This window comes from Danio rerio, chromosome 6 (assembly GCF_052040795.2).
Source record: "Danio rerio strain M-AB ecotype USA chromosome 6, GRCz13ab, whole genome shotgun sequence".
Taxonomy (NCBI): domain Eukaryota; kingdom Metazoa; phylum Chordata; class Actinopteri; order Cypriniformes; family Danionidae; genus Danio; species Danio rerio.
Window position 1 is genome coordinate 16,375,001 of NC_141026.1, and position 239,867 is coordinate 16,614,867.

The following is a 239,867-nucleotide window of genomic DNA, read 5'->3' on the forward strand; positions in this document are numbered from 1 at the left end:
TATCATAAATTGCTAAATACTCTTGACACATGAGAGTGTAAACCCTGCAGCCAACAACAAAGATGTAAAGTTCTTGTTTAACAAACTGTTTACTATGCATTTTACGTATATTTGCTCACATGGACAATTAAATGTTAATCAGATTAAGCTGCTGTGCCGTCAGTCAGTCGTAATATTGCTGATCATGATTTCGAGGATCAATAGATCAGTCCTTTTACAACACATGCAGAGATTTCAGATCAGTTCATCCAGATATTTTGATCTGATTCACAAACTTGTTTGAAGAACCAAATTAGTCAGAGATCAGTTATCAAGATTAAAAGATCCAGGATTTGCCAAATCATATTAGATAATTTAAGAGAGGTACGAAGAACAGACCCCTGGTGATCCAAATTTTATGTCTAGCCAGCGTCTAAGGACAACGTTATTTTTTTTTTTTAGTCCAATAATGACTTCAAATTACATTGATATTTGGTAGATTTAGGTTGTGTTAGAAAGTGACCAAAATCCAGCATCTGATACATGTCATAGTTGTAACATCCACACAACATTAAGGTGTAACATGATTAGACTTTGATATTTGGTTGATTTTAGGTTTAATGTTAAGGTCGTTCTAAAGTTGGGTTCTGACCTCAACCCGATTTTCATTTCTAAACAAAATCCAATGTCCCCACGACATGGGGTACGTTGAAGTACAACGTCAATATGGTGTCATGTTGATGTCCTGTGCCTGCAGGGATGTATCTTCGTAAGATTGGTTTGACTCTATTTTACCCTATTATAACTCTATTTTGACTAAAAGCCAGGCGTCAGACGTGACTCTATAATTTCAAGGTGACAAAATTATTATGAAACATACAAAATTATCACACAATCATTTTCATCTGTTTCATACAGTATGTCGCTCTGACATTTCTGAAAAGTCATTTCACATTTTTTAAAACTTTTGAGATATTTAACATTCACAAACAGCTACAGTACACACTTGATGCAAAGTAATATTCTGAAAAATACATTGATTCAAGAAGCTCTACATAATATTATTATTATTATTATTATTATTATTATTATTATTATTAATTATTAAGAAGAAGAGAAAGAAGAAGAAAAATAAAAATAAGACAACACTATTTGGTCTGTGTACTTCCTGTCCAATTCACTTTTAAATGTCATTTCTGTATAAACATCATAACAATTTACTAGCAACATTCTGATGTTTATTATTATTATTACTATTATTATTATTATTATTATTATTATTATATTTTAGAACTACAAACAAAACTGTTACAGAAGACAAATATTTATGCAATTGAATATTTGGCACAAAAATCACGATTGTGGGGCAACAACAATTTTCTTAATATAACATTTTAGAATTTTTTTTTTTTTACCAGTTGATTTAAAATGAATTGGTTATTTTTACAAATATACTTTAAAGCAGTAGTTCACCCAAAACTGAAAATTCACTTACTATTTACCCTCAAGTGGTTTTAAACCTTTATGAGATTCTTTCTTCTGTTGGCTACACAAAAGAAGATAAATATTTAGAAAGACAAATAGTGTTCAATAGTCTGCTCTTTTGTGTTCAAGAGAAGAGGAAAAAAACAGAAACATGTGAAGGGTGACTAAATGATGTCATCATTTTCAGTTTTGAATCTAAAAATATGGTTATTACCATATAAATTTTGTATTTCTAATAAAATAAAAAGTAAAAAATTTGCACAATATTGATATTAACACAGTATGATGTTACTGATATTTGCACCTTTTGTAAGAACAAGTGTGATGACATTTGTGACTTGTTTTTTATGCAATGTATCAGCATTGTTTTGGAATGATTTAAGTTCATGTTGCTTTTAAAATAGCTTAATATGAGTGGTAATTTGCACCTTAGGATGTTAATTGTAATTCTGAAAACCAAAACAAGCCGTTAGAAGCCTCTGTGAATTTTCTTATACTTGCTAGGAAATTTTACTTTCACAAACGGGGGTTTCTTAAAATAATAAAAAAATAAAATAATTGACTTCTTGTGAAATAGAACATTTATTTAAATCACTTAGATTAATTGATAATAAAAATGTGTTTCTTTCTTGAGTAAATATGATGAGATATTTCATGCTACCTTTTCTTTTTTTAAATTGCATTATCATTATTATTTTATTATTATTTTTATGTGTTTTTTTTTATTTTTTGCTTTTTATCCTGTATATTCAATGTGAATGTTGTGTACAAGAACTATATTACTATATTATAAGTTGTATTATAGAGTTTCTTGGAATAAAATAAAAAAATCGCTTGACTATCTTCCAACTTTCGCTTGAATACGAGTGCGCAAGTGCTGTGACCAAGTTAAAATCATAATAAATGGCTCCCTCTTGTGTTGTAACATAACGTTTACAACATTAGACGTCTAACATACAGGATTCAGATGTACAAGTACGTACAGGTGCGTTATGTTAAATATTTAGCTTTGCTAATCTCGTTCATAAACCAAGGAATTCCATATTCATTGACAGAAATAATCTGTCTACTTGTGCATTATTATGACCATCTTCTTTCATAAAATCGCACGCGCAAAGACACACAACCACCACTAGAAGGCAGCAAAAGACAAAGCATCCACCAACAGTCAACATTTTATCCAGACTCACTTCTCCCACTTTCAGTTCATTGGAAAGGCGAGTAAAAATCAAATAAAACACCCAAAGTGCGCATTTTTGTTGCAGAACTACTTAGAGTTTAATCAATACTGTTCCTTTTCCAAACCTGATAAATGGCAAATCCTATGATCATCCACATATAGATTAAAGAATGTCAACAGACTGCAGAGTTTCCAACAGCAGAGCATTCATTTATTTATTTGGGGGGGGGGGGGGGGGGGGGGTCTGACAATGAGACACAGCAATGCTATTCAAGGGCTTCTAGAGGACAGAGAACACTGCTCGGTAATGCTTATCTGTCATTGGCTGTCAGCTGCTGTTTTCATGGTCCAGCACATTCAACAATTAGGCCTTGTGCATCAATGTTTCTATTCAAAAGCAGACCAAATCAAGGACTAATAAGGAGGGAAAATAAAGGGATGATGAATCGAGTGGAGGAAATTGAATGAGGGAGTGAATGTTAAAGAGAAAGCGAGAGAGAAATGGTAAAAAGTATGTATCAAAACAACAAAACAAGAGTGAAAGTGGATGTCTGGCTAGTAAACAGAAATTGAGGAAAACTTTTACACAAACTGTAACTACCCAGACCACACCTGTGCATTCCACGCAGAAGTTTAAATCAGCCTTAACACAGCGGGGTCATGTGACAACACGCAGTAGGGAAAGTAATCGAAAACATTGACCTGGAAAAATTTAATCGATTATAGGTTATGAATGTTGATTTCGATTACTTTTCGATATAATATTGTATAGCTTTCTAATAAAAATAAGAATTTAAAATATAGATTTGTTAGGGGTGTACTTGTATATGCTGAGCACTGTAGGCTACAGCATACACTGAACACGGAGTCCTGAAAATGTTACATAACACAAGAGCTTTTCCCCACTTGAACCAGTTAACCCCAGTTCATTAGCAACATTTTCACTGTTGGATGAGTGCAAGCTGAGGCTAACAATGAGCCTTGTGGAGCAAAGGATTTCAGACCATGATCAGCAAGCCTGCCTTTCCACAGTCAGACAAGTGTCTAACAACATATTATTGTAATTATATTTTGTTGTTTTTTAATTATGCCTTTTTGTCAGCTTTGCTCCAAAATCACCCTGATGTTTTAATTTTTTTTCGAAGTGAACACATTTATTTAATCATGCCTGCTTCCATTTATTTGTCATGACTGAAATGTACAAAAGCGTTCAAGCTGTTTTTTTTTTGTTTTTTTTTTTGTTAAGTATAAAAGGTATGTCTAAGTTCTAATTGTCTTGTTTTCATAAGCACAGCAACACATTTATTATGCCAGTGGTTAATGTACAATATCTTTGCCATAAATTGTGATCGAAGTTCAGATCAGATTGCAGTCAGGAGTCATTTAAAACACAAGCTAGTGCCTGAAAGTAGGTTTTGGTCCTCTTTGAAAAAGATATTTGACAGGTTAGTTTCTGCAATAATTCAAAAACCAATGGACAAATGCAGCTGAATTTTAGTCAGTGGCACCACAGTAATGCTCATTAAAGCAGCCATTAGTCCAGTTTTCATTATCACAAGGAAATTCATCAGAAATTCATCCATTTTATTTTTATGACATACATTTATATGGATATACCTTATTAAATATTATTGAAGTCGGCCATGTTGGATCCAACTTTTGTTCTTTCAACAGGAAGAGGGTTATTTGACACATCGAACTTATTGGGTATTTCACAAGAAAAGCAATGGTGTGCTAGGTTTTAACATAACTTTATTCTTTCATAAGTTATTTACAAGTTTCTTAACACTTATAAAATGTGTTCAATGTGCTGCCCATTGTGTTGGAGGGAAACGCATCTTTATGTAGCAATTTCAAATATCCAGTAGCCTTGAGGTTTCCATTGATGAAGAATGGCCCAACTATCTTTGTTGTCTATGGTGTGAAGAGACAAGATGTGCAGCACAATAACTCACCATTGTTTATTTTGTGAAGTTCCCATATAAGTGTGATGTATCAAATGACCCACTACCTATTGAAAAAACAAAAATTGGATCCAAGATGGTCGACTTCAAAATGGCCACCATGGTCACCACTTATCTTGAAAAGCTTGCCCCCTCACATATACTAATGTGCCACAAACAGGACTTTAATATCACCACCAACCATTACCATTTTATTAAGGTGTGTCCATATAAATGGCCCACCCTTTATATATTTATTCATTCATTCATTCATTTATTCATTTTCTTTTCGGCTTAGTCCCTTTATTAATCAGAGGTCGCCACAGCGGAATGAACCGGCAACTTATCCAGCACGCGTTTTACGCAGCGGATGCCCTTCCAGCTGCAACCCATCTCTGGGAAACATCCATACACACTCATTCACACTTATACACTATGGACAATTTAGCTTACACAATTCACCTGTGCCGCATGTCTTTAGACTGTGGGGGAAACCGGAGCACCCAGAAGAAACCCACGCGAACGCAGGGAAAACATGCAAACTCCACACAGAAACGCCAACTGACCCAGCCGAGGCTCGAACCAGCAAACTCCTTGCTGTGAGGGAACAGCACTACCTACTGCGCCACCGCGTCGCCGATATACATTCAATTCATCTTTATTTATATAGAGAGCTTTTACAATGTAGATTGTGTGAAAGCAGCCTAACATAGAGTATCTAGTAGAAGTTTAGATTGAACTTCAGCCGGTCAGTTTTCAGAGTTCAATTTGTTTAGTTCAGTGTGGTTTGATTTTCACTGCTGAAACTCAAAACACTGAAAAGCAAATCCATCAATGTGCAGCTCCACAAGTTTCACACAGGGCTTCAGCGTCAACGCTTGACTCAAGGTGTGTCTAAAGTTGGAGCTGACGCGATCGTCATAGCAGCGTCAGCAAATGAAATTCAGTCAGCAATAGGCCACTGTCTAGCTGGCGTATTTACATACAGCAATCTGACTAGCTGATGCTTTCGTTGGCGCTTGAAAAGTTGAGCTAGTCCCAACTTCTGCAGCGAGCAACGCCTCTGAAATGGTCCACAATGCAGTTCGGCAATGCCTGACATCACCCATTCAAAGTGAATAGGAAGCGCTGACGCTGATGCCCCATGTGAATGGGGCGTAAGGCACTCTGTCTGCAGCCTCGTGCAAACCCTGTGTATACTATATATATTGATCATCTCAGCTTATCTAACAAAATAACTTACAATAACGGTCCAAAAACTACAACCAAATGTATGTTATAGTAAATATTACATACAAATTTAAAAAAAAGAGGAACATCAAATGAAAATTTTTTGTTGAAATTTTGTAGGTGGCATTTATCATTATTCTTTTGCAATATTTTGCTTTAACTTAAATGTATTATCTTTTCATTTCTAAATATGTTTGGTGACTAAAATATTATTTGAATAAATATCTCTGCACCAAAAATGCACCAAAATACATGCCTATATTCATTGAGAAATAGGGGAAAATTCATTTTCAAAATGGAGTGTACTCAATTACGCTGAGCATTGTGTACATAAAAAATTTATGTTGATGCAAACATAAATAAACTCAATGTTGAAAAAATGATTTCAGTTATATTTAAATTACATCTAGCCCAAAGGCTGGGTTTGGCCATATTTGAGTCAACATTTGGTTACAACAACACAGCATGTTTTTTTCTTTTTTCTTTTTCTTTTTTTTTTTCTTTTTTGATGAAAAAAAAAATGCCTGGTGGACAACAATGAATAGCATTTATTTAAAATCAGATTATTTGTAACACTGCAAATGCAAATGTATGTTAAACCAAACCCTTGGTTTAAAAAGTGTAACTTAAATCTAATTTAATAAATCCAATCTTGGATTAGTCCTTATTTGACCCAACATTTGGTTATAATGACCCAGAGTGTAACAAACTAGGCACACTGTTAAAATGTTTAGTAAATTACACAGTATTTAACTTTAATATGAACTGCATTTACTGTATGACAGTTATGCAGCATGTTACTGTATTTTAAAGTTGCATTGTGAAAGTTAGTGTACATTTTACAGCAAAGATAAATAATGTATAGCAAGATATATGATGCTGTAAATAAAGTATTTTTGCTGTAATTGATTTACAGTAAGTCACTGGCAAACTGCTGCCATTAAGTTACTGTAAATTCTACAGGAAATTGTTAACAGTGTAGTGTATCCAAAGTTTCCAACAATTAAAATAATAAAATATTCTTGAATCAGCATATCAGATTAATTTCTGATGAATCATGCTACAATGATGGATAGAATAATTGCTGCTGATTTCAGACAATCAGAGTGTTTTTGATAAGACATAAGAAGTGCAGCTTGGCGAGCATTAAAACTTTCTTTGAGAGAAAAAAAAAACTGAACTCACCAATTTCATGACCAAGTGATGAGTTTAGTATTGCCCCTGCTGACGCCACCACAGCACACGTCCTGTACTTCTGCTGCAGTGGAGGAGGAACCAGCTGATTAAATCCCAGATCGGCAAAAGGCTGCTCAGTGCCATTCAGAGTCCTGATCTGGGCTTGCTCTTTCATCTGACACAACAGCTCCTGCTTGCTTTTGTTCAGCTTACGCTGGCCTTTGTATAGAACTCTGTGCTTATTAGTGTGAACATGGTCCTTCATGGCTCGCTGCAGTTTTGCACTTAGCATCCTGGAGGACACATGCCCCTTCCACAAACCCCGGACCACCGACCAGGGGTTGGAAAAATAGTCATCTCTATCATTATCTTCAGGTGGGATTATCTTGGACTTCTTTACGCCAAGCCCACGACGATCAAATTTCCTAAAATAAAAATATTCTTTAGCATGAGGAGGTAAAAACACTTGTCTGCGTTGATAAGGACCTCTTCTTTCTGCAAACACACCCCAGCGGGCATTACTGGATGACTTGATAGCCCTGCCACTATGCTGAGAGTAGGTTGAGCGCGAAGATTCAGAATTGAAGGAGGAAACAGTCTTAGGGTTCTGGTTCAATTGGAAGTCAGCGAAGTATGTGAAGACGAGGAGTGCGAGCAGCATCCAGACCAGCAGGGCCAACAGCAGAACTTGAGCCGACTGCTTCATGGCATGTTGCACTCGGAGCAGTCGAGAATCCTGGACCACCATCACTTAGTTCCACCGCTTTCACCCTAGAGGGAGGCAGAAAGCGGAGACACTTAAATTAGGGTGCACAGACTGTAAATAAAAGTGGAATTGTTAACCTAAATGTAGTAAATCAGAATAGTTCTGTTAAAATACAATTTATAAACCAGTTAAAGCAGTGTACTGCAGGATTCTAAGAGTTATATTGAAGACTTTAAGACCCTTTTACAATTTTTGTTTAATAGGTTTGGTATTTCGTAAGTGTACATTTAGTACAAAACTTTAAACTGATCACTCTTGTAATACCACTAGTCATTCTTTCAAATCTGATGTCTTGATTTCGCTGTTGTTGCACATATTTTAAAATAGGCTCATTCTGAAAAAAGCAGCCTTATATACATTTTTGGAGATTGCGAATCATGCAGCCAGATGTACGTATAGCTGCATTTCGTCTTTAAAACAAATGCTACGGGGCGGTTGGCAGTGACTACGGGGTTCGAGATCGTCAAACAACGGTTCCAGAAAGTTGCAAAAACAGACAAAAACATAAGCCAAAAAATAAAATAAATAATTAAATAACAGGGTAAGAATCTGAAAATGTAGTAAATATGAGGCGAGGGCTTTTCTTTTTCTGGATAGCTTTGGGTTTGTCGGTTGGGTTTAGGAAAGTGGGTTGGCACCGGTCAATCTGTTCTTTCGAAAACACTATCCATTAGATTTAGGGAAGGGGAAGGGTGGGTCAGTCAATCATTCAGTCAGTCAGTCAGTCTACAGCAGCCTCTGGTGGATTTACACAACAACAGGCGTAAATGGCACTCGCAAGAGAAATTTAAGATCTTAAAAAAACGTACACAGCAGCCTCTGGTGAATTTGCACAAGAACAGCAGGCACAAATGGCACTCGCAAGAGAAGTTTTAGATCTCAAAAAAATTTACATCATTGTAATATTGAAAACATTTGGTTTATTCACTGAAACACAAGATGAAGATCTTTTTTCAACTTAGTATTTTTAACAACCATTTAGTTAAGTAGAAACCCATACAAGGTACAGTAGATTTCAAAACAGACATAAACCTGACAAATTACCGTTGCCAAGGGCACTTACACAACCTGACATTTGTGGATGTAACTACAGTACATAGTGTTGTAAGGTTTGCCAAAGTAGTCCTGAGCCCATTTGGTGATACCGCTTATAGATGAATAGTAATTTCTTGATGCAGTGAAACCATAGATATATACACACTAGACATTGTATAGGGACCCTGAGCATGCGTCAATAGCGCCGCCACATTAGTACAGTGCTCCCAGGACAAGTGTCAATCAACTGCACTAGTCAAGACAGTGTTATTACGTGAAGATGCGGGACTTTAGCGCTGTCTACGGGTGTAGTAACGAGCAAACAAAGAAAACAAAGCACAAAGGCAGAACATTTCATAGGTAATATTAAGTTTTTTACGTTTTTGTATGTTCTGAACTTTTGTGCCCTATTATTGATTATCATATACAGTCGCTTACTGCATTCACCATAAGGCAAAGTAGCTCCAACTCGCACTAAATACTCGGCTTATGCTAGTTTTGTTGAATAAAATCACCAAACAATGCAAAAGAAATATGACAACGAGATGTTGCGGTGCCAGAAACTTGTATTACTGTCAGCCAGTAAAGGATTCATTCATAATGGAGATTCATTCACAAACGAATCGCTCGCTCCGTCAGTATGAGAAGTGAAAGCAGGAGAGGAGGTGTGTTTCAGGACATGATTATATCAAATTTAACAGGGAGGGTGGATAGTACATTTCTGTACACACAACCACAAGCTTTTTGTCAGGAATGCCAGTGCGATCACTGATCCATCAATGTAAAAAAGTGATTATAATTTTTCGTAATTTAAAAAAAAAGGGATAGTAACATCCAGGAAAATTCCTGATCATAGATATATGTGTATATGTGTACTGTATATCTCTGGGTCTGGATGGCCACAGTCCTCCACTGCAGCTTGGTCCCGCATTAATTTCAAAGGAGCGTTACCCTGTTCCAAAATGGCAGCTCTATTGACACATTCCTTCCAATAGACAACAACAGGGTAGGCGACATCTAATGTATATATCTATGCAGTGAAACCCAAGGAAGCGAAGATTGTTTAGGCTTGCACTCTTGTCCTCAATGCAATGAAGTTCCTCAAATTCCTTGAATCTTTTAATAATTTATGCACTGTTGAAGGTAAAATATTGAAATGTCTTCCTATATTTCTTTGCGGAACATTGTTTTTAAACATTTCAAAAATGTTCTCACGTATTTTAAAGCAAACTGGCAATTCTTGGCCTCTCTTTGCTCCTAAAGAACTAAACCGTTCTTAGATGCTGCTTTTGTGCCAAATCATAATTACAATCAACTGTTGACATCAAATCACATCGTTGTTTACTAATCATTCATTACAAGCCCAAATAACTCCTGTCTCACCTTTTTTTTTTTGTGTTGCAAGAACCAAAATAGGAGTATGTGTTTATTATGGAAAGAAATAAACAATACAATGTCATGAGAAACACATTAAATAATGTTTGTTGTATTGTTTGCAATGAAATACATGTCTAAGTCCATCTAAATACCACCACTTTTTTCTTTTTTTTTTTTCTTTTTCATTGTTACTGTCCCAACTTATTGTGATTTGAAGTTGCAAAAAGGAGTAGGCTAGAATATAAAAAAGGAGCACAAAGCTATAAAATGTAAAGTCATGCTGTTATTTTCAAGAGTTTGGGGCATGACTTAGACAGGCTGATTTACTGCATGGGAAATGGAATGCAGATTTGTTTACAGAAGTGCTAGCCGAAATGTGAAGATTAGTCAAACTTCAGAGACACAAATACAGACAAAACAATTGGATAAACAACCAATAGAGATGATTTGGAATTTGATTGAATGTTTAGGTTTCAGATGAAATGCAGAATTTGTCAGTATCATTAAAAGCTAAACTAAATGTTTTTACCACACATAAGTGTTTTCCTCAGAGGAACTAGATAAAATAGTAAAACACTGGGTATCACTTTTGCATATTTACTTAATACCTCCTGATACTGCTCCACCATAAAATATTCTCCAGACTATAAGAAACTTTGTAAGTACATGTAAGCTTACACAAACACTAACCATAACCTTGCTTTCTACAAATACTAAAATAAGAATTAGTTGAGAATTAGAGAATACTCACATGGTCGCCCACTGAAGCCAAGCAGGGCTGTGCCTGGTTAGTACCTGCATGGGAGACCACATGGGAAAGCTAGCTTGCCTCCAGGTTTCCCCCACAGTCCAAAGACATGCGCTATAAGTGAATTGGATTAATTAAATTGGCCATAGTGTATGAGTGCATGTGTGAATATGAGAGGGTATATGGGTGTTTCCCAGTACTGTGTTATGGTTGGAAGGACATCATCGTGTAAAACATATGCCGGGACACTTGGTGGTTTATTCAGCTATAGTGATCCCTGATAAATAAGCGACTAAGCCGAAGGAAATAATTGAATGAATGAGTGAAGAAGAGTACATTTTGATTGAAAGGGATAATCAAAATAAATACCAAATACTGTAAGGATACGCATAATCTTAAGAAAAGATGTGGTAAAAGTAGGCTGTTGTTTGACAAAATTTTTCAATTGATTGATTGATTGATTTATTTTTATGATTTGATGAGATTTTGAAAGCTTTTGCTGACTCTGTACTGATTTGCTTGTGGTTAGATTTTTGTTTACGTTTGAGTAGTGTCCTGACTAAGCTATGCTTCACCACCCACCGTAGAAGAAAGTGAAAGGAATAATGTCATGACATACAGCTGAAAGGGGAAATTGGGGAAAAATATAGAGGGAGGCTAATAATTCAGGAGGGATAATAATTCTTCAACTGTACATACTGCATCAATGCAAAGTCATTACTGTTGACACATGAGATAAGGTATGCGTCACCATTTGTACGGTATGTTTTATTAGTAAGTCCATTAGCTAAGGTGTGCGTCATGCTAAAGCCTTTTTTGTTTTCCTTTCAGTTACTTAGTGGGTTTGGTTCAGTTAAAATGTGTTTGACTTTAATATCATTAATTTAGCACCACTTGTATTCCTTCACTTCTTTGGGTTTTATGACTTGGGTTTAATTTTATTTTTGTATATAATTGTATATACATGCTATATAATCATATATACGTAGTTGATTTAATATTGTGTTGGATCATAACAGCTAATCTCTGGGAATTTATTTCTTTTAGTTCTTTTCTGTATCCTGAGCTAGTGGTGTAACAGTAACAAAGGAAATGTACCTTCTTCTTCCTAATTTATCTAGTGCAAATTATTTGAAAGACATAAAAGAATGTAGTCAGATTAACTTTCAGCTCAGTGTTGATGAGAGTATACTGAAGAGGAGAGAATTCTCTCAGGAGTATTATGCAGGGGAAGTGACCCTAATAAATCAAGAAGTGCTAAATTCTTTATTTTACAGCACTTGTACATACTTGTTACTAGGACTGCAATGAAATCCACTATTATATTTAGGGAAACTGTAGTAGTTCTCAAAAGCAATGCATCAATAGCTTTAGTGTGCGTGTTCATGATGCATTTATTTTCTCTCAGTTTACTGTTTAGAAATATCCAACCCAGGCTCATTCTGAAAATGCACTTCTATATACATTTCTGGAGATCACCAAATATGTCCCAGGAGGTACTTTTTTTTTTTTTTTTTTGCAGTTTTTGTATTCACAAATTCACCAGAGACCGTTGTGTGCGCTTTTTGGGATCTTAAATTTCTCTTGAGAGTGCCTTTCGCATCTGCTCTTCTAACGTAAATCCCCCAGAGGCCGCTGTCGACTGACAGTTTGACTGACTGGCCGATCAACTGACCCACGCTCCTCCTTCACTAAACCCAACCAATTGTATTGATTGACCCACCAACCACTTCCCTAATCCAACCAACAAATTTTAGAAGCATTCCAGAAAAAGAAAAGCCACATTTTTAACACATATCCAGATTTGACCACATTCTCACCCTGTTATTTACTTGTTTTATTTTTTTTGGATTCTGTTTTTGTCTTACCCGCTTTCTGAAACCATTTATCATTGGACTCAAACCCCATCTTCATGGTCAACTCCTCTGCATCTCAAGTCTGCTGACGTACAAGGTGAGCTAACAGGACAAACTGGAAAGCAGGAAAGCCGTCCACACGGAGGTAAGCAGTCAGCTGGTAAGCGAGGAAAGGAACGGCATCATACCGCCCTGTAATGTTCATTTTGAAAAATCAAATGCATCCTTTTGTAGCTCTGGCTACATAATTTGCGATATTTTCAAAAAACGTATGTATGCAAGTTTTCAGAATGAGCCTAAGTTGGAAATATCGGCATCTAGCATCAGTTGTTAATGTTAATAACCATTCAAGAAATCACACGATATTGCTTGACACTATTAGCAGGTTTGGCATGCTGTCACTAAAGAGAACCCTGAGCTCAGAGATAATTGAGCCCAGGGCTCCCACCTGGTCATTTAGCAAGTAAGGAGGTCTGAGATCTGGTAGGTCTCGACAGCTGCCCCCCCAAGTAAAGGAGGAGATGGGGTGTAAAGGGGGTGGGGGGGTCTTCCAAAATGAAGATAAAGCAGTAGGGGGAATTGGTCTTTTTATTGTGGGCTTGGTTCAATCTCATTGGATTATTACGGATTAAGGATGAGGGACCAGCCACAATCAATCATATCACATGCTCCTCAACTCAACTCAATTTATTTCTAGAGCACAATTAACCAACCACAATAGGTACCAAAGTGCTGTACATAAAAAACCCATAATGCATGCAAACAAACTAAAAATCAAAATAGATGAACTCACAACACATGATTAAAAGCTAAAGAAAATAAGCGTGTCTTTAGTGACCTCTGTAAAGACTCAAAATAACTTTCAAAAGTTTGTAAAACTTAACTTAGAATGAAAATATTTGGGAATTTTATTGAGATGATAACACAGGGCTAGAAGGAATGCTTCCACCTAGCAACTTTTTTTTTTTTTTTTTTTTTTTTTTTTTTTTAAAGTCTAATAGACGTCTAAACATAGACATTTTCTAAATTTGGGCTGTCATTCAAACTGGGATGTCTAACAATACTCCAAAACTAGACTAGTCAACAAACAGACATCACACATGTAGCCATTCATTCCAGTCTGATGACTAGTCTATTTTTAGACTATTGTTAGATGTCTATTAGATTTTCATCAACAGCCCAAATTTAGCCTTGTTTTAGCCAAGACGTCTATATTTAGATTCTTTTGAACAGAAAATGTGCATGCTGGCATGTAGCTCCATTGATCTATTAGGTCTCCAACAGCTGGCCAGTGAATTACTAAATTCAAAGGCTACTAAAGTTTGTGTCCAAATATATTTTCGACCACTAAAAATAAGCACTAAATTACTATATATTAAAACCAATATATTAAATCAATTAATATTAAATCCAAAAGTAACATACAAATTAACGGGGCAATAAGGTGGCTCAGTGGTTAGCAGTGTTAAAGCAAGAAGGTCGCTGGTTCGACCCCTGGCTGGTTCAGTTGGCATTTCTGTGTGGATTTAGCATGCTGCGTTCTGCTGTGTTCGTGTGGGTTTCCCCCAAGACATGTCCAAAGACATGTGGTATGAGTGAATTGGATTAATTAAACTGGCCATAGTGTATGAGTGCATGTGTGAATGTTAGAGTGTATGGATGTTTCCCAGTACTGGGTTGCAAGTCCTCTTGGAAATAAATAACAAAAAAGAACAAGTTAACTGGAAACAAAATAAGATTAAAGAAAGGTGATAAATACAGTAAATGTCTGCTGTTTCCATTCTTTCTCTGTTAGAATTTAGTCCAGCAGCTTCATGCCTGTATTTGAACAGTCTGCAGTATTTTGCTTCTTGTAATCGGTTCTGCTTTGAAGAAACTTTTTTCTCTTCCTAGCTGCCTTGTTGTTGATGTCTAAATAGTGAAAATGATGCAAAGCCTACAGGATCATTCATGAGCGAGGATAGAACAACAAACCCATTTCCTATCGCTCCTCAAGAGCCTTAATGTCTGCAAATTTAAATCCCTTATGCGGGTTTTGTCAAAGTACAATGTGGATTGATTTTTTTTTCTCCTTCTCTCACTTTACAAGGATTTTCTGTCAAATCACATCCCTTTCATTCTCAGAGAAATCTGCTTCACACAATGAAGAAATCAATTTGATGTGCTGAAAATTGCTCTTATATGGGCAAATTGCTTCTGCTCGTGCTCTCTATTCTCAGTAGAGTTATAGAAGCTCACAGAAGAAAGTTATCTGGTCATCTTTATAGCAGTGATACATCTAAGCATCATCAGAATATCGGTGTTGCTTTTTCTTTTTGCGCTCGTTTACATTCTAAGCAATTTATCTCTGGAGGTTTTTTCGAGCTGGATACACTCTCTGGACTACTTAATTATGGACTACACCATGAGGTTGAGTTAGCTTGATAAGTTACATTTTAGTTTTCACCAATCCTAAGTTTAACATAAAGCTGGCTTAGTATTAATCACTTATTGTTACCATTGTAACTTACTCTGAAATGCAAGTCTGCTTCGGGGCAGGTTATGTTCTAGATTTAAGATCACAAACCGAGATTCCACCGATCAGCTGCAAGCAAAAGTGGCACATCTCTGCAACAATTAAGTCACTCTCCTTTGTTTGTATTTGTATCAAATTAAATGTCACTAAATAGTAAAAACACATTGAAACATATGTCTGATTTTAGAATTATTTTAGATGATTTGTATAATTATTATATATAAAAGTCTATTACACATGAGAAAACTTAGTTTAATAAGTGTTTTATCATGGATAATTGAACAGATATACAGCTTCATACCGTGTGTCCAGAAAGTATTCAAAGCGCTTACGTTTTTCCACATTTTTTATGTTACAGCCACAGGTGAACTCCAATTAAGCTGCTGAAACATCTCAAGAATGATCAGCGGAAACAGAATGTACCGGAGCTCAGTTTACAGCTTCACGGCAAAGGCTGTGAATACTTATGTACATGTAATTTTTCAAAGCTTTTATTTTTAAGAAATTTGCAACAATTAAAAAAAAAATTGTCACATTGTCATTATGGGGGATTGTGTATAGAATTTTGAGGAAATCAATTTAATCCTTTTGGAATAAGGCTGTAAAATAAAAATATGTGGAAAAAAGTGAAGCGCTATGAATACTTTCCGGATGCACTGTAAAGATTATTATTATTATTTTTTTTTTAAATCGGGTTTAAAAAAAAAATATTGCATTTGTACTTTGATTTTTGAGTCTCTTTATACCTATACAGTACACCCTATATCAACTATACAAACTAAATTCACAGCTCTTTCCATCTTGCTGTATGTTCTTACTATCTTTAAGCGTTCAATTTGTAGCTATAAATTGCACTCACACTCCTGCAAGGACTCAGATCACAGTATCAGCATTACAAACCTTTAATAAATCAATAAATAACAGAATATTGAGATAATTTCATATCAAGCATTATAATAAATACAGATAATTTAAGTGTCTTTAAACATATAAACGGAAGTCAGCTAGCGAGAGGTTAATTAATCTGTAAATAATCATCACCCCACAGATTAGATACATTAGTGATATTAAGCTGCAGTCTTTTGTATGCTTGTTGGTTTGCCCATCTTGTTTGTCAGAAACACTGGTTTGAATCCCACTCAGTGTGGGTTGACTAGAACATGAGGGGTTACACAGTTTTTCGAGCTGGTCTGGTTATTTCAGAAACTGCTCTATTTTCCTCTTTAAGGTTTACAGAGAACTGTTTATAATGGAGAAAATGACTGAGCAGCAGCTCAAACTATGAGCAAAATGCCTCTGAAAGTAAAATGCATCAAAGCTTGAAGATGGCTACAAAAAGCAAAAGACCACACTGGGTCATTAGCACACTTTTATTTGCACCTTGTTGAAGGAATGTCATGAAGAATTAAAGCAGTTCTGAAGGCTATACTAGCAAGATGTACCTAATAAAAAGGCCATTTTGTGAACAGTGTATGTGACATGAGGATTTTTTTTTTAATTGAAACATTGAACATTGAAAACAAACGTTGAAACAATAGAATCAATACATTTTGCAAAAATAATAAGCTTAATGTGCTTTAGCATCAGTTGAGACTACAAGCACATTTACATTCTAATTAAAGATAACATAGTTGTTGAAATTGGGAAAGGGTTCACTTCCTCCAGGGAAGATACACTGCAGAGATCAACCTACGGGCAGATATTGTGTGATAAGAAGATCTGAAGACCTGGACATTAACTCCAAGTGGTAGTGGTCGCAAGCCCCAGGCTCCAGTCTGTGATCCCCCTCCCTTGGCCACCCGACTCAGGTCCACTTTTGAGCAAGAGTTCTTGACGGTCTGCTGAGTGGGCAGTGCCACCTTTCCTAAAATACTACAGTATTATAACACCACGGTTGGTTGCACCTAAGAAGGTCATGGGGTTGTAACAGCTTTCACGGAAAACTTCCCTTGATGACAAGCAGGTTAGGCTTGCTGCCCTGGGCATCTATAGCTGATGGATCTAGTGCTAGACCAGGGCATGGAATGTTAAATGGCCACAATCTGCTTCTTGACATCTGCTGAGTAATGTTCTCAATAGCTTTGCCGTAAAGGGTCACACAGGGTTTCTAGAAAGCAGAATTTTTCCACCTCTCTGATTTTAGTCAGAATAAGCCAAAGATGGACCACCAACATCAACACTTACTAATCAAGATCAAGATCAAGATGTAGTCTGACTTTTATAGCCTGTACATCATAGTCAATGAGCATGTTTACATGGATACCAATAATCCGATTTTAATAAGATTAAGACAATACTCTGATTAAGAATCTACCATGTAAACAACAATTTTAGACTAATTTAATCTGATTAAGGTCATAATCAAACTAAACAGAAATCAGATTTAGACATGTGGAGTATGTATGATTTAAGTCGCATTATTGAAGCTCAGTACAGACATGTAAACGTAGCAATCAAACTATTACCATCACGTAGGACGCTTTGCCGCGTTGTCCGACAGAATAGTCCATACACTATTCTCTGCACCTATCGAGTTACTAAAGCACCACAGACACATACACTCCGAAATTCCAAGGTTTTTTTCTCATTCGGCATGTAGTATCAAATTCTACTAAAAAAAAAACAGCAGTTCATACTTGCATCCAATATCTTGTTTGTCACAGGAGGCATACATGAAATGTTCTCGAATGAAATAGCCAAGCTGCAGTTAAAGTTGGCAGATTAAAAATGAAACACCCAAAATTACATGAATCTCTAAAGGGAATTTGGATTGCGTGGTGACGCATTGACATTAATCGAATTATGTGCTATAACATGTAAAATGGGATTATGAAAGGAACATTCTAAAAGCAACTCCTTTAAACACTATCCTATTATTGTCTCATTCAGATTAAGACAAAATATTTGAATACTGATGTCCATGTAAACATAGTCATTGTCAGTAACAGAATGTGGTTCCTGCATTACACTTAGATAATAACTACTCTATTGCAGACCTTTAAGCAGGACAGCTATGGTGTTCAGGGAAGAACTGGCCTAGTCATCCTGGTAAGCACTCACCATGAGCACTCACTCACTGGATGGGATGATTCCTCTAAGTGGCAGTGTTCTGTCAGCACAGGTGTGATGCAATCGTTTAACCAGGGGTGCGCAATCACATAACTGGTACACAAGTGTGATTAAAATAAAGTGTTATTCATTTGACATTGCATTTTTTTTTTAATTGTCATGCTTGAAGCTCTGAGAAGGAATGTAAAATAAAATTGGTGTCTGTGTGTATGGACAGAGGTGCAGCCGCACCTGCAAACCATTCCTGAGCCCCGCTATAAATGTGGTCTGGTTGAGAGGTGAACACATTCGCACCAAATCATGATATGAGCTGCAGGTACGAATTAATAAAATACATACAGTACGAACTGGTGAGTGTATTTATGCATTTGACTTGCATAACTGATGCACAACAAGCAGATCAAATTTCTGCACAACCTCAGCAGAAATCAACTCTCTTCTTGTTCTTTTGAACTTTTACATTAGATTCATGATAATTAGATGCCTGTTCCACTCAATGTTGCCACAGTGAAAATGAAACATTTTAAAGCTCAGAGTTTAAGCTTGAGGGGAACCGATCAAACCCAGGTGGATGCCAGACAAACAAGCCAAATATGAAAGCAACTGCACATAGAAATCTAAGATATTATATACAGTTTAGGTCCGAATTATTAGCCCCCTTTTAATTTTTTTTTCCTTTTTCTCCATATTTCCGTAATGATGTTTAACAAAGCAAGGACATTTTCACAGTATTTCTGATAATATTTTTTCTTCCGGAGAAAATCTTATTTGTTTTATTTCTTATTTGTTTTATTTTCGTTTTTAATTTTAAAAAACATTTTAAGGTCCTTATTATTAGCCCCTTTAAGCTAAATTTTTTTTTTTTTGATAGTCTACAGAACAAAGTCTCATTGTATAATAACCTGACTAATCACCCTAACCTACCTAGTTAACACAGTTAACTTAGTTAAGCCTTCAAATGTCACTTTAAGCTGTCTGGAAGTGTCTTGAAAAATATCTAGTGAAATAATATTTACTGTCATCATGACAAAGATAAAATAAATTATTAGAAATTAGTTATTAAAATTATGTTTTGAAATGTTAAACAGAAGTTGGGGGAAAAAAGAAACAGAGGGGCTAATAATTCAGGGGTCTAATGCCCCATTCACACGGGGCTTCATCGTCAACGCTTGACTGAAGGCGTGTCTGAAGTTGGGACTGCCGCGATCGTGATTGCAGCATCTGCCAATGAAATTCAGTCAGCAATAGGCCACTGTCTAGCTGGTGTATTTGCATATAGCAATCTGATTGGCTGACGCTTCCGTCAGTGTTTGAAAAGTTGAACTAGTCCCAACTTCTGCAGCGAGCAACGCCTCTAAAGCAGCGCTGACGGATCCACAATGCAGTTCGGCAACGCCTGACGTCACCCATTCAAAGTGAATGGGAAGCTTTGATGCTGAAGCCCCGTGTGAATGGGGCGTTATAACTGTATATGCAAATCATATTTAAAATACATTCATTTTCAAATATATAAAAATATGTCATGCAGGTCTTCATATATGCACCACACGTTTCAAAATATTGCAAAAATGGTTTATTAGGTAAACCTGTCCAACTGTTTGTTAAAGCAAATTTCTAATCAGCCAATCACATGGCAACAACTCAAAGCATTTAGGCATGTAGACATGGTCAGGACAATCTGCTTCAGTTCAAACTGAGCATCAGAATGGGGAATAAAGGTGATTTAAGTGATTTCGCACATGGAATGGTTGTTGGTGCCAGACGGGCTGGTCTAAGTATTTCAGAAACTGCTGATCTACTGGGATTTTCACACACAACCATCTCAAGGGTTTACAGAGAATGGTCAGAAAAAGAGAAAATATCCAGTGAGCGGCAGTTCTGTGGGCGCAAATGCCTTGTTGATGCCTGAGGTCAGAGTAGAATGGCCAGACTGGTTTGAGCTAATAGAAAGACAACAGTACCTCAAATAACCACTCGTTACAACTGAGGTATGCTGAAAAGCATCTCTGAACACACAACACATTGAACCTTGAGGTGGATGGGTTACAGCAGCAGATGACCACACTGGGTGCCACTCCTGTCAGCTAAGAACAAGAAACTGAAGCTACAATTTGCACAGGCGACTAAAACTGGACAACAAAAGATTGGAAAAATGTTGCCTGGTCTGATGAGTCACAATTTCTGCTGCGACAGGGTCAGAATTTGGCATCAACACCATGAAAGCATGAATCCATCCTGCACTGTATCAATGGTTCAGGCTGTTGGTGGAGGTGTAATGATGTGGGGGATATTTTCTTGGCACACTTAGTACCAATTGAGCATTGAGTGTCAATGCCCCAGCCTACCCGAGTATTGTTACTGACCATGTCTATTGTGATGCAATAGATCCTCACGGATCTACTGCAGTACGTTATGCCCTGGTTCATGAAAAAGAATAATGATGGCTTTGACCGAAGATGTAAAAATAGAGGTTAATTTTAATCACAGTGCACCATAAAATGTCCAGTGGCAAAAAGTATATATACAATATGTACAGGTGTCCAAAAAAAAAATACAGCCCAAAAACCAACGTACCAAAACAACAAAAGAAACAAACAAACACTAAATATAAATGAATACAAACGACTATCTGCGATATACGAAAAAGGTTGCTCTCAGCTAAACAATAGCATGCTCGCTCACTTGGTAAACAAGCAACCTGCATTCCTACTTGTATAGTCCAGACCGTGCTCCTACCTGGAAGGTACCATTAACAGGTAGGAAAAATTTCCATAATGTCCTCTTTGTTATAACAGTGTAACACGTCACCCAATATTTTCAAACTGTAAGTCAAAACATACAAAACACAAAAAAAAACAGTTACTCTCTTTATAACAGACGTAAATCTTGTGCTTCCCCTACACAAAACAGTACGGGTTTGGTTGAACTTTGACCGCGTTGTGCCACCATGGCACAGCAGTCACTTCATAAGTGCACACAAATCGCTCAGTTTGGCCGGCACAACATGGAAGCTCGACTACTCCCGCACATTCAAACAAGAACAACACATTAAACAAGAATAAATGTGTTGTGTATATGGAGACATGTACTGTATACAGTATGTGGAAGTGTGTGGATTTGTCTGTATCAGTATACGTGTGCACGATCTCCAATGATTCAATAGAAGAATGAATGAAGGTAGCGATGTGTGTAAGTGTGTGTGTATATTCCAGTATACTGCCATTCCCAGAGGTCAAGATTAGTTCTTCAAATCCATCTCTTTATGACCGCAGTGTACCCATCTTCTAATAGCTACTTCCAGAAGGATGACACACCATGTCATAAAGCGCAAATCATCTCAGACTGGTTTCTTGAACATGACGATGAGTTCACTGTGCTTAAATGGCCTCCACAGTCAGCAGAACTCAATCCGATTCAGCACGTTTGGGATGTGGTGGGAAGGGAGATTCGCATCATAGGATGTGCAATCTGCATCTTATGAATGATGCTATCATGGACCAAAACCTCTGAGGAAATTTTCCAGTTGAATATTTGCCATGAAGAATTAAGGCTGATCTGAAGGCAAAGGGGGATCCAACCCAGTACTAATAAGGGGTACCTAATAAACTGGCCAGTTAGTCTATATATGGTGTGTATGAAGATCAAGCAACAAGCAAAAACATGCACCCCTGCATATAACAAAGAAATGAATAATATGAGATAAAAAAAAAACAATTACTTGTCCTGGAGCTCAACTGTGCCTAATCACAGATTTTTTTTTTAATGATGCACGTATAATGTCTCCAACTCCATCTATGTACATCTATGAATAAATATATACCATTTTGTTTGGACAGAGAGGCTTTGTTTAACAGTATGCCTAAGCTAAAGACCTTATTGCTGGCATTTCTTAGAACTTACTGCCAGACACTGCTACAGCATGTGTGTTCACACTGCAGGGAACCTGACCATCATTACACAAAACAGAAAACCACAGAGAACAGTTAAGGCTCTCACAAAACTCTTAATTATACTTTCACCAAGAATGCTAGCATCTTACGGTCTGAGACCTAATTATAATTGGGAGAAGTTAAATATAATTTTCAGAACGAACATAAATAAATGAGGGAACTTTATACTGAAATTTCAATCACAGCTGAAACTTATTTAGCAAGAAACTTTGAAGAGGTTTAAAGCTGAAAACATTTCAAAAGTAAACTAGGAACTAGGAAGAATACATTGCATCTCAGAAAGACATCAGATAGTTAAAAAAATTGAATTGCTAACACAGAAGGCTTAATATGAAATAATACCAATTCTATTATCATTTACTCCCTGCTAGGATTTCTTTTATTCTGTTCAGTGCACTCGGTACTTTTTTTACATATATGCTTGCCAACGTTTACATGACGGATTTATTTACCCAGACCAGAAAAACATGCTTGTCATTTAACAATAGTGGTAAATGGAATAAAGGCAAAAAGTTTATAAAAAGTTACCAATTAGTTTTTATGCAAAAAGATAAGGAGGGTGAACTGGCAATATAGTGATGATTGAAGTCTTCATAAAAAAAACCTATATTAATTATATGGCTTTGTCTCAGAGTTCCTGCAGTTTTGTGTTTATGTGAGAGTACACTGTAAACTTGCTACAAAAGCTTTCTAATCTTTATCAAAGAAAATATGCTAAACTTTTTTTTAAAAATGGTTTATATTTGAAAATATTAATATAGAAAACAATTATTTTGCTTCGAAAAAATATTTAACTCTTTTGTTGTATTGTGGATTAAATCTAGGTGAACATACCAATCTGAAGCCTATAACATGTAAAACGGGATCATGAAAGGAGCATTCAAAAAGCAACTCGTCTAAACACCTTCATGGTATTGCTGTCTTATTCAGATCAAGGCAAACAATTTGATTACTGATGTCTATGTAAATTTAGTCATTGTCTTGTATATAACTGATTTAATTAAATTTCAAACTCATTTATTGGTTAATATTGTCACCTTAAAAATACAAAATGATGAAGCTAAAATGAATACTGTTGACAACCCATATTTGCATAAATGATATCTGAGCTTTTAGATATCAGCCCTATAGCAAAATGATGTCTCTTTTTTTTTTTTTTTTTTTTTTTTTTTTTTAAAGAGTACAGTGGACGTTTCTGCTAGGACGATGTCACTTTTTTACCTGGCTGGGCAATTTGACTGAACAAATCACAACCCAGGCTCATTCTGAAGACGTACCCTTATAAACAGTTCTGGAGAATGCCAAAATTTGTCTCAGGATATGTTTTTTTTTTGTATTTTTTTGTTTTCATGAGTACACCAGAGGCTGCTGTGTAGGCTCAAATTTTTCTTGTGCATGCCATTCATGCTTGCTCTTCTCAAATAAATCCACCAGAGGCCGCTGTCGCGAGACTGACTGATCAATCAACTCACCCATCCTTTTCCTTCCCTAAACCCAACCGATAGTGATTTAATAAGCACTTATTGACCAGCACCCATCCACTTCCCTAAACCCAACCAACAGTGTTTTCAAAAGCAATCCAGAAAAAGTAAAACCTATGTGACAGCCAAATTTTACCACGTTTTCAGATTTTACCACATTTTCACCCTGTTATTTACTTGTTTATTTTTTTGGCCAGACTCAAATCGTTGTCAAGGTTAACTCCACTGCATGTCACAAGTCTGCCGACATATGCGTTGAGCCTCTGGACAAACTGGTAACAGCGGTAAAGCCGTCTAGTTGGATGTAGGTTTCTGTTGTCTTTCACTGACTCGGTAGGTGCAGATAATAGTGTCAAACAGCCGTGTGAATACCCAGCAAACAATGTTGTGTTTAATACACATCTAGAAATCTAAACGTAGATAGCTTGGCTTAAACAAGGCTAAACTTTAAAATCTAATAGACATCTAAGAATAGCCCAAAACTAGACTAGTCGTCAAATAAACAGTTTAGACATACTTTATTTGTGTAGTCATTCATTTTTGTTTTGTTGTATATTGTCTAGTTTTGGCCCATTGTTAGATTAGATTTTCACTGACTGCCCAAATTTAGCCTTGTTTATATGTTTGTATACAAGCTTGTTTAGCCGATGTTTATGTCTATTAGACATCTATTGGACATATTTTAAAAACCAAAACTGCTTGCTGGGTATAGACTGTCCTACAAAGTCCTACACAATGGTAAGAGTTCGATTGTGGTGTTTACATGCCTGTAAGGCACTTCATCGCCATACTCCACATGTCTTATTTCAATTTCTGTTTAGTTTGATTATGACCTTAATCGGATTATTCAAAAATTGTTGCTTACATGGTAGAGTCTTAATCAGAGTATTGTCTTAATCGCATTAAAATCGGATTAGTGTCTCCAATCTCCATTCATATCCATCTAACTGTTTTGCTTAAAATATCCTTTTGTCCATGCAAAGAGCCTCTAATCATACTTTTAGACACCCCAGAGCATTTGATAAGCTGCCTACACACACATGCTACAAACAGATACAAACACTTTTATGCTCCATAAAGCTTAAAGTGTGGGAGTCAGGTGTACAATTCCAGCTTTGTGCTGGCAAACATCAAAAGATGGAGAGCCAGTTCAACGGCACAAACCAAAATATGCAAATTCTGGCTTGTTTTTGTCTCTTTATTGTCTCTTTTGCACCTGGTGTACACAGTGTTACAGAAAACTGTCTCTGTAACCTGGTGTGGAGTGTCGTGCAAGTGCACAAAGGTGATAGGGAAGGATCAATCTATAATGTATCTGTTCTGTCTCTCTATAGGGGTTAATGTGCAAGCTTTCTGTTTTTGAAGTTCATATCCTTAACCATTAGGCTGCCACCATTACAAATTAGAAGTTATAAATAATTTCACCTGCTGTCTCTTAGTCCTTCATACTTTGCCTGTGCCCAATACCACTGAGAGCAACAAACGCCTACGCCAGCAAAGGCAATACACTGTGGGGGAGAATTTTAAATAAGCAAAGCTTTTAAACACACTTAAGCAAACCTGCCAAGAAAAAAAAAAAAAGAGAGAAATGATTTTTTTTTTCAATCCAAACAGAAGGTTTAGGTGTGACAGATCCTTACAGAAAAAAAATTAACAAATGGAGACAGAATAGGGACACATTTTGATGGGTAATGGAGGAACAAAACAATTGCTTCCCAAGTGAGGAACAAATAAACAAAGCAGAAATTGGGAGGGGGAAGTTTAATAGTGTTATACTGTTGTGAAGGATGGTTGTTTCTCTGGTTCTTCTTTTTCACAAATGTTCTATCTCTTTCTCTCTATCACATCCACATATACAGCTGAACAAAACCAGGGTAGAATACTAAGCCTGTATCAGCCTACTTGCCAAGCACAATCTGCCAGCATCTGGCCAATCATTATCAACTCTTGAGACACCAGATAGGTTGCCAAAAATCCAAGCTTCACAAAAGGACTCCATATTTGAAAGGGTGCTTAAAAACAGAGTGATGTGTTTCCAAATTAAATTATAATGATATGTTGTTGTTGTTTTCAACATAAATCTCTTTTTTTGTTGTTGCAAATTTGTGGCTGTTATACAGTTGAAATCAGAATAATTACTATTACAGTTTTACATAATACAACTATTACGTTTAGAAATGTGTTGAAAAAAAATCTTCTCTACGTTTAACAGAAATTGGGAAAAAAAATAAAATAAACGGGGCTAATAATTCAGGGGGGCTAATAATTCTGACTTCAACTGTATAGCATTAAGCCATTTGTGGCTATTATACTGTATATACTGTACAATACACTTAATGTACATGAAATACCTCCAAGAGCCTGTGAGGACAGGATTGAGGTAAGAATTAGAGGTTTGAGTTAGAAGCAAAATTAGCAGGATCTAGCAAACAAGATGCCAATATGGTTGATTAATTTTGTTGTTAATTACTGTGACTATTTATATCATATCAAATGTTCTACTGTATTTATGCTATAACAACACACTGTAAAAGATTGTGCTAAAATTTACAGTATTTTGGTTGTCACTAGGCAATGACTGAATAAGCTGCGTATTGTGCACGAGTGTTAATATTTGTATAATTTTATTATTTAATAATATTGTGAAGTTCAAGGTTTGAAGTCATACAGTGTCTGATAACTCAAAACTAGTCTCTGCTCCATCTTTAAAAGTAGTCTTGACAATAAAAACACTGCTGTCACCTCAACGAAAACCCCGCCTCTGCTTTCATTTGAGAACGAAACATATGTGACTGGCGTAACTTTTTTCAACTGTGATTGCACATCGCGCAATGGCAAAAACACGAGGCGCAGCAGGCAGCTAAAACACGAGGCTTGCAGGGGGCATAAGCATTGTGCAAAACGCTCTTGGCCGTTAGTAAATCAATTAATAAAGGTGCCTCTCAACCCAAAAAGCACGTTCGACATGATCAGCCCCTAAATGAACAATTACAACTGTACTGTAGTTTTACATCACAATTGTATTTATTAATATAAAAGGTTTGTATAAAATATAAAATTTGACAGTATTATTGGCAATTTTTACAGTATTATTTTCAAAATCTATAAGCACACAGTACATTAACAATTACAACTGTGCTGTTTTACATCACAATTGTAATTATTAATTTAAAAGTGTGCTTGTACAGTAAATGACAGTATTATTGGCAATTTTTACAGTATTATTGTCAAACTCAACAAGCACACAGTACATTAACATCTACAACTTTGCTGTAGTTTTACAGCAGTTGTAATTGTTAATTTAAAGTGTGCATGCAAATTTGACAATATTATTAGCAATTTTTACAGTTTTATTGGTAAAATCCACATGCACCCAGTACATTATTTACAATTACAATTACAACTATGCTGTAGTACAGTACTATTTGTTGACAGCAGTCTTGTAAGTTTTTCAGCATTACTGCCAACCAAAATTGCTAGTAATTCCGTAAATTTTACAGAATTATTTTATGGTGTACAATCAAAAGAATATAATTCACCCCAAAATGAAATTAAGCTCATAATTTACAAGCTCTCTCATGTGCTTTTAAAACTTTGTGAGTGTGTTTCTTCTTTGCTGAACACAAAATGCATCATAAATTATGCTGGTTGATGGTATCCATCAACTTCCTTTTATGAAGAAAAATACTTTGGAAATCTATGGGCGCCTGCAATCAGCATTGTTTTTAAGTAAGGTAGTCAAGTCGGTTTTGAACAAGTGAAGGGAGAATAAATGATGACATCATTTCTGGGGGGGATAAACTATCCATTTAAAATCATGGAGATTTACCACCTTTAATTGTTGCTTTTGTTAAGTTAGTTAAAATTTAAAGAAGACTTGAAACTGTAAAATCCAATCCCATTCACGTTTGTGATTTTTTTTTACATGCAGCTAAAAAGATCCTTCTCAACTGATTTAATCTTAAACATATAGCTAGATATAAACAGTGTTCCACACAGCTCCTTAAATCCTGCTCAGTTAATACTGTATGACTCGGTAACTGAGCAGGAATTAACTTATGTTCATTCATAAGTTACAATAGCTTTCCAAAAAAAGAAAAACAATAAGAAAGATAATAAAGAAGCGTATGCTGTAGATAAAGTAGTTTATACTGGTTTGGAACAAGGGTGAGTAGCCTAATGATGACAGAACCCTTTAATTATATCAATATATAGTGTTCATTCATCTTAGTTTATAGACAACCAGCAGTTCATTGCAAGCTCACGTTAGTTAAGATTTATTTAACAATCTGGCTATAAATTCATAAAAATCTGAAGTTGTGTTTATTTATTTTTTCATTTAACCCTGTAATTATAAAATGAACTAATATTGACACATGCCTTAAATGTGGTTATGATGCCAACTGATTCTTGATGCAATAATATGACACATTCTACAGCCACAAACATGAGTGTTTATTACTTACCGCGGCTGTGGACACTTCGCGTCGCCTCGCATTCACAGTCCCTCGCGCCAGCTCCGTTTAGCACGCGCTTTAATTTAAGAGTATTCAACATTCATAAATGACCATTTTGAGCATTCGACAGTCTGAAACCTAAATCCATTGTTCCGTTTCAAATCCATTGAACAGGATCACGTTGTTATCTCTTTCATCTTTGTCAGTTCGCTTTTGCTTGCGCAACGAGGATGTTGTCCAAAGTCAAGCTTCACTTGTACACTAGCAAACTCTGGATGAGGTCTATACGACAGATTCGCACTATCGGAAGAGCCCGCCCTCAATGTGCTTTCTTCCTCACAGAATACTGTCACAGCGACGCGATGTCTTTCTGAGCACATGCAGTGTGTGAACTAATATTCTTCAGTGCTGTTGCTGTACATCATCCGGAACGTGCGTTCATAATAATTTTAAATCGAAATTAGCCTATACTGTATTTTGCAAATATAAAGAAAAACTTTTTTTTTATCATTAACAATATTTATGCGTATTGTTCTGGCTACAGTGATTTAAACTAAAACAAAAAAAATGTTATAATAGGATTAATTAAAAATATATAGGCCTATTAATTATTTCTGAAACAACCTGATCTATTAATATCAATTATTAATTATTAATACTGACATATGGTTTTGCAAGGAAGTTTTTTGTCTCCTTTCCTCCGGGGAGAGCTGTGTATGTTTTAGGGCAGGGCTCCTCAAGCCTTCTGCTAAATTCAGCTCCAGCCCTGATCAAACACACCTGAACCAATCAAATGGGACCTGAACAGCGCTTGTTAATAACAGGCAGGTGTGTTTGATATGGGCTGCAACTGAAATCTGCAGGAAGGTCTCGAAGAGCAGTGTTGAGCACCCCTGAGTTATGAGAAATATATAGATTACAAGACAATTACTAACGTGAAGATGAGCTTATTTTTGATGGATTGTTGCATTTATAAGCCGTTCCTCAACTATGGGCACATTTAGCCTTGTGAAGTTGAGTAAAAAAAAACTTGTTCAAATTTAACATAACACAGCCTCATAGGTTTAAACAATTTTTCTAGTTTTAAGATCAGTGAGAGGACAACCTTAGATAAGAGAAACATTTATTTCCATCGTGAATTGAACAAATGTCAATTCCACCACATCTCAATAAACAATATTGTCTAATATCACCTTTGTATCTAGTTTAACCAATCTTTCCACAATATATAAAATAATTGTACATTTGTCAATGACATAAATTAGTTGTATGCTGAATTGTACACCTGTCACACCTGATTAGCTTTGAACTGACACTAGTCTTTCATGTAAACAAAACACTCTTATTTACCTTAATTTTTTGTTTGGTTTTTAAAAACATCTTTGAAGGTAAAGCATGTTTGGAAATGACGTAGAATAAATGTATTTTCTTATCAAGCAATGTTTACCTTGATTTTTATTCAAGTGTTGTTGATAAATATTTTAATTCCCTACATCTTGATTATGTGCTCGGATGTCACTTCTCATTTTCATAGAAACCACCTGAATAATCTTTCACACATACTTTTTAAAGTAACATTACAGTGTTGTGGTGGAAATGGCACTGATACTGTGCAACAGCTATATTTTGTATAAAAATAATATTGATAATAGTCTCACATTAATAACTATAACATATTTCAGTTATTTCACTAGTGCTTAATTAAGATAAATAAATAGATACCAGATAAATAATATCTTAAAATGTTATTTTCATTGTTGAAGTTTAAAACTCTGGGTGTGCGACAAGGTGAAAACAGTTATTTGGACACCTAAAAGGAGGTTAAATTATATGAAAAAAAATAATAATAATAATAATACAAAGTTAGCAAAAAAATTTAAGTAGGTTTTATTGTTAGTTTGACAAAGAAAGATATATATAAAACCCACAATTTCAAAAAACGTGGTATAAGTGAATTGGGTAAGCTAAAATTGTTTGTGGTGTGTGTGTGTGTGTGTGTGTGTGTGTGTGTGTGTGTGTGTGTGTGTGTGTGTGTGTGTTTCCCAGTGATTGGTTGCAGCTGGAATGGCATCCGCTGCGTAAAACATGTGCTAAATAAGTTGGTGGTTCATTTCACTGTGACAACCCCTAATAAATAATGGGACTAAGCTTCAGGGTCTGCTGCAGAGAAAAAATATTCGCCAAACATAATGCCTACTCACTTTTTGATAGAGGAGAACAATAAATAACTTGGCAACTCAAAAGAATCTTCATTTGATCATTTATGCCACTACTTGACTGCTTCATTCATGATCAAAAATATTTTATGATGATTCTTAGTTATCTGAGTGTTTTTGCTCCAAAGCTAAAGCATTTAGTAATGTTACTGTATGACCCAGGCACCAACGAAGAACCCGGATTATAATGCTTGGCATCACACGTTAGTACCTTTTAGTGTTAGTCTGTGCTTTGACATGCAAAGTATCTATTAAAACAGGACACAAATAAATATGATGTTTCTGATGGAAATTTTAATTCTTAATTATAATAAATATAATAAATATAATATATATTAACAAAACCTAAATGGTTTATGCTCAATCCACTTAAATTTGCAAAAACTAACAAATTAACTTATTTCCATTGTGTTGTCTCAACACAAGTTGATTGTGTGGAATCCAGCATTTTTACAGTGTAGCTTATACATGAAACAATACCACCATACCATCAGATTTATCATAAATGAATATAATAAACTATAGCTGAGATTAAATAAATAGGATTAATATATAAGGATTAATAAAAGCAATGTGGATAACAAATGGGATATATAATATTCAATCCAATGACTGTGGTCACAGTCACACAGAGATGAAAAATAAACCAAAAAGCATAAAAGAAATAATAAAATGTGACTTGTAATAAGTTTATATACAAATTTTATTTACTCACACTCAACTTTTTAACATTTTTTATGACTTTCAGATTCCCTTAAACACCATAAAAGATAATAAAGTATACTACCAGACAGTAGCCTTGGAAAATGTATGACTGTCATTTGTTTACTTTTAGGATATCCTTTATTTGTGTGTTCAACCAAAGAAACTGTGGGAAATGACAGAAATGTGCTTTCATCAGACTCATCTGACAGGTATTTCACAACTTGCTGAACAAGTCTTTCAGAAACAGTTAACAGCCCGTAATTTTCATAAGAAACCCGCCCAATATTTTACCTGTGACTGACTAGAGTTCAGTGCTAAATATAAGTTAAAATATTTAAGAATCTGTGTCAATAATCTGTGTTTAATAGCCTACATAAAAGTAATAACATTATTTCTGTTAAACTGTAGGGCTCTTGACAATAGAATAATAACAAAACATTAAAAATAATTTGTGGCATTTAAAACCTTGTCATGAATTCCTTTCAATGGGTTAAAGTAAAACAAACAAAAAAAAAAAACCTACTTGAAAAAGAAAAAGGAGGGATCCACTTTTATTTAGGAGCCTTGTGCCACCAAATTTTGTGTTGCTTTTGTCATGAGGAATTGTAACGTATTGGCCGAAGTGCATACATACATACATTTTTCAGTGGTGGAGTGCAACATGGTTTGAGTGTCCCCAAATTCATCTACAACCTAGTAATTTTATATATATGAAATTCACAATGGATAAGTACAATTGCATCAAAGAAAGAAAGTTGCTGGTTTAAGTCCAAGGTGGACCAGAAGGCCTTCCTGTGTGGAGTTTGCATGTTCTCCCTGAGGGTTTCCTCCGGGTGCTTCGCTTTCCCCAACAGTTCAAAGACATGCCATATAGGGGAAATCTATAACTTAAATTGGCCGCAGTGTATGAATGGGAAAGAGTCACTGATTGTACTGATCAGGCCTAGGTTGTGGTTGGTAGGGCAAATTTAAATAGAGTAGGATAAGTTCATTCAACAACTCAATGTTCTGACCTCATTTTCACTACCGATTCTTTGTGAGTGAGAGTGGTTCAAATTAATCGTTGGGGTAATGAATTTTTAGCAGTGTCAGCGTGACATTGATACGGAACTCAAACCCTGCCGTATGTGTGTGTAGACTCTGGAAAATTTAACCACCCACCCACAAACACTGTAGCAAAAAAGAAAAAAAAAGAAAAAGACAAACACTGTAACAGATCCCGGATGAATCAAGTCGCATGGATGATGAGCTCTGAAGTGTGAGAGAAAATTTGCGTTATTTTCCCTACCCAAAGATGACACTGTGAAGTCAGTAGTTGAAGGTGATTTTTGCAAAAATACCTCAGCATTATAGCCTCAGCCTTGTGCTGTTTTTGCATCATTTTTCTGACGAGTGCTTCAGCAATCTACACGTTTACAAATGGGGATTCATTGGCCATTTGTTAAAGGAAGAATCGAAAAAAGACTGTTGATGTATGGAACTTTGTCAGAGCTTGACAGGAACTTTACAGTGCACAGTTCATGGATCAGTTTCTTTCTTCATTCCTCAAGTGTAAGTAAGTGCAATTAAAATGGTTGCCTCCTTGTTTTTTTATAGCTTGCAAATTATGTATTTAATTGGGTTTTGTCACTTGTAACCTCTGCACGCAGCTTGTACTCTATCTGGATAACTCTTTATATTCTCATATCACGTCTAAAGCCATCTTGATCTTTACGGATTTAAGTGAAGTTTCATAAACTAATTTCGAGAGGATTATGTGATATTATTAAGCATTGCTGGCCGGTCATCGTAATAATCCAATCAGAGTGATCCTAGTTTACTATAAATGGATAATTTTCTCCTTACTGCTCTATCTTCGTTTCGGAAGAATCCCCCCTTCCACCCCATCTCCTCCTTTTCCTCCCTTTTCTAAAGGGGAAACTATCGAGACCTACCTGATCTCGAAGCCCCTGACATGCTTATTGACCGGGCGGGAGCCCTGGGCTCAAATATCTCCAAGCTCAGGGTTCTCTCCAGGGACAGCATGCCAAACCTGCTAAAAATGCTAAGTATATCTAAGTGGGAACTCTTGAAATACCTTTGTGAGCTCACAATTCTCTGCTGTTTGTCAATGCTTTAGCCACCATCAGCTGTTCCTACAAACGTGCTAAATTTCAAAAATAGTTTCAAAATAGTTTAGCTTTTGCCACCGTGTGGATTAATACTGATTGTGTGTCGTTGCTTTTACTTATGGTTAAGAATAGAGCAATGGTGTTAAACTGCATTGCTTTAATGCACTCCTGCATTGGGCTCACACATGCACTCTGCACTCTGACTACTTCAACAATGTTGATAAGCTGTGGTGGGCGATTCTCTCTGTTAACATCAGGCTAAGGAGGGGTGACATGACAGGCACAACTTTTGTACCTTTTAGTGTCAGTCTGTGCATTGAAATTCTATTAGGCATGAATAAAATAAATAAATATAAATGAGCCACCACAAGAAAATCTACAAAGTATCTATTAAAACAGGATACAAAAAAAAAAAGATGTTTTTAAATGTAATCTGTATACTACCTCATACCTCAGAGAATATCATACAGCATAATTACAAAATATAAGTAGTTCCTGACCTATTTAACAACTTATGATTGTGTTTCACAAGCTTTAAATCCATGAAAAGCGTAGTATCATTATGCAAACGCTAATCGAATTTGATTGTAAAATTGCATTGGCTTTCCTGTTTTGCATTAAGGTGTATTTCATGAATCTGTGGCAAATAGCAATCTTTTGGCAGAAGACACCTTGTTTATTTCTTCTCTGTTAATTAAGCTTCAAGTTTCTTTACCTTTAGGAATACATAGATATTTGATCTCAGAACATCTCATATTCATCAAGGATGCCAGTAATGTTGAACAATTCTGGCACCCTTGGTGCATATGAACAGAAAAAGCTGGGGGGAAAAAATCTGCATTGTTTATCCTTTTTATATTACATTTCAAAAGTCACAAAAATCTGAACCTTTAATTTAAATTTAAATAAATGAATATGGATGAGTAAACCTATTATTAAATATTAATATTAAATATTAAATACATTTTTTTCTCCAGTGCATTGTGGCCATCATTATTGGCATCCCTAAACATTTCTATGAGTGAAATATCTCTGTAGAATAGTTCAATTTTAGCACACCAGGGTGAGTACAAACATTAAAAAGTCCAGTCATGCAGATGGCTCTATTTTCCACTGGCGTATGAATATAAGAAACATAAAAGGCAAATTCCATCATTCATTTACAATCACAATGAATAAAAGAAAAGATATAATTTAGCTCTGATATGCAGCAAAAGACAAAATCACAAACTAGAAACTGATTGTAAGATCTTCCTTGTTTCCTTTATTAGGCCAATAAGTAAGAATTTTGAATCAAATGCAGATGTTCTGAATCTCCCTAAGGAGTTAATGTGTCTGTCGTGATGTATACTTAGAAAGGTTAGGGCTTGTAGCTGCTAAACTAACAAACTTAAGTGGGAAGGCTGATTTCCACTTTAGTTAACTCCTCTGAAAACAGTTTCTTGGACAGTTGGACCCCTTGATCAACAGCATTCTTTGTTTATTGATGCTTATCAGAAACCACTAAGAGAATTTGTCGGTGCCGATCTAAAACCTTATTTTTCAGGTCAGAAATGTGGGTGGTTTGCTGTGACGTGTGAATCTGCAACTCTTGGGTAAAAAGAGAAATGGAATATTGTTGTTTATAAACATTACTAAGAAATTTAAAATAACGTTGTAGTTTATGTGTGACATGTTTAATGCCTCTAGCAGGTGTAGGTAAGTCAGGAAGCTAATCTTTCAGTTCCAGGGAAGAAATTGATTTAGACGTTGTACACATCTGCACTGAATCACGTTAATGTTCCCAAGTAATTGGTGGCACTAGAGAGGTACCAGAAAGAATAAAAGAGTAGAACTGCACATTGGTCCTGTCATGTATGGGCTAAGCAATACTGGGGAAAACAGAGACTGAGATGACAGAGGTTGTTGCTGGCCATAAAAGAGTGTACATCTGGAATGTCCATATCCACACAGATAGAGGGTAAGGGTACAGCATCTTCTTCGGGTCTTTACCTGACAAGTTAGTAGATCATTTGGTATCACAAGCAAAGGCCTTTAGATTCCTTTTTTTTTTTTTTCAAAAATAAAATATGATCATGTTTTGATTTCTAATTATTTAATTAGGACAGTAAGTTCTGACCTTGCTTAGACAAAAGTCTTGTCTCTTAACAGAAATAATGTACGGAATAGAATATAAAGTCATGGTGCAGTGAAAAAAGAATTAATGAATCCCAGAGTTCATCAAGATTCTTTGGATTCATCTTCAATGCCTTCTCCTTTATCTTACCCCAGCATGCTCAATAATGTTCATATCTGGTGACTGGGCTGGCCAATCCTAGAGCACTTTGACCTTCTATGCTTTCAGAAACTTTGATGTGGAGGCTGAAGTATGAGAAGGAGTGCTATCCGGCTGAAGAATTTGCCCTCTCCTGTAGTCTCTAATGTAATGGGCAGCACAAAAGTCTTAAAACCTCAGACTGTTTATGTTACCATCCACTCTGCAGATCTCTCACACGCCTCCATACTTAATGTAACCCCAAACCATGATTTTTCCTTCACCAAATTTGACTGATTTCTGTAAGAATCTTAGGTCTATGATTGGGTTCTAATAGGTCTTCTGCAGTATTTGTGATGACTGGGATGCAGTTAAACAGATGAGTCATCTGACACTTTTTCAAATGATCAACAAGAAGTCAAGTTATTATTTGTTGCTCTTACAACTGGGATTGATGAATAGACTTTTTGTGTCAGGTTGTGTCTCTTAGAAAGATATCCCCAAAAAAAAAAGTTAAACTTTCAAACTCAAGCCTACGTCTGTCACTATAAGATTCTTGGGATTGTGTCACACACATCACAAATAAAAAAGAAAAAGCAAAAAAATAATAATAATAATCTGCACTGATTAAACATCTACAGCAATTTAAAAAGTGAACCCAATTAAAAACGCTGCAGGATCTTTATTGTTGCAGGTCTATTTTTATTCTGCCAGAGGCCCTGAACATGTTGTGTATAGGTAAATAAAATAGCATATTCTTAGTTACAAATATCAACAGTTTTAAAAAAATGAAAACCTGACTGCCTATGATAAATGTCTTATAATGGTTTTACAATGGCCATGGTTGGATCTTCCAAAAAGTCAATGATCCAAAACAAACACCAAAAATCAACATAAAAATGGGTCACTGAGCACAAAAAGTGAGGCTCTGCCGTGGAACTCTTAGTCTCCTGACCTGAATTCCATGGAAAATAAGTGGATGAACTGAAGAGGAAAGAGCACCAACACAGAATTGGAAGGATCTGGAGAGATTTTTTTTTGCACAGAAACACTCTCTCTAATCTCTTTTCATTAAACTTTCTTTGGGTTATCATTTATTTATTTTTTTTTTGTGACTTATGTATTGATATGAATCAGAAATTCAATATCTGTATTACTTACCATGTGCCAAAGAGGCCACCAGAAATACTCACATGTGTTCTGCTAAACTAAAAACACGAGGAGAAGCATGATTACTACAAAAAAAATAAGTTGAAAATATAAAACCTTCAATCACACAACGAACCATTTCAACATTAATGTGTTTTTCAGGATAATACAGATTTAGATAAAGCTGTTACTATGTGTAAAAAAACCAGTCAATCACTATCTTTTTTAGAGTGTGAATGCCTAGTTAGAAATGTCTTTCAATGCTAGTCATTTAATCAGTATCATGGGTGAATTAGGCAGTCTAGAAATCTCATCTAGGGTGGAAAAGTCTAGAAACGACCCTGCCTGTAAAAAGTACAGATAAAAAGGGAGCAATTTTGACCTTTTGTATGTGAAGAAATGAAGAATAGATTGAATAACTTTATTTCAGAAGGCATATTGTGGAAAAGTGTGTTTTTTGTGCAGGCAGTACAATAATTTTGAGAAGTAGCCTACAACATCTTTTGATTATGGTCTCTACTGATATAACTTCGCTTTTGAGTCATTTTGTTAGAATGTGAAAATTATCTTGTGTACTTGCTATATTTTATATTGATAAAAATACAAAGACACCTTTGGAAAGTGTCTATGTGAGGATGTGTAAACTATTATTATTAATGCAGTGATTCGCACCGAAGAACACCTGTTTGCAACACAGTTATAATAAACAACTTTCTTGGGCATTAATCCAGCATTTTTGAATCATTTCTGAATGAAACTGAGAGACTGAATTAATTTTGAAAGCTTTGTTCACAAGTATAAACAACATTTTAAACTACATTCACATCAAAAACAAATACTTTGAAATGTAAAAAAATATTTGACAACCTTTTATATATAGTTTATTTTTGCTCCAATAATCGCAGCCTTAGTGAGCTTTTTTCAAACAGTTAAATAAATATAACAATAATAATATTAATAGTCATAATAAGAATAATAATAATAATAATAATAATTATTATTATTATTATTATTATACAAAATAAGAAAAGAAAGAAAGAAAGAAAGAAAGAAAGAAAGAAAGAAAGAAAGAAAGAAAGAAAGAAAGAAAGAAAGAAATGTGTAGCACGTGTCACCATCTGAATTTGATCATGGTGGTCTCCCAAGGTCATACAGGGTCCGTCATGATTTCTGCTTAAATGTGGAAAGCAGGAACTGATTAATAGATGATGAGCTCTGCCTGGGGAATACTGCATTGCATTCTTTGCATATGGATTCCTAAACCAGAGAACATTCATTCCTTCATTCATTTTCTTTTAGACTTAGTCCCTTTATTAATCCGGGGTTGCAACAGCAGAATGAGCCGCCAACTTATCCAGCATATGTTTCATGGAGCGGATGCGCTTCCAGCTACATATACACACTCATTCACACACACACTCTCATACAATATAGTCAATTTTAGTATACCTAATATACATACCACACACACACACACACACATATATATATATATATATATATATATATATATATATATATATATATATATATATATATATATATATATATATATATATATATATATATATATATATGCAACATATATTTTAAAAATATTCAAGAAAGGCCTTTTAAAATAAAATTTGTCAACCATTAGACTTACAAATATGTACATACAGTGGAATTAAGTATTCAACATATCAACGTTTTTCTCAGAAAACATATTTCTAAAGGTGCTGTTGACTTGAAATTTTCACCCAGTTGATAACGACCAAAGAAATACATATGTGCAAAGAAAACAAATCTACTTAGTTTACAAATTAAGTTATGTGTAACAAAATGAAATGACACAGAAAACAAGTATTGAACACATGAAGAAACGGATCCGCAGAAAGGCAGCAAATCCCCAGACAGCAGCTGAAATCTCTGGCAGCTTAAAGACACCTCTCATAGAGAATGAAGTCAGATGAATTGCTCAGGTGTGATACATTCACAAATTTCAACAGAGTGTAAACTTCTTGATGGTTCTGTGGGTTTTGTCTATCAAATCTGATCTTTATTTTGTATAATCTATTGGGTTTAATTCAAGTGAATGGCTGGCCCATTTTACAGATTGATTTTCTTTCTCTGAAAGCATTTGAAAGTTTCCTTGGCTGTGATTTGGATCATTGTCTTGCTCAAATGTCCACTCTACTTTCATCTTCATCATTATAACAATGTAGATGTTGGACTGAAGCAGTTAATATTAATTTACAATGACTAAGGGCAGAGGGTTGCTGAATAACTTCTGAGAAATTTCAGCTGCCTTCTGGGCTTTCACAGGTTTTTATATATTTTTAAGTTATGTTTTATATTCATTCATTCATTCATTCATTCATTCATTCATTCATTCATTCATTCATTAATTCATTCATTCATTTATTCATTTTCTTGTCGACTTAGTCTCTTTATGTTTTATATTATTATTATTATTATTATTATTATTATTATTATTATTATTATTATTGTTGTTGTTGTTGTTGTAGTAGTTTTGTTATAATAATAATAATAATAATAATAATCATCATCATCATCATCATTATCATCATCATCATCATCATAATCATTATTATTATTATTATTATTATTATTATTATTATTATTATTATTATTATTATTATTATTATTATTATTATTATTATTATGCTTGTTTTTTGTTTACTTGACAAAAAAACATTGCTACCATCTACTGTGGTCCTCTATTTTCAATGACCTATGGGAACACTGACATATTTCATGTGACAGAATATGTCAAAGCCTGAGTGCTTTGTTTAGTTTTAGACTGAAAGTGCCAGTACAATATGTCTCAAACCAGTCGGAACTAGGTTGTTGTCATGACAACTTGAAATGATGGACGTATCAAGGCACGTGAACTGGCCCTTTGCGATTGGAGTCTAGTCTATGATCTAAATCACTGTCACTGATTAGATTGTCTTTTTCACTCAGGATTTAGTTTTTGCATTTTACATACATATAGAAAAAATATACATATTTATTTATAAATTTATATTATAGTTATATATTGATATTAATATAGATTTATTTATATACAGTTGAAGTCAGAATTATTAGCCCCCCTGAATTATTAGCCCACTGTTTATTTTTTCCCCAAATTCTGTTTAATGAAGAGAAGATTTTTTCAACACATTTCTAAACATAATAGTTAATAAAAAAACTCATCTCTAATAACTGATTTATTTTATCTTTTCCTTGATGACAGTAAATAATATTTTACTAGATATTTTTCAAGACTCTTCTACTGCTTAAAATGACATTTAAATGCTGTAATAGGTTAATTAGGTTAACTAGGCAGGTTAGGGTAATTAGGCAAGTTATTGTATAACAATGGTTTGTTCTGTTGACTATCAAAAAATATATAGCCAAAAGGGGCAAATAATTTTGACCTTAACTTGGCATAACTAGACCCATACACATTGCTTAATACACACAGGATGTACAGCAATGCACAAATAAATTTACAAATGCAATAAAAAAAAGGATTAAAATTTTACAAAAATGTAATTATTTTATGCATAAATATAAATTCCACCGCCTCTAGGCCTTTTTCATATCGAGAGGCTTTTTTCAGTATATTCCTGACAATTTACATTTGTATAATTTTATTATTATTATCAGTATTATTTATTATATGCATATTTATATTTGCTTTAATAAAAACAAGTTTAAATTTGTCCACCTGTTGGGTTTTGGAGACATATGCATCACAATATGAGGCATTAGAATAGGACGTGTGTTTGGATATAACTCAGTTTTGTAACAACTTTGTTACTATTGTTCATTTATTCATTTGCTGAAAATTTGAACTGAATTTAGACATAATTTTAAAACAAATCTTTGACAAATAAAATTAAATATGTAGGCTAATGGATGTATTCAGTGGAGTGAGTTTCATAATTTTATTACTCAACAAAAGTAAAGGAGCAAAGTAAAAAGTAAAGTAAAGCTTTTAGTTGGTCAATGGTGTGGTCTATTTCAGTTCCTAAAAATATGAATAGTTGGAAAAAAGTTTTTAAAAAAAAGTCACCTCAAAGCAAGAAGGTTGCTGGTTCGAGTCCCGGCTGGGTCAGTTGGCATTTCTGTGTGAGTTTTGCATGTTCTCCATGTGTCTGCATGTGTTTCCTCCAGGTGTTCTGGTTATTCTGGTTAACCCCACAGTCCAAAGACATGTGCTATAGGTGAATTGGGTAATCTAAATTTTCCATAGTGTATATCTGTGAATGAGAATGTATGGGTGTTTCCCAGTGATGGGTTGCAGCTGGAAGGGCATCCGCTGCGTAAAACAAGCTGGTTAAGTTGGTCATAAAGAAAATGAAGAAATGAATGAACACCTTAGCTCAAAACATGAAAAGGACTACTGTTACGGTTACTGAAAATGATTACTGTTACTGTCTTAAAATAGCAACAAATCGCACCATACACAGTTTGCACCATATCGCACTGTGTGTATGATAGGGCCCTATATCTACAGCATTGCAAACATAATCAAGTTTCATAATTAGCTGAGCTGTTAAAACACAAGCAATTATTCAAGGGGCAAATGTTTAAACTATAACAGGCAAAACCAGTTAAGCATAAGTGTTTGCTATCTTTTGAAAGACTTTAAACAATCAAAGAATGTAAACACAGAGACGGGGTGGAGTGGTCTTGTTGGACACTTTTGTCCCACTATGTTGCATGGTTCAGTTATTACAGCAAACCAAAGTAGATTCGGCAAAAATATGAGGATGTTTGCTTTTACAATTCTTCTGTGTTCAAAACACATTTTAGCAATATATTCATTCATTCATGTTTATTTGGCTTAGTCCCATATTTATCAGGGGTCGCCACAACAAAATGAACTGCCAACTATTCCGGCATATGGTTTACGCAGAAGATGCCCCTTCCAGCTGCAACCCAGTGCTGGGAAACACCCATAGATTCTCACATTCACACATATACACTACAGACAATTCTAGCTTACTAATCAAGAAAAAAAAACAGTGCTTATGATGTCACTAAACTACAGTATGCAAACCTCATGATTAAATAGAAAATGAGGCCAATAACTGCAAAAAGGCCTACTTTTTGAGAAAAAAGAACCAGCCCTTACACCAGGCTGGCTATGGGCCTGTATCTGGTCACATTGGAGGCTCAATAACGCTTTAATGTGGCTGGATTACCATAATCCTGCAAAGATGAGGGGGCCAAAATTCCTCCACTGAGACATGTTGCGAGTTATCAGAAAAGCTTGATTATAATTGTTGCTGTTAAATCTTGTATTTTGTTTTCCCTTAATAATAAACATCTTCATTTAAATACTGCATAATGTGTTAGCGTTATATTTGACCAAATATTTAAATTAGTTTGATGATCTGAAACAACAAAAAATGAGACAATATGCAAAAAATTAAATAAATAAATTAGTAGAGGCAAGCACCTTTTCACATCACTGTATATACACATTTCATACTGTATACACAAAATGTGCTGAAATAAATGTAATATTTTCAGTTTACTATGTTTATCATAGTAACAATGTTCAGTTACGATAGTCTAAGAACAACAAAAACGTGTTTGGATCAAGTGGAGGTTGAAAAAATGATGACAGAACATTTATTTTATAAAGGTATGACTGATGTTGTAATATTACTGCAATGACACTTATTTGATTAAAATATCACATTTATTATGACTGGAATTTTAACAGAAAGAAAATGTGAACATACTATGGTAAGAACTTGTTTAACAATGTGTGACCAGATGACTTTTGTCATTAAAAACGATTCAGCAGCGGGTAAATGAAGTGACTTACAATCAGGAAAACAATTAAAGTTTATTTCAAATATTCTCCATCTTTAAGGCAAACAAGTATGGAAAAGTAAATAAACTAAATAAAGGAAAAGAAAAAAAACAAGCCACTAATGGCCACCGGTTACCCAGAAAGTGAGGACAGATGAGATACCCAAGCTGCAGTGTTCTCACACCACTCAGCTCACAGCAATCACACTGCAACCTAAAAAAAAACACAAAATCAACAGTGACCAAATCACCACACAATCCCAACCACCTTTTCTCCACCGCCATCCACACAGTGCAGGGAACCCAGTGGCCACTGATGGTAAAGCAAATCCAAAACAGAACCTACAAAAGAAAGAGAAGTTTAACAAAGAAAAATACAAACTGTTGTCAACCTAACAGCATAATAAACAACCCGAATTCACATACAACAAATGTCAACAAAAAAGATCCAATAAGAAAAACATTATTGTAGGTCTAAAGTAAACAGCAACTGTGCATCCCTCTAAGATCCATAATTTCCCATTCTGACACTCAATCAGTAGGCGATGATCTTATAATAGCACTCTTTAAATGAGTTTGCAATGAAGATCTGGCAGCATTAATGTCGTTTGCTTATCAGCTACCCCTCACGTGAAGTGTTGACTCAGCCAGGGTAGCTGATGAGTAAACGACATTAATGCTGCCAGATCTTCATTGCGAACTTATTTAAAGAGTGCTATTGGGATCATTACCTACTGATTGTTTTCCTGATTGTAAGTCACTTCGTTTATCCACTGCTGAATCGTTTTTACTGACAAAAGTCATCTGGTCACAAATGTTTATTGTTTGACAATGTAATTCCTTTATTACATGCTGTGAAAAACATTGGTCACAATTTATTTTAAGGTCAAATTTTTACCATTAACAAATCATTGGCTTTTCCTCAATAAACTAAATTATTTGCTTATTATTGGTTAGTAAGGTAGTAGTTGGGCTTAAATATTGGTTAGGATTACTAATGTAGACAACGTAGATCATGCAAAAATTCCACGACCAGCGACCATCTTGCTGCCTCCTGTGCAGAAAATGTACTTTATAAACAGACAATATCCCAATTATACTGTATATTATAGTGAGTTAATAGTGAGAAATGGTACTTAAGCTAAACTGTTACAATCACATCCAATGAGGTATTCAAAGAATGGGTAAATGTAGGAAGTCAGTTTTACTGAAATTCTCCATAATTCTTTTTGTGACAGAACATCTAATGGTTTTTAGGCGTGGAAAAGGAGGCGTGGCACCCAACCCAGCACCTAAACCAAACTGTCATTGGGTGATGCGCAAATCGTACTAAATTGTAAGAATTAGATCGTATGAATTTATACGAATTAGCCACTAAATCAAAAAGTTACGAATTGCCGTGAGATTGCATTGGAACAACCATGATCTCCAATTCCTGAGGTTGCACTGCAGCAAGAATCACCATTCACCTATAAGCGATATTACCAGATGGGTTCAGAACTACTGTGGCAAACCTTACCACACTTCGTAGTTACATCCACAAATGCCAGGTTTTGTAAGTGCTCTTGGAAAAGGCTTTGAAATCTACTGAAATCTCTTTGTCTATCATGTCTATCATCACACAAAACAACATAGACTAAACCAAAGTCCGTTTATAGCCTTTGTCGAAACCCAATAAAATACATGTGGGGATTTTGTTTAAACATTAATTCAGCACAGAGAGCAAATTTAAATCTGTATCTTGTATTGTTCGTTTCTAAATGAAATGATTGTTAAAAGTACTTAGTTGAAAAAAAAGATCTTCCTGTTGTATTTTGTGATTAAACCAAATCTTTTCAATATATTCCACAATGATCTTGTGTTCTGAAACAATAATCATGTGGAATGAAATTATGTCAACCCAGGCTCGTTCTGAAAGCGTACCGATATAAACATTTCTAGAGAGCGCCAAATCAGTCCAAGGAGGTACTAATTTTTGCTGTTTTTGCGAATTCACCAGAGACTGCTGTGTACATTTTTTGAGATCTAAAATTTCTCTTACGAGTGCCATTTGCGCCTGCTGTTTTCGCGTAAACCCACCAGAGGCTGCTGTTGACTGACTGACTGACTGATCAACTGACCCACTCTCCTCCTTCCCTAAACCCAACCAATTTTATTGATTGGCCCCAACACCCACTTCCCTAGACCCAACCAACAATTTTCAAAAGCAGTCCAGAAAAAAAAAAGCCCTTTTTTTTTTTTACAACATTTTCATATTTTACCACACTCTCACCCTGTCGTTTACTTGTTTATTTTATTTTTTGAATTCTGTTTTTATTTTACCTGCTTTCTGAAACCGTTCTTCACTAGACTGGAACCCCATCCTCATGGTCAACTCCTATCTCCGTCCTCCGACGTACATGGTGAGCTAACGGGACAACCTGGTTACAGCGAAAAGCAGTCCATATGGAGGTAAGTGGTCAGCTGTTAAGCACGAAAAGGAATGGTGTCATACCGCCCAATAGTGTTCATTTTAAAAATTAAATCCAGCTATACATAGCTTTGGCTACATAATTCGCAGTCTCCAGAAATTGATATAGGGCTAAGTTTTCAGAATGAGTCTATGTTGACTTTAGGTCTATTTTCTTGTCAGCTTAGTCCCTTTATTAATCCGGGGTCGCCACAGCGGAATGAACCGCCAACTTATCCCGCAAGCTTTTATGCAGCGGATGCCCTTCCAGCCACAACCCATCTCTGGGAAACATTCACACACACATTCACATTCATACTACACTACGGACAATTTAGCCTACTCAATTCACCTGTACCGCATGTCTTTGGACTGTGAAGGAAACCGGAGCACCCAGAGGAAACCCACGCGAACGCAGAGAGAACATGCAAACTCCACACAGAAACGGCAACTGAGCTGAGGCTCGACCCAGCGACCTTCTTGCTGTGAGGCGACAGCACTACCTACTGCACCACTGCTTCGCCCCATATATATATATATATATATATATATATATATATATATATATATATATATATATATATATATATATATATATATATATATATATATATACACACACACACAAAATTGTCCTTACATTTCTAGGAATTACCACCACAAAAGTCATTTTTATTGCAAAAAAAAAAGAAAAAATTGTAAAAAACTATGGGGTCTGCCATAATATATATATATATATATATATATATATATATATATATATATATATATATATATATATATATATATATATATATATATATATATATATATATATATATATAATAATTTTGTGGTGAACCTTACTTTTTACAGAAAATTTTAAATATAATAATAATCTAATTTAATAAAATTGTAACATTTTATGAAAACCAGATTTTTGCAAGAAGATTTGGTTTTTAACTCAGTGTGTTACTTTTCTATTCTAATACATAATTATGAAATTTACTAGCAAACTCTGAATAAATTGTTTCATTACCAATTTATTTTTTATTTTTTTCAAGGGTACTCAATCAACAATATTCTGCACTTTGAGCCATGTACCCTACACATACTTCTGCTCATTAGGAAACTAGAAAAGGATATTTAGGCAGGTGATATTAAGAAAGCTCTAGGGACAGTGGCACACAGCTGTCCTGTACAGCCCATTAACAATGCTCTACCAGAACGTGCCAGCTGTCGCCCAAATGGGTCAGTGCAGCAGGTGCCAACGGTGCCCATCATGGCTTTGAAGCCTCTGTGCGCTGCTGAATTCTCAATGGACCAATTACAGAATCTGGTAGGTTGTGTCCGTGCCTGGAGCCAATGTGCCGCTTGGTGTATTTTGAGTGTAAGCACTATGCAAATTCTCCTGGAAGTTGAAGAGCGAGTGTGTCAGCAACATGAGTGTGTCCTCCAGTCTTAGAATGAGGCCACAAACACTGGATGGTACAAAGGATCGCAATTTTTCTGTTGGATCTGATGGGCCGTGAAGATTCTAGAGAAGCTCCTTCATGCTGAACATGAGGGCTTTCAAATCAGATGAAAGTAACTGAATTTACTGTACATGGATGCACACTGTACATTGCATCATAATCACAATTTGTATTTAGCCATGCCACCTGTATGGACCAGCTGTAATAGAATCAGAACATATTGAGAACTGTATCTGCCTGATTTAGTACATTAAAGAGTTGTGGTTGATTTGAGTACATTAGGTGAATACTTTATACTGTCTACTTAGTAACACATGTAGGGAAGACACTGTGAAGGTTATTTAATGGCACTGATCAAGTAGTTCCGTGAAAAATCTTTACCATCCAAATAATCATTCAGTTATCTAGTCTTTAAAATGTTCTTTTCAGAAATGTGGACTGAATAGTTTAAGCCACTGAGATATACACTCACACCTAACTAGTACTGGGTTGGAACCACTTTTGCCTTCAGAACTGCCTTAATCCTTCATGGCATAGATTCAACAAGGTACTGTAAATATTCCTCAGATATTTTAGTCCATATTGACATGATAGCATCACGCAGTTGCTGCAGATTTGTTGGCTGCACATCCATGATGTTAATCTTCCATTCCACCACATCCCAAAGGTGCTCTATTGGATTGAGTACTGGTGACTGTGAAGGCCATTTGAGTAAGGTGAACTCATTGTCATGTTTAAGAAACCAGTCTGAGAAGATTCGTGCTTTATGACATGGTGTGATTGGTACACTGTGGTCATAAAGCGATGGACATGGTCAGCAACAATACTCAAGTAGGCTGTGGTTTTGACATAATACTCAATTGGTACTAATGGGTGCAAAGTGTGCCAAGAAAATATCCCCACACTATTACACAAGAACCACCATCCTGGACCGTTAATACAAGGCAGGATGGATCCATGCTTTCATTTTGTTGACACCAAATTCTGACTCTACCATATGAATGTAGCAGCAGAAATCGAGACTCATCAGACCAGGCAATGTTTTTCTAATATTCTGTTGTCTAATGTTGGTCAGCCTGTGTGAATTGTAGCCTCAGTTGTCTGTTCTTAGCTGACAGGAGTGGCACCCAATGTGGTCTTCTGCTGTTGTAGATCATCTGCCTCAAGGTTCGACATGTTGTGTATTCAGAGATGCTCTTCTGCATACCTCGGTTGTAACGAGTAGTTATTTGAGTGACTGTTGCCTTTCTATCATTTTTGACAAAATTGAGACATATTCTTATTAAATGACAACTTATCTACATTATGGGATATTTTTTTATAAGTTGTTTACATATTAAGACTTTTTATTTAAAAAAAAAGAAATGTTACACACATACTGTCTACTATGAAATGCAAAAACTTTGAAGCTTCATATCTCAAAATCATTCAGAACGCAGATAGAACCTTATAATTCCAAGGTGACGATATATGTATATATATAACAAATTATACTTAACTTTATATTAATTCATTATATATATATATATATATATATATATATATATATATATATATATATATATATATATATATATATATATATATATATATATATATATAAAGCTGTCTCTTACCTCTGTCCCATGACAGATTCACAACATCCCTCCTGCGCAGCTTGTCACAATTGTCTCTAGATTCTTGATTCTCCTAAATACAGTACAAAATACTTTACTACAGTAGATACATGCATTAATTCATGAAACTTAATTCTTTGTTAACAAACAAACTTCCTTTCTGCTTTTCATGATAAATAAGGATGTACAGTATGCTTGGTTGGTTAGTAAATGTTTGCAGCTTGTAAATGTGGTTTGTTTCTAATTGTGAATAATTGTTTACATTGCCATTTACACCTCGATAAGTAGACCTAGACCACTGAAAATACAGCACGTTTAAATTTTAAAAAATTAAGCAGTAAAGACCAAAGACAGCAAATCAAACAATGAACAAGACATAATGTCACAACAAGTGATTATAACAATAGAGAATGATCTGCTTATAGTCATTATTAGCCATTGTAGTTCATTACAAGCATGTTCCTTTGAGCAACATTTGTGTGTGAGTTTATGGCAAAATTCTTACTTTTAGAACATTTGTATTATAGAATATGAAAGCTATTGTGAGCACACCAGAAACAAATGAATACTTTTCTATTTTGGCCCGATTTAAACAAACAAGGGGAATTACAAGTGTTAACTTAATGTGCTGGAGAGTCTTTATTTGCATTCACAGTTTTTGCATAAATCTAATTTTAGTCTTTTATAGGTTTCTTTTTTTTTTTTTCAACAAAATTAAAAGTAAACTGGAATATAAATGACCATGCCTGAGTCCGCTATATAATGAAAACTGAAAAATGATTATTTTACATTTGCATTTTGAATGGCTTATAATGCATATACTGATAAATGATCATTATACATTTAGATAATGATTGGCCAAATGCATATGCTGATGATAATCAAGTTGTAATATGATTTTGGAGGATCTTGCACTTTTGAACTTGTTTTGTCAGGATTGAAAAAAACATTTTGCTCATTTTTTATAATAATATATTATACTCATACTGTCATCCAATGCAGATGTTAAATCTGTGTTAAATATTTAACTTCCAATAAAAGTTTCTAATGGTTTCTGGAAGGTTGAGTTTAAATGTAGGTGTGATTCTCTTTGATCAGGATCTGAGCTCAAACATTTACTGCTTAAACAGGTTAATCATAAAGTATGGACAGACAAACTCCTTGGTGTGGTCATTCTTGTTTAAGATGAATATGATAAGAAACTTAAATAAGTTATTTGTTACCCCACAAAACCAGCCTTACGTAAGTTGCACTGGTATATTTCGAAAACAGAAGTACATTGTACGCATCAAAATTATACATTTTTATGAAAAAAAAAAATTAGAACATTAAGAAAAGATTAAGTTCCATCAATATATTGTGTACATTTACAAATCTATTCAAACTTAAAGGGCACATAGTTTACCCCTTTTTATGATTTAATATTAATATTAGGGTTCTTCGGAGTGTGCCAGTTTAGGTTCAGTTCAACCCACAGTTCAGATGTTTTTATTATAATGTGTTAAAAAGTGTTATGTTGGGAGCGTTTACACAGTTTGCTGTTTTAGGGGTGTGTTGCTTCACATGAAAATTAGTTTAAGCTTCCAGCTCAACATAACAAGGAGGCGGAGCAAAGAGCTCCCACACTCTGTGTTTGCAACAGACAGGCTGAGTGGCTGACAGACAGAGAGAGAGAGAGAGAGAAGCTAAGTTAAGCTAGGATCAGCATTCAGCCGTACATGTACGACTAGGACACAGACCAAGCAGAGAGTACAAAATCATTTGTGTCTTTGTATAGTTTGTATATTCTCGGTGTACAAGTGCTGAGCTTGTACATTGAGACTAATAACGACACACACTTAATTAACTTTGACAGGCACCGAATGCGCCGCGACACGGCTCACCAGACACTCTCAGTGGCGTGGAGGAAACATGAAGTGTCCCGAATTGTTGCGCCACGCATTCCAGAACTCAAAACACAGACCTCCACCAGGGCAAACACAACGGCAGCGCGGCCGCCGAGCTGCCGACCCGTGCACCCTGACAGCCCGACTCGTACACCCACACCCAGAACTCTGAAATGCACGGCGCCGCGCCACACAAAAGGTACAAGCAATAATTTCGATTAGAGCGATAATGTGGAGTATATTGATCTTGTGTTAAGCCCAATGAGACTTTCATCTAAAAATAGAGCAAGGGTGTTCCTTTAGTGACTCGCACGCGGAAAATTGCGGACGTGAAACAAGAAACTGAGGATATGATTGTGAAGCGAGGCTGTCAATCAATATTGGTGGGCAGAGGGACCGCTCTCCAATGTAAAGTTTTGGTTTGTCTGAAAACCGCTAAAAATTGGTCCACCGTTTTAATTTGTAAAATTTAAAAAAAAAAAAGGACTGTGAAAAAAGGCAATTTTCTCCATATTTAGATTTTTTGTAACCCTCCAATTACAGATTTTCTAATATTTGAGTTAAATATTGTCCTATTCAAGTGAAGTACAAATCTTAATTTCGAAAGATTTACACTTAGTTTTGTTATAGGTCACAATTTGTGTTAAAAATGGATTGCACAAGCATGAATTCTTGTTTTAACACATGACATTTGTTTTTTTTTTTTAACACAAAGCTGTAAAAAAAGTTTCAAGACAAGCCAAAGCAAATACATTTAACTATCCAGTGTATGTCTGCAAACATGGGAGAGTCCCAATACGTGGAAAGTCAATTGTTAAAGTAAAACATATGTTCCTCTGACTAAGGTGTGTGTGTGTGTGTCTTCCCCTTTGTTTTTAACTGACGCACGAGTTCCACATAACGTGCTTGCTGTTAAGTGCACAAAGAGCAGTATCCCTCAGTTAAACAAGGCCTTGACATGGTTCATCAAATTCCTTTCATTTCATCAGGCTAGAGTTTTTTTTCTTTTTGTATGTTTTTACTTCCTGCTGCGCTGACAAGATTTAAATGACAAACTGGAATATACAGAAAATGACAAATGGCATTAAATGACAAACTGGAATGTACAGTAGATAACAGCGCATGTTTAGCTCTACTGTTTAATGAAAACTTGATTAATAGTTTTAATCAACTGATCTTTCCTAAAGTAAAGATCATCTGCCTTTATTGTTTAACTTATTTGTAGACCTGGTAAATACAGAGAATAGCCTAAAGCAGTGGTGCTCAACCCTGTTGTTGGAGATCGACCTTCCTGCAAAGTTCAGCTCCAGCCCTGATCAAACACACCTGAACCAATTGATTAGGACCTGAACACCACTTGATAATTACAGTCAGGTGTGTTTGATATGGGTTTCAACTGAAATCTGCAGGTACAGCGAGGCAGTAGTGCAGTAGGTATACTATCGCCTAACAGCAAGAAGGTCGCTGGTTCGCTGGTTGGAAACTCGGTTCAGTTGCCGTTTCTGTGTGGAGTTTGCATGTTCTCCCTGCATTCGTGTGGGTTTCCTTCGGGTGCTCCGGTTTTCCCCACAGTCCAAAGACATGCGCTACAGGTGAATTGGGTAGGCTAAACTGTCCGTAGTGTGCAAGTGTATGTGTGTGGATTAGGGTTGGGCATCTAAGCTATAATGCCGATCCGATACGCATCTCGATACAAAGAATACGATCCGATATATTAGCGATACATTTGTGACATATTGCGATGCAACACGATACGATTCACACCCATATCACGATACGATGCGATATTTCAGCACTAACTAATTAGATCAAGTTTATGAGATGATGTGAAAGAGGATGCTGTGCCATTGAATGAGTTTGATTATTTATAAACCAAGCAAAACCAAGACTTTTTTTACAAACTGGCTCTTCTCTCAGAGCCAGAGTGTCAGTTTACAGTAGAGGGCCATTTTAGAACCTATAGCACATATTATTTAAGTATTTTCAAGATAAACAGAATGTATAAGTGCAATATATATTAAAAATATATATATATTTGCACTCTTTCAACATAAAGGTTTACCATTGCACAACAAGAATTGTGATTTAACTTTTCAACTATGAAAACAAGTTTTACAAAGATATTTTGCCACTGAATATTCAAAACTTAAGGTGGTGAACTAGCAGTGTTATGCTGCTTTGAAACATCACTGTCACTGTAAACAACAGGCTAATAAAAATATAACAAACCAGCAATCTTCTTGCTGTGAGGTGGTCAAACTACCCACTGTGCCACCGTGACACCCATTATTTTTATCATTATTATTATTAATATTATTATTATTATTATTAAATAAAAATAAACAGGAGGAGGTGTTTAAAACCTTCGTTCTCCGTGACACTAGGCTGAATATCTTTGCAGATGAACAATGCAATAGCATTTGTTATTGGCGTAGAGCGCACAAAACTGTTGCGCACAGAAAAAAAAACTTTCAATGCTTTTCTCACCACTTTTGGAGCTGGTTGAAGCAGTGCGAAAGCCGGGGATGCAGGAACACTGGAAAATGCTTTCACAACAACACCGTGGCGCCGCTTCAAGTGAGATTTCAGATTAGTCATACTGCCCGCGTATTTTACAGATGCGCGGCACATTTTGCAAATTGCATCTGTCCTGTCATGTCGTCCATCCTTAAATCCATAATGTTGCTTGCCATACTTTAGATTTAAAACTCAGTGGGGACTAAAATGTTTGTTTTGCTTCTCGCGCTTTCTGAGGGCGCACCACTAGCTTCATCCGCACACCTGATACACTGAGTTGTAGTGAAAGTGTACACATCCGCAAATCCGTTGCTAAGGCTTACTTTATGTAGGTCGATTAAATTATGCGCCAAAAACAGGTTGACAACACTTGTTAATAAATAAAAAATACATTCTATATTAAAAATATAAGCTGTATCTCGGAAAAATCGATGCATCTCGCAAAAACCGATGCATCTCGATTTGCTTCCAAAATTTCATTCATCCTCTGCTGCTCAACCGATGCACTCGCATCGTGCACGCGCATGACCGCGTATCGATACATATCGATGAATCTTCCCATCCCTAGTGTGGATGTTTCACAGAGATGGGTTGCGTCTAGAAGGGCATCCGCTGCGCAAAAACGTGTTGGATAAGTTGGCAGTTAATTCCGCTGTGGCTAACCCGGATTAATAAAGGGACTAAGCCGACAAGTGAATGAATAAATAAAATCTGCAGGAAGGTCGAGCTCCAGGAACAGGGTTGGTCACGCCTGGCCTAAAGCATATATACTAATGAAGCACCTGGGGTGTATTATCCAATCAACAATGTAAAGCTGCGGTCACATTAGAGTTTGAGCATGCAATATTCTGTTGTGCGGCTCTGTGTAAAGGGGATTAAACAAGCTTATTAGACATCTAAAAAAGCAAACGATTGCTCCTTGTTTTAAATTTCTGTCCAGAGATGTCATGTTTTGATCCTTGATTGGTCTCACGCAGTCAAGTGATGCGATTTTGCAGGTCAGAGTTCACCAAGCTTGAACTTTGCACCGCAGCAACCTGTGAAATTTGACGCATGACCCTGCGTTTCTGGTCTGACGCATTAGCGTGTGTATGAATGGAAGTCTATGGGGAGAAAAGTCAAGTGTGACCGCAACTTAACTCGTGGCTGAACTATTATATTTTGATGCTTCATTTGGGAAACCCCTAGTTTCTCTGTCTCAGATTCATCATTTGAACCATGTTAGTTATAACGTAAAACACCCATAATGATGCTCTAAATGGGGTGGAGTAATAACTTCTTTAGAGAAGAGCGCCATCATTTATTTGTGCAAATTATATTGTTTTACACACACATTTATTTAAAAAAAATCCAATATTAGTTTTGGTAAAAACACGCACTTGTTTTCAATATGTAAATGTCACATATAGAGCCTATGTTTCCTTCACAAATATTATTGAAAACATTACATATTCTATTTTTAATTAACATAAAACCAATTACAAAAGCTAACACGTATTCTAATATCATATATAAATCAGATAAATAAATAATGAGGCGATTTAGTAAGAAGCAAAATTTAATATGTGAAGTTTCACAAATAATTTCGAGAGGAGCATGTGATATGATTGACAGCAACTGGTCACCCATCTACAATCATTAGTTAGCCAATCAGATTAATCCAAACTCACTATAAGTAGCCTAGCTAGAACTACTCCCTTACCTTCGTTTTCCAAAGAAACCCCCCATCCACCCCTTCTCCTCCTTTCCTCTTTTATCACAGGGAGCTCTCGAGAGCCATCTGATCTCGTACTTCCCTTACATGCTCTATTGACCAGGCAGGAGCCCTGGGCTCATTTATATTAGAGCTCAGGGTTCTCTCCCGCGACAGCATACCAAACCTGCTAACATTTGTCAAACAATGTCTGTGTGAACTCTTGAACTATAATTTATTAGGAAATGGGAAAAAAATCCTACTTTAATAATAATATAAACAATAATAACGATGATGATTTTGTATAATACATTTTTAGGGGTTTTCACTTTTAATGAGAGGACAGTCGAGAGTTTCGACAGGAAAGTGTGGGTAGCAGAGAGAGGGGAAAGATCAGCATAGGACCTTGAGGCAGGAAATGAAATCAGGTCACCATGAGCGCCGGAGTTCATGTGTCGACGCACTAACCACTACACCATTGGCGTTATTCTTCTTCTTCTTCTTCTTCTTCTTCTTCTTCTTATTATTATTATTATTATTATTATTATTAAGTAGGATATTGCTTTTATTTTTTTTTTTTTTTGAAAAGTCTACTTGTTCTAACCAACAGGCCCAGTTCATATACAGTACAGATAATTATTAAACTACCCACTATAAGTTAAAAGCATTAACGTATTTTACTTTTTTTTTTTTCACGAACTTTGGAGATGTAACATAAATTCTGCTTTTAAATAATAGCTTGCCTATAGCTTTCGTCATGAGCCATGGCTGTGTTCAAAATGACATCAATGTTTTTTTAAAGTGCACTGCGAAGGGAGCACAAATGTCAATATAAAGATCGCTTAAACTGAACTGTAAAAATACTTTGAAAGCAAATTACACCTAGGAGAGATGACATTAATGCTTTAAAAAATAATGCCAAGTTTAAATGTCAGAATGTTCTGAATGAATAGGGCATATGGGGAATGTCTGGGAATAGAACACAAGTAAATCTAGTAAATAACAGGGTGAAAATGTGGTAAAATCTGAAAAACGTGGTAAAAATCATTCTGCCGCACGGACATTTCTTTTTCCTGGATTGCCTGGATTTTACTGTAGTCTGGTTTAAGGAAGTGCGTGGGCAGATCAGTCCGTGCTTTTGTAAACACTATCGATTGGGTTAAGAAAGGAGTAGGGTGGGTCAGTCGATCAGTCAGTCAGTCAAGAGTGGCCTCTGGTGGATTTACGAGAGAAGAACATGCATGAATGGCACTTGTGAGAGAAATATGAGATATGAAAAATCAAACAGTTTTGCAAAAAAACATAGCTCCTGTGACATATTTGGCGCTCTCCAGAAATGTATATAATGGTTTGTTTTCAGAATGAGCCTGGGTTAAACATGTTATAGACCATTGATTTAAATACAAATTCATGCCCTTTTAAAGCATCCTGCAGAATTTCAACAACAAACTGGAGAGTTCCAATAGCATTTTGAATCCTGATAAGACATAAATACCTTGCAAGAGCAATTTTTTTTTCTACAAAAGTATGTGTTTTATTATTGATTTACTTTTTTTGTGGAACAGGAAATGATTTCTGTTTATTCTGTCTATTATTATTTTCACAACATCTCTGAAATTTGGTGATGTAAAGATCTAGCATAGAGCTCAGTCAATAGATGTTTTTTTTTTTAAGGTTAGTTTCATCTATATGGTGTTCCTGCAAGTTATTTTACATAAAATATTTCTCTGTGTCACCTGTACAAGGAAATACTATATAGAAAATTTACAGTATTCGTCAGACAGAATTCCTGCCATATTTAGGTCCTGCTTTCTGTTTTTCCATAAGATCTTATTTCTTGGTGAAAGACATGGCTGCTTTGAGTTGTCATTTGGAGTGCCAGCAAACTGGCTGTGGAAGAGAAGTGAAATCTCTAGGGGCCATGTTCAGCTGTCTGTATCTGAGGGCCAGCATGTCTAAAACACTTCCATCTGGGCCTTTCATTTCCTTTGGTTGCCCTCTTCCTCTAACATTATTGCTTTGCATAACAAACTAACAGATTTGCTTATGAAGAGAGATAAAAAAGGAAATGCTATATTTGTAGTGTGTGATAATGGAAATAATTAAAGTTATCACTTTGATACAAGTTCAACATATTGTGTATTGTCATATTAGTTACATGGTATGTTACTAAAGGGTTTGCATTGCATTTGACATAATACTGTAGAATTACCATAAGGTAGACCAGATTTTCAGCAGAAAATCAGTGCTGCCCTCTGCTGTTCAAAAGTATGCCACGTTTATTTTTAATAAAAAACTCACACAAAACTTCACACAAAACTGAAAATTCTATCATCATTTATTCACCCTTGTCATCATAAACCTGTTTGAGTTTCTTTTTTTCTGTTGAAAACACACACAAAAAAGGTTTTGTTGAAATATGTAAGAATTATTAGCCCCCCTGTTTATTTTTTTGCTCAATTTCTGTTTAACTTAGAGAAGATTTCTGCAGCACATTTCTAAACATAATAGTTTAAATAAACCGTTTCTAATAACTGATTTATTTTATCTTTGTCATGATGACAGGAAGTAATATTTGACTACATATTTTTTCATCACACTTCTATACAGCTTAAAGTGACATTTAAAGGCTTACCTAGGTTAATTAGGTTAACTAGGCAGGTTTGGGTAATTAGGCAAGTTATTGTATAATGATGGTTTATTCTGTAGACTATCAAATAAAGTATATATAGCTTAAAGGGGCTAATAACGTTGACCTAAAAATGATCTTTTAAAAAATTCAAACTGCTTTTTTTTCTAGCTGAAATAAAACAAATAAGACTTTCTCCAGTAGATAAAAATATTATCAGACATACTGTGATAATTTCATTGTGCTGTAAAACATAATTTGGGAAATATTTACAACACAAAAAAAAATTAAAGGTGGTTTAATAATTCTGAATTCAACTGTAGGAAGTCAATAGTTACAGGTTTGTAACATTTCTCAAAATATATTATTTTGTTCTCGACATACTGTAAAAAAGAAACTCATAAAGGTACAGAACCAATTGAGGGTGAGTAAACTGAGTAAATATGAAATCTTTTGTTTGAACTTACCCTTTAACACATTTTGTCTCCTTAGAATCATAAAGATCTATCTGACATTTTTGTCAAAATTGAGTTATTCAAGTATTCTTATTAAATGACAACTTATTCACATTATGTGATGTTTACATAACTTTTTATAAAAAAAAAAAAAAAAACAGGTTTTATCTACAAAGTTGAACACTAGCTTGGCTCTATAAGGTTCTTTCTGTGAGTCAATCAACATTGCAAATGCATGCACGAGAACTAATCAGGATCAGCTTTCTTTGTTATTTTGCCAGACTGCTCCGTTGACAGTGAGAAAGACCAGAAAGCCAGAACACAAATCAAAGTCGACTAAATAATGCTGCACCACACAAAATTGAGAATGTGAGTAAATGTGATGATTTATAAGCTTTTTTAGACATTGAAATTAAATGTAAAACTTTTAAAATTTGATATTAAGCCTTAAAGGGCAAATACTTAATTTAATTATTAGGTCATAAAATTCAATAAATAATTCAATAATTCACATAAAGCATATAATTCAATAAAAATAACCATTTTATTACATAAAATTAGCAGGTGCACTGGATAAAATATTTAGCACAGCTTTATATGCATTTGAGCAAGAAAAAATATTCATCCTTAAACATGAAATAAATGTTATAGAAAGCAAAATTTTCACTTTCTCAAGCATCAACCTATTGTTTCAACGTTAGTTTTTATTTTTGTGATTGTATTTATTCATAAATAATGCTTCAATGAATTATCTGCCTGACAGAAACTTTTAATTCAATGACTTTTTAAAATAAGAAGCTTCTATCTGCATCTACCCTAAGAGAATTTTGATAATTTACATTTAGAGTACATTTATGGTCTCGGTCATGTTAATGTATTAAAGAGAACTGTTACACACATATTGTTTGCTACATGGAATGCAAAAACTTTAAAGCTCAATATCTCAAAATCATTTAGAACACAGATAATTCCAAGGTAACGATTTATGTAAACAAACAAAAAAAAAAAATGAATCCGTGTTATTGCATGAGTTTATTTCTTGCTATGTCATACAGAATAGCTGCAATACAGAAAAACAATGTCAATTGTGTAGTGATGTTTGTTATTTCAAAACTTCAGCATTATCATTTCTTAAGAGACAGCATGTTCATGTTCACTGAGTGTGTAAATAGAATGACACATTGCCTTCCTTGGTTGCACAACCCTGGGGAGGCATTTAAAAGATATTCAAAATCAGCAAAATTAATCATCTTCTTGCAGACAATCTTGTTTTCATAATGATTTACATCTGAAGACTTTGTGTGATGGTCAGATACACTTAAAATAATTATTGCAACGCAATTCATTCTCCTTTTTTTCTTAAAAAAAAAGCCATGTTCTTTCCTATAAACCACCAAATATATCGAGATTAATGATACAGTCTGTAAATGGCAGAACATTAGTGAAAGTGCTTGAATGACCAGCTTCAGAATACAGCAGCACTCCCATCTAAGCATGTTGACTCAGCAGGATGTTCAAAGCAAGACTTGGTTTACAGATTGTTTCTTTAAAGGCTGGTGATGTCTCAGATGTCCATTTAGCCCTCAGATGATTTTTGTATAATATTTTGCACCATGTTCTGAGTTTAAACTGAACAGGAAACTATATCCGAATGATCAGCTATGCTTACTGTCTGCCTGACTTATTTACCATTTTACACTGACCAAAGCCTCTGCAGCTTTTTTATACAGAATGTGAGAAGATGGCCAACAACCTGCATATAAAACAAAAGGATTTTCATAGTTTGTCCTGCTTGAACAAAATAATAACAGTGCTTAGGATGTGCTTACACAACAAATAATTGTAGGTTTGTAATATATATTTATACAACAGTTCTTTCTGGTTCTCGAATCTGATTGGCTGATAGCCGTGCGATATTCTTCAATATCAGAACTCATACAGCCTCCTCTCCCTTCTGTATTACTCCACCCACATAGTGACAGCAGATCAATAACTCACTATAATTTGACAAATTTTGCAGCTGTTGGACAACACAATGTACTTCTGAGACTTTTTTAGGCGAGAATATAGTTGTCTAGATCGCAACTATGCAGTTCATTTATAAGGAGAGTGACTATTTTAAATATTTATAATTTCAGAGATCAGCATCATTGTCAGGTCAGTATCAGCCTGTCATACTGAGCAGAGCAAAGATGGTTCCGCCACAAGATGGAGACAGAGACCGCATAATAAGCCCTTAGAGGAGGAAAAACTCAACGTAATTTCAAATTTCACAGCTGATCAAATCATTATAAAACAGGTAAGTGACTTTCTAAGTCAATCTCTCTCTTTTGTATGTTGTAGTGCTGTATTTATACCATAATAACCTGGTAGTGTTTTTGGTAGTGTTATCTTTGCTTCGGCTTTTTCGGGGGTTAACTATTGTGATATCCTGATTGAAACCGAAATACTAAGAAATGTCTCTAGACTGATGACATTTCATGCTGTTCAGCCTTACAATTTTAAAATGTGAGCAAAATCAGCTGTTTTGCCATCACTTTAGACATTACGCTAGAAAATCATTTAAATACTAGCTCTAAAGTGACATCTGTGATGTAGCATCGGTTTCTGTTGTCGGCTGGTCGCATATGGTCTAGTTGCAGGAGTTGCGTATCTGAGCCTCAAATCCCATACAAAGATGATCAGAACTTCACGCAGCTCACAAACTACTCTTCATTTAAATTAATGACTTCCGGTCTGTCGCTTGTAGTTTGTCATGTTCAGTGGCATAAGCCTCATTCACACTACGAGTGACTTACAGCGGCAAATCGACACGTGACCGTTCATTTCAACTGAGACTGAGCAACTTCCAGGAACCTCCCAAAGGTGTATTGTCCTGCACACTACTGACGGTTTGGAAGAAGCTGTCCACATGAGCTCCGTTTCAAGGCTGCAGTTCAATATCATAAAAGTGACAATGCAAATTAGCAGGCTTTCACAAATAACGTTAAAGCCATTTCACAGGAACCATCACCAGTGTCAATTTTTATATCGAGACATTTTAATAACCCTAATGATAAGACGTTTTTGTCCTAACTTGCATTGCTATCCCAACATGGGCTCATTCTGAAAATGTAGCCCTAAATACTTTTCTCGAAATCGCAAATTATGTAGCCAGAAGTACGTATGGCTGCATTTTGTCTTTAAAATGAACGCTAGGGGGTGATATGACGCTGTCCCTTTCCACACTTACCAGCTGACAGCGCTTATCTCTGTGTTGATGGCTTTTCCGCTGTTACCAGTTTGTCCAGTAACTTGACGCATACGTTGGAAGAATCTAGATGCAGAGCAGAGTTGACCATGAGAACGGGGTTCGACCCTAACACTACGAGGCACAATGATGCCGTACGGACGGCTTTCCCGCTGTTAGCAGTTTGCCCAGTCACTTGCTATCTATGTCAGCAAACTCGAGAGGTAGTTGACCATGACAACTGGGTTTGAATCTGGTGGAGAACAGTTTCAGAAAGCGTGTAAGAAAAAAACAGAAGCCAAAAAGTTAAATAATCAAGTAAATAACAGGGTGGGAATGTGGTAAAATCTAAAAAAATCAAGCAAGGGCTTTTATTTTTCTTGATTGCTTTTTAAAACTATCGGTTGGGTTTAGGAAAGTAGGTGGGTGGGTCAATCAATGCTTTTAAAAACACTATTGGTTGGGAAGGATGAGGGTGGGTCAGTCGATCTGTCAGTTAACTAGTCGACAGCTGCATCTGGTGGATTTACACGAGAACAGCAGGCACAAATAGCACTCGCGAGAGAAATTTGATGCTGTGTTCACAGTCACACCAGACGGGGAACGCGTGGATAAATAGCCGCGTGAACATTTGAGTTTACTCGCTTCATTCGGGTGTGAAATCCGCTTCATTTGCATGTCAAATTCACTTCAGAACAAACGAGGATTCGCGTGATGGGCAGGGCTTCTGTGTGCCCGGTGACTGTAGCTTCGTTGCTAAATAGCTAACATGGATTTTATGAAGAAAATAAAAGTGTTTATGTACTTTATGAGGGCTGAAAAACAGCGTTGATACGTTTAGGACAGTGTCTGAGTCCACTACATGCTTTCAGAGGTGCATCCAGCTCAATGAGCTCATAAACTCCTCCAGAAACTGAACCTGGATGACGGAGGCTTCAGCGGTGCTTCTGACTGAGCCAAGCCCAGTTTGATGACTTGTTGTCGGTGTCGCCTGGAGGATTTCCCCCAGGACACCATCAACAGGTTATACGTCACAATCATGCCCCCACAAGAGCAAGCTTCTGATTGGTAAACGCGGCAGGAATGTCTGCTGAAGTTCAGATTTTCGAACTCGAGAGATTTGCGCGAAACGCTCGTTAAGTGCGTCAAACACTCAAAACGCTCAATTCGCCCCACGCCATTTGCGCGTATCGTGCCGTGCGCACCGCGCCATTCAAACAATTCTCGTCATTTGCGCCATGCCATTCGCGCGTATCGCGCCGCAGGATGTCTATTCGCGCGTTTGCATTGACTTAACATGTAAATCACTCGCGCTTGACGTGCGTTCCGCGTCTGGTGTGAACGCAGCATAAGATCTCAAAAAGTGTACACAGCAGCCTCTGGTGGATTCGTAAAAACAAACACTGCAAAAAAATTGACCTCCTGAGACGTATTTGGCACTGTCCAGAAATGTAAATAGCGGTACGTTTTCAGAATGAGCCTGGGTTGTATTATTCTGTTGTATTATCATTATACATGGACATAAATTAATATTTAATAACAATAAAATTGCTAATCACAATCATTTCTGTGAGATATCATATAAAAATTATGATTTATCATGACAGGCCTATGCCTAGCATCGAGGCAATAAGTCAGCTGTCTAAGCTTTCAAACACAGCCCAAGTCAGAAGATGTAAACAGCTCATAGCAAAACAAGACGTGCTGTCACATACAAATTACAGCAATTAAAAGATGACAAGAAGGCAGCTAAACTTGTATTTCAAAACTTAAAAATAGAGTTGGAATGTAAATAAACAACCAAATTTTATAAAACGTTCTATTTTTAAACGAAAGCTGTGTTGTGTAAGCACCCCTAAAGCAAAAAATAACTGCAGAAGCTGAGAACATATGTAACAGGATGTATTCAAGCTCTACGTTTGACAAATATACCCCTTAGGGTTCTATTGACATTGTTATTGCATTACGTTTGTAGTCACATCGCAACAAGTCTCTCAGGACCTTACTCATCATTAGCTTGTAAACAAAAATGGCTAACATCATGAGGTGCTAGTCCAACACATTTATGTACGGAATAGCACAAACACACAAGATTTGGCGTATATCAAAATGGACATTACAACAAATCCCTAATCAAAAAGTGATATCACACATATCCTGTGATTGATAGCATGAACGACACTCCGTCAGCACGAAAAAAGTGCAGAAAAGCACACAACTGGCTCTAGATGAGAGCATACATTCAATCATTTCATCTTCAGACTGCACATATTCCATTACCTCATTATGCAAAACAGTTCCATCTACCATTTCCGAATAACACAAATTTGAATACTGATGCAGAGGTAAAGTGCATGATCTGCTAATGTAAGTCCATGTCCACACACCTTAGCTGTGCTCTGAGTTTGTTTGTAGACACAGAATCCATTACAAGTGCTTAGAGCTCATTGAGGGGCTGAATTCTGCAAATCCAAACCAAAGGTCACTTTAATGAGCCTCAGGATTGTTTGTTTGATATGTCCTCCGCTTGGAAACTAACTAGGTTGATGTTTATGTCTGTCAGTCATCTATATATATTTTTTGAAGTCGGAATTAGCATGATTGCTGTATGGTTTGGCTAATCTGATTCTGTTTGAAGTTTTAGCTGTATATGCGTGGCGGAACACTGGTGCCAGTGAGCGATGGGAATCATGCCCTGACTGTTGAGTGGGCACAGGCAGGCATCACTGCTGTGCCAGAAGTGCACTCCGATTGGCCTTCATCTTCTCTAGTCTCTTCGTGAGGTGGCTGTTGCTTGCTTCCAGCTCATCGATTCGGTCAAGTGCAGACCTCAACTGAAAAAATAATAAACACACCAGTGACATGTTACATTACACTCCGATAAATAATTTGGTGGCTTTGTAAATATAAATGTTGATATTTGATGATGAAAGTTAGTTCATTTAATTTATTAGAAATAACTAAAGTGATTTTGCTGCCTAAAAATTCAGAATTAAATTGTAGTAAATGTTATATTTTGCATTATATATGCTGTTTACACACACACACCGGCCACTTTATTAGGTACACCTAGTACTCCAACTGCTCGTTAACAAATTTCTAATCACTCCGAACCAAGCATCAGAATGGGGACGAAAGGTGATTCAAGTGACTTTGAATGTGGCATGGTTGTTGGAGCTAGACGGGCTGCTCTGTGTATTTCAGAAACTGCTGATCTACTGGGGTTTTCACCCACAACCATCTCTAAGATTTACAGAGAATGGTCTGAAAAAGAGAAAATATCCAGTGAACGGCAGTTCTATGGGCGCAAATGCCTTGTTGATGCCAGAGGTCAGAATTGCCAAACTGGTTTGAATTGATAGAAAGGCAACAGTAACTCAAATAACTACTCATTACAACTGAAGTATGCAGAAAAGCATCTCTGAATGCACAACACGTTAAACCTTGAGGCGGATAATCTACAGCAGCAGAAGACCACACCGAGTGCCACTTTTTCTTAGCTGCCAGTGTCAGTTAAGAAAAGGGAAACTGAGGCTACAATTCGCACAGGCTCACCAAATTTGGACAATAGAAGATTGGAAAAACATTGCCTGGTTTGATGAGTCTCGATTTCTGCTACAACATTTGAATGGTAGGGTCAGAATTTGGTGACAATAACATAAAAGTTTGGATGCATCCTGCCTTCTATCAACGGTTCAGGCTGGTGGTGGTGATGTAATGGTGTGGAGGATATTTTATTGGCACACTTTGGGCCCGTTAGTACCAATTGAGTATTGTCAACACCACTTGAGTATTGTTGTTGTCCATCCCTTCATGACCACAGTGTACTCATCTTCTGATGGCTAATTCCAGCATGATAATGCGCCATGTCAAAAAGCATGACTCAACTCAGACTGGTTTCTTGAACATGACAATAAGTTCACTATATTCAAATGGCCTCCACAGTCACCGATCTCAATCCAACAGAGCACCTTTGGGATGGAGTGGAACTGGAGATTCGCATCATGGATGTGCAGCCGACCATTCTGCTGCAACTGCGTGATGCTTTCATGTCAATATGAACCAAAATCTCTGAAGAATATTTACAGTATCTTGATGAATCTTTACCATGAAGGGTTAAGGCAGTTCTAAAGGCGAAAGGGTGTCCAACCTGATACTAGAAAGGTGTACCTAATAAATAAATCACAATTCTTCCTAAATTTTAAATGAATGTCTTAACACAGTAACATTAGTAGTCATTTAAAAAGGTCCTAAAAACATGTAGCAATTTTTTCAAATAAATTATTTAATTATTTGTATAAATATTTTGGTAACACTTGGTGTATTGGAGTATTAGTAGACTGTCTGCTTAATATCTGTTGATACTACTCTTTCAACAGACACTTTAACTTACTATAAGAAACTTTGCAAGTACATATCAACTTACACTAACCCTAACCCCAATCTAACAGTCTACTTATAATTTAATGAGAAGTAGTTGCAATGTAACTTTAATTATACAAATGGACCGTCAAAATAAAGTGACCAATATTTTTTATCTTAGTCTGAATGTCACTATGAAATAGTGTAGCAATAATTGTAAACAGACATTAACATATTTTTATATTAACAAAGAAACTAAATTACCAAAAAACAAAAATGAGTATAAAATAATGCTGAAGATGCCATTTTTTTGTTTTTGGACAAAAATATTGTTTTACTTTTATATGTTTATATTTTACCTAATATTTAGGAAAACATGAAAAAAATTATTATCTTTGTTTGTCCCATTGGTATTTTCAAATAAATAATTTAGAATCTTTCCTCAGTTCAACTCTTTCAGGTTCGTAAAATTGTATTAGGTATTTTTGTTGATTTTACACCTTTAAATTTTAATAAGTATTTCTAAGTGTAAGAATGTTTCATCCAAAAACACAGTACATCATAGAGTATACAGGGTACAGCAAAGTTTATAGAGTTTATTTTTTTCAGTAATACAGTACCTCCCTCTGTAACTTCCGCTTCTCCACTTTAAGCTCATCTTCCACTTTCTCTGCAGCCTCAGCTGATGTCTTATAGCGGCTCACCTGACCTTCCAGTCGAATGATCTGGCACATGACAGAGATTACAAGCTCAGCATCAAATACTCATAGATCAAATACTCAGATCATTTCCTGTGCCACAGTAGGAACAACATTAGCAGTGCATAAATGGAGATCAAACTTAAAAGGAGAACTTAACTAACTACTGATGATGAAATTGCATGAAAGACCATGATTTTGAGTTGCCTCTGGACATGAAGTCTTAATTTTATACATGACTTACATTTTGTTCAAGTGCTGTGACTTCTTGTTCAGATTTGACTAGCTTGAATTTCAGGTCACTGATCTGCCTGTTAGCATCTCCTGTTGAAAGACAAAATATTTCCTTAGGTTTTTTATTAAACGCCGTCCCACCCCAAAGCATAAGCGGACTAAAGAGACCCAGCTCCAAGTGGGTGGGACTTAAGCTGTATATGTGGACTGTATAAAACTGGAGTTTTTATTTATTTAATGTCTTGTACATGACATGGAGTCTAATTTTGTGCTTTATGAATGTCTACACCTACCCCCGACCATAAATCCAAAACATTAAAAGCGTAAAACATTTCACTGTGGCGACCCCAGATTAATAAAGGTACTTAGCAGAAAAGAAAATGAGTGAATGTATGAATAATAATTAAGGTTACACTGTAAAAAATGGCCGTGATTTTGACGGCAAAAAATTTGTAAAAATGCAACAGTTCAAATCCGTAAACTGGTTAACGGTATGTTTCCTTAATATATACGGCGAATAACCGTAAATTGACTTTCCCAGAATTCCCTGCATGGCACATCACTTTTTATGCATTTTATTGAGATTAATATAGATCTTTTTAGTTGTTTCCCCATCAGTTATGTACATTAGAGATTTATGTTACATCTAATGTTGATAAACAATGTTTATTTTATGACTTTAATTTTCTGCGTGTTACCATACTGGTGTTTAGTAGCTGTGTGAATGACACTGAGCACCTTCTACATGCACTACTCTTTTCTGCTTGTGGGAAAAGTTGATTGTGATGAGCATTGGCTCATTATGTAACTTTCTCATCACCACCTGCATGTGGGTGTGCTAACGTGTCTAACTGTGTAACAAAAGATCTGTAGATGTTGGTCATTCAAAATACAGATATATTACCTCTATAAATTTATAAAATACGGTAGTTTACGATAAAAATGAGAAATTACTTTTACGGTTTGTACCGTGTTTTTAACGGTAAAGTACTGGCAAACCACAGCTGTCATTTTTTTACCGTAAATTTTACGGATTTATTTTTTACAGTGTAGTGTAGGCTGCATTCACCTGTTTTTATTTCATTCAGCTTTATATCTAATTAAATAGCAAGTAAATCATTGCAGTTCAGATGTGCCTTGTTTGTGGCAAGTAGCCATGTATAAAGTGGGATAAAGTACATCTATCTGGTTGTTTTTGCAGAATAAAGACCTTTAGTTGTACACAAAAACATTGGTATGATGAACTAAATTTATACAGCCAATAAGACTAATGATGAGGGTTTCAGAATTATAGTGTGCAGACAAACAAGGATTGACAGTAAATTTGCCAAGCAGCCCCCAAACATAACTCTGCCCCCTGAAGATTGAGTCTGCACTAATTAAACAAAAAAGCATCTCTGTGTAATTACAAATTGGCTTTTAATGAAGACTTATTGGCAATGAAATATAAAGGTGTCTCTTACTCTGCAGATCTAGGATATGAGGGTCCAGACCATTTTGTAGGTCATCTTCATCTGCGCTTCCTGTCTCTTCTGTGCCATTTTTCTGTTTCTGCTCTGCACTAGCTTTAAGCTTCCGCACCTAAAGGTACAAGCACAGGTCAGTGTTGCTAAAATGTTTTTATGACTAGCATAATAGGTATTTTATAAGAGGCTTTCCCACAATGTCCATTGCATACAATTAAATACACTTGAACAGCATGAAACAAGCTGACCTGGTCAAGCAAGCTCTCTCTTTCCTCCATGAGCTTCCTCAATCTGATCTCTAAAAGGTACAGCAACAACAAAACACATACAGCATATCAATCTCAGAATCACAGACAGAATCAGACATTGCAACGTACACATTGAGGCAATTTACCGTAGATGTTATAGCACAAACTATACAAATCTGGCATGTCAATTTAAAGATTTTATTATATTGCAATTAATTTGTTTTACTAAGCTATTAATATTTGCAAAAAGTTGTACAATAGATTGCATATTGATTAGGAATGCTAAAGGCATAGTTCACCCAAAACACAAATCAAGATATTTTAAAGAAAGCTGAATATCTGTAATCATTGACTTCCAATGGGGATGCTCATTATAACTGATAAACCGTTAGTCGAAAGATTGCGTTTTTAAACTCATTAATGGTATCAGTTAAATTATTATAAAATATTTGGGATAAGGAACCAATCACAGTGAACACGCTTTTTTTGTGTGTGTTGAGAGGGGCATCTTTTGAATGGTTTACTAACAACTGCGAGTGTTTTGCGGCGTCCTAGGTGCTTTGCGTTTTTGCCGTTAAAAAAAAAAGTAAACAGTAAAAAAGCTGTGTTACGTCAGCTGCGTCTTTTTTAATCTTTAATCAAATGAAAGCAAAAGTTTCCGTTAATTTAATGCATATTTTCCATGGAGCGCTCATTTTGCAGTAGCCTGATATTTTTCTTTGACGAAAGTAAAAAAAAAAAACATGATTGGACAAATGGCTTATACCGGTTCTTAAAAAGGATTCAATCAGTGTTTTTGATTTGTAATTTAAACTTGTCATTTAAGTAAAAAATATCTAGGGCAGTACTATTCATTTTATTTTTTTTATTTAGTTTATTCTGTTTGTCTATGCTATTGAAAATGCTGCAGGTGCTTAAATATGTGCTGATGTTAATACGTTTTGTATGCTGTTGCATGTTAAATTAAATCAGTATTTTAAAATGCAATACGTTATTTGTCAGACACAAAATAGACATGTCAATTTTTTAAATCAAATAATAATTTAATTTTAATTTTCCCATTTAACAGTTAATATTTACTTAACGAGCACTGGTTGTCGGTTAGCAAAATTAACCGAAAGAGCATCTCTAATTTCCATAGTAGGAACAAACAAACAAATAGTATGTAAGTCAATGGTTGCAGGTTTTCAGCCTACCTAAAAATGTCTTCTTTTGTTTTCAACATATAACTAAAGAAACTTTTGGGTGAACTAACCATTTAAGGAAACAAAACAAACATTATTTTAAATTCCAAAGCCGTCTTTGTAATGTTTGTTTAAAGTTGTATTAGTCTTGTCAGTAAAATAATGACTTTGAGTTTACTTTTTGCCCAACAATATTGGTGGTAGTTAATAAACATCATTTTGAGTAAATCTTAACACAAAGTCCGGTTTCAATATGATTATGAGACAGTTTTGTACATTCTATTTAAAGCAGTATGCTCTTGTCTTTTTGAAATGATTTCTTTTTTCTGCAATATAGATTCTATTTATTGGTCTTCAATTATTTTTATCAATATAGCTACATTTAATTTAATAATAAGCCAACAATTTACCACTTTAAAGTTTAATAAATTTAAAAAAGTTATTTATGCTTTATAATGAATTCAAAAATCTGTTTTTGATTAAATGTTTTGAATAAGCTGTTTGTAAAATATTATGTATGAAATGCGAATATGGTGTTAAAACAACAAGAACATCAATGATAATAATAGTTGATATTTATTACTATATATAAAATATATTAGGCATTACAATGGCACAGCGGGTAGCACGATGGCCACAGAGCAAGAAGGTCGCTGGTTTGAGCCTCGGCTGGGTCAGTTAGCATTTCTGTGTGGAGTTTGCATGTTCTCCCCGTGTTCTCACCCGGTTTCCTCTGGGTTATCCATGAATAGGTGAATTGGATAAGCTAAATTGTCTGTAGTGTATGTGTGTGAATGAGAGTGTATGGATATTTCCCAGTGATGGGTTGCACTGTGGTGACCCCAGATTAATAAAGGGACTAAGCCAAAAAAAATGAATGAATGAATGAATGAATGAATGAATGATAATATATTAATAGGAATGTAATTTGCACAAAGCTTTTTTTAGCTTTGCTTTTTATTTATTGTAACATTTAAAATTACAGTAGCATTGAACATGAACTCTTCCAAAGTTAAAAACTTACAATTGTCCATGCAGTTGAATATTTACAAATATAACAATGTACACATGACTCTATAAAGGAAATGAATAGAGCTTTTTTGTTACAGAACATAAACTGAAGTTTTTGCATGTCTCAATTTAATTAAACATTACAAATGCAACATTACATCATCATGACTATAAGTTGTCATTGAAGAAAAAAAGGAAAAGGAAACTGTCATTAACTTAAAAAAAGCCTGCAAAATCATAACACAATGCAGTTGAAGATCTTCTTAATCTTAAGCTTTTTCTTAAAGTGTCTCTTTGTTTCTTTTTCTACGCTCAATCCTCTCGCAGCCGATGCTGTTTCTTTATAAGGATCAGTGTAATGCACTTTCACATCGCTCACTAAAAGAGCAGCATCCAATGCAATGGCTTCCTCACAACTATCGAGAAAGAAAGCTGTGCCCTTATGCTCTACAGGCATGTTAAATGTGTCCTCCACACACTGTATCTGTGGCTCAGTCTCTTGCTGGTCCCTGGGCTGTTGTTTGCAATTGTCTCCTGTGGTATTAAAGATATCCATTTTGTTAGAGTCTGTCAGTTCCAACATGAGGCTTTAAGAGGTTTACACGGTATCATTGATTTTTGAGCAATGAATGTCCTCTGCTTGATTGTATACTGTAATTTCAGGTCTCAGTATTAGATGTAAGGGGTTATAATGCCACATTTTTCTGTAGCTTTTGAACTTAAATCAATTGGCATCAACCTCGGGAATGTTCTATTCTTAAGTTCTTCAACTTAACTTTAACATCAGCTTGAAGCATTTCAAGCAGTTAAATTGGCGCCCAGTAAAATTAAGAGTTCTAGAATACTTGCACATATAGAATATTAACCTGTTTTGCGGGGACATTTTTTTGTGGCCTATAGGCTTTATTGCTTCTAGTGTTTTGGTGTGAAAATACACAAATAAGTGTAAAATTGTTATCATTAACAATCACGTTATTACGGTTATCATTATCCACTGCACTTGCAAAATCCTGGAGGACTGCTTGATTATTTACTGTAGACTACCATGCTGATTCATCAGTACTGTTGTATTAAGCTTTTGTTGTCTAAAAATTATTATGTTGAGTTAACTTGTAGATTACTCTCTTCTCTGTTTTTTTTTTTTTAAACACAGTTACTCTGCTAACTGAAGTCACACACACACTGGAACGACACTATGGGCCCTATCATATACCCGGCCCTATTAGACCATGCGTCGCAATGCATAAGGTGTATTTTTTCGTCCTTAAAATAGCAAAAGTGGATTCGGACAACCCTTAATGCTTTTGCACCATGCGCTTTAGACTTTGCGCCTAGATCGTTAAAATAGAGCCTTAAAACAGCATGCTCCCACCTGGATCCACCAATATTCTCTAATCTCGGACTGAGATTACAGTATGTGCAGTTAGAGAGTTCTGCCTGAAACATATTGTGATTGAGATGAGACGAGTGGAAACACCTCTTGATTAGATAAAAAAAGATCCCAATTATTGTTCCATTAAAGCAGTAGGAATAATTGGATTGCTTTTGTTTAGGGAAGTAACGGAGATGATCTTGATTAAATTAACTGCTTATTAGTGGAAAAAGAAGCCAACAGAGACAACAAAGACTGATGTTATTTTTTTCTGACAACTGTGCTGGTTTTAATTGTGAAATATAAATGGTTTTAATGGTATTTGTGGATGAAACTGTTTGAATCTTCTGTGATTAGTCTTTTTTTCAGCAGGCAAGGAACCGAATACATCAAGCAGCAGAACAAAAATACACCACACATGTCAAATGTCTTGTCTATCTGATTATAAATAGCTCTTTTTTTAATAGGTGTTTTTTTATTGTTTTTGTTGTTTTATAATTTAGTGGAATAGTTAATAGTTAGTTAGAATTTAAGTTTAAATGTTAAATTCTCATATATTATTCAGCACAGTCTTGTGGTAAGGCCATTGGATTGGATTTGATTGTTCATGTTTAACGTACCTGAGCTGTGAACCTTGTATTTAAATATATATATATATATATATATATATATATATATATATATATATATATATATATATATATATATATATATATATATATATATATATATATATATATATATGTGTGTGTCTATTTTTAGTTTAGTTTAATTTTCAGAGATGTATTTTTGATTAGTTTAGTTTAATTTTTTAATTTTTACTTTTAATTTTTTTCTAAACTATTGCAGCATACAGTGCATCCAGAAAGTATTCATAGTGCTTCAATTTTTTTTTTTTTTTTATGTTAAAGCCTTATTCTAAAATGGATTAAATTAATTTATTTCCTCAAAATTCTCCACACAATGCCCCATAACGACAATTTGACAAAAGATTTTTTGAAATTGCTGCAAATTTCTTAATAATAAAAACCTGAAAAATTACATGTACAGAAGTATTCACTGCCTTCCAATACTTTATTGATGCACATTTGACAACAATTACAGCCTCAAGTCTTTTTGAACAAGATGCCAAAAGCTTGGCACACATCGTTTTTGGGGGAATTTTTGCCCATTCCTATTTGCAGTACCTCTCAAGCTCTATCAGGTTGGATGAGAAGCAACGGTGTACAGCTATTTTTAGGTCGCTCCAGAGATGTTCAATAGGGTTTAGGTCTGGGCTCTAGCTGGGCCACTCAAGCACATTCACCAAGTTGTTGTGAAGCCACTCCATTGATATTTTGGAGGTGTGCTTTGGGTCATTGTCCTGCTGGAAGATGGACTGTCACCCCAGTCTGAGGTCATTCAGGATGTCTCTGTACATTGCTGCATTCATCTTTCCTTCTGTCCTGACTAGTCTTCCAGTTCCTGCTTCTGAAAAGCATCCCCACCATGCTTCACTGTAGGGATGGCATTAGCCTGGTGATGAGCGGTGCCTGGTTTTCTCCAAATGTAACGCCTGGGACTCACTCCAAAGAGTTCAATTTTAGTCTCATCAGACCAGAGAATTTTCTTTCCTATGGTCTGAGAGTCCTTCAGATGCATTTTGGCAAATTTCAGGCAGGGAGTGACTTATGTCTGGCCACTCTACCATACAGGTCTAATTGGTGGATTACTGCACAGATGGTTGTCCTTCTGTAAGGTTCTCCTCTTTCTACAGAAGAACGCTGGAGCTAAGACAGAGTGACCATCGGGTTATTGATCACCTCCCTGACTAAAGCCCTTCTCCCCCGATCACTTAGCTTAGATGGCCGGCCAGCTCTAGGAAGAGTGCTGGTGGTTTCAAACTACTTCCATTAATGGATGATGGAGGCCACTGTGCTCATTGGAACTTTCAGAGCAGCAGAAATTTTTCAGTAACCTTCCTCAGCCTTGTGCCTCAAGACAATCCTATCTCGGAGGTTTACAGACAATTCCTTTGTGTTTATGCTTGGTTTGTGCTTTGACATGCACTGTCAACTCTGTGACCTCATATATATACAGGTGTTTGCCTTTTCAAATCATGTCCAATCAACTGAATTTACCACAGGTAAACTCCAATTAAGCTGCTGAAACATCTCAAGAATGATCAGTGGAAACAGAATGTACCCAAGCTCAATTTAGAGCTTCACAGCAAAGACTGTAAATACATGTACATGTGATTGTTTCGTTTGTTTCTTTTTAATAAATTTGCAACAATTTCAAAAAATATTTTTCACATTGTCATTATGGGTTATTGTGTGTAGAATTATGAGGAAATAAATGAATTTAATCCATTTTGGAATAGGGCTGTAACATTAAATAATACACCAAAAATATACACCAAATATACACCAAAAAAATCTAATCAAATCGCACAATAACACTACATTTCAGTAAATAAATCAGGTACAGCAGCAGGTTTGTTTATATACTGAAATAAAACCATGTCTTACCTAACATGCTGTCTCCACTTGACAAGTCCTGATTCAATCGAGAGGCTGTTTCAGCATCAACATGCCTATCAATAGCCCCATCTTCTACTTTCCCATTGGCTGTCACCTCAGATCCCATCACGATGCCATTTTTCTGTGCAAGAATATTATCTTATGTCAGAATGAAAACTGATTTCTTTACATTATGAAAATGTTGAAGTCAAAATAATGATGCTAAACATAATGACTTCTATATCCTGCTAGTGATTGCCAGTGTATCCTCTATTTCTCTACCTTGAGAGCATCCCTAAGCCGGCAAACCTCATCTCTGAGTGTCTCCCGTTCATCATGGATAATGTCTGAATATTCCTTCTGCCTCTCTAAAGCCTTAATGCAGCGATGCACAAAAGTGAACAATCAAGGAAAGAAGAACAGAAAAGAAGTAAAGGAAAGACATAATGTTAGGAAAAACTAACTCTTAACAGGTTAATAGGTTTAATATTGGACGTGGATTTATGTTATTAAAGTCCGCATGAACCACAAGTTGCTGAAACTTTTATTTCCCTATGTTAATGTACTGAAATTGAATATTGAGTGGGGGTGGAGCTTTCTTTTTGCACGTCATTCCCTCATAGCAAACAGTAAAGAAAAGTAAAGCTCGTAGACATACTTTATGTTGGCTTGAGAAAGCAGAGTCTGAACGTTTGAAGTAGTTTTAAAGTTTAAATAACTGAAGTAGTTTTAAAGGCGACGCAGTGGCACAGTGGGTAGTGCTGTCACCTCACAGCAAGGAGGTCGCTGGTGGAGCCTCAGCTGGGTCAGTTGGTGTTTCTGTGTGAAGTTTGCTTGTTCTCCTCACGTTCGTGTGGGTTTTCTGCGGGTGCTTTGGTTTCCCCCGCAGCCAAAAGACATTTGCTATAGGTGAATTGGGTAGGCAAAATTGTCCGTAGTGTATGTGTGTGAATGAGTGTGTATGGGTGTTTCCCAGAGATGGGTTCCAGCTGGAAGGGCATCTGCTGCATAAAACATGTGCTGGATAAGTTGGCTGTTTATTCCGCTGTGGCGAACCCGGATTAATAAAGGAACTAAACCAAAAAATAAATAAAATAAAAATGAATGAATGAATGAATGAATGAATGTATGAGTAGTTTTTAAGAAGTTTGAAATAGTTGGCAGAGATAGATAAGTACAGATTTGTTTCTAGTATGGATTGGTATGTTTCTTGCTAGGCAGTTGGGGTTTCTCGGTGGTTACTAAGGTGTTGCTAAGTGGTTACTATGGTGTTCTGAATGGTTGCTAAGGCTTGCTAGGGTGTCCTAGGTGATTGCTAAGGCATTGTAAGGCGGTTGCTAACGTGTTCTGAGTGGTTGTTAAGCGGTTGCTAGGGTGTTTTATGTGGTTGCTAAGGCATTGCTAGGGTGTTCTAGGTGATTGCTAAGGTCCTGCTAGGTGGTTGCTGAGGTGATTGCTAGGTGATTGCTAAGGTGGTTGCTAGGTGATTGCTAAGGTGTTCTAGGTTATTGCCAAGGTGTTGCTATATTTTCCCTAGTGTCCTAGGGTGTTCTGAGTGGTTGCTAGGCGGTTGCTAAGGCACTGCTAGGTGGTTTCTAAGGTGTTGCTGGGTGGTTGCTTAGGTGTTGCTTAGCAGTGGCTAAGGTGTTGCTAGGTGGTTGTTATGGTGTTACTAAGTGGTTGTTAAGGTGTTCTAGGTCGTTGCTAAGGTGTTCTGAATGGTTGCTAAGGTGTTGTTAGGCGGTTGCTAAAGTGTTGCTAGGCGGTTGCTAAGGCGTTGCTAAGTGGTTGCTAAGGTGTTAGGCAGTTGCTAGGGTGTTCTGAGTGGTTGCTGAGGTGTTGCTAGGCGGTTGCTAAGGTGTTTTAGGTGGTTGCTAAGGTGTTGCTAGATGCTTCCTAGGGTGTTCTGAGTCTGTGCTAGGTAGTTGCTAGGCCATTGCAATGTGGTTGCTAGGGTATTGCTAGATGGTTGCTAAGGTGTTGTTAGGCAGTTGATAGGGTGTTCTGAGTGGTTAGTGATTGCCAAGGTGTTTTAGGTGGTTGCTAAGGTGTTGCTAGCTGGTTCCTAGGGTGTTCTGAGTAGTTGCTAGGCAGTTGCTATGATAAATGAGCGTGTTGTTAGAATGAATCTAGTATGAATTAGTATGTTTATAGTATGTTAGTATGTTTCTAGTATGGATTAGAATACTTAGCCAGTATGGATTAGGGTGTTGTTTATTATGTCCAATGTAAAATCAATGGCAGTTTTTTACAATGAAAGACTATGGGACAGTTGCTAGGGTGCCGTAAGTGGTTGCTAAGTTTGCAAATTGAAAGGTTATCAGTGATTGGCAAATTGGTAGTCTAACTTAAATTAGCTCAACTTTATGTCCGCATGACAGTCTAGCGGAAAGTCATGGGGTCACAAAGTTTGGTCCAATGTTAAGTCAATGGGACTTTTCAGAATTTTCCGGGACAGTTTTCAGAAAACTTTACGTCAGATCAGTCAGAAAAGATATAGCAACTTAAGCCAGTATAGGTCTAGGAGGAAATGCGCTCTTAAAATAGTCTAAGAAGAAGAAGATGACAGATTTCATGTAGTATAACAGTATGTTGGCTTTCTCGAAGCAAATGATCAGACTTTGAATCAAAACGTAATTATTAATTAATTAATTAATAGTACACCTAAATAATAACAATGTGCGTTAGCAAAATAAAGATTGTAAAAGATTGTAGATTTCACATGGACTTTAAGTGTTTAAATCTAAAAGAGAGTGTCGTTGTCGTGTGGTATGATTGATGAACAAAATGACCATGGAAAGAAATTGTACCAGGATCTTTTTATCTTTCCATTCCAATGTTTCTTGGAGGTCAGAGATCTCTCTAATATAGTCTGCATGCTTCCCACGAGACTGTTGGGCTTCCTGAACCCATGAGGCCAAGAGGACAAGCAGAGGAAAACAGACAGACAGGTAGAAGAATATTAAAAGGAAAATGTGATAGAAGACAACAGAATAAAAGAATCTATTTATATCAACAAGACAAAGAGACAGGAGATCTTTCATCATTTACTGATGCTGCTCACCGTCAGCAATTCCTCACTCTGCTTCAGCGTTTCCTTCATCTCCTCAAACTGGAACTTCAAGACATTGTGCGCGTGACGTTCTCGCTCACACTCCTAATAAACATTACAGTGAAAAAAGCACATATTAATGATATACGTATTGAAACATGTTGATTGTAGTTTTGCAGTATATTTGCGGCTATAAATAGTTGTATTGTCCAATATAGGCTCCTAAAAAATAATAATCCGCAAGGGTCTTTCTGCAAAAAATCATTTTACATCACTTCTTGTATATTTAATGGAAATTTTAAAAGCAAAAGTGTGCGAGTGGTGCTAAAACGCATGCTTAACAATATGATATTGAAGTTAAATTACAAATACTGAGAGAAATTTTCACTCAAGTAAACACTTTTTGTACATTTGTAGAATTTAATAAAAACAAAAAGCAACAATGGCTATTAAAATATTAGCTGTATTTAAATTTTCAACACTGAAAAGCACTTTTACTCAGGGGCGGACTTGGTGGATTTAGAGGCAGACAATTTCAGGCATGGAGCCCTATTGAAACTCAAATACTCTCCTTCTCTATAGATATTTCTTCTGTAGATGTAGAAATTGTTATTTTATTTGGTTTTTTTTTGTAGATAAACTGCATGTTAAATATATATTTCAAGTGGAACCTTTATCTTCTTAATTTAAAATTAAATTAAAATTAAGTAAATTCCACTATTCATGGGGCCCAGGTTTTGATAAGAAGTGATAACATTAAAATCCTAATGTTTATAGACAAATTTACAACGTACGCTCTCAGAAATAAAGGTACAGGAGCTGTCTCTGGGGCAGTACCTTTTCAAAAGATACATATTTATACACAAAGAGTCCACAGTGGTAAATCAAATGTCCATATTAGTGTCCAAATGTACCTAAAAAGTACCTTTGAGGTACTATTATGGACCCTTCAGGTAAAAATATGTACCTTTTGAAAAGGTATCGCCCCAGAGACAGCTCATGTACCTTTATTTCTGAGAGTGTATGATGGTAAATTAAAAAAAAAAAAAAAGCTATATGACTAATTTTGGTTTCTTGGCATTGGTCGGGACCCCAATTTCACCGGGGCCCTAAGCAGCTGCTTACCTCGCTTATTGTTTAAGTCCATTATTAAGTCCAGGCCTGCTTTTACAACATAGATAGCTAGTGACAATATTAAAAACAATACAAACAATAACTAGACATTTTGGTGAGCAAGCAAAAACTTTCAAATTTTATGTCAGAAGCCATACATTTCCATGATTTAAGTTATAACTAAAGATGAAATGTGCATATTTGATTTATAAAAAAATGCACTTTATTTTGCAATATGGATGAAAAATGCAACAAATATTTTTTTTTTTTAAACTGCAAGGGGGGAAACTGTATTGTTGTAATCAAACAAAGTTCTGTTTAAACTGCACAAGGGTAAAGTACAAGTTCAAAATATTAAAAGTAATTATAATAAACAGCAAATAAGTAAAACTGCTCAGTGATATTAAAAAGTTCAATCTTAATCACATTGAAAAAAATATTCTGTACATCATCTATCCTAAACCTCACCCTGAACCGAAATGAATAAAAATGGCTATTCTAAAGTATTACTGAAGCATTATGTAATTTTACCAGGATACACAAGTGATACATTGCTGCAAAGGTATTTTAAAATAATATCTTCAAAATAAAAGAATAAAAAACTCTTTGGACTTTTGTACTTGTGATAACAAGCTGAGGGCTGCAACTCAGTTAATAACCACCAATGTTACTAATAATGATTAAAAAAAAAAACACAGAAATGATTCTACTCTTCTATAGGAAATTTGAAAAATCTAGTTATTTCTCTCTATTTTGTTTTCTAATTTAAGTGAATTTATTTATAAATTAATTTCAAGAGAATCGTGTGCTTATGATTGCTTGCGGCTGGTCGTGCATTATTCAATTTATTTTCACCAATAAGACGATTCTTAAGCCCACCGTCCAAAAACATGCAACTTAAGTGAATTGACTAATCTAAATTGGCCCCATAAACATGCTCCTAGTAAGTTGTCATTTAAGAGCAATCACTATCTCTTCATTAGCAACTACAACAGGGGAGTTTTTGAGATCTACCTGAGCTTAAACTCCCCTATCACCTTACAAACGAGAGGGAGCCCCAGGCTCGAGGATCTTATGAGCTCAGGGCTCTCTCCTGAGACAGCATGCCAATTAAGCTTTATAATCAGTCATCAGCTTAATGTGAACTCTTGAATTCTTTATAAAGTTTGTATACTTTCTGGAATTTACTTTAAAGTTTTGTTGAAAAAGTTGCTGTCAACACTATTCACTTCTTGATATTGTACATTTTGGTTTATGACAATGTCAGTTTCATATTTTGTACTGGAGAAAAGAAATTACCCTGGTTTTCTCATCACGCTCTCTCTGTGTCTCACAAAGAAGTTCCTCCAGCTCCATTAGCGTGTCTCTCAATGTGTCCACCTGATACATCATGTTTGTCTTCTCATTGTCCAGCTGAGCGATGGACACCATGGCTTTACGGTACTTCTCCTCCACCTCTACCAATGAGTCCTGAGAGCAGACAAACAATCAACCAAACAAAGACATCATGGACATTATGATTTATTACCTATTTATGCTATAATGCTGTTGCTTGATTATGATTGGCTGAAAAACAATCAAGGTAGAAAGTAATTTTCAGATAAATACTGCTGAATTAGTATCAGGTTGCTCTTGACCGGTTTACAGCTGCATATCACTACACCAAATGTTTTCAGTTAGTACAAATTACTTCACAGCCTACAACAGACAAAAATCAAATCAAAACAAAACAAAACAAAACAAAAAGGCTTTGGATGAGATGTGTAAGAATGTAGGGGTTCAAAACTTTGGGATGTGTATGAGATGTGTAAGAATGTAGGGGTGTAGGGGTTCAAAACTTTTTAACTTGCAATGTGCAATAAAGGACAACAGAACAGAGAACAAAATGAATGAGTGTGCAATGACAATTGTGGTAATTACATAGTTTTTTTTTTTTTTTTGCATTGCAAGGCATTTTATTAGCCACAGCCAACTGTGCAGCCCAAGACCGGTTACTAACTAAAGCAAAGCAGGGCTGAGCCTGGTCAGTACCTGGATGGGAGACAGCTAGGGAAAACTAGGTTGCTGTTGGAAATGTTGTTAGTGAGGCCAGCAGGGGGCTCTCAACCTGTGGTATGCGTGAGTCCTAATGCCCCAGTAAAAGTGAAGTGGACACTATACTGTCAGTGGGCGGCGTCTTTCAGATGAGATGTTAAACCGAGGTCCTAACTCTCTGTGGTCATTAAAAATCACATGGCACTTTCTTGTAAAGAGCAGGGGTGTAACAACTGTGTCCTGGCCAAAGTCCCTCTATCGGCCCTTACGATCATGGCCTCCCAATCATCCCAATACACCAAATTGGCTCTATCACCAATAGCTGGTGGGTAGTGAATGCACTGGCACCGTTGTCCTGTGGCAGCTGTCACATCATCCAAGTGGATGCTGCACACTGGTGGTGGTGTGGAGAACCCCCCACCCCCCACCCCCCATGATTGTAAAGCGCTTTGGGTGTATGGCCATACACTATAAATGCAATATATAAATACACATTACATAACATTACATTATTATCATTGACATTATTATTTTAATAAATGTTAAAGTACTATGTACTTATTTTTTTCCTAAAACTATTTTTGATTGAATAATAAAGTACCTAAACTAACTCCATAGTCCCAAAGATTGTGTTTGAAAACAAAAACCTACTGCTTTAATAAAATAAGTGCATTACCAATGTTTTGAAATTGTTCATCAAAACAATTCCTTTAGCTATGATAACCATGTATAGAGTATACGATAGATAAGTGGCTCTTATTATTAGAAACCAATGCACAGCCTTGGTGTAAGGGTCATCAACTAGGGAGTGTATTATACTGTAACTGCTAATCAATAATACATTTTTTTCTTATACTACAAGGCTCTTAAATGCTTGATTCTGATTGGCTGATGTATTTACTAAGGTGCGCTATTTTTTTTCAGATAATCCCACAGCTAAAGTAGTTCCAGGCAAGTCTGGACCACATTAGTTTCACCTCATTACGCAGTATTTAGTTATTTCACAGGCTATAACAGTCAACAAATCTAAACAAAACAAAACAAAATCTTTTGTGTGAGATGCTTAAAGTTCCTGTGAAGAGCTTTAAAACTTGCAGTTTTATTTTATGTTTGGTGTAATCTCAACCGAAACACGAAGAGAGGGTGGGACAGCCAATAGCATTTTGTTTTATCACTGCTCTGCCAGTTAGAGTAGTTGAGCTCAAGTGCATCAAATGAAGAGCAAATGGGAAGCGCCTTGAAAACGGCAGGCCTGTCAGATAGTAGAGAGCATTTGATTGATTATGATTTGATGGAAGACTTAAGTATGATGGGATGTATATAAAACCATTGATTCATTTAGGTGGAAGTGACATGTTTATATCAGTTTTATATCTTCTAAACGCAAATGTTGTCACTGTTTTGGAGCGCACTAGATTTTAGATATCTTAAAAACTAACAATACTGATACTAACATCTAAAAAAACTTTATTTTAATTTCACGAGACCTTTAAGTGGCTAGACCTACCAAAGACTACTAACCTCATTCTTAACATGTAAGAGAGGGCATAGCCATTAGAACCTTATTGGCTTGAGACTTCCAGGCTCATTGACTTCCAGCAAACTGGTATTTTATAAGTATCTCATTTGTGTATATATAGTCAAACACACTTTTTTGTTGAGCAAGTAATTTGGCCATTTTCTGCAGTTTGATATTCATAGTCTATTCTCCTATAAAGTGAATAGAATATAAAAAGAATGTCACTCAAATAGATTTGAATGGGGAAAAATACAGCAATTAATATTGCCACTCGGGCGAGGCAGTGGCGCAGTAGGTAATGCTGTCACTGCAAGAAGGTCGCTGGGTCGCTGCTTCGAACCTCGACTCAGTTGGTGTTTTTGTGTGGAGTTTGCATGTTCTCCCTGCCTTCGCGTGGGTTTCCTCCGGGTGCTCCGGTTTCCAGCACAGTCTAAAGACATGCGGTACAGGTGAATTGGGTAGGCTAAACTGTCCGTACTATATGAGTGTGTGTGTGTGAATGCGTGTGTGGATGTTTCCCAGAGATGGGTTGCGGCTGGAAGAGCATCCGCTGCGTAAAAACTTGCTGGGTAAGTTGGCGGGTCATTCCGCCGTGGCGACCCCAGATTAATAAAGGGACTAAGCCGACAAGAAAATTAATGAATGAATATTGCCAATCTAGGGAGACAAGCCCCGCCTATTAGTTAAGGAGAAAATCATCACTTGCTGGAATAGACTGATAATTGTATGGAAGTGTGTTTTTTGTTGTGATCCCTCTGGGGTCTGCAATCGTGCTGGCATCTCAGTGACTACTTGCTTTATAGACATGAGAAATATATCTACATAAAAATGAAACGTCTACTTTTAAACAAAACTAAAACACTTGTTCAACAAATGTTTTCTGACTATGTATTCAGTATGAAATGAACATAAAATGCAGTCATACTGTCTGACCTCATTATTTTAAATGAATTTCCACCTTTGCCATTCAAATGAAATGACGCAACTTTGAACGCCTACAAACTTGTAAACAAAGAGGTTGTTGTCATTTTAGGAGGAGATTTGCTATAAGGAATTGCCACTGGAAATGACCTCAGAAGGCCAGTGCGGACAGATGCAGCGTTATTCAAAGAATTATCTTTTGTAACATGTAAGTTATTGATTATTATAGTGTTTACATTGTTTGATTGACAGTATGACGTTTAATCCTCCAGAAACGTCCTTAAATGAGGTTGATCTTTTTTTCATCTTGGTGTGCATTAGCTTGGGCAACCTGAATTTCTGTCATGAGATTGTTGTTGTTAAATTTCATTGGTAAATCATACATTCATTCATTTTCCTTCTGCTTAGTCCCTTTATTCACCAGTGGTCGCCACAGCGGAATGCACCGCCAACTTATCCAGCATTTGTTTGACACAGCGGATGCCCTTCCAGCTGCAACCCAGTACTGGGAAATCATTGGTAATTCCTAATATAAAAATTTATTATAAGCTTGGTAAACAGTTTTGGAAAGATCGTTTTTTTTCTTCATTCAAAGAGACAGAATCTGCACCTGCATGTCTGAAAGAAATTTCAATGATGCACAGGAGTGCTTTGTGAAAAAATGTTGACAAATATCTTGAAATATAACATCAGTGTCTTCAGGTGTGGTTTAAAACAATTTTGCATTATGGCTGCATTACCATCATCTTTATCATTGTAAAGAGGGTTAGTTTTGAGCAGTAGAGGAAAAATATTGGAATATAGGAATGTTTAGGAATATACACCACCGTTCAAAAGTTTGGGGTTAGTAAGATGCTTTTGAAAGAAGTGTGTATGCTCTTCAAGACTGTGTTTATTTGATTAATGCAGTAAAAACTATAATATTTTAAAATAATAAAAATGTACATTTATTTTGTAACTTTTGTAACTTTGTACCTTTGTAACTAATGTAACTTTTAAGTTTAATGAATGTATTGTTGACTTTAACATAGATTACAAGTAGGTCATAATTTCTGGGTGATTTTTCTATTTATTCATGGCTTCAGATTGCAGGACCTTAAACTCTGCTCTGAAATATAACATCTGAGCAGTGTCTTCAGGTGGGGTGTAGAACAATGTTGCATCATGGCTGCATCACCATCCTCTTTATCATCGTCTTCATTTTATAATAACACTTGATAAAGTTTGAATGAAATCAAAATTTGCTCTTCCTTCTTCTATGTGTATAATAGTACTTGTTATAAATGATGTATCTATGCACTTCATTGTTTTGTCAATTTATTGCCCTTACAATCTTTAAGCAAAATAACATCATTACGTTCCCTCTCCCCTCAAAACTACTTTTCTTCTCTTCAGGTCCCATGGAATGCCTTTAGGGAAGGGTTATCAGTGCTTGTCTCATTTATGCCCTGCTTTTGTCCATTCATCAGTCTTCTTTCATTTTGTAAGCATCACCCATCTTCTGAAAATCTTGTTAAAATTGTTTTCCAAAGGATAAAAACATGCATGCACTGACCTACATTTTTTCTCATTTCAAGACAGTTTCAAGTCAATGTACATGACTGAGGAAAAAAGGACAATCTTGTCATCTGTTTCATGTCTACTTTAAGTTGTGTGGTGCATAAAAGACATGGGTATTTTTTGCATGGGTATTTATCTCTATATGTATCTTGCTGTACTGATGAAGGTCTGAGAATTCTGTGCACGTTTCTGCGCAGCCGCTGCTAATGAACCATGCTGGTGTTATTGCTATTTCTTTCTTTGTTATTGTATATGATCTATGTTTTATGTTTATTTCGTTGTTTAATTAATAATTTAGATTGAGTGAATATTATTAAATTAATTATTTTTATTTTTGTTGGCACTTTATTTTGGTAAAAGACACATTTTTGTCTCTCTATAAATAGTGAGTTGTATGATGTGAATAAAGGTTTTTTGTTGCTGACCCCTCCCTAGAAAAGCATTATAAATTGGGGTTTGTAACACTTATTTGAAATGAGAAATAGTTATTTTTTTACCATATTTAGTCTTTCAAAACAAGGCATACAATATGCAGTCTTTGGACAAACTGCATCCCAGAAACCAATATGTCGTCACTGTATAATCATCTGACATTAGACATTGATACAAACATTACAATCATGACTTTCAACATTATTACAGTGCACTTTGAGCATTCATAAGCAATATTTGTTAAGCTAATAGTTTGCTAAGGCAACCTGTGAAATGTGACTTATCAAGCGGATAATTCAACAACAAACTCTTGTTCCATTCATATACACCAAAATTACCTTCATTTCCCTTATGGAGGCCTCAGTGTCAGCCGAAATAGAGGTATCACAGCTCCCTCTTCTGGATAAGCCTCCGCCCAGAGAGGCTAGAGTTGCAGCAGAGAGGGTGGAGGCTGTTCTGGACCCCTGTGAATGTAGTTTAAATATTTACTCTATCACATGCGTTGTAGTTTTACTTATTATGATGCTTGTCTTTGCATTCATTTAACATCTAAAAAAATGATTTAAAAAAATGCTAAAATCTAAAAAATGCACTACATAAATACACATTACATTGCATTACATGAAAAAAAGATCCCACTTACCTTTTCCAAAAAGTCTGACCTTTCTTCCACCTGTGTAAAAATAAAAATAAAATGTGTTTAAGCAGGGCTACACTTTAAAAAAACAATGCAAATGTACATAAAATTTGCTCAGAATTTATTTAACAATATTAGATAACAGCAATGACTAGAGATCTGTTCCATGCTTTATCCAGCAGAGGGAGCAAGACACAAATAGGATTAATAGTGATAGAGAATGTTTGAGAAACAGGATATGGAGAAGGAAAGACAAAGGGTCATTTTTTTTTTATCATTATTATTTTTTGTTATGGATGTTGTAGAGAAGGCAGACTTGACCTTGAAACGGCAGAATTAAAGCCTTGGCAGTGATAGAAAATGGAAGCTCACCACTGGGCTGGCACGGGCTGAACTTGCCCTAGATGAGGCCCTGGAACTGGAGCCCAGAAAGCCATTGTAGTCTGAAGGCTGACCAGAAAAGCAGGTAAAGAGAATGACAAAAGCACAAAAAGAAAGGCAGAAAGTGTTAGAAGTAAAGAGAGTTAGTTTTGAGCATTGGAGGAAAAATATAGGAATGTTTTAGAAATGAGAGCACCATATACACTACCGTTCAAAAGGTTGTGGTTAGTAAGATGCTTTTGAAAGAGTAATTTTATGCTCATCAAGGTTTATTTAATTAAAATCCAGAAAATGTTGTCATATTTTAAAATAATGAAAATGGTAATTGATTAAAAAATGTAACTTTAAAGCTATGAATGTTTACCTTAACAGAAACTATATGTAGGTCATAATAATTAATGGGTGATTTGTTTCTAATCATTCATGGTTTCTAATTGTATTGTAGGACATTGAACTCTCCTCTGTAAAACATAACTAAATCTGGGTGGGTCAGGTAAACTGCAGCAGAAAAAACAGCTAATGAAATGCCATTTCATGGCATCTGTTATTTTACAGACTTAATCAGTAGATGGTGTTCCTGTAATTTCAACAATATTTAATACTTAATTGTATTTCATGCAATTCAAAAGAAAAAAATGAACTAAAGTTAAACTTTAAAGATTTTTCGAAGATTTTTCAAGTGATGTTTAACAGAGGAAGGAGAATTTCACAGTATTTCCTGTATTCCTTTGTAAGATATATTTTTTTCTATTTTTCTTCTTGTTTCTTAACTTTGGCTGGAATACAGTTAAATAATATTAGCCTCATACATTTCTTTTTCTTCGATGGGCTGGAGAACAAACCAATGTTGTCCACATGACTTGCCCAATGACTGTAAATAACTTAAATAATCTAGTTAAGCCTTTGATTCGGACTATACGTTTAACTATAAATATCAAATAATTAGAAAAAATTTATATAATACAATAAATTATGCACTGTTTTAATATGTAAGATTATTAGATTATAATTTTTTTTATTAGAAATTAGTTATTAAAACTATTATGTTTAAAAATGTGTTGAAAAAGTAACAACTTCCCATAAGGGCTAATAATTTGTTGTTGTTGTTGTATTTTTCAGGTGAACTATTCCTTGAAAAGAACATACATAGTGTAACTTGAAATATTAATTAAATCAAATATAAATTAGATTTTCTCAAAAAAAAAAATACAAATCTTTTGTACAGTAGTGCAAAACCAAGTCTAAGTGATGGTAAAACAAACACTGACACACATCAGTTTCTGTGCAAAAGAGAGTCAGACATCTGACTAGTGAACAATCAAACTTCAACCAGACAAACACAGAAAGGAAATTCATCCAAGCTGATGAACCATCAAATGCATGCCTTACATACATAATCCCACTCTGATTACTGCCATGCAGGCACCGGAACGCAATACTGGGAAAAAACAGTAGATTAACCTCAGAGAAAACCTCAAGAAATAAACAAAGACACAAAGAACACCTAGTCAAGCCCGTGGTCTTTTAACAGACCCATGCAAGATGCTTAACAATCCCAGACTGGTATTGTGTATCAGGTCATGCCCCTGTCAGAGGAAGAGGTAAAGATCGGGCCTTACGCCTCTAGCGCTGGAGCCACTGAAACGCCTAGTGGCAGAGTATGAGCTCTCTTCATGCAGAGACCCCTGCAGACAGAACAAAACACCTCACCATACACCCTATATTCACCTTACACACTTCACATCTGGCAGACAAAACCAACTGTTTAAAAGAACACTACACTTTTTTTGGAAATATGTTCATTTTACAAGTCACATTTTTTAATTCATACATCCGATCTTGGGATCGCGGGAGCCCTTTTAGCTTAGCTTAGCATAAATCATTGAATCAGGTTTAACCATTAGCATGTTGCTCAATTTTTAAAAAAATATTTCCTGCTGCAACTCATCACTAATAAACATCCATACCCACTCATTCTCACACATACATTACGGACAATTTAGCTAACCCAATTCACCAGTACCACGTCTTTGGACTTGTGAGGGAAACCAGAGCACCCAAAGGAAACTCACGTGAGGACGAGAAGAGCATACAAACTCCAACCAGAAATGCCAACTGAACCAGCTCATAGACAGTTTAGCTGATCGACATGACTTTGAAACTCTCCATTGTCTGTGTATCTGTGTTTACACTTGGTGAACAAATTGGTGAGCCTTCACAGCCAATCACAGTCATTTCTGTTGAGCATATGAACACAATGGCCAATCTAGAAGTTGTTTAAGAACTCGTTCAACAGCATTCAAATGCAAGTGGGAAATGGCCATTTTTTAAAATTCTAGTACTGACTGGTCTTGAACTCGATGTACCTTAGACAAATAAAATTTTTAAAAAATGACTGAAATGCCGTTATTTCGAACAAAATCTTGTCAAAAGATTGGCAGTGCGAAACAGCTCAGCAAACGAGCTATTTGGGGGAACTAACTTCCTAAACACTACCATTGGTCTATGACAATTTTGCAATTGATGGATGTGTTCTGGAACTACACCTTTTCTTTGACGTTCATAGTATTCTAGCAGTTAGCAGCATAAATACACAGAATGGACGAGTGGTAGAGCTGGTACAGATGCATTAGCACCTGTACGATTGCTTGCAAAAAGTCTTGAATCGAAAATGCTGGGGTGTCCGAAGATTCGGAAAAAGTTTTTCACCATTCTGCCTTTTCAAACTTCTTCATTCATTTATTCCTTTTACTTTGGCTTAGTCTCTGATTTATCAGAGGTCGCCCCAGTGGAATGAACTGTCAACTATTCCAGCATATGTTTTACGCAGCGAATGCGCTTCCAGCGGCAACCCAGTACTGGGAAACACCCATACACTCTCACATTTACACACACTCATACACTACAGCTAATTTATTCAATCTAAATTCACCTATATCTCATGTCTTTGCATTGTGGGGGAAACCAGAGTATCCAGAGGAAATCCACAGGGAGAACATGCAAACTCCACACAGAAATGTCAACTGGCCCAGCCGGGACTCGAACCAGCGATCTTCTTGCTTTAAGGCAACACTGCTAACCACTGCTAGCCACCATGCAGCCTTCAAACTTCTTTTTCCCATCAAACAAATAAAGAAAAATACCTTTGTTTGAAATATACCAAGCATGCCCTAATAATCAATTAACTTTGCTTTTGTACCATGGCTGCAACAGGCACAATAATATTATTCAGCACCTAAAAACTGTCCCCAGCTAAGTAACAGCTGTAGGTTACATCGCTACGAAATAGCATTGCATGAGATGCTAATGGTCTAATTTGATTCAGGTATTTACAGTATGCTAAGCTAAGCTAAAAGTGCTCCTGTGAGATCTGGATATCAGCTGAATGGATTCCGAAACGATAAAACTAATTCTAGGGGAGTCGTAAAATGAGTCTATTTATGAAAAAGTGGAGCGTTTCTTTAAAGAGAAAATAAACAATCTGAAATGACTACTTTACGCATCCAAAATGGTTCGCCATCATGAAATGTGATCAACAGGGCTGCTAACAACCAGGGGAGATGTACTGTACTTATAAACACATCATGGGCAGGAAATGCTCATTACATACAGAGGAGATTTAAGGGAAACTTCCTTGCGTGTTAACACTGACCTTAATGCACTCTGATGTACTGTGAGCACTTATGGAATGACGGATTGAAATTAAGAATTGATTACTGAGTGGAGGCTATGGACGCCAAAGACTTGTCAACACATGTGTAGCCAAAGACATTCTGAGTATCGGGTTACTAAATTGCATGCAGGTTTCTGCTCACATAAACTATTGAACACACACAACACATGTCTGTAAATGAGACAGTTCACCCCACAATGAAAAATCTGTTATCATTTTAATGTCGTTAAATAATTGATTTACAATTCTGTGGCACGATAAACAGATGAACAGAGATATGTAGAAGAATGTCAAGGAAGCTATTCCCAAACATTGCTGTGAAGAAAAACTAATGTTAACGGCAATTATGTAAATGTTTTAAAATAAAAAAGTAAATAAAAAGTATTTTAGTGCATTAAGTTAATTTATGTAAATATAGCGTCAAATATAGTTGAAGTCAGAATTATTAGCCCACTTTGATTTTTTTTTTCTTTTTTAAATATTTCCCAAATGTTGTTTAACAGAGCAAGGAAATTTTCACAGTATGTTTGATAACATTTTTTCTTCAAGAGAAAGTCTTATTTGTTTTATTTCGGCTAGAATAAAAGCAGTTTTAAATTTTTTAAAAACCATTTTAAGGACAAAATTATTAGCCCCTTTAAGCTTTATTTTTTTTTTTTTCGAGAGTCCACAGAACAAACCATCAGTATGCAATAACTTGCCTAATTAGTTAGCTTAATTAACCTAGTTAAGCCTTTAAATGTCACTTTAAGCTGTATAGAAGTGTCTTGAAAAATATCTAGTCAAATATTATTTACTGTTATCATGGCAAAGATAAAATAAATCAGTTAAATTAGTAAATTTATTAAGTTTAGAAATGTGTTGAAATAAATCTTCTGTCTGTTTAACAGAAATTGGGGGAAAAAATAAACAGGAGGGCTAATATTTCAGGGGGGCTAATAATTCTGACTTCAAGTGTGCATTAAAACTAGAGCTTATATTGGGCCCAAAAAATGAAACCCGGCCCTACCTGAGCCAGTGCACCTTGTGTCCGAGCCTGACCCGGTCCAACACATTAACTGTAATTACAGTATGAGCCTGATTTTAAACCCAACTATGTTTTTATACGTTTTTATTTCTTAACTACAATTCTGAGTTGTTTGAACTACAGAAATGAGTTCAGATTGATCTTAATGAAAAATGCAAAAAGTACGAAGCATGTAAACTGCAATGTTTGTTTCTTCAGAATGGATCATAACAAAAGGGGATATTGAAGGCTGACTATCATCCTTTCTGCCATGGCAAGCCTGCTTCATGTGTCTGTTCATCGAGGAAGTCCCCGCTTTTTTTGCTGTCACCTCTTTCAAACCGTACGTGCGAGCTGAGTGTGAGCAGTGCATGTATTTCGGCGTACATGTTTACATATAAGAACTGTCATATCGCATGCAGAAGCAGTGCATCAGTGCGGAGCATGAACAGACACAATATGTGACCCTGGATCATAACAAAATAGATATTAAATAAAATCTAAATAAATAATATAACTAACTAACTAAATTAATTAACTAAGATGTAAAAATCACCTGAACACTGTAAAAATATATAGTTTTTTTGGTTTTATTTATTTTTTTACAAAACTTACCCTTTTTAAAAGTGTACTTAAGTGTTGTATGGACAAGATGGCTTGAACATTCTACTACAGTTCCACTGTTTTTGTATCCCACACAAAACCCTTCAGTGACAGCAGAAATTTCATTTTAGGGTGAACTATATGTCAATTATACTGTATGCTATGAAATCACAACAACAAAACAGTGAACAAACAATCTGCACGTCAGGTAGCATGCAGATTACAGCTGGAAACAAACCCTGTGACTTCTTGAGCGAGGGGTTTCAATAAATAGTGCAGAAGGCTAAAAAGAGAGAGGAGGAAGAAATGTATATTCTCATAACATTGAATGTAAATACTACATGTTCTTCATGTTGAGTAAATCAGACCTTTAAAATATATATATAAAAATAATTACATTTCTATCTTTAATTTGCACCACCATAAAACAGCTCATTTAAAAAAGAAGTTTGCATCAACTCTGAATTTTCCATTCCTTTAAAAACCAAATAAGTAAGCTTCCAGACGAATCTCTGGGAATTTCATGTGTGCTAATTATAAATTGTCTCAAAATAATCCTTAAAACGCAAACAATGTTGTAATAAGGGCAGTGCAATCTGATGAAATAAATCAAATGGATAAAATAATAAGAAATCTATTGTTTATTATTCTCTATTGGTCATTATTTAGAGTATGGTAATGCTTTTTCAGTATTTGGATTACGTTCATTACTAGCCAGTCAGAAGTGTGAATTGTAGCATTGGGAAAAAATACATGATCGAAAGAACAATGTTTAGTTTTCTTTTTTGTTTAGCAATATTATATATATATATATATATATATATATATATATATATATATATATATATATATTTATATATATATATATATATATATATATATATATATATATATATATATATATATATATATATATATATATATATTTAATATAAATATTTATACATTAATTACCAAACATTGGACCTTATATTTCTAAATAAAGTGTGAAAAATAATCACTTTTTTGAGTACATACTAGAGAAATATTCCTGTCCATTGTGGTTAGTATTTAAAAATGCTAATCCAAATGCTATGCTAATCAACTACTTTTCTAAATAAGGTACTATATTGTGAAATCTATGGTTGTCAGGAAATTAGACGACATGGACGTCAGGATTTTGCCAAGTACAATGCGATCTTGGGTTAACATCTACAGTATATTGATCCTGGAACATCATTTTTGTTCGAAAATGTAAAAGTACATAAACCAAACCGTAAGCCTAAACTTAATATCAACTAAATGTATCCCTTAATTCTGATTGGCTGATTAGAATGTTGTTCAAGAACCAACATGGCTCATCCAGGAACATGTCCTACTTGGTAAAATCAGATTGGCGCATCATGATTGGATATTTTCGTCATATCGCCCAGCCCTAGTTGTAATCAAATCAGTCTACATCATTGTTTTTTTTAGTAATTTTTTAGTTAGTAATGTTAATTTCAACTTAAAGAATGCGACTTCTACCGATTCTTCTGGAACCCAGTGGTGGTGGTCTATTGACAGTTCACTGTTACAAAATGCTGGGACCCACACAATTCATTCCTGTAGTCCCAAAACAAATCGATTTAGCTAACTTAAGGAATTTAAGCGGATTGAACATTAAACAATTAAGTTGCCCCCAAAAAATCTCAAGAATTATGTTGTTTCAGCTCAAGCAGCTTGAATAAGCAGCAAAAATAACTCTTTGAGTGTTGTTTGAAAATAAGTGTGCCTATGAGATGACTGAGGGAAAGAGAAAAGCTAGAAAAGCAAAATGAAGAAAAGCTATAAGCTAAAACAATGAAGGGGAGAAGAAACTCTAATGGGAGAAAAAAAGAAGCATTGTTAAGGATTGTAAGAGGGACAGACCCGTCCATTTTGTAGTCTGGCTGAAGTCAGACTGCTGGTGCTGCTGCAGAGATCTGCGTGGTTGCCCTACGGTAAGCAGAAGAGGACAAAAGACAATGTGAAAATAAGGGGTGGGAGGCTGAGGTGACATGTTGTAGGAAAAGTATGATTCAGCAAGAGTTTGAATGAATGAAAGAGGGAGCTAGCAGTGACAGGACTCTGTGCAATTGATAGCCACACCGTCATTTTCCTTGATCAGTAGTAAGGGACATTACTGGAACCTAATATAATAAATGTTCATCAAATTGAAATTATTATGTTGAGCTTCAGTGTTTAGAGCAAAAACACACTTTGATTATGCCTGGCAAGTCAAATACTATATAATAATAAAAGGTAACCTCTTTTTTAAAAAGGTTACTAATCTAAATAAATAAAGATCACAGTCCAAACATTAGTACAACCAAATTAATATGTTGAGAGAAAATATTAAATAGATTTTTAATAAACAGGACAAATCATAAAAATGTATTACATTTTGTTGAAATATTGTGATTTTATTATTGCAAACTCATTTGAATTTAAAGGTATTATATTTCTATGTAAGGTGACCAAACATTCTTTTTATAATCATGACTGTTTAATAAAACTCAAACGTACACATTTTTTCACCAAAAAAGTATTGATTATATTTACTGAGAAATTGATAAATATATTAATTTTTAAAATGGGAGTTTAGTTATTTATGCAAATATAGTGTATGTCCAAGAAAATTATTCCTTTTTTTAACTTGTCAACTGCCCTGAAAACCGAAATCTAAAGTATTAGAAAGCAAATTCAGCAAATACAGCTTGACATTACTTTCATTCAAACGAAAGCTCTAAAGGAGGGGGTGTACTAACCCTCAAACTTCCTCGACTGCCTACAGACATCCGCTCTTCATCATCTGATATCTGAAACAGAAGAAAAAAGAAAAAGGGGAGATTAAAACAGCTTCAGGTAAATAAACAGCTTTCTGTTCATCTGCGAGTTTATGAGTTTTGATCAGCCTGATCTCACAAGGAAATGTAAGTATTTTACATTTTGTTAGTTTCGCTAATTGAATTTGTACAAGTTCAGTGGTACAAAAATTAGCTAATTTGAAAAGGAGGCGATGTCCAGATCCAATCACATGATCAGAAATCGGGCCCGATCACGTTATTTTGGATCGGATTCAGACCTTGGGTCTGTTCTTCGTACGTGGATTACTCAGTTAGCTGGATTTAGATATTGACAATTTGACATGATCCAGGATCGTTTCGTTCTTCAAAACTGATCCGAGAGTTGTTGTCATAGCAACAGTTCTGGTAGATCAAACCTGGTCGGGAGCAGGTTTATTTCATAAAAACAGGATTGGATCGGGTCAGTTCAAGCAAAGATAATACTGAAAGTATGTACTGAATTCTGATATTTTCTTACAGTAGTAGTTATATACACTTTGGAAAATATTAGTAAATAGTAAATATTTGTAACTATATATATATTAAGTATATTAATATTAATATTATATATTTAGTTAAAATATATGAAAAAACTTATGCAATCTGCACCCCCGAAATGAAAGTACAGACTGCCACCTGGTGGTGCAAAGTGAAAACTTATTGATATGAACTTTTTAGATCGCTTTAGTACAATTGTTCTAATACAAGTTATTCTTTACACCGATTTTAAAAAATGGCTACTATAAAACTACTATGGCTACTATAATAAGGAAAATCCACTCTTGACACATGAAAGGGCCAAGCATGCAGCCCACAACAAGGTGCAAAGTTATTGCGTGTCATATTTAACAAACCCTTTACTGCAAATTTGATGTAATTTTGCTCACATGGATAATTGAATATTAATCAGATGATGTCATTACGCTGCTTTGCCGTCAGCCAATCGTTGCATTGCTGATCATGATTTCGAGAATCGATAGATCTGTCCTTTACAACACACGCAGCGATCTCAGATCAGTTTATCCAGACATTTTAATCTGATTCACAAACTTGTTTGAAGAACCAAATTAGCCAGAGATCAGTTTTCAAGATGAACTGATCCAGGATCTGCCAAATCATCTTGAAGAACGGACCCCATGCCTCTCAATCAGAACACAAATATATATGGAAGCAGCTTGAAACGCATAGAACGAGCATGTCTGCAGTCTGGAGGTATTATAAAGTTGATGATGAAAACATTGCCATAGCAAACTGTGGGATACGTAAACTTGGGATTGCCTTCCGGCCGGGTATTTTAAGTTGAGGTGCTATTTGGTTTTATATTCGATTTTTTTTATATTTACTGTTGCACTAAAGTTCAAAAGTGAAAAAGTTGTTATTTATTACTTGATTGTTCAAGCTACCTCACAGAAGTGCTCTGTTTGTTAACAGTAATTATATGTTAAAATAAAATGTGAATTAAATAAAAAATAAGGAACATCCTGCTGTTTGTTCTCTCTTCTTTATTAGTTTTTTATGTATTATAGAAGTATCGGATTGGATTTCGATATCAGTAAATACTCCAAATCAAATGTCTCAGATTCTGACTCAAGGGCAAAAAAACCTGATCGGAACATCCCTACCCTAAACCCTACTGTCATTGGGGGATGAGCAAATCGTACTAAATTGCACAAATGAGATCTTATGATTTTATACGAATTCACCTTTATATCAAAAAGTTAAGGGTTGCTGTTAAATTGTGTTGGTTTTGATATATTTGTACCCTGAACTGAGTAATATTTAACTCTTTTAAGAACATCCTTATTTGTTGACATTGTATAACTTAATAATATTAGGGTTGTAGGTTAAGGTTAGGTCTTCAAGTAAAAACATTAGAGGTATATTGGTCTCTTTAAACAGCTACGTAAATATATATGTTTTCAGTTCAGGGCCTCCATAAGTTTTGTTTAAAGTCATTAAAATGTGGTGAAAGTAAAATCTGTCAAAAATATTGGCGCTTATGGAATTTAGTTTTCAAATTCTAAAAAAAAAATTAGTAAGTTGCTATATAAAAATGAGTAAGTAATTTTAATTTTTTACATCTAATGTCTCTGTAATGAACAGCACACTTTAGGAATTTAGCAAAGTTTAAATATTGGAAGGAAGGGATGGAGAAGAAGGAAAAGAGAAAGAATCAGAAAAACCCAAGTTATAATCATAAGCTGCTGATTTTCAACATATCAGGATAGATTCTGATTGCCTATTTTCCTTAGCTATTGAATTGAAAAAATGTTTGAAATACCATTGCATTGGTGTACTGTTAGTACATAAAATCCTAGCATTAAAGGCCATGGCATTTAAATTAAATATACGTTTGTATTGTATCTAACTTCAATGTTATGCACTTTGTGTAGATATTTAAAGATGGCCATATACTGAATGAAGTGACAACACTTTAAAATAAGATTCCACTTGTAACAAGGGCTTCCTGTGAACTGTCTTTCCATTACAAAATTGTCACGTTTAAGATCTGATTTCTTTTAAAATCAGTGATCCTTACTGCCTGTAAGATATACGAGATGAAGTAGGACAAGAAGCACTGCATTAAATTTAGTTTCCCCTTGCTATGTCTTTAAAACATGACAGTTTATTTTAACCCAGTATTTTCAATGGAATTTCTGCGGTGCTCATTTTATGCTTGAACAGCTAAATGAATGATTAAATCTATGTAACTGAATGTATTGTAACTACATTACAACATCAATGCTGTAAAAACAACTTTGTGAAATTGAAAATCCTCACATTAAGCTTTCACCGGAAGTTGTTGGCTATAAAACTCTAGCTGTGCATAGAACCCATTAAAACACATATGTAGAAGTGATGCTGATTGCTTTAAAAGTAACATTTTAGTATGGTGACCTAATGTCACATTTAGCTAACTGCTTATTAGATTGCATGTTGGTTTTTTTATTCATCTTTACTATGTGCATAGTACTGATTTAATCTTGCATGACTATATTCTGCTTCCCTTAATGCCATACCTAAAGAAAACCACTACAACAATGATCTGACTGGCAGTTAATAGACAGTAAATAATGACTTTATTCAATTTTATAAAGTTTTATTGTTACATTTTATTTTAACATTTACTATATATATATAGTATATATATATATATATATATATATATATATATATATATATATATATATATATATATATATATATATATACTATACACACTCACACACACACACACACACACACACACACACACACACACACACACACACACACACACACACACACACACACACACACACACACACACACACACACACACACACACACACAATTGAAACCAGAAGTTTACATACAAAGGGACATAATAGTTTTTAAAAAGTCAGATGTTAATGTGACTAAACTTTTTTTTCTTTTAGGTAAGATAGGATTATCAGGTTTGTTTTGTTGTGTTTAATAGCAGAATAATGAGAGATTTTTTTTTGAGAAATTATTATAATTTTTCTTGTAAGTCAAGTTTACATACAATGAGATTATTATGCCTCTGAAAAAGCTCAGATGATGGTGTCAAGGTTTTGGAAGTTTCTGATTGGCCAATTGACAACAATTGCATTAATTGGAGGCACAGCTGTAAAAGAGTATTTAAAGAAAACCTCAAACACACTGCTTCCTTTTGTGACAACATGGGAAAACCAATAAGCCAGAATAAACAAAAAGCCAGATTACAATTTGCTAAATTCCACTGGGAAAAAATAAAAAAAAAATTTGGAGACATGTCCTGTGGTCTGATGTAACTAAGATTGAACTGTTTGGTTATAATGACCAATTTTACATTTAAAGGGCAAATGAGAAAGCTTACAAGCCACACCATCCCAACTGTGAAGTATGGGGGCGACTGTATCATGTTGTGGGGCTGTTTTGCTGCAGGAGGGACTGGTCCTCTTCACAGTATAGATGGAACCATGGTAGAAAGAACATTATGGTGAAATACTGAAGCAACATCTCAAGACATCAGCCAGGATATTAAAACTTGGCCACAATTGGGTCTTCCAAACAGACCATGACTCTAGGCATACTGCCAAATTAGTTGAAATGTGCTTTAAAGACAACAGAGTGAATGTTTTGGAGTGGCCATTACAAATCCCTAATTTAAGTTCTATAGAAAATTTATGGGCAGAGTTGAAAAAGCTTGTGCGAACAAGTCAGCCAACAAATCTGACTCAGTTACACCAACTCTATCAGCAGGAATGGGTCAAAATCCCTTCAAACTATTGTGCAGATAGGTAGCTAAGTGGCAGGCAGGGGCGGGAACAGCTTACCTTGGTTCTGGCCGGCACGAGTTCCCACGACTTCCCGCCCGTCACAGCGTCTAACAAAGGGGCGGGGTGCGTGGTGACGTCACCGGCATCCCCGCCCCTTTGTTTACACGGCGGGCGGGGAATGCCAGTGACCGCTGTGTACGGATAGAATCAGCGGAGCGGGGAGCGCTCTCTCTCCCCGCTCCACTGATTTTGTCAGTGTACAGCGGTCGGCGCGGGCCACAAAATATTGCACTGAGGGCCGCAAATGGCCCGCGGGCTGCGAGTTTGAGACCCCTGGTCTAGATATTAATAAAATATTCTCAAAAAAATGCTCTCATTATTCTGGCATTTAGCAAATGTAAATCATTTGAGTAATCCTACATTTTAGGAACTATAATTCTTACAACCTAAAATAGTAGTTCATACTAAACATTTAGTATGACATATAGTAATAAACATTTAGTATGATTTACCATCAGACATTTTTTTTAAAAATCGTTATGTTCCTTTTTTTAGAGTGTATGCAAACTTCTATATATATATATATATATGTATATGTATATGTATATATATATATATATATATATATATATATATATATATATATATATATATATATATATATATATATATATGTATATATATATATATATATATATATATATATATATATATATACTAAGAACATGACATGAAGGATTACGGTATAATATACAGTCTATACTAGCATGTTTTTGTGGTTTATTTTTTTGTCTTTAACCCCCTCCTTCCTAAGAGCCTGCTCTACTCTGATTAGTCAAAAGGCCCTGTGTGCTGTGATTGGTCTAACGCTTAAAACTTGTCAGAAATGAAATGGCCATTACCATATCTGCCAGGATATTCATTCATTTATAGATTGTAAACAATGTACAAAGAAATAACTGCTTTGATTTTACAATATAATTAGAGGTACAATTTGATAATTAAACATTGGAAGGACTTGTTCATCCAACAGAAACTCTATTTAAAGTGTGCTTTAGCGGTTGTTTTAAACTAGCTTGAAGTGTATTAGGGCGTTAATAAAAAATATTAGGAGAATAAAAGCTTAAGACAAAAAAGCAGAGGCAGAGATACAGACCGAGGTATGTCTCCGAGTGTGGCGGGAATACCGCTCACTGTCCTCCTGAAAAGCAGAGCAGGAAAAACAGGACAGAAACCAGGAAGTTTTAGGTCAGAAAGTCACATGGTTATCAAACACCAGGAAAAAACTGAACAAAGCATGCACTGAGAGATTATGCTGTCTGTCATATCATGGTTTATTACAGGGCTTAGACAGGGTGTCTGGAGGGGTGGGAGGGGAGGGTTGAGAGCTTTAAGATGTGGGTCACGCGACCGCCCTATAATCCCGCTGTATGTTATGACCACCTCTGCTAAGCCCTAACATGTCAGATGGGCCTCCTGCCCCCCACTGCTCCAGTAAAGCCTGTGAAATGAGGATCAGACACAGACTACATGCAACATCAACCAATCACATTTCACTCTCTGAAGGATGCTTTAAAAACATGGTGGTAGTTACAATTAAGTGCCCCTATTACGCCATTTAAAAGGTTCATTGTTTTCTTTAGAAGGTCTCCTCTGATACATGCATGTTTACATGCATTGACAGTCAAAAAACATTAAATTTACCTTGATATTTATAATCACCTCACTTTTCATACACTCTCAAACAATTAATTTGATTAATCTTGTTTTTTAAGCCCTTTTTTTGCTAAGAGCCTGCTCTGCTTTCATTAGTCAAATGGCCCAGTTTGTTGTGGTTAGTCTAATAGTGAATGCTATGCAATATCTGCCAGGACATTCCCTCCCTCAGTAATTTTTCACTGTACAAAATATCTTTTACAGTTTCTGTATTTTGTGATTCGCATGTTTTCACATTATGTGCATTATGTGACCATGATATCTGCTCTGTCGACTTTTGATGTTAAAAATGTAACTTTACAATTTAACAAATTGACATTTTTGACATTTTAGTAGTTTGATATAATATAAAGTTTAAGAAATAATATATATGTATACAGTATATATATAGATATCTATAGATAGATAGATAGATAGATAGATAGATAGATAGATCGATAGATAGATAGATAGATAGATAGATAGATAGATAGATAGATAGATAGATAGATAGATAGATAGATAGATAGATAGATGATAGATAGATAGATAGATAGATAGATAGATAGATAGATAGATAGATAGATAGATAGATAGATAGATAGATAGATAGATAGATAGATAGATAGATAGATAGATAGATAGATAGATAGATAGATCGAGTTTCAGAATGGGGAAGCAAGGTGATTAAGTTACTTTTAACAGAGCAATGCTGTTGGTGCCAGACGGTCTGGTCTGAGTATTTCAGAAACTGCTGATCTACTGAGATTTTCACACACAACCATCTCTAGGGTTTACAAAGAATGGTTCGAAAAGAGCAAATATCCAGTAAGCGGCAAATGCCTTGATGATGCAGGAGTCCGCATGGTGGTCAGATTTTGGCGTCAACAACATAAAGGCATGGATCCATCCTGCCTTGTATCAACGATTCAGGCTGGAGATTGTGGTGTAATGATGTCGGGGATAGTTTCTTGGCACACTTTGGGGTCGTTAGTACCAATTAAGCATTGTGTCAATGCCACAGCCTACCTGAGTATTGTTGCTGACCATGTCCATACCTTTATGACCACAGTGTACTCAACTTCTGATGGCTAAGCCCAGCAGAATAATGTGCCATGTCAGAAGCGTGAATCTCAAACTGGTGTCTTGAACATGACAATGAGTTCACTGCACTCAAATGGCCTCCACAGTCACCAGATCTCAATCCAATAGAGTACCTTTGGGATGTGGTGAAATGGGAGATTCTATCATGTCAATATGGACCAAAATCTTTCCAGCACCTTGTTGAATCTTTGCCACGAAGGATTAAGGCAGTTTTGAAGGCAAAAAGGGGTCCAACCAGGTACTAATGAGGTATACCTAATGATGTGGCCGGTAAATGTGTATGAGAAATAATAGAGAAATTTTGTTACTTTTCAGATAAAGTAATTCATTTTTAATGCTGTGATTAGCGATTGGCAATTTACTTCTTTTTCGAAGTAATACCCAACACCATTTGAAACTTTGCAGACCTTTTACATTTACAAACAGCTACATTACATTCAACATGAAGGGTAAGATAAAAAAAGGATAATAGGGGCACTTTAAGGTTTGATTTACTGCATTCGGGACCTGTGCTGCATGCATTTTCTAATGTAATTTCTATCTCTTGCGGTCTACTGCATGCGGCAGTGTGGTATAATGACAGGTCATACCATCCACTGTTCAATATGGCCCCATTTGCTGTCCAGCCCATAGTATTTCTGGTGCAGAGAGGAGGAGAGCAAGACGATCAAATGATGAAGGGTTATGGAAGTAAAGGAGGATATTAAAAACAGGTGTGAAAGAGAACTTGAGTTTAAATGTGGAATTGATCCTGGTTTTGGCTATATTTCTGTAACCTGATGTCCGTAAAATTGACAGCTGAACAGATGTAAAACAATGAAAAGTGCTATAGCTTGTATTTCTAATGATCAAATATGATTATGTCAGGGAGAAATGAAGGGTATGAAGAAACAGATCTTACCTTTTGCGCGTGATAAATCTAGTTTTGCAGCAATAAAACAGAGGAAAAGAAGAAAAGGAGTAAAAAAAAGAGAAAATACTGAGAAAATGATATAAAGAGCGAATGAGTAGAATGTAGAGAGAATGAGTAATCTCTGATGCAGAGAATACTAATTTAACAGCCTAAAAAAACATATTTGCATAATCTATGAAAAATACCTACTAAAGTGATGCTTGAATGCCAGCCAATTTTATATTCATATCAAGAATAATAATTAATAAAGTAATTTACCTTCATATTCTGGGAGATACATTTAACATGCTATTTTAATTTGAGACAAAAACTGTTAATTATTTTTAGGAAAAAAGAGAAAATTGTATTGTTACAATTAAAAACTTTAGAAACTAGCAGTATTAATTTAATAATAAAAAACAAAAAAATATACTTTTTAAAATTTTACTTTAAATAGATGTGGATGTTTTTTGCTATTTCTGCAGAGAATTTTTGTAAAAATCTGTGGATTTCTGCTGAATTATTTTGGGAGTATCATAACTAAATTCTTAATATGTAAAATGCAAAATAATATCTTTTTAACTTGTAATTAATGCTTAAAATGCAAATCCAATTAGATTCACTTTACTTGGTAAACAAAACAAGTCTCTCATATATTGTATATACTAAAAGACAATACATTTTACTGTACAAACTGCACTGTCCATAAATCAGATCAAAATTTTCACATTAGTCAATAATATTATTGTAATTAATAAAAAAATTAATAAATATAGATTTACACACATTTACTTAAGTAAATAAACAGAATTAATGATGGGCTAAAAATCTGCGCACGTAGATTCTGTGTGGGCCTAGATATAACTGAAAAATTTAAATAATTAAACAAGCAAACAAACAAATAAATAAATAAATAAACACAATAGTTGGCATTTCAATCCGAACCGAGATAAATAAAGGGACTAAGTCGAAGGAAAATTAACAAATGAATGAATAAATAAATAAATAAACAATGATGCTTTTTTATTTATTTATTCTGTATTTAGTGGAGTTTTGTTGTTGATGTTCTTTACTTTAATAAACAAATTCAGCCTTATCGAGCTTTCAATTATCGAGCTTTCAAAACATTTTAACAACACTAATCTTTCCGATATGTATAAAGACACATGATAGCAGTTGGATAACACTCTGGACTATTCATAAACCATTCATACAACAATTAGATCTGTTATAAACAAAAGAAAAAATATTTTAGAATATAATAAATAATATTATTTTTCAAAAGGTAAGCTATTCTATAATGACCTTTTATTTATTCTTTGATTCATTTCTTATCTTTTCGACCTAGTCACTTTATTAATCTGGGGTCGCCACAGCGGAATGAACCGGCAACTTATCCAGCACATGATTTACGCAGCGGATGCCCTTCCAGCTGCAACCCACCACTGGGAAAAATCCATACACACCAATTCACACACATACATTATGGACAATTCAGCCTACCCAATTTACCTATCCCACGTTTTTTTGGACTGGAGCACCCGGAAGAAACCCACGCGGACATGGGGGGGAACATGCAAACTCCACAAAGAAATGCCAACTGACTCAGCCGAGACTTGAACCAGGGATCTTCTTGCTGTGAAGCGATTGTGCTACCCACTGCAACACCGTGATGCCCTAATAACTTTTTACTTTTATTAGTTTTTTTATTTCATTAAAGGATAATTGAAAATATGTAACTCTGCCTCTTAGCTGCATTTTTCAATGGTACAACATGGGTTTATTAAAAAAAACAATGTCATGTAAAAATTTACAGAATGACTTTAAAAGCATGTTGCTTATCATATCTAAACATCTCCCAAATGCAGTACACTAAACCCTTAACCTAACTAATAATAGGATAAAATAGGTCTTGCAAAAGCAGCCATGTCTTTTTTGTCTTGATTTGTATGTAGACGTGAGCTCTATAAGCCCTTGTAATCAATCTGGCCCAATATTATTGATATTTAAATGGCATATGGATACTGCAGTAAAATATGTATATGTATGTGTGTATTATTTTTAACAACTGTGCAAAATAAGGGCATAGTCACATACTGTACACTGTAAAAAATACTGGGTTCCACACAATTGTCCTAACACCAACCGATTTAGGTTAACTGTTTTTACAAATTTAAGCAGATTGAAACGTGTCCCAAAAAAATCTCAAGAATTGTGATGTGTCAGCTCATTTTAAATGGGTTGTTTCACCAAGCAGCAACTATAATTTTTAAGTGTATTTCCTACTAGTTTGATTTGGTTCTTTAAAAAAAAATCTCACACAGGCAAGAGCGCTGCTTTGAATTTTTGACAGTGCTTCAGATATAAAATATTGACATAAAGTTTAAATTCACCATCCAATTTTACAGTAAACAATCAAACACCTGGATATTTATTGCAGCAATTAATATATTTTAGGCTTGCTATATGTTTGGCAACATTTCATATAACCCTAATTGATATAGTGTGTAGTTTCTTACACATACTGAAAGACATGCTTGAATTCTGGAAAGACAATACCGATGTTATTTGGGCTCAAATTATTGCAGAATGTGCAGTTGCTTCATAGTAGGCTAACTAGGTACTGTATACTGTAGTTTACAAAGTGGTTTTTACCCAGGGTCAAAAACAGTACTGGCCATTTTGGAGATCATCTTTAGCTTTGATTATGCCATTGTTTCAACATTACAAAGTTTATTTCCATTAAAAGCTGCATTATTTTTTGACAGACATCTTGTATGTGACCCTGAGGATTTTGCCATCTATTGCAGCTCATCACAAAGACATTCAATTGGTTTCGGCTCATTTGGTGGTCAATTCATTTGTCAAAATAAAGCCTTCAGTCACAGCTTGAGTCTGATAAATCTTGGCATCAGCTTCCTGGAAATATGATCTTAGGATACGTCTTTGGATGTGGTTGTTTAAGACAGAAACATCTACACACTGCATCATTTACGCTAATAAGGATGGTTGCCAAATAAATAACACGCTAGAAGCATATTAATCACTGCAGTAAACATCCAATCATAGACTCAATTAAATGGATAATTCACCCTAAACTGAACATTTAGTCACTATTTACTCAGACTCAAGCAGTTCCAAACCTTATGAGTTTCTTAATGGTGAACGGAAATGATGATATCAAGCTCGCCAATGGTAACTACCAACTTCCATAATAGAAAAAACAAATACAATGTAAGTCAATGGTTACTCATTTTTAGCCTTTTTCATAATATCATATTTTGTGTTTAACAGAAGAAAGAAACTCAAACAGGTGTTACGTTCCAGATATGTTTTGTGTTTGTTTTCTGTTTCGCTTTTTCTTCAGTTTTTCGTTGTGTACTCTCAAAGACTATAGATAAACAAGACATGTCACTCGTATCTTTTTGAGTGGGGAAAAGTGTAACGGTCAATATGGTGAATAAAGCCCCGCCTAGTAAAGGAGCCAATCATTGGTCGCTATAGACTGATGATACTCCGGGGGAGGGCCCAGGCGTGAGTTTCTGCAGATTTTGTGATTTGGATGTTTAGAAATGAAACTACAGATGTTTAATATTATTGGTAATTCCTAATATGAAATTTAATCTTAAGCTTGGCAAGCAGTTTGAATAATTTGACGGTTCCCAACTCAGACAGAATGCCTGAGCATACTGCCCGAGAGGTCTTTCAAAGATGGCCGCCAAGTGAAATGACTTAAAGGGATTGGTTGAGAAGGCTGTCAATCACCATTATGACGCAACTCAGCGCACCAATCAGGAGCTGGTCTGTCGCATTTAAAAGGTGTTAGCTTTTGCTTTCCTGCCTGGTTCTACACCAAACTCCTCACTTGTGGCGACCAGCCTGTTCATTTGTGTTCTTATTATTTTGATTGTTGTTTAGTTTGTTTCTTGTTTAAGTGCTTTATTGTTTAGATAAGTTTGAGCAGCTCAATTTACTCAATTACTCAATTATTAGAAAGTCGAATGATTTTTATGAGAATTGGATTTTCAGAAAAGCTTTTGTTTTGCTAATTGCTAACAGTGTGTACTTTACAAGAACTCCAGTAATTTGGAGTAGAATAGTATTTAGTTTTAGTTAATGGAGGATTTGCCACACTTGTAATTATGGCAAGCCATTTTGAAATTTCATCTATAACCCGTACTAGTATCTATTTTCATGTTACTAGTGCTTATTTTTTAGATACTAGTATCTTTTCCATGAAGTGCTAGTGCCTATTCATTAGATTCTAGTGCCTATTATTTAGATACTAGTGCTTTATAAAAACATACTAGTGCTTATTCATCAGACACTGTTTCTTTTTATTAGATACTACTACTCATTCATTAGATACTATTCATTAATTCAATCATTTTCTTTTTGGCTTAGTCCCTTTATTAATCAGGGGTCACCACAGTGGAATAAACCGCCAACTTATCCAGCATGGTTTTATGCAGCGGATGCCCTTCCAGCTGCAACCAGTCACTGGGAAACACTCATTCACACTCATACACTATTGACGATTTAGCTTACCCAATTCACTTGTACTGCATGTCTTTGGACTTGTGGGGTAAACCAGAGCACCCGGAGGAAACCCATGCAAACATGAGGAGAACATGCAAACTGACCAAGCTGACCAGAAATGCCAAATGACCAAGCTGAGGCTCGAACCAGCGACCTTCTTGCTGTAAGGCGACAGCACTACCTACTGCGCCACCGCGTCGCCTCATCATATACTACCAATTAAATAAATTCTAGTACTTATGTGTTAGATACTAGTACGTGTTCATTAGATAGTAGTATCTATTTAAAAGATACTAGTACTTATTAAATAGATACTAGTTCTTTGTATATGTATACAAAGTGACTATATACCTTACTAGTACGTATTTTTATAGTGACTAGTAACTATTCTGTTGTTACTAGTAACAAATGTAATTTCTTTCTATTGATTTCTATGGGATCTGTCATTGAGATATCAACTATTCAGTTTTGACTAGTATGTATTCCTGCTGGGACTGGTACATATTTTATGTACAAGTTAATCCTTAGGCACTAGTACTTATAAATTAGATACTAGTATTTAATAAGAGATAATAGTACTTAAATATTAGATACTAGTACTCATTCATTAGGTCCTAGTACTTGTTAATTAGATACTAGAGTCTATTTTATAGGTACTAGTCCTTATTAAATAGATACTGGTACCAATTCATTAGATACTAGTAGTAACTATTTCGTATATACTAGTTGTTATCCATTAGTACTAGTATTTATTTATTTATTATACACTATTATCGTTTATAACTATTACTAGTAGCAATTCTTATTTTACTAGTCAGTTCTACTTTTTTACTCGTCTTATGTTATGACTAGTCCAAATGGAAGAGTAGAATTCGATTTAACATTTCAAACAAGTAATTGTATTTAATAAATGCAGTATGTTTTAAATAAGCTGCAGTATCTATTTCATAAGTACTAGTTTCTATTTAATAAGTACTTGTATCTAAATAATAAACACTAGTGTCTATTAAATGTATCCAACACGTAACACAGACTTGTAACATGTAAAGTGTGAGTAAATGATGACAGAATTTTTGTTTTGGGTGAACTATCCCTTTAAATCCATTTATTGATTATTTAAGAAGTAAACTATTTAACTACACGAGATTGCATTGGTACACTGAGTTTTTTTTTAGTTATTAAACTATTCCATAAAGATTAAATTTGTCTAATTTTTTTGACATTTATTTCCTGAGCAATTACAATACATGTTGTCCCAACACAAATCACTTAAGTAAACATAATTGTTTTTACAAATGTTGTCCAAATAAATCTTAAATTGTTATTTTAAATGCATTTTTTGAGTCCATGTTGAATCATCAGGAAACCAAAAAATAAGTCCTTACATTCAGATTATTTTAGCTTGCTGTGTAAAAGCGCAGTACCTGAGTGACTTGTTACAGCAGAGAGAAGAAAGACAGGCTACAATGTTCTTTCTTATACAATAAGCATACAGAGTACCATACCATGTTACATACTAAAGCTTTAAATAAAGATTGATCTAGTGTATATGTAATGCCACTGTGAAAGAGCTATTACTGCAATACCTCACAACACAGGCTATTTCTTACAGTCTAAAAAGAAATAGCAGAGTCTGCCAAACAGATTATCTCCTGACCTCTTTCTGTTGCCTCTCCAGTTCCTTCATACGGATTTCTCGAGCTTCTGCCCGGGCTGCCCGTTTAGCTGCCAATCTTGCCTCCGCCTGGAAGAGAGTCAAAAATGGAGATTCAGAAGCTGTCAAATACAGAAAAAAAATCAGTATCCATCCACTGTTACCATAAATATCGACTATTTACCAGCGCTAGTGAGAACGTCAAGACGGTATGACGGAGGGAATCCGTTTCTGCTTAAGCTCTATGCAAAGTAAAAGCTAAATCTGAAGTTGGGAAGAGTTTCTTGGAGTGTAATTGAATTAAGCTTTTCGCAGACTTTCAATGATCATAGGTTTAATCTCATCATTGACTTTACCTGCCGAAATAAGCGCTAATTATGTTTGATTAAGGACCATTGAAAATGATGATTCTCGCTGTTGAGAAAATCAGGGCAGTTTAAGGAAAATGTAATCAACTTTTATGTGACCAAAAAAGTGTCATTACTATGTATTATATTATTTGAAATGCAGGTTTTCAGATGAAGAATGAATGAGCACATGCTTTAGAATTTAAAATAATACGAATATATAAATAAATAAATAAAAAAATTAAATAAATAAATAAATAAATAGTTAAATAAATAGTTAAACAAATAATTTATAAAAAATAAATAAATAAATAAACATGAAAGTGTTTTCTGCAGTAAATAAATAAATAAATAAATAAATAAATAAATAAATAAATAAATAAATAAACAACCCACACTAGACAATTAATTTTAAGTGACTTTAAATGTGACATTTGTATGATTTGTAAAAGGTGAGCTACTCAATATAAACTTTTACTCTCAAAAATTAAGAAAGAATAATTTCAATACAGGGTAATTGGAAAAATTTTAGTCCGCTTACTGTTTTAGAGCAGTAAGATTTTTTTTAGTTTTTAGCTCATCATGCCTGCATTTATTTGCATATAGTACATCAAAACTATAAGAATACTATTCAAAATAACTTTAAATAATATCTGAAAATTCTATTTATTTCTGAATTAGCATTATTGCTATTGATGAATTGTTTGGCTTGTCTCATTAGCTAAGTATCTGCATTTGAAAAGGTGTGAACCGAATGGCCTACAGAAACTCATGGGTTGGACCCAACCAAAAGAATTGTGTTCCTCAGGAAGTTCCAGTAGAGCAATCTGATACATTGGCAAGTCACCTAACTACGGTTAAGCCAAATGATAAAACAATATTGATCTTTTGTAAATCATACTAATATTCAGATTTTCTGTTAAATAATTACATAATAATAATGATAATAATAATAATAATAATAATAATAATAAAGTATTATTATTATTATTCATTCATTTTTTGTCGGCTTTGTCCCTTTATTAATCCTGGGTCGCCACTGCGGAATGAACCGCCAACTTATCCAGCAAGTTTGGATAAGCGGATGCCCTTCCAGCCACAACCCATCACTGGGAAACATCCACACACACATTCACACACACACTCATACACTACGGACAATTTAGCCTACCCAATTCACCTGTACCGCATGTCTTTGGACTGTGGGGGAAACCGGAGCACCCGGAGGAAACCCACGTGAAGGCAGGGAGAACATGCAAACTCCACACGGAAACGCCAACTGAGCCGAGGTTTGAGCCAGCGACCTACTTGCTGTGAGGCGACAGCACTACCAACTGCGCCACTGCCTTGCCCATTATTATTATTATTATTATTATTATTATTATTATTATTATTATTATTATTATTATTATCAACAGTTCAGTACATTTTTCACAATTTTTAATGGCTAAAGTGAGACAAAGATCAGAGTTTACTAAAATTAAAATTATTTGTAGCTTCATACACTTTACCATTCAAAAGCTTGTATCAATCAGTACAATGTTTTGTAAAGATATTATAAAAATGTATACTTTTATTTAGCAAGGATGTTTGAAGTTGATCAAAAGTAACAAAAATAGAATCATTTATAAGTTCAGACAAGATTTGTTGTTAAGATTGCTGTTCTGTTCTTCATCAAAGACAGCAGAAAAAAACTCTACTCAAGTTTTTAACAATAATAATAATAATAATATAAAATGTTTTTTGAGTAGGAAGTCAGGATATTACAATGATTTCTGAATGTGATTTTTTTTTCTGACAATGATTTCTGCATGTTACTGGATTAAACATCTTTGCAATCACAGGAATAAATTACACTTAAAAATTTTCAAATGGAAACAGTCAAATATAAACAGAAATAGTTGTTTTATATAGTAAAATACTCTATTTCAGAGTACTGGTGGTTTTTCTGTACTTTGGATCAACCAAGTGCAGAATTGGTGAGCAAAAGATACTTCTTTAAAAAAATACATATCTCTTTGCTTTAAAATGTTTACATCGATTAAGCAGCAATTATTCTGCTAGGATTTTGCTTTCCAACGTTGACCGGAAATGGCAGTTTAGAGGCAGTGAGTGAGCTATTCCTTCCTGGCACAATGTGTGTATGAGTGTGTCTCAAGCTGGTATACTTAATACACTTCATTATTCCATCATTTGGCATTAAATTATACCAACTATATTTAATCTTGATAAATATCTTCATTAATCATCATTTCCAATTCCTTACACCTGAATAAGCACTGTTATTATGTATGAATCAGTGCCATGTTCACTTCAAACAATCTTTCATCCAAACAGAGCAGACACTGTTCTCATAATAACGATGTGCTGAAAAATAACTCTAACAAAATATCTGCCAACAAATCCTACATTTGACTAGTATAAGAACATCTGTGGATTACAAAAACAGTTAATCGTTAATACAAAAATGGAATATAAGAAAGATAGCATAACTCTCCCATATTTTGCATTCAAAGATCTATATGTTCAATTCCATAAAAACATGTCAAATAATAAATTAGTTTGAAATTTCATTTTAATTTTTGAATGCAATATGCTTTGAAAGATTTTTTTTCGAAGTACCTTTTATATTTCAATATTTCTCTGCAAGCCACAGATCCTAATGTTGATTTTGCTATGGCGACTAAGTGATAATGGCATCAGCATACTGGTGAAAAACTTGTCAGTGTCTTCGCGATTACACAGGGGGGTGAAGGCTCTGGCAACAAAGTTACTATGGTGGTTACTACTAATAATTGGGGGAAGCACATTTATTTTAAACTATTTTAACTATTCAAAACTGATTCGAACTACTTTTATTACCTACTGCATTACATAATTTTATTGCAAAACTTCCAGTCAATCACAATTAAGTATTTCAACAGACGATGGAATATTGGTATGAGTTTCAAAAGTTATTTATTAATTGTTATTATCATTGTACACTTTACTCATTCATTTTCCTACAGCTTAGTCCCTTTATTCATCTGGGGTTGCCACAGCAGAATGAACCGCCAACTTATCCAGCATATGTTTTTACAGCGTATGCCCTTAAAGTTGCAACCCAGTACTGGGAAACCTTCATGCACGCTCATTCACCATAGCCAATTTAGCTTATTCAATTCACCTATACAATTCACCAACGCCTTTATAGTCTTTGGACTGTGGGTTAAACCAGAGCACTCAGAGGGAACACACACTAAGACAGAGAAAACATACAAACTCCTCACAGAAGTGCTAATTGACCCAGCTGGGACTCGAACCAGCAACCTTGCTATGAGATGACTAACCACTAAACACTGAGAAACTGTGTTGCCCCTTATACTTTACTAAAAAACAATATTTTTTTGTTAATGGCAACTCTTTAAATAAAAGAAATGCTAAACTCAATAGGCACTAGTACTATATACATTTATATTGTTGCTCAGAATGCTAAAGAATACATTGGATACTATGTTGAATGGCCATTGATTAATCTTTATTAAATTCTCTTTTTTTTCTTTTTTTTTTTTACAATTACAATATACAATTACTTACATTCCTTAAATTATTCAAACATGTATAAATACCACATAGCTGACCTTAAACCACAAAACCTTAAGGGTTTGTTTCGGAAATCTAGATTTATACTTCATCTGAAAGTTGAATACATTTTGGGATAGGACAATATTTAACTGAGATACAACGTTAAAACTTTGAAAATATTGAAGGGTTCTAAATATTAGGAACTTAGTGGAAGATGATCTTTACTTAATATTCTAATGATTTATTATAAATAATAACAATCAATCACTTAAACTCATACAATGTATTTTTTTTCCCCATATTTATATATCTGCAACATAAGACTTTTTGGTTAAACTTTTGGTATTAATGCTCTTTGTATTTGATTTTGTGTGTGATGGTGTAATCAGTTCATTGACGTTCATTGATTATATAAATAATATTTATATATATTGTAAATAAAAAAATAAAAATTAAATATATATATATATATATATATATATATATATATATATATATATATATTATTTTTTTTTTCGATAGTCTAAAGAACAAACCATCCATCATTATAAAATAACGTGGCAAATTACCTTAACCTGCACAGTTAACCTAATTAACCTAGTTAAGCCTTTAAATGTCACTTTAAGCTGTATAGAAGTGTCTTGAAAAATATCTAGTCAATTAATATTCACTGTCATCACGGCAAAAATTAAATAAATTAGTTTTTAGAAATGAGTTATCAAAACATGTTTAGAAATGTGTTGAAAAAACTTCTTTCCGTTAAAAAGAAATTTGGGAAAAAATAAACAGGGGGCTAATAATTCTTCAACTGTATATATATATATATATATATATATATATATATATATATATATATATATATATATATATATATATATATATATATATATATATATATATATATATATATATATATATATATACAGGGCTGTTTAATCCTGGTTTTATAGGGCTTGGAGCACTAAATAAATAAATAAAAAGAGAAGAAAAAAAAAAACGAAACACTAAGAAAGAATGTATATTTGTGTGTAACTGTGTAAAATTACTTAACCCAAATTGAATTTGACACTCGTGTTGTTTGTAGTTTTTGCACATCTATTCAGACATAACCTTCAAGATATTAGTCAAAATAACAAGCTCGCCAGGTGACATGAACAGACAGTTAGAAAGCCGTTCTGGTTCTTTTGTCTGAACAAGTCACAGCCCATTGAATAAGGGGCTTCAGACAAGCGTCTGTCCTAAATCCTGCCAACCATGTCCAGTGGCCTGTCAACAGCATGCAGAGAGTTCACAGAGATGCTCTCACAAGCTGCTGACATGATAATGGAAATCTTGCAAAATAAAGATGGAGAAGACTTTGGATTATATATTAGATATGTATGTCTGAATATTTTTAAAGCTTCTGCTAGGGAAATTACAAATGTGCAAAACAATTTATCTGGAAACAAAACAAACAATGCAGCAATATTACTAGTAATATAAATACTAAAATTTCAAGTCTCTGTTTTGTCTGTAAACTTTAGTAAAGGCCCATTTACACCAAGACAAATGTTCTGTGCGACAAACATTATTTGAGTTAAATGGATTTTTGTTATTAAATGAAAATTGTGTCACCATTTACTCAACCACTAGTTCTAAACCTGTTGGAGCTTCTTTTTGCTGTTGGACATTAAAAAAATAAATAAAAATAAAATAATAATAATAAAAAACTGCCAGCCAGTGGCTTCCATTACTCTATATTTTTATGTTAGGATGAAGAATACCAGTTCCCCTTCGGTTGGGGAACTTCAGTGCCATGAATGGGAGGATTCGGATCAGAAGACGCTTGTCTGGAGAGTATTGAACGGGCCAATGAATGAAATTAATTGGCAGCGTAAGCTTGCGCAGGTGTGCAACATCTGCAATTATCTCAGCATATAAGCACACCTGAAGCCAGCAGACGCCATCCTTTTCGCTTCAGATCCTTTCTGAGTGAGTCGATGAGGGTTCCTCTTGCTGATCAGCACTTCAGAGCGAACGAGTGTGTCTCCCGGTCCAGAGTGGGTCTTCGCGGTGGCAGACGGTCGAGCTGGGTTTCTCCCTTGCCTGCGGTTTTTTGGGTCCGGTCCTCCAGAGCGGTGCGTATAGTTGCAACTTTCCTAAAAGAGCAACACAGTCGTGCAGCACGTCCTTTTCAGGATGGCGCTCCGACTGTGCGTTTCTGGATGCGCGGGTTTCCTGGCTCCGGATGATGGACACGATCACTGCATTGCATGTTTGGGGGTCCAGCATGTTAATGCGGTGCTCGCGGGCGGTTCATGTCGTCATTGCGATGCCATGACCGTTGCACAGCTAAGATCGCGGCTAACTTTCGCAAGAGAGCGAGCCACCCCAGTTGCCTCCTGTTCTAAAAAAGCAGCGGGCGCTCTGGCAGATCTGAGGGTTTCAGCGGGAGATAATCCGCCGCCCACAGGCTCGCGGACCTCTCGCTCCTCACGGCGCTCCATCCAAGCTTCGGGTAGTGGGAGTGATCCGTCTAACCAGATGGTAGCTCTCACACTCACTGACACCGGAGATCAGATATCCTCCGCGGCATCGGAGGGTGGGCTTTCACTGTCCGACGAAGATCCGGACCCGCTCGCCCCCTCCGGGCAGGTGAGCGCTGTCAAATCAGATCCTGAAGCGGACATGTTAGCCGTGCTTTCCCGGGCTGCTTCGGCCGTGGGGTTGGAGATGGTTTATCCCCCAGCTCCGCGGCCGGACCGACTAGATGGGTGCTACGTAGAGGACCAGAAGGCGAAGCCTTCGAAGCCTCTCGTCCCCTTCTTCCCGGAAGTGCACAGTAGGCTCACGCAGTCTTGGAGGGCACCTTTCTCTGCCCGTGCTGCGTGTGCCTCCGCCCTCACCGCCCTTGACGGCGGAGCTGCCAGGGGGTATGAGGCGATCCCGTCAGTGGAGCGCGCTATCGCGGTCAATCTTTGTCCGCGCGGCGCCTCTACGTGGCAGGGTTTGCCCCGCCTCCCGTCCAAAGCCTGTAGGTTGTCTGCCTCCCTCGGAGCCAGAGCTTATAAGGCTGCGGGCCAGGCTGCTTCTGCTTTGCACGCGATGGCCACCTACCAGCGCTACCAAGCGCTGGCGCTGGCCGAGCTGCACGAGGGCGGGTCCAACCCAAGCTTATTACATGAGCTGCGCACCGCGACCGACTATGCTCTTCGGACTACTAAGTCCGCCGCGTGTGCGCTGGGGAGGACGATGTCCACACTTGTGGTTCAGGAACGCCACCTCTGGCTAAACCTGGCCGATATGCGCAATGTTGACAGTTCGCTTTCTTGACTCGCCCATATCCCAGGCTGGCCTGTTCGGCGACACCGTCGGTGAATTAACCCAGGAATTCAAGGCGGTGAAAGAGCAGTCGGATGCGATGGGCAATGTCATCTATCGGCGTGGCCGTAAGCCCGCTCCGCCCGCCGAGCCATCCACCTCCGCTGTTCCTCGCCGAGGGCGCCCGCCAACGAGTGCTGCCCCGCCCCCGCCTGCGCCTCCGGCCAAGCGGGCGCGGAGTACACCTCGAAAGCAGGCAGCCCCTCCTGCCCAGGGCGCCGTTAAGTCCGGTAAACGGACCGCGAATCGTCCCTGAGATAGGGCATCCGGAGAAGAGGAAACTTGCTCTTTCCTCGCTGGAGGGCGGGGCCCCGATAACAACGGTACTTTTCAGTGCCACCAAAACATCAGTAAAAGAGCACTTTTTCCCTTCCCCGGATGTGACTGCACGAGTTCTGCCAGTCCGGGACGCGCTGCCTTCCGGCTCGCAGACTCTACGTGCTTCGCCAGTGGCTCACGAGCGCTGGGGGGACGTTCTCCCTTCCCTCAGCCCTCCAGCCCCCTCTCCGGAGTCAGGGTGCGGAGCCAGAGCGAAACGCTCTTCCGCGGGACCCTCGTGCTTCCCGGATCAGCACACCCACTCTGCGCTGCCCCACCGCTGGTACGTCAGCGATTGTAGCGATGACTCCATTAGCAAGGGCTCTGCCTGCCTGGTTAGCGCGGGCCAGCCCCTCGCGGTGGCTCATACGCACAATCAGACTCGGTTACGCGATTCAGTTCGCGAAACGGCCCCCCAAGTTTACGGGCGTGTATTTCTCCAGGGTCAACCCCCTGTCCGCCCCTGTCTTGCGAGAGGAGATTGCTGCCCTCCTGGCGAAGGGTGCAATCGAGCCGGTTCCTCCAGCCGAGATGGAGAGTGGGTTTTACAGCCCATACTTCATCGTACCCAAAAAGAGCGGTGGGTCACGGCCAATCCTAGATCTGCGCGTTTTGAACCGATGTCTGCACAGGCTGCCGTTCAGAATGCTCACGCAGAGGCGCATTCTCCAATGCGTTCGTCCTCAGGATTGGTTTGCAGCCATAGACCTGAAGGACGCGTATTTCCATGTCTCCATTCTTCCACGCCACCGCCAATTTCTGCGGTTTGCGTTCGAGGGTCGAGCGTGGCAGTACAAGGTCCTCCCCTTCGGGCTCTCCCTGTCTCCGCGGGTCTTCACCAAACTCGCGGAGGGTGCCCTAGCGCCCCTTCGGCTCGCGGGCATTCGCATACTCAATTATCTCGACGACTGGCTGATTTTAGCCCACTCGCGGGAGCAATTGATTATGCACAGGGACAAGGTGCTTCGGCATCTCCGCCTACTGGGGCTTCAGGTCAACCGAGAAAAGAGCAAACTCGCCCCCGTGCAGAGGATTTCTTTTCTCGGGATGGAGCTGGACTCGATCACCATGGTAGCGCACCTCTCCGAGGAACGCGCTCGCCTGTTGCTGAACTGTCTGAGGGAGCTCGACAGCAAACTAGTGGTCCCACTGAAGTTCTTTCAGAGGCTCCTGGGGCATATGGCATCCGCAGCCGCCGTCACGCCGCTCAGGTTGCTCCATATGAGACCACTTCAGCACTGGCTTCACGATCGGGTCCCCAGACGCGCATGGCACGCGGGCACACACCGGGTCTCGGTTACTGCGCTGTGTCGCCGCGCCCTCAGCCCTTGGAACGACCCCTCGTTCCTACAGGCCGGTGTGCCTCTAGGACAGGCGTCCAGCCATGTTGTTGTTTCAACAGACGCTTCCAACACGGGTTGGGGGGCCGTGTGTCGCGGGCATGCGGCTGCGGGCCTCTGGAAGGGTGCCCAGCTGCATTGGCATATCAATCGCCTAGAGCTGTTGGCAGTGTTCCTCGCTCTCCACCGCTTTTTACCGGTGCTGGAGCGGCAACACGTGCTGGTCAGGACGGACAGTATGGCGGCGGCGGCGTATATCAACCGCATGGGGGGTATGCGCTCTCGCCGCATGTCTCAGCTCGCCCGCCGTCTGCTCCTCTGGAGTCACCCGCGGCTGAAATCGCTGCGCGCCATTCACGTCCCAGGCACGCTCAATCGTGCAGCCGATGCGCTCTCACGACAGCTGTTACGCCCTGGAGAATGGAGACTCCACCCCGAGTCTGTTCAGCTGATATGGGCGCGATTCGGGGAGGCCCAGATCGATCTGTTTGCTTCCCCCGAGAACGCTCACTGCCAGTTGTTTTTTTCCCTGACCGAGGGCTCTCTCGGCACGGATGCACTGGCCCACAGCTGACCTCGGGGCATGCGCAAGTATGCGTTTCCCCCAGTGAGCCTGCTCGCGCAGTTTCTGTGCAAGGTCAGGGAGGACGAGGAACAGGTTCTGCTAGTTGCGCCCCTTTGGCCCAACCGGACCTGGATATCAGAGCTCTCACTCCTCGCGACGGCCCTCCCCTGGCGGATCCCTTTGAGAGAGGACCTACTCTCTCAGGGACAGGGCACCATCTGGCACCCTCGCCCCGATCTTTGGAACCTCCACGTGTGGTCCCTAGACGCGAGGAAGACTTAGGTAACCTACCGACTGCGGTGGTTAATACCATCACTCAGGCTAGAGCCCCCTCCACGAGGCGCGCCTACGCCCTGAAGTGGAGTCTATTCACTGAATGGTGCGTCTCTCGCAGAGAAGACCCCCGAAATTGCCAGATTAGTGTTGTGCTCTCTTTCCTTCAAGAGAAGTTGGACAGCAGGCTGTCGCCCTCCACTCTCAAGGTTTACGTGGCCGCCATCTCCGCTTATCATAGCGCGGTAGCTGGCGGCACCGTGGGAAAGCATAACCTGGTCATCCAGTTCCTTAGGGGTGCTAGGCGAATTAATCCTTCTCGCCCCCCTCTCATGCCCTCTTGGGAGTCTGCGATCCGATCCCTTTGAGCCACTCGAATCAGTATCTCTAAGATTTCTGTCCCTGAAGACAGCTCTGCTGGTTGCGTTGGCCTCCATCAAGAGGGTCGGGGACCTGGAGGCATTTTCGGTCAGTGACTCGTGCCTGGAATTCGGGCCGGATTACTCTCACGTCATCCTGAGACCCCGCCCCGGTTATGTGCCCAAGGTTCCTACCACCCCCTTTAGAGATCAGGTAGTGAACCTGCAATCGCTGCCCCCGGAGGAGGCAGACCCAGCCCTTTCTTTACTTTGTCCAGTTCGCGCTCTGCGCATTTATGTGGACCGTACTCAGAATTTTAGATCATCTGAGCAGCTCTTTGTCTGTTATGGCGGTCGGCAGCAGGGAAGTGCCGTATCGAAACAAAGATTATCCCACTGGATTGTGGATGCCATTTCACTCGCTTATTCGAGTCGAGGTCAGCCGTGTCCCCCGGGAGTACGTGCACACTCCACTCGGAGCGTTGCATCCTCTTGAGCGCGTGCACGCGGCGCCTCTCTAACAGACATCTGTAGAGCTGCGGGCTGGGCGACACCCAACACATTTGCAAGGTTTTACAATCTGCGAGTGGAGCCGGTTTCCTCAAGGGTATTAGGTAACCCTTTGGTGATTGAGGAGACAACTCGGTAGGGTGTTGAAACACGCTTGCTGCGCCATTCTCCCTAACACGGAGGTACGTGCGCCTTTTTTATCTGTCAGTAAAGTTCCCCGTCAGGTGAGCCCTGCAGATTCCTCCGTGGCCCCCAGCACTGACTCAGCGGAGGAGTCACTTGCTGGCCCACTACGTTGTAGGTCTGCCCGCTGGTCAGCCCGCGTTTTGGGTATAGGTGCCTGCTATGCGTGATCCCCACTAGGCGATCCCATATGCTTATTCCGCCACGGTTAAGTCCCCCCCTGGGCGGACCCGTGTCTTCCCTCTCCGCTAACCACTCTTTTGCTATGCGTACTCCCCCTTTTAGGGCTAGTCCATATGTAAATTCTGCCATCTATCCCCCCCTTGGGTAACGGATGGCCTCCGCAGCGTCCTCCCTATCGGGATTGCACGCTTCCCAACGTACTGTCGTATTTCCTAGAATTATCTAGATGCTCACGACTTCCCAAAAAATATATCTAAATCCGTAAAACTTCTGTTGAAGTAGGATAAATTAGGGCCAGGGACACGTTGGAGGACCGCACCCCCCATGATGTGGGTGCGTCACGCTTGCTTGACTATCTCCTCATCGGGGGTGTTGGTAAGGTGCAGTCATTATGGCGCTTTCCATATTTCTCCCATTCATGGCACTGAAGTTCCCCAACCGAAGGGGAACGTTCGAGGTTACAGAAGTAACCCTTCGTTCCCCGAGGAGGGGAACGGAAGTGCCATATTCCGTCGCCATAATGACTGTCCCTTAGCTGTTTGAAAGTCTCTTCAGCTTAAAAGGATGGCGTCTGCTGGCTTCAGGTGTGCTTATATGCTGAGATAATTGCAGATGTCGCACACCTGCGCAAGCTTACGCTGCCAATTAATTTCATTCATTGGCCCGTTCAATACTCTCCAGACAAGCGGCTTCTGATCCGAATCCTCCCATTCATGGCACTTCCGTTCCCCTCCTCCTCGGGGAACGAAGGGTTACTTCTGTAACCTCGAACGTTTTCAACATTCTTCATTAAATTTTCAACATAAAAATAAAGTAATATATTTCTAGAATTTTCATTTTAGAGTGAACTATTGCTCTATGTTTGCTTATTCTAATATGAGCATTAGCATGTATTTTGCATATTTTAGGGTCAGTCGCATTAGATGCAAAATTTCACACACAATTTTCCTTCAGACACTGCAGTGATTGTGACTGAGCATCACATGGTGATTAAAAACACAATTTCAGCCTAACTAAATTAATTAATTCAAAATATATAAATGCACACCTGCAGCTTTAACATTTGTGTAACTTGGACTCAAATAACAGATCAAGCTGTAATATTTCATTCATCGATTGGTAATGTCTTTTGTGCGATACGCGGACCAATTACTGCCATGTACACTGGTGTGCTTTTGTTTGTTTTGTTGTTGTTCTGTCTCTGTGTTCTTTAATTTGTACATTGTCAGTAGATCACCTTCACTCATTTACATCTAATTAGTATTCTCACTTGGGATCAGACTGATGAAAATTAATCTTAATACCAGGGGCCTGTACCATGAAGCTGGATTAGCAGGCTAGTTTTAGTTTAGTTTGCACAAATCTTGAGCTTTAGGTACCCTAAACAGTAGCTTAACTTTAATCAGTCTTTGTTGTCAAGAAAGAGCAGCTGAGTTACCTTCATGATACCTAAAAACGAGAATTGGTGCAAACTAAACTGAAACTAAACTGGCTAACCAGCTAAATTTGCTTTATGGTACAGGCATCAGGTGTAAACAAGGCCAATGAGATACCCCAACAACAGCCTCAAAAAATGTAATTCCAAAAGTTTCCATGCCAGAATTTCTGCTGAAATACAGCACCAATAAAAAACAGTTAGAGTCTAAACACATACACATGCCAGTAGCTCCACAGGTCAAAACCCTTTGATCAGTGACTCAGCGTGAGCCACATGTGTAAGCAATATACTGTTTCCTTATCACCCATACCAGGCTTGTGTACATTCTCCACTGTAAACCAGTCCTGATTTATTGCTTTCATGTGCTACTGCAGAGCTAAATTTTAGTGAAATAACATTATCGTTGCTAATGCAATATTCAGCTTATTTAATTATGAAAGACTCCAGCTTTACTGATTGCTGTAGATGTCATACATGATTGATTTCTACAGCACTGAATCTTCTCTCAGATATACTTTAACAAAAAAGAAGATCTGGGTTTTCTTCCATGAGTGGATTTCCTTACTGGTGGATCTATATATTGAGTTTTAACTAAAGTAAAACAACAAATACTACTACTTCATGGAAAACATATGATATTTCAATTTTAATCACTTTAAATGTTTAATACGACTTTAAATGTTAAAGGCAACCTATAATCTAAGTATTCCTTGTCATAGTTTAATAATAGCAGATCAGTATATAGAACTAATTATACCATGAACCTCAGACATCATTGTTTCCTCGTTCCCATGTAAATTATGCAATAGGTCATTTCTCTTTTTACATTCACACACAAAAATCAATATACAGATATGGCTCTCTTTCTGCATGCGCTATACTGCAATTGGTCAACTGCAGTTACACGCTTTACTGCAAGTTAGAGGTCTGCATTAAATTTCCGAATAAATCGCGGGAGCGGTCGGTAACGGGTTTAATTTGGGACGGGAGTGGGCTGTCTAGCAATATCGCGGATATTGCTATGCGAATGAGAGAGAGAGAGAGAGAGAGAGCTTTGCCTGTGTGTGTGCTTGGTGCTTGTGTGTGTGTATGTTAGTGCGCGCGCGCGAATGAGAGAGAGAGAGCTTTCCCAGATAGCAAAATACACTCGGGCCATTTCTGGCTAGATTCTCGCCTGCCGGAGACTTACCACTCAGCCCGGCTCCGGCTGCCGGACTCTGGATGCTTGTAGACTCACTGCCCGATTCTGGCCCGAATCAATCAGGCCAGATGCGGCGGCCATAAGCGAGCCGACGCTGCCGCATCCGCGCCGGAATCGGCCCGAGAGTAATGTGCGCTGCGGCCCGGAGCTGGCGCGACTCAGTATTTATATACCTTATAAGCGGGAGCAGTCGGGTTCGGGCTAAAACCTGGCTTGTGCGGGCGGGAACGGGATTCAAAGTTTAGTCCCGCGCAGATCTGTACTGCGAGTGTATGGGCCTCCTTTTCATTACAAAAAACATTTCTGTGTTTTACACAATAGCCTCCAGGTGGCGCAAGGAACAACCGCTTTTCTATTGACTTAGTTGTCATGCGTGTTTGGATGGGTTAGATGCAGGCCCAGATTGGATAATTGAGAGGACCGGGAGAATTCCGAGGGGGTGCTCGCTGCAGAGCTATTTGAGCAGAGCTGAGCTCCAGCGAGGGGGAGCATGAGCTCTCGCTCCTCCTCCTGTAAGCTGTTTTAATGCGTACACCAACCCCACCCCTAACCCTACCCCCAGGGACATCACTCGTAGAAGAAGTGCAAAAAAGGTGGAGCTCAAGCTGAAGCTCCCCCTCGCTGGAGCTCAGCTCGCCCAAATGGCTCTGCAGCGAGCACCACTTGAGAATTCCCGGTGTCCCTAGCTGCTTGCACTTTCAGCAGTCGCACTTTATTTATTTATTTATTTATTTGACCATAGCCTCACTCTTTTTTATTCATTATTTTGTCGCAGCCCCGTTTTATTTCTCAAAAAATGAATACTATTAAGATAAACATATGTATATAAGCTATACATACTATAGAGCACACAAGTACACTATTCAGTTGTTAACTTGGAATAGTGTACAGCCAGCTGTTCTTGTAGAATAAAGTAGAAGACTGTTGTATAAGACTGAAGGGCTTTATATTATAAAAACATGCCACAGAATTAAACAATTAGACACAAAACACTGATCTGAACTGTAATAATTTAGTAACTCTTTATTTCAACATAAAGATTGCAGAGTAAAACGTCTCAAATGGCTGGATGCAGCCTACTTGTATTTTTATTCAGTCACAAAATGGTGCCAAACCGTCAAAAACAGCGTTCACTGCATAGACACTAAAAAATGTGGATGTAGTATTCGTGAAGACACCCATAGGTTTCTAAAGAGGACAGATGAAGCTACAAGTGGGCGTAGCCCACCATCATCATTTTGTTCATGCGTCACTGCACCAACCGGAAGTTACCGAAAAAAGGGCAAAGAGGCGGAGAAAGAACTGAGCTACAGATGCCTGCTAGCATTCTGCTTAGACAGGTTTTTCTTTGGGACCTGTGATTTGTTTGTGTTCTGACCATATGTGCTTGGTTGAATGCTATATCAATAAAGTGTTTAATCTTTTAAAAACACTGTTGAAATACATTGAGCCTCTAAGCATTGCCCTAATGATATTTTTCTAAAAGAGGAAAATGCAAATTACTTCCAAATGCTTCAAACATAGTCTGTGTAGATGCAAGGCTATTTCTGAAATCCAGGCATAAAACTTTATGACAACATTTCAGATGACTGTTCTAGAGCCTACAGCTTATCAATCTGTCAGATTCTGGAGTGCATTACATCTCTAAAGAAATTTACAGTTTTTTTGGATTGCTTACACACTAAAATTAAAAGTAGTACACTATTAGCAAAACCTTACACACAAGTATCAAAACATCAGCCCATATTTGCACTACTATAAGCACATTGTCAGCCTCACACTTGTTGCAAAACTCTACAAACAGTGATTTGCAAAACACTAAACACACTTAACATACATTACACACTAAAATCTATCATGAAGTCACTTCCTTGCAATTCCAAAGCACTGACTGTCAAATTACTGCACCGTCCAACCAATTGGTTCAACACAGTCGTCAGGTGTGCAAACACTTGTTTGATTTATTGTAGACACATCAATCAGGTGTTTAAGCACTATAAAATGCCAGTTTCAATGAAAACCATCAGGTCTCAATATCAACTCTGGCACACACCATAAAATATATATATAATCAAATGAAGCAAATTTATGGAGTGCCTTTCGAGCACAATTTCAAAAGGTTGAAAAGATTGTGACATGATTATGCAGAGGTATGTATTCACTTTAGCAGTGTGATCTTGCAGTTTTATTGATCTCTAAGATATGATTGACTTGGATTTAAGTTGTTTCGATGTAAAAATAAAAATTGCAAAAATTGCTTAGATGTAGCTTCTTTTGCCAAGTAGCTTTTAGCTTAGCTTGCTACATTTCCCAAAGGGCATCTTTTAGTATAGTCAAGCTACATTTTAAGTAGAGTAGCTGATAGCTTAGCTCAATACACTTTTCAAGTAGCTTGCCCAACAGTGTATATGGATATATTCATGTTCGAGATAAGTTGTAGAACCCAGATGAGCCTGCTGATGTTAGCTGTTGTTATGCATTTAGTGCTTTCTGTGCGTCAAAGGGAATTATGCCTGTGCATAATGGTGTTAAACTGCTTTAATGCATGCCAATTCATTGATTATCTCGTACAATTTTTGGTCTAACAAGCGTGTTCAAGATATCAGTCCCTGTGTCATTTGAGGGGGAAAATTCAAACAAATAAATCAATACTGTCTGTAATTATGGCCATTTATTACATTAGTGTTGCAATGGTATACATTTAGGGACAGCAGATTTAAAAAAAAAAAAAAGATTTATGTTTACATTTTAATTTCCAATCCCTTGCAAGTCAAAAAACTTTCATATTCAAGCTTTTCATTTGACAGTTGAATCAAAAGAACAAAATTCAAATGCATAATTGTGCCTTTGTTCGTGTGTAAAATGAATGCATGATGCTAAAGCTACAAAGCTAAGCAAAAGCTAAATTGATTTTGACTCTCGTGTTGTTTGTAGTTTTTGCACATCCACTCAGACAAATAACAAGTAACAAGCTTGCAAGGGGAAACAAACACAGTTATAAAGCTGTTCTAGTGACACACATGAATGATTTCTAAAGCAGTAAATCTTCTCTCAGATATGCTCTACACCAAAAAAGAAGAAAGAAGTAGGCTACTGTCAGTGCAATCTGTGTTTTCTTCTTTGGATGCATGCCCTTGCTGGGAAAGCTATATTTTGAGCTTTAATTTTTGGTTTCTGGTTTCGTTAAACACTGCTCTGTAAAAACCGGCTACAGTCACTGCTATTAGAGGGATTTGAGGCTGTGTGAGGAGAAGACAGAGTGCCTGTCCTAGATCAAGCATGAGCGTGGCAGAATCTGACAGATGTTTCTTTCCTCCTCAGCTGTGTCAGGACCCCACAGGCCTCCCTATGGAACCATAAGGAACTAGATGCTTTCAGTGCCAGGAAAGAGATCAACTCTGCGAACTCAGAGCAATGGGGGAGTTTGGCACTATATGCACTACTGTTGTGAAAGTTTTAAAGGGATGATTTAGCAAGGATGCAGCTGAAAGTGACAGTAAAATGTTTACACTGATAGAAAAAAGTATGACTTTATCTTTATAGATGTTTGTCTAGTTTTAAATGGCCATTTTATTAGTAAAAGATATGTTTAGGTTGCATTATATCAACTAATAAACTATCAAAATATTTACTTTTGTATTTACTTTCAGATTAATTAAACTGTCAGTGTTTATTCCGATGATTTTGGAAAGGGCACTTTCTATCCTAGACTAAAAAGGGCATGTGCACTGCACAGGTTGATCCCTATGTGTGCAAGTGCCTGCTGAAGTCAGTTATTCTGGTTTGAAACTGTCAGCTATGTGCAGGAACGGCTGTTTTTGTTTAGGTTTTTTTAACCCGCCCACTGCCACTTTAGCCAATTATATTTCAGCACCTCGAGTTGCCTTGTTGGAAAACCACGTATTTGATTTATTCATTCAGGAAGTCTCTCAAAGCATGCGTCCGTGACCAAAATGTGACCAGCGGTGGACAGTAGCAGACTCCGAAATTAGACGCAGATACAGAGTTCCACAGAAGTTGGTTATTAATCAGCAAATAATATAATTATTATAAACGTAAACATTAGATGAGCAGGTTACATTGTAACCCTGTGTCCTAACAACACACTACATGATGAAATTTGCATTTTCATTCAGAAAAGCTCTTAAAGCATGCGTCCGTGACCAAAATGTGACAACCGGTGGACAGTAGTAGACTCCGAAATGCGACGCAGATTCAGAGTTCCACAGAACGAAAGTTGGTTATTAATTAGCAAATAATAAAATTATCATGAACGTAAACATTAGATGAGCAGGTTACATTGTAACCCCGTGTCCTAACAACACACTACATAATGAGATTTGCAGTGATAAGCAGTTTGGCTGTTTGCACCAGACAAAACACAACGCGAATGTAAATACTGCCATTCACATAAACAGAATATGCACTCACTCACGAAATGGTAATGTTTATAAATTTTGTTTTTGTTTTTTTAACGGTTCTGAGATCTGAGGTGCTTTCAGAAATGGCAAACATTGTCATGTAAAATGCCGTTCAATCTCACATTGTTAGCATTTAACACAGAATAAAGCACATGAGGTTTACCTGAGGTGTTCATTGTCAGTTTTCTGTTGTTCAGCTGCAAGAAATAGAAGCCGTTTCTAATATATTAATTCAAGGTGTTGATTAGAACAAAATCTCCTTTTAATATGGAAAATATATAAAAGCCGTTGCTTTTATATAGAACACTAAGTCGGCCCTCTTGGTCCTCAATTTGGCAACCTGCACTTGCATTTTTTTTTGATCCAGGAAGACAATACCTAGTTCAACCACTGGGTGTCAAACTTACATACTGCACCTTTAAAGGTGTTTTATCAGTTCCTGCTTCCCCGGGGACCTCGACATAGCAAGCGTCATGCTGTTCTATTTGAAGGCCTTTATCACAGGACAAATCATCAAAGGCAAATGATTCGTTTTGATTCGTTTATTGTTTAATGAAGACATTACTAGCTAAACACATTGATTCAGTGGCGCTTTTACAATTTTGAATCAATCAATCATTAAGTTTCGTATGATTACAGTTGAACCACTGAAGTCACATGAAATGTTTTGTCAATGTTTTTAGTTTCTTTTCTGGATTTTGAAGTTCTTGGACCATTGTTGTATTTAGAAGATGAATGTTCTCATGGAGGTAATCCAAAATATTTTAATTTGTGTTCTGAAGGTCTCGGGGGATTGAAACAACATGATTTTTATTGTAATATAATAATGTGCACCTTTTGTAAAGCTGCTTTTGAATGATAATTATTTAATTGTGAAACACTACACAAATAAACTTAACTGAACCAAATTTAATTTAAGCTAAATTTCTGTCAATCCACACAAATAGAGATGAATCTTCATAGATAAAGAGAAACACTTACTGTAAGCAGAGCCTGTACTTGCCACAGACGGTATAATATGCACAGTGCATTTGTTTATGCATATATTTGCATGTGCAAATCGCATCCAATTATTCACAGAGGTCTAAGAAGGGAAGGAGATATAAATTATTCAAATTGCGCAATGGAAGTCCTAATTATATTTTGCAACCACATGTCAATTAACTTCATCTGCTCCTGGCAGCCTAACTCAGAATAGACTCACTTTCAATTAGACAATCCAATAACAAAATCACACAACCTCGATATATTCCTGATCTATTTGTAGAAAGCTCCAAGTAATATATAGTCCACATGGCAGAAATACAGTAGGCATTTGCGGTTCAGGCCCAGTACATTTGAACTTACACTCCCAGTGTCTTTGGAGACCAGAGCGTACATAGTATAAGTCTCCAAAGCAAACAAATCTGCACCTCACAGCCATATTTAACATATGTGGCTCAGAGCAAGACTGCAAAATGAACTTTGCATAGGGACTGATGGACCAAACAACAAGAGCATTCCTCCTCCTCCACAGACTTGCAGAGGGGTTAATTTGAATATCAAGTATGCTGACTCACACAACCAAGTGTGTTTGCATGGACTGGAGATGAAGTGAGTCAGCAGTACAGATTGTAATGCTGTAGGTACAGTTTGTTAGAAAAGTGCTTTAAAAAGGTCTATGATACTGTAGACGTACGTTTTTTCCCCTTGAATGAGTGTGTGTGCACAATTGCATCTTGACCAATTATTGTCCAAATAATTTCTGTTTTACGAAGATACATTTTTTCAACACATTTGTAAACATAATAGTTTTATTAATAGTTTAATAGTTTTATCTTTGCCATGATGACAGTAAATAATATTTTACTTGATATTTTCCAAGACACTTCTATATAGCTTAATGTGACATTTAAAGGCTTAACTAGGTTAATTAGGTTAACTAGGCAGGTACGGGTAATATATATATATATATATATATATATATATATATATATACAGTATGTATTTATGAACAATATTACACAAGTAGAAGGACAATATGGTTGTATATCTGCACTGGTGGGAGGCGTGCGCTTGCACAAGGCCACAGGTCTTAGTGTCCCACCAGTGACAATATACAGCTATATCCCACTGCTACTGCTAAGTGTGATATTGCATTTGTACAACAATTCCTTGCCATAATCGTGTACATAAAAAAATTAAACACAAAGAGTGTCATACAAAATCCTTTTGTATAAGGAAGCACTTTACTCCATTAAAGATAGCATTTGAATGATTCTCTAGTGTAATGTCTAAAGTGATGACAAAACAGGTGATTTTGCGCACATTTTAAGATTATAAAGCTGAAAGTCATGAAATGCCATCAGTCTAGAGACATTTCCTATTTTCTATTATTTGCATTCAGGATATCACAATAATTAACCCCGAAAAAGCTAAAGCAAAGCAAACACTACCAAAAACACTACCAGACAATGTTATAAATACAGCACTACAATATACAAAAGAGAGAGATCAATTTTTAATGATTTGATCAGCTGTGGTTTAGAATTATGTTATAAAGTTTTTCTCCTCTAAGAGCTTTTCATGTTGTTTCTGTCGCCATCTTGTGGCAGAACATCAACCATATTTACTCTGCGCAATATGACAGGCTGATGGATGCAGGCGCGCTGTTTCTCCGAAATTATGCATAAGCGCTGTCTATCCAAAATTATTTAATATTTAAAATAGGCACTATTTTTATAAATAAACCCCATAGTTGCAATCTAAAAAAGCTAAAAAAAAAAGCCTTTATGTTGTCCAACAGCTGCAATATTTGTCAAACTTTTGTGAGTTTATTGATCTGCTGTCACTCTATGTGAGTGGAGAAATACACAAGGGTAAAGAGGCTGTACAAGTGCTGTTCCTGCAGAATATCGCATGGCTATCAGCCAATCAGACAGAAAACCAGACAGGACTGTTGTATAAATATATACCTCAGTAGTTTATAAATAATAATAATTATTATTATTTTTACATTATTATTATCAAAATTCATGTAACTGTATACAATTCATGCATTTATTTAGGTTGAGCATCAGAGACTATTGTTGTTGAATAAAACTGGAATTGAGCAGACAAAATACAGTTGAATCAATGCAACCATGTTTGAAGTTTTATGAAATTTAAAGAAATTTGTTCAACATCAAAATTTTTGGCTTGTTTGTGATGTTGTCTGATTTGAAAAACAGTGTTAGTGAATCGGGTGTTGAAGCAACACTTTCAGGTCCAAACAAACAATGATTAAACAATTATATTACACTCATCACATATACTGTTTTGACAGTGATACTTAGTAAGTGTAAAACACAATTACAGTGAATGAGTTGTTTTTGTTTTCTAGGTGACAGTGCAGGAGATTAGTCGGTCATGGACAGCAGCTACCGACTAATCTGCTCTTAGAGCGCAATGCGGGCCCATAACGCATCACTTCCTGTCTGCTCCTCACCTCAGTCTACCCAGCAACTTAATCAGAGGCTTACTGCAACCCCCCTCACACAGAAACACACACAGACACACACATACTCGCAATGGCCTACAACATCAGCTCTGCCTCCAAATGCAACACAGAAAGCAGATGAAGCTGATATATGACCTGCATGACTAACAGAATAACTGCCTCTGCATTCCTGGCACTTTGCACTGGAGGTCTTTCTCTCTGAAACTGTCATCAGTAGCAGTGAAAGGGAATACATTTCAGGCATCTGTGGATTTTCAATGTGGCCAAAATGATGCATCATAGTGAGGCTCCTGTAGGACCGATTAACACAGGATGTTGTGGTGAGGCTTAAAGGATGCGGGTCAGTGGGTGGTGGCTGGCCAATCTGTTGCTGCAGCAGGGCAAAGGCTAAACGCTCTTCTACTACTAGGTCAGCTGAAATCCCTATGTGCCAAAAAACACACCTTTTTATCCAGAAAATCCATCCACTGAGATCAATGGAGATGTGTTTTCTTTAGTGAAGAATCATGCTTCTTTGTCTGCCAATCAATTTGATGAGTCTAGATTTGGTGGTTGCCAGGAAAAAGGTTTGGTTCCGGTGAAGGGAACTCTCAGCTCCTTTCTGTTCATAAACACATGGATAAGCAAGTTTGGTGTGGAGGAAATGACTGGCCCACAAAGAGTCCTAACCTCAACCCAGCAGAACATGTCTGGGATTAGCAGAGACTGGCTTTCTAGAAGAATAGTCAAAAAATCCCATAAACACACTAATAAACTTTGAGGACAGCCCTCCCAGAAAATCTGAAGATGTTATAGAGCAGTAGACCTCAATCACCATGCCGTGGTCCAGTACAGGTGCGTTGATCAATTGGTATGATTTAATTTGTATGAAATTATAAATTGTTTCCGTTTTATTTATTATCTGAGTCTGAACGATCTTTTATTTTGAAAAATCTTTTATTTTGAAAAATTCCCATCTATGCAAGAAGATCAACTGATGGAGATGGAAAATGACAGCGGCCTTTTAGTGGCCATTAACGGACCGCATCTTTTCTTTTACAAGTTCGTTGTTTTCAATGGAGGAGCGCACACAAGTGGCATGACGCGCTTGCGCCTTCCAGACGCACATAGTTGAAGGAATTTCAGGAGCGCACCGCAAGTCACATGACAATTATTGACCGATCAGTTTTAGCTTGTATGGACTTTACACATTTCGGTATTTACCTCAGACAAACAAAGAACACCCAAACACTCAAGTGCTTTTTAATTTTTCCACAAAAAACTTCGCTCCAAAAAACTTCAAGAAACATCGCTAATCCCGACCACCCCCTTAGCCCCCACCCCCACGCCTCAAACCCCCCTCCTCCGGTCATTGTGGTAAAATTGGCAAGCGTTGACTGGTGCGTGATGGGCCAACTGTATATTGAACCCTACAGATGAACAGAGAGATGTCATTAAGTAATGTCTATCTAACACCACAAACGGGCTTCGGCATGCTTACGTCATCGCTGCTGGGCTGTTCAGTGAGAAGCGCTCTCTCACTCAGCAGCACAGTGGAGATTTCTCTAAATATATCGTTTCAGTCGTTTGATATGCCGTCAAATATTTCGCCAAACAGTCCTTAGGGATGCGGGGACACGCAGTCAGATATTTCGCCGAACAGATCCGCCACTTTTGGCGCTCATAAATAATCATAAAGCCCTCGTGCTGCAGGAATGAGGAGGTCTGCTGAAGGCGCGCAGCTGTCGTGAAGTGAGGAGTTTGCGTCTTTAATAAACTACGGCAGTTTGCGTTCACTGAACAGCAAGAATGATTAATAAATCCATATGAAACAGGCCCTTAAAAGTCACGTCTTCCAACCGGGCCAGGGCCGGCCAAGTGAACCGTGCTTGAGCTCGATTCAGCGCACTCACACTTCTCAAACGATCCGGGAAACGGATGGCATAGTGTGAGTAGGCCCTTAGTGATGCCCCTGGAATCTTAACTCATTAGAACAAGTGGCTTTCTTTCAGTTCTACGTCTTCTAAACTTAGTGAGGATGTGCAGTAACTTTAGCTTTTGTGAACACCGCAGGGTCATCTACCATGGAGGTCATCTTCTTTAGACCTGTCATGAACTGTGTGCTGTGAGACATTGCCTCGGTCACCACTGTTGTAGCTCCTGGTGATTTGTTGCACTGTGGCCCTGCAGTCACTAGCTACAGTATGTCTCCATCCACCTATTTCTATGCATATTTTGGATTATCACATTAAAATGTTTGATAAAAAATGCCAAGATTTGCATACATTTTAAAAATGTGCCTAAAAATGTATATGAACAACTGAGTAGGATAAAACTAATGTAACTATAATTAATGTTTACTAAAGTAATGAGATTTTGTTATAAGATATCACGTGATGATAAAAATAGGTCCAATGGACAGCATTAATGCACAAACCAGCAGGCCGACCACATTGTAAAACATCTGAAATTTGTTTTGGTCATTCTAATATACCTTAAACAATTCATGATAGTGACTGCTTTGACTGTTTGTGCTGTGAACTACATGCTGCTGGATGATGGTTAGTTGTTTTGTCATGTGTGCAGCATTTCTGAAATTTTATGTTTCTACTGCTACTCTGACAAAAGTCATACAAGAGTCAAAAAGCCAGGCCATCAAAATTTGTCCACTACAAAACTCAGATAAATTGGCAGCTTTTCTCATTCTGACACTGAACACTTTACTGAGCGAAAGATGAGTGTTGGGCAGCATATATGCTATGAAGCTCTTTGAACTTTATTTGCCAGGTGCACTTATTTCTCTAAGGTAGGGCTGGTCATAAAGTATCCAGCACTAAACCCTGTCTTCATTATTAATTTTCAAAACCTTCCACATTTCAAAACTTTGCAGTGAACCTCCAAGTCTGCACTTTGGTGAGTTATTACTGCATAAACTGTCCTGTATAGGTTAGCTGCTGCCTGCAATAGAACCTCTGCAAAGAAGTTGTGAGGGCCCTAAAATATCCAATAGGATGTTCCACAGTCTCACAGTCACACGAGCCATGGCAAGTTTGCAAGACCATAAGTGCATGTGAGGAGTGCCATTTGGATCAAAGCCTAAGACGTACAGCCTTAAAGGCTTTCTGCTTCCTGTCTCAGAAATCGGAAAATACAAGTGCAGTTGGTGGAAAAAGAGACGAATGTGAATGAAGTCCAAAGTTCCAATGGACTCCACATGCTGAGACTGAGGGAAATGTTAAAATAGAATGGTGAGGTGATTTCTGCTTCTGTGCAACTAAATCAGAGGAGAGGCCCCAATACACTTCAGGCAAATTCAAAGAATCGACTAGTGTAAGTGTGAAATAATTTTTAATAAAATCAGACAAGGCTTGCACAATGTCAGATACACATTGCCATTCGAAAATAATTTCACCAGAAAATATATAGTTCTAATCAAAAAGACTTCATTATTTTATAGCTTTAGCGACTTTTCAGACCCCCTTAGCGACAAAATTTTTTTAAAAAGTGACTAGCGAAAAATCTAGCGACTTTTTCGTGTTACTAGAGATTTTTATAAACTGTCATGTGTCCATACTGTACCGTCCCTACTCTTCTCAATGAGCTGGCCCCTCCCCCACCTCAGCTCAGAGCACTGACAGGCGGTCCAGTCCTCGTACAGCAGCCTCTCCGTACCGATGGAAAATGATTTAGCACCGGCAGTGAGAAGGTATCTCCCTTGTACAGTCAAACCGATCTGCTTCTCCTTTGTTTTACAATTTAATTTGAACGTTTATTATGTTGGCTTGAGAAAGCCAACATACTGTTATACTACTCTGTCCTTAAAAACAAACGTATCTCCTCCTAGGCTGTTCATGCCACAAGGCCCAAATATGGTCAAAATGTGCCTTCTGCATTCAAGATTGTTGCTATATCTCCTCATGCCAGTAAGACTTATCATTTTTTTTATAAAAAATGTTAAATATTACATTTTTATAATCCGGGCATATAAAAAAATTATACAAGCCCCAAATTTGGCCAAAAGCTGTATTAAGATGTGGTAGATTTTGTTGCTATATCTTTAAGGTTTATCAGACTTATAATTTTCCAATAAATAATTTTTAAGCATTATTTTTCTCAAAATACGGCAAACCATTTTTGACTTAAACTCCATATTTTTTACTGATATGGCAAGCCATTTTTGCATGTATCACCTTCACAATTATTAAGCATTGTATTTTCAAAAAAATACAGCAAGCCATTTTTACATAATGTTCATTCCCTTAGTCCCTTTATTAATCAGGGGTCGCCACAACGGAATGAACCGCCAACTTTCCAGCATTTGTTTTACACAGTGAATGCCCTTCCAGCCGCAACCCAACACCAGGAATACATAATGTTCAAGTCCAGTTTTTGACACTCATAAAGACTGTCATAGAAACATCGGGGTTGATTTAGATCACTCATATTGCCAAGAAGCTTTGATGTATCATCACTAACCTGTCAAATGTCCCCATAGCTCTACATCAGAACATAGTAGGGACCTGGGCATTGGCTTGTTTGACTCATGCTAGCAAATGGGACTTCCTGTGTACTATGCATGGTAACAATGATAATGGAAGCCAAGTGCTAATAACGATTAGCTACATGCTATGAATAATTATCTAAATGCAATAACATATGCTAGAAATGCCTACTGAGTATTAGCATTTGATCAAACATGTACACAAGCATTGCCATTTAGCAACTGCTTAGCAACCACCTAACAATGCCAAAAAGGTTTGACTTTCTCAAGCCAACATCAAAGTTTATCAATGAACTTTAGGTTCTAGTTCTTTTCTTGTTAACAATCACAGATATTTTAAGTGAGAGTTTCAGAAATTGTCTGAGTTTATTACGTCTGAGAGATTATTGCAAATTCACTACACATCTATAATGATATACTTTATTCAAGGTCAAACAGCAATACATCTAGTTAAATTGACATGTTACATTAAGCGTGGTGCAAATATAAATACCCCTTTATTGACCACAGGCTGTTAAACCAAGAGAAATGGTAGAACGTGATGACATCAGTAATATGCAAATTAACATTTGACGTAATCTAGCGACTTTTAGCGACTTTTCAGGCAGAGCTCAGTGCCTTTTCATTGAAATAATTGATAACAACAATCAATCAAGCATATTATATTATGGGCCTATAATATATGTTATGTGTGCAAAAAATTTAACATCGGAGTCTATTTGTCTGTGGCCCATAAATAAGAAAAAAATTGATACTTTTGTATGTCAATTAAAATGTTGTTGAAATTCATAACTGTTCAGCAATTTTAAGGAGAAAAAGCATTGTTTTTTTGTACTGGCTGTTTTGCTGAGCTGGGGCATAAGAAAAAAAGCCTGGTCATCGCAAATTCACAGGACCTAATTTTTTATGGGCAGACCCTTTTCCCCTGGGCCCAATAAACAACCTTAGAGCTCCCTCTTCCCCTACTCTAGTATATACTGTACCGTTTTACTGACACTAATGTGATGAGCAGACCTAACATCACTGCACATTAGGACGTGAAAGCAAGCCATTTGAGCTGCATGCTGCACAGCCTATTAACATAATATAACAGTCATTGCTTAAGACAAATAAAAACACTGAATCAACTATAAAAAAAGGGTGGGAAAGACGTTGGAAGGACGTTCACATGATTGTCATGGCAATGACTAACTCCATTCTGATCACATTAAAACACCCCAGCCCCATTTCAGCAGCGAACAAACAGGGGAAAGAAAAGTGATCGAGTTTCTTTGGCTGTTCTGTAATGCTTTTCCTTGGCTTGGCTGTTCCTTAATGCTTGGTGTATAAAAACAGGTCAGCTGGCAGGGATCATGAATATAATCATTACCGATGAGCCTTCAAAGTCCTACATAGCTGGCCTTGTGGCCTGACTCCATATAAGACTGCACACCTAATTCATGTCTAAACAGAGCTGTATTATAAGTTGCTAGGTGACTGTGCCTCTCCTGTCAAACACAAGGGTTGGATACACATTAATAGGATTAGCTCACCAAAGCACTTTTTATTTCACTAAAAACAAAAAGGAATAAAATAATATATTTTTTTTAATCAGTTACAGTAATAAGAACTGTGAAATGTAAATCATTGATATTCTTCAGTGTACTGTTGTAAGTAAATCACTGAATCTAGTGTAGTGTTTCCCAAAAGCATCAAAAAATACATCTGTTAATTAACAAATTCCCTTTGTATACGAAATAATATAGAGAGAATTAAGTATGTAAAATAACCAACAAATACTGGCAGTTTATTACCAGGTTTTTGTACTTTAATTTATGACACCAACACTGACAACATTTTACTTCAAACTATTAAATATGACAATAAACAGACTTTTCAATATCAAAATATTTGAGAAATGATCAAGCAATTCAAAAGCACAAATAAAAGAAACAAAATACAGAACACTGTTACTTTACTGATTTGTTTACAGTTTAAGCTTAAGCAGATTATAGAACATTTATTGATAATATAATAGTTATAGTTTTTCTGTTATAGAAACTATTATGAAAAGTTATAGATTGTTGGCAACATTGATCTCTACAGTGTACTAATGCCCATAAGTGCATTTTTAAAAAGTGTTTTAGTGTCGGAAATCCTGAATAAAAATGTATAATCATTTCAGCTGTTTATAAATCGGACAGCCAAGGTATTTGTCAAAATTTTCACAAAATAACAATTAAAATGTTGGCTGTTTTACGAAAACTAACACAAATTATGCTACAAACTACTTCCCTTTTTGCAGCTTATTGGCAGTCTCATTTACTTTCTTTGTTTAACAGAAGAATGGAAATCAAAAAGGTTTTAAACAGCATCACAATGAGAATAATGACTACCTTTATATGTTGAGAGAAACTATTCATGTAACTTTGGCTGAATATGCAGTTCCTGTGAGAAGGAAAAACAAAAAGAAAGTAAAAATATTTGAGGATGCAGAGTTTATTGTATTCCTCAGGGACTGATTTATCATGTAAAAGAAACATTTAATAACTGAGTTTAACCCTTGTGCACTGTTTAAAATTTCTACCTTTTTGTTATGTTCGAGATAAAAACATCCACTGAATTAAACTGCTGTAAAAATGCATCAGATAATTTTTTTTGTGTGTGCATAAATCTGTTAATCGACTTCAGTCCTGATCAAAACTACTAAATCTTTTTAAAAATTTACAGGATTTTAACTCTTTAATTGCCAAATTCATAAATGATATCACTAAATATATATTTATATTTTTAATAGTAATTGTGGATTTTTTTTTACCTTTTATCACAGTCTTGGACATGTGAACGATTAGTAACAACATTGGCTTTAATGAATTGTTAGATTTTCATTTTCTCTCCCAAATTTTCTGTTGATGGCCTATCTGAAGGGTTAATGGTGCCAACTGATGATCTACAGTAAAAATTGCAAATTGTACCTCTTCCCAACAGGGGCTTCAATGAAGGAAAAATAGCCATCAACAGTAAAATTTTTAAATCAATCAAAAACAATATATAAAAGGCAGTGTTGTTTCACATGTCTAAGACTTTGATAAAATATTTTTTTAAATACAGTCCACAATTACTTTTTATATTAAAAATACATAATTATGTGTTTTCTTCACCAAATCAGTGACATTTACGATTTTGGCAATTTTCTTTGTAATTTAGTAGTTTTGATCAGGACTGAGGTTAATTAACAGATTTATGCAAAAGTGTTTTTTTTTTTTTTTTTTTTTTTACAGCACTTTAATTGAGTGGATGTGTTCATCCCTAACATAACAAAAGGGTAGTAAATTTTCCCAGAGTGTATTGTTGAGTTTTTTTTTTTAATCTAAGCATTTTCTCAAAATAGTGTCAAAATAAGATTTGTCACCAAAAATCATTCAGCTAACTGAAACAGAAAAGGTTATGGCCAAAGTAAGACTCAAAAAGAGTGGATGAAAACATCCCCAATAGTACATAAGGGTTATTAGAGTTTAACTGAGTTTTATTAAACCAAACAGATCAGAGAGCAAACAATGCAAAGTATCCTTACTTTTTCTGTTTCTATGCTGGATTTAATTTTCTAAGCTACTGAAATTATTCATTCACTCATTCTCTTTTCAGCTTTGTCCCTATCTGGGGTCGCCAAAGCAGAATGAACCGCCAACTTATCCAGCATTTTTTATGCAGCGGATGCCATCTCTGGGAAACATCCACACACACTCATTCACACTCATACACTCATACACTTCAGACAATTTAGCCAACCCAATTCACCTGTACGGTACCGCATGTCTTTGGACTGTGGGGGAAACTGGAGCACCCGGAGGAAACCCACGCGAACACAGGGAGAACATACATGCAAATTCCACACAGAAACGCCAACTGACCCAGCCAAGGCTCGAACCAGCGACCTTCTTGCTGTGAGGCGACAGCACTACCTACTGCGCCACCCCTACTGTAAATATCCGTGATACATTTCAGTCCTGTATTAAAAAAAGTTTGCCTATGAAAGGCACCAGCTATTCAACAAATTTATCAGGGCCTATATTTCAGAATGAGAGAAGAGTTCCTATCCATGTCAGCCTAGAATATAGCAACTTTTCGCTTTCCCTTGGTCTACACAAAGCTACAGAATAGTCAAGAAAAATTGAATAGGTAAATGATCAAAACTGGCATCACGGTGGTGCAGTGTGTAGCACTGTTGCCTCACAGCAGGAAGGCTGCTGGTTCGAGCCCCGGCTGAGTCAGTTGGCATTTCTGTGTGGAGTTTGCATATTCTCCCCGTGTTGGTATGGGTTTCCTCGGGGTGCTCCGGTTTCTCCCACAGTCCAAAGACATGCGCTATAGGTGAATTGAATAAGCTAAAGAACATCCGCTGTGTAAAACACATGCTGGATAAGTTGGCGGTTCATTCCGCTGTGGCAACCCCTGATAAATAAAGGGAATACACGAAAAGAAAATGAATGAATGAATGAATAACTTTAAAGAAGGTTTTGCTCCATTTCACATGTTGCATTCAACTTGTTGATTATTGTATATATTTTTTCCAACTCCTGGTATTCAGAACATTTCAGTTTTACAGATGTGTAATAGTATTATTAATTAATTTCTATTATTATAATGGTCTTGGCTCTTGATTCAGTGTTGCTCTACCTAGTTTTGGTCTTGGTCTCAACACCTAAATTATTTTTCTTGAGAAAACTTTCTTTCATTTTTAACACACACTGGAATAAGTCTTGTTTTGTCTATACTGTAGGTCTGGTCTCAGTTGAAGTGGTCTTGATAACAACATACCTTTCGTACAATGGCAAGGTTTCATGGATGTTAACGTTTGTTTGTGGAATCTATTGGCATTGATGCCACTGAAGAACCTTCATTTTCAAAATTGTGTGCATGTGTGAATGTGTGTGCTTGTGTGTGCCTGTGTGTGCGTGTGTGTGTGTGTGTGTGTGTGTGTGTGTGTGTGTGTGTGTGTGTGTGTGTGTGTGTGTGTGTGTGAATTCTTCAGTGAGATAATGCTTTCCAGATGTGGTCAGTTGACCCAAAAGGTCGAAAGACGTATTTAGGTGAACCTGAAAACCTGAATATTTGTGTAAAGGACTAACTGGCAGTAAACACAAACATCTGACATTTAACATGGAACATCTTTTGATATATATGACATTAACAACTATAGTGATATCCAATAACAATAACACAAGAACAAGGTTCAGTTATAGACGAGTAGTAAAAATAACAAGCATGACTAAAACCCTGCACTATTTAGGCTACTTTCTGCATTCACGGCACACGTTTTAAAAACAAACCTATATGTCTGCTTTGGATTAAAAGCTGAAAACCTCTTCAGGACTCCACGTGTAGTGGAATATTTAAGTGATCAGCACAATTTGAGCTCTGTGTATTTTAAAATGCGTCCCAAAGGGTATTTGGGCCATTTGCTGGGTGTGATGTGCCGCATCATAGCAGCTTCTGACGTCAGCAGTCTGGGAGCTTCTCCTTCGCTTTCCCGATTGATCTTCGCTTCATGACGTCACGCAGCTGCGCAGGTATCCAAAAACCGAGATGCTGTAGCTCTAGCACTAACGCTCTTTTTATAGAGCGTTATTTTCATAATAAACCCATTTACAGAGGATTTTCAGTCATGTAGGTCATGCAAGCAACAATGGCCTTATTTAGACTGCGACGAATAATGTGTTTTTGTCATTCACAAGCGCCTAATAATTGAGAGAGGAGGAGGGAGCGAAATGTTTCCCATTCACATTATTAAAGGACACGTGCGTCATCGTATCCGTGCTCGTTTTTCCATACTGCAATCTGGACACAGTACAGCCGTCAATAAAACCTTTCTTTATTCAGTAAGGGCTTTTAGACTTGCGTTTAAAGAACTCCAGTATACTTGTGAAAGGGAGACATTTTGCGCAGCATGACAGAGCTGACACGGGAAATATTAATATTCATCTTACCTCTCGTGCTATTTGAATGAGAGCATCATCCTCCGCCGATAGTTTCTCCCGGTTGGGGATTCTTTTCCTCCCCGTTACTTGAGATGCCATTTAAAATCCCCTTATTTCTTACACAAACCTCTACAAAAAATGTCTGAAGTGATGTGATGTTCAGTTGTGTGCAGATAAAATATCACCCTTCAAAGTAGCATGGTCGTTGGGGAACAGCATTAATAAATGGTTATACTGTAACCACTAGCTAAAAGATGTAGAGCACTAGGACACATCTTTCCTTTGATGCTCCGTCGTCTCCATAATCCGCATAAATATATGGCGGGAGCCTGTTGCACATTCAAACGACACATCGATCTGTCAAAACATCACTGATGGGATGGGAAATGACAGTTTGCTGATGCGACGTGAGCACGATAGACTGCAGGCACTCCTGAGGGTAGAACCGGTCATCCCTTAATATCCCGTCCAACAGTTCGATGTAACGTCAAACCGGAGGAATAAAGAATAAAAGTCGTCAGTCCAGAGCGGCGTTTGTTTCTAGGGCAAAGCGAACCCGGATGGTAAGCGGCCCTGAGATCCAGCAGCAGCCCAGTGACACGCTCTGATTTCAGCCTGTGCTGCTGGACGCTGCGATGAGAGTGGGCGGGTCTGTGGGCGGGGCCCGTTTTTATTTTTATTATTTACGCCTACTTTCAATAATTGACAATATCTATCTATCTATCTATCTATCTATCTATCTATCTATCTATCTATCTATCTATCTATCTATCTATCTATCTATCTATCTATCTATCTATCTATCTATCTATCTATCTATCTATCTATCTATCTATCTATCTACATCTTGTTTTATTAGGTAAATGGTGCTCTGAACTGGTGCATTAGCTCCATCAAGAGGCTTTATTAGACAACTACATCTCTTTTTGTGAAAAAATTAGCAAAAATAAAATTAGTTTAGCAATAATACTTTTGATATTAAGCTGCTATCTTTATTATTAAAATGAATAATTATTATATTATATTATATTATATTATATTATACTATATTATAGTACATTAATGTTGTTGTTTCTGCTGTTATTGTTATATATATATATATATATATATATATATATATATATATATATATATATATATATATATATATATATATAATTTGTTTATTTGTTTGTTTGTTTATTTATTTGTTTGTTATCCGTTTATGTCCACCAGAGTTCACCAAAATGCTCTATAGTTTGTTTTTTGTTTTTTTCCAAGTCACTAGATGCATTTCTCAAATCATCAATAATTGTTAAGACGTGTGTATTTCTCAAAACAGCTGTAAAGCCAACATGACAACATGGCCTATTGTACCCTTATTGTACATTTGATATATCCCTGGTATGTCCTTGGCCTCTGTTATGGAATTGAGAAATACTAAAACTCAAAGTGGGTGCAAATGTTTTCTTGCAGAACTAAGGATATATATTTTACCTTAAGAAAAGATACAATTTCAGTGCTTGGCACAACAACCAATTTTAAAAATGCAGTAAAATAATTGCACATATATACTATTTTAAAGGTTAAAACTAATATAACTTATAAAATATGAATTTCTGCATGTACTGTGTGTATATATTTCTACAGTATATTCTAAGTTATAAAAAAGTATACCTTTAAAGCAGTATATGTGCAATTATTTTACTGCATTTTTCACTTACTGTACTGCAATTATACTACAAGTGAACACATAGTTAAACAGGTTACTAGTTCAATAATTAAAACATTTATTTAGTTCATGAAATTATTTGCTGAAGTATTCAATAAACTAGTTTTTATTCTGTACAAACAACTGTAAGTGTTCTTTAAGCCAGCTTAACATCCTATCTATAGTTTAATAATAATGCAGAATATTTTTTCATGTAATGGATAAAATTAAAACTTAATATGAATAATAAGTAAAAAGTTGTATTATTTATCGTTACCGTATGTTAATACTAGAGTAAATTACTATAGCTACGCTGTAAAAAAATATCTGTTAACATTTTCCTATTTTGTGATTTACATTTCACCAATGGTGGAAAGAGTACTGAAAAAGCATACTTAAGTAAAAGTACCATTACTTGCCTAAAAATGTAGTGTGAGTAGAGTAAAAGTATCTGTTGTAAATATTACTCAAAGTATGAGTAAAAATTAGCCCTTTCAAAAGTACTCATGCTAATTGATAGCATTCCTTGCACAATAGATGTCTTTGGTTAGCATGATTTGTATTAGAAACATCTGTTAAGTTCAGAAAAAGAAAAGCCAAATATTAGGGGGAAAAAAGTAAAGTACTTGTTTAAAGATGGTCTTCTCCGGGGGTACGAATTTTCACATTTCAAAACATTTATAATGTGATAGTGTTTTCAGAGGGAAAAAAAGACAATTATTTGCAGTACATTTATTATTAAAATGTCAAAGCTGATAGGGCAATCTGATAAACAAAGATGGCAAGGAAATGTAATGGAGATTAATGGAAATTAATCCTATTTTTTTTCTTTGCAAAAAAAACTGTTGTTCATGTCTCCTAATAGTTTTAAATGGGTTGGCTGATATTATTAGCTCAAACACAAAGAGTTTTACAATCCCAAAAATGCACAGCATATGTAAGCCAGTTATACATAGTTATCAGGACTTGTGATGATTGATAATTTGCAATACATCCTTTGGCTGACAAAATGGATGAATGTACTGTAGGTGGCAGGTGTGGATAGACTGACGAAGGTCTAAAGGGATAATCACAGAAGTAACAGCAACAGAGAAGTGATGTCCTCTTTACACTTAAAAGTGCACTCTGCTTGATGAAAAATCTTGGGGAAACTTCCTTTTTTGTTGCATACTCACTGCCTGAAAGTAAATGTTCACAAATATATAGTGAGTTGCAAATCTGGAAGAAAGCAGATTTAAATGTAATTTTTTTAACTAATTATTTGAACGGTTCACCTTTTTCTTAGCTTTATCAATTGATAATCCTTTAGCACTTAGAGCAGCTAACTTGCTCTCAATATCCGAGACCTGATAAATGAATAAAAGACAGAAGATAAATAAATGGAGAGACAGACAAACAGACAGATCTTTTACTCAAGTACACGAGTACAGATTATACACCACTGCAGATAAATGGTTAGTGTGATTTTACCAATTAGGACATGTTCCTAGATCAGCATCTATGTTGATACTGGAACAACATTCCAAACAGCCAATCAGAGCTAAGGGATATGTTTAAAGTTCATGTTAGGTTTGGGCTTACAGTTAGGGTTATGTTCATCTACATCAGGGGTTCCCAAATTTTCAGCCCGCGACCCCCAAAATAACAATGCCAGTGACTCGCGACCCCCAATATCCTCTGAGGTGGTTATAAATACAGAAACTTTGCATGCAATGACGCAGACACACCAATTAAATTTGTGTCAGTGCTTTAAATGTGCCAGAAAGTATAACCTGATGTTATAAAATCAAAATGCATCTGACGCTATTGCTGCCTTTAATATAATGTAATTACCCCAGGGGTCGCAATCTAATAGAACTAGTAACTATAAGCTACTATAGTAACTATATAGTATATAGTAACTATAAACTACAATTTTTATTTTAAATATAGTTATGGATAAAATAAGTTAATTCATATGGTTTAATAAAAATAAATAGATTTTTGGAAATCACCAGGCAACGTCCTTCATTGCCCCGAGACCCCTCGGGGGGTACCGACCCCCACTTTGAGAACCACTGATCTACATGACTGTTATACAAACTATTATTTTCAAATCACACCCACCGCAGAGGGATAGTCAGACAGACAGACAGATAGATGAACACCCTTATGTAAAAAAATTACTGTGTACTTCAAGTTAACTTTATTAAGTACACTTAAGTAATGTCGAAGTATATTTTAAGTATACTTCATGCATTAACCTCTATATGTATTAGTAGTATACATGTAATCAGTGCTTAATCTGAGCCAGATCTTGCTGTCAGATATTCATGTTTTGCGTTCCGGTATTTATTTTGGATCTGGCATTAACTTGTGCATGGTGAATACCTATGTGTGTGTGTGAGACAGAGAGAGAGAATGAGTGCAAGCAAAGGTTCTGTGGATTGTGTGTGCGCACATGCATGATGGTAGACACCATATGCCAATTAAAGCTAAAGTCACGTTTAACTATTTAACTATCCAATCGGATTGCTTATGTTTACAATCACTCTCATTGGTTGGTGATTGTTTCCAGCGAAGTGTGCAGCGAAGATAAATATTGGCATAGTGGCCTGCCTAAATAATCTTTGTAATTTTCAAAATGGCAAAGAGGCAGTCAAGCATATTTTAATTTTTTAAAACCACAAGCAAATCTGATAATGAGCCTAGGATCTTGGGAAGATGAAACTGCGCGAATAGATCAGGATAGCGGGAGACAGAAGCAAAGTCAGCCAGAAAGCATGACAGAAGAGATAAATGTGGGCCCTTCTTGATTCGACTGAGTGAATCATTTCATTATTTTTTTTCACTTTATTATCCTTTTTTACAGGATTATTATCCTGGCTAACCTATAACGTTATATGGCAAAAAAATAATTAAAGACCGTTAAGAAATGCGAAGTTCTTTTTTGCACTATGACCGTTTAATGACGTTATGATCCGGGAAAACTTAAATTGTTTGCTGGACGTCGGTCACAATAACGTTTTATTTCTAGGTTTTGTTGTGGTAATTATTCATGAACAAATTAAGCACGGCTTTTAATATAATGATATATAAATAATATATATATGTATAATTGACAACATTTGAGTTAATTGTAGGCACAACTGTAGAATAGTATTTAAGAAAAACCTCAAACACACTGCTTCTTTTTGTGACAACATGGGAAAATTAACAAACCAGAATCAACATAAAATTATTACAATTTGCTAAATTTTAATTTAAAATAAAAATATGCTAAATTTAGCAAATGTAAAATTATTGTTATGTTCCTTTTTTAGAGTGTATGTAAACTTGTAATTTCAACTGTATATTTACCTTATTATTCACATATAAACTGAAATCTTTTTGGCACGAGACCTAAAGTCTCATTCACTTCCATTGACTTTTAAATGGTAAAAATGGCTTGTTATGGTACTTGATATTGCAAACTTATTACATTATTTTTCTTTTTATCTATAGTCAGGAACACACTTGCTTGTTGAGCAAGCAGTTTGACCGTTTTCAGTCATTTATTATTCTAGTCATTTCTCCTATACGCAACTGATTCGGAAGTCCCAAAACAGTTGCAAAAGTTAGCACCCTTCTACATTGAAGAATAAGGTCAATACAGTATAAGTATAGTTTTAAGTGTACTATAAGTATAAAATCAGTACACTTTGGGTTCTTAACAAGTCCACAAGGAAGTTTTTCATTTGTACTGCAAGTGAACTCATGAGTAGGCCTATAGTTCTAGTATACTTTGGTAATACTTGTGGGAAAATAATTTTTACATAAACTTTATTCCATGCTCAGGATTTGGGCAGTGCATTTAATCAATAAAACCACAAACACACACACACACACACACACACACACACACACACACACACACACACACAAACTGGGGGTGGTGTCTCGAACATGTAACCTTTGAATCATATTTCTGACTCTTTAAACACTAGCTCACAAGTGAGGATGCTTTAACGAAACCACTGGTAGTTACAGTGGTTTAGTGTATAGTGTATACTTTAATTGTTTAATAATATACAGTATTTGTAACTTTTCTAAATGTAGACTTAGTTAACTAATAGTACAGTGTTATGCTGCAAGTATGCTTAGTAATAAAATAAATGTAGGTAATGCTGATTTGAAATAAGCTGGTGTTATTATTCAGCACATTTTTAATCAGAAACATATATTCATGCTATATATAATCTCTTAATTTAAATGCAATGTACTTGTAACATAAACTAAACGCTACATTTTTAATAAACTATTTACAGATAGACAAATGGACAGGATGGCAAACAGAAAGAGATAGACTTACTCAAAGACTATAGAATACACAAGACATGTCACTCATATAGTTTTGAATGGGAAAAACGTGTAATGGTTAATATGGCGAATGAAGCCCCGCCTTCTAATACAGATGCCAATCATTGATCATTATAGACTAAGGGTTTTCCGTGGAAGGGGCTCAGACCAGACGTGATATTCTACAGATTCTGTTTGATTTGAACGTTTAGAAATGAAACTAAAGAGAAAGTTGTTGTTTAATTTTAATGGTGATTCCTAATATGAAATTCAATCATAAGCTTGGCAAACAATATTGGAGAATTTGATGTTTCCCCATTCAAACAGAATGCTCGAGCATACTGCCCGAGAGGCGTTTAAAAGATGGTCGCAGAGTGAAATGACTTGCCTTAAATCAGTGGTCTCAAACTCAGTTCCTGGAGGGCCGCAGCTCTGCACAGATTAGCACCAACCACCTCCAACTCACACCTCCTTAATAGTCTCTAATATTCCTGAACACCCTTTTTATTGAGATCAGCTGTGTTTGATTATGGTTGGAGCAAAACTGTGCAGAGCTGTGGCTCTCCAGAAATTGAGTTTGAGACCTATTCCTTAAAGGGACTTTGACAGACTGGCATAAAGACGGGTGGACAAGATGGCAGACAAAACAAATAGCTGCACAAACAGGCAGACAGAGAGGAAGATGCATGCATTAATATAAAGCCACATCATTTCTAGACAAAAAGGTTTTCAAATTGATGCTTACTTCACTTTCCGTGCCCTGAACTTTGGCAACAGCCAGAGCAACCTGGTCCTCTAGTTCAGAGAGTTCTGAATCAGTTAATGGGCCACCATAGTGATTCTTGGCATTGTGCTCAATCTTTTGCAACTTTTTTGCCACTTCATAGGACTTCCCTGCAGTCATGTACACCTGCAGCAAAACAAAAGAAGAAAAGTTCTGAACAAATTGTTTATAAACGTATATAGTGATAGTATTATGTATAGTGATATACAGTAAAACCACTTGATCACTTCCAGATGTCTAAACTCTCTGCTTCAAACAAACATAACAGTATCTGTTAGAGGGATAAGCTTACATTTTCCTCAAGTTCCCTGTACGCATCATCAGCCTGCTTAACATCTGTGCCCGCTAACTGAAGTCTGTCATTAGGATTTGAGGGGGTCAACTCGTTCATAGCGCTTTCAGTGGCATTAATTGTTCTTAGAATCTCAGTTGTGATGTCGCATAGGGCCGCTGCAGTGGATCTCTGAAAGCCATGTAAAGGGAACAGCAATTAACCGAGAGGAGAGAAGCCTCATCAGCAGTAAAACCCTAAAATGACCTAAGTGAGGTATTAGCATTGCTTAGGTTACAGCTAAATGAGGCTGAAGTATTGCTGATGCCTGCCTCATGGTCTTTAGAAAATAATTTGCGGGAAGTCTTTCAGATGTTTCTTTGGCTATGCTAATAAATTCCCTAGTTGTAGTCTAACCAAAACTGAAAAATCTGTCATCATTTACTCATTTAGCTCATGTTGTCGCACACCCATAATGCCTGAAAAGTTCAAGGTAACTAAAACTTTACTACTGTATACTCAGGGTACAAATATAATAAAGGTACAAAATCTGTCACTGGAGTACTTTTTTCCTCGCCGGTCCTTAAAGGTACATGTTACAGTTTTTCTCAGTGGCTTTGGTGCATTTCTCACAACACTATTTACATTTGCTTAACAGTTAATGCATTTCTTAAAACAATTTGTACAAACTGCAAAACCTAGTTGATAACCTGCAAAAGTGTGTCACTTGCTCAAAATGGACCGCTCATTCCTCAAAAGCAAGTATTGATGTCAATCAAAGTGTCAGTGTCATCAAGATGAAAAGTCCTGACACCATTATTGATGAACAAGATAGTCAAATGGCTTTGTCATGCTAAAGACAGCAGTATATACTATTTGCACAGTCATTTGAAAACTACAGTAAAGTTAGACATTTAGTGAGATATTTTAGTAGAAGACACTGAATGTCTGTCACATTTTTACTGTATTTGCTCTTTACAATTCCAATTTATTCACAGCATTGTGCAAAAGAATAAATACGCCATTACAGTTTTAAAAATACATTTCAACATGGTCGAATTGGAGCAGGATGAAGCACAAGCTTATTAATTTCCCACCACATGTGGTACATATCATTCATCTATCACTTTAACTAACAGTTTTTCTCAGTCGCTTTGGTCCATTTCTCACACCAGTGCATATCTGCACAACAGTTAATGCATTTCTCAAAACAATTAGTACAAACTGCAAAACCTAGCTGATAACCTGCAAAAGCGTGTCACATGCTCAAAATGGATAGTTCATTCCTCAAAAGCAAGTATTCATGTCAATCAAAGTGTCAGTATCATCAAAATTAAAAGTCCTGGCACTATTGTTTATAAACAAGATAGTCAAATGGCTTAGTCATGTTTTCATTATGACACTTTACTCTGTACAATTTTTCCAATGAAAAAAAAGTCAGATTTTGGTGACACTTCCTGAAAATGCTCAAGACAGCACTATATACTATTTGCACAGCCATTTGAAAACTACAGTACAGTTAGACATCACTGTATTTAGTTAAGTATCTGAGTACAAGACACTGAATATGTATGTTTCACATTTTTACTGCATTTTCTCTTTGCAATTCTAATTTATTCACAGCATTGTGCAAAAGAATAAATACAGCCTTATTTACAACAAAAATAAACTTCCTTTGGGTAGAGCTGTGCACAACTGTACACAATATTGCAGAACATATTGGAACTGAACCTACAACATACATAGGTCTGTAAATCATTCATGAAACTGTTCAATTTTTAAGATATTTTCAGGAAAATAAAGATTTAAATTTTTTTTATAAAATTTGCTAGAAAGATTTTGACAGCTAGTTCAACATTTTTGTATGTAATGACTCAAGTAATGAAATGAAGACTATTAGTTTTATATGGAATGACTATTCAGCGTTTACAAGTTTAGTTAATTTTGACTGACATGACAAAAGCAAATGATAATGTTATAAACAGCAGAGAGTTGTAAGTAAACAATTGATGCATGTCCAAAAGCATCTGCAATTTGTTGGAAGGAATGAGAAACTGCTATGTGCACAAATGACTAATTGTTTAAGAAATGCATTAACCGTTGTGCAAATATAAATAGTGTTGTGAGAAATGCACCAAAGCGACTGTGAAAAACGTTCGAGGTTACTAAAGTAACCCTTCGTTCCCCGAGGAGGGGAACGGAAGCACTATAAGTGGATTTGATTGTAAAATCCACGCATTGGGAGGTTCGGTTCAGAAGCTACTCGTCTGAAAGAGTATTGAACGGGCCAATTAAGAATGAATTGGCAGCGCAAGCCTGCGCAGGTGAGCGGCATAAGCAATCAACTGAGTATATAAGCTCACCTGGCGCAGCAGACGCTATCCTTTTTAAGCTGAAGAGACTTTCAACAGCTAAGGGACAGTCATTATGGCGACGGAGTATAGTGCTTCCGTTCCCCTCCTCGGGGAACGAAGGGTTACTTTAGTAACCTCGAACGTTCCCCTTCGGGGGGAACTTCAGCACTATAAGTGGATTTGATTGTAAAATCCACGCATTGGGAGCCCATTGAAAGCGCCATAATGACTGCACCTTACCAACACCCCCGATGAGGAGATAGTCAAGCAAGCGTGACGCACCCACATCATGGGGGGCGCGGTCCTCCAACGTGTCCCTGGCCCTAATTTATCCTACTTCAACAGAAGTTTTACGGATTTATATATATTTTTTGGGAAGTCGTGAGCATCTAGATAATTCTAGGAAAATACGACAGTACGTTGGGAAGCGTGCAATCCCGATAGGGAGGACGCTGCGGAGGCCATCCGTTACCCAAGGGGGGATAGATGGCAGAATTTACATATGGACTAGCCCTAAAAAGGGGGAGTACGCATAGCAAAAGAGTGGTTAGCGGGGAGGGAAGACACGGGTCCGCCCAGGGGGGGGGGGACTTAACCGTGGCTGAATAAGCATATGGGATCGCCTAGTGGGGACCACGCATAGCAGGCACCTTTACCCAAAACGCGGGCTGACCAGCGGGCAGACCTACAACGTAGTGGGCCAGCAAGTGACTCCTCCGCTGAGTCAGTGCTGGGGGCCACGGAGGAATCTGCAGGGCTCACCTGACGGGGAACTTTACTGACAGATAAAAAGGCGCACGTATCTCCGTGTTAGGGAAAATGGCGCAGCAAGCGTGTTTCAACACCCTACCGAATTGTTTCCTCAATCACCAAGGGTTACCTAATACCCTTGAGGAAACCGGCTCCACTCGCAGATTGTAAAACCTTGCAAATGTGTTGGGTGTCACCCAGCCCGCAGCTCTACAGATGTCTGTTAGAGGGGCGCCGCGTGCGCGCGCTCGAGAGGATGCGAAGCTCCGAGTGGAGTGCGCACGCGCTCTCGGGGGACGCGGCTCATCTCGGCTCTGATAGTGAAAGAAAGGCATCCACAATCTAGTGGGAACTTATTTCGGTACGGCACTTCCCTGCTGCCGACCGCTATAACAGACGAAGAGCTGCTCAGATGATCTAAACTCTGAGTGCGGTCCGGATAATACGCAAAACGCGAACTGGACAATAAATAAGGGCTGGGTCTGCCTCCTCCGAGGGCAGCGCTTGCAGGCTCACTACCTCGTATTAAAACGGAGTGGTAGGAACCTTGGGCACATATCGCGGGCGGGGTCTCATACGTGAGAGAAGCCAGCCCAATTACAGGCACGAGTCACTGACCGAAAAATGCCTCCGGGTCCCCGACCCTCTAATCGATATCAACGCGACCAGCAGAGCTGTCTTCAGGGACAGAAAATACTGAGTCGAGGATCGAAGGGATCTGACGCGGCTTGTGTAGCGAGGGCGAGATCCTAAGAGGGCATGAGAGGGGGCGGGGTGGATTAATTCGCTTAACGCCCCTGAGGAACCGGATGATGAGGTTATGCGTTCCCACGGTGCTGCCAGCCACCGCGTTATAAGAGCGGAGATGGCAGCCACGTAACCTTGAGTGTGGAGGGCGACAGCCTGCTCTCCAACTTCTCTCGGCGTAAAGAAAGCACAACGCTGATCTGGCAAATTACGGGGGTCTTCTCAGCGAGAGACACACCATTCAGTGAATAGACTTCACGTCAGGGCATAGGCGCGCTCGGGGAGGGGGCTCTAGCCCGAGTGACGGTATTAGCCACCGCAATCGGAGGTTACCTAAGTCTTCCTCGCGTCTAAAAATCTCTTCAAAGATCGGCGAGGGTGCCAGGTGGTGCCCTGTCCCTGAGAGAGTAGGTGCTCTCTCGAAGGGACTGCCAGGGGAGGGCTATCGCGAGGGAGAGCTCTGACATCCAGGTCCGGTTGAGCCAGAGGGGCGCAACCAGCAACCTGTTCCTCGTCCTCCCTGACCATGCACAGTAACTGCGCGAGCAGGCTCACTGGGGGAAACGCGTATTGCGCGTGCCCCGAGGCCAGCTGTAAGCCAGTGCATCCGTGCCGAGAGCACTCGGTCAGGGAAAGAACAACTGGCAATGAGCGATCTCGGGGGAAGCAACAGATCGATCTGGGCTTCCCCGAATCGCGCCCATATCAGCTGAACAGACTCGGGGTGGAGTCTCCATTCTCCAGGACGCAAGGCTGCCGTGAGAGCGCATCGGCTGCACGGTTGAGCTTGCCTGAATATGAATGGCGTGCAGCGATTTCAGCCGCGGATGACTCCAGAGGAGCAGACGGCGGGCGAGCTGAGACATGCGGCGAGAGCGCATACCCCCTATACGGCTGATATACGCCACCGCCGCCGTACTGTCCGTCCTGACCAGCACGTGTTGCCGCTCCAACACCGGAAAAAAACGGTGGAGAGCGGGGAACACTGCCAACAGCTCCAGGCGATATGCCAATGCAACTGGGTACCTTTCCACAGGTCCGCAGCCGCATGCCCGCAACGCACAGCCCCCCAGCCCGTGTTGGAAGCGTCTGCTGAAACGACAACAAGACTGGACGCCTGTTCTAGAGACACCCAGGCCTGTAGGAACGAGGGGTCGCTCCAAGGGCTGAGGGCGCGGCGACACAGCGCAGTAACAGAGACTCGGTGTGCGCGCGCGTGCCATGCGCGTCTGGGGACTCGATCGTGAAGCCAGTGCTGAAGTGGTCTCATATAGAATAATCCGAGCGGCATGAAGCGGCTGCGGATGCCATATGCCCCAGGAGCCTCTGAAATTGTTTCAGTGGGACCACTATTTTACTGTCGAGCTCTCTCAGACAGTACAGCATCAGCTGAGCGCGCTCTCCGGAGAGGCGCGCTGCCATGGTGACCGAGTCCAGCTCCAGCCCGAGAGAAGAGATCCTCTGCACGGGGGCGAGTTTGCTCTTTTCTCGGTTGACCTGAAACCCCCACAGGTGGAAGTGCCAGAGCACTTTGTCTCTGTGCATAATCAACTCTGTGCATAATCAAAAGAGAGGGCAATTCAGCCAGTCGAAAAGAAATTGAGTATGCAGATGCCCGCGAGCCGAAGGGGCGCTGAGGCACCCTCCGCGGGCTTGGTGAGGACCCGCGGAGACAGAGAGAGCCCGAAGGGGAGGGCTTTGTATTGCCAAGCTCGACCTTCAAACGCAAACCGCAGAAACTGTCGGTGGCGAGGAAGAGTGGAGACATGGAAATACGCGTCCATCAGGTCTAATGCTGCAGACCAACCCAGAGGACGAACGCACCGGAGGATGCGCTTCTGCGTGAGCATTCTGAACGGCAGCTTGTGCAGGCAGCGGTTCAAAACGCGCAGATCTAGGATTGGCCGTGACCCACCGCTCTTTTTGGGCACGATGAAGCGTGGGCTGTAAAACCCGCTCTCCATCTCGGCTGGAGGGAGCGGCTCGATTGCATCCTTCGCCAGGAGGACAGCAATCTCCTCTCGCAAGACAGGGGCGGACAGGGGGCTGACCCTGGTGAATACACACCCGTGACTTGGGGGGCCGTTTCGCGAACTGAATCGCATAGCCGAGTCTGATTGTGCGTATGAGCCACCGCGAAGAGCTGGCCCGCGCTAACCAGGCAGGCAGAGCTCTCGCTAATGGACTCATCGCTACAATCGCTGACGTACCAGCAGTGGGGCAGCGCGGAGTGGGTGTGCTGATCCGGGAAGCTCGCGGGTCCCACGGAAAAGCTGGAGGTGAGATATTTGCTCTCACTCCAAACCCGAGCTCCGGAGGGGAGGCTCGAGGGGTGGGAGAAAGGAGACCGTCCTCCCAGCGCTCGTGAGCCACTGGCGAAACGCACCGAATCTGCAAGCTAGAAAGCATAGCGTCCCAGACTGGCAGATTTAGGGCTGTCACATCTGGGGAAGTGAAAAGTGCCCTTTCATAATGTTTTCATGGCAGTAAAAAGTGCCGTTGGAAATGGGGCCCCGCCCTCCAGCGGGGAAAGAGCAAGTTCCCTCTTCTCCAGATGGCCTGTCCCAGGGGCGCTTCGCGGTCCGTTGCCGGACTTAGCGGCGTTCTGGGCAGGGGGGCTGCCTGCTTCCGAGGTGCCCGACGCGCTCGCTTCGCCTTAGGCGTGTGCGGGGGCGGAGCAGCTCTCGTAGGCGGGCGCCTTCGGCGAGGAGCAGGTATGAATGGCACGGCGGGCGGAGCGGGCTACGGACCGCCGATAAGACATCACCCACCAACTGCTCTCTCACCGCCTTGAATTCCTGGGTGAATTCACAGACAGTGTCGCCGAACCTGGCTGGGGATATGGGGAAGTCAAGAAAGCGGACTTTGTCGACTTTGCGCATATCAGCCAGGGGTGGCGCTCCTGGACCACTAATGTGGACATCGTCCTCCCCAACGCACACGCAGCGGACTCAGTAGTCCGAAGAGCTAAGTCGGCGGCGGTGCGAAGCTCGTAAGCCTGGGTTGGACCCACCCTCGTGCAGCTCGGCCAGCGCCTGCGCTTGGTAGCGCTGGTAGGTGGCTATCGCATGCAAGGCGGAAGCAGCCTGGCCCGCAGCTATGTAAGCTCTAGCTCCGAGGGAGGTAGATAACTTACAGGCTTTGGATGGGAGACGAGGCGGACCCCGCCAAGAAGAGGCGCCGCGCGGATTTACCGCCATCGCGCACTCAACCTGAGGAATCGCCACATACCCCCTGGCTGTTTCACCGTCAAGAGTGGTTAGGGTGGAGGAACACGCAGCACGAGCAGAAAAAAGTGCTTTACAAGACCGCGTGAGCCTACTGTGCACCTCCGGGAAGAAGGGAACGCCCCTCTAGTCGGTCCGGCCGCGGAGCTGGGGGATAAACCATCTCCAACCCACGGCCGAAGCAGCCCGGGAAAGCACGGCTAACATGTCCGTTTCAGGATCCGTAGTGACAGCGCTCACCAGCCCGAAGGGGGCGAGCGGGTCTGGATCATCATCGGACAATGAAAGCCCACCCTCCGATGCCGCGGTGGACATCTGGTCTCCGGTGTCATCAGGCGTAAGGGCTACCATCTGTTAGACGGATCGCTTCCCCCGCCCGAAGCTTGGATGGAGCGCTTAGAGGAGCGGGAGGTCCGCGGGCCCGTGGGCGACGGATTATCTCTCGCTGAAACCCTCAGATCTGCCCGAGTGCCCGCTGCAGAGCAGGGGACAACTGGGGTGGTTCGCCTTTTTGCAAAGGCTAACCGCGATCTTGCGCAACAGTCATGGCATCGCGATGACGACATGAACTGCCCGCGAGCAGCGCATTAACATGCTGGACCCCCAGACATGTAACACAGTGCCCGCGCCCATCATCCGAGGACAGGAAACCACCGCATCCAGAAACGCACAGTCGGAGCGCCGTCCTGATAAGGACGTGCTGCACGACTGTGTTGCTCTTTCTGTGAAGTTTGCAACTTTATACGCACCGCTCTGGAGGACCGGACCCAAAGAACGCCAGGCAAGGGAGAAACCCAGCTCGACCGTCTGCCACTGCGTGTACACACTCTGGACCGGGAGAATGCTCTCGTTCGCTCAGAATCGCTGGTCACAGCAGGAGGAACCCTCATCGACTCGATCAGAAAGTCTCTGAAGCGAAAAGGATAGCGTCTGCTGCGCCAGGTGAGCTTATATACTCAGTTGATTGCTTATGCCGCTCACCTGCGCAGGCTTGCGCTGCCAATTCATTCTTAATTGGCCCGTTCAATACTCTTTCAGACGAGTAGCTTCTGAACCGAACCTCCCAATGCGTGGATTTTACAATCAAATCCACTTATAGTGCTGAAGTTCCCCCCGAAGGGGAACTGTATTTCTTCTTCACTTATTTCTTCTTTTTAGATGAGACATATTTGATCCTTTTGACATCATTAACATATTATATGTTCTATTCCATTTGTACATTTACATTTTATAACATAGACCCCAAAAATACACAGTATTGCAAGCAGCCATTAATTGAAATTACTTGAAACAACTGACATTGTTTGAGAATCTGTTCTAGACTGTTCCATAACTTGACACCAGACATACAATTTTTTTATAAAGTTGTATGTGTTTTTAACCTGCAAAAATGTTGTTCTTCTATATTATATCCTCTTGTCTTTCTTCTTCAAAAAAAAAGAAATTATTTCTAGCTTTAAAAATGAGGTGTGCTGTTTTAAATTTAACCAAATCATTGAACCTATAAGTATCTTTAATTTAGAAAATAAAGAATTTGTATGCTCAAAATATCCCACATTTTCTATCACTGTAATATCTTTTTTTTCTGTATCAGACAAAAGGATCATAAGTTAGATTTATATGTATTCCCCTAAAATGTCAACACAATAATACATTTATGGCAACATAAATGTGTTATATAATACATACATTTATTTATTGTCCGGGATTTTTACTCAATTTGATATCACATTATTTATTAGCAATTTCCAACTAATTTTATGACCCAATACAACACTAAGAAACTTAATTGCTTATACTTTTTCTATACCTTCATTATCAAGTTTTAAATCTATGTAATGACTACTTTTTAATTTCCCAAAAAACAATCTTTTTTTCTTTTTTGTTTACGTCAAACCACAATTTTAATTTATTAATTTCTGATATGGGCTGCACGGTGGTGCAGTGGGTAGCACGTTCGCCTCACAGCAAGACGGGCGCTGGTTTGAACCTTGGCTGAGTCAGTTGTCTTTTCAGTGTGGAGTTTGCAACGGATTTGATCGTAATAATCCAGGAAAAGTCTGTAAAATAACAGTGTTTTTCTGTAAACATTTTAATGAAAATATCTGTAGATTTATTATTTTTTGCACTTTTTTTCCACAAAGAAATTTTACCATAATTTTACGGATTTTGTTTGGCAGCCGTAGCTGCCAGTCATTTGACTTTTTTTTTTACAATTTTTTTTTTTTTTTTTACAGAGCAAGTAATTACAATTTATTACTTTCATTTCATGTAATTTTAAATGTACTTCATAAAAAACAGGTGAAAAAACACTGTGTAAATATTATGGCAATTTTATTGTATAAAACAGACAAATTGCTGTAATTTGTCATTACTTATATAATACATAAAATAACAGTCAAGCTGTTAATTTACAGATATTGTTTGTAATTTTTACGGATTTTTGAATATAATTTAAAATAACAGAAAAAATACTGTATAAATAATACTGTAATTTCCCTATATAAAAAAAAACGTCTTTAATTTGTCTTTAATGAAAAAGTACCTAAAATGAAAGTCAAACTGTGAATTTGGAGAGATTGTTTTTTGATTTTACTAAGTTCTACATATAATTTTAAATGGCAAAAAAAAATTACTGTAAAAAATTTAGGGATATTTTCTGTAAAATTAGTTTTTTTTTAACAGTATATGGTATAAATAAATAAAATAAATGGTTTACTGTTTGTTTTTTGCCATTATTTCGTTCCTCATCAAAATGTCTCCAGGGCTCTAAAATCCTATCAGAGCACAGATTCTTATGGATTTGGAAAGATATTATTGTGAGTAAATGATGGTGAAATTTGATTTTGAAGTGAACAAGTCCATAAATGAAGACTTTTATCTGGCATTCTATAAAACGTTTTCAATATTATGCAAAGCCCGTGGAAAGATGTGTAACTTTCAAGAACAAATGATATTTCACTAGCATGATGAGACACCTGAATCTGCATGAATTGTTCGATCAATTGTGCAAAAAACTACTAATCAGTCTGTGTGGATGTGCGTGTTGTTTGTGTGCTCACCTTTTGTGCTTCAGTGGGCATCTCGTCACTGGAGGAGCTCAGGGGTTCTTGGGATGCAAGGACCATTGCTGTCTGGTCCCCTCTCACAGTAGAGCGTTTATACTGAGGAGCTCGCTTCGGGTCTTCCTCGTCAGAAGAAAGTCCTTTGTCACTCATCAGCTCATCAAGTTTTCTCCTCAGCTTCTCCTCCTCCATGTGCCCTGCTGGGGGCAGGGCAGGCTAAAACATAGAGAAAAAAGTATGTGAAGAACCTACAACATTTGGAACAATAAGAAGTGTGGCTTTCTATTTTGAGACTTTATATATACCTGATCAGAAGGCACAGTAATTTTCTCTTCCAATCGATTCAATAGACTCTCGATGGCAGACATTCTCTTGCTCAGTTCATTGATCTACCTCACAGTAACAGGTCAAAGAAAAAAGTTAGTCCCCCTCAAAAAAATGTTATTCTGTTATTAATTTCTCCATATCATTTTAATCCAAGTTCGTTTCTGGAACACAAATAAAGATATTTTAGAGGAAATCAGAGAGCTCCCTCATCCTCCATATTCAACAACATCCATGAGATGGTCAAAGGACAAAGGACCTCCCTATTGTTGAACACTTCCTTCATTTACCTTTCTACATCTACATGGGTGGCCGAACATTTTGCTATTCCATAAGGATGATAGTGAAAAATTTTAGATAAAATAAAATAATATTTTTTTAAAGGGTTAGTTCACCAAAAAATTAATTCAGTCATCATTTACTAGTGATGGGTCGTTCATGAACGATTCGTTCATTTTAAACGAATCTTCAATATGACTCGGGAACTACGAGTCCTCTCAGGGAGTGATACGTTCTTCCGCGCATGCGCACATTTGTGCAGGTAGCATCGTTAATTTCAAGTCTTCATCACATTGACAGAAGCCAATCATATGCATTTAGAGCCGGATAAAGAATTGATCCGCTCACCTCTCGAGTCCTCTATCGGGTTTGAGTCACTCGTTCCTCACAGGCCAATCATATGCGTTTAGAGCTGGAAAAAGTTTTGATCCGTTTCTCTCGAGTCCTCTATCAGGTCTGAGTCACTCGTTCCTCACGGGCCAATCATACGCGTTTAGAGCCAGAAAAAGAATTGATCCGCTCACTTCTCGAGTCCTCTATCGGGTCTGAGTCACTCGTTCATCACGAGCCAATCATATGCATTTAGAGCCGAAAAAAGAATTGAACCGTTTATCTCTCGAGTCCTCGGGTTTGAGTTATTCTGTCACGTGATGAACGAACGATTATGGCTCCTATCGGCTTAGACTGTGCATTGATTAAGATTATATGTGACTGTCAGTGTAACGTGATTGAACCACTGACATTTGAAGACATGAAGATGAGCTGAGCAAAGAGACAACATGCCTTCAAAGACAAAAGAGCAGGTAAACATTGAATTATTATTTTCTCCTTCTTATAGTATTCTATTTATGACTTATTTGTCGTGCAATCAATCTTTTGGGCTAGTTGTAGGTGTGTTTGGAAGCAATTCATAACATTTTAATAATATTTTGGCAAATTGAACCAAATGAATGAAATGACTCAAAAAAAAGTTTCGTTCGACTCAAAGATCAGAGTCAGTAAAATTATCCGAACTTCCCATCATTATCATTTACTCTCCCTTTACTTGTTCCAAACCCGTTTGACTTTCTTGACACTAAAGAATGTTGGGGAAAACCCAGCTACTGACCCATAGTAAATAGATAAATCCATAAATAAATCCATAGTATTTATTTTTGTTTTGCTCCTATTATGGATGTCTATAGCTGCTTTTTTCCAACATTCTTTAGGATATCTTGTTTTGTGCTCAACAGAAGAAAGAAATTCATCAAAGTTTAGAACCACTAGAGTGTGAGTAAAAGGGGAAGACATTTTAATTTTTGAGTGAACTAACTTTTTAAAGTTCACCCAAATATTAAAATTCTGTCATAATTTTCTCACCCTTCACTTGTTTTAAAACTTTTTAACTTTCTTTTGTTAAACACTAAAGAAGACATTTTTTTAAATGTCATGACATGATACTGCACCATATGTTGGCATGCTAACCACTAGGCTATTGCACTGAATAAAAGAAGAGATTTTGAACAAAGATAGAAACATGTAATCATTTGTTTTTCCTACCATGGAAGTCAATAATTAGAGGTTTTCAGCTTTCTTCAACATATCTTATTTCCTTTTTAATATAGTTCACATCATGCTGATAAAGCGCCTTAATCAGTGATGATCATACCGGTGGTGCTCCCTGCTGAATGTTCTCCTGAGATGAAGCTCGACTGCGGCGCCGAGGAGGAAGCTGGTAAACAGGATAGCGGTACATATCCTCTTCCTCTGAAGTGTCCAGGTAGATCTGACGCGGAGCCATTGAGGAATTGATTTTAGAGAGAGAACGAGCACGTACCATTCTGTTCTCAGAGTATAGGCCATCATCTGCAATAATCAAGAAGGTGACAAATGAGTTTATCTTAATACTAAAATCAAGATCTCTCTTGACTGTTTAAATAAAACCTGAAGTTAATAATCCTGGAATCATGAATAATAAAAAAATAAATAAAAAATGAAGAAACCACTTCCAAGTTATTATAGTTCTCTAATTTTAAATTAAAATATACAGTTGACGAACTCAACTGACATTTTTCACCGTATTTCCTAATATATTTTCTTCTGGAGAATGTCTTATTTCTTTTTGTTTGTCTGGAATTATATATACCTGTATAATATACATCAATATTATTAGCCCTCTTAAGAATTTTGTTTTTTTGATTGGCTACAGAACAAACCACTGTTGTCCAATGACTTGACAAATTAACCTAACTTGCCTAGTTTACCTGATTAACCTAGTAGGCCTTTTTAAATTGCACTTGGTGGTAAAAAAAATAAATAAATAAAAATCTTTTAATATATATATATCAAATATGAAATGTAAGACCAATTTATTAAATAAAACAGAATTATAAATTATCTTTATTTTTTGAAGTATGCCATAAAATATTTCAGATTCTCATTCAACATATTTTGTTGTTGTTGTTGTTGTTGTTGTTGTTTTCACAATAAAGCTAAAATCAAGTAAAATCAATATTGCTTTGTGTGTAAACCATTAGTTAAAACAGTCATTCTGTAAATTATTTTAACAGTCATTATTTAAAACAGTCAAAGCCTGGTCAACCATTTCATGAGCATGCTTTGACAAATTATGAGGTTTACACATAACCACTTAAAACATAATTCTCCAAATTTTCTTCTCACAGCAAAATCATTTTTCACACACCACCTCTCATCAAAGAAATACTGTCACAATCACCAGCGATCTAATCCTGGCAGATTGATGAAGGACTACAAATATGCTGATATATGGACTACATGTTCCTGTCATGCACCCCACACACACCTGTTTCAATTCACAAATGATTACACTCAAACAGCTGGGAGCTGCTCAAAAACTGATTAAATTGACTTTAAATACAGAGTGCATGCACACACACACACACACACACACACACACACACACACACACACACACACAACACAGTCTGTGCTGAGTCTTGTTGTACTGTTTGTGAACATTATGACGCGATTTCCTTGCCTTGCTTTTCAGTCTTAGACCTTTGCTTTGTTGTTCTGTTTGTTTAAGTTGCCTGCTCTCTGCCTGTACTGACTATTCACCTGTGTTTTGACCACTACTATGGTACTATGATACTACTCTATTCATCTGTTTTCCCCTGTGCTGACCATTGCTTGCCTGACCATCCTGTTAATAAACTTGCGTTTGGATCTGCACTCCTTTATCAGCGTCCCCTTCACATTACAAATACATGTTATTCGTTTACAAATGACATATTCCACAAATTGCTAAGTGTACATGTGCTTTCCATTCTTTTTTTTTTTTTTTTTACTTCGCTCTCATAATAAATGTATTCTTTGTAAATATAAAATTAATTTAATAACAATTTTTTTCTGAGAAAGAAAGAAAAAAATGTGTATAGAGAAAATGTATTTGCTTCTTTACCTGGGCGTGAGAACCTGTCGAGACTTTTCCTGCGGTTCATGCGTTGCTGATGCTGATGGTAGATTTCAGAGTTGTATTCTAGATCATTCCGCTGACCTCTATCATCATGGATGTACTGGAGAAAACAGATTTTTTTAGAATTCCTGACTCTTCGTTTAAATTGTGACTACTGACAATAAAAATGAACCTTCTCATACCTGGACAGACTGTCTGCGAGAGTGAACGGCATAGTCGTCTATTTCCAAATCCATGGGGTGGACAGAGAGAAGACGCTTAGTCTTTCGCATCTGAGAAAAACAACAGATTTACTTCATATACACTATAGACTTTGGAATATAATTCTAAGAGAGGTTTGTTTTAATTGCACACCCAAAAATATTGAGAAATTAAAGGACATTGTAGGAATAAGTATTTATAAAGAGTTAATTTTAAATGATGCTATATTGAGGAGTACTCATAGGATAAAGTCTAAATTACCATTCAATTTATTTTACGTTTATTTACATTAAATGACGAATGAAAATGGGTAAGAGCCATAGTTTAAAAGATTATAATTTAACATTAAAAATAGTGCTTGAATATATATATATATATATATATATATATATATATATATATATATATATATATATATATATATATATATATATATATATATATATATATATATATATATGTTTGTTTGTTTTTGCTCCACTTATCATTGAACTGCTTAAAGTTATCATTAGGAGGTGCTTTTGGGAAGAATAAAAAACAAGAAAAATATGGAAATAATAGACTTTAACTTTCAAAATTATGCCTTAATGTGTCATTACTTACACATTTATAATCATAATTATGACTTAATTTAATCAGATTTATTCAGAATTATGTTATCATATAATTATGACACAGTTGAAGTCAGAATTTTTAACCCCCCTTTGATTTTTATATATTTTTTTTAAATATTTTGCAAATGATGATTAACAAAGCAAGGACATTTTCACAGTATGTCTAATACATTTTTTTTTCTTATGGAGAAAGTCTTATTTGTTTTATTTCGGCTAGAATAAAAGCAGTTTTTATTATTTTAAAGACCACTTCAAGGTTAAAATTATTATCCTCTTTAATCTATATATTTTTTATAGTCTACAGAACAAACCATTGTTATAAGATAACTTGCCTAATTACCCTAACCTACATAGTTAACCTAATTAACTTACTTAAGCCTTTAAATGTCACTTTAAGCTGTATAGAAGTGTCTTGAAAAATATCTAGTCAAATATTATTTACTGTCATCATGGCAAAGATAAAATAAATCAGTTATTAGAAATGAGGTATTAAAACTATTATGATTAGAAATGTGTTGAAAAAAAATCTTCTTTTTGTTAAACAGAAATTGGGGAAGGGGCTAATGATTTTGACTTCAACTGTATGTTATTCAGTAGGATTCAATAGGCTTCAGTAGGATTTTGGCCACATGCAACAAACAAATAATATATATATATATATATATATTTAAATCATGCTTTATTTCAACCTGCTTATAACGTTGAGCTTCAGATGCATCCATATGTTCTTCATCATGACCATTATAAGCATCTGTGAATAAAACACTAATATTACAGTAGTGAAATGTCAAAATAGATTTTATATTACCAATATATCTCAACAATGCTTGGCCAAATGCCCTCAGTCGTTTGCTTGATGATACTATGAGTATGATTATGTACTCACTGCGCACATCAGGCATGCTCTGTGTGTCATCATCACGATGCCCTGAGGAAACAATTAATGTTATTCATGAGAAAATGACATGCAGGGAAAATATGCAATTTTTTGCAATTTTTTTAAGGCACTCAGACAGAAATATGAAGAATTTTTATATACACCACAACAAAATTGATGATAAAAGTATACTAAATATACATACACACAGTGGTGTGAAAAAGTGTTTGCCCCCTTAAAGATTTCTTATTGTTTTTTGCATGTTTGTCACACTTGTTTCAGATTCGTTCATTTTTTTTTCAGCTTAATCCCTTTATTAATCTCGGGTCGCCACAATGGAATGAACCACCAATTTATCCAGCATATGTTTTTACGCAACAATGCCCTTCCAGCCGCAACGCATTACTGGAAAACATCCATACACACTCGTTCACACTCACACACTCATACACTATGATCAATTGTAGCATACCCAATTCACCTGTACCACAGGTCTTTGCACCCGGAGGAAACCCACACAAACACAGGGAGAACATGCAAACTCCACACAGAAATGCCAACTGATTCAGCTAAGGCTCAAACCAGTGACCTACTACGTGCTACCCACTACACCACCGCATCACCATGTTTCAGATTATTAAACAAATTTAAATATTAGTCAAAGATAACACAAGTAAGCACACCATGCAGTTCTGAAATGAAGGTTTTTATCAGTAAGGGAAAACAAAATACAGACTATGTATAGCCCTGTGTGAAAAAAATGTTTCCCTCCCTAACCAAATAACTGGTTGAGCCACCCTTAGAAGCAACAACTGCAATCAACCACTTTAATAACTTCCAATGAGTCTGTAAAAGGGGTGTGAAGGATGTTTGGCTCTCTCATCTTTGCAAAATTGTTGTAATTTAGAAACATTAAAGGGTTTTCAAGCATGAACCACCTTTTTAAAGTCATGTCACAGCATCTTAGTTGGATTCAGGTCAGGGCTTTGACTTGGCCACTCCAAAGTCTTTATTATGTTTTTCTCAGGCCATTCAGAAGTGGACTTGCTAGTGTCTTTTGGATCATTGTCATGCTGCAGAACTCAAGGTCGATTCAGCTTGATGTCAGGAGATTCATATGGCTGGACATTCTCCTTCAGAATATTTTGGTACAAAGTAGAATTCATGGTTCCATTTATCACAGCAAGTCTTTCAGGTTCTGAACCAGCAAAACAGCCGCAGTGGATTACACTTCCACCACCACATTAAACTGTTGGTATGATGTTCTTTTTCTAAAATACAGTAATAATTTTACACTACACATAATGGGAATACATACTTTCAAATACATAACATTAAATTTTATCTCGTCAGTCCACAGAGTATTTTCCCAAAAATTCTTGGGGATCATCAAGATGTTTTCTGGGACCTTTAATGCTTGGCAGTGGTTTTCATGTTGAACTCTGTCATGCAAATCATTTTTGCCCAGTCTCTTTCTTATGGTGGAGTCATGAACGCCCGCTTTAACTGAGGTAAGTGAGACCAGGGGCCCGTTTCAGAAAGGAGGTTATGTGAAAACTCAGAGTATTTTAACCCTGAAATGAGAGAAACTCTGGGTTTTCTATTTCAAAATGGCAGGTTTATCAAACTTGAGAAAGCAGGGTAAGTCAAGTCTGTTTCTAAAAGAGAAGTAACTTTAACTCAGAGTCAGTTATCGTGGTAACTTACTCTGTGAACCTAACCTGGTCAGAAGCAGACTTTAATCTCTAAACTCTGAGTTTCGACTGGTCTCCTCCCCTTTTTTAAAGACGAAGCGGTATTTCTCGCCTTAGCCTTACGTTTCCACCCACCTATTTTAATGCTCATTTTGGATACGCGGATAAAAACGATTGATGGAAACGTCATGATGCACACTTGAAAATATGCATAATAAAACATGCGCATAACTGAGTAGGATAAACTTTTATTCGATAAGAAAAGATGCGCATAAAGTGCAATGGAAACACTTTTACTGAACAAATTCCAATATTTGCATTAAAAAAAGAATATTATTAGAGATGATGATGAAAATATGTGTGAATGGACAAATCAGCAGGCTGAGCACACTGCAGAACATCGGAAATGCTGTTTTGGTCATTCTTAAACGCCTTTACCATTTTAGTATTAATGTATATTAATAATGACCTCCAGAGTGTCAAAAGCATATGTTCCCCGCGTCTCATGGCCCTAACGTGTTCATTGTGTGTCAGCATTGTCTTCTGAGACGCAAGTACATTTATTAAATAAAGAAAATATTGAAGCAGCTGCTTCTACTGCAGTAAATTCAGTTTTTTACTGTTGATATTTGCTGCCAGTTAATCAGGAAGTGACTATTTTGTTCTCTTTGATTAGTTAAATGGCAGCGCTACTTTATTCGCACATTTTTTATTCCAGTTTTGCGCAATCATTTATTTTTATTTTTATTTTTTTGGAAACACAGCTATTGCCTACATTTCAGTCACACAAAGAACAAAGTCTTGTACGAGAATGGCTTGTCCTTTTTAAATAAATAATTTGCTTAAATTCACTGACCTTTAACATGTACTATAACTAGATTAATGGCATTATTATTCGTTCTAAAAACTATTTTTTAGTATTGCTTACATTCTAAATGTCATATCAATCTCCACTAATTGATCAATAAAGGTAGACACTCAAGTGCACTTTTAGTGGGAATGTGTGTACATTTTTTTATAAACGTCACACATTACATTACTTTTTTAATATAATTAAATATTTAAATACTTTAGATGTGAAATTACACATTAACTTGAGCAGCTGTTTTTCCATGCTAACTGTATGTTTCACTGTTGCAGTGGTAATGCTTTTTAAAATATATGCTCATATTTGTTATAACTTTGCATGAGCAGATCAAGTTCAGCTGGAGAAAGAAATCGTGATCTCTTTTTTCAGATGTAGCCATGGTCACTCATAATATCTGCATTCTGTTGATAATGCCTTTTTATAGTCACGTTATAAGCGTTTAACTCTAATCTAATCTACTAATAATTGATTGACCTAACTCAGATCAGTTGTTCTGAAACCGAAAACTCTGAGTTTTTAATCTCTCGATAAATTATCTCAGAGTTCAAGTTTTAATTCAGAGTTGGTTGAACCTCCTTACTGAAACAGGCCCATGCAGTTCTTTGAATGTTTTTGTGGGGTCTTTTGTGACCTGTTAGATGGGATGTTTCTGTGCTCTTGGGGTAATTTTACTCAGCTGGCCACTAGGAGGGTTGTTCACTGTTCAATGTTTTTGCTGTTTGTAGATGATGGCTCTCACTGTGGGTCACAACATTCCTAAAGCTTTATAACTTTTTGCCAGACTGGACTGGATCTTAATCATTTTCTTTTTTCATTTATTTTTGAATTTATTTGGATCCCTGCATGATGTCTGTCTTTTGAGGATAATTTGGTCTATGTCAAACTTTGTCAGGCCGGTCATATTTAAGTGATTTCTTGGTTCTGAACAGGTGTGGGTGTGGCTAGAGAAATTAAACTCAGGTGTGATAATCCAGAGTTATGTTTTAACAAGGGGACAAAACTTTTCACACAGTGCTATGTAATTTTGTATTTTGTTTTCCCTTAATAATAAAAACCTTCAATTCCAATGCATGACATGTTTACTGGTGTTATCTTTCACTATATTTAAATTTGTTTGATGATCTAAAAGATTAAAGTGTTATGCAAAAAGAGAGGCAAACACTTTTTTTCACACCGCAGTACATATTTTTGTACAGTTTTTTTAGCTATAAACCAAACGTGGTCAGGTTTAACTTATAGTAAATAAACTACTGTACACCCCCATTTAATGTGCATTCAGACAAAGTTTCTCATTCTTCTGTTTAACATGTCTTGTCATGCAAAGCTATAAATATCATCAGTAAGTTCTACAAAGGCCCAGACACATCATGTGACCCAGATATGGCCTCAGCCTCTGGACAGAGTGCTTTGAATTGAATGATAAACAAATTCTCTTGGTAACTAAATAAACACAAACATACTGTAATAATAGCCATTTCTTCACTTGAAAGGCAGTGCATATAAGCTTCAGCTACATAATATTTACTACATGTTAAATTCTTGTTGAGATGATGAAAGTTTTTGTTTTATTTCACAAATGATTACAAAATATGCTGTGATGTGCCACACAAGTTATTTTTTTCTATTGGAACTTTGGAGGTAATACTGTATAAATGTATTCTTTCAGCAAAATTAAATTAAATTAAATTAAATTAAATTAAATTAAATTAAATTAAATTAAATTAAATTCAAGTAAAAAAATAAAATACACAATTTTGTAAAATTATGACTTTAATCATTTTGAATTTTCCTTTATAATAACGACATATTTCATAACTTTGAGTCAAAATGTAGACTGTAAACCAAATTTATTTAGTGAGTAACTGCTATAAAGGGGATAATGTAAGTAGTCTGTCTGTCATTATCATAAAATAAAGTAATTTATGGTGATAAAACCCCTATTCTGAACTCTAATCACCACATCAGGGTTTATTTCGCAAAAATGACAGACTGTCTGTATACTATCTCTAAATTACTTTACACCCACTTGGTTGCGTAACTACTTAAAATGACTAGTGATATGGAACCAGCATGATGATGTGACAGCCTCAATGTGGACACAATAAAGGCTATCAAGAGGCTTTTAATAGCACTCACCCTCTTCATTTAATCTCTTGTACAGGGACCGCATCACTTTTGCACTGCCAAAACGCTTGAAGCGGGAGTGGACGTTGTCGTGGTACCATCCTAAAGTTCCGATTTTTAGTACTCTGCAAAAAAAATTAGAAATACGTTTATTTCATTATTTATTTATTTTTTTTAACATTTTTGTCCAATAAATTAATCAATCTATCAGTAAACTGGTTAAATATTTTAAATACAGGCCAATTAAATGATTAGTTAGCCAAAAAAAAATTACATTTAATCCCAATTTATTCTCACTCAAGTGGTTCCAAATCTTTAATATTAAAAAGAGTTTTAAATGTTGGGAAATATTTACTACTGACGTCCAACATGGGGAAAAAATACTACGAAAGTCGGAGCTTATAAGTTTCCAACATCTCCTTTTGAATTCATCAGAAGAAAGAAACTCAAACAGGTTTAAAACAAGTGAAATGTAATTAAATAATGACAAACCCTATGCTAATTTACACCATGCACTAAAACTTCAGTTTGAGGACCAGAGTAGGAATTTCATTCAGACAGATTGGGAAATGGGTTTATCACCGAGAGAGGGGTCTAAATGCAGTGCAATCTAAGCTGCATCCAATGCATTTCAATGCACTCACCTAACCCCACCCCAACCCTACCCCTCACAGTGACGTCACTAGCTCCACTGAGTGCATTAGTCACAACACTCTCAGCTTGCATCATATAGGCTGCATACAGATACTACCCAGCAAACAATTTTGTGTTTAATAGACTTCTAATAGACATCTACATATATACAGCTAGGCTAAAACAAGGCTAAACTTGGGCTATATGAGTGAAAATCCAATAGACATCTAAGAATAGCCCAAAACTAGATTAGTCGTCAAATAAACAGATTAGACAGACTTTATATGTGTAGTCATTCATTTCTGTTTATTTGGTGACAAGTCTAGTTTTGAACTATTCTTAGATGTCTACTAGATTTTCACTGACAACCTAAATTTAGCCTTGTTTAGCCAAGACGACTGTTTAGACATCTATTAGACGTCTACTAGACATCTTTTAAAAACAAAAAATGCTTGCTGTGTATTGTTATTGCCACATAACACCCCCTTCTCACTTTTTCTGTTTGTTGTCAAAACTGACAGTTGGAGGGGCGTGGTTAACCTACCTAACACCTCAGACAAACGTAATCTGAGAATTTAACTAAAAAAATAAAATAAAAATAAAAAAACAGGAAGTGCATTTTCAGAATTCAATTAAAGATTACAAGGGCAAACCCTTTTTTTTTCTTAATGACACACACAGATTAATTGTTCACCACAAAACTAGCAAAGTAAGCTAACAAAATCATCTGGTTAGTTTTGATTTCATTTGTACTTTAATAGAGAGAATTGGTCTATAGCTCACTAACAGAATGAAATCACATTTATTAATAAGTATAAAAAAATAAATGAATAATAATAAAAAATAATATATAAATTCCAAATCATTATTTTTGGGGAAAATCTGTAGAAATCAAAACATAACATCACCTTCAAACCAAATGGAATGTGCATGGACAATTTCTGTAATGTAATGTAATCTTTCTTAACCTGGACATGCGGCAGGGGTCGCACACCCAGCCATGCTCGTTCTTGTTGTAGCGGCTGCAGGTCTTGCAGGTGAAGAGTTTGCAGTCCACACACTGCCGTCTGCTGTTCACCAGGAACTTAAAGGGCTGCAGGCAGCGGATGCAGTGAGACTCACTCAGGTTTGATTGAGAGCCCAGGAGTTCCCTCTTAGCTTCCTCCTTCTCAATCTTAGTTTTAAGTTCCCTGCAGTATAATACAAACAGTCAGAGACAACAAAAATCTACAAGCTTCTTTCAGATTCATAGGGCTCTATTTTAAAGATCTAAGTGCATGATCTAAAGCACAGGTGCACTTTAAGCATGTCAGTATCAACTTTTGCTATTGGAGCACCAGCACCTGTTATGAGGGGCATATTTATTGGCAATAATTATTGAAAGAGGAGGATGATTTGCAGTTAGCTATTTTGGTGAGCTAACATCGATCAGTAGAAGATAAAGAAATAAAGAGAATGACTCGAAATCAAAGAGAATGGCTGCATATGAAATTTCATACATTCACCCACTTTTCAAATGTGAGTAAACAAAGATGTTGCTGTCATTTTGGGTTAATAAATTGGAAATTACGTCAAAAAACCTACGCAATCGGCCTTGGCTTTATTCAGAGGATGATATTGTGTAACATTTAAGTGTTTGATTCTTACATATAGCATGATTGACAGAATGTCCAACACAATCTCACGGCAATTCGTAAATTTTGGATTCATTAGCTAATTTGTATGAATTCGTACAATTTAGTACAACTTGCTCATCCCCCAATGACGGTTGGGTTTAGGGATGGGGTTAGGTGCCACGCCTCCTTTTTAAAAACATACAATTTCGTACGACTGGACTCATACAAATTCCTACGAATTAGCCAATAAACTGGCAAAACTTAAAATACTATCAGGTTGATCGTAACCTCCAGAAACAGGTATAAAGAAGGTTGGTATCGGGATCTCGTTCCTTTTGAGTATTCATGCATATTATTCATTCTTTTTCCTTTGGCTTAATCGCTTATTTATCAGGGGTCACCACAACGGAATGAACCACCAAGTATTCTGGCATAAGTTTTACACAGTGGTTCCCCTTCCAGCTGCAACCTCGTACTGGGAAACATCCATACACTCTCACATTCAAATTCACACACACGCAGACTCCTATCAGTTTATTAAATTTACCTATAGTGCATTTCCTTGGAATATGGGGGAAACCGGAGCACCTGGAGGAAACCCACGTGAACACAGGGAGAACATGCACTGAAATTCCAACTGACACAGCTAGGACTCAAACCAGTGACCTTTTTTCTGTTCGGTGACGGTGCTAACCATTGTTCCACCATACCACCCCCTCATGCATATTAGCTTGGGCAAATAAAAAACTACAAGGAGCTGCATTTGCATGCCCAAGATCTGTTTCAAAGACGGCCACAAAAATAAATGACTTGCCTTAAAGGAACTTTGACTGAACCCAAAGTATGTGCTGATGTCAGTGAAAGGCAGAGGAGGAAGTGTAATGTTTGATGTGTTTTGCTACTTATACAGTTACATGGCAAAGTTCATGAAAATATTTATCGGAACCTCCTTCTGCACCATGTGGTTTCTTCCCTGCATCACCAAGTCAGCCAGCAATTTATACATTTATATATAGGACAATAAGCCCTCTCATGCAGCAAAACAGGCATTGTAAAGTAGTTGACCTTCCATGAAGCTAAAAACATTGAGATAATAAAACCAGACCCTTATGAAAAAGAAGCATTCATATTTATTCAAGTGTACTTAGCGATTTATTTTACCACTATGAATAGTGCGTAAGTTAAGACAAAGACAATTTGCATTAGACAATTTGGAATAAGATTAATTCTTATAAGAATATAAGATGTTATTTCAGAACATTCAGTATGCATTTATATACAAATCAGGTCCGTAGCCAGCCTGGTGTAAGGGGTGGTTCTTTTTTCTCAAAATGTTGACCTTTCTGTAGTTATTTGCCTCATTTTTAAACATTGAATTATGAGAGATATTTTTTATTCAAATGCATTTCAATATGGGCCAATTTTAGTCCTTCACACCTTTTTATCAGCCATTTTTCGTTTAAAGAAAAGCATTTGTCACATTAATGTGACGGTCAACAAATGAATTGGCTTGGTCTTAAAGCTTTTTTCAGTAGGTTATTTTCACAGTTTATGATGGTGTAGCAGTCAAAACTGGACAAATGAGCTCATGTATGGGACAAATTCTGGACCTTTGTTATGGAGGGGTGGGTCTTTCGAACCCGAGCCCGTGAATAGTCCATTTATGATGTAAAGCTTGTGGGTTTCGAAGACACTCAGAATGTATTTTCTAATGCATAGAATTAATAGATAAATTATTATATTTAATAGAAATAAAGTACACTTCAATATTACTAATCAAGCATGTAATAACTTTTCACAGGAATATACATAGGAATATATATGCTTGAGGTTGTTCCAATTTAGCACATGCAATTTACACTAAATAGTTGTATTTTTATTAATTATTACTATATTATTTGAATTATACAGAAAATTTCTCTTGTTGCAAGTGTGCCCCCCCCACCATTATGGAAGACCTTAGTTAAACTGGGGTATTTACGTAGCATTTATAAAAAAAAAAAATAAGCACATTACTGGTGTACATTCTGAGACAAAACAAGGTCATTGAGTTTTTTTTTTTTTTTTTGATATGTAACTGCAAGTTATTTTCCATTAAGACAGCTCCAACATGCAATTTAACCTGGTACAAGCCTCAAGCCTTGTCTCTGAAACATAGTATTTACTATTGTGGGTTTGTCAATAATTTTTTTTCTTTTTTATCAAAAGAGTAAAAACAACCACAAGCTAACAATACTTGGGGCATAATTATACTTTTATGTGTATGTCGATAAACATAGACAAGACCATAGGCCAAATTTAAAAAAAATATATATATATATTTTTCTCTCTGTATAAATCAAGTATAGTTAAGTGGAAATTATAATAATATATTTTTGAGAAATACCTAAATTAATTTTTTTTTTAATTCAAAAAAAGTACAACATACTTTGTATTTGAAAAAAGAATGCTTATAGCACACTTTATATATATATTTTTTTTTCTGAAGGAGAATCCTATAAACATGATGGAACATATCTGGAAACTAGCTGAGAGGGTGCTCGCTGCAGAGCCATTTGAGGAGAGCTGAGCTCCAGCGAGGGGGAGCATGAGCTGTCGCTCCTCCTCCTGTAAGCTGTTTTATTGCGTACACCAACCCCACCCCTAACCCTACCCCCAGTGACATCACTCGTAGAAGAAGTGCAAAAAGGTGGAGCTCAAGCTTAAGCTCCCCCTCGCAGGAGCTCAGCTCTCCTCAAATGGCTCTGCAGCGAGCACCACTTGAACTAGCTCGCAACAAAGTTATTGCTAGAAACTCTAGAAGAACAGTGAAAATGCACACCATAGCAGTCTAAAAGAGACAGGGTGGAAGCTACAGGGGAGCTAGGGGCAGCACAGCTTCCATAAAAACATGACTTGTGAAAACATGACTTGTGAAGTTTTGGGGGTGTCAAAAATATACACAACATGTTATTTTCACGTGCAGTTTTAGTATTGTGTAATGTGATCATGGATTATTATGTGTAAAAGTGCAAAAATATTATTCATTCATGCATAGCAAATTATACAGTACCTCACTTAAAAAAGATAACTACACATTCATTTTCCCAAAACAAATGATGTGACGTTGTGTTTCATTTTATTTGCTTCATACAGCTTTTTTTAAAACACTGTGACTTTTGCTGTAAACATGTTGGACAATTAAGCTGAAAACAGGGTAAACTTGACAAAACGGAACCCCTTAATGGTGTTTCTTTCATTTTTGAATTCGTGATTATATTTTACAGTAGTGATCCTGTGTGTTTTATAGCCTGCAACATTGTGGTAAGGGACTCCCCTTGTCATATCCCCCTGCAGACCAAGACTGGTTACTCACTGAAGCTAAGCAGGGCTGAGCCTGGTTAGTGCATGAATGGGAAACTACATGGGTAAACTTGGTTGCTGTTGGAAGTGGTGTTAGTGGGGCCAAAAGAGGGTGCTTAACCTGTGGTCCGTGTGAGCCCTAATGCCCCAGTATAGTAAAGGGGCCACTATACTTTCAGTGAGTGATGTCTTTTAAATGAGACTTTAAACCAGGGGTCTCAAACTCAATTTACCTGGGGGCCGCAGGAGGCAAAGTCTGGGTGAGGCTGGGCCGCGTAAGGGATTTCACAAAAAAAAGTCCTCAAATGTCATTATTAACAGTTTCAATTATTTCTTCTGAACATGAAGTGTCTTGAACATTAATAGAACATTGAGTGAAGATTATGAACAGTTCTTCTGAACATGGCATCTTTTGCCTACTTCTTGCTGCCAGAGACTTGACAGCGCTTCTTCTCACAAATCTGAACCACATTTGGCTTTAGAGCGGAAGCAGTTGAGACCCTCAGTATGGCTTGAAGATGATCATCATTAAGTCTAGACCTGTACTTTGACTTATTGAAGTCCTAGGGAAAAAAGTGGGGGAACTCACTCAAAACTTCCATTCCCTCACCTAAAAAAAAGGCGTATATATGTATAAATAAAACACCCCCACCCCACTCCAGTCACAGACTGTACCAGTCTGTATCTACCTATAATATCAATATATATAAGATGCAGGGCAGGCACGTGCACACATAGGGCTCAACCTGTGCAGAGCACATGCCCTTTTTAGTCTTGCATAGAAAGTGCCCTTCCAAAATGATCAAAAGTGCCCCCGCGACGCGACACACCCTCGGTCCCGCCCTTCAGTAGGTGACAAGCGCGCTGTGTACGGATAGAATCAGCGGAGCGGGGAGCGCTCTCTCTCCCCGCTCCGCTGATTCTGTCAGAGTACAGTGGTCGGCGCGGGCCACAAAATATTGCACTGAGGGCCGCAAATGGCCCGCGGGCCGCGAGTTTGAGACCCCTGCTTTAAACCAAGGTCTTGGCTCATTGTGGTCATTAAAAACCCCATGGCACTTCTTGTAAAAACCAGGGGTGTAACCGGAGTGTCCTGGTCAAATTCCCTCTATCGACTCTTACCCATCCACTGAATTGGTTCCTACACTGTCTCTCCATTCCAGTAATAGTTGGTGTGTAGTGAGCGCACTGGCGCCATTGTCCTGTGGCTACCATTATATAATCTAAGTGGATGCTGCACACTGGTTTTGATGTGGAGAGACCACCTATTATGATTGCAAAATGCCTTCGGTGTACATTATTCATTCATTCATTCATTCATTCATTCATTCATTCAACCATTAAATAATAATTACATTAAGTTTATAGATTGTCATATTGTATATATCAGCGGTTGTGTGCACAGAGAAGAAGCACAATCTAACACTGTTCTTCTACAAGAAGGATCCAGTTTTCTTTAATATGAACTTTATCACAATTTTTAAACCCTAATACTTTAAAACTCATGTAAAATACCATTAACTTATCTTTATATTTACTTTGAATTATAAATTATTATACATACTAAAACTATTACATAAAATTATACAAAGCATAACCATAACAAACAATAACTAGTTTATTAGATTGTAAGTCAGACGTAATATCAGTATATTGCTAATTTTATTATCAAAAGTCCTTTAATGTCATGGAACACTGAACAATAGAATGCTTTGAAAAGCTCAGTTGGTCACAGAGTCCTACACTGAATCTTCCAGTATATTCACGATACAGAAAAAAAACAGAGCGCATAACGGATGTTGTAAAATGGTCTGATCAAGAATTCAAATCCAAACCGCACAGTATATAACCGTCCTTGTCAACAAATCGAAAAGAACATTTGAGTAAAAAACAATTCAGAAGCCAAACAGAAGACCTCCTTGTGCGAAGAGAATGGAGCTCTGGGGCATCATGTTTTCCCAGCCAGTGGAATGGTGTGATCGGGCCTTGTGACTGTACCATGATCATCATGATGTCTTTACAACACTGGGCTTTCACACGTGGTCGCATTTCTCATAAACTTATGTCACTGTTAAAACTATGATGTGTTGAAAAAATGCAAATATGAACACTGAACCACCCACACTATTGCAGGCTGGCTCCACTACCAGAATAAATTTACTCAATTAAGAAGTGTTAGACGATGTTAAATAAAGTCACTCTAATCTATATGATAACATTAAGGTTTAAAATTTAAATTAAATCCTCACCCAAGTCTTTCCTCTTCCTTCTTCCGGAGGACAAAGTCTCTTTGAATGACCTCCCACACATGCTTGGCCTCTTCTTCTGACAGCCTGGACAGGTCCAACTTCTTGTCCATGTTTAAAGACTGAATGATGAATATATGCAATAAATTGTTATATAGTATTTAATAAGTATCAAACTAGCACAAACTTAATAATTTTACGTATATCTATAGAAATTTTGCCTTTTGTGAAGACTAAAGAAATTACAGTCTTAAAACTTCAGTTTTACTTTCTTACTTCAGTTTTACAATATTATTAATTTTGGATAATTTAGATCTTTAGGTTATAAAAGATTTGTTAGGTTATACAAATTTATTTGATTCAATTTTTACATTAGCATTTAGTCATTTAGCAGATGCTTTTGTGCAATGTGAATTACAATTGAGGAGGCATTCAGCGATTCAACAAGGAGAGGCAATCCACACAATAGGTTTTATAATTATACAAAGGAACTGTTACTCCTCAAAGAACTAATGGCTAGAGTTAGGAAGGGGGGGTATTTTTATTATGATTTTAAATAGGGAAAACTGTGTTTCTACAGCTGGTTTGTCAAGCCCACTCACCTAAGTGATAAATGCACAATATTTTTGTATTTTTTTATTTAGTTTTTAAGAAAGTGTCTGGTGAAAATGTACAAATACCGGTGCATGTGTCAGTTTAAGACACAGAATTTAAGAGTTTTCTGCAGGTGGTTTGTCAAGCCCACTCACCTGTGTGAGGTGCACTTAGAATTTTATAATCTTTTGAATTTGCCGCATTTTTACATTTATGTTATATTTTCTTCCATCTGTTGCACTTTAAATTTGCAAATATCTTTTGTTAACATGCTAGATCCAATGATGTTTATATATATATATATATATATATATATATATATATATATATATATATATATATATATATATATATATATATATATATATATATTTATTTATTTATTTATTTATTTATTTATTTATTTATATAAGGTCAGAATTATTAGCCCTGCTGTTTATTTTTTTCCCCCAATTTCTGTTTAACGAAGAGATTTTTTCAACATATTTCTAAACATATTAGTTTTAATAACTCATCTCTAATAACAAATTTATTTCATCTTTGCCACGATGACAATAAAAGTAACCCAGTAAATAATATTTTGTTAGATATTTTTCAAGACACTTAAACATTTGAAGGCTTAAGTAGGTTAATAAGGTTAACTAGGCAGGTTGGGGTAATAAGGCCAGTTATTAAATAATAACGGTTTGTTCTGTAGACAGTCTGAAAAAAATAGCTGAAAGGAGCTAATAATTTTGATAATTATTAAAGTATTAAATATAATTAAAGTTAATAACTTAAAAATGTTCCATAAAAAATTAAAAACTACTTTTATTCTAGCCGAAATAAAACCGATAAGACTTTCTCCAGAAGAAAAAAATATTATAAGACATACTGTGAAAATTCCCTTGCTCTGTTAAACATAATTTAGGAAACATTTAAGAAAAAATTCAAAGGGGGCTAATAATTCTGACTGCAACTGTATATATGTGTGCTTATGCATTTAGTGACAATTAGGGCTGTCGGTGCCTTGCTCATTAATTCATCAATAGCAAATAATTACATACAGAAATGATGACAAGGAATATGCAGAAACTTTTTTTCAGGAATAAAACTCATACATTAAAAGTCATGAGGGTGTAAATGATGAAATCATTTCAATTTAAAGGGCTGCATTTTGTTTTTCTTTGTATTGCATCTTGTAATTGTAGGAATTTAAAATGTTTTTGAGTGTTACCATTGTATTTCTAGATTACTTTGTATGTATTTTTGACAATCATATATACTATTTATTTCATCTTGCATTAGAAAATGATTCGACAAGCAAAAATCTCTTCTGTTTTTACATTTTTTTATAGGTTACTTTTTCTAATAGTTAGTGTATATACAATTTAAAACTGTACTTTTAAAACATTTATTCAGGTATACCTTGGACAAGATACTTGTTTAACTGAGTAATATTTTAATAAGTATATGTACTTGTAATCAGCTATATTCCTAAGTACTGTTTACAACCCTGGAACTCTACATATTTTTAAGAGGCACAACAGTCATCATACTCAAATGTCCATACATGGGTAAATCTCAGTATGATCAGCCCCTTTAGATAATAGTTCGCCAATAGATCATTTTGTAAACACCTTCATCAATCATTTGTATGAAGCTTATAAATTCAGTTATAGAAGAAGCATTCGTTATTAAAAGTGCCAAGCTAAGACAACCAATGATAAGCAAATAAATATCAATGATGGCCTATAGTCCTTTTAATAGATCATCAAATATTATGTCAGCTGCAACAGTGCTCAAATGTGATCATGTAAAGATTTCTTTGAGATTGTTACAAGTAATTTAAATTAACAAATACATTAATGAGATACCTGACAGATGTCCACTGTTACATGGAATGTGACACAATACTATAGGTGCACTCTTCACATTTACAAACCTTAAATTACAGTAGTTAGAATAACAGACTTATCTTAAACCTATAAACATTTTAGTAAACATTTAGCTTTGGACAGAACTGGTTGAATGAATGATAACAAAGACTCTTTTTTTTTACCTTGTTTGCAGGCTCGCAGTTGCCAAGTCTTTCAGGATGAGGCAGATATTGTGAGTATTGTCAGAGGTATGGCAATCTTTATCACATGTCTATGTTTTTTTTTTTTTTTTTTTCCAAATGAAATGTGGAGGAAAGCGCCACCCTTTCCATGCTTGAAATGGACAGAATAGTGAATAGAGATTCTTTCATAATTCTGAAGCTTGGTTTATTTTCATCTGTGAAAAATGTGTTTTTTTTTTTTTTTTTTTTTTTTTGCTTGAATGTTCCAGAAAATCTTTAGTTTCATTTTAATTTTGTGCAGGAAAAGCTTGACTCTGAATCCCTGAAATGGACAGAATAATGAATAGGCTGTCTTTCATAATTTTAAAGCTATATTTTGGTTAATTTTTATCTGTGAAAATCAGTTTTTTTTTAATGTTCCTGAAAGTCTTGAGATTTTTTTATTAGTAATGTTTTATATTATTACATAACATTAACCTAAACCATTTTCTTAAATCTTGTACAAAACATGCTTTCATCAATTAGAATGACATACAATCATGTGGTGTCATGACATGTTCATTGTACTATTTTACTGTGCAGTCTGTAAATTGGTTTCTCTATGTGCAACCCAGGCTCATTCTGAAAACGTAGTCCCGTGGACGTTTCTGGAGATCATTACATTGTCATACCAGCAGGTGGCGATATAGTGTACTCGAAGTGGTAATTCAAGATTTTATCTAAACATTAAAGTTGTCCTCTAAAACCTAGTTTCATATCTCTACATTAGTCCACTTGAAGGAGTAAATGAAAACAAATGAATCAATTAAATGTACCAGACAGGATGCTTTTAGTTTTATGCATTTTTTTTCTCACAATTAACAAAAAGAATCTAATTCATCTGAAGGTTTTATCAACCAGCAAAAGCACAAACAAAAGTGCTTGAATTTACACTTATTTTTATTTGCTCCTTAAAATGGTCTATATTAGTGGGCTAATGTAGAGAGCTGTGAATGAGAGTATAGGGGCCATGTCACAAATCATGTCATGAGAGCTAAGGGATTGTCTATACACCTCCAGCTTCCAGGACAAGTTTTGTGTCAAGGCGCAGTAAATGATTCTGTAATAATTTACCACCCATTACGTCCTACGAACGTGTAAGAGATTATTTCATCTGTTGAACACAAGAAGATATTTTGAAGAATGAAAGTTGATAAGCCTATACCCATTGACTTGCAAAGAATCTTTTTACTGCACAACATCAACTGCTTAGTGACCAATATACAAAAATACCTACTGTATGTGAAATAAACTCAGGTTTACAGGTTTGGAACAAGTTAAGGGTGAATAAATAATAATAATAATAATATTAAAAAATAATTAATAATAATAATAATATTAATTTCTATCATTTATATAGCACTTTTCTGGACACTCAATACACTTTACTCATTGGGGGGAATCTCCTCATCCACCACCAGTGTGCAGCATCCACCTGGATTATGCAACAGCAGCCATATTGCGCCAGACTGCACATCACACAACAGCTGATTGATGGAGATGATTGCAGAGAATGGGAAATAGCATTTTTTTGAAAACTTTAATTATACAAATTTGTACCTTTTCAAAAGGTACCACCGTAGTAACAGCTACCTTTATTTCTAAGAGTGTAGTGTATGTGTGTATGTCCTGATCCTCCAGGTTGGGGGTTGAGCGTTGGGCTAACAACCCACCTCCTAAAAAAAACTAGATGTTACAAAACACCAATATTTTGCAGCTAAATATCAACTTCGATGTGGGAGTAAGTAAGTAAGTAATTTATTTCTGACATATGCTATATACATTGGGCACAATTACTTTTTTCTTGGAAAAAACACAGGAGACATTTCAGGCACAACAACATATGGATTTGGAGGCTACAAAAAAAAACCAAAACATATACCCAAAACATACAAATATATAACAAATATATATATATATATATATATTTATATATACATATATATACATATATATATATATATATATGTTTTGGGGTTTTTTTGTAGCCTCCAAATCCATACGCTGAAGGCTTTGCTAAGCTAACAATGTCAAATCTAAGGTCTCCCTTTGCAGTGAACTTTGAGCATCTTACATTCAGAGATTTTTTTATGTTCACACAGCTACATTACACATTAATGTATTACACAGCTACATTAAACATGAATATATTATACAATAAGTTTAATATATAATATTGTAGTGAACAGAGATGTATAAAGTACTAGAGACCCATACTTAAGTAAAAGTACAAGTGCTTTATCAAAAATTGACTTGAGTAGAAGTAGAAGTGCTCTTTAAGCACCATACTTAAGTGGAAGTAAAAAAGTATTCAACATTTTTTGTACTTAAGTATTACAAGTAGTTTATTTCAAAATTTACTACTCAAGTACTGAAAGTAAAAGTACAAGTATTGTGTAATGTAGTTATTAAAGAAAGCAGTCAAAATACACTAATTGTTTTGTTTATTTTAAATATCTTTTTGGGGTACTTGATTAAGCAGAACGAAAAGAAACATGGCTTACGATACTGTTTTTCTCTGTAAATAGTTTATATGGTACAAGAGCTCACATCGTCAGGCCCTTTTACCAGAAAATACCTTCACTGATGAGATAATTCAGTATGTTCACTCACATACATTCTCTCTCTCTCTCACACACACACACACACACACACACACTGCCCTGCACGCACCTAAATGTACACTCTCTCCCCACTCTCACACATTCATACACTCTCACACACACAGTTCTCTCTCTATCTCTCTCTCTCACACACACACATTTTTGTGAATTGTGGGGACATTATATAGGTTGCAATTGTTTTTACACTCTCTCTTACACACATACGCACACACAGGTACAATCACACTGTTGTTTTCTCTTACACATTATTCACTCTCACTCACACACACACAATGACACACTCACACTTTGGGAGTTTTGAAGTTTAATTGCTTTAAAATCAAAAGCTTTAAACTAAACAAGCAAACTAAATCCTGCTTCACAAGTTCACTTGATTTTGATTTTATTGTAAAAAAACAGGAAAATGTGTATATTACTCTGTTAAATGAAAATCTGAAATATTTTGTGGCTTATGGCTATAATTTAGTAATAATTTTTATTTATTTTTATTATGTTTTTAATGAAATTGGTCTTATAGTTCATATTTTCTGTAGTATATTTATTAATTCTGGTACTTTTACCATAAACCAACATCTCAACCATTTGGTAGAGGCTGATATTTTAGAAATAATGTGATGTGTTGAATAAAAATGCACTGATTGTGTTAAATAGCGACATTAGGAGTTAAGAAATGCAATCAAAAAAATTCTATTGCTTTTGTCTTGGTGTGACAGTTAAAGGAGTTTTTGTAATAAATTTCGTCCTTTAATACAGCAGTCAGATATACGAACTGTGCCCTCAATTTGACCTGCTCAAAGAAAACACTCTTTCTGGATGTATCAAGCAAAACTCATGCACAGAAGACAGCACGAGCATTTACAGCTAATAAACTCATGTCAATATTATCCCGCCTGCTTTTTGAGCGCTGACAGGCGGGTCTTACACGGCTATGATTGGTTATTGTCCTCAACAGAAAGGGCTTTAGAAATATAAGCGCTGTTCACCCATGGCGGGAAGAATACGCGATTATCACAGGTAATAGACACAGTGGAGAAAACTTGGCACGCTCATGTCTGGATCCACAGCTTTAACAGCTAAGAAGAGAGGAAAAGTTACCTTACAAACTGACCAGCGGGTCAAATGTCCAAAGTGAGAGAGCGAGAGATAGGCAGAGGTGAAGTTTTGCAACATTTCTCCCTAATAATAGTAAACTAGCGGCTGGTATGCTGTGCCGCCTCGCCCTCGCGCCTCCGTCCTCCGCCATAGTATTGCGACATCGCGCATAGGAGATAAATGACGTCATCACGTAATAACCGGGTATGACCTATTAATGAACTGATATCAATCATTTTGACACCCCTAGTAACGAGTAACGATGCAGCACATAAAAAATCTATCGGAGTAAAAGTATTAAACTCATGTAAAATATGTACTTAAGTAAAAGTGGAAGTAGGAGAAAAAAATAATACTCCAGTAAAGTACAGATACTGCCTTTTAGTACTTAAGTACAGTAGTGAAGTAGTTCTACTTCGTTACTATACATCTCTGGTAGTGAACCACCCCTTTAAGTTCTTCTACTGAAGCTCACTTGGCTCTTTACGCTGTTCTTGCTTTCACCTTAATGTTGGTGTGCCTGAAATGTCTCCTGTGTTTTTTCCAAGAAAAAAGTAATTGTGCTCAATGTATAAAGCATATGTCAGAAATAAATTACTTACTTACTTACTTACTCCCACATCGAAGTTGATATTTAGCTGCAAAATATTGGTGTTTTGTAACATCTAGTTTTTTTAGGAGGTGGGTTGTTAGCCCAACGCTCAACCCCCAACCTGGAGGATCAGGACATACACACATACACTACACTCTTAGAAATAAAGGTAGCTGTTACTATGGTGGTACCTTCTGAAAAGGTACAAATTTGTACTTGAAGGGTACCTTAAAAGTATATATTAGTATCTTAAAATTTTAAGAGGAACATTTTTGTACTTTTTAGATACTGATATGTCCCCTTGAGATTTTAATATGGACCTTTTAGGTACAAATTTGTACCTTTTCAAAAGGTACCACCCCTGTGACAGCTTGCATACCTTTATTTCTGAGAGTGTACGGACAATTTAACTTACCCAAATCACCTACAATTGCAATCTTCACACAGAAACACCAACTGACCCAGCCTGGGCTCGAACCAGCAACCTTCTTTCTATGAGGCGACAGCATGTCACCCCAGAAATAAATGAATAAACAATAAATAATTTATCAGATAACAATTACTTGCATAATCTAATACTGTAAACACTGACATCAATAATATGACATCAATGACATCTAATATATTGACAATCAACAAATATCATTTAAACCTAATCCAATATTAATGTGATAGGGAACATTTGGCTCTGTTTATATTATCCACATTATCCACCTGTTTTGTACGTTCGCTCAATATGCTAACCTCAAACAAGATACCACATAGCATGTCTAAAAAAGTGAAGTAGAAATTCACTGAAATATTACTATAACAGTAGCCAAATAACGAATTGATTATTGGTGTATCTGAAACTAATTGTATAAATTAATGAATGAAGAATAAATTACATGCCTCAATGCTCTCCAGTGTTCACTCCAGAGGTCACATTTTTCTATCAGTGCTTTAAAGAGCACCTATTAAGGGTTTTTGAGAATGACCTTCCAGTTTCACAAACAGGGCTTAGATTAAGCCAGGACTAGGCCTTCGTTAAATAAGGCTATTTAAGACACATTTTTAAAAATGGCCTTAGAAAAATGACACTGACATATTTTAAGACATCTCACCACCAGTTATTTTAAGTTGAGACAGCTCAAACATGCAATTTAATCTTGACTAGCCTTAAACCTTATTTGTGAAACCAGGGGTAAGTGAAGTGAAATATCCAGCTAAGGCTTAAATCTGACATTGCACAGTGTTTAAAAGTATTGATTCATCTATAAAAGAGTAGACTCACAGTGCTTCAAATAAATATTTCTTAAATATTTATTTATTATTTAAATAAATATTTCAAGTGTCTTGATAACGAGTCTTTAGCCGTTTAGGCGTGACATCAACCTGAAACATAAGTCCCGGCCATTTGCTGCGAGTGCAAACCTGGGAAAATTGAAACCTGTGGCCCTGTCCACAAACAAAGCAAAGAAAAAGAGGAAGACAAGCACAGCAGCAGATCCTTTTTGAATCAAGTCACGTTGTGCTCAGCTGGATATTATTAGTGTTATATTCTCTACCCAAATATTAAACTGTGAAAAGTCAGTGGTTGAGATTTATTTTTGCAAAAATACCTCAGCATTATAGCCCAGCCTTGTGCTGTTTGAGTGATCCTGGAATCTACATGCTTACAACAGGCATTCATCGGCAATTTGTTAAAGGAAGGATCGAAAAGACTATTGATGTAAGGGACTATGTCAGTACATGGATCAGTGGATCATGGATCAGTTTCTTCCTTCATTTTACAAGTGCTGCTTTGTTCAATAGTATCTGGATGCAGCCTTGATGATGCAAGCTGAGATTGCATCACTCAGCGATGCAATGTCAGACTCAATGCACTCAATGGAGCGAGTGACGTCACTGTGATGGGTAGGGTTATGGGTGGGCTTAGGTGAGCGCATTAAAAATAAGATTGCACTGCACCGAGTCTGCAGCCAGACCCCTCTCGCTTTGTTTGCGGATTTAAATGCGTTTGTGAGCTCACGTTCAACTGCCGTTTGCCGTATGTCTGAATAACACTGTTGAGAACCGGGTACTGTGTACTGTGGTGTTAGAAACTACTATTAAGCGTATTTCGGGCGGCCACTGCGATCGGATCCTATACCGATGTTGTCGACCGGAGGGTTTCACAGGCTGTACCAAAATGTGGTTGAAATTATGGGAGTTTTCCGGGATAAATAACAAAATGGGTGGGTGGCGGGTAATGGGTCTGATATGCGGGAGACTCCGGGGAAAAACAGGAGTGTTGTCAGGTATGCTCACTCATAGACTATGCACTTTGACTACTTCATTATTGTTGATATCATGTACTGGGCATTTCACTCTGTCTTGCGCTGAATGCTGTCAACCAATCGCATCGGTCATTGGTCCAGTCAGTCCAGATTACCTTTGCGCTAAGGAGGAGTTTGGGAACAAATGAATCACTAAACGATACATATGGGAGTCGCTGGGATAATTAGGTAAAATAAATGCACATTATACAGTGTTTTTTGACCGTGCATGGACATCAGCCTGTTGTTGGAGACCCTTAAAACCAAAATATGACCGTTTTTAATGTATAGGGTGGGCCATTTATATAGTGACACCTTAATAAACGTATTGGGAATTTTACAAGAAAAACAATCCTTGGTTTTAAACGTAACTTTATTCTTTCATGAGTTATTTACAAGCCCCCTCAAATATACTAATGTGCTACAAACAGGACGTTAATATTACCAACCATTACCATTTTATTAAGGTGTATCCACATGAATAGCCCACCCTGTATAATACGGGCTCTTTAGAGATCGTTATACCTAACTGTTCCATAACTGATGCAACAGAGTTGACCAGAATGTAGAGACAGACACCAAGTTTACCCAAAATTCTACATCACATATATGCATTGCTCAAATTTAAAAATCTATTAGAGATCGTCACCAGTCAAGATCAATAAAAATCAATGCAAACATTATTATTGCAATGTGCCTTCTTGGATTTTTGTTAAATAATGAGCAATTCTACATGTATGCAACTGTTGCTGTGTCTTACAGTAGAGCCCATGAGGCAGAAGCTAAGGTGACAGAGTGAGTTTCTATTTACTGTACGCCCATCTACAGGCAATGTCTGTGGCGGCTAAAAATGAATCTGGGATAGTTTTACAACACAGTCTTAGATGTGCACTCTGCAATACCTCAACACTGTTTCGTGCCTCACTGCCTGCAAAATGACACAGCACTTCTATCCTGCTAGCTTTTTTAGCTGAACAACACTGATTCCATACTCCAGCAGTGGCCTTACTGATCAGCAAAAAAGATCCACAGCTGTATTGCACCCAGATAATAATAATAATACATTTTAAAATAATTCATCTTGTAGGTTAGGAGGCTGAATGGGATGGTGCCCTTTAGTGCATTGGGTCTAGACTATGGCCAGGCTTAGTCATTACTCTAAAATTAGATTGTGTTTTCAGGCCTGGCATTGGGACTTGGCTAGGGGAACTCCTGCTCTTATTTAGGGAAACATTGCTGAGCTTTCAGTGACTTTACTGTTTCACCAACTGGATCTTTTCTGGTTCTGTGGATACTGAAAAGTTTCAACCATTGTTTTATGCTGAGGTATTATTTAGACCAGAATTGTTCATTCTTGTTTATGAAGGGTCAACGTCCTGCACAGTTTTGCTCCTACCAAACTCAACGCAGTTACTTCAAAGTTTCTACACTGAAAAAAAGGTGAAACTAATGTGTCTTTGACTCAAAGTAGTCATTTTATATTGGGTGAAGTGAAAAATGATTGTTTATGAGTAAAATCAGTTTAATTCAATTTGGCCAAAGCAAAAATAAATAAATAAATAAATAAAATAAATTGAAAATGAACCCCTTAGATAAACCTAAAAACATTCTTATCAAGATATTTTATTTATATATTTATGCATGTTAATACTTTAAAGCAGCAGTTTTATGTGACAACATTAAATAGGTCATGTTTATGTGCTTTAAATTTTCATTCATTTCTAATGTGAGTTTAAATACCATTTTGCATGGCATTTATAGCCATACTGAAAGCACCCGCAGAAAGGTTACCCCATTATTAAAAAATAAAAAATAGCAAAATTAAAAATAAAAATAGCCCACATTATATGTATTTATTATGTTTATATAGTGGTCCAAAGTAAATTTTTTAAGCCAAACAAAAAGTAATTAAAATAATTCATAATCTATAAAAACAGTACTTTATCTTTGCTGAAACTTAAATTGTATAGTTTAACCCAAAGTTTTTTAAGAAAAAAATAATTGCTGTAACAAATTACTGTACAGTAAGTTAATTCAAAGTCTTTTTTCCAGTGTAATGATAATGCAAATGTCGATTAGCTGAGTCAGTTTTGTTTAATTAGGGATGGAACGCTGCTGGACAGTGGCTGTCCAGAAATAGATTTAGAGATGCCTTTTAGACAGATTTAATTACGTTAATTCTGTGGCTTATGGTGATTTTTAAATATACAAATATAGACTTAATATTGGTTTTATGGCAAAATTTGGAAAAAAAGATTTTAAATTTGTGTTATTGGGCTGAGAAGATAGTCGTGACATGCACATGCACAAACTTCATCTCGTGCCCGCGTTGCCTCCAGCATGTTAGAAAACATGAAAGCTGAGCCTCAGACTTAACGGATAAATATACATGACAGACATGCACAATACTATTCATGGCAGCTGAGGCCAACATACCTTTAAATCAACAGGTCACCTATAAACAGCTGTTATATTCTTTGGTTTAAAATTTAGTTTTTCTCTTAAATGGATTCTTTGCTGTTTTGTTGTTTCTATTTTTAAAAATGGGTTGTCTAAATAAATTAAATGTATAGATTTGTCTTAAATGTATAGATTTTAATGCCAATTGCCCACTCTGTACTGCATGTTTGTACTTGCCCATGCATAGGGCACTGGGTTCATAGTTACAATTAGTCTGTCTAAGTGGAAGAAATGTGGGTCATACTTCATTAAAAGACCCCAGACCCCAAAATTTTTTGAATAATTGTGTTTTTGTGTTTAATATATAGTATAAAAGTGTTGTTGTTTTTATTAGGCAAATAAGAAATCAATCAACAAACATTTAATTAGGGCCTGCGAGTAAATAACTGCCCAGTAAATTCATGGATAAAACAAAAAAATTATAATATATTATTTAATATTTATAAATAAAAAAAACATTTAAAGTCATAAATATTCAAAGGTAAACATATTTAGTTAAATAATAGCATAAAATATTCCTTTTAGGAATGGTTTTGTGATCTCTTTCTATATTGATCTCACAGTTATTTAAAAAAAAACATTTGCTAAACAGTTTAATGTCTTAATCCTTGGTGGATGAGTGTGTTGAAACAGGTGGAGAAGTAAGTAGTTATGCTTTTGTATGTTAACAGTGTTGAAATTGCTGTTATTATTTTATTATTTAGCTTTTTTTTAATAACCTGATTATTATACATTATATATTTTCCCATAATGATGTACTTCGTCTTATAATTTTGGGTCTCATTTTCAGTAAAAAAAAATATTAATAATTGCTAGTTAAATAAAAGTAACTTTAAGTCTTTTATTCTTTATAGTAAGAATAATTTTGGCCTTGACTGTAAATATCTCCACAGTCAGGGTTTGTTTAGAATCATAGCAACTGTGTCTGCAGTGGATGGCAGAATCAGTGCTAACCTCTAACCCATAGCTTTGTCAGAAATGCCTGCCAGCAGCTGTAATTGTCAGGGTTGGAAACATGAGGCCTGCACACTGTGAGTCTATTCCTGGAGTTCGGTGGCTTCACTCATTCTCACCCGGCTAAAATAACCACCCACTTCAACTGTGTAGCGCAATGCCTCTCAAGGAGAGAATGCAGATATAGCCACTCGGTTTAAAGCAGTCAAATGTTAAGAATTTTTTTAAGGTTATGTGAAGGTGTGTACATCTTTGCAAATAAGGGAGAAATTCAAATCAGTATTTTTTTGTAAGTCCTTTATTTCCACTGAATTATCCAATGAAAATGAGCATTGCATTACAGTCAAGTGCAAGTGCAATTTTCAAGTATTCAAACATTTGGGTCTCACATGACACTCTAAACCTGGTAAAGCTGTATTCTACAGCTTATACGTCTAGCTTTTATCTAGCAAACAAAACATCATGTTCTACCGTTCTATTAAAATATAAAAAAACAATTCAATATGAACATTCATATTATTAAAAAAGTACAAAATTCAAGTGGAAAAGACACAAATGGTACAAATGGTGCAATTAGTTGCAAAAAGATTGCACGCCCCTTGCCTCACAGTTATCAAAATCAGCTAGAATATCGTCCTTTTCACCAATACTGTCAACAAAGTCTTTAGAGTCTCTCATTGCTTATTCCTCCTCCTCTTCTTCTTCCTCCTCCTCATCATCATCATTATCAATACCACCAACTCCAAAGTCCATTTTTGTTAGTACGGCCTCTACATCTTCAGTGTCAATCGTGAAGTGGTCCATACTCTCAAAGCCAGGCTCTGGCCTCTGTAGATGAGAGTTCTTGGTTGCATCTTTGGCTTCGATGAGAAGCTGTTTAGCAGCAATGAGGAACTCTGCTGTATTGTTGTTGTCCATCGTCTGAGAAGCTTTGTCCATCAGTTTAATGCTGGCCTGCAGCTGCTCATTGTACTGCTGGACTAGAGATCTGATCACAGCCACCTTCTCATCCTGCTCCTGGGTGATCTGCTCCAGAAGATGCGTCTTACGGTCTTCTAGGACGGCGTAGAGATGGTCAAATTTCTCCCCCAGCTTCTGCTTCTGTGCCTGGCAGTTTTCTTCCACTGTTTTGGAGGTTTCCTCCATCTGCGATAACATCGCCTGCAGACAGCTGTTGCTGGCGCCTAGTAGATCAATTGAATTTTTAAGCTCAGACTTCTGGACCTCATAAACAGATTTTAGAGTGGAAACTTCACAGTCTTTGTGCTGACCGAATACCTTGCACATGGAGCAAGTGGGTGTCTGGCAGGTTACGCAGTAGATGTTGATCTTTTCCTCTTCGTGAACATCACACATGGGCTCTTTAGTTTCTTTGGATTTCAAAGGGGGCTCAAGGGCATTGCTTCCTTTCTCCAACTGCTGCTTGTAGATGTCTATGATGTTCTCCACCAGAAGGTTCCTCTGCAGGCCGTAGACACCATGGCGGTCCAGAACCACCTCGAAGCGACAAGTAGGGCATCGGAAGATACCTCCAGAGAAGTGGTAGGGATTTTTGGAGTCGTAGAGTTCACTGGCGCAGCTGCGGCAGAGATTGTGTTGGCACGGGAGAATGACAACAGGCTTTGTGAACATGTCCAGGCAGATGGGACAGCTCAACTGCTTTTCCAGGCTCTCCATGGGACTCGGAGCCCGAACTATTTGACCCGTTTGGATGTCCATTGCTGAGGTAGAGTCCTTATAACCTTCACTGCTTTGCCTCTTTCTGCTTGCTTCTTCCTTTACTGAGGTTTATTTGATCTGGCGGCGCAGAGCGCACTTGGGTCTTATATACCAGCCGGCTGCCTGTGACACTTGATCTGTGCGGCTGTGACAGGATTGCTCCCACCACTTGTTTGTGCGGCTTGATTCGGAGAAACATGCAGCCCTCCAACACAAGCCACTAAAGAAGTCACATGCCAAACTTAGCAACACAGACCCCCTCCCTTTCTAAGCTCTCCATCTGTGGGAGAAATGTGTAGGCAAATCACACAGTCAGGCCAAACAAGAGCCATGTGATAGTTGATGGCATGTAGACATCCAGACATCCAGAACGTCCCCGACTGCACAACAACATGTCCTGTCAATTGCAACATTATTCATTATTTAACTTTAATAGCTTTAGTATAATTGTTTCCTACACTGTAAACAATATCCATAAATTAGCAGTTTTCCATATTTTCTCATTCATGTTTTATTACAATCACAATATTATTATTTCCCCTATTTATTAATGCTTTTTATTGCATTATGCGACCTTGATCTTTTGTCCAACAATTAAAAGATTGAAAAGTGACTTTAATTAACAATTTAAATAGTTTAAAGTAATATATTGTCTGGGTTGGTAGATCACAATACAAAACCCTTGTACATTTTCTGTTATTTTATAGACTTTCCTAAGTATTATAGTATTTCAAACTGTTAAATGTCAATAAATGTCACTTTGTTAAACTGTAGAGTTGATAATTAAATAAACAGAAAATGCTTGTGAACTACAAAATACAGAAAGAGGTTTTTTTTTTTTACATTTACCATTAATATACATCTGTATTTTCTGGAAGAAATGTCAGTCAGGTGGGTTTGTGTGGGCAGGGAAAGACAGACATAAGACTTTCCACTTCAAGCCCCTCATCCCCCATGACTGGGTGTTTCACAACTTTAGCACAGTGAATTTGTAAACAAACAGTCACATGGAACCATTCGACATCAACTTGAGCAATACTACACTGAAAGTCTTATTGTCCCCTCCAAAATAGCAGGTGGACACTGCTGTACATAGTTGTTATGGTTGTCATATTGGTTGCAGAATCGTCTCACTCACATATGTTTGCTAAAACATGTCCAGACCAGTATGTGCTTGTCAAGGGTAAAGTTTATCATCTATAAAAAATACAAACGTAGTTAAGCATTTATTTATTTGCTTTTTTTTAAATCGAATATTTTAATAAAAAGATGGTAATAAATGTGTATAATAAAGTATTTGTATTTTTTTGTTAATATTATGAGTTGTCAACATATATTTTCAAAATGATATATAACACACGAGTAGATCGTTGAGGGTAAAGACAAAATCAAAATCAGTGTTGTTCTTAAATGAAATTAACAATGTTTTTGTTTTTTAATAATCAAAAAATAATATAAATAAAACATAATTAAAGACAATATAAATAAAAAAACAACTAATGTGGATTGTAAAACTTATTCAAATTATAAAAATACACATACTTTTATCTATATACACTCAGTTACCACTTTATTAGGTACACTTTGCTATAGTAGTTTCTGGTTAAACTCTTTTTGTTTATAACTCTTTGGGGTGTATATTTTTATTTATTTTTTTCCTAAACCTAAATATTGCTTTGACGTATCAATTATATAGACATATTCAATATGTAAATGCCTATATAAATATCTTTTACCACAAGAATGTCACATGAGTGTCACATGCTAAAATATCATGTGAATTAAATGTGGAACACATAAAAAATGCGGTTCTGTATCACATTGGATCTCAACATGTTTTCAATTTAAAAAATAGCCAACATCACATGTTTGTTAACATGTAATGCTGACATATGAAGACATATAAAGATTTTCTGAAAGAGGTTCTTGGAAAGCCATGGTCTAGCATACCTCACTCCAACAGATCAACCCAAGTCACCCTTGGGTAAGACTTTACTTGAAGGTGTGTTTATAAGACTGTCATGAAACTTTTATAATCATGACATGACACATCATGAATATGAATTAGATTTTATGCATGCAATGACAACTGTCATTAAGTGTCATTTAATCAATATGTCATTTTAAATGCAAATGTGACATTTATTTGAGATGTCCTTGCTATGACATAAACAATAGGCTTAATCACAACCTGTCTTTGTTTTTGTCATTACAAATTGACATCACTACGACAACAGTATTCATAGCGCTTCACTTTTTCCACATTTTTATGTTACAGCCTTATTCCAAGAATAGATTAAATTAATTTATTTCCTCAACATTCTACACACGATACCCCATAATGGTATTGTGAAAAATATTTTTTTGAGATTGTTAAAAATTTATAAAAGATAAAGAACCTGAAAGATCACATGTACAGTATATATGTATTCACATATATAATTTGAATATTGTGTATTTACACAGCTCACCTGTGGTCAATTCAGTTGTTTAAACATGATTTGAAAAGGCATACACCTGTCTATAAAAGGTCCCGGAGTTAACAGTGCATGTCAAGGCACAAACCAAGCATGAAGACAAAGGAATTGTCTGTAGACCTCCGAGACAGGATTGTCCAGGCACAAGGACAATGTTACAGAAACATTTTTGCTGCTCTGAAAGCTCCAATGAGCATAGTGGCCTCCATCATCCGTAAAAGGAAGACGTATGGAACCGCCAGGACTCTTCCTAGAGCTGGCCAGCCATCTAAGCTGAGTGATCGGGGGAAAGGGCCTTAGACAGGGAAGTGATCAATAACCCGATGGTCACTCTGTCTGAATACCATCCCTACAGTGAAGCATGGTGGGGGGGAAGATGAATGCAGCAATGTACAGAGACAGCCTGAATGAAAACCTGCTTCAGAGTGCTCTTGACCTCAGACTGGGGTGACAGTTCATCCTCCAGCAGGACAATGACCCAAAGCACACCGCCAAAATATCAATGGAGTGGCTTCACAACAACTCGGTGAATGTCCTTGAGTGGCCCAGCCAGAGCCCAGACCCTAAATCTTATTGAACATCTCTGGAGATATCTGAAAATGGCTGTACACCGTCGCTTCCCATTCAACCTGATAGACCTTGAGAGTTACTGCAAAGAGGAATGGGCAAAAATTCCCAAAGACAGGTGTGCCAAGCTTCTGGCATCATATTCTAAAAGACTTGAGGCTGCAATTGCTGCCAAAGGTGCATCAAAAAAGCATTAAGCAAAGGCTGTGAATGTACATGTGATTTTTCAGGTTTTTTATTTTTTATAAATTTGCTATCTTTTTTTTTATCTTTTTTCACATTGTCATTATGGGGTATTGTGTGTTAATTTTGTGGAAATAAATTAATTTAATCCATTTTGGAATAAAACTGTAACACACATGTAAAAAAAAATGTGGAAAAAGTTAAGCACTATGAATACTTTTCGCACTATAACTTGTCATAAATCTGTAATAAACATAAATGTCATGGGGCATTATAAGTGAGTCAATAATATTCTTTTTGACCTACAAATTGAATTTCTCATTAAAATATCATTATTTGTCAATGCTTCGTCAAATATATGTATTACTGTCATGAATAGTTTTTTTTTTTTTTTTCAAATTTTTTTTTAGTTTCTTCCAACAGACGGTCAGTAAATGGACAGTTTTAAATATTTAAAAAAAAAAAAAGATGAATAGGTGTTAGACAAATAAAGTAAATAATCCAATATCACTATTAATAATTCAAATTGATGAATTTGTATTGTATTGCATTTGGCACATTTTATTGCACTTTTGAGCAACTGTCCATTGTAACCTATCGGTGCAATCTTATTTTTCCAGAGGCATTCTTTGCTTTTAAGGATACACCACATTGGATTATTCTTTTTTGTGTGTTATCATAATTTCCAGGTCGTCTGTGATTAGGCCTATTGTCAACTATGTGGTCACTGAGGTCTGGACATCTGTATTGTTTTGTGATCAAACATAAAATGTGTACTAAGAATGAAACAAATTATTAATATCATTAATAAATTGACAGATGCTTATACTCACAAAAATTACAAGTTGGAAATAGAGAAATTTAAATACACTTTTTGATGATTTCTCTTGCAAACCTATGTATGCATGACTATAAATTATGAAAATAATGTAAAAACTGTTTATGCAGCTGATTTGGACAAAACGCTATATGGCTTAACCCACCATTGTACTGTCTTTATTAAATTAGGTTGAAACAATGCAATAAAATGCTAATTTATAATTTTAATTTTACTTATTATTATTGAAGGATTTATTTTATTTCTCTAACACCTATTCATCTTTATTATGACATTTTATTCTGCCCTTCTTCAAAAGTATATTCAAAAGAATAGTCTGACCTTGAGGAAACATTATCAAATGAAAATATTCCTGACACTCTTATTGACATGACATGGACAAGTGTTGACATGACATTTTCAATTCAGTTTCTACCACTGTAGTTAAGCACAAGAAAATATTAATGGTGCTGTTATAACATTATTTGACATGCTGTATTACTACCATAATTATGATATTGATATATATAATCTACTTTGCTCAGTGGCTTCATGACTGTTTAATTAAAATAGGAGCAGCTGATGTAGCGTTTCATATAACCTTTATGAAGAGGCACAGAGGACAGTTTGTTGGCGCTTCCATGTGTTCATCGTCCATGTAAATATAAACAAGTACATGAGCCAGCTGCAAGCCGATACCAGCAGAAACACTTAAGCAACTCATAGACACAACTTGTAAAACTGAATTTTGCAACATGTATCCCGAGTTTAAATTGATTAATTGGTGTATCTGTGATTTGTTTGAATATTTTTGTGCACGTTTTGGAAGCCAAACACGTTCCTGGAACGCAGTGTCTTGGATCAACGTGAGATGGCTTAAATGTCAGAGACTGGATCAAATCACCGTCTGTCTTCTCCTCACAGGAAATTCGAAGAAAGCTTCAAAGTGACATCTGTGTTAATCCATCCAACTAGCACAGTGTGAGGAAATAATTTAAATGTATTTACTTTGTGATTAAACAAAACTCGTTCTGATTCAATAACTACATTATGAATCATTTATTAAACATTAGCAAATAGTTCATTTATTATTTACTAAGCATTAAATTAATATATAATAAAAAGCAATGTGTAAATACAGCTACAAATGTTGTATCATTGATGTAAAAGCACATGTATGATTCTATAAGCAAATGTATAAAACTGTATAGTAGTTTTATTTTAGATAAGATTGCAAAGATCTATATTTTATTTGATAAAATTTCATGAGTGTATCTTGAAATAAATACCAATTAATAAAGTTGTTTATTTTATTTTTATCCTGTTTAGAATATAAAAATATGACCCTTTTAATGTCATTTATAAGAGATTTACAAAGCATAAATAGTCCTCATTTTAGATTAGGTCACAAAACTGGATGGCGTTAAGTTAAAAAAAATCATTAACAAACAAAGTAACTATTAATACAACAACAACAATAAAAATAAATAAAAAAATAAAATTAATAATAATAATAATAATAATAATAATAATAATAATTCCTTACATTTATATAGCACTTTTGGGGGAATCTCCTCATCCACCACCAGTGTGCAGCGTCCATGTGGATGATGCGATTGTAGCGATATTGTGCCAGACCACACACCAGCTGATTGCTGAGGAGACAGAATTAATATATGAGGATGGTTAAGGGGCCATGATGGACAGAGGCCAGTGGGCAAGTTTGGCCAGAATGCCGGAGTTAAACCCCTACTGAAGAATATCCTGGGATTTTTAGCGACCTCAGTTTAGCATCACTCACTGAGCACTATAGAGTCCCCATCAATATACTGGGGCGTTAGGCCCTCTCACTAGCACCACTTCCGGCAGCAACCTAGCTTTCCTATGTGGTCTCCCATCCAGATACTGACCAGGTGCAACCCTGCTTAAAATACGGAATCGTCCCGTATTGCGCGTCCCGTTTTTAATCAATACGGGACGAGTTTTGTCCCATATTTTTATACCGTTCTTTTTTTTAAGTAGCTTTTCATGCAAATCATCCCACACACATTTTATGAAGTTGCCTTATTCCCGCAATGACAGAGCTCACAAACATCAAAGCAGTTAGATAGTTCTTCGTACCCCAAGTCTCTCCCGAAGCAGACAGGGTAATGACAGTATAATCATTATCAACAATATTTAGGTTAATGGCTTAATAATGTTAAAAAATGTGACCCAGTCTGTGAAAATCTAGCTGGAGTCTTTTGTTGTTGTTGCTGTTGTTGTAATGTACTGTTTACTACATGAAATAAAGAACAGTCTTTAAAGAACAGTGAAAATAATAAAATGTATTTAATATTAGCTGAGTAAAACCATGTCAACAACTGAAATCACAGTGAAATGAATGGCTACACTCAAACTTTATCTCAGAATTAGATTTGGCCTGGTTTTCACACACTGGGTCACAAATTGTAATTTGTAATAATTCTGTAATTACAATATAAGTTGATCATATACCAATGCAATATTATGATTTGTTTGTTAATGTAACGTTCCCTCGCAGAACGTATTTTGGATAAGTGTGTGCGTTCGTTTGTATGTGGGTGTGTCGTTTCATGCATGTGTTACAGGTACGAACGGCATTGGAGGATCCGCATTTCGTGCTGATGACGTTGGCCGCTGACGCTGGGTTTGCGCCACCAATCGCTGGTTGGCGTAGCGTTTAAAAGCCGAGCCCAAACTGCAATGGCGATCTCTCTCTCTCTCTGTCTCTTTCCTTCTCGCCACTTCTCGCTCTTATTCTTTCTGTGGGTCTCTGTGAGGACAGTCTCTCTTGCGAGGGCTAGTCTGAGAGAATGTGTTTTGCTTGTTTAATGCTCTTGTCTAAAATTTTGCGATTTAACAATGTTTGTGAAATTGTCCAGTTAACTGACATGTTTGAGTGATGCCTCGGAGAGGTGTAGGAGTGAGTAAGTCGCGCGATATACATATACAACACTCAGAGTGATATTTTGTATTAGTTCACTAGGTTCAGGAGAATGTGCTGTTTTCTGTATGTTTTGTTTTTAGTTAGAGCAGTTTAGTTAAGACGTTTGGTACGTTGAAGATGTTTCTTTTCATGCTTTTCTTTTCATATTTAGTTTAGTTTGGTGAAAACAGTTACTGAGTTTTGTTATATTTATTTCTTTGATTTAAGCACATTCAACTACTTCCTCTCCCCCCAGGTAATTCATTATTTAATCATTGTAAATATTTTTCTTTCACTGTATAATATATTTTCACTGGTTTTCATGGGATATATGGGCAATAAATAATTGCAGTGATTATTTGATTCAGTTTATTTCTTTCCCCATCCGCTTGTCACACACATTAAACTGATGTATGTTATTGTCATCTACTCCTAGTTTAATATTAACATCTAAAAGGACGTAACATATAATTGGGGGCTCGTCCGAGATCTATTTAAATTATTTAAAATCTTAATTTAGTCCCGGATAATAGTTTTGTGTGTGTGTACTCGGATGGTGTAGAGAAAAAAGGAGAAAAACTGTGACAGTGAAATAGTATCATTTTCTCTCTTTGTAATTTTGGTCTTTTGTTAGTAAGTAGGCTATATGTGAGAATTTAGACAATGAGTACTTTTGATTTAGAAACATTTGTTGCTAATCCGACATTGGAAGTTTTTGAGCGATGTAGGAAAGACGATTTATTGCAGATAGGTGAACACTATCGCATTCCTGTTGTGAGGCAGTCTTTAAAGCGCCTTATTAAAGACGAGGTTTTAAAGCACTTGATTAAACACAAAATTTTAAATTTACCTGATGCGGATGGCGATAAGGCTGGTGCAGAGGCTGTAGAACACAGTCCTGATAATTTAGTGGATGCGGAGAAGGAGACGGGTGAGTATGCCGAGGTGGAGACCGAGGCAAAGACAGGCTTGCCGCCCTTCCATCCATTTTCCCCGACTTCAGTTGAGTCTGGGGGTGATGCGAGGCTAAAGGTCCGCCTGGCTCGCATGCAGATTGAAGCTCAAGAGCGAGCTGAGACGCGCCATGCCGAGATGAAGCTGCGCCTGGATATCCGTAAATTGGAAATCGACGCGGAGACACAGGTAAAACTTAGACAGCTCGAGTTAGACTCGATGAAGGTTGGTTCTGGCCGATCTGTGCAGTTAAATCCTGTAAGTCCTGCTGCTAATGATAATTCAATTTTTTTGAGTGATGTTTCGTCTAGTGCTTTTGATATTAGTAAGCATATTGCTTTAGTGCCTCACTTCAGAGAATCCGAAGTGGATTCCTATTTTGCTGTTTTTGAGCGTGTGGCTGCCGCACTTCATTGGCCTAAAGAAGTTTGGTGTCTTTTGCTACAGTGTAGATTAGTCGGAAAGGCACAGGAAGTTTGTTCTGCTTTAACTTTGGAGGAGAGTTTGAAATATGATTCAGTTAAGAGCGCTGTTCTCCGCGCATACGAGTTAGTGCCTGAAGCGTATCGACAACGTTTTAGAAACCAAAAGAAAAATGCACAGCAAACATTCGTAGAATTTGCCCGTGACAAGGGAGTTCTTTTTGATAAATGGTTGGCTGCTAACAATGTGAGAGATTTTAATGCGCTGCGAGAATTGATGCTTCTGGAGGATTTTAAAAATTGCCTGCCTGAGAGAATTGTCACATATCTTAATGAACAGAAAGTCACGACTTTGTCACAAGCCGCAACTCTTGCGGATGAGTATGTGTTAACGCACAAGAGCGTGTTTTCTGTACCCCGACCTGACAAGACATTGAGTTCATTCACGGCTCAAAATTCCGCACGTCCAAAAAGTAGTTCACCAACGAATAAAGAGATTAGAGAGTGTTTTTACTGCCACAAAATCGGACATTTAATTTCCGAATGTTTAGTGCTTAAACGAAAAAATCAGCAAGGGCAAATGAAACCAGCAGCTTTTGTGAAAACTTTGTCTGAACTTGACTCTAGTGAAAATGAAATTGACGCTGGCTTTAAGCCATTTTTAATGAAGGGACTGATTTCTGTAAATGGAAATACTGAAGAGCAGAAAGAAATTAAAATCTTGAGGGACACTGGCGCACTTCACTCGTTTTTAATTTCTGATGCACTTCCTTTATCTGATCAGACTTACTGTGGATCCAACATTCTAGTTCAGGGAATTGAGATGGGTGTTTTAACGGTGCCTTTGCATCGAATTCACTTGCAGTGTGATTTGATTTCAGGTTTTGTCAAAGTTGGTGTACGTCCTTCCTTTCCTGTCAAGGGTGTTGCGTTTATTCTCGGAAATGACTTGGCCGGGGATAAAGTTTCATCTTTGCCTGAAGTGGTTGATAAACCTGATTGTTTTATCCCTGCTGATGACATTTCTAACACGTTTCCAGACGTATTTTCAGCGAATGTAGTCACTCGTGCCCAAAAACGCAGAATCGGAGAAGAAATAATATTATCTGACTCATTTTTGCCACCTTTGTTTACTGAGAATCCTGCTTCGGTCGATTTTAAAAGTTTTAAAGGTGCTGAGAAAGAAACGCGCTCCGACAATACTCCGCCCACAGATGCGTCCGAATGTGATCTTTTAACTGAACCTATTTCGCACGAACGAATTAAAAATGCACAACGAGATGATGAGTCCTTAACGAAATGTTTTTCTGCGGCTGACAAAGATTTTAAACAAACGAAAAATAACCTGAGTGTATATGTGATTGAGAATGGATTATTGTTGCGTAAATGGCGTCCTAGCAGAGATGTAGAGAATGAATGGGAGGTTGTTTGTCAGATTGTTCTGCCTACAATTTATCGAGAACAAGTGCTAAATTTGGCCCACGATCACCCTTTATCTGGTCATTTAGGTGTGACAAAAACTTACAAGCGCATTCTTAAACATTTCTTCTGGCCTGGCTTAAAGAAGGATGTTGTTTCTCACTGTCGCACTTGTCATGTTTGTCAGGTCACTGGCAAACCAAATCAAAAGATTCCACCAGCACCACTTGTTCCGATCCCTATTGTTGGCGAACCATTTGAGCACGTCATTTTGGATTGCGTTGGTCCTCTTCCAAAGACGAAAGCAGGTAATCAGTTTTTATTAACTATTATGTGCTCTGCAACCCGCTTTCCCGAGGCCATCCCGCTTAGGAAAATCACTGCACCTGTTGTGATCAAAGCGATGATCAAATTTTTTTCTACTTTTGGGTTACCAAAAATCGTACAAACAGATCAAGGTACGAATTTTCTGTCAAAAGTGTTCGCGCAAGTTTTAACCTCATTAGGCATAAAGCACCGAACATCAAGCGCGTATCATCCTGAAAGTCAGGGAGCTATCGAACGTTTTCATCAAACACTAAAATCCATGTTGAGAAAATATTGCATGAGCTCTGAAAAAGACTGGGATGAAGGAATACCATTAATGTTGTTTGTAATTCGTGAATCTACTCAGGAGTCAATAGGGTTTTCTCCGGCAGATTTAACATTCGGTCACGTCTTTCGCGGGCCTCTTAAAGTGCTGAAAGATGGGATGTTAAATGAAAAATCAAAAGGAGTAAATATTTTGGATTTTGTTAGCCGTTTTAGAGAACGTTTGCACAATGTTTGCACTCTTGCACGTGAGTCACTGTCCGTAGCTCAGGAGGACATGAAAGGAAGGTATGACAGAAAAGCTGTTGTCCGTGACATTAAACCTGGTGATGATGTTTTAGTACTGCTACCGGTACCCGGTTCAGCGTTGTCCGCTCGTTTTTCTGGCCCCTATAAGGTGTCAAAAAAACTGAGTGAAACTGACTTTGTGATAAATACACCTGATCGAAAAAGAAAATTTCGCACCTGTCACATTAACATGCTCAAGTTGTATTACCCTAGGAAAGTGTCTGGTAATCTCGAAAAGGAACAACTTGCTGCTGTTTCCTCTGATCCCTTAGTTGCTGCTGTCACTGCTGTGTGTGACTCTGCTGATGTGAGTGAGCTGCCTTCTCTGGGTGAGTGTCACAATGATGATGATGACTTTACGTTTCGTAATGACTTGACGATGTGTGGTAGACTTTTGAATTCGGAGATCCTTGATAATTTGCCAGATTATTTTAATACTTTGTCAGAAACACAGAGACGTGATTTGATCAAACTGTTGCGAGAATATCCGATGCTGTTTAGTGATGTGCCGACTCAAACTAACGTGCTACAGCATGATATTCAAGTGACATGCGATCATCCTATTAAGCAACATGCTTACAGAATAAATAATGTAAAACGTTCTGTGATGAAAGACGAAGTTGATTATCTGTTAAAAAATAATCTAGCAGAGTATAGTCATAGTCCCTGGAGCTCTCCGTGTCTGCTTGTGCCAAAAGCTGACGGTACATTCCGTTTTTGCACGGATTATCGTAAGGTAAATTCCGTAACAGTGCCAGATAGTTATCCATTGCCCAGAATGGAAGACTGTATTGACAATTTGGGTTCGGCGAAATTTGTCACGAAGTTAGATCTACTCAAAGGATTTTGGCAAATACCATTATCTCCGCGAGCTGCGCAAATTTCAGCTTTCGTTACACCGGATAACTTCCTACAATACAAAGTAATGGCTTTCGGGTTACGAAACGCTCCCGCAACTTTCCAGCGCCTCGTAAACATTGTATTGTCTGGAGTTCCAAATTGCCATGCATACCTCGATGATTTAGTAATTTATTCCTGTGACTGGGATGAGCATTTGTCTGCACTTCGTACTGTTTTTAAACGGTTATCTGACGCTTCGTTGACTATTAATTTAGCCAAGTGTGAATTTGGGAAAGCAACAATTACCTATTTGGGCAAAGAAGTAGGTCAAGGTCAAGTTCGTCCTGTGAGTGCCAAAGTGACAGCTATAGCTGAGTTTCCAATTCCTACAACGAGACGCGAGTTGCGCCGCTTTTTAGGAATGGCTGGTTATTACAGGAGTTTCTGTCGTAATTTCTCGACTGTTGTTTGTCCCTTGACTAGCTTGTTGAGTCCAAAAGCTGATTTTGTATGGTCTGATGCATGCCAACAGGCTTTTGAGAGTATTAAGTTGTTGCTTACTTGTGCACCTGTTCTAGCCGCACCTGACTTCTCACGTCCATTTAAAATAGAAGTTGATGCCAGTTCTTTGGGTGCTGGCGCTGTGCTTGTTCAAGAAGATGATGTTGGCTTTGATCACCCAATCTGTTACTTTTCACGTAAGTTTAATAGACACCAACGTAATTATTCCACCATTGAGAAGGAAGCTTTGGCTTTGATTTTGGCGTTGCAGTTCTTTGAGGTTTACGTGGGTTCATCAGTTTTGCCTGTTACAGTATACACTGACCACAATCCTCTAGTGTTTCTGTCTAGAATGTACAATCACAATCAACGCCTTATGCGTTGGTCGTTGATTGTACAAAATTTTAACTTAAACATAAAGCATAAGAAAGGATCTGAAAATGTCATTGCTGACACTTTATCTAGAGCTTAATGTTGCTTTATGTTTAGTCTTAAGAGGGTGAGTGTAACGTTCCCTCGCAGAACATATTTTGGATAAGTGTGTGCGTTCGTTTGTATGTGGGTGTGTCGTTTCATGCATGTGTTACAGGTACGAACGGCATTGGAGGATCCGCATTTCGTGCTGATGACGTTGGCCGCTGACGCTGGGTTTGCGCCACCAATCGCTGGTTGGCGTAGCGTTTAAAAGCCGAGCCCAAACTGCAATGGCGATCTCTCTCTCTCTCTGTCTCTTTCCTTCTCGCCACTTCTCGCTCTTATTCTTTCTGTGGGTCTCTGTGAGGACAGTCTCTCTTGCGAGGGCTAGTCTGAGAGAATGTGTTTTGCTTGTTTAATGCTCTTGTCTAAAATTTTGCGATTTAACAATGTTTGTGAAATTGTCCAGTTAACTGACATGTTTGAGTGATGCCTCGGAGAGGTGTAGGAGTGAGTAAGTCGCGCGATATACATATACAACACTCAGAGTGATATTTTGTATTAGTTCACTAGGTTCAGGAGAATGTGCTGTTTTCTGTATGTTTTGTTTTTAGTTAGAGCAGTTTAGTTAAGACGTTTGGTACGTTGAAGATGTTTCTTTTCATGCTTTTCTTTTCATATTTAGTTTAGTTTGGTGAAAACAGTTACTGAGTTTTGTTATATTTATTTCTTTGATTTAAGCACATTCAACTACTTCCTCTCCCCCCAGGTAATTCATTATTTAATCATTGTAAATATTTTTCTTTCACTGTATAATATATTTTCACTGGTTTTCATGGGATATATGGGCAATAAATAATTGCAGTGATTATTTGATTCAGTTTATTTCTTTCCCCATCCGCTTGTCACACACATTAAACTGATGTATGTTATTGTCATCTACTCCTAGTTTAATATTAACATCTAAAAGGACGTAACAGTTAAGGTTAAGTCATGCACAAAATTTTAAATTTATTACTTGAAACATTTTATTTAATACATTAAAAAACAACATAATGCCTGTGTAAAGAAAATAAACTAGTAAATTGCTACTTATTTTAAAATAGAAATAGAAGACACCGTTTTTTTTTTTTTTTTTTTAGAAATAGAAATAGAAGACACCTGAAATTTACTACACCTGGTTGCCTTCATTTGTTAGGCTGAATCAAATTAATCATGAATTTATTGAACTTACATTAAGTAAAACTGACCTTAAACAGCTTGCATAACTTATAAAATTAAGATAGAACATGATTAACTTAGTTCAGTAAGTTCAAATGACTTAAAAACATATGCTGTCAGGACTAATTGATCATATCATTTTTTACAGTTTAACTAATGTTTGTATCTAGTTGATGTATGAGCTGTTTCCATGTTTGGATAGTTGTTACTGCAAAAAAATGACAAATATTTTAGCCAAAATCTGTTATCAATACCACCCTTCAAAATTAGGTTCATTAGTATTTTCTCCTCGTCTCTAGGTTACAGCAGCTGAGTTAACATCAGCTATATCTGTGTTGCACAGTTGTAAAAGAGAAAGACTGACTGTATCTGTTTAAACAGATTTCAATAAAAGAAGTTTATTTTAATGTCCAAGTGTTCATACTTTCCTGAAAACATATTTTAAGTTGTGGTTTACCACCACTGGCATGCTATTGGGCCTGTGATCACAGTGGTCTAGGCCCCCAAGGGATATGGCCCCCGCTGCGGTATATGCGTCCCTTATTTTTTTGTATCAAAAGTGGTAACCCTAGCGGGCGATCATGTGAAAGTTGCAGAGAGCTAACCATGTACTTACACATACTGAATGAGCTTTAAAAAACACCAACTATTCTTAAACAGCCTAGCTGGTTTGTAAATATCGCAATACTTAATTTAGTAATGAAAATAAATCATTAACAAAGTATGAAAACACAATCATTAAGCACATTAAACATGTGCTTATAAGTCAAAACAGCATTTGTACATACAGTATATTTATAAACTGCTTACTAACATCTAATAATGTAGAGTTAATAAATTATTCACTTAATAAATTATTCAATGATGGTTGCTGTTGTTGTCTTTATATGTATGTATAAATTAGTTATTACATATTTAAAATATGTTTTTTTCATTACAGCACCCACGAGAAACAAAATGTGACACATCAAAAAAGTACTGTAATTTCCAGAGCTGTCATTTCCATTAATACAAAAACAAATGTAGTGGAAATGTGCAGAATTTTACATGAATGAATGAGAAACAATTACTTCCCAGTCCATGTAAGTACATTGTTATTTTTTAGAAATAATTATAATTCATTGATTTCTGTATGTCCCCCTAGACCTGATTCTACTGTTGTTGGATCCATTTGTTTCTCCACAAAAAAATCCAATCAATTCAGGTCTTTTTTGTTAGATCTTGTCATCTCAAACCCCTCTTCTATTTCTTATTGGAACAACCTTTTTGATGATATTGAACAGCTGTATGTTTGGTCACTCCCCCAGAATTTTTTTTTTTAAACAAATAAAATTAAGGGAATATCTTTTAAAATTGTTCACAAATTTTATTCAATTAAACCCCTTTAAGTTATCTTGTTAAATCTTTCTAGTCTGATGTGAATTCTCTAATTGTCCAAAAGGTCTGTGGTGATTTTTTTGTATAAATCTCCTTTTATTTATTGAAAAGTTTTTATACATAAATGTAAGTATATTTTATTTTTTAAATGAGAATTGGAACTGTACTTGAAAACCATTACAGACTCTCATAACAAGAAAACAGTTAAAACATGTGCTCTATTTAATACTCTGCATTAATTTGTTTTTGTTTTTTTATGTGCCCTCTCTTATTTATTTATTCATTTGTTCTTTTTCTTCTCATTGTCTTTCTTTTGCTTTACCTTTAAAATATATATACTTTTAATTGTCACATTTATCTTGTAGCAAAAATGTATATTTTTATTGTTTGTATTACCTCTATCTGTTAGTATTTCTATCTTTTGTAATTGCCTATTGTTATTGCAATAAAAAATAAAATAAAATAAAATAAAATAAAAAAACATTGTATGTTGTACCGTATGACTAAAGAGTGTCCACTGGGTGGCAGAATACACCACATAATTTTTACACCTCACTCACAAACTGTCCTAAACTTTCAGTTTTTTTGTTATTGGTTCAATCCACAGCTCTGATACAAATGTCTCTGAACCGTATCTTCCTTTGTTCTGCCATTATGAAGAACTCAGACTAAAATTCTGCACCACAGAAACAGTTTTCTTTTCCTTTATGTCTATAAGAATGTGTTTGTCTCCAACAAATATGCTTCCTAGGTTGTATGTGATCACTGGAGACGGATTATTTGTTCTGGGGCAGTAATCAAAGATAACCAATGAATGTACATTTCCTGACTGGAGCCAGTTTGGCCCCTATCGACAGAACCATCTTTGTGTCTCATGACTCTACAATATGAGTCCATTGTGGTTGTGTGTACAAGAAGCACAATGACTTGTGATCAACACTGTACGACTGTTGTGCTGAATTCAGTGCCGCGTTAAAGTACCAGATTCAGAATGGCGTGCAGACGAGATTCCTGTTCTTGACAGTGTGTTTAACTTCCGCCTCTCACAGAATGTCAAACAGCCATAAATACAGCAGTGTGCTTGGTACAATGGCGCAGTCCACAATGACGCTGATAGAAAGTGCACTGACAGTTTTTCCCACGCTTCAAGACATTTAAATGGCCGCAGAAAAATTGTAAAAAAAAAAAATAATTAAATAAAAATAAACAGTGCTAACAAAATGTAATGTGAATGTAAAGATTCTTCCCAAAGCATCACAGTTGCTGCCACATTTTTGTTTAAATGTTATAGATATTTATAAATATTATATTGTCAATGTCAATGATTAAAAAAACAAAAAACAATCAAAACTGTGGGGTTTTATATTTTATCCAAATAGGCTAAGTATGTTTGTCTATAGCATCACTAGCCTCAGTGCGCTTGTTTACATTTTCTTATACTGTATAGCCTGACACTTATTTTTAGTATTCGTATGATGACTCTCTCTGGGACAATTTTTCATATATTAAAATAATAAATACAACCTCACATTGTGTCAGATTTACATCTCAGTAACTTTTATCTGTTACAAAAAAAATTATATCTGGTTCAATGCAGAAATGCATTTCGCACAGTATTCTCTAGTTACTGGATGCATTGGTTGTACTCTTGTCATTGCGCTGCATTATGGGATTTACTGCAAATTCGAAAGTCTACTATGGTTTGAGACACAAAAAAAATGTCTGCTCACTCAAATAGTGCACTGTTTAAGGGTGTAGGGAGCGATTTCAGACCAACAAGTCTGCAAGTCAGCATTCTGGATTTTGGCTTTCACTACTGGGTCTGAATTGTCAAAAAAAAAAAAATCTTAAATCCTTTCTACGAATGCAAAATGTGCCGAAAATCAAACCTGATCCAATTTTTTTATGATGGAGGAAACTGTATAAATGTGAGTGACACAACATTAGGCTGTATTTATTTTTTTATGAGCAGCAACTTTTTTAAAAATGAACAATGAACTTTAGGATTATGTGAGTGTTTGAATCTTGAGATCCTTAATCAATTAACCATGAAGCTCTACTAGTAGAGCACAGTATTGGGTCTGATACCGTAATTAAAATCCTTCAGTATCCTTAGGTACACCCCTAGATATTATATGATTAGCAATACCAAATGATGTGGTGTTTTTCCATGCAAAAATATTGAAACTTTTATGAACTGTCTACTTATCCAACATGACAACAGAAATGTGTGGGTCTAAAATGCAGTATGAGTTTCAAAATTCAATTTTCCACAAAATTAAATTTTTTGATAACTATTGTTATCAAATCAGTAAAAACTATGAAGAATTTGCTATGAAGAACACTTCTTAATTCATGTGTTTGATGTGTTCAGTCTTGTGCAAGTACTTCATAATTCAAGGTCATCTGTAATAATACGTCATCATTCACATATCAGTTGCATCCCTTTTTGATAATTTTCTGAGATCTGTTATTTAATGCTTTTTATTGGTTTAATATTTGCAAAAAAAAAAGAAAAGAAAAACACAGACAGGTATATAGTGTGACCTGTACAATTCATTTATTAATTCATTTTCTTGTCGGCTTAGTCCCGTTATTAATCCAGGGTCGCCACAGCGGAATAAACCACCAACTTATCCACCAAGTTTTTATGCAGTAGATGCCCTTCGCCCCTGTACAACTGATGTATTACTAATACCTAAAACATATTTAGAAACCAGCCTTCCAATGTTTAGTGCTGTGTACAAGTAAATACATAAAGATAATTTTACTGCTTTTAAACTGCCTCATTGATTGCGTTATTCCTACAGGTTCTTAAGGCTAGTGAAGTGGGAAAATGGTTGTGTTATCTGACTAAGTTCAGACCAGGTCAGCTTTCTATTGCTGCTTTGATTTTCTCTCACCTCCTGGCAGCTGGTCTGCCAAAATATCCCTCAGCCTTTGATCTTGTTATTTTTATAAACTTTAATTAAAATAAAAATATCTATGAATTTTTTTATATTTTACTGAAATCTGTGAAGTCAAAGTTCTCTTAACTGCTATTTTCGTGCCATGCAAGTACGTCTCTGTCCACATCCACTCTGCAAGGCCACAAATTTGTCAGAAGTGAAAGATAATTAAAGCAGTACTTTTTGTGCTTCTGAGAAAAGACACATATGTGAAGAGTCCCAGAACAGAGGAATGTGTGAGGGAAGATGTCCAGACAGGGACCTTGGTTTTACACTCTATAAATCTCTGTCTGGATTAATCATTGGTCTTGTGGTTTCCACAGACAGATGGAACACATGCAGGCTTCTCTCATCACCTATATACTTAAATCTTCCCGTTGGAATATAGACTAATGGGAACCTTCTGGGACTATTAGAACTGTTAGGGTTCATCCAGATAAAGTTAAAAGCAAAAGACCCAGAAATGACATGCCGGTGAGACATAAAAATCTGCAGGTGTACAAGTCTATAAATATTTAAGTGAATAAATCTGGGCTTAGAGCAAATCTAAAACAGTTGCAGACCAATTCAGTAAAGAAAAAAGAAAAAAAAAAAAAAGAAACCAAAAAAAAAATCAGAAATCAATAAGCATTTTTAAGCACTTTGTGTGTGTGTTGTATCATTCTTCAATGTGATTTCATTTATGTATTTTAAGCATTAGTTTACCAAACATGCTTTTATCTTCACACTTAAATCTAAAATATTGATGTAATAACAGCTTCTAAAAAAAAAAAAAAAAAAAAAAAAGAATATTATTTACATACTGCATGAACTACATTTCCCCTTCGGATGGGGAACTCCAATGCTATGTGGAAAACCTTCCACTTATGGGGTTTTCGTCAGAAACCAATCATCTGAAAGAGTATAAAATCGGGCCAATGAAATGCCAAATGAATTGGCAGCATCAGTATGCACAGCTGGCGTCAATGACAATTAGTCAAGTATATAAAACGCGGCTAGTGCAATGCTCGACATCCTTTTGAGCTGAGGAGACTTTCACGCTCAACAGCTAAGGGACAATAGTTGTGGCAAAGGTACATCCCAGATAGCAAAATACACTCGGGCCAGTTCCGGCAAGATTGTCGCCTGCCGGAGACTAACCCCTCGGCCCAACTTCGGCTGCCGGACTCAGGCCGGATGCCTGTGGACTCACTGCCCGATTCCGGCCCGAATCAAGCGGGCCAGATGCGGCGGCCGTAAGCGAGCCGAAGCTGCGCATCCGCGCCGGAATCGGCGCGAGCGTAATGTGCGCTGCGGCCCTGAGCTGGCGCGACTCCGTATTTATACACCTTATAAAACCTTTTGGTATTACATTGGTACTTGATATATGGTATTACAACCATTTGAATTTATATAACAGCAAACACAGGCTATAATGTAAACACAAAGTGTAAGCACTGCGTTTAACCTTTGAATAAAGTGCAAACTGCATACATATTCTGTAACGAAAATAATCAGACAAATGACAAAATAAATAAATGTTAAACATTTATTGATTGCATGAAAAAAATAGTACTAAAATTTTATAAATAATTTTGTAGTGCACAAGAATATCAATATAAAAACAACAATAAAACAACACAATAAAGACACAGAAAGATTTAAACATAAAATCTAAAAATTACACACAAACACAGATGTTTTTTAAAAACAACCCTGTTTTCCCAACAGACTTCAATTAAAAATATGTAAAAAACAGCTAAATTTTATATAAACCTAAATATAGAAACCAATTTAAGATATAGCAAGAAACATCTTAAAAATACCAATGACAATCCGTAAAATATCCAAGTCAAACTTGTAAAAAGTACTGCAGAATTCTGAAGAAACATCTTGAAACATTTTTTAATAAAACATTAAAATAATAATAAACAAACAAATATATATATATATATATATATATATATATATATATATATATATATATATATATATATATATATATATATATATATATATATATATATATAAAATTGCAGAAGTATAAAGTCAAACTTTTTTTTTTAAATAAACTTGAACAAAATCAATTGCACAAACAGCAAGACATGAGTGAGATGATTATACATTTCATATATATACACGTCTTGTGCAATTTTATATTTATAATTTTATTTGTATTACATTTATTAAAAATGTATCAAGATGTTTCTTCAGAATTTGGCGCGCACACATACATACACATACCATACATATATACACACACACATATATATACATATACATATATATATATATATATATATATATATATATATATATATATATATATATATATATATATATATATAAATGCAAATTAAAGAAACAAATTGTTCAAGTATCAGGGAACATCCTAATACACTTAAAATGTTGTTTAAAAATAAAACAAAATAGTGATGTAGACATTTGACACATTAGCTTTCTCTTCTTTCTTCCTCCATCCCTGTCAGGGGCAAGTTGTAGCTACCTTGTAATGCATTTTTCCACTTCTTTATCAGTGGCGTGGTAAGGACATTTGTCCTCACTCCATCTGTGATTAAAAGATAAACAGATAATTAGTAGTGAACAAGTACTAATGTAAAAAAAAGAAAAAATTAGGAAAAAAGTAGGCTACCTACGAAGCAAAAACACTATCAAAAAAAACAAATAAACTTAAAACACTTTGAAATTAGCAAGAGCTTGAACTTACCAGTTTCTTCATTTGTTCAGGCTGCTCCTTTAATTGATTTTCAACCTTTTCCAAATCAAATTGGCCAAAGGAAGGTCAAATGTGTTCACATCTGGAATTTCATCACGTCTGTTTTGGTTTTGTGAGAATCAGGCCCAGCTGCTGCTTTATGACGTTGCATGATTTTAAAACTTCAGTCAGTCGTGCTAAAAAAGAAAAATAACAGATTAGCATAAATCAACCTGTTGCTTATTCTCATACAACTTCTGTAAATACAACAGTGGGTTAGACACTGCTGATATTCTCTAGTTGATCTTTACTTTCTAGCTGCATTAAACCTTAACAAATTTAGTGATGTCTTCAATTCTTACAAAGACATCACGAGATGCAATAAGTTCTGTCTTGATCTCAAACTGCACTAGAACAAAGACTGTAAATGTTCATACGTGTACTGCAGGAGTGTCCAAACTTTTTGGGCCGAGGGCCAGATGCAAAAAAACAAACGTTGTCGCGGGCCAAATTTTACATACATCACACAGACACATGTATATACATATATATATATATATATATATATATATATATATATATATATATATATATATATATATATATATATATATATATATATATACACAGTTGAAGTCAGAATTGTTAGGCCCCCCTAAATTATTAGCCACCGTTTATTTTTTCCCCAATTTCTGTTTAACGGAGAGTTAAACATTTTTTCCACACATTTCTAAACATATTAGTTTTAGTAACTCATTTCTAATATCTGATTTATTTTATCTTTGCCATGATGACAGTAAATAATATTTGACTAGATATTTTTAAGACACTTCTATACAGCTTAAAGTGACATTTAAAGACTTAACTAGGTTAATCAAGTTAACTAGTCAAGTTAAGGTAGTTAGGCAAGATATTTTATAACAATGGTTTGTTCTGAAGACTTAAGGGGCTAATAATTTTGACCTTAAAATGGTTCATGAAAAAATTTAAACCGCTTTTTATTCTAGCCGAAATAAAACATAAGTCTTTCTCCAAAAGAAAAAATATTATCAGACATACTGTAAAAATGTTCTTGCTCTGTTAAACATCATTTGGGAAATATTTAAAAAAGAAGAAATAAATCAATGAGGGGCTAATAATTCAGACTTCAACTGTGTGTAGACAGACAGACAGATAGATAGATAGATAGATAGATAGACAGACAGACAGACAGACAGACAGACAGACAGACAGACAGACAGATAGATAGATAGATCATAACAAGAACTGCTGCTTAATTGAATGCATGTAATAGCGACACCCGGTGGTTATTTATTGAATTACGTTCATTTTTGTATAGCGGGCCAGATTCTATTGATATTTATAAAAAGCCTCGCGGGCCAAGTTTGGACACGCCTGGTGTACTGGAATGTACAGTATCTGTGCATCTTGATTTCTGAAATCTTCATACCTGCCTTTTATCCAGCCTCTTTGTTCCAAGTAATTTTTCTTCATCACGGTATAGATGTGTCTATACTGTCCCTTAATCAGATACATTTACAAAACAAAACATCACTTTAGTATAGTGCCAGGGCAAAACTCACAGGTTGTAATAGATCAATGACATAATGTTGACAGTATGTGTTTAAAATAATTGCAAACAAACCTGTTCTGTCTTTAGATGTATGACAGGCAATCATCGTCCTCATCTGTCTACCAGTCAGAAATCACAGTTGCGTGTGGATGTTTGAGTCGAGCTTCCTCATATGCATCTATAATAAAACATCACATTGTTGTTAACCTCCCGTAAAGAAAAGTTCAAATCCTGAAATACTATCAAAGTTAATTAATGCATATAATACCTATAGTGTAAATAATCAGTACACAGAAGGTTGCACAAGATTTATTCGGAGATTCATGCAGAGTGACAGCCTTATGAATCTGAGACATAGATTTGTAAGATGGTCAAGCACATGCATTATTCTGTACCCATGAAGATTAACCTACCATTGTGAAAAATGTTTGATGATGATAGCCAATAACAATAAACCATTTCAGCTGTTTGTGAAGCAATTAGTAATGTAATGTCTGAAAAGCTCAATCTATGTTGAAAATGTATCAGCAGTTTACAGCTTATAATGTACTTTTAGCACACAACTATAACATTCATATTCACGTTCAAAAGAGTGTGCTATTGACTTCTTTGGTCGTGATGTTCTGCAAAATGATCTCACTAACCTTTGTTAAACAAGAACAACAAGACTTAACCAACAAATATTGTTACCCATTCATTTAAATCAGAATTTATCACTGTCAATAACATAAAAAAAAACATCAAAATCTGCTTTAAGACGTTCAGTTTTACATTAACTGACCATTACAGCTTGAACAAAAGATATAATTAATTCACATAGGCTAACACATATGAATTAAAGTGCATAGTAATATATTTCTCTTTGATAATTTAAAGAGAATAGTAAACAGTCGAGTTTCGATCACTTTTCGTGCCTAACTGCATAAACAAGATAAACAATAATATTTTATTAATCCAAAATGATTAGTTTTTATTTACACATAAGCACAGAATCAATACTGTTGGATAAGTATACGCCTGTACAATGATTTTTTCAACATCCACGGTACTTTATAATGTTAAATCAGGAAAAAAACACGTTTTGCCATGGTAATGGATTCGTCTACAGAAACTTTCTTTAACGCAAAGTTAGCATACACACAAATTCGTTTCATGTTTCTTTAAAATAATTAAAATAGTTTTCAGTTACTACACACGTTACAATCTAACATTGTGTTAAAGGAAAAGGAACTTTCAGACGTGTTTGTAACTGTTAGCGTTAGCATACATTAGCTCCAGTCGTGTTTCTTAAAGCAAGTTACATTTCGTATCAAACTGTTGTAAATTACTAAACGCTGTTACAACCAAACACCGTGGAAATGTTTTAAGCTCTAAATTCGCTAATTATACAGTACACAAGCAGTAAAAAGCTTACCTTTCTGACCGGAATCCACATGAAATATTTAAAAAACCAAACTTTTTCTTCTTGTGATCTTCGTGCCATGGTGGTTGACAACCAGCTTTTTGGAGCATTACCGCCACCGTCTGGATTGGAGTGTGGATCATGAGTTTAGTCACGCATGTGTTTATTATGAAACCAACTTCTGCTTTAAAACAAAAACAGTCAGCACAGTAGCGTGCTATCTCAAAAATAAGCGAATTTTACATAGTTTTTCTCTAGATGACATGCATAATCTATTTATAAATAATATTGTTTTGTTTGCGTCTAAACATTGCGACCATCCACACTAAATATTCTTTTTTTTTTTTTTTTGCTATCGTACCATGAATATTTTCTCAAATTATCATTAAACGTGGAGCTAACAGATTACTAGATAAAATAAGAACTTAATCGGTTGCCATCAGCCTTAATCGGTTGCCATATGGTTGACCGGAATCGGGCCAGTGCTTTACAGCCGCATCACAGCCGCATGTGCGCGAGCGAGCTGCGGGCCGCACTCGGCCCGGATAACACTCGCCGATGCCGAGTCGGAGCCGGAGGCGCCGGAGGGCAGCCGAGCTCGGGCCGATTACTGCCTGCTATCTGGGATAGCATTTCCGTTCCCCCCCTCGGGAAATGAGGTTTACTTTAGTAACCGTAGCGTTCCCCTTCGGATGAAGAACTCCAATGCTATGTGGATAACCTTCCACTTATGGGGAAATCTATAAAAAACGCCACAACGAAAACACCTTACCACGTCTCTGGCGAAGGGTGTGCCACGCAGTAGAGCGAGCGCGCCTACAATGCCACAAGATGCAGTCTTCCAACGTATCCCCTGGCCCTTACTCACCTTACTTACCTGTTCAGGTTTAGCTATATTTTTCGTAGAGTCGAAAATAACCCAGTAAAGGGTTTTAATACGACAGCATTTCCGTTCCCCGAGGGTTACTTTAGTAATCGTGGCGTTAAGACAAGTCTTAATAGATATTGAAATTATCAACCCAGGCTTATTCTGTTGCAAATTATGATAATTTATTCAGTTGTTATATTTATAGCATAATATTTTCATTCACATTTCTTAAACATAATTTACTTATATATGCACTGATTATATTTTGTTCTTTTCTGAAATATATAATAATACATTAAGTTGATATAAATCTTTTAAAATGAAAATCATTTCTGAATTTGTTTAGTCATTAATTATGTAATCTATTTCTGTTTGCTGAGGGACACAAAAAAGAATCCATTATATTTGTTCACTAAAACCTGAGGAACAGATGCTTAATCTAGCTTTTATTTAACCTCCATCTGCATCTACCCTTATTGATTTAAAAACTGCCACTTCAGAGCTGATTTAAAACAGCTTTTTATTACAATGAAATCAAACACTTCATATTTAAAAAACAGTATGCGATCCATGAATTTGAAAATTAGCTGAGTACATGAATAAAATTTGCATTCAGTGGACTTGCTATAAAATTCTCAGGAGATAATTTATAAACTGAAGTGAAGCAACACACACTGTAAAAAATCCTACTTGAAAAAAGTTGAAATTACTTGGGTTTTTTTGTTGGTTTGGCAAAAATTTTGCAAGTTCACCCCAAAAAATGTCTGCCAACTTGTTACTTTGAGTTCATTTTAGATCTCCTCACTTGAAAAAATAAAGATAGATATTTCTAACCCTATAACAACGATGACAAAAATAATAGTTACACCCATAAATCAAATCAAATTGATTTTATTATCACATCATCAGCAGCATGTGTAGTATGATGAATGAAATGCTTAGTAATATCAATGTCATTATTATTCTCAAAAACAACAACAAAATACTACTGCAATAATGCTAATGTAATTTAATATTATTCATTTGCATTTTATCTTTTTTGGACACAGCTGCAGAAATACTTTTAATGGGAATTTTCATCTCACATTTATTTACTTCATCTCACATTTATAAAAAAGAAACACTTATGGTCTGTTAATTTGTATTTGACTGTTATGAATGCAGTATATAGTTGATGTCAGAATTTTTAGCCCCCCGTTTATGTTTTTCCCCCAATTTTTGTTTAACAGAGAGAAGTTTTTTTTCAACACATTTCTAAACATTACAGTTTTAATAACTCATTTCTAATTACTGATTTATTTTATCTTTGCCATGATGACAGTAACTAATATTTGACTAGATATTTTTCAAGACACTTACAGCTTAAAGTGACATTTAAAGTCTTAACTAGGTTAACTAGGCAGGTTTGGGTAATTAGGCAAGTTATTGTGTAATGATGGTTTGTTCTGTAGACTATCCAAAACAAAAAATAGCTTAAAGGGGATAATAATTTTGACCTTAAAATGGTGTTAAAATAGTTTAAAACTGCTTTTAATTTTAACAAAAATTTCTGTCTCTAGAAGAAACAATATTATCAGACATACTGTAAAGAATTCCTTGCACTGTAAAACATAATTTGGGGAATATTTAAAATAGAAAAACTAATTTTTATAGATGTTTTTATCCTGACAAAATTCAAATGCCTAAAGAGATCAAATAATAAATCAAGCTGCCTAAACAACTACTCAAATGATAAATCAAAATGCATTCTCAAATAATAAATCAAATGTATTTGGTATTTGTTTTTCATGGACAACTCCTGTAATAATGTGAAATTATGTAATAATAAAAATCGTAATAATTTTTTTTGTTTTGTTTTTTTCAGTGCAACTGATACTATGTGATGATGACAGATGTAATACATAATACATACTCATGTTTAGAGTTATTTGGGTGTATTTTCAGTGATTAAGAATATAATTATAGCTTAAGGAAGCTGCTTTGTGCGTATATTTTTAAAGGTGTGATCACCAACATTAAGGACAATATTTCATCACCTTGGAATTATAAGGCTCTATCTGCATTCTGAATGATTTTGAGATATTGAGCTTCAAAGTTTTTGCGTTCCATATAGCAAACAGTATGTGTGTAACATTGTTTTTTTTTTTTTTTAAATAAAAAGTCTTAAAATGTAAACAACTTATAAAAACACCCCATAATGTTTATACCTTGTCATTTAGTAAGAATATGTCAATAATTCAATTTTGACAAAAAATTCACATACTGTAGAACCTTATAATTCTAAGGTGGTGATTTGTCAATGACGCTTTTCCTAGACAGAAAGCAGTTTTGTTGTTTGGGTGGTAATTAAACACATATCTGGGGCAATTCTCAACTGAAAGGCTACACATTTACCAGTAGGCTTAATGGATAGGCAATAACATCTCGCTTTAGGCAATAACATCTTTACAGCTGCTTTGAATAAATATTTATTGTGAAAGCTTTATACAAATGAAATGAAATGAGCTTTTTGGGTTTACACATCTAAAAGTTCTGCATCGTAATCTTTAGAAAAATAATACATCATTACTTATGTAAAATAAACACTTTCAGAAATAATTGTCATAATTACTTTTGGCTTTAATACAATGACAATATAAACTCCACTTATTTAATGCTGCATTCTGCATTTATGTAAATTGCAATATCATGCTTACTGTCTAGAGTATAATTCTGTATTTTAGTTTTACATGAATTTACTACTAAATGACTACTTTAAAAAAAGATACTGCGATTTATATGCAGCATTAAATAAGTAGAATTTATAATGTCCTTGAATTAAAGGCAAATCAGTCAAAAGCCACATCACAAAGTGATATATTTAGTGATAGTGGTCCCAGTTTTGAAAATCCATTGAGGCATCTGCTTTCCATTAAATTACACAGTACCTGATGGTCAAGTCATCATATCTGGAACTTTGATCTTTGTGACTTTTTTATGTTTATTTGTTTAACTAAAGGGTTTCTGTAGTGAAAAGATTGGCAAGGACAATGAGGCAGGAATTCCCAGTTGAACCGTGTCTCCGTTTAGCTGCAGTGTGCCCAGTGGGAGTGTGCGTGAGAACATGAAGGAGCTGGGTGGTATTGTTCCCTACCAGTATTTCTCTACGTTTTATCTCTTACCTTTGATTTAGAAGTCCATTCTTGCATTAGGGCAGAGTCACACTAAATTAAATTCCCCCTGGAGGCGTTCCATTGATGTATAGCTAATGATTTATTCTGTGTTCTGGGGGTGAAAAGCAAAACTAAATGTAATGTAAATTTAACACAACAATCTGCCAAATGCATGACAGTGTGTTCAGTTAGTAGAACAGTTCACTCACAGTTCAAAAAGTACACAAATGCATCGTTTTAATAAAATGCTTGAAGTTGGTATGGTTCTTTTTACCAGAACCCAGAATATACATCTTAACAATTATTAAACATGTAATATAATTTTTATTCATTCTGCAACAGAAAGATCACAAAACAAAACTGTAATAAAGTTCACGGCCCTTTGGCCGCCAGGAAGGAGGCGGAGAACCGACGTAGTTTTAAAATATTTATTAATAACAGGGACGGCAGCTCCTCACAGAGACTGCCGTCTAAACCAAAACAAACGGACGGCAGCTCCTCACGGAGACTGCCGTCAAACTGAAAGCAAAAGTAAAATATGTGTAGGCCCGGTCCTCTCTCTGCTTCCTCTGCCATCGTTCCTCCTTTTATAGTCCAGGTGGTTGGCGCCACAGCACCCGCGAGACCTATACGAGACGGGCCGAGAGAAAAGGAGATGGAAAAAAAGGAGGAAAAACAGAGTAGACTGAAAAAGGAGAGAGAGGAAAAAGAAAAAAAAATGGGGTTCGGTTCTCCAGACACGCTGCCACTCGGTCCTCCACCAGCTGAGAGATGCAACGACGTGCTGGGAGCCCTGTGGAGGAATCTATCCACCCGTCCGTCTTCTAGCGTCCGGCGGCGGTTCTCCTGGCAGGCTGGCGGCATCTCTGGTCTCCTGCTCCGCTCCCGCTTCGGTGGACGGATGCAGGCTCTGGCATCGTGGCGGATCGCGGCGACTACCCCGGGTTCTGTGGGATGGCTCCCTTCAGCACTTTCCCCTCCGGTGGTGAGCCGTGCGTCCCCTGCTCCTCCCCATGCTGGGAGACGGCAGCAAGCAGATCCTTTCCTCGCCAGCCTCAGGCCGCCCCGGCACTCTGGGCAGACGTACGGGTTTCTCCCCCACTCGGGTTAACTCCCAAACACTCTCCCCCTCTCTCAGCGGCGAGGGCATCTGGACAACGCGTCCCTCCTTCTCCCGGGTTTTGGCACCACTGTAATAAAGTTCACGGCCCTTTGGCCGCCGGGAAGAAAGAGGCGGAGAACCGACATAGTTTTAAAATTTTTATTAATAACAGGGACGGCAGCTCCTCACGGAGACTGCCGTCTAAACCAAAACAAACTGAAAGCAAAAGTTAAACATGTCCGGGCCCGGTCCTCTCTCGGCTTCCTCTGCCATCGTTCCTCCTTTTATGGTCCAGAGCTCCTTCCGTGGGATCCGAGGCAGGTGCGCACCGCAGGTGTATCCACTTACGCGGTGGCCTCACTCCGTTCCCACGGCTCTCGGCCACACCCCTTGCCACAAAAACGTTACAATTATTATATTAATTTAATTGTCTTTCCAGGCAATCCATTCAACCCAGGCTCATTCTGAAAATGTAATCCCGCGGACGTTTCTGGAGACAGCGAAATACATCCCGGGAGGTATGTATTTGTGCAGTTTTTGTTTTCGCGAATCTTGCGTGAAGCCGCCAGAGGCCGCTGTCAAGTGACCGTCTGTCCGACTGACTGACTGTATAATTAACTGGGCGACCGGTCAATCGGCCGACCCACCCTCCTCCTCCTCCTTTCCTAAACCTGACCGGTTTTACCGATTGACCCGCCTGCCCACCTGCTTGCTTCCCTAAACCCAAGCAACGATTTACAAAAGCCATCCAGAAAAACCCCTCGACTGATTTTGTCCACGTTTTCAGATTTCACCAGATTCTCGCCCTGTTATGAACTCGTTCACTTTATTTTTTGGATTCTGATTTTGTCTTACCTGGAACCGCTCTTCCCCAGACTCGAGCCCGGCTAGTCGCCATCGTCGCGGTTAGCTTCCCTTCGGGTCTCCACTCCGGCGACATACACGACGAGCTAACCGGATAAACTGGTTGTGGCGGGAAGCCCTCCACACGGAGGTGAGCTGTACGCTGGCGAGCGCGAAAAAAAAAAGCAGTCATACGTACCTCCGGCGACGTAAATCGCGGTCTCCAGAACCGTCCATGGTACTACGTTTCCAAAATGAGCTTGGGTTGAATCCATTAAAGAAAAATGCATCTTGCTAAAACTGTAGCTCAACTAAATACTAATTTATTTTATCTCTTTATTAGTCATTTATATTCTTTTTTTTTTTTTTTTTTTTTTACTTGTTACAGTTTGCGAACAGAATCAAAACAAGATGAATGTTAATCTGTGTTCTTAAAGTCATCTTGGTTATTTCGTAAGGATAATCAAGGTCCTGACTATAAGTGGTTATTAAAAATCCCATGGCACATCTCGTAAAGAGTAGGGGTGTAGCCCCAGTGTCCTGGCCAAATTCCCTCCATTGGCCCTTACCCATCATGGCCTCCCAATCATGCCCCTCCGCTGAATTGGCTTTTTCTAGCCTGATCTCACAAGGAATGGTAAGTATTTTACGTTTTGTCAGTTTAGTGTCTAATTCGTTCAGTCGTACGAAAATACGATTTTAAAAGGAGGCGTGGCGCCTAACCCCACCCCTAACCCCAATCGTCCTTGGGTGATCAGCAAATCGTACTAAATTGTACGAATTAGATTGTACGAATTCATACAAATTAACCACTAAATCAAAAAGTTACAAATTGTTGTGAGATTGCGTTGGCTCTATCACTGTCTATCTACTCCACCAAAAGCTGGTTTGTGGTGAGCTCACTGGCGCCATTGTCCTGTGGCTGCAGTCGCATCATCCAATGCTGCACACTGGTGGTGGTGGTACACGATAAATGTGCCATATAAAAACACATTACATAATCTTCATCTGTAAGGCAATGCTAATCAGCATAGCATTTATCGTCATAAGAAATGCCATAAAATTATGTATATTCCAGTGGTGGACGAAGTACACAAATTAGGCATTTGAATACATATATCAAGAGCTAAGTAAAATATTACTCCAGTAACAGTTTAACATCCTCTTTTTCAATTTGGCTTGAGTCAAAGTACAAAAGTACTTGATTTTGAATGCACTTAATTATTAAAAGTGCTTATTGATAATTTATTCTGCTTGACAATTGTATTACCAAAAGTTATATTCATAAGTCATTATAATTCATGTGTTCAAACAAGTGAAAATAAAGAATATATCATCCACCTTGTACTAGCAATATTTAAACAATGATGTCTGTAAATCTGGGTGACACAGTGGTGCAGTAGGTAGTGCTGTCGCCTTACAGCAAGAAGGTCGCTGGTTTAAGCCTTGGCCTGATCAGTCAAGTGGTGCTCGCTGCAGAGCCATTTGGGCGAGCTAAGCTCCAGCGAGGGGGAGCTTGAGCTTGAGCTCCACCTTTTTTGCACTTCTTCTATGAGTGATGTCACTGGGGGTAGGGTTAGGGGTGGGGTTGGTGTACGCATTAAAACAGCTTACAGGAGGAGGAGCGAGAGCTCATGCTCCCCCTCGCTGGAGCTCAGCTCTGCTCAAATGGCTCTGCAGCGAGCACCCTCTCTGATCAGTTGGCATTTCTCTGCGGAGTTTGCATGTTGGGTTTCTCTGGGTGCTCCTGTTTCCCCCACAGTCCAAAGACATGCGGTACAGGTGATTTGGGTAGGCTAAATTGTCTGTAATGTATGAGTGTGAATGAGTATGTATGGAAGTTTCCCAGTGACGGGTTGCAGCTGGAAGGGCATCCACTGCGTAAAACATGCTGGATAAGTTGGTGGTTCATTCTGCTGTGGCGACCCCAGATTAATAAAGGGACTAAGCCAAAAAGAAAATGAATGAATGAATGAATGTCTGTAAATGTGTGCTGATGTCTGTCAACACTGATTAATTATTTATTCGATTCAATACATGTTCATTTAATGCTTTTACAATATAGATTGTCTCAAAGCAGCTCAACATAGTTCTAGTAAAGTCCAGTTTTCAGAGTTAAGGTTCAGTTTAGTTTAGTTCAGTGTGGTTTCATTTTCACTGCTAAAAGTCCAAACACTAAAGAGCAAATAAATATGCGCAAATATGCGCAGCTCCACAAGTCCTGATCTGAGCGAGCCAGTGGCGAGGAACAAACTTTACCAATTGACAAAGCGAAGGGAAAAAACCTAAAGAGAAACCAGGCTCAGTTGGGCACGACTATTATTCTTCTGGCCAAACTTCCAGTGTGGAGCTGCAGTCTAGGTGCCGGAAGCTGGAGAAGCTGGAACCGCAGATGTGAGTAAAACCCGGGAGGTTGTTCAAGCTGGCCCACAGGATCAATGCGGGGACTTGTTTGTCACTATGGTCTTTCAGGAATCAGTCCCATGCACTCCATTCCTCCATGAACACCACAGCATCAGCTCAGGATACAGCCTGGTCCAGGATTATGTATACCTTGGCATCGCTATTTAGGAAGAACACTTCGTAATCACATTAGTTTTATATCTAATACAGCATTTTTAGATCTGTTTTTACTTCTATTACTAAAATAAATAATAATTAAATCATGTTATTTTTCCATTGGTTATTTTTCATTAAAACTTACCCCATTCAAATTAGCTTGTAGGTGAATTATTTCCTGGAGACTCACTCTGAACGCATGATTTGAATCAGTGTGTTATTGACTGAGGTCAAACAAACTGACAAATTAATTCAATCACTCTGCCATTTCAACCAACAAAATTCAGCAAAAGTAAAAGAAAAACATTCAATATGCTGCTTTGGATTGTAGAAGGTAAAAGTACAATTTTCATAAAATAAAATACATAAATATCATAAAATAAAAACAAAGTACATATATAAAAAATACCTAAGTACAGAACTGAAGAAAAATTCTTACTTTATAAAATATACTTCTACAAATAAAACACTCTTATTGTCCACCTCTGGTATTTTTCATCTCATTCTCTGATAAGTCACTCCAATTCAGAGAAAAAAGTTAATTAAATCACTCGTTTAGGTCCAAAACAGATATTTAGAGCATGTTTTCTCAATAATTTTTACTTTTTCTATTCAATATTTTGTAACTCTAGATAGATTTGACTAATAATCGTATCATGAATTATAATTAAAAGCTGATGCTGTAGCAGTTCTAATAGATGACCCGACCTTGCCTTTAGGAGTGACCATACTGTACACTATTCTCATGGCTTTGTCTGAATGCTGGCATCCATACAGATGTGACCAGTTTCCATTTACTGTATTCGCCCAGCATGTACCTAAAATAGAGACTTTTTTGAGGCCTTGGGTGGAGTGGAGTGGTTACAATGAAGTGCCAGTCATTTCTTCAATCAAGACAAAAATAGTTTCCAGACGGTTCACATTAACAGTAAAAAAATAAAGAACACAATGAGTATAAATTTGGCTGTATTGCTTCATTCAGATTGTTAAGTTTTTAATACGGAGCACTGCCACAATAACAAGCCATGCAGGTTATGATATTTTTTGTGTGAGAGTACTTTCTTTCCCACAGATCAGAACTGAGGCTTGACTTTTTAATTGAGTATAAGATAGCGGCAGAAAATAATCTTGTATATGTGGAAGAGGAAATGGGTCGGGCGAAGAGCATAGTGAGGGAGGGTAAGAAAAAGAGAGAGATCCTATCCATCAACATCATTCACCACCAAGTGGAAGACTGGAACACTGTCATTCTAAACAGGAAAAGGTGGTCAGATTAAAACGGTGATTACAGAAGTATCTGCTCCCCCTCTGAAACCAAAAAAGAGTGAAAAGCACACCAGTGTAAACAAAAGATTAGTCTAGTATGCAGTGTCTTGCGTTAAAGGCATGATTCACTAAACACCATTGGATTGTAAATAAAAGTGCTGTTTACCTATCTGTTGGGCCTAATGCAAATTCCCAGCATCTTTAACTATATTAAATATCCAGGATGGAGGTATACATTGACGTAATAGTGTACACAACACTGTGATGGAACAGTATCTGCTTGGCTGTGGGCTTACTTTTGTTCTTAGGAGTATTTGCTAGATGGATTAAGGGGTCCTAGTGGGCTTCTTTACTTTTTCTTGGTTTCATTTTGCAGCCTTAATACGTTCTCTGTGACATTTATGGTGGTGCTGTGACTTTGCTTTTAACAGGTTTTGAGCTTTTTACTGATACAGAGAGGGACTGTGGTGTGACAGACATTATTGGTTTATGATGTCACTGAGAACCACAGTCTTTAATGTGTCACACAGCCGTTTAAGTTTTGTAGTCTTCAATCTAGATCACATTTTCAGTAAAATTCAGAGCTTGGCTATCCTTTTTGCATATTTTACACACCAAACCAGACACATTACAAGATTGGTTCACTCAAAAATGAAAATAATGTTAATTACACACCCTCATGTCCTTCCAATCCTCTGAGACCTTGGATATTTTTTATTAAATACAAAAGTTTCTAATACAACAATACAATAGTCTTGAGATGTTTGAAGTCCAAAAAATAGAAACAAAAACATTGTCAAAACAATCCATGTGACAACAGTGGTTCAAGTGTAATCATAAAATGCTCCAAAAAAAATTCATGTTTTTTTGTCAAGAAAATAACTTTGTTTTCTTCAATCTTCTCAGTCTTGTCAGGTTGTCAGTGTGTGCATTTACTAAGCAGTATGATATACTGCCATTAGAGTCGGCAGCACAACGCATAATCATCAAATTCCCTGTAAAAGAATTGGAATTACACAAGTATGCATGTTCAAATATATTATTATATTATATATAATGGGCGACACGGTGGTTAGCGCTGTCACCTCACAGCAAGAAGGTCACTGGTTCAAGTCCCGGCTGGGTCAGATGGCATTTCTGTGTGGAGTTTGCGTGTTCTCCCCGTGGGATTGCTCCGGGCACTTTGGTTTACCGCACAGTCCAATTATATGCAGTATAAGTGTATTGAATAAACTAAATTGGCCGTTGTGTATGTGTGTGAATGAGTGTGTATACTGTAGGTATTTCCCAGAACTTGGTTGCAGTTGGAAGAGCATCCGCTGTAAAAAAAAAAAAAAAAAAATTAAGGACTAAGTGAAAGAAAATGAATGAATGAATTGTATATAATTATATATAATGGTCTTATGTACAAATATATATATATATATATATATATATATATATATATATATATATATATATATATATATATATATATGTATATATATGTATATATATATATATATATATATATATATATATATATATATATATATATATATATATATATATATACAGTTGAAGTCCGAATTATTAGCCTCCTGTTTATTTTCCCCCAATTTCAGTTTCAACGGAGAGATTTTTTTAACACATTTCTGAACAATAGTTTTATTAACTCATTTCTAATAACTGATTTATTTTATTTTTGCCATGATGACAGTAAATAATATTTGACTAGATATTTTTCAAGACTCTTCTATAGAGCATAAAGCAACATTTAATGGCTTAACTAGGTTAATTAGGTTAACTAGGCAGGTTAGGGTTATTAGACAAGTTATTGCTTAACAATGGTTTGTTCTTTAGACTATCGAAAAAGACAGCCTAAAGGGGCTAATAATTTTAACTTTAAAATGTTTTTTTTTTTTTTTTAATAAAACTTTTATTCTAGCTAAAATAAAAAATAAGACTTTCTCCAGCAGACAAAAATTATATCGGACATATTGTGAACATTTCCTTGCTCTGTAAAACACAATTTGGAAAACATTTAAAAAAAAGAAAATATAATTAAAAAAGGGGCTAATAATTCCTACATCAACTGTATGTACATACTGTATTTGCAATTCCAATGGTTGAAAAAATATATGAAAACTGTAAATTTTGCAGTATTTCAAAATAGATGTCATATATGCAACATGTATTCCAAAATACTGCAAAATGGCCACTTTTAAATATTTATTTTCATTTACTGATTATCATTGTTGTACATTATATAATCAGGAGAGTACAGAAATGTTAATGAAAGTGTTATTCCTCAATAACTCAATTTTATTTTAAAAATCTCTTTGTGATGCATTCATCTGTGTCTAGCACACCTTCCAGAGAAAAGAATGTGGACCATCAGTCAGTGCAATTAATATATGTTGTGTAGACTGGCTAAAGTAATTTTTTTTAAAGTGTAAACAAGATGTTTGCTCTTTACTCATTGTGCAAGCTGTCTCTTTAATACAATGAATTTTATTTTATATACAACTGCTGATTAGACTTATATTTTTGAAGCACCTACCTGACAAGTGTATGTATACAGCAGGGGTGTCAAACTCATTTTAGCTCAGGGGCCACATGGAGGAAAATCTATTCCCAATAGGCCGAACCGGTAAAATCATGGTATATATAACTTAGAAACAACAACTTCAGATAGTTTTTTTTGTTTTAATACGATCAAAATAAAACATAAAGCTGGAGCCTGAGGACTACACGATCTCACAGCAATTTGTAACTTTTTGATTTATTGGCTATTCATATGAATTTGTCAACCCAAGCTCATTCTGAAAACGTAACCCCATGGACATTTCTGGAGGCCGCGATTTACATGGTCGGAGGTATGTATGGCCGCATTTGGTTTTTTCAAGTGAACGCTGCTGGGCGGTGTGATGCCGCTCCTCTTCGCGTTTGCCGGCTCTGCTGACGGCTCACCTTCTCCGTGTGGAGGGCTTTCCTGCCGCAACCAGTTCATCCGATTAGCTCATCGTGTTACGTCGGCGGAGTGGAGGCCCGGAGGAGGAGTTGCCAGCTGCGTTAGAGTCCGGTGAAGAGTGGTTCCAGAAATCAGGTAAAAAACAGAATCCTAAAAGTAAAGCGAACGAGTTCGGAACAGGGCGAGAATGCGGCGAAAATGCAATCAAAATCGGACGAGGGCTTTTCTTTTTTTTTCTTCTTTTAGGGAAGAAGGAGGAGGAGGCCAGCGAGTCGGCCGATTGGCTGGCTGCCCGGTCAATCGTTCAGTCATTCAGCCAACCGCTCAGTCGGACAGACAGTCAGCGACAGTCTCCGGCGGCTTTTTATAATAGAAACAGTACACTCGCAAGAGGCGTTTGAGATGCGAAAAAGCGTGCACAGCGGCCTCTCGCGGATTCATGAAAAAAAAAACTGCACAAGCAGGTAAACATTGGTGAACAGTATCTCAAACTTCATTACACACAGTTTCCCAGGAAACATGTCATTCATATAGCAAAACGTTGCGCATCATTATAAGCTTGAGCATTCTTAAAGTGTACAAAGGGAAGGTGAGTGTGTTGTTTCTAAAAGGTAAATGTAAATCTTCACTACTAATGCTCACATAGTCTAGAATGAACTAAAACAAATGGAATGATACCAACAGTGGTCCCAGTCAAGTATATATCAGCACCCCTTGGAGCACCAGATTTGTGAAGCAGTTACAAAAATACATTTTGCTACATACAGTGAAGTCTCTTAGATGAAGAAAAGAGATAAGTGACTGTTTTGATTGTGATAATGCTTGAAATTTAACGTGATGAACTCTCAGAAATGAAATATAGAAATGTTTTTTTATTATTATTATTTTGTGGTTTGACAAAGTGTGGTTCAGTTTATGCATGCAACTACTTTTTCCCATGGCTGTCCATAAGAACATTAGCCCCGCTCTGAGGGACAGCTGTAGAGTTTGATTTTCCCCAAATAACCATAAAATTACCCAGAATGTAGCTTGACCTCTGTGTTGCTTTACCCTGGTCAGCTCCCTCAGATGGATTCAGGGACCCCAGACACAGGCTTACGGATCCAGCTAGTTGCTAATTGAATCTGGATAACATCCAACTAGCCGCAATACAGGTCAAAACAGGTATGGGATGTCTGTGCTTCACATTTATTTGCTTTTCTTTAGTCTTTAAGCTTGCTTCTTAAGCATGCACTTCTATCTAAGATGAAGAGTGTCAGCGAGATGTTGTTTTAAGAACACTCCATGCCAAAGATAACCCCTTTCAGGTGGTAAAATTTACTCTGTTTTACCAAGTCTTCTCAAATCCCTTTTATTTGTTAAGTCACAAGATCAAAAAGAAGGCGCTGGGCCATATTTCCCATTCCCAGTACACAGCAACTAAATTTAGTACGAGCATTTCCTCAGCCTGTCTCCTTGTGTTTATTAATGATGTCTCGTAAGTGAACTGGAAAACTGCCTTACTGGTGATATAATGGCTTTTAAAAAAATAAAAAATAAAAAATAACATCCCAAACATTCACTGAGTAAACTTTCAATTATTATTACACCACTTTGCTGGAAAGCTGGGAAGTTTTTAGGGAAATTCGTGACTTGAGTGAATCAAGCTTTCAAGCGAAACATAACTAATGATGTGTCAATATTATTCGTGTTTCATTAAAAACATCTGAACAGCGCATGAGGTTTAATTATTCACCAGAAAGCCTCCCTGGATAATTCCAAGGTTATAGCTCTTCTAATTGGGATGTTTTGTATCTGAGAAAGAAGTGGGTCAGAGCGGGGTCAACAGCGCAGCAATTAAACCATTTTCTGTAGGTCAGCGCACAGACGGTGGACCAAAGCCATAGTTCAAGGGTGTGTTGCTGGTATGCACCGCAAGCAAACGCTACTCAAGATGTGCTTATTTGTGAAGTGTCTTTTCTCCATCCAAGAGTCTTTGAACTGTGTCGGGGGAGGACGCAGCCAGGCTGTGGATATAATAGCAAGGAAGTGCTTTATGATCTCTCGGATTGAGTCTCAGCCCATATGTTTGCTGATTCTTATCGGCTCAGAAATGTGGCAATGGTCGTCTGGTCAGAGGGGGAGAGTAGTATTTATGCCTCGATGTTCCTTTCTCAAGTTTGAAACATGCTGCTCTTTCCAGTAAATGGCGCCACAGAGCATTTTCACCTTGTTTATCTTGCTCACATTAGTCTGAAAGCAGGAGCTCTGAGCCTTTATTAGGTTCGTGTTTTATTGGGAGGCCTGGACTTGTTTGCTATTATCTGTCTCTGGAATTCTAAACAGAGGGGAATCAAGGCCATCTGCATTAGGACACAGTGGTTCTGTCCCACAGAAGATGCTCTAATTATCCCTGGTTGTAATTATGAAGTATCATTATGCCAAAATCAAAAGCTGAATATTTGTTTGCTTTTTTTTTTTTTTTTACAAAACTTTCATACAAAATTAAAAGAGGATTATGGAAGGTTATGGTATGAACCACAAAGAATGCCAGATTTGGAGTGGAACAAATCTTCCAATGACTTTTTATTTATTTGTTTGCCCTTAAACCAAATAGTTTTCAAGCCAAATCCCTGAAAGTAGAGATGCGTGCCAGTTTCACAAAGTAACTTTCTGGCTCTATGATTTACATTTTAAAACACTGATCTAAATAAACTCTGTTATTTTTTCCAAGTTATTTAAAGGAATGGTTCACCTAAAAAGAAAATGTGTTGTCATCTCACAATGGCCGCATCTGGTCCTGCATGAATCAAAAATCTGCAAATACCAAACGGACGACAGCAGACTAAAATAAGAGCATGTGTTCTGCACCTGCATGAGATGATGTTTCTTTCTGCACACACACAGGGGGCAGTAGTCCATTTTTTCATTGTACAAAGGAAAAATGGAACTTGCATACTAGTTATACATGATTGTGGCAAGATTAGGGCCACCCCTCTTGTTGCATGTCGCACTGGCTGGTGGCAAATCTTCTGACCTATACGCTTATTTGGATGCCATTTTAAAAAACGAAAGTAAGGCTGCGGTGGGAAGAAACCTGGAAGGATCAGTGATGTTGCTGCAATTTCAATATGCAGATATGGTGTAAACATCACTTTAATATCATTCAGTTAAGTTTAATTTAAAAATTTAAAAGCATATTAGGCGTCAAACAAAATCACAATCTCTTTAAGAGTAATAGCTTTTGTGTCCTCTTAAGCCTGATTTATACTTCTGTATCAAGTAACTGGCGTAACCCACGGCGCATGCAACTTGCGTAGCTGTGCATTTATACTTCTGCGCGCTGTCTCTGTTGGTCTGCATTAACACTTCCGAAGCGCTAGTTGGCAGTGAGGTGTAAATGTTCCTCTGTGTCGAGTTTCTTCGCTGGTGTTTTGCTTTTTTCTGAACACTTCCTGAATGTACAAGTGGCTCAAACTCACTCATTTTGAGGCAGGAACCGGCGAATGAGCAACAACTTTAACTAGAGGTAAACACAAAACAAAACTTTCCATCCGGAGCTCCTTCACAGGACTCCGCACTTGTAAACAATCGCTTCATCGGGGTCGCACCATTCACTTGGCTCTCGGTCTAGCCCAGACTTGTCAGCGCTACCAAGCCGACCTATCACAGAGCTTGCGATACGTGTCGTTGCGACGTGTAGTTGCATTTTTTGAGAGGTGCACGTCAGCAACGCCGACGGCCACGGCGTAGGGCTATGCGTCAACGCTGTAGCATACACGTGCGTTTGACGCAGAACTATAAATCAGCCTTTAGGCTTTAGTTCATGGCACCAGGTAAACACAATGGGGACGCTTCCCTGCTTTAGCCTATGTAACCCGGTGAGCGATAAAACAATGCAGTCATCTGTAGCACACCCTCATGTTGTTTATAATAGTGTTATCCCGGTACTAAAATTTTTAGTCCATTTCCAGCTTAAGGTCACCAGTTCATCACTCTTCAACGAGTGCAAAACCTAATACAGGGACACTGGAGCATTTTAAAGCTGCAAAGATCAGTCGATTGCTCGTCTGTGTTTGCACCCGGTAAAAATCGGTGAAGTGAAGAGATCTGATGACCAACACGGCCAATCACAGTTTGGAACGGGTTTAACAGTGCTTAAATGTTAGCTGAAAATTAAAGTTTTTTATTTACATTTTAGTACCGAAATTCACTAACGTGACAAGTCTATTATAGTGGAAGAATCAGTTTATTAATAGCATCATTTTCACTATCCATTCAGAATTGACAATTGATGGCTTTTCCACTGTTACCAGTTTGTCTAGTAACTCGGCATGTACGTCAGGGTACTTGAGATCCAGAGTGGAGTTGACCGTGACAACAAGGTTTGAGTCTGGCGAAGAATGGTTCTAGAAAGCAGGTAAGACAAAAACAAAAGCCAAAAAACTAAATAAACAAGTAAAAAAAAACAGGGTGAGAATGTGCTAAAATCTGAAACACATGGTAAAATTCAGGGTGGCTTTTATTTTTCTGGATAACTTTTTACAACACTGCGGTTGGGTTTAGGGAAAGGGGTGAGTGGGTCAATCAGTGCTTTTTTAAAACACTATTGATTGGGTTTAAGGAAAGGGGAGAGTGGGGGGGTTCTCAACGTATAGTCAGAATTCCCATTACCCATTCAAAGTCACATTCCCATTGACATTCATTTTACTAATCACCAAAATATTCCTTATATATCCATTGAATGGCTTAGGGAGGAGTATAAACAATTTAGTTTTTATTTTGGGTGAACTAAATCTTCAAAGGCACAGTTCAAACAAAAAAATGGAATGTTATCATTATTCATTCACCCCTCTGTTAGTTCAAAACAGTTTGACTTTCTTCTAGAACAGGGGTGCTTAAACTTTTCCGTATAAAGGACCAAAAACAAATATCTTTGAAATCCATGAGCCAAAGAAAAATATACCAAATTATTTTACATTAAAGTTACCATTGTTTATTACCTAATTAATTTTATAATATTTATAAATACATGGAAAACATTACATTAAAATGAATTAATTGCTAACTTTTTTATTTATAACTAAACATTAACAATCACATTTATCACACAAGTGACATTCAATGCTTTATAAACTAGTCAAGCATTGTCTTCTATCCATCGGGTGACAGTATATAGATTTTAAATGAAATCTGATCAATTTACACTATTTTAATTGAAACATTTAATTTCAGTTAGAACAAGAAAATGTTACATTAACTTTGAAATGACAATCTTCAATCATGCCCATTGTTCTCCTTCTCTTTTCAGATAGGATGTGGGGCCAAATTAAAGGTTACCATGAGCCAACTTGCCCAAGTTTGGGCATCTTTGCTCTAGAACCTGTAAAATCTCAGTGTTTTTTTTTTTTTTTTTAAACAATTATTGTCAATGTTTTTTTTAACTTAAAAAATAAAATAGCAAAAAAAAAAAAAAAAACGGTCCCACTTTATATTAAGTGGCCTTAACTAATATGTACTTACATAGTAATTAATAGTTTGTTACAATGTACTTATTGTGTAAATACACTGTTGACCATCCCTTACACCTTAACCTACCCTTAAACCTACCCATGCCACCAAACCTGTCCATAACCCAACCTCTATCCCAACTCAAAAGCACCACAAGTGTTCTCAAATACATTATAAACTCAGTAAGTACATTGTTTTTATTTTTTGATGTAAGTACATAGTAGTTAGGGACACTTAATATAAAGAGGGACCAAAAAAACATTTTAGCTATTTGTATTTTTATAATATTGTATCTTTTTCTGTTCTGCAAAAGTCAGTAAGGAGAGAATTAGAAATGAGAGAAAGATAAAGGTTAACTGAAAACCCCATCTCTCTTGTGAGTAATCATTACATACATGTGCACAGTACATAATAATTTTTGTGCAATCAGTGAACAGGAATCTCTTTATGGCTCTGTGAAACAAAGCCAGGTCAATTAATGTAAATACATGCACATAAAATGGAAGCACGCACCTAAGCACATAACCAAACTATCAATGAATACTGGGAAATGAGACCTATGACCCTTGCTTCTCGCTAATGGGGCTAACATTTATATCTTAACATAATGCAGCTATTTGCCAAGAAACAAGCAAAAGGATTTGGACTCTCTTGTGAGACTACTGATTGAGAGTGTAGCAGAAGAAGTGATCCAGTAAAGTTCAGAAATCAACATTCCATCTTGAATCCACATGAGATATAATACTTAAAAACAGGTGTGCATATCAATATATCTTCAGTATGGATCTCAGTGTTATTTTGTTCCTTGTACCATAAAATTCTTCCTTGACCTCAAATGAATAATGTGCCGGAGGAAAGCATAAAGGCAGAGGAACATCTTCCAAACTCTAAAAGTTATCCGCTTGGCTGCTGTTTCAACAGCATTACATTTTATTACAGCATTAACCCTCCCTCACTTTACAGAGGAATTGGCTGTCATGGTAAAACTCAGCTTTGACAAACCGATTGGCCAACAGTATGAGATAAGCCTCTCGAAACTCTTGTGACTTCACTGTGTTTTATAATGCTCAATAACTGTTGACCAATTAATTGTGCCTACTGTCTGACGATGACAGAAATAATATTTCCCATTGCACAAGTAAACATAATCTTATGAAACGAGTCTGGATCTGATACTATTGGAACCATACTGTCGTTTGCATTGAAACTACTCATATTTGGAGTGTGTTCAAGTTGTTAGCCATCTGTGGTTCAACATTCTTCAAAAACAGAACATTGTTTACGGTTTCCTAAAACCAAAATTCAAACATTCACAAACACCATTGCAAATATTTTGTGGTTGAAACTATAGCTCTCGTCTTGTGGTTAGCAGCAGTGTATTGTATGCATGGTATGTGGACTTGTCATTTTTGCATCTTCTACACTGCACTTGCATATTCTACACTGCTTTAGTGCATCCGGAAAGTATTCATAGTGCTTCACTTTTTCCACATTTTTTTTGTTACAGCCTTATTCCAAAATGAACGCATTTTCTCAAACTTTTTACACACAATATCTCATAATGACAAAATGACAAAAAAAACCTGAAAGATCACATGTACATACGTATTCACAGCCTTTGCTCAATACTTTGTTGGTGCACCTTTGGCAGCAATTACAGCCTCAAGTCTTTTAAAATATGATGCCGCAAGCTTTGCACACCTGTCTTTGGGAATTTTTGCCCATTCCTCTTTGCAGTACCTCTCAAGCTCTATCAGGTTGGATAGGAAGCTACAGTGTACAGCCATTTTCAGATCTCTACAGAGATGTTCCATAGGATTTAGGGGTCTGGGCTCTGGTTGGGCCACTCAAGGACATTCACCGAGTTGCTTTGAAGCCGCTTCATTGATATTTTGGAGGTGTGCTTTAGGTCAATGTCCTGCTGGAAGATGAACCGTCGCCCCAGTCTGAGGTCAAGAGCACTTAGAAGCAGGTTTTTATTGAGGATGTCTCTATACATTGCTGCATTCATCTTTCCCTCTATCCTGACTAGTCTTCCAGTTCCTGCTGCTGAAAAATATTCCCACAGTATAATGCTGCCACCACCATGCTTCACTGTAGGGATGGTATTAGCCTGGTGATGAGCGGTGCCTTTTTTCTCCAAACATAACGCCTGACATTCTCACCAAAGACTTCTGTTTTAGTCTTATCGGACCAGAGAATTTTGTTTTAGATGCCTTTTGGCAAATTGGCTGCTATGTGGCCTTTTACTAAGGAGTGTCTTTCGTCTGGCCACTCTACCATACAGGCCTGATTGGTGGATTGCTGCACAGATGGTTGTGCTTCTGTAAGGTTCTCCTCTCTCCACAGAAAAACGCTGGAGCTCAGACAGAGTGACCATCGGGTTATTGATCACCTCCCTGACTAAGGCTTTTCTCCCCGATCATTCAGCTAAGATTGCCGGCCTGCTCTAAGAAGTCCTAGTGGTCCCAAACATCTTCCATTTACGGATGATGAAGGTCACTATGCTCATTGGAACTTCTAGGGCAGCAGAAATCTTTCTGTAACCTTCCCCAGCCTTGTGGCTCTAAACAATCCTGTCTCGAAGGTCTACAGACAATTCCTTTGTGTTCATGCTTGGTTTGTGTTTTGACATGCACTATCAACCCCGGGACCTTTTATATACAGGTGTATGCCTTTTTCAAATCATGTCCAATCAATTGAATTTACCACAGGTCAACTCCAATGAAGTTGCTGAAACATCTCAAGAATGATTAGTAAAAACAGAATGTACTTGAGCTCAATTTAGAGCTTCAATGCTGTGAATACTTGTGTACAGTAAATGTGATTTTTAAAGTTTTTTATTTTGAATAAATTTGCAACAATTACAAAAAAAATCACATTGTCATTATGGGGTATTGTGTGTATAATTCTGAGGAAATAAATGAATTTAATCCATTTTGGAATAAAGCTGTAACATAAGAAAGTGTATAAAAAGTGAAGCGCTGAATACTTTCTGGATGCGCTGTACATAGTAGAGAGACAGTATAGAGAGTATACATGTAATAATAATACATTTTATAATACATACGTATTATAAGCTATGTTAGCCTAAGTCAACCAGCATAGTCTAAATCAGGAGTGGGCAATTAATTTTTCTAAGGGGCCAAATTAGACTCTGGGACGGTTTTAGAGGGCCAGATCAATACTGTAAATTTCTGTGAATCTATTTATTAACATTCTTAAAAACTCTAACTTTTTAAAAAAGAATCAATTTTACCCAAAAAGTATTCTAAAGACCAGCATCACAATATCAACTTCATATAAATGAAACTCCATAAAAAAAAATTGTAAAAAAAGTTTAATAAGACAAACAATGAAACTGAGCTACCTCCAAAGTCCTGTTCTCTGGTCAAAACACCTGTCAGATGATGAGCGCTGTAAGCTTGTTAAGAGACAGAGGGCCTGTTCAAATGAAGCAACATTTTCCAGAGAACAGTAACGGCCACCGATTAGTTTCATTCATTCATTCATTCATTCATTCATTCATTCATTCATTCATTCATTCATTCATTCATTCATTCGTTCATTCATTCATTCATTCATTCATCTTTTTTTTTGGCTTAGTCCCTTTATTAATCTGGGGTCGCCACAGCGAACTAAACCGCCAACTTGATTAATTTGTGAATTTAATTTTTTTAATGTTTTTTTTATATTTATTTTAAAATCAAATCACAAAAGTGGCTAATTAACTGTACATAATTTGTGATCTTCATTCATTTTCTTGTCGGCTTAGTCCCTTTATTAATCCAGGGTTGCCACAGCGGACCAGCACGCCAAATTATCCAGCATGTTTTTATGCAGCGGACGCCCTTTTAGCCGCTACCGATCTCTGGGAAACATCCACACTCACACATCCACACGCACACTTATACACTATGGACAATTTAGCCTACCTAATTCACCTGTACCGCATGTCTTTGGACTGTGGGGGAAACCAGAGCACCCGGAGGAAACCCACACAGAAACACCAACTGAGCCGAGGTTCGAACCAGCGACCCAGCAACCTACTTGCTATGAGGCAACAGCACTACATACTGCGCCACTGCATCGCCCAGTTTGTGAACTTTTTGTGTATTTTTGTTTGTGAATTTATTGCATTTAATTTTAAAATTAAGAAGATAAAGGTTCCTGTATATATAGATAAATATATCAAATACGTATATTTATTTAAATACTTTTAACATGCAATTTATTTGCAAAAAAATTAAAAATAAAAATTATTAATTTAAAAAATACATATAGGGAAAGAGAATGTTTTGAGTTTCATTGCTAGGGCCCCATACTTGAAATTGCTTAAAGCCCCCAAAGAAATTTCTTCGAGTTGTGTGAGGCAATAAACATAAAAATTTATGACGCAACTACAGTTTAATTCAGTGATAAACTAACAGAAACTGCACATATCATAAATACTGTGATATATAAAAACTATTAAATGCGCTATTATTTACAAAAACAGGAGGAGAAGAAGTTATATATGTACACTTATGTCTTCCTATATTGTTTTGCAAAGTATATAAAGCATCAGTGATTGACAGTTTTCTTTGTCTCTGTCTGTCAAAAGTGATAAACCGGCAGTAGGTTTTAACTGTAATGTACTCCACCGGATCCTTGCTGTCTGACATCTATGTAGTAAATGTCAGCATAGTGAATAGAGGTCAAGATTAAATACAGTAGACTGACAGTTAAGCTGTCTTTATCCCACCGTCCGGCCTCTTTTTGTGTGTTCCTAGTGGCCTCAGGTCTTTTTCATCTCAGTGGCCTAATATTTACCCAATTTTGGAACTTGACCAGGGGAAGGAATGCCAAGGAAGGAACCTTGAGTAAAATTTTAAACATTGTAGCTGTTGAGAGACATCCACATGCTGTAAAACCATATCCTACCTGACACAAATATACACATAGAACTGAATGTGTTTGGCTGAAACTGACAGGTCTGCGTGACTGAAACCAACACCAGGGGCAGGCGGGCCATCTGGAGCACCAGGAGTTTTCCAGGTGAGCTGCTGGACAGTATGGACTGGCTATATAAATATATTTAAAATGTATAAAACAAATTCTAATTCACGATTAACAGGTCTTAAAGTAATTAACCATGCTCAATCTAAGGATGCTTTCATACCTGCCTCATTTCCTATATGGTTAAAAAAAAAAAAATCCTGGCCAAAATGTATTTAAATACATGTTAAATTTAAGTTGTATCTGTATTGTTAAATAAAATATCATTTTGAAATCGAAAATTCATTTTATGGTGAAGAATTGTCTTTATTATTAAACATGTTAGCCTTAATTATTAGCTTGTTTTAGTCAGCAGACTTGAATATCCCTCAGTAATTGCCATAATTAATGTGGATATCACTTTCACTTTAGAAAAGGGGGAAATGTCCATTATTGGTACTGTAATAATGACATTTTAACCTTAATTAATAGTTATTTCGTGGACATAATGTTAACTATAGGACTTTTACACTGTTTATTACACTCTTTTAGCAATTTAACTGGTTTGCAGTGATTAAACTAGCCTGTTGTTTAGTTAACTATATTGACAATGAATCAAAGAAATGGCGCAGTAGGTAGTGCTGCCGCCTCACAGCAAGAAGGTCGCTGGTTCGAGCCTCAGCTGGGTCAGTTGGCGTTTCTGTGTGGAGTTTGCACGTTCTACTGGCGTTTGCATGGGTTTCCTCCAGGTGCTCTGGTTTCCCTCACAAGTCCAAAGACAATCGGTACAGGTGAATTGGGTAGGCTAAATTGTACGCAGTGTATGAGTCTGAAAGAGTGTGTATGGATGTTTCCCAGAGATGGCTTGCAGCTGGAAGGGCATCCACTGTGTAAAACATATGCTGGATAAGTTGGCGGTTCGTTCCACTGTGGCGACCCCTGATTAATAAAGGGACTAAGCCGAAAAGAAAATGAATAAATGAATGAATCAAAGATGGCTTATTAATTATTAAATAATGGCTAAGTGGCTTTACTATATGTTACTGTATGTGTTTGCTTATGCTTAACTGATGTATAATTATGAACAAGTTATTCATAATTTAGAAGATTAACTGAGCTTAACTAATGCATGACCAAATTAACCATTACCTGATGCTTAACTTATGCCCTTTTGGACCCTTAAAATAAAGTGTTATGGATTTTTCTTTAAATGTCATCCACGCTTTCATGTCACAACATAAATTATGTATTTCTTAGTCCATTGGCTAAAACTGGTTTTAACCACGAAAACAATCTGTTTCTAATGTAGTTTTTTTTTTTTTTTACTTTTGGTTTAATTTAATTTAATGCAGGTGTGCATCATCTAACACTGGATTTTTGAACTTAAAAAGCTGCTGTAGTCAACTGGAAAAGTTTGACAGTTTGCTCTTCAGTATACTTCTAAAAGTTGCCATGGACAACAACACAATATTTTTGACCAATCACAATACAGTTTAGGAGTCTTCTTTAAAGATACATGTAGCCAACAAGTAATACGGATGTTGTCAAATGACTGCATTTTGGTTTGTTTCTGGTTGAGAATAGAGCAATCGATGTAGCATTAAAAGGAAACAAAATGGCTGAAAATGCTACAATGTGTATTTTTTTTCCTTCTCAGTCCGGAACAAAACTGAATAAGCCTTAACAATGATTTCAGCACAGTACTTTTTAACGCTTGATTATGTGAGGTAAAATGTAAGAGGGTAAACATGATAAGGGGGAATGCAGCAAATATTTGCCTGCTGTTCACAGCATGAAATCAAAACTAACCAAATTAATTTTGTTTGTTCACATTGCAAGTTTTGTGGTTGACATGCACAGTTAATCTGTGCTTGTCAATAAGTAAAAGAAAATTGTTTTCCCTTGCCTACTTTACTACATCCAGTCATCTCACAGTAGAAAAAAACAAGCTACTCCCAGTTTTCTCATAATATTCTGTTTCTCTAGAAACTGTCACAATACTAAAGAAAAAGTTTGCAGCTGCCAACTGAAAACAACACAGGCTCATTCTAAAAATTGAGCCCTATAGACATTTCTGGAGATCGCAAAATTATGTAGTCAAAGATACTGTACATATGACATTTCATCATTAAAGCAAATGTTATGAGGTGGTATGACCCTGTTCCTTTTTAAGCTTACCAGATCAGTATACCTCCATATAGATGGCTTACCCGCTGTTGCCAGCTTGTCCAGTTAGCTCGCCTTGTACATCAGTGGACTTGAGACACAGAGAGGAGTTGACCATGACGTTGGGGTTTGAGTCCGGTGAAGAATGCTTCCAGAAAGCAGGTAGGACAAAAACAGAAGCCAAAAATAACAATAATAAAAAATAAATGTGAAAACGAAGTAAAAATCAGGTGAGGGCTGTTTTTTTTTTTTTTTTGGTTGGTTGGGTGGGGTCAGTCTGTCAGTCAGTCAGTTGACAGCAGCGTCTGGTGGATTTATGCGAGAACAGCAGGCACGAATGGAGAAATCTCAAAAAGCGAACACAGCAGCTTGTGGTGGATTCGCAAAAAAAAAAAAACTGCAAAAAAAAAAAAAAAGTAGCTCCTGGGACGTAGACGCTCTCCAGAAATGTATATAGGGGTACATTTTCAGAATGGGTTAAATGAAAATGTTAAATCATATCATATGCTATGGCCATTTTTTTTTTACTTTAGGTTTTAAAGAGTCCGATGCAGATCAGATGCTCATTTTTTATCATACTATACTATACTATACTATACTAAAATTAATAAATAATTTCTAATACATAAAAACCCGAACGTAGTATGACATTATTAAATGTTTGGACACAATATGTTCAATATTGAGTGTATTTTCTTAAGAATAGATGCTTAAAAAAGTCATTTTTGCAGAATATTTATATATCTTATTTGAGGTATACTTGGGGTTCCCCTTCGGGGGGAACTTCAGCACTATAAGTGGATTTGATTTGTAAAATCCACGCATTGGGAGGATTCGGATCAGAAGCCGCTTGTCTGGAGAGTATTGAACGGGCCAATGAATGAAATTAATTGGCAGCGTAAGCTTGCGCAGGTGTGCGACATCTGCAATTATCTCAGCATATAAGCACACCTGAAGCCAGCAGACGCCATCCTTTTCGCTTCAGATCCTTTCTGAGTGAGTCGATGAGGGTTCCTCTTGCTGATCAGCACTTCAGAGCGAACGAGTGTGTCTCCCGGTCCAGAGTGGGTCTTCGCGGTGGCAGACGGTCGAGCTGGGTTACTCCCTTGCCTGCGGTTCTTTGGGTCCGGTCCTCCAGAGCGGTGCGTATAGTTGCAAACTTTCCTAAAAGAGCAACACAGTCGTGCAGCACGTCCTTTTCAGGATGGCGCTCCGACTGTGCGTTTCTGGATGCGGGGGTTTCCTGTCTCCGGATGATGGACACGATCACTGCATTGCATGTTTGGGGGTCCAGCATGTTAATGCGGTGCTCACGGGCGGTTCATGTCGTCATTGCGATGCCATGACCGTTGCACAGCTAAGATCGCGGCTAACTTTCGCAAGAGAGCGAGCCACCCCAGTTGCCTCCTGTTCTAAAAAAGCAGCGGGCGCTCGGGCAGATCTGAGGGTTTCAGCGGGAGATAATCCGCCGCCCACGGGCTCGCGGACCTCTCGCTCCTCACGGCGCTCCATCCAAGCTTCGGGTGGTGAGAGTGATCCGTCTAACCAGATGGTAGCTCTCACACTCGCTGACACCGG

At 36.7% G+C, this 239,867-nt stretch overlaps 4 protein-coding genes and 2 long non-coding RNA genes across 66 annotated transcripts in view; 1 reads left to right on the top strand and 5 right to left on the bottom strand.

Moving 5' to 3' along the window:
• st6gal2b (ST6 beta-galactosamide alpha-2,6-sialyltranferase 2b) overlaps window positions 1–28,991 on the bottom strand; it is a 57,993-nt gene extending 29,002 nt beyond the window's left edge. Inside the window, exons 1-2 of one of the 4 annotated variants that reach the window (XM_087256203.1) lie at window positions 28,911–28,991; window positions 7,003–7,764 (exon numbers count right to left, since the gene is read on the bottom strand). In XM_087256203.1, the coding sequence (XP_087112329.1) occupies window positions 7,003–7,741 (739 nt within the window). In that variant the 5' untranslated portion in view covers window positions 7,742–7,764; window positions 28,911–28,991. 4 annotated transcript variants of the gene reach the window in all.
• A 29,223-nt stretch (window positions 28,992–58,214) lies between these two features.
• On the bottom strand, window positions 58,215–140,005 carry lrrfip1b (leucine rich repeat (in FLII) interacting protein 1b). Of its 50 annotated transcripts, none has more exons than XM_087256872.1 (22): window positions 139,416–140,005; window positions 107,433–107,519; window positions 101,246–101,263; window positions 100,935–100,982; window positions 98,702–98,746; window positions 93,206–93,256; window positions 92,328–92,393; window positions 90,676–90,720; window positions 86,775–86,840; window positions 85,147–85,224; window positions 84,781–84,810; window positions 84,476–84,601; window positions 78,971–79,141; window positions 76,571–76,663; window positions 76,317–76,409; window positions 73,789–73,881; window positions 73,516–73,648; window positions 67,439–67,488; window positions 67,188–67,305; window positions 65,735–65,814; window positions 65,413–65,517; window positions 58,215–63,264 (listed from the first exon to the last, which is right to left on the bottom strand). In XM_087256872.1, the coding sequence occupies exons 1-22, from the start codon at window positions 139,503–139,505 to the stop codon at window positions 63,154–63,156; spliced, it is 1,797 nt and encodes a 598-aa protein (XP_087112998.1). In that variant the 5' UTR covers window positions 139,506–140,005; the 3' UTR covers window positions 58,215–63,153. The 50 variants fall into 50 exon arrangements, with proteins under 50 accessions (XP_087112998.1, XP_087113007.1, XP_087113000.1 ...); XM_087256881.1 differs by lacking the exon at window positions 139,416–140,005 and adding an exon at window positions 107,614–107,695; XM_087256874.1 differs by lacking the exon at window positions 100,935–100,982.
• On the top strand, window positions 80,251–85,733 carry LOC147843416 (uncharacterized). 2 transcript variants are annotated; one of them, XR_015493405.1, is made up of 4 exons: window positions 80,251–81,793; window positions 82,607–83,540; window positions 83,615–83,953; window positions 84,004–85,733. It is a non-coding gene; the product is annotated as an uncharacterized LOC147843416 (long non-coding RNA). The 2 variants fall into 2 exon arrangements; XR_015493404.1 differs by lacking the exon at window positions 80,251–81,793 and having other exon boundaries at window positions 81,971–83,540.
• Window positions 140,006–141,816: 1,811 nt separating the features above from the next.
• Window positions 141,817–195,151, bottom strand: mlpha (melanophilin a). 8 transcript variants are annotated; one of them, XM_087255734.1, is made up of 16 exons: window positions 194,868–194,978; window positions 182,263–182,339; window positions 174,869–174,987; window positions 168,630–168,851; window positions 167,041–167,153; window positions 162,352–162,393; window positions 162,155–162,216; window positions 160,833–160,922; window positions 160,636–160,750; window positions 158,863–159,059; window positions 156,917–157,000; window positions 156,609–156,827; window positions 146,490–146,660; window positions 146,159–146,323; window positions 142,371–142,442; window positions 141,817–142,274 (listed from the first exon to the last, which is right to left on the bottom strand). In XM_087255734.1, the coding sequence occupies exons 3-16, from the start codon at window positions 174,976–174,978 to the stop codon at window positions 142,209–142,211; spliced, it is 1,728 nt and encodes a 575-aa protein (XP_087111860.1). In that variant the 5' UTR covers window positions 174,979–174,987; window positions 182,263–182,339; window positions 194,868–194,978; the 3' UTR covers window positions 141,817–142,208. The 8 variants fall into 8 exon arrangements, with proteins under 8 accessions (XP_087111860.1, XP_087111864.1, XP_087111858.1 ...); XM_087255738.1 differs by lacking the exon at window positions 146,490–146,660 and having other exon boundaries at window positions 194,868–195,151; XM_087255732.1 differs by lacking the exons at window positions 182,263–182,339; window positions 194,868–194,978 and adding an exon at window positions 181,259–181,424.
• LOC147843417 (uncharacterized) lies at window positions 171,655–173,950 on the bottom strand. Its single transcript, XR_015494452.1, has 3 exons — window positions 173,630–173,950; window positions 172,038–172,821; window positions 171,655–171,801 (listed from the first exon to the last, which is right to left on the bottom strand). It is a non-coding gene; the product is annotated as an uncharacterized LOC147843417 (long non-coding RNA).
• trim63a (tripartite motif containing 63a) lies at window positions 187,849–189,358 on the bottom strand. Its single transcript, NM_001002133.1, has one exon. It carries the CDS (start codon window positions 189,275–189,277, stop codon window positions 188,240–188,242), a length of 1,038 nt encoding a protein of 345 aa, NP_001002133.1. The 5' UTR covers window positions 189,278–189,358; the 3' UTR covers window positions 187,849–188,239.
• Window positions 195,152–239,867: the final 44,716 nt, after the last annotated feature.

Coding starts and splice junctions, on each gene's coding strand:
- lrrfip1b (XM_087256872.1), bottom strand. CDS start 139,505: ATGGCATCTCAAGTAACGGGGAGGAAAAGAATCCCCAACCGGGAGAAA. Junction 107,520..139,415: donor TCATTCAAATAGCACGAGAG/GTAAGATGAATA, acceptor ACTCTCTTCCAG/GCGGAGGCAAGATTGGCAGC. Junction 79,142..84,475: donor CCTCCATAAGGGAAATGAAG/GTAATTTTGGTG, acceptor GTCTGCTCTCAG/GACTCATTGGTAGAGGTGGA.
- mlpha (XM_087255732.1), bottom strand. CDS start 181,333: ATGTTGCAAAACTTCACCTCTGCCTATCTCTCGCTCTCTCACTTTGGA. Junction 162,217..162,351: donor GAGCATGCCTGATGTGCGCA/GTGAGTACATAA, acceptor TTTTATTCACAG/ATGCTTATAATGGTCATGAT. Junction 160,751..160,832: donor CTCGCAGACAGTCTGTCCAG/GTATGAGAAGGT, acceptor TGTTTTCTCCAG/TACATCCATGATGATAGAGG.
- trim63a (NM_001002133.1), bottom strand. CDS start 189,277: ATGGACATCCAAACGGGTCAAATAGTTCGGGCTCCGAGTCCCATGGAG.